Here is a 215355-nt window from a genome sequence, read left to right on the forward strand (position 1 = left end):
CCTCATAATACTTCATCGTTTTTCTTTCTCTCCATTTAGATTTAGAGGAATTTTTTTAAAAAATTCACTTATTTGCCCTTGCTCCTTTTTCTGCTGCATCTATGCACAGACATTAGTGCAAGTAAGATTTGCTTTCACCACTCTAAACACTTCTTTGGAAGCAACTTCCTTGGAAATTGTATTCATAGTGTCTGGAATGTTCTGACCTCTTGCTTTCCCTTTTTGTTTCAAGGACAAATAAAGTCTTCGCTGCCATCACTCCAGACTCCCTACTACAACGAGTTGGGCATTGCCAATGCACAAGAAGAGGGGAAGCTTCCCTGACACCCAGAATAATTTATTTTTAATGGGAAAGACATTTGGATCTCATTCAAAAACTCTTCAGCATTCCACAATCTGTTGACCATAAGGAGACAATACGGTGTAGACTGTTCATTTACTTTGGGTCCTTTATTTGCCTATTCTTCATCTAATGAATTGCTAATTTGAAGTAATTTTAATCTGCTTTTCTTTCCAGTCACACATGCACAGAACACATGTCTCTAGCTACATCCCCATCACATTCTCCTGATAGGGATGTAGCTAGATACTATGTTGTATCTATCCCTATAATATATTTCCTGCAAATAAATCTCTCTTTATAGTTATAGAACTTGCTTTGCTAATCTTTTCTCAAGTTTGATTCCTACTCTTACACACTCAGGGATGGCCTCACACACACACACACACACACACACACACACACACACACACACAGAGAGAGAGAGAACTCATCAGCTTGCAACAATGGTAACATACACTATCTTCAGTTCACGTGCCATCTGCTAAGAAAGTAAAAGCCATCTCTACCGGGTACCTGCCTATATGAGTCAGGGTTGATACATGCCCGAGGCATTCATGAGAGCTTGTGCCATCCTGGATCACAAAGATTGAAAACCCTCATAATAAAAAGTCTGGGGGATTCCAGCACCAGTCCTTCAGGAACTCAAGAAGGTCTAATGATGGTATATTTATCTACTCAAAATACTCTAGAAATATTTTGTCCCTACAGCTTGACCTTGAGGCAGTAACATCCAGCCACTAACCCCCTGCTAGCACTCTCTCAAATGATCTTCCCCAACCCCTGGACCTAAAACCCAGCTTAAGTCATCTGTTACTGGACAGATTCTTGTATCGGTCCTCTTTCCCTATGTGATGTATCTTTCAACAACATGATGAAATAGGGGGATGGCAGCTTCTCAGTTAAGCACTTGTCCACTGGACAATAAAGGGAGAACTTTCCATGAATCATTAAGAAGAGGTTGTTGTTGTTGTTGATTTGTTGGTGATGACGACAGTGTGGTGCTGGTGGTAAAACAAACAGTTCACTTTGTGTCGACTGTACTTATGGTTCTGTTTGTCATTCACTCCCATCGCTTTGTGACCAGATGTTGATAGAAATATAGATTATGAGTTTATGATGGTGATGACAATCCAGTGGAAGAAGTCATTTGAAACCATGATGGTGGCTGCTATAGTAGGCAATGAAGCAAATTAAGAGAGGCATTACAAATGGAACTAAGTTCTTAAGAATACAATTCAGAGTGTCCTGGCTTTATCTTTCATAAAGAACCAATATTTGTTAAGAACTTAAGAAATATTTTTTGGAATCCTAAAAGGTTGACTGGATATCAAATAATATGCAAGATATATGTGTCAAACATTTTGAAAATTAGAATGAAAATAAAATGTACATTCCTTGTTTAGAATTCACTCATTCTGAAATATTTTGATTTTTTTTTTTAGCTGATGGATGGACTGTTGTAGCCATGTCAGCCAAAACTTGTTGATCCTTATCAATGTGGAATAAGCCCAATGAGCAACATGAAAACATCATATCTTATCCTTTAGTTTGTCACCCTCTTGTACAGTAAGGATATACTGTGTTTCCCTGAAAATAAGACCCTGGTCTGGTTTTTTGGAGGGGTGGGCCTACCCCCGCCCCCCCAAAACTAAACTAAGCCTGGGGGATGGGCATGGCCAGTGCAAGAGGCAGTGTTCATGCGCAGGGCCGATGGTCCCTCATCCTGCCCCCCCCCCCGGGCAGCTACATCCCTTCACTAACCTGATTTCCAGCTCCATACTCTACCACTGCGTGCAGGACAAGAAAAGTAATCTGTAGGACTACAGTAAAAAAGTAGTTTAGGCCTTCCAACTTCATGGGATTTTTTTTTTCATGAGAAGTTGGAAGGTCTGAGCTATATTTTTTACCGTAGTCTGACAGACTACTTTTCTTGCCCTACACACACAGAGCTACCATAGAAAGCAATGGTGTGTGTGTGTGTGTGTGTGTGTGTGAGAGAGAGAGAGAGAGAGAGAGAGCAACATATACAAAACTCACAAGCTAAACATTTCCATACCATGTGTGCCTGTGCTCACAAAAGTGCAGGTAAAGTTAGGTAAAGTTCTCACATTTATCTGCAAAATGTGACTATTTTCTTTCATTATGTTGCTGCAGTGGAGCAATGATTATTATTTCAAAACTTGGAATAACACCAGTTAAATGAACTACTATGAACCTCCCAACCTGCTACAAAAGAATTGGGAACATTTGTTCCAGCTGTTCCAAAACGTTTGTTTTAGGTTTATTTTGCATTACTCTTCATTATATCACCCATTGAAAGTTTTGGGTGAAGCCTCCTACCTTGAATCATTATATGTATTTTGTGGATCTGGCTCTAATCTCTAATCTGTGAACCGCGCTTTGTTTCTTTGTTTTCTTCATTTCATGTAAATCCAGCTCTTTTCTGATCTGACTAAGGTGATGAAGGATCTGAAAGTCAGCCAAAATCATGAGTCAGCAAACAAAGGCAAATCTAAATTATTATTTGAAGTACTGACTTCAGTAGTTTGTGCATAACAATAATTAAGGACCTACCATGGTACAAGCATCTGGTATGCTAGCTACCAATAGATGGCAGGTGGTTCATGGCTGGTATAGTTTTATCTGATGTCTACAAACTAGGTTGTGTTTTATTTTACAAGCCAGGATTTTAAGCAAGCTATAAAATAGCATCTACTGTTGGCTTATTAGCACTTTACACAAAACATACAATTTCTATGCTAGTTTATTCATCAATGCCTAAATCACTCCATATACAAACATACTAACACACAAGCACAGAGAAGGATTCAAACTAAAGGATTCATAAAGAAAGATACTTTCCTGAAGTCACATCAAGGTTCATGAAAGTGTTAAACGATTAAAGAAAAGCTTCTAAAATTCTGCTCAAAGAGAAATGAATTCAGGGCAACTCCCTATTGTTTAAAAACTAAGTAAAGTAAAACTTGATCTATTTCCAAAGATTTTTCAAAAAATTGTCTTGTGCAATGGATATTAACAAGGTCACCAAAACCTTGGTATCTTGGTATTGTAGCTAGAATGTTTTTTTTTTTCTGGGAGTTTTCACAAATGGCAAATCAGGAAAAATCAAAATATAGCATATACCAAACACCAGACCAGTTATATTTCCATTAATATTTTAAATGCATCTTTTATTGGTGCTCAAGGCAACCTATGTAGTGGTACTTCCTTCTATTTTTCCCAGAACAGTCCTATGAATTAGGTTCACCTGAGAAAAAAACAACTGGCCCAAAGCCATCCAGTAAACATCTGTACTGAAGTGCCACTACAAACCTTTAATTGCTACACCGGGTCCAGAGATGTCCATCGGGCATAGATGAGAGTCAAAAATAGTAAGAATGTGATTGTGATTATGCAAACAAAGCTATGCCCGGGTTTTTTTTTTTTTACATATGATGCACATAAGAAAGAGTAGAGCAGTTTTGGTTACTCTTTTATTTTATTTTTTACTTTGGGGACCCCTTTCTGGTGGACACCCTGCTAATGTTATGCAGAATGTTACAATGACTAGCTTCTAGAGCAGGGGTGTCAAACTCGATTTCATTAAGGGCCGCATCAGAGTTGTGTTTGACCTCAGGGGGCCGGGGTGGCTGTGGACAGGGTGGGAATGGCCAGCTCAATGTCATTTGTGTTGGGGTGCCTGTGGCGGCCTAAGTGCTCTGCCAGTGAAAACAGGCTCCCGAGCTCCGTTTTTGGCTGTGACAGCTCCTGCAATCCACTGCCAGCGAAAATGGAGCTCGGGAGGGCTGCCCACAAGCCTTCTGAGCTCCGTTTTTGCTGGCAGAGGCACCTCAGGCTGGTCCTTCACTGTTTCCAAGGCAGCCCCGTGGGCCAGGTCTAAGCACCCCGTGGGCTGGATCCAGCCCCCAGGCCTTGAGTTTAGTACCCCTATTCTAGAGGCTTCAATTTCAGGAATGATCATCCTATAAGTAACACAAGGTGTTCTTGGTTGGATCAGCTTTCTGAAAGTTTTTGCCCTTTTTAATTTGTTTTATTTATTTGTTTATTTATTTATTTGATTTATTTGATTTTTCAGTCGCTTACAAGATAATAGGTATAAGTATAAACATGAATAAGAGTACAGAAAATAGGTACGAATAAATGGGGACAATAGCACAGGGACGGTAGGCACGATTGTGCACTTATGCACGCCCCTTACAGACCTCCTAGAAATGGGGTGAGGTCAATAGTGGATAGTTTGAGGTTAAAGGAGTGGAGGGTTTGAGGATGTAGCAAAAGAGTCAGGTAGTGCATTCCAGGTATTGACCACTCTCTTGCTGAAGTCGTACTTTCTGCAATCAAGGTTGTTGGGGTTTTTTTTGTTAACATGTGTTGTTTCAGTTTTCAGTATTGGTCATCTGTGGGGATTTCAAGTGAGGTTTGGAGAAGAAACATTTTTTAAAAAAGTTCAAGGCTTAATAATCATTGGGCAAGGATATTTGGCTATAGCCAATTGAAAGTTAGAAATGTTTATGTTAACATGATTTGGGAAGAGGGACTAATTCACAGGAAAGCTTTGGTTGTCGGGCTTTTTGTCCCTTACATGACAATTTATCTGGAATCCTTTAAAGTATCTAACTTATAACCTTCTCCTTAGAAGAAACCAGTCCAGTTTGTTTGTTTTTTAGGTTTGAAAGATGCAGAGAAAAGTATTTCTTATTATTTTTCCTTTACCCAGAGATATTCTTTGCAGAAAGTCTAGTCCTGCCAAGAATGTAATAAGGGTTAATGGAGAGGCAGTTTCTGTAAGCAACATCAGAACGTTTCCTTCCTGCCTTCCTTACAGGATTAAGCCAGTAATTTCTTCTAACAACTGGTTCTCCGAACTGCTTAGAATGTTAACAACCAGTTCTAGCGAATAGGTGTGAACTGGTAGAATCTCACCCCTGGGTCCATGCCACTCTTGTCTCATGGTTTACTAGGCAGCACATTCCCTCCACCTTCCCTCAAGGTTATCCATGCATTACATTACAAGTGGGTACTTGTTTAATGACCCGGACATCCCTAGGTTATGATGCCAACTAGGACTGCCTGGAATTGCTGCCACTTAGTGATGCAGTCATATGACATCATGGTTTACAATCACATTGTTTAGCAATGGAAATTATAATTGTAAGGGAAGGACTACTTGGAAAGTTGTTATCTACATTTAAAAGTTTTTATGGGATTTTAGTGAATGTTTTATGAGAATGTTCTATTATTTCCAATCTTTGTGGCATAAGTGAGACAGCAAGAGGGTCTGAAAAGATCTTCATAAAACTGTTTATCTGGGTTAATTTGATCCAGGTCTGTAGTGCATTATTAAAAGCCAAACAGAATATTCATTGTAAGCCACCCTAGCCTAAAAAAATCTCTCTTATTTTTTTCTCTCTTATTTACTTACTCTTACTCATGCAGTGTGTATTTTTTATTCTGTTTAGAATAAATATGTAAATGATAGGGTGGAAAAAGATAATGCCGTTGTAAAGAAATGAAAATTGATGAAGTTAAATGAACATGTTAAAACACCGAGTGGAGTTGAAGGATGGTCCATTCATCTTGAAGTCTGCAGAAAACTATACTGGGATGAAACATATTGTGCCCATAAGCAATCTCTATCCAGCTTCTACTGATTTCTTTTTCCAGTCACTGCTGAACTTCTAATTTCTCCATGACATACAAAGCCTAAAGGTTTTATATTTTTGAAGACTAGACAGTATCAGAACAGGGGGGAGAATTTGTATTTTAACCCAGGATGTCTGCAGAATATGGTAAAAGAGAAGATAATAATAATGAAAAAAACCTCAATGGTGCAATGGAAATTCTGCCTGTTTTTTACATGGGTTGCTTTGACACATTAAAAAAAAAATCAAGATAGTCTTGATTTTTTTTTTTACACACTCTGCATACGGTCTTGATTTAACATTGTCATGGGGACGAAGCAAAAAAAAAAATACAAATTGCCAAAGCACCTTTGTGTTGTGTATGTCTATATGGGAAAAGGCCCAACAGCAGTCTTCAAAGACATATTTAGCCAGCTTGTTTAATCATGCATTGTTGAATAAGCCATGATATACTGAACTGACCAATGGCACTAAGGCTAAACCATACAACATTAGTTCCTAATCACAGCAGCTGCAGAGGTTGATAAACAAGTTATATTAGAATTGAGTACAACATGTAAACCCAGCATTGATTTGACAATGATGGTGTTTCTCTGCATGACCTTTTGGGATTTAGGATTAAGTGCGCCTGCATAAAATAGACCTATCCACCCAAAGCTAATAGGTCTGGAATGTCACAGGTTCGTCAGCTTTCCTTCAGCATGACTGAAAAGTCTTCATAAGTAGTTAGGATAGCGTGACAAGTTTTATATCCAAATATATTTTATTCTTTATATTGTGTCTATCTTCCCTTAAAATATTAACAGACTCCACAATGGTCTGAGAATCAGTGTCTCCAAGTTAATCAAATTAGTCAACTTCCTCAAACCCTGAAATAATCCCAAAGGTGCTTTTTTCAGGAGGCAACTGGACTTCCTTGTTTTTTTTCTTTGAAGACATTTTGCTTCTCATCCGAGAAGCTTCTTCAGCTCTGACAAGATAATGGGGAATGGAAGGATTTATATTCCTTGCAGACAGCTGGTCATTTGCATCTTTTCAGAGCAGGGATGTCACGGCAGCGTCATGTGACATGTTTTTTTCCCCTTTGCTAAACCGAGCATGGATGTAGTCAGCATGTGACGCATCTGGCCCGTGAGTTTGACAGCCCTATTTTAGAGGGTCATTGAAGCACTTGGAGGTTTATCAGTGTCCTCAGGGTCACCTGAGTAGTGCTCCTGATTCCTGTAGTCCGATTTTTTTTTCTCTGGAAATTCATTCTTATTTTCTTGTTTTTCCTTTAAATCCTTCCATCCTCCCACTATCTGGTCAGAGCTGAAGAAGCTTCGTGGATGAGAAGTGAAACATCTTCAAAGAAAAAACAAGAAAGCCCAAAGCACCTTTGGGACAAACATGACCTGGATGACTGAGAATGTCTACAGACTTTTAGCTATACAATTTGGGATAAACACCCTTTGAATTGTGTGGGAGTAGGAATGGATTTCCAGAGGAAAAATTGCAGACTACAGGAACCAGGAGCACCACTCAGGGGACCTTGAGGACACAGATAAACCTCCAAGTGCTTCAAAGACCTTCTAAAAGGATGCAAATGACCATCTGTCTGCAAGGAATATAAATCCTTCCATTCCCCACTATCCTGTCAGAGCTGAAGAAGCTTCTTGGATGAGAAACGAAATGTCTTCGAAAGAAAAAAAACAAGAAAGTCCAGTTGCCTCCTGAAAAAAGCACCTTTGGGACAACAGTGACCTGGATGACTGAGAATCTCTACAAACCCTGAAATAAATTACCTGGACCTAATCCAAATAACAAAGGATACAGTCTGCAAACCCAGAGTTATTTAAGTTAGATCTCCCAGCAGAAACAGCGTGTTCACAAGAATACTTATTTACACACACACACACACACCTCAAGTGTCACCCTAGAATAAGACACTTTCCACACCCCAGACAAGCTCTCCCTATAAGAATTTGCCACTGTACCCTATTTCTCTACAACCTGCCCCTAAAAGCAAAGAAGATATATTTATCCGTAAAAGCAAACCGTTTTGCTTTAAAGGAATAAATATTTCTTCTTTTCTCACAGCTGACTGGATCTCATTTTTATGTATTCTTCTACAACCCTGGCTTGAGTTGGAACCTCAAATTATTCTTCTGACAACAGCATCCAGAAGCACTGTTCCAACTAAGGTGTGATGTGAGAGAAATTTCTCTCACTCATCTCTACTCCATTTTCTGGTGTGTTTCATGCAGCTATTCTCTTTATGAAACTGAGACTTTTTTTTTTTTGAACCACACGCTACAGTTCTTCTTTTGTTTTTAATTCTGATGAAAACCTGACAGGAATATACCTTTCTCACTGACTCATAACTTGATCTGTATTTTATTTTTTTGATTCAGTCCCTAGCTATGAGGATATGCATTAAATCCACAGGGAAGAGACAGATTGCTTGGTTAACTGACTAAACTAAATATGGAGTATATAAGGGACAACAACTCACAACATTGCACATATGCGCACACACCACACACAGACACGGCCCTACATGATGCCACATATATAAATTGAGATGAAAGTGGGAGAATAGAATTTAAATTTTCTGCTCCCTAACTTGGACACAACTTTGGCAGATCAGTTCCTGTTGCCAGAAAAGAAACAGTGGTAGTTTTTATATATAAATAGCTATGTTTGCCCTCTTTGCTTAACCTTACTGCTTCTTCCCAGCACTGAGAGAGGAGTTTGAAATCATTCCAAGGACAAGCACATCCAATGACTTTTCAACTCTGGAAAAGTATCCTCGATATTTTCAAGCATCAAGAAGTTTAACTTGGAATTAGAGTTCCGATAAGCAGTCTTAAAATCTTTTCACAATTATAGCAGGGTTTAAAAAAAAACAGTGGGATAAGCAAGAAGAACTTTGCAGATTTTGAAGGCAGTTCGTTCTTCTAACAGAGGTTAAGCATCATTCCATTATAATTAAGAACATTCTCTTAAAGCCACTTCACAAAGCCAAATTGGCTTTTTAAGAGCAAAAGGCCTTGTTGCTTCTCTTTGCTATTACAATTTTTTTTGGGGGGGGGGGCGCTCTTTAAGATACATTATGTTGCTTCTTCAAGTCAATAGATTGAGAATTGTGGTATCGCCATGCTCCGAATGATTCATCAAACCAAATTCAGGCCATCTAAAAATAGGGATTTCCATTCATCATGACTTGTACTATTAAACTTAATCTAATAATAATAGCAATCATGATTTATTAAATATATATGCCACCTGATTTCCCAGCAACTTTTATGTCTTGTCTAAATATTACTTCCACATTATTTTTAAAAAAACTTTTTCCTCTTTTTTAAATCGCTTTTTGAGGTCGGGATTTTCAAATTAATCAATTATATTGGTATAAAGTGAAATTGGGTTATAATGGAATTAAACATCACATCCAAGTGGGCCTTCCAATATTTGTAGAGTTATTTAAAATGCAAAAGTAAGCCATTTGTTGAAGTAAATGAAATCTTTCTTCCTTTTAAAAATGTATATATTTTATTTTAGATATACTTAAAATAGAAAAAAAAAATAGCAGAAAGAATACACAATTAATAAGCAATGCAACAAGCAAGGACATACGTTCAATTCTGCAGCTACTAAGATGGTTGGAAGAGTAGGCACAAAAACAGCCAGAGAAGTGATTGAAGCCTGGGAAATGGGCCCTTCATCAATCAACAGGAGTGCTGATTTACCCCCAGTTCAGAGGTGGTATTCAGCAGGTTCTGACCAGTTCTGCAGAACCAGTAGCGGAAATTTTGAGTAGTTTGGAATATCACCTCTGATTGGCCCCTTCCGCATCTATTCTCTGCCTCCCGAGTCCCGGCTGATCAGCTAGGACTTCTTTGGTTCCCCTGCATGGGAGAACAGAGCTGGAAAGCAGGTTAGTGGGGTGGGGTAGGAATGGAGATTTTGCAGTAACCTTCCCCCAGGAATGGGGAGGGAATGGAGATTTTACAGTATCCTTCCCCTGCCACGCCCATCAAGCCACACCACACCCATCAAGCCATGCCCACAGAACCAGTAGTAAAAAATTTGGAATCCCACCACTGCCCCAGTTGATCAAGTAGTTAGGGGGCGAAAGCTTGGCAGCACAAGGAAATGACAGCCAATGACTTAACAGCCAGCCATCAACACCACAATCTACATCTGAAAAGCTATATACTGTATAACAGGCATTATATAAATATCAAAAGCTTGAAAAACAAAACCCTCTGCTCCTGGTTACCGACCCAGATTGGATTGTGCAACATTATCCTGGACACATATATTTGCCTTCATTCATGAGAAACAATTAAGATATTTTTACAGTGTTTTAACATATCATATTCTCATATTTTATTTCAAAATGGTGTATGCATACATACCTAAAAGAAATACGCACATACACCTTTCTAGTTCTGTTCCTGTTGGGCTTTCTTAGCTGTCAATATTTCTTCAGTCTATTCATATTTCTCTGTTTGGCAAATGCAGCATTCCATTTAATTTCAGTCATTCTGCTCCAGAACTAATTAACATCTTGGTTAAAAAACTTTAATCTCTAATTGACCATCTTACTGAAACTGAATACATTTTAAGCTACTTAAATCAGTGGTATAGTTAGCACATGTAAGAGAACGATTCTTCAACAATGAAACCTGTTTGAGGACAGTGGTTCCATTTTCACAATGAAAAGGGTGAAGATTATTTATTTAAAAGAGAAGAAAAAGTTCAACTTTTCAAGCAAAGTTATTTCTTGTTATAAACTAAGTTAAATAAAGTGAAAATTCATTTCATCGTTTTAATACAAAATTGGGAGTATGTGAACCATGATAATAGCCCTGGTGGTGCCATGATTAGAATACAGGGTGGCAGGCTAACTCTGCCCACAGCTTGGAGTTCGATTCTGACTCAGCCTTCCATCCTTGCCAAGTCAGTAAAATGAGGACCCACATTGTTGGGGGAAATATCCTAACCCTGTAAAGTGAGCAGAGAGTCCTGCAAGGCATTGGGGAGCAGTTTATAAATCTAAGTGCTATTGCTATGATTAAGTGAAAATAGAGAAACACCATTGGCTGTGGTCAGCACTGTATTAAGCCACAGTTTATTTAGCCATACTTTGATGACTAATAAGTCATAGCCCAGAATCACACATTGCCCTAAGCCAGGGGTCCCCAAACTTGGCAACTTTAAGACTTGCGGGCTTCAACTCCCAGAATTCTTCAGTCAGCATAGCTGAAGGGAGAATTCTGGGAGTTGAAGTCCACAAGTCTAAAAGTTGCCAAGTTTGGAGACCTCTGTTCTATGGGTTCTAAGCTCAGCAACACTGGATGGTCACAGAAGGATCCCTAATTTTAATAAGAAATTCACAGGCATGAGGAAGCAAATTCAAGGTCTTTGGAACGAAAAGCCTGTGGCTTGCTGCATGTTACTGAATTGTAATATTTTTAATTTAGCTTTAGAAATCTTGCCTGCTTCTGTTTTTCTTTCAGAACAGTGTTTCCTGTTAGCTGGCTGAGGAATTCTGGGAGTTGAAGTCCACAAGTCTTAAACTTGCCACGTTTGGAGACCTCTGCCCTAAGCTATATACAGGTGAAACTCAAAAAATTAGAATATTGTGCAAAAGTTCATTTATTTCAGTAATGCAACTTAAAAGGTGAAACTAATATATGAGATAGACTCATTACATGCAAAGCAAGCTAATTCAAGCCGTGATTTGTCATAATTGTGATGATGATGGCTTACAGCTCATGAAAACCCCAAATCCACAATCTCAGAAAATTAGAATATTACTTGCCATCAATAAAACAAGGATTTTCCATAAAACAATGTCAGACCTCTGAAAAGTATAAGCATGCAGATGTACTCAGTACTTGGTTTGGGCCCCTTTTGCAGCAATGACTGCCTCAATGTGGCATGGCATGGAAGCTATCAGCCTGTGGCACTGCTGAGGTGTTATGGAAGACCAGGATGCTTCAATAGCGGCCTTCAGCTCTTCTGCATTGTTCGGTCTCATGTCTCTCATCTTTCTCTTGGCAATGCCCCATAGATTCTCTATGGGGTTCAGGTCAGGCGAGTTTGCTGGCCAATCAAGCACAGTAATCCCATGGTCATTGGACCAGGTTTTGGTGCTTTTGGCAGTGTGGGCAGATGCCAAGTCCTGCTGGAAAATGAAGTCAGCATCCCCATAAAGCTCGTCTGTGGAAGGAAGCATGAAGTGCTCCAAAATCTCCTGGTAGACAACTGTGTTGACCCTGGACTTAATGAAGCACAGTGGACCAACACCAGCAGATGACATGGCTTCCCAAATCAACACAGACTGTGGAAACTTCACACTGGACTTCAAGCATCTTGCAGTGTGTGCCTCTCCATACTTCCTCCAGACTCTGGGTCCTTAGTTTCCAAATGAGATGCAAAAGTTGCTCTCATCAGAAAAGAGGATTTTGGACCACTGAGCAACAGACCAGTTCTGTTTTTCTTTGGCCCAGGTAAGACGCTTCTGACGTTTGTTATTCAGGAGCGGCTTGACAAGAGAAATATGACATTTGAAGCCCATGTCCAGGATCCGTCTGTGTGTGGTGGCTCTTGATGCACTGATTCCAGCCTCAGTCCACTTCTTGTGAAAGTCCCCAACACTTTTGAATGGCCTTTTCCTGACAATCTGCTCCAGGCTGCAGTCATCCCTGCTGCTTGTGCACCTTTTTCTTCCACACTTTTCCCTTCCACATACTTTCTATTAATGTGCTTTGATACAGCACTTTGGGAACATCCAACTTCTTTTGCAATTACCTTTTGAGGCTTTCCCTCCTTATGGAGGGTGCCAATGATGGTTTTCTGCACAACTGTCAGGTCAGCAGTCTTTCCCATGATTGGGCTTCCTACTGAACCAGACTGAGAGACCATTTAAAGTCTCAGGAACCCTTTGCAGGTGTTATGGCTTAATTAGCTGATTAGAGTGGGACACTTTGACCCTAGAATATTGAACCTTTCCACAATATTCTAATTTTCTGAGATTGTGGATTTGGGGTTTTCTTGAGCTGTAAGCCATAATCATCTCAATTATGCCACATCACAGCTTGAACTATCTTGCTTTGCATGTAATGAGTCTATCTCATATATTAGGTTCACCTTTTAAGTTGCATTACTGAAATAAATGAACTTTTGCACGATATTCTAATTTTTCGAGTTTCACCTGTACACCTCACAGGGTATATATTCTTAAATGGAAGGCAACCTGCTCACGTTTTAGCATAGTATATGAACACGATGTGAATGTGAAAGTGTTTATCTGGATGAATTTCTTGGATTATTATTAAGGGCGCATGTCTTTGACTTGCAATCACAATTGAGCCCAACATCACTATTGTTAAGTGAAACATTTGGAAAGTGGATTTTGCCCCATTTTATATCTTTCTTTGCCACATTGTTAAGTGAAACACTAAAGTTGTTAAGTTAGTAACCCAGTTGTTAAGTGAATCTGGCTTCTCCATTGAGTTTGCTTGTCAGAAGGTTGCAAAAGGTGATTACGTGACCTTGGGACACAGCAACGGTCGTAAGTATGAACCAGTTGCCAAGCATCAGAATTTTGATCCCATGATCATATGGGGATGCTTCAAAGGTCGTAACTGTGAAAAACGGTCATATGTCACTTTTTACAGTGCCGTTGTAACTTTGAATGGTCACTAAAGGAAGTGTTGTAAGTCAAGGATTAGCTGTATTGAGAGATGTTTCTTTCAGTGTTTCAGGAAAGATTCTATTTTCTATAAACCCCAGTAGTGTTTTAATGAATCTTTTATGTCTAAAACTGGCAACTTTTCCATTAGATTAGAGGACATTTGTCTTTGAATTATGTCCTAGGGTGGAATTTTCATTGAATTTGTTTTTGCTTGTCAGAAGGTCACAGAAAGAGATCACGTGACCTTAGGACACTGCAACCGTCATAAATATGAGTCGGTTGCAAAGCATCTAAATTTGGATCAAGTGACCATAGGGATGCTGCAATAGAAGAGAAGAAGTGAAGAGGAGAGGAGAGGAGAGGAGAGGAGAGGAGAGGAGAGGAGAGGAGAAGAGAAGAGAAGAGAAGAGAAGAGAAGAGAAGAGAAGAGAAGAGAAGAGAAGAACAGAATAGAATAGAATAGAATAGAATAGAATATTGTCCAAATATGATTGGACACACAAGGAATTTATCGTGGTGCAAATACTCTCAGTATACATAAAAGAAAAGATACATTTGTCAAGTGTCGAGAATCATAAGGTACAACACTTAATAATAGTCATAGGATACAATAAACAATCAAATCATACTAGGAAACAGTCAATATAAATCATAAGAATACAAGCGACAAAGTTACAGTCATGCAGTCACAAGTGGGAGGGGATGGGTGATAAGAAGTGATGAGAAGATTAACAGTAATAGTTAATACAGACTTAGTAAATAGTTGGACAGTGTTGAGGGAATTATTTGTTTAGCAGAGTGATGACCTTTGGAAAAAAACTGTCCTTGTGTCTAGTTGTTCTGGTGTGCAGTGCTCTATAGCGTCGTTTTGAGGGAAGGAGTTGAAGCAGTTTATCTCCAGGATGTGAGGAGTCTGTAAATATTTTCCCAGCCCTCTTTTTGACTCATGCAGTATACAATGGTCATAAGTGTGAAAAATGTTCATAAATCAACTTTTTTTCAATCCCGCTGCAACTTGGAACGGTCACTAAATGAACTGTTGCAAGTCGAGGACTACCAGTATTCAGAGCACATGCAACGTGCAAGTTTATGGTGTGCTTCTATTTTAAACCATTGCATTTCACCCTTCTTCCAAAGCAGGAGGTGAGAACTTCTAACAGTGGAGACTTCTCTTGAAATGGGTCAAAATATTGGGCGAGATGGTTATTTGAACATCTGTACTGCACAGCTGTACAGGGAGACTTTAAGTCTGCCTCACTTGTGGTCTAGGAAGAAATGTGATGGAGATATAGAAACGAAACTGGCTTTCAAGGCATAGTTGTGCTTTTGGGGAAAGTACAAGGCAGGAAAAGCCCTATAGCTGAGAAGAGCAAGTCTGACTCATGAATGTTTAAAACGTCTTTGAATATGTGGGTGTAAAAATGAAAGACACACTCATTCTTCCGAGAGATCTCAAAGAAAATGTGTTCCATGGAACAGCTCTTGCCTATCTGCCCATTCATCTCTCATGTCTTCCCAAGCTGACAGCTTCTGGGTAAGCCGAAATGTACACATCTGGATGAACACGGTGCAAAGGAGGAAGCTCCCAGAGATAGATCTGGTCGGCTGTGACTGCAACTTTCCACAATGATTTGCTCTTCTGCAGAGGGTTGCGTAATCTCCTCTCTGCAAACATATACCGCAAATGTACAGTGCTACAAATTTTCCTCCCTGTTGCTGCAAGCATGCAAATACAATTAACAGTTTCATAGGCCGTATTGAATTTTAAATGGCAGGGCAAGCGCCTCTTAAACTTCTATTATTTATTTCATTTATTTTATTTATATTTCTTATTTGTATAGCCATCCATCTCACAAGAGAGAGACTTTGGGCAACAAATAACATTTGATTAAGCAGTTTTAAAAATGATTTTAAAACCCAAGACTTTTGCAGCTAATTCTGTTGGTGAACCTGGATCCAGAGATGTTATTCAACAGGTTCTGACCAGTTCTGGAGAACCGGTAGCGGAAATTTTGAGTAGTTCAGAGAACCAGCAAATACCGCCTCTGACTGGCCCTGCCCCCATCTATTGTCTGCCTCCCGAGTCTCAGCTGATCGGCTGGGTCTTCTTTTGTTGCCCTGCACAGGAGAACGGAGCTGGAAAGCAAGTTAGTGGGATGGGGAGGGAATGGGATTTTGCAGTATGCTTCCCCTGCCATGCCCATCAAGCCACCCCTACAGAACCGATAGTAAAAAAAATTGAACCCCACCACTGCCTGGATCATACATGTAATATGTTTTGTGTATACCATATGGCCTTTCTCTGATAGTCCAAAGGAAAGTTCAGTATTCAAATCTCATTGTAGGATTCTGTCAATCAAGGAAGTACAACCTATCAGCACCAAAACTCATTATATTTACCAATTCGTCTGTAATTGCTGAGACAATTATACCAACAGGTGCCTGGCTTTCAAAATGAAGGAACACCTTCCAGAATGGGTCCAGATAGTATTGAGTAGTCCAACAGTAAACCATGGCCATAAAATGCCTTCTTCTGCTATCGCGAGACATATACTAGCTATGGGTTGATCCAAATACCATGTTCAGAATTTTATGGTGTCCCAGGACACTCTTGTTTTCGACGGTTCACTGAAGCGGTTGCCATCAATCGAGTGAAGCCTCCCTTGGGTGGGAAGAAACAACTGTATGTCAAGCTGCACCTTTCGTGGGCATAAGGTTTCATCACTGGTTGGTGTTCACATACATTATACATCCTTCGCTGGATTTTATGCTCCTTGTTGATTTTTAACCATGTCATTGTAAGTTTGGTAATGATGAGTCAATACGAAATGCTTGCATCTACCAATGTTCGTTGTTTAACTGCTTTGTTCAGATTGTTAAAGGAGACTAACTGCTTTAAATTGTAGGATTCATTGAATATACCTTTCTCAGGACATAGATAGAATAATCAAATGGGTTATTTCCAGGACAAGGCGGTGACATGTAAACTTATTTTGTATTGGATTGTGTTTTTTTTTAAACACACTGCTGATACCTATAACCTGATTAGTAGAACCATTTTAAAACCATATACTGTATAAAGCAGCAGAAGACAAGCCATTAGAGAGTCAATGGATACAGCACCATGTATATCCAGACTAAAAGACAGCCTAAAAGATAATCTAGACTAAAAGACAAAACTGCATCAATACCAGCCTTATTCGATTCTAAAATTGAATAATTCAATTCTGGTCCATGGACTTGTGGTTGGGGAATCCTGTTCAGGATGAGTAAAAACTGGAAACAGGATAATATACCATCGGTGGGGACAGTGATTAAAAACGATTAAAAAGATCTTAGACTGCGCAGAAATGGATAGGTTTACCCTAGAGTTAAAAGATAGAGGTGAATCGGAGTACTATTTAGTCTGGGACACTTGATATATTTGGTTAAATAATAGAAACAAAAGTAATACTGTAACTAATATGTGAATATGAATGTCAGTGATGCTGGAACGCTGTAAAAAGTACATATGTGTTATAAAACTACTGGAAAATATTCAATAAAAATCATTTTTAAAAAAATTCTTGGAAGTATCAATCAAGTCTTCCATCTATTCATTTTCATCTCCGGGGTCTCAAGATCAGTGGCTTCCAAGCTTTTGTAACTAGAAAGCTGCTTATTCCAGGTCAATTTTTCACAAACAGGACACATTCTTACTAAATATTACTCCAGGTACCAGAAGAAATCATATTTATTAATTGGTTGAATGTTGTTAGAAGAGAATAATATCAAAGGGGATGGCATCATGGGTACAATTAACCTTGATCTTTCTGCAGCAAATAAAATTTAAAATAAGATTTAGAAAACAGCCTTGTTCACTGAACTTAATTTGGGCAAAGAGGCATACACCATAAGATATTTCTCAGTCTAGGACAGGAATGTGTGGAATTCTGCTTTGGAGTTCTGAGAGCTGAAGTCCATAAGTCTTAAAGTTGCCAAGATTATATGTCCCTGGTCTCGGACCTTAAATGTTTTAAAGGTTTAACACTATTACTGAAAATTGGATTGGAAACATATAACTGGCTATTTCAAACAATTTAATGCCATGGATTGTTATATGATGTTATTGACTTATATCTGTCTATAATTAAAAGGGTCCAATTGGATCCTAAGCCACTTTCAAAGGCAATCTCTGAATTCAATAATATTAAAGGCAAACTTATATTTAGAAGAGATATCTCATTTTCATCCAGTAAAAATGAAAGCTGTATTTATTCCTATTTCATTTATTTTTTTAGTCTCCATTGAAATCTATGCTCTTATCAAAGCAGTTTAAAATGGTAAAGGCATCTTAACTGTTTTGGATTAATTAAGCAATTGAAATACTGTAAAGTACTATTTTTAAATTCTACAACTGCAGATTTTCTTTCTCTTTGTCCTTAGATGCTTATTTGGCCAGATTTGTCTAATATAGTCATCTCCAACACAATGTCTTCCAGACACACTGATAAGACAACACCCAGAACACTAATTTGGATCAGGAAGGAAAGTTGTAAACAATGGATAATCTGTATTAATTCTCATACTTTAAGACTGTTTTGTTATACTGGAAGCCAGCTATCATGATAAGAATGTTGGCTCATTATTTCAGAAGTAAGTGGGGGCAGATTTTTTATTATTATTAATATTGTTACTGGAATTACTGCATTTTACAAAATTTCCTGTTGCTTTTTTAAACAAACTAATTCCAGGTGTTCATCTTCAATAGACCAAAAATTCTCTTTCCTAGACAACTTAGCATGGAAACTTAAATACCTAGGGAAATAAGAACAAGAAGCCTAATCCCCCCAATTCAATTCTCTCTCACTCACACACAAAATTATTTTCACACACAGAGAGATGCAGAGAGAGAGAGAGAGAGAGAGAGCTTAGATGGGTTGATCACACACTGGGTGGAGGATAAAGGTGATGAACTTAATTTTTCATTTTCATCTACAGAACTGAGCAGCTGTTAATACTTTACAAAAGCCTTTTATTCTAAAGCTTGCAATTCCTGAAATGTGGTGTACTTGTAACTGATTCTTAAAAAGCAACTTGAATAGCCTCCCATTTCTCTTGCTTAACACAGAGATAGTGTGACATTCCACACAAACGGACAACAAACATCCCATCTCCAAATTCCTCCTGCTTCCTCCTGTTGAAAGAAATATCCTCTGGGTTCAGTTCCAAGTGGGGAAAAAGACACTGGAAACATGGAGGCCATTTGGAAAGATGGTTTAATGGTGGACAGCAGGACCACATGGCTTGGAGCTGCAAAGTGAAAAAGAAAGGATGATCACATGCTTCAAGGTGAGAAGAGAAGGTCAAGAAGGGCTGAGGTGCTGAGAGTGCCTGGGTTTTATAACCTTTGTTGGGATTTGAATTGGAGCTTGTATTCTGATTGGTTGTCAGACTCCCATTAGGCCATGCAGGGGCAACTCTGTCCTGAGTTCCAGGCTTGGTTGAGCCTTGCTGGATGATGATGCCCTGAAAGAGCTTTTGAGCAATTACTATAGTTTTACCTGGAGATCTTTATTATGTAAAGTATTCTGGCCCAGGCCTTAATGGCCCACCCATTAACAAAGGTGGGGGTGAGTTTTCTGCTTCTGAGGTGAGTTTCTATTCTTTTTAAGGTAAATATTCTGCCTTTTTAATCTTTCCCAGGATATTTCATTTTTCTAGGAGAGGGGTGGGTGCTAACTTCCTACACTCCACCATTGTTTATTTACTTTGTCACTTTTTACATTTAATTTAAATTTATTATTTTCTAGGCCCCCAACTCCAAACGACTCTGGTCAGCTTCACCATTTTTAAAATAAGTTTAAAAGCATTCTAAAACAGTGGCCATTCTAGGAACAAACCCACAGCAGACCTTCCCACCAGATGCCACCTCAAGAGCTTACATTATAATAAACTTCTATGCCATTCATAACCATAAAAGCAACAGAACAGCAGCAGGAAACATTATGATGTCATAAATTCAGGTGATTCTGTATTATATTCAGTACTTTTGAGGAAAATGTTGTCTTAACCTTAAAAGATCTTTAGTCTGTGATCACCTAGAAATGTTGCTTTTCCTTCTTGAGTAACACAACTTCTAATGATCACTTGATATTGGTTAAAATCCATTGCTGATACGTTGCATATTTCCCAGGCTTCTATTCTCCACCCTGTCACAAAATTCAATATATTTCTATATTGGTCTCAACTCTTAAAGAGTAGGGTGTTACTTCTCCCTTTTTAAGTGTAGCTAAACCATAAAGGGAGGTGGGGGGAAATGTCCATAGATGTAGCAAATTTGTCAATAAATAAATTAACCAGTACAGTGTTTTTGATTAACATGTTTAATTGAAGTCTCTTTATCTAGTTTTAGGACAGATGTGGGGAACAAATAAGGTTTGTGCCACATTTATGCAGAAATAGGCAAAAATACCAAAAATTAAAGGGGGTTCACACACTTCTAAGTAGCACTATACATACTGAAATAACTCCATCTGCCTTTCTTTAGTAAAATCCTTTTTTTTTTTAGAACTAGAAGAACAACGTATAAACATTTATAATTTGATGTTGCATTTTAGGGCAAAAGTGTTTGGTTGAGATCTGATCTTCACCCCTCCTTCCCTTAAAAAAAATTGGGACAGTCAGACAAGTTTTGAGATTTTGGTGATTCATAGTTGTAATAAATATGACGAGAGCCACTCATAACTAAATGGAGGGAGCAACTTTCAAAGGTGGTAAATGAAAGAGGATTATTATCCAATATGAGTCAAGATAGCTTCAGTACTTAAGAAAAATGCTTCCTGGGATGGGCTACATATTGAATATTGTGGCTTGCTGTTAACAAGTTTCAGACACAGGGTTGGACTAATTTTATATAAAACAGATAAAGAGAGAGGAAGATTATGAGACCAATAAAAATTGTCTTTCCTATTGTCCTATAATTACAAACCTGTGCATGGGGTATGATAATCAAGCACGTTATACTATCTTTACTAATATCTGGTCACTATGGAGCAATTCTTTTTGGTAATTAAAAAAATTCACCAGGCATTCCTACATAGAACCAGTCTATAACTCACTTTTAAACATGGCACATTACTGTTTAATATGCTTTCATATGTTTTGCTGCAATGGCATAGGCATAAAGTTTTGCTTTTTTTTTCTGCCATCAACGTACCATAGCGATAGCAATTACCCTTGAGGGCTTATGCATATGCCACAAAGTTTTCCATGTCATTTAATGAATAACATCTGTTTGTTACACAGTCTTGGTTTTCTTTAGTTCTCTATTTATTTTTTAAGCTGGCAAAGTCAGATGGAAAACTAGGAATTGAATTGCCCTAGTGAACATTTCTAATAGATTGTGTGGATAAATCGGATGTTTTTTTTAAAAAAATAATTTGTTTTACTAAATTCCCAGGAAAAAATCTGGAAGTGGCCATATACCACAAAGCATTTTATTGTTTATCTTAGTATTGTTGAAAACGGGTCATTGCATCACACCCTGTCTGGTGGAAACATAAGCGTAGGGAAAGCTCTGAAATAAATCTTAATTGAGACAGAACACATTGCCGTTCTTGGTAAAATATGCATTTATTATCCAAAGTATCAATTTCACTTTGGGAAGTTCTTATACTGCTCATACTCAGGTTGAAACTAGGACTGAATTCTGTAACATGTACTGTATGTGGTAACAACATATTGTGGTAAGTTCTCATTTAACAGACATTAGATTGAGGGATCTTTGGTGCTCTCTGAGCTTGGCTTTTTTCTTGCAGATATTTCATTACTCAAACTAGGTAACAGTTAACAGATAATCAGAGTTGAAAGGGACCTTGTAGGTCATCTAGTTCCCCACCCAAGCGGGAGACCCTACACCATTTCTGACAAATGGCAGTCCAATCTCTTCTTGAAAGTCTCAAGTGATGGCGCTCCCACAACTTCTGAAGGCAAAGCTGTTCCATTGTTTGATTGTTCTCACTGTCAGAAAGTTTCTCCTTATTCTCCTTAAATCTCTCCTTGTTCAGTTTCCATCCATTATTCCTTGTCTGGCCTACAGGTGCTTTAGAAAATAGCTTGATCCCTTCCTCTCTGTGGCAGCCCCTCAAATGTTGGAAGAATCATCAGTCCATGGCTATATCTTGCCACGGCTGGTTTGGATCCAATACAGTTTGTAATAGTCCTAAAGGTTTTCTTACTCAAGGTTTCGTAGTAGCACAAATGTGGCATTCTTTAAGGTACTGTTCAATGTCTGATCTCATATGTGGCCACCAAAACTGCTGCCTTACCAAATGTAGTGTTTTTAAAAATCCAAAGTGTCCAGCCTGCCTTACATCATGACATTGGGATAATATCTTTTTCCTACAATTTGATGGAACATATATTTTATCCCCTCTCCAATACAACCCATCTTTATCTAAACAGGCACTATTATTTGTTTTTATCCATACATCCATTTTTGTAGACTCTTCCAATTTCTTTTTGGTTATCTCTTTCGTGGTCAATATCTGAATTTGTTCAGTTGATGGTCCTACAGACATCATGGGCTGAATAACTAGACACATTGTATTGAGGTAGTCTAGATAGTGCATCCGCCATGAAGTTTTTACCTCCTGGAACATATCGCAACTGGAAATCAAAACGTTTAAAATACAAAGCCCATCTTACTTGTTTAGGGGATAGTTTTCTCAGTTTCTGTAATGCTTGTAAATTTTTATGATCTGTCCAAACTTCGAATCTTTCTTTCAACCCTTCTAATAGGCGTCTTCATGTACTAAGTGCCCATTTTACAGCAAAAACCCCTTTTCCTAAATAACCCACCTGTGTTCTGTGATTGTAAATTTCCGTGATGTATATGCACATGGCTGTAATTGTCCATCAATGTTATACTGTAAGAGGACAGCCCCCACAGCCACATCACTTGCATCAGCTTGTACTACAAAACTTTTAGTTGTATCAGGATGTTTTAAAATGGGCTCTTGAGCAAATAAAGCTTTCTGGTCATCAAATGCTCGCTGACACTCCTGTAACCATACAATGGGTTGACTAGGTCTGGGTTTTGGCGCTTGATGTTTAGTTTTTAATAATTCTGTTAGTGGTAAAGCAATTTGCACAAATTTAGAAATAAACTGTCGGTATAAGTTCGCAAATCCTAAAAAACTTTGTAATTGCTTTCGTGTTTTTTGGCTCTTTCCAATCAACTACGGCTCTGACTTTATTGGGATCCATTTCTATTCCTTTACTGGATATTCTGTACCCCAAATAATCCAACAACGTACAGTGAAACTCGCACTTAGAAAGTTTCACATATAACTTGGCATCAAGTAATTTTTTCAGAACTTTCCTCACTAAGGCCACATGTTCCTCCATTGTTTTGGTATAAATTAAAATATCATCTAAATATACTAGAATGCCACGATATAAATGTTCTTGCAATACTTCATTTATAAGTTGCATGAAGACAGCGGGTGCCACTTGCAACCCAAATGGCATAACATTAAACTGAAAACTTCCAAGGGGGCAATTAAAAGTAGTTTTCCATTGATCCCCCTCTCGTATTCGAACTCGATAGTAGGCTTCTCGTAAGTCCAATTTCATAAAATACCTGCCAGTCGTTAACGTTGCTAACAAATCGTTGATCAGTGGTAAAGGATATACATTGTCTATACAAATAGCCTTGAGCCCACGGAAATCAACACAAAGACGTCATCCACCATCTTTTTTCTCGTGAAATAAAACAGGGGCAGCTATATGTGATTTCCCGGGTTGAATAAATCCACACGCCAAATTTTTATCTAAATATTGTCTCATTTCCTGCATCCGGAAATGTATGGCATTTTGGAGTCATGGCATACATTCTTGGTTTTGGAAACTTTGCTTCAGGAATTAAATCAATTGTGCAATCAGTTGTTCTGTGTGGTGGTAATGTTTCACGGTCCTTTTCGCTAAACACATCTGCTAGGTCTTTATATTCCTCTGGATAATGTAGTTCTTCAGAATCGTCTACAGCTGTTACAACTTCCCTATTATTTACATATGGAGGGGACATAGGGCCAACTGCAATTTGTAACTTCCTAAAACCGTCTTCCCACCATATTGTGGGCTTCCATTTGTCTAACCATACTAGACCTAAAATTAGTGCCTCCCTCATCAGTGGTACTACAATAAATCATAAAGACTCCCAATGACTCCCTATCTCTAGTTTGATAGGAGTTGTCATTATTGTAGCAGGACTCCCACCTAATAATAAACTATCCACTTGTTCAAAACTCATAGGTTTGGGCAGTTCTTCCACTACTAACTGTAATTCTTCGACCACTTTTTTTACTAATTAAACATCTAGTACATCCAGTGTCAATTAATGCTCCATACTGACCCCTCAATTTGCTTGTTAGATTTTCCAATACTACTGGTATAACAAATGGTCGCACAGGATTACTCATCAAATCATCCTCATCCGGACTGTCATCTCCACTATCGTACAACCCTGAGACTACCTTCGGTAGTTGTTTGCTATCAGGTGTTTTCCTCTCATGTCTATTTGTCATTACTTCCGTGTTCCTTTTTTGTGACACCCCTTGAGATCTTTCAGAGGTAACTGTCCCTTGTTTTGTACCACGGGGCATGCTACCACCTGGTAAATTGCTACTTGCGGTGCTAGGAATGCGAGCCACCTGTTTTCTATTATCTAGTTCTATAGATGGACACTCCATTGCCCTATGTCCCAGACCTTGGCATCAGAAACACCTTATGGGTCCCATTCCCCTACCAATCCTTTTAGTCTCCTCCCCCACCTTACCCCGTGCTGCTACTGCTCCTATTGGTTGTCTTTTGGGCCACCCAAATATAAGACAGAACTCCCTCAGTCCCACATCCAACTCCACAACTGTTTTATACCATTTCCCCAGTTTCTGGGGAACCCCCCTATAAAGACAAGCCTGCCTCAATCCTCTATCTAAACCATATCTAAATTCTCTAATCAATAGTCTTTCCGCCCAGGTGTGCAACCTAGTTGCTAATTTCCGAAATTCTCTGACATACTCCACAGCAGGCCTCCCATCCTGCTTCAGTGACATTAATGCTTCTTCATATTGATGTGTCCTTGACCTATCTTCAAATTGAACTTTGAGTGCATCCGAAAACAAACCAACATCAATCAATTCCTTTGCATGCACACTATGCAACTCTGCAGCCCAATCGGCAGCATCACCTGTTAACACTGTAGTTATTGCAACTATAATAGACCATTGAGAAGGATAGCAATTTGAATATAATTCTAGGTGGTTCACAATTTGGCTTAAAAATAATGCTAACCTATCAGGGTTCCCATCAAAGGAAGTGTTTATAGGAGGAGGACCACCCCAAACCATTCTTTGGGGCCAATATCCAGATATGCCTGATGGATTCCAGCAGTGAATTGTTTGTCTATTCTCCATTTGCGCATCCCTAAATTCAACCCTAGAACCTGGGACTGGTTTAGAGGTTTTACTCTGAGTTCCTGATACTCCAACTACATCTGCTAATGATTCATCTACTTCCATAGAAAATGCTCCCTCTGACCTCCACCTACTCATCTCCCTGCTATCTCTGGCACTTAAACTAAAGAAAGATGTGTCTTCCATTCTAAATCCCCTCCCTGGACTTTCCCAAATGGTCTGGGGAGTAGAGTCACGAATGCTTAAGTCACCATACTTGACACGGAGCAGTTCCAACGTACTAGCGTTTAAACTGGTTGTAGAAGTACTACGCTCATCTTCATCAGCAATCCGTCATTCTCTCCACTTGTCAAATGTCCCAGAGGTCAGTGGCATAAAAGTAGGAGGTTTCTCTTGTGAAACTTTTCCCCTCATATCGTCCCTCAACTCCAATCCCGCTTTCCGTTCCTTCCGGATTTTCAGCCGTACCACAGGCTGAGGATCCTCTGCACATCTTGCATTATCAGTTTGTCCACTTTCCAAAGACACCACATTATCATCCAACTGAATTGAGGGCTACTCAGGCACCACGCCAGCCCCTCCAACAGCATTATCTGCATCCACCTCCGAAATGTCCTCAAAACCTCCGTCAACAGCAGTACCTTCAGCTATAATATCACAGGTAATGAAATATAGGATGTAAGAGATCCAACTTTCTTCTCAGCTACTCTTTGGCACAAATGCAGGGAGAAAATAAGACACTCTTCACTTCAGTATTTCGTAACACAAAAGCTTATTGTTTATTCCTTCCTTCGCAAGGAATCTGAGATAATAGCTAAGCAAACAAAGTTGGATCGAACCCAAGTTTCCTGGGATTCGATATTTATAATAATTTTCCCTCATTACCCTTCATTACCCCTGATTACCCTTATTACCCCTGATTACCATTTTTAATGATAATTATTCGTATGAACTCAATCACATGAATCATGGTTAATGCGTAGAGCTTCACCTCACAGCATTTTACATAGACTGCACATATTATGATACAGAGTTTATTCTAATGAAGAGGAATGACATCCTTCAGGTCGCTGTGGCTTCGATTGAGTCAATTGCAGAAGACAGCTTTACTTGGAACAATGTGACAGTCGCTGTAACATCATCAAACAACAACATTTGACCCATCCTGGGTCTTTGGATGATAAAAATGCCAAATCCAGTCTAAACATCTGTGATTGCAAAGGGCAAAAAAATTGCCTTTACTATTTTACCTGAAATATCTTATAGGATAGAAACCAATTTCAGAATCGTTTTGCAGTAACTTGTTCCTTGTAGTTTGCTTTGTGGTAGTTTATAACTATGCTTTGCAAATTGAATGTAATATCGTGTTCAAGATTCCTTTTAATTATTCAAAGATGGATATTTATAAAACACCAATGACATTTCTCACACAGCCCTAATATAGCAATAGTACTTAGACTTATATACCACTTCACAGTGCTTTACAGCAGTGGTGGGATTCAAAAAAATTTACTACTGGTTCTCTGTAGCTTGGTGGGCCTGGCAGGGAAAGGATACTGTAAAATCTCCGGTCAGAGGTCGTATTTGCCAGTTCTCCGAACTACTCAAAATTCCTGCTACCAGTTCTCCAAAACTGGTCAGAACCTGCTGAATGCCACCTCTGCTTTACAGCCCTCTCTAAACGGTTTACAGAATCAGCATATTATCCCCAACCACCTGGGTCCTCATTTTACCAACCTCGGAAAGATGGAAGGTGTTTTATGATGTGAAATTGAACTTCAGGATTAAACTGAAAATTGAAAAGTTGCAGAAGACCTCACTACCTACAATGGTGAGCTCCCATCTTCTGAAGGGCTGGATGGATTTAAGACTAGGAAGCCCAGCAGGTACCAACAAAGACCAGTGCAGAAATATAGATGGCCACAAGTTTTATATCACCTAAGCCTGAAGTAAGCTGATTGCTAGCTGTTTGAATGCAAATATGAATTCAGTTGAGATTTCTTGTGTTCTGGTTGAAGTCATCTTCTAGACAGCTGCTTCTGTCGTCCTACCCTCTTCCACTGGACATATTTATCTTCAAGCTATAACAGAGACACCTCTCCTAATCAGTCATCAATTCCTTCACAATGAATTGTTTCACAAACAGTTTTCCAAATGAGATAATGAAGAAAACCCAGTGGCTTAAGGGCGTATGCATTTTAGAAGTGCTGTAATCTTGTGAATTTATATTTCTGCAGCCCTACCCAAAGAGCCAACATGGGATTCAAGTATGTTATTATCTCATTATATCCTCACTAACCTGGACAAATAAATACTATCAAGCAAGGCTATTTTCAAATCCACTGCCCTAAAAACTGGCTCCCAGGGCAGGAATTTCATCCTCAGTTATATCTATGGATCCAAAATATTTTTGTCTTATAAACCAAAAGACCTCTTTAAGCAGTTATTTTGGTTTTATTAACCCAGACGCTGAAAGGTTATGACTACTAAATCCAGTTATGATAAACACACTGATAACAGTAGAGAACAAATTTGTACTAATTTTCAGACTTACTGTAATTTTGAGAACTAAATTGTGAGGAGTTTCAGACTAAATGAACAAGCAAATGCTACCCAAACATGCCACTTAGAAATGAAGAGCCATCCTCTGAAGTTAATGGAAACAACTCTGAGGAAAAAAGACAGATATTTTTGGCAAAGTCATATGGCAATTCTTTGAACCCCAAGTTTAGTGAAATATATTATATGACCTTTAAGTTTCTGCCAAAACAATTATTTTAAGAAGCAAATTTTGACTTGCAGACGATGATCTGTCAAATAGGAACAATATATCCTAAAATGCTTCCTCGAGAAACCAGAAATCAAAACAAATAGTCATATGATGAAAAGGCCAATTATACCTGGAGGATGCCACATGTGAGAAGATTGTTCTGTGTCACAGAAGACACTGAAGTACATGTCACACAATAAAACAACTTGAACTGGTAAAGCTTTTCAGGAAGACTTAAACAAACTAAAATTTCTCCTTCTCCAGATCATCAATTGCAAGGACAAAACATGTAAGATCAAAAGAGTATCTCTGCCACCTCCTCCTCCATTTCCATCTATTATTCCTAAATACCATATATATATAATATTTGGTAACTATGAATAATAAATAATAAATTAATTAAAATAAATTTAAAAAGAAAACCAAGGACAGACTCAGTGAACCGCTGGATTTTTTTCTACCATCATGTTTTCATGTCTTAATAACTCCATCCCTGAATTATTGCAATGTATTCCCTCAAGGGTTATCACGGAAGACAAAACAAAAGAAGTGACAGCTCATGCGAAATATTATTATGAGATTGTGAATTGTGTGGCTGCATAGAAAATGTATCACTGATCCTTAAATTGTTGCTTTTTTTGTTTTTTATCAGATTTATTACCCATCACAGTCCTAAGACTCTCTTGTATTCATCATCTGTGAGTAAACTATATCCAGTTCAAGGTAGTGGCCTCAGTCTACAAAGCCCTAAAGAACTTAGGAACTATTGAACAAATTCTCTCTCTAACACCTACAGTATTTTCACCATGGTGATTTAGGGTAGGGCCTTCTCAGCAATGGGTCCCCTTCAAGAATTCTGTTCTGGAGAAAATGGATTCAGTTCCTTTGTGGATCGATTTCAGACAATGATTTAAGGCAGGGGTCCCCAAACCCCCAGTCTGTGGACCAACACTGGTCTGTAGGATGCCAGAAACTGGGCCACACAAACAAGTGAATCCCTATCTACAGATCAGTGGTCCCACACTGGAAAGAGGGACAGGGAGGTGGGAATAGAGATAGTTGGGGTGTTGCAGTCAAAACAAAATACTTTTTCTTGGGAACATTCCTGCAGGTGCTCAGAAGGAGGGGACTCGCATCACCTAGCAAGTGGACAGCATCCTGATTGGACCATGTGACTGACTGTGAGAAAGTGAAAAACTTTTACTTTTAATTAGATGAAAACAATAGGAATACTCAGAGCCGGTTTTCACCAGCCTGTGCCAATATGACATATCCAATAAACTTATTCTTTGAGGAATACACCTGCCTCAGAGTTTTGTTACTTGGAACCCTGACAGGTATAAGCAGGAGTGGGATTCTACAGCTTCACACCTATTCACTAGAAGCGGTTGTTAACATTCTAAGCTGTTCAGAGAACCGGTTGTTAGAAGAAATTACTGGCCTAATCCTGTAAGGAAGGCGGGAAGGAAACATTCTGGTGTTGCTTACAGAAACTGCCTCTCTGTTTAACCCTTATTACATTCTTGGCAGGACTAGACTTCTTGTCTAGGAACTTCTCTGGAGTTTTTTTTCCCTCTTCTTTGCTGGTACTTTGCTTGTGTGGAGCGACCATTCAAAGTTACAATGGCACTGAGAAAAGTGACTTATGACCATTTTTCACTTACGACTGTTGCAGCATCCCCACAGTCATGAGAAGCCAGGCGAGGAGATGCGTGCCTCGACGTGAGTGATGTTGAGTTAGTCACGCCCAGCCAATAACATAACCACCAAGCCATGTCCACCCAGTCACATGACCATCAAGTCATGCCCACCACCTAAGCCACACCCACAGAACCGGTTGTTAAAAATTTAAATCCCACCCCTGGACATAAGTCATTTTTTTCAGTGTCATTGTAACTTCGAACTAAATGAATTGTTGTAAGTCAAGGCCTACCTGTATTATATTTATATTTTGTTGGACTGACTATTTATTATAGCTTTGTTTCTTCTAATTGCCATCATGCCTCACCTTGGATGAATGGATATTATATAAATTAAATAATTCACATATAAATTAAATAGTTCACTTTCTTCTATCAAGGACATAGCATATATGCAAGTATTGTCTGGGATGCTACACATCCTCTACACGACCTGTTTCCCTTGTTACCTTCTGGGAGGAGGCTTTGTGGTACCTGAAGCAGAACATCCAGATTCAGCCATAGTTTTGTTCCATATAGTATCACCCTTGTGAACTTTCAAACTTCCTCTTTCTATATTCAAAATTGACAGTGATTAATATATACATGTGTATTTTTGTGTGTGCATGTGTGAGAGAGAGAGAGAGTGTGTGCTGCAAGTATATCTTTATGTATGTATATTGCATATGTATATGTGTGTTATGTATGTGTTTGGGTCAGAGGTGGTATTCAGCGGGTTCTGACCAGTTCTGGACAACCGGTAGTGGAAATTTTGAGTAGTTCAGAGAACCATCAAATGCCACCTCTGACTGGCCCCGCCCCCATCTGTTCTCTGCTTCCCGACTCCCAGCTGATTGGCTGGGTCTTCTTTTGTTGCACAGGAGAACGGAGCTGGAAAGCAGGTTAGTGGGGTCGGGAGGTAATGGGGATTTTGCAGTAACCTTCCCCCAGGAGTGGGGAGGGGATGGAGATTACAGTATCCTTCCCCTGCCATGCCCACCAAACCACACCCACCAAGCCACGCCATGCCCACCAAGCCACACCCACAGAACCTGCAGTAAAAAAATTTGAATCCCACCATTGGTTTGGGTAGATATACACTTTCTCTAGAAGAGCAGGCAACAGAATTTCATTTTTAATGTGAGTCAGTGTGCTCACAGTAAAAAAAAAAAATGACCATAAAAGTTATCTCATCTCATCTCATCTAAATAATTGCAACAACAGTAGCTATATTGTGTCATCATTAGTTTCCATTAGAGGAAGAGAAGACCATGAACTAAGCATGAGACACATCTTCCTCTCATCTTATCTTTTTCACATATGGGGAAAGGAAACTAAGAATAGATTGGGTTGACATATTTTTATACTTTGATAAGTGCAAAAGGAAGTGTTAAAACTCCTTGTTGTCACTCATGAAGGAGGAAGGAACAGTAGAGGAAATGTATTAATCCTAGGCATCACTAAATTGCCTTTTCATAAACCACTAATTCATTGGAACAAAGAGAGTTTGCTTCTAACATTAAAGCCAAATTATTAAAATAGAAATGCAGAGGAAGAAACGAAGGCTACACTAACTGTATCAATATTTACCTTCTATTTTTTTCTTTTGATGTCAAGTTATAAATCTGGATACACTGTATTATTTTATTATTTCAATGCAGTAACATTTGTATCATATGATTACAAATTAGTAACATTCCATTATTGAGAAACTTAAAAGTACTGAAAATAAAAGAAGAAAAGTAAAAATTATATCAGTTTTAATTGCAATCTGAGGTGTCAATATTACCGATTTAAGTTTACTTAACTTTTCACCTTAAGTTGCAGTTTAGTTTAAAAAAAGAAGTGATGCAATGGTAATACTATTTTTAACATCATCAAACAACATCTGGCTATACAGGTAGTTTGTGACTCACAACAGTTCATTTAGTAACTATTCAAAATTACAATGATAATGAAAAAAAATTAACTTATGGCTGTTTTTCACACTTATGACTGTGGCAGCACTGCCGCTGTCACATGATCAAAATTTGGGTGCTTGGCCACTGACTCATAGTTATTAAGTAACGTTTAAAGTATGCAAAATGTTAGTGAAAATGTATTTGAGAGTACATGTGTTAAGAGAAAGTTAAAGAAAATGATGTACCAGTTTAAAGAAAACGTCGTACTTTAAAAGGGAGAAAAGAGGGAAAAACCATTATTCTCTGAGGGTAGTTTGGAGGGTGGGAGCTAAATTTAATACTTTTCAAAGCTTGTATTTTAAGAAGTTAAAGAAAAAGATGTATTAGAAAGTTTTGATTCTAGAAAAAGGTTTAAAGACTGTTTAGCTTTTTTTTTTTTAAGTGGCAGGGTGCAAAAAAAAAAAAAAACTATTTTTCCCAGTAAGGTCAAATAATTTGAAGGTGCATTGGCTTTGTTAATAAAAATGGTGAGAGTTTGCAAAGGTTAGTAGGGACAAATAGAAATACATACTATTTCCACAGCAAGGAAGATAAAATAGGAATGGTTAAACTGATTGTCCTATTCTTAGAAAAGAATATATTTGAGCATGTTTTTCATTTCATTCCACTTCTGGATTTTGTGCTTGTAATGCGGGGGGGAGGGGGGATGAAACTTTGACTTGTCGATTAGATAGATCTGTTGTTGTAGGCATAGCTACCATAGTTATATATTAATGTGTAAAAGCAAAAAGTTGAGGCTGGAGTCTTTTTATCTTGTGCTAAAAGAATCGGAAGTCAAGGCTTTTTTTTGTTTTTGTTTTCCTTGTACCTCACACTTTCTTCTCCTCTCATTTCCTCCCTTAATTTTCTATTTCTACTTTCTTTGTATTTTATATAGTAAATAAAATTAAAGCAAAAAGCTACTGATTCATAGTTATGACAATTGTGGTATCTCAGGATCACATGATCCCCTTTTATGACATTCTTACAAGAAAAAAATCAATGGGGAAGCCAGATTCACTTAACAACTTTGTTATAATCAGGGGTGTTACTACTGGTTCGGTGACTATGTTTTGCATGTGTGTGCATGTGTAAAAAAACCTTAAGCTGTGCCACCCAGACAGCTGAAAAGCACTGCGCGCAGATGCACAGCGTTTGAAAAGCCTCTTTTTTCCTGCTTTTTGAACCTCAGCTGTGCGGTGCAAAGCAGCTGAGGTTGAAGAAGCAAGAAATAAAGGACAGGTAAGACTCCGGGCAGGCAGGTGGGCCAAACAGCAGCAAACATAGAACTGGTTTGGAGTCTGCTACTCTTCAGAGCTACAGGTTCTTTAGAACTGGGCAGAACCGGTAGTATCCCGCCCCTGGTTATAATGTTAAGCAATTCACTTAACAACTGTGGCAAGAAAGGTCACTAAATGGGCTAAATTCATTTTAAAATGTTTCTCTTAGCAACAGAAATTTTTTCTGTTGTGGACGTTAAGTCAAGGACTACCTGTATCAGGTTCTTAGGAAGGAGTAAATCGATGGATAAGAATGCCAAATCCAGTCTAAACATCTGGCTGATTATGCAAGCAAAATTATAATAAAACCCTCTTGACATTTGACAATGCTTAGCTTCTGTGCCCAGGCAGAAAATATTGTCACAAATCATGGAAGGGACTAAGAATTTGCTGATGGATTTTCCACTGGCCCCAGTTATTGGTTATCACATTGGTAATGTGAGTAACCTATGACTCCTTCCAAGCTGTATGGGTAGCATTTAAAGTTTGGCAGTCCTTCAGTGGGAGAACCAAGGGTGATAAAAAGGGATCCATTAAGAATAGGGATAGTTGTGTGCCTTTGAAGGGGATACAGATCCATTACTGTGACCATGGGAAAGCATAAGGCTTATTACCATAATTTTTCAGGTGAATTATTTTATAACTATTTCTTTGGGAGCAGAGAAACTGATTACTGTATGTTTTGAACTATGGGAAGTTGTTAAAAGGGTAGAAAGCTGAATTTGAAAAAAGAGTACAATAATCACAAATCTGTGTTCAGGGGTTGATTTTAGTGGTGGTTCAAAGAAGGGTTAACCAGATTAACCATGTCAGTTTCGTATAAAGAGAATTTGTATAAAATGGTTTATGTTGGCATCTGCCACCTGTGAGACTGGCTAAGATGTTCCCGAATCTCCCACCAAATTGTTGGAAGTGTAACTGTGTCCAGGGAACATACTTTCACATGTGGTGGACGTGCCCATGTGCTCAGAAGTTTTGGAGAAACATTAGAAATTGGATACTAAACATAACTAAACAAGATGTAAAACTTGAACCCGAATCCTTTTCTGCTAGGCATGATAGATTCAAAAATGGGGAAAAAACACAAATATTTAATCCTGCACATTATAACGGCAGCCAGAATAAGCTATGCACAAAATTGGAAACTGTCTACTACCCCAGTCAGAGGAGATGGTCATCAAAAAAATTCATGAGTGCGCAGAGATGGATAGCCTAACTAAATTACTAAAAAATAACCAAGATAGTGATTGTTATAAAACATGGAATTGTTGGTATGAATGGTTAAAGAAAAGTCCAGTTTACCTGACAACTGGATAAGTTATGAAATTATGGAAGACGTGCGTTTAATCATAAAGTATTTGGTGAAATTAAAGCATTAAAAGAAGGAAGAAGATACTGTAACAAGGCAGATCACATCAGTGTTGGGGGGGGGGAATGTGTAACCATTGTTCAACTTATGCTGCAAAATATATATACGTATATATATTTGTTTGTTTGTTTTTAAATGTTTTAAATGTATGAATGTTAAATAAACTTTATGAAAAAAGCAAAGAAGGATTTTGAAACTGGAGATGGTTTATAGTTTTGTAAATTAGCCTGTTGGTATGTAAAGGTGGAAACATGGAATACAAAAGGAAGGTAGGTGGATAGATCAATAGGAGAATCTGGGATGAAGCGTAGATGCCCATAAATATATTCAGTTAGGATTCATTTACAAAAACCATCTTCCCCAGATGATCAAGGGTGATTAAGACAAAACAAAAATCAGCTAGAGTTGTTTTTTGTAAATCAACAAAATGGTAGATGACATTCTGCTAGAAATTCAAATGAATATATAATTTGTTTTTAAGAGCAGTAATTTCATTCCTAAAGACTGCAGTAATTTCAAAAAAGTTCTCCTGAGCTTTTTAAAACTATCCAACTCCAAAACAATATATCTATTAAAAATAAAGCCAATGCTAATATGTGGCAAAACGTACAGTGTGGATTTTAGGCATTTTTATTCAGTTACAAAGACATTTTCTTTAGTTTATGCAAGGAGCAAACACATGTGCTTTTTATATTCTTTGGTCTTAGGAAATGTCTAAGTCTGAGGTCTTTGGACAATTCCCTAGACCAGGGGTCACCAACCTTTTGGATCTCAGGGACCATTAAATTCATAATTTTAAATCCCGCAGACTAGAGACTCTAGGAAAATCCCCAAAAAAGTCTGCAGGAAAATTCTCCACCCCGTTTTCCTACCGATCGATCATTCTTTATTTGGGATCATAGGATACCATCTCCAAGGTTAGCTAAGAAATGTATCTCATTGGGAGTCTGACAGCCAATGGTATGCATTTCTTGCACAGGAACAGGAAATACTAAGGTGGGGCCCAACAGAGGATATAAAACTAAGGGTCTCTTAGCATCTTGGCTCTTCTTTTCCTTCACCAAACATCTTGAAGCATGCGATCATTCTTTTCACTTTGGAGCTCCAAGCCATGTGGTCCTGTCCACCATTAAACCATCCTTCCAAACAGCCTCCATGTTTCCAGTGTCTTTTTCCCCACTTGGAACTGAACCCTGAAGGATATTTCTTCCAACACTCCTCTTGGGCTTTCTGGGGCCCAGATGATATCTATCTATTTTATAGCCCAGTTTTATTATTTTCACAAATAACTCAATTAAGCACACATATCCAACATATCTTCCTCTTTCTATTTTCCCCACAACAAAAATGTGATGAGGTGAGTTGAGGTGGCTTTCATGGTCCAAGGTGGAATTAGAATTCAAAGCTTTCCAAGATTTCCAACCTGGTGCCGATAATCACTAGTCCAGACTGGCTTTCACATTGTATATCATTTGCATTATGACATGACTGATGTAAATTACATTATTTGTAACTTTTGCATAATGATAATATGACAAGTGTGGCATCATCGTGGCTTCTAGCAGATGCCTATCTGTCTGTAGTGCATATTTACAATCAAAATATAATACATCTGTTACGATTATAGGAAGAACAGAGAGCTGCCAACTTATATATGAGATAAAAATCCATTTCTTCATGGGTGGAATAAGGGCAGGCCAAGAACTGGGATATTGGAAGAGGTTCAAATAAGCAGTGACGTTTAAATGGAATAGATCCTTAAAATGTACAGGAAAGTAAATGGATGGGTCAGGTGTGGTGGAGTATATAAGCTAGCTGACTTGATTAATATTGCATGGTTTATTCAATAAAATATTCTGATCCTAAGGGCAAAAACTTGAAGTCATTTAAGTTCTCCACTGTTTTTTCTAATGCAGCCACATTCATATTCGTCCAATCAGAGTTAAGGAAAACGATCATTCATCTCTTTCAATCTCTAAAGATTATTTTTCTTTATCAAAATTGTTTTCTCCTCCCAGGAAGTCTTTACATCATTGTGGGGAAAGACTCAGTCGGATAACAACTAGAAGGAATGTAATTAATAACGGATATAGAAACAATATAAAAAGCAATTCACCTATATTCATTCTGACCTATTTGGGGCAATAAGCCCCCCCCCCATTTCTGGGAGGGTAGCTTAGCATGAAGAACCCCCCAAAAATCTGAAGATGCCTTACATCTCTGTAAGATCAGTAAGAAATGTACCATTTAGGCTGGCAATAATCTGTACCACTCAAACCTCAAGCTGGCTGAGATACTAATTTTCCTGTATGAAGCAATCATCTAGCGAAATGCTCCCTTCCCAATTACCACAAAAATCCTAGGCAGTATGTTTCCCATGCTTTGATACTAGCCAGTGTCTGCAAAATAATTTGCTTAAAAATAGGGAAATTCAGGACTTTAATCCATGAGAAAGTCAAGATATATGTGGAGAGTTTCAATAAAATTATGGTCCAAGAATTTGAGGAACTGTCTTCTTCACAAATGTAGAAAGTACCCATTTCTACAAGCTGCTGGTTGGTGCTCACATCCCACTTAGAGTGTCCTTTCTACCACAAATCAGTCCACAATATGATTGTGATCTATCCATATCAAGTTTACTTAAATTCTGAAACCATCTGGCATTTGGCCAAACAGAGAAGCAACTTGATCTGATGAGATCCTAGATTGCTCAGTTGCTACTAGACATTCCAAGAATCACCCATTTTCAAGTTGCAAATATGGGATGAATAGCTGTCGGTGTATAACTGTGAATAATCATCAAAGCTACAACTGTCTTTTATGTTCAGAGTATTGCAGCGTAAATTCAGCGCCAGAAAAGTAAACACAGATGGCTGAGGCAGTGAGGCTTCATTTAACTTCTTTATAAACACATAAAGTAAATTTTACAATAGCAGTTGTAGATTTCTCCAACATGGAACAAACTCAAATAGAAGCAGACATGTTACAGATTCAGAGCAGAACAACAACTCAGGAGCTTAGAAAGAGACATCAGTTTCAGATGAAGGTGACTTGAAAACACAGATACAACTAAAAACACAGGGAATTGAAATTGGGTGGTGGCCATATATTCAAATTCAAACAAAACACAAAAAAGACAAGGAACAATTTGGATTTTATAATACAGATCAGGAATTAGACAAAATTTTACAAGGAAGTGAAAAAAAGATGATTACCAAAATGTACAATTGCTTATTGGAATTTAAAATGGAAGAGGAAACGGTTAAGGAGAGCACGATAACATGGGCTAAAAATTGTGGGCACAATACTGAATTAGAACAATGGGAATGAATTTGGTGAACTAACTATAAATTAATGTTATCAGTCTCATATAAAGAAAATATTTATAAAATGTTCTATCGTTGGCACCTCCCACCAGCAATACTTGCTAGGATGTTCCCTAATATGCCACCCAAATGTTGAAAGTATAACTTTAGCCAGGGAATGTATTTTCACATGTGGTGGAGATGTCCTAAAGCCTGAAAGTACTGGTCTAAGATACAGACATGGTTAGAAGAGATGACAAAACTAAAGATTAAATTCAACCCAGAGACCTTTTTACTCAGAATGACAGAACCGACATGGAGCAAAAAACACCAACATCTGATATCACATATCATCTCAGCGGCAAGGATAGTCTTTGCCCCAAACTGGAAATCAGAAATGATACCCATGGACCTGGCAATAACTAATAAAATCCACCAGTGTGCAGAAATGGTTAGGCTAACCATGTTACTAAAAAACAAGGAAGAGGGGGAGTTTTTTACAATTTGGAATATATGGTACAAATGGTTGTATAAAAAGGAAGTAAAGATGTCTAGTGAAATTGATTAAACAATCAACAAGGGAAAATGGAAATAAGGATAAATGTATATATAGCTATAGGTATATATGTAAAGTAACATAATTAAATAAATATTGTATTATAAATGTAATAATAACATAAGTAAGGATTTAGAAAACAAGTTATAGATTTACTTGTAGCAAATGACTTTAATTGTCACTAATAGAAATGTACAGTGCTATGAAAACGTTGCAAAAATTTGAGAACGTTTCTCTTTTTTTAATATTCTTTTTTTTTTGAAACTTTCAATAATTATTTAAAAAAGAAAGAGAGATCAGTTTCTCTTTAGTTCAACAGGCAAGCAAGACACACAGCAGAGAAGAGAAGCAGTTTCATTTTCAATAGAAAGACTCAGAGCTTAACATAGCTTCAGTGCTGCAGAGCTTAATATAGAGCCATGCCTAGGCTACTTCTAGTTTCAGTTTCCAAACAGTCCTCATTGGCTGACTTAGTTGTTATGCCTATTCATTGGCTGACCTTGTTACCATGCTCTATTCTACTTCATGAATATATTCTGACATTTTACCTCTTTATTCTGTGTATTTCTTGGCAACATATCCATTATTTTTACTTTCTCATTTCTGCTATAAGATCTTAATCTGTATTCCCAATATATTGGTAAGAAACTGAACCTGCTAGTAAAAACTTAAATTTCTTTTGGACTATAAGGAAATATTTGAAAGCAATGTGAGTTAAATGCACTCCAAATGATCAGATTTCAGTTCTCCATTCTTAACAGGATGAGAATTCAGGCTTCACATTCTTCACAATGTGAAGAAAATTAAGGCAACTGCTAAGCGTCATAGCAGACAAAATTGAAAACAGGTACCACTACCCAGGCTGTTGAGTGTGTGTACAGAATTCACTCAGATCAGATATCTAAATACCGGTCTCCAAGTCCTTCAAAAGGTCAGTCTCTAGAAGGAAACAGTTCCGGATAATTGCAGGGTTGAGAAAAACCCATCACCATGTGCACTGCTTACCCACCCCAACTTGTGTGGAACACATTGTATTTGTCTATGGACAAGCAATCTGCCGATATGACACAAAAGACAGAAGTTTTAGAGGGAAACCACAAGAATGATGACAAAGTAAGAAAACTGAAGGCAAACTGATGGGCGTGCATCAAAACTAAACATCAGCATGCAGATTGAATTCAGTTTTCCAAGTTATAACACTGAAATGTACAGGGATAGAGAAAGAGAAATGGAGGGGAAGGAGAATCAGAAAGAGGAGGAGGAGGAGGAGGAGGAGAAATTATAACCCTGTAAAAAGAGCTTGCTCTGAATAAATAGAGGAGATTTATTCTGCCAAATATGATGCTTTGTATGAGGTAATCTGCTTTATACCCATGAGAACAAGGTTCTAAGTCTTTTTGCATCCAGATGCAGAAAAAGCACATACTTTTTGAATTCTTTCCCTCTCAGGGAGATCCCAGGCCTCTTTCACCTTCTTCTTCGTGCCCAATCAGAGACATATTTCTCAGTATCACCCAAAGAAGAAACAGCCCGAAGGCATCAAGCATACGTTTTCATTCTTTCTTGCTTCAGGCGGGCAGTGATGCGGTCTTACTTTGCACCACACACTATTCCTTATTCGGAAGGTAGATTTAATCATCCTGTAGCCACTCCTACTTCCTGTCTTTCCTAATTGCCAGAAATAGAAACAACATCTAAACCTGTTTTGCATCCTGGGTCGATGCCTAGGCCCTTTGGCTTTTGAGGAATACCGTTTCAACACTAGATCTCATATGACATTGCCTACAGAAAAGCATTGAAAAAAATCACTTGAGAAACAGTTTAGTTTAATTCAGACATGGGTGTTAGAAATGAACTTAGGCTTTTTTTTTTCCTTCTATCAAACGCATAGGAGAAACAAAACAGAAGATGCAGATATGAAACACCCCTTCAAAGCTTTGCACAACCCTGCAAAATATTTGGGCTATGTTCTAAAACATGGAACAGCTAGAGTCCCAGGCAAATGGAAATAATTTGAGACAGATGATCAAGGCAAAGTGCACAGTTCTTGTTTATGACTGGAATTGGTTTTCGTTTGGGAAGATAGGGAACATACTATGCTGTCAGTAGCATAGGATATTGTTAAATCACTTTTTTGTGACTGAAAAGAAGAAGGAAATTATATCTTCTTTGGCGACGGACTGAATCCGCGATCATGCACAGTTTCGATATGTGCTGACCGCCAGAGTGCCCCAAGCCAGCTAGATTCAGGGCTAAGCCATCCCAAAGAGGTGGCGAAGAGGGGGGAGACTGCCAGCAGGGTTGAGGAGAGCCACATCTCTCCTCCTCAGCTGTCCATTACTCCCTTTCCCGAGGGTGGTTGCAGCAGTGGTCAGAAATGGCCACCACAAAGAAGAACTCAACCAGAAAAGAATGTGCAGGAGGAAGATAAGAAGAGAACGTTTTGGCTGACTGGGTTGAACTGAAAAAGCAACAACGTAAGGTACCCTGGACTTTGAACTATAAAAAATAACATTGTTCCCAAAGAAGACTTTGAAGCAGTGAAGGAGAGAGGGAAGGGAAAGGATTTGGCTTTTTTTTCTCTTCCCTTCCTTATACTGACAGCTAAGTGATTTAAGTAAGAAATTGAAAAAATCTACTTTGACATCAATAGGCATTTAAGCTGAAAATAAAATGTCAAAGGGATAATAAAGACTTTTGGATACTCAAAAACCTTTAAAAGCAGGAAAGGAGAGAAAAGGAAAGAATAAAAGGGCGGGATCTGGAAAAATGGAGGAGACTGACTGGAACTAAAAGGAACTTATAGTGAAACCTTAACAAGATTCCGAAAAGATATATTCTAACTGAAACTTTGTAACAAAATAATAGAACCTCAGGAAGAGATAGTGGAAAGAAGAAGCAAAAAGAAACAGCTTTGGATTATTTGGATTACTTGGTGATTTTTGGATTGTTGGCTATTGGATTTAAATGACTAAAATCAATCAAGTGGTTGTTTAAAAGTGTTTAAAATGGCATCACTTTTAGAATAACTGAAAATTGAACTTTAAAAACAGAAAGAAGCTGCACAAGAAGGAAGAGGTTCTTTTGGCTTTATATTTCAATGTTTAAAAATGGAGATCTGGAACTAAGAGAAACAACAAGAAACTCTTGCAGAACAAGAAGATTGGGACAAAGAAGAAGACATCTTTAATGATCAAGTAACTTTATGTGGGGGGGGGAAGGAAAGGGGGGAAAGAGAAGGGGGAAAGAGAGTGAAAAGTTTAAGATTTGAAAAAACAACCAAAAAAGAGAATAGTTTGAAAAATAATTACAATATTAGGAAGCAACAGAAGAGAGAATTACAGAAGAGAGAAGTAGAAGTATAGAGACAAGGGTGCAAAAGGGGGAGGGAGAAGAAGAGGGGGAAGAAGGAAAGGAAAATAAGTTATAAAAGACAGAAACAAAATATAGAGAAACAGGGAAAATGTATAAGGATTGAACGTATAAGCCTATTTAGAGATAATGGGTGAAAATTTAATTGAAAAAGGGATTCTGCAAAGGTACATAAGATAGTATTGTTATATTAGAAATAGAAATAATTTTAGAAAATATGAAACAATGTATGATTAAAATGATGGATAAAATATTTTTATTTCATGCAGTGGAATGTTTGTTAATAAATAAATGAAATAAAGAGAAAGACAGAATGAAATTGGGAAGGATGGGAACATTTTAATTATTATAAATGATTTATAAACTATAAGTGAAGAGAAATATGAAAATACATATAAGAACATAGTGTGTATTTTAAGAATGTACCAAGCAGAATTCAACTGGAAGTTATGTACTATATTGAATGTTATAATTTTAAAGGCCTAAATTGAAGTTTAAATAAGAGTTGAATAGATAAAATTAAAAGATATAAAGGAGATATACTCCAATTAGTAACTACAGGGGAAAATTTGTTTAATGAGAAAAGATAATATGAAATTGAAACAGGACAGACAAAAGTATAAATATAATGATTAGAAAGACATTGAAACTTAGAAAAAGATATATGATTGAATTTAGATATGAGATAATTAAAAATAATGTTGAGAAAAACAAGGGAGGGAAAAAATTATGTAGAAAATATTTAAATAGTAATAAGATATGAACTAGAACACAAAGATGAATATGAAATTGAGTTTGTGTCTGTATGGAAAGTGATAACCCGGGATCATGCTATTCTCAAAAAAAGATGTTTTATTTGTATTTGTAATATAAAATTTATATTAAAAAAAAGAAGGAAATTATGAATGAAAAAGGTAATACTATTCTTAGAATGAAACAAGGACTGATCTATTAGTCATAATGCTAGTCTATGCTTTTGATAGTCCAACATAAACACATTCACAAGTTTGTATAGTTCTGTTTCTTCTTTTTGTATTTTCCTGCCAAATTCAGATCCTATAAACAATAGGAAAACTGGAAGACAAAAAGTTACACATTATTACATCTTAATTCATCTTAATTCATCATTATACCTTAATACAACTTAATTCAATATTGCATCTTAATTCAACAAAGGTGACTGGAGCCTAAAACCAGGGGTGGGATTCTACCAGTTCACACCTATTTGGTAGAACCAGTTGTTAACATTCTAAGCAGTTCGGAGAACTGGTTGTTAGAAGAAATTATTGGCCTAATCCTGTAAGGAAGGGAGGAAGGAAACATTCTGGTGTTGCTCACAGAGACTGCCTCTCCGTTGACCCTTGTTACATTCTTGACAAAACTAGACTTCCTGTCTCAGGAACTTCTCTGGAGTTTTTTTCCCCTCCTTTGCTGGTACTTTGCTTGTGTGAGTGACCATTCAAAGTTACAATGGCACTGAAAAAAGTGACATGACCATTTTTCACACTTACAACTGTTGCAGCATCCCCACAGTCATGAGAGGGAAGGTGAGGAGATTCGTGCCTCAATGTGAATGATATTGAGTTGGCCACACCCAGCCAATAATATGACCACCAAGCTATGTCCACCCAGTCAAATGACCACCAAGCCATGCCCACCACCTAAGCCATGCCCACAGAACTGGTTGTTAAAAATTTGAATCCCACCCCTGGCTAAAACATATAAAGAACGGTGGCTGGAATTGGATATGTCTAGTTTAATGAAAAGAAGAACTAGGAATGACATAGCCGTTTTCCAATATCTCAGGGGTTGCCACAAAGAAGAGGGGCCAACTTATTCTTCAAAGCATCTGAAGGCAGGACCAGAAGCAATGGGTGGAAACTAATCAAGGAGAGAAACAACGTATAACTAAGGAGAAATTTCCTGACAGTTAGATGACTATGGAGATTCTTAGTCATCCAGATTATGGTTGTCCCGAAGGTGATTTTTTTCAAGTGGCAACTGGACTTTCTGGTTTTTCTTTCGGTTTCTTCATCCAAGAAATTTTGAAGAAGCTTCTTGGACGAGAAACAAAACATCTTCAAAGCAAAATCGGAAAGTCAAGTTGACTCTTGGAAAAAGCACCTTTGGGACCTGACAATTAGAACAATTCATTAGTGGAACAACTTGCCTCCAGAAGTTGTAAATGCTGCAACACTGGAAGTTTTTAAGAAAAGATTAGACAATCATTTGTGTGAAATGATATAGGGTTTCCTGCCTGAGCAGAGAGTTGGACTAAAAGACCTCCCAGGTCCCTTCCAACTCTGTTATTCTATTATTCCTCAATAAAAAATGAAGAAATAATACGTTTTGCAAAATAGAGGACAATATAGAAACCAGAAAGAGTATTTGAAAAGTCGGTCCAATATACTCTCTCGTTTTATGGACTGTAGGAACATTCTCATTTTGGTTAAAAGCAATTTTTCCTCTAGAGGAAGTCCTCATTAATGACTACTTGTTCAGCAACTGTTTGAAGTTGTGAGGGGATGAATGACAAGACCAATGTGAGGGGACCAATGTGTGAGGGGATGTATGACCAATAGTAGTCATAGTAATGGCTGTTGCACCATGATGATGTAATTCTGATTCAGGGTCTCATCAAAGGACTTACAATTATGATGTCACAGTGTTCCACTGTCACATGATCTCCATTTGCAACCTTCCAATGTCCAAAAGGCAAAGTGAACGGGAAGATTGCAAATGGAGATTGTATTGTATCATGCCTCGCAACCATGCCACGTTCAGTTAACAATGGCAACCCGACCTGCTGAAGCTGCCATTGTAAATCAGCGTAGCCACAGAACATCATGGTTCATGGCCACATCACTTAATGACAGTGTTGTCTGAAACAGTTACTGTCATTAAGCAAGGACTACCTATAATAATATTTTTATGCACAGATTATGGCTAAACACATTAGCTTTTCTTTTAGGTATGAAAGAGATATTGTAAGAGTTGACACAAAAAGTCTGAGATATTGATTTACACTAACAAAAATTTTAAGAGACTTATTTATAAGACACTCTGATCCTAAAGAACTTTGAATAGAATAGAATGGCAAAAAACAAAATAAAAAATAACAGTAAACTTGCAAATTAAATACCCAAGATAGGTGACCTCAATCAGACTGACAAAATCTAAATCTGACCCTACAGATTTAATGCTGATAGAATGGATGAATAATAAATTGTTTTTTCCTAAAAAGATTGAAGAAAACTGGGGAATGGACAGTATATTTAACTGGATTTTGGGGGGAAGGTAGATCAACTCTGGAGAATGGGTTTATTATATTCAACCAGACAATAATTAATAAGAGTTAATAGATTGTTAACAGAGGGTTTTGAAATTTTTATTTTGCTTTTTTGTCATTATTGTTCTACCTGTTAACCATTTTGTTATTAATATAGTAGATATGTGACAGGTCAATGATTTGAAAATAGAGTTAGAAGTTTAAAAAAATTGAGCCTGCCTCACAAGCGCTGAGTTTTTAGTATTGTTGCAATATATTTATCAATTTATCAATATATTATTCAGCTAGAAGGCATAATATATGTATATGTTTGTATGTGTTTTTAATGCACCTTTTAAAATGTCTTGTTTATATTTCTTTTGTGTTTTTTTTTTAAAAATCCCTTTTTGGGAGTTTGTATTTTAACTTTTTGAATAAAAATAAAAAAAGTTGATAGCAAAATAAATAACAGTAAACTAAATTAAATACTCGAGTTAGATGCCTCAGTCAGTCTGAGGGGACAAAGCTTCATTGAAACAATGCAGAGGTCACTTATTTACAGGATGTGCTGATTAGAACAGAACAGAATAACAGAGTTGGAAGGGACCTTGGAGGTCTTCTAGTCCAACCCCCTGCTTAGGCAGGAAACCCTATAGCATTTCGGACAAATGGTTATACAATCTCTTCTTTAAAACTTCCAGTATTGGAGCATTTACAACTTCTGGAGACAAGTTGTTCCAGTGATTTCTACATAATTTCTGCTGAAATATCTCCTTACAAGAAAAGATTTCATAACTCAACTCTTTGGATGGTGCATATTTTCAATGAAAACTGTAAACAGAAAAGGAAAGATTGTTTCCATGTTTATTTATCTAACTTTTACCTACAAAAATGTTTTCAAGCCGAGTGCTGCATTTTAGAACAGGATAAGTGAGGTCAGGGCAAAGAAACCATTGGACCAGAAGGAAAAATGTCATTTAAATTAAATGTAATTGAATTTGCTTTACATTTACTATTATATATAATTAGATTCTTTCCCATGTATTTAATGCCTTTTTTCATGATAAAATTGCAGTTTAGGAGCAACTTTGCAAATGATTCCAAGGTTTTTGAAATCTTGACTATGCTTAAACTTGGCTTGTGAATCCTTGCTTTAGAAATATCAGCAACCACAGGTGCATTAGACAAGTATTTCCATCATTACTCTCATTTTGTATACGAACCTACATAGTCAATGCTTTGCAACTGCTGTGAACATAAGAATATAAGTATTATTACTTTCACATCTTTGTCTTATCCAGACTCCTTCCCTGTAGATGCCTGTATCTGTCAACCATTCCAACTTGGTCAGTTAGAAAAAGTCTCTTGAGCCTCTGGTTAAACAAAGGTACAGCAGGATACACAATGCATAACGGAATGGCACTCCTGACAGTATTATGGAAAGAGACCAAACCTGCCCCCCTCCCCTGCAGAGCAAGATGGACCTTCTCCAATGAGATCTCACAAATAAAATATCCTCACATGGTTTTCACCCAGAGGAGATGATGTCATTGCCGTTTGGTTTCTTTTCTTTCAAAACCTTGGTGGCTTCTCTCTTGCAGATGTAGTTCAGATGTGAGAAAGCATGTTGCTGGTTTCAACAAACAAACACGTATAGCATTAAATTGGTTTACATCACCATCAGCAACAATTAAATTGCACTTTGGGAACCGTGCTGGCCATTTGACATCTCTTTTGCAGTGATGGTCTGCAGGTAAAATACATTATATGGTGAAATACAGCTATTATTTATTGCAAACTGCAAAAATTAACCTATCAAGAGCTATGTGCTTGAATCACTAGCCGCTAGGTTTCCCATTCCAAGATAAGTTGAGGAGAATCATAAAATGTAATCTTAATGATGATTTCTTAACACTTAGGGACACCTGCCAATCTTACTTTATTTAGGATGTTCCAGTGGTGGGATTCAAATTTTTTTACTACTGGTTCTGTGGGTGTGGTTTGGTGGACGTGGCAGGAGAAGGATACTATAGAGACGACCAAATAGCCAAAAAAGGAACAAAAAGATCCAGGGATCTTTCTACCCAGCAATCAGCATAGATTAACTCCAAGGCTAACATCTGACCAACAATCAAGTAAACAATAACCCAATCAAGAAATAGAATAGAATAGAATAGAATAGAATAGAACAGAACAGAACAGAACAGAACAGAATAGAATAGAATAGAATAGAATTCTTTATTGGCCTAGTGTGATTGGATACACAAGGAATTTGCCTTGGTGCAAATACTCTCAGTATACATAAAAGAAAAGAAACTGCCAAAGAAGCCAATAATAAACAGCCCAACCAAAGAATCTCTAAGAGATTCACCAATACTGACAGGGCAAGCCATTAGTGACTAGAATATAAACTGACAGCAAACCACACTCCTTACTAGCACTGAGTATGTTAACTGGTTTGGGTAATGAAACATCCACAAGAAAACAAGGAAGCTCGGAGAGCACCAAGGCCCCTTCATTTCACCCCTGAGCTACAAATAGTCTCCTTTACTGATACTCTTCTTTTTCTAAACCCAGGGGCAGGAAGAGAGTGTTTTCTCTCAAAGGTTTCTAATTATTTTCACTTCGCAGTTCCATATATGCTTTGGGCAATGAAACTCTCCAAAGGAGGGAGACAAGTGCAAACAAGCTGTCTTTACAAATACAAAAAGGAAACAAGGAGTGGCACTCTTTCTGCTGTTTTCACTTGCTTCCTGGGAAAGTGAAAGTGCAGGAAACAGCCACAATCAAAGACAAGTCCAAATATGTGACGATATATACCAGGGGTCCCCAAACTTAGCAACTTTAAGACTTGTGGACTTCAACTCCCAGAATTCATTCTGGGAGTTGAAGTCCACAAGTCTTAAAGTTACCAAATTTGGAGACCTCTGATATATACTTTGTGGAAAGGTTAACCTGAAGAGATTTTTAAGTTTAAAACAGAAAGGGACTTTCCCAGCAGGGTAGGGAGCAAGAACAAGTCACAATTGTTCAAATACAATGGAAAGCAAAGTCAAGGTACATCTTTCATTTCCCCTTGAATTGGAGAAAGGACAGGCTGTGCTGTTCAGTGAAAGTGTGAAGAAGAACCAAAGGCATGAGATTTCCATGATGCCACACATTTCCTTTTAACTAATTCAAGCAGCACAGATGTTACTGAGGGATCCTTGGTGCTCTCTGAGCATGCTTGTTTTCTTGCAGATGGTTCATTACTCAAATTATCTAACATCAGCAGTGCTAGTAAGGAACTGTTCATTGGCAATTGTATTATTACTATAACCCAACATAAACAAATGGTTTGAATATTAAATTCTACCTGTGTTCTCTTCCTCAGTTGATAATGTTATTTTCCCTGAACCTGGGATACATAAGCCTCCATTTGTATAAAGTTAATTATGATCTCATGTTGATTGTATCAGCAGCTCATTGAGCAATAGGTCCTCTCAGATTGAGGTGTCATCTACTACTGTGTGTCAAGGAGTTGCTTTTACTTAGCATTCATACCCTCATGAATCATGTTTATCTGCTAGTGGAAACCAAAGCTCCATCTCTTCACACTCCCTTTGGCTTTCTGTCCTTAGAAGTGGCAAAAATGAAATTGTTCACTGTAACTCAAAAGAATGAAACATCTTGTTGTCATAATTACCTTATGCCTTCTTCTCTGGAATTGCTTAGCCCAGTATTGCTTGAATCAGATTTTTTTTTCTTCAGTTATAGAGTATTATAAAATACAAAAGTAAATAGAAGAACAGTAAGAGGGGGAAGGGGAAAGGGGGAAGTGAAGTGAGGAAAGGTAGGGGAAAACAAAAACAAAAAGAAGCATTGACTTCCGATTCTCTCGGTTACAGTAAAATAAGGCATTAACATCAGATCACAGCTTTTTGCTTTTCTATAATAGTTTGAACAAGTCATTTCTATAAAGACCTATCAATCTAATCTGTAAAACCCAAAGTTAGAGTTACATTCTTTTCCACATCAAGCATGAAGTTCAGAAGTGGTTTCCATGTGGAAACAAAAGTACTTATGTTCTTTTCTTAAATCAAAGTAGTCAGTTTTGCCATTTCCGTCAACTCCATCAACTTCTGCAACCATTCGTCCATGCTAGGAATTGAAGTGGGGAATTCTGGGAGTTGAAGTCCAGACAGCTTACAGTGGCCACGGTTGAGAGACACTAGCTTAGCCCAAGGAATAAGGACAAGCCAGCCCTATTGGTGTTTCAGAGGGCAATGGAGATGTAGCTCTCTTCAAGAACAGGAAAGAAGTTTGAATGTTGCTCATGAGGAATTGGCTTCAGGAGGTGGAGGGAGAAAGCAGACTGTTGATTACAAAATATTTTTGTTTATTTTACATTGTGCTTGTAATATTAAATGCCATATGGAGAAATTTTAAGCCTCCCAGACTGATTGGAGCAGACTAAAATCCTAGATACAAGTAGTCCTTGACTTACAACAGTGCATTTAGTAACCAAAGTTACAACAGCACTGAAAAAAATGGACTTATGACTTCTTTTCACACTTACAACCATTGCAGCATCCCCATGGCCACATGAATCAAAATTTGGATGCATGGCAACTGATTCCTATTTATGACAGTTGTTGTATTCTGAGGTCACATGATCCCCTTTTGTGATCTTCCAACAAGCAAAGTTAATGGGGCAATCAGTTCCACTTAACAACCATATTGTTAATGGCAGTGATTCACTTAACAACAGTGGCAAGAAAGGCCATAAAATGGGACAAAAATCACTTAGCATCTGTCTCACTTAGCAACAGAAATTTTGGGCTCAAATTGTGGTCCTAAATCAAGGACTAGCTTGTAAGGAAGAAGGAGGTTGCAATGTTACAAAACGTCAAAAAGACATGGTGGTGATTTTTCAGCCATGTTTGTCGGTACTCGGATCTAGATCTCGTGTCATTTCACCATTACAACTATGAGCCAGTCATTCTTTCTCAGCTCTAATTTACCTCATAGGGTTGTGGAAATATACACAAGTCAAGCTTCTGACAGGAAATGCAGGGTCAAAAGTAATATATATCACCTCAGTTATGTATTTCTTCACTTATAATTATAAGACTGTACAGATCCAGACAGGCTGGAAAACATCCACTTTTGGAGGCCAGGCATAACTGAAATATTTGAAGTAAAACACACAAAAATTGTCTACATTTCTGATCCCTTTTAAGCTTGAGGCACAGGTCAATTGATCCCTCATGTTCCCAACTTCAGGTCCTAGCATCAGTAATGGCTAGGAATGCACATCAACAGCCATCTTGAAAGCCCACATATAGTGATTTGTGTGAAACAGCTTAATGACATGCAAAGCTGGCAAAACATACCTAAACTTCTCTAAACCCGAGCTTCTTTGGTTTACAGGTGTTATAATAATGTCATAGTATTTATGTTTTGATTGTACTTTGTTTAAAAAGTTAGGAGACACCCCTCCCCCATTAGATTAGGCTTCCTAAACAGAGCAATATGTTCTATTCCAATTGTAACAGATGCCTAACTTCATAGGCAGATACTGTACGTTGTCCAACTTCTGTAATCATATCTTTCAAACTGGAAATTTTAGAAATTGAGAGATTCTAGGGGAAAATGTGTATTCTGCAGCTCAGCCCCAGTATGGCAGGAATGGGCAATGTAAGACCCTGTCCCCATTTCATAGTCACTAAAGCCTCCTAAAAGCACAGCATGAAATTTGTCAAACATGCCATTTTAGATGTCATAATTTTTTTCTGTGAGTTTATCGCCTAGCCCGATTCCCTAGCACCACTGAAGTATTGCTCTACTCTGTCTTGATAATATATACGACACCACACCCTATGCCTCTCCTCACCCCAGCCCTCCAAAATTAAATGATGTCTATATGTATATGCCGGGGTGAAATTCAACCACCTTGGCCCTCCTCAGGGGAGGTAGTAGGGACAATTTGAATCAGGAAAAACTCACCCCTGGTTGATATTACTATTATACCAAGTATACCAAGCCACGCCCACAGAGCTGATAGGGAAAAATATTGAATTTCACCCCTGGTATATGTGCATATATGTGTATGTGTAACTGTTTACTACCCTTGCTACAGACAATAACCATCTGTATGGCGGGCCAAAGGAATGTAAGAAAAGTCTACAATTCGATGACTGTAGAAGGTTCTTTCCTAAATTCAAACCAAGACAGAAATCCAGAACCCAAATTGTAAATTTATTCCAGACTCCAATATATATATTAACGTAGCATGATGTAAATTTAAATTACGTTTATTACCTTCTGGTGTGTAAAATGAAATTAGTCACTTTTGAAAATTGTGATACAGGGAAATTCCCAGTATTCTTCTCACGTTCTGTTAATGTAGGACTTGTTTTTTTACAGTATTGTGTATTTTAAACAAGTAGTGCATAACCACGGTATAGAATTTTGAATTTATTTTTTTCTGGAACAGTGAAATGCCAAATCTTGCTGATAAAAGTTTGGGATGGTTGTACTGTGTATACAGATAGTCCTCGAGTTACGATCACAACTGAACCCAAAATGTACGTTGCTAAATGAAACATTGGGCTAAGTGGCATTTTGCCCCATTTTACAACCTTTCTTGCCACAGTTGTTAAGTGAACCATTGCAGTAGTTAAGTTAGTAATATGGTTGTTAAGTGAATCCGGCTTCCCCATTGACTTTGCTCGTCAGAAGATCATAATAGGAGATCACATAACCCTGGGACACTACAACCGTCATAAATACGAGTCAGTTGCCAATCACCTGAATTTTGATCATGTGACCATGGAGATGCAGCAATAGTAGTGTGAAAAAATGGTCATAAGTCACTTTTTTTCAGGGCCATTGTAACTTTGAATGGTCATTAAATGAACTGTTGTAAGTCGAGGACTACCTGTATACTTGTGGTAACACATCATTGAGTAGGCACAAATACTTAGAAAGAAGGATTTAGGGCTCTGATCCTCCATCTAACCCCATCTCCAAAAACACTCTCTATATTTTGCCATAGAAATATGTTGAATTTGGTGCTGCTGTGTGGCATTTTTGAATGCATTATGTCCAGTGGTAGGATTCAAACAATTTAACAACCGGTTGTCCACCCTAATGATTTCTTCCAACAACCAGTTCAACGAACTGTTCAGAAAGTTAACAACCAAACTGGCTGAATCCCGTCACTGATTATGTCTAAAAGAAAAGAGAGGGGAGACTGCACTACTATTACTGTTAATCTTGTCATCACTCCTTATCACCATCCCTTCCCACTTGTGACTGCATGACTGTAACTTTGACGCTTGTATCCTTACAATTTATATTGACAGTTTTGTAGTATGATTGATTGCTTGTTGTGCCCTATGACTATCATTAAGTATTGTACCTTATGATTCTCCACTCTTGATGAATGTATCTTTTCTTTTATGTATACTGAGAGTATTTACACCAAGACAAATTCCTTGTGTGTCCAATCACACTTGGCCAATTAAAGAATTCTATTCTATTCTTTCTCTATTCTATTCTATTCTATTCTATTCTATTCTATTCTATTCTATTCTATATTCTATTCTATTCTATTCTATTCTCTATTGCAGAATAAGGTGATGGGAATTCTAGCAGGATAGACTGTCAGAAGCAGCAGGAGGATACTATAATTCTTGCTCCTGCGGTCCTGAACAGAAAAAAAAAAGTGCAAGTAGAAATCCCAAAATGGGAAGACACAACTCTTTTCCTTCTCCAATATTGTCATTCTTTACCTGTGAAATGTTATATTTTTATATAAACCCACACTCACACACACATATGGCATCATGTTCTGAATTAACAAGCCAATCACCCACTTTAACCCATTCTAATATTTTCACAAAATGCATAGGACAACAGAAATAGAATAATATAAAATTCTGGTTTATTTCACCATTATAAAAATAATATATTAATAACTTAAATTTCACAGGACAAAAGATCAGTGCTACTTTCAGGTTAGCAAACAAATAGAAACATTTATAAAAAGAAGCCTTTTTTTCCCTCAATGTGAAGATGAGACAAATTCCATAGGAATTATATATGTAATATATAATTATATAAATATGGATCTTCAGCCAGCAGATGTATATATTAGTCAATTATGTATAGCAGCTTTATAAAAGCAGAGATATCCTCCCCCCCGCAAAAAAATCATTGTTTTTCTCTCTTTCACGCAGTTTGTGTCATTACAATCAAATCCCAAACTATAAATATTAACATCTTTATAAATATATTCGCATAAATAAGTTCAGTGCAAATTTCCTCAGTTTGTTTTCACACCAGAGTTTTCAAATATTGGCTCCGGGAAATATAAGGTGAAAGATGGAGATTTTTTTTAAAAAATCAGTCTTGGTTGACCTTGACTTTGCTTGGATTCACAGCCTGAGTAAGAGTCCCAAATAACCGGTCCCAGTGTGTAAAGTAAGGTGCATAGTTGAACTTGAACTTCAGGTGGTGGAGATCGTGGTGAGGAGCTCCTCCATACAGGCCAAAAGGCACCAGTCTGTGGGTTGACCAGGGCAAGTCATAGCCAGAATGATCTTCTACTGACAACCAGATGTTGGCCACGAAGAAAGTCATTTCCGTCAACGGATGACACCTCAACAGCATTGGACCAAGGACAGCAAAGAAACCCAGCCAGAGCAGCTCCCAAACGCTGGCATACTGGGTGGTGAGAGCGAAGGTAGAGACGTGCTTGTGGTGGACCTTGTGGAAATGTTTGTAGAGCCATGGCACCTTGTGATGGAGCAAATGCCACAAAAAGGAGAAGAAGTCGAACAGCAGCAGGCAAGCAGCGAGCTGCAGGAGAAGCGCTGGTACCTCGGGAGCGATGCTGGGCAGGCTCACCGGCCTCCAGTACCAATGCGCAACAGTCACGGGGAAGATGCACACGAGGTGGTGATAGATGCTCTGGGCCAAGCAAAGAACCATCATCTGCGGGGTAGGCGACGTCTGCGGCTGGATTTTATACTTCCTCAAGACGGAGATCCGAGGGCTTAACAAATCCAGAGCGAGAAAAGGCAGGCAGAAAGCCGTATAGATTGCAAAGTTGAACAGCGCCGGGAAGAACGGAGACTTAATCAAGTCCTCCCGCCTTCGGACAAAGTCCCAGAGAGGCTGGAGAGCCAGCACGTTTGGCGAGTCATCACAACAAAGCAGCGCGCTTCCGTTGTGTGTGCTGATTTCCATTGCAGCCGTCGCGGTCGCTGTGCTCTTGGTCTACTGGAGCTGTTGTTATGCCTCAAGTCCCTTTTAATGTGCTCCCGTGGATGACGTAAGGAAAAGAAAACTTCCCGCAAGTAACCAGCTCAGTTCCTTTTTCCCTTGAAAAAAAAGTAACCGGGAGGGACGGGGCTGAGGAATTTCCCTTCTCTTCCGCCAAATGTTTATCTTTGGGTGAGCTATCCTTCGCCCTGACTCGTGTGTGTGTGTGTGTGTGTGTGTTACAACAGACTGGATTTCGCAGCTGAAGAGCAGGCAGAAAAAGGATGGCATAGGAATGGCACCGAAAAGAATTGTATTAATGGCATTTATTTTAGAAGAGAAACGGGGAGTAAAGATCACAATCGAGCTTTATGACAGTTATGTGTATTATGTATATTATATATATATATAACATATTATTATTATATATATATATATTATATATATATATATATATATTCGGGTGGTATTCTATATATATATATATATATATATATATATATATATATATATATATAAATATATATATATATATTCAGATGGTGTGTATATGTGTGTGTATACACTTTGTTCGGGTATTTTCCCACGTCATTGTAGTTGTGCTTTTAAAGTTGTGGCAACGTTTCGGCAGAATCTCATCTGCCATCATCAGGCTTCTGTACAGTGTTCATCCAAAGCTGAATGCCATACATGTAAGTACCCGTGAAAACTTAAGAAAACACACACACACACACACACACACACACACACACACACACACACATATATATACATATATATGTATGTATCTTCTGCTTTGGTTTCTGAGGAGGATTCTCAGAAGCCAAGGCGTTTAAAGCAAAAAGTGTAGCATTCTGGAAGCAGAGCCAAAAACAAATTTAGAGGCACTTTCCAACTGTCAATTTTAATAAGCGGCCCGGTTTGATGAGCATTGCCAATGGGGATCATGCTTTCATTCTCATGTTGTAAGGTGTCATTTCAGAAGTTTTGAAAACATGACAGGGGGGAAAAGATTCACTAGAAAATTCTTAGAGATTAGATAGGATGCCACCTTCAGGATTCCAGCCTATGTTTTTGTTATTTTGTAAAATGAATGGGAGTATTGCAGGCTAGTAACAGTGTGATAGAATGGGGTTATCATTGTTGGAAGAAATATCCTGGATTCAGTTCCAAGTGGGGGAAAAGATACTGGAAACATGGTGACTACTTGGAAAGATGGTTTAATGGTGGATAGGATCACACGCCTGGGAGCTTCTGGGTGAAAAAGGGCAGAAATGCTGATAGTCCCTTGGTTTCATGCCCTCTGTTGGGATTTGAATTGGAGCTTGTATTCTGATTGGTTGTCAGACTCCCATAGGGCCATGCAGGGGCAATTCTGTAAGCTGTCCTAAGTCCCAGGCTTGGTTGAGCCTTGCTGGATGATGATGTAATGAAAAGGCTTTGGGATTCCTACTATGGGTCTGTCTGAAGGGGGTAGATCTTTGTTATGTAGAATAAACTGCCCCAGGCCTTAATGGACCATTAGCAAAGGAGGGGTGGTGAGTTTCTGGCTGAGTTTCTACTTCTCTTTTAGTGGAAATATTTCATTTTTCTAAGAGAGGAGTGAGTTATAACTTCCAACATCATTCTGACCTTGAATTTCAGGTAGCTTTCAAGGATCATCCATTCATCTTGGTTACCACAATATGAGTTATCAATGACTTGGCAAGGTATGTGCTCACGTTGGAGCCTCTATCTTTTCATCAGAGCACTCTGAGGCAGGCTGAAGTCAGACAAAGGCTAACAAATATTTTCCATCCTCTAGCAGAAGAATATCTCCTGGGTCAGAGACCTCCAAACTTGGCAACTTTAAGACTTGTGGACGTCAACTCCCAAAATTCTCCAGCCAGCATAGCTAGCTGAAGAATTCTGGGGGTTGATGTCTATAAGTCTTAAAGTTGCCAAGTTTGGGGACCCCTGTTCTAGGTGCACATGTCACATCATATGTAAAAAGAGCCTGCAAGACTTCCCCTTTCCTTGAGAGACAAGGGCCATTTTGGTTGGGGTTGCAGTGGGGCTGGACACCTCACTGATACGGTTTCATTGATTTGTTATTTTTGGGTCTGAGGATATTGATCTCATGGAAAGACCAGTTGATTGAGGTGAGAAGCTTGTGGAACTCCCACACGCCCCCATCAATCATTATTTGTCTGCAGTACTTCTGTTTTTTTCCATGTTCTGAAAACCACATCTTTTCCTTTTTCAGTTTCATACATAGGAACATTCAAAGGGCAACATTCCTATGGCAACGCTTTTAAAAATTCATGAGGTTTCAGCTCTGAAAGAGAACGAAATAGTGGTTCTTCTAGTCAGTAAGCTTGGTTTGAGGTTGGCTGACAGTGGTGATGGTGATACAAGCACTCCAAACTGAGATCAGTTGCTATCTTGAAAGTAACTCCCATTACTTTCCATGAAGACAGCATCAAACCTTGTGGCTGAAGAGCAGAGAAAAGCAGATTGCAATGAAGTTCTTCTCAACTGTTGAGTCCTTGGGACTCATCACAACGAGACATTAGGACAACTTATTCTGGAAAACAGAATAAGAACAGCACAGTGAACACTCTCAACTCAGATGTCTCACCCCAAACATCAAAGCTGAAGCTTTCCTGGTCATCTGGAAAGATTGCTAGCACTTCAGGCAGCCTCCATGCCATGGTGGTTTCATTCTCAGGATCTCTCTGAGAATGAAGAGATCCTTAGGGTTCACATTGTTCTCTTCCTAAAAGATGTGCTGAGGGTCAGCCATGTATAATTTCTGCAAAATGCCGTTTTTATTTTCAGGGGGCAAATCACATTCACTTAACATCCCTAATATTGTTTCAGTACTGAGCCATGTTAATATCTACCCGTCTAACAGAATAAAATAACTATTGTTCTGTCTCTTTATCTATCAATCTTGGCATGGGGGTTATTAAATCTTTCTTGTCTGATTATTATCTATTTTGGAACATTAAACACTTGATGACTCAGTAATCTGTGGACTCGTTTCCAGTTCATAATATATTAAATACCAAATGTGGGTGAGAGGGTGGGTTTTGAAACTGCAAGATCGGAGGAAAAGGTTGCACGAAAAAGGACAAGCAGTAATAATTACTTAGTTAACCCTAGCCTTTGAAATTGTTCTTAGGTAATGTTAGAAATGTGTTATCAGTCAGGAACTGATTAATATGTCCAGCGTGACTTGAGGAGGCACCCAATTTTGTTCAAGCACAGGAAATAATTGAATATCCTGATGAGACACGGTTACATTGGTTTTGCAATCTATCTTTCAAATTCCTCACGTTAGGTTTGTCACTCAAACTCACAACATGATGTTGCACCATCACAAGAACATCTATAAGTTCTGCTTCCTTGAGCTGGCCAGCAACCCTCTTGTGGGCCAATTCTGGAAGCAACCAACATTTCACCCATTCCTGATCTTCAATGTTATCATATCAGCTTCATGTGACAGAGGAAGAAGGCAAAACAGCCGCACTCAAGAAGCATCAAAATTGCTCTTCTGTTTGGCCCAGAGAAAACAAGATAGCAAAGGACAAAACAGTAGAGGGTCTTGGCTTGAGATAGGAGGATATGAACATTAATTGCCTGTGCTATATTTTATATTTAAGGCAGGGTATTTTCCTCTTCCCTTTATTATAGGAAGGAAGGAAGGAAGGAAGGAAGGAAGGAAGGAAGGAAGGAAGGAAGGAAGGAAGGAAGGAAGGAAGGAAGGAAGGAAATATTAAAGAACCAGAATGGTGTAGTGGTTAAAGCACCAGGCGACGGACTGGGTGACCATCAATTCTAGTCCTGTCTTAAGAATGAAGCCAACTGGGTGACATTGGGCCAGTCACTCTCTACCAGCAGTAAAAAGCAGGCAATGCCAAATACTTCTTGAAATGAAATATTGCCAAGAAATTTCAGAGACTTGTCCAAGCAATTGCCAGGAGTCAACACCAACTTGAAGGGTCATTATCATCGAGTATATAAAGAAGCACCCCAACAAATGCACTTAATATTTTTTTTTCTATCCAGAAATGTTAATGTTCTTTGGAAAACGAAAGGCACAGCAGCACTATGAAACAAATATCACTCTGCCCACAGATTTGAAAGATGTGACTTCTAATTTCAGACTCTCCAAAAAATTTACACTTATCAATGACTCAAGGACATACATTCTGACAAAATCAATCTGTTGCCATACTCCACAGTTACAGTTACATGTAAAAAGGTAGGTAAATTATTGGCATAGGTGCAGGAAATCACACTGCATCACTCATGTAGTGGAGAGAAAAAATTAGCTGTTTGCTCCATCTACTGGCCATACATACAGAGGCAAGACAGAGATTTCAATTCTTGCCATTGGAATTCAACTATCATAGATATGGAAAGGATCATCAAGTCCACACACTTCTGCTTGTTGGAGGTATCCAGTTAAAGCTGTTTCTTGACTAATGGATTGCCCAACCTTGTCCAACGACAAGGTTATTTCCTAACACCTGAAGCTGTCTTCCTATAATTTAATGTTATGATTTCATGAACTAACTGAGAGTAACGGGACGTGCAATTCTATGTAACCCTCCTGGGGTACTAGAAAAGTGTGATCAAGTCTTTCGAATATGCCAAGGCAGTTTCTTCCATCTCTCTTGAAAGTAAATTCATTTTAAAATTTTTGATCATGCTCATTTGTTGTTCTCTGAACTAAGCTCGAGGGGCAATAAATAACATTTTGCTTTCAGTTGAGGAGACTTTTATTCAGTATTAAACTGAGAAGTTCTTGGTGCTCCTTAAACTTGATTGTATTAGCCAATTAGGTAACATCATTAGTGCAAGAGCTTTGAGGACACCTAAAATCCCACAACACAATGCGTTATTTAAAAAAAAGATATTCTGGCTTGCCTGTCCTGAATGCAGTTGTCTTATTAATTTTTGTCCATTCTGTGAAGACAATAAAAATGAATTATTTAACATTCTGTTCCCTTTAACCCTAACCCTGCTACAGATTTTGTGCCTCTCCCACTTAATAACGGTAGCAAAGCTGCCATTGGTTTTCAAGCAGTTGTAGTTGGAAAGGACTCTGGGTAAAAAGAATTTACAGACCACATGTTTCCAAGGTTGCTTTCTTTATCAAATATTCCAAAGGCTGTGATTGATTAATTTCTTTTCTGCCCCACTTACAAATGTTCCAGAAGTATCTGGTTTATCAATTCTGCAAATAGAACTCTAGAAAAAAATGACTAATTCAAATCATCATAACTGTTTACAAGAGATAGTATATCAACACGACTTACCAGTTGCTCATTTCCCTATTGTGCTTTCATTAAATTTACATTCAAACATACAGTAGAATTTCATGTTTTCAATAACATAGAAATGGTTGCATCAATGGCATTTCCAATTTCAATTTTAAAAAGAGTCATTTTTTAGGACTAATTTTTGGTTAGACTGGCCAAGGTCACCAGGTCTATAATTTGGAAGGTCACTGAACAACTCCACACACCTCTGCAATAGAAGGATGACTGGCAAGAAATATTAATACAAATTAAAAAATGTGTACATTATATTTTTACATATGGTTAAATAACTTCTTAGAGACTGGATTGGAAATGTTGGCCTATTAGATCTTTTTTACATTTCTCTTCTAATTTTATCCCTCCTAATGGGCAAAAACATAATTAGCCTCATACTGATCAAAGGTATAAAATAACTTCTTTAAAAAGAAAAATAGTGTTTAGGCAGGCAGGCATCCATTCTGTTTGTAGTACTGAACTCTGTTTTTAAGGATGAGAATTCTCAAACCTAAAAAGAAAAAGTAACAAGATATAACAAATAACAGTTATAACTGATATAACTGATAATCAGAGTTGGAAGGGACCTTGTAGGTCATCTAGTCCAACCCCCCGCCCAAGCAGGAGACCCTACACCATTTCTGACAAAAAGCAGTCCAATCTCTTTTTGAAAGTCTCAAGTGATGATGCTCCCACAACTTATGAGGGCAAGCTGTTCCATTTGTTCTCACTGTCAGAAAGTTTCTCCTTGTTTCCAGGTTAAATCTCTCCTTGTTCAGTTTCTATCCATTATTCCTTGACTGGCCTACAGGCGCTTTAGAAAATAGCTTGACCCCTTCCTCCCTGTGGCAGCCCCTCAAATATTGGAAGACTGCTGTCATGTCTCCCCTGATCCTCCTCTTTACTAGACTAGCCAAGCCCAGTTCCTGCAACTGTTGGTTGTATGTTTTAGTCTCCAGTCCCCTAATCATCCTGGTTGCTCTTCTCTGTACTTTAGTCTCAACATCTTTTTTTTAAAGTAAGCATAAAATGCTATGGCCATGTATTGCAGCACCCTCTTGTGACAAAATAAAAAATTGTTTATAATTTAATGAAGCTGGTCCTGAATTTCACCCAAAATAAGGAAGGTGGCAGCACAGTAATTAGGATTAAAAACCAGAAAGATGTGTATTGGTTTATTTGATTGCCAATTCGGTCTATATTGCTTTGTGGAAAAAATAAGGTAAAAGATGCTCTTAGAATGGTATCTTTTTTTCTTGCTACCACTTCAGATCCTTTTTTACCTGCGGTATCTACAGAAGAATTATTGAGTCTATCATCTGCACCTCTATAACTGTCTGGTTTGGTTCTGCAACCCAACAGGACAGACACAGACTTCAGAGGATAATTAGGACTGCAGAAAAAACAGTTACTACCCACCTGCCTTCAATTGAGGACCTTTATACTGCACGAGTCAAAAAGAGGGCTGTGAAAATATTTACAAAGCCCTCACATCCTGGACATAAACTGTTTCAACTCCTTCCCTCAAAACAATGCTATAGAGCACTGCACACCAGAACAACTAGACACCAGAACATTTTTTTCCCGAAAGCCATCACTCTGCTAAACAAATAAATCCCTCAACACTGTTCAACTATTTACAAAGTGTACAATAGTATTACTGTTAATCTTCTCATCACTCCTTATCACCCATCCCCTCCCATTTGACTGTTTCCTAGTATGATTTCATTGTTGATTGTACCCTATGACTATTATTAAGTGTTGTACGTTACGATTCTTGATTCTTAATGAATGTACCTTTTCTTTATGTATATTTCCTGTGTCCAATCACACTTGGCCAATAAAGTATTCTGTTCTATTCGTTCTGAAAATAAACACATTATTGCACATTTCAATTTTCCTTTGTTTCACTATCATTAATTTTTTTTGTGACAGGATGTGCTGCAATAATCTTAGTTCTTTTCTACTCTCTTACTAACCCCATAGTAATAAGCACTATATATCCACAACTGGTTAGTAGGAAACAATTAAAAATCACCAATATGAAATAATAAACTCACGAAAAGCATGTTAAAAAAATAGCATTATAAAAAATCATGTCAGAGGGTTAGAATACAATTTCTCACACACTTTTTAAAAGCATATTTCCATTCCTACACAATAGGCATTTTTGGACCAGCATGGTGGAGAAAATGGACTTAGAGACTGCACCCTTTCCTCCTTGTCTTTTGGATATGATCAGGGTCGAATCCAATTCATGTCTTTTCCTGCTTCTGTCAGGTCATGTTCCAGACAAGGCACCCCTGAAATTCCATCTAAACCCCCCAAAATAGAAGCCTTCTCATCAGCTCACAGCACAGTGCAAGGCAATACTTAAAAGGAGGTTGCAATCTAGTGAACCCCCAACCTTCCATCAGCTAACGAACTCCACATTCTGCTGTTGGAAGTTATAACCCACTCCTCTCCTAGAAAAAAGAAATATTTTAGGATATATTTAAAAAGGGCAGAATATTTCCCCTAAAAGAGAAGTAGAAACTCAGAGAGACAGAAATTCAGCCCTGCACCCTTCACCTTTGTTAATGGGCCATTAAGGCCTAGGCTATATAACAAAGATCTACCTCCTTCAGGCAGAGCCATTGAATTGCCCTTCATTGCATCACCCACCAAGTTTCAACCAAACTTAGTTTACAGACAAGCTAGCTATGACCTCTGACATCAACCAATCAGGATACTCTTCCTGAACCCCACGTAGTTCAGAGCCCAGAGAGGGCATGAAACCCAGGAACTCTCGGCGTCTCTTCCCTTTTCTTCTCCCAAGAGCTCCCAGGAATGCGATCCTGTCCACCATCAAACCATCTTTCCAAACAGCCTCCATGTTTTCAGTGTCTTTCTCCCCACTTGGAACTGAACCCAGAAGGATATTTCTTCCAACACCGTTTCTTTCACAATGATCGTCCCCAGCTCTGCTGCCTCCTGAAAGATTCATTTTGCCTAACGATAGAACTAACCCCTGGTACATTGACAAGGATCTGGCCAGTGTTGTTCAAACTGGGTAGCAAATTGGATTTCCCACATTGCAGCCTTCCGTGCCTATAAAAACCTTTACATTTTTCCATTGTTCAGGGCCCCTCTTTTTTGTGAAGCAGGCACCCAACGATCATTGCAGTAAATGCAGGTCTTCTCCTCAACGTTCTGAATCCATGACACAGAAAATGTTTCCTACAGAGGTGAAGCTTGACAAGCAACACCCAGTCAAAAGCAAGAGAGCCACTTATCCAAAGTCACATGAGGTAGAGGGATGAGATTTTTTCCCTCTCCCACCCCTCTAGCGCTCACCGTTTCCTGACACCTCACTTTACCTTTGTACTGTATTCCTTCCAACTCAGCAGAGAACATTGTCCAGCACTGTAACGACAGCTAGGTACAAGTGAACATTGTAATGTCATTCCTGTTCTGACTAAACAGTTTTAATTGTTCCGATTTCAGCTTCTTTTTCACAAGGAAGATTTAAAGTTTCACTTCAACTTATTCTTAACATAGTAAAATAGTGGCTGTCAGGAACCAATAACGTGCAAGAATTGCAATGTGGGAATCGCAGTTAATAGGGAATACCCAGGTGTGCAGCATTCTCTGAACACACAAATATCCTTTCTTATATAAAGACAGCCCTTGATGTACAACTGGTTGCTTGGCAACCATTTGAAGTTCCGATGGACCTACCGATGGGGTATGTGTGTGTGTGCGTATGACCTGAATTTGAAGATCTGAAGGTCGACCATCCCCCCAATCATGTGGCAATCAGGCTGCATTTGCAGCCATTTGCAGCATCCTGCGCTCACATGACAGCGTGCTACAATGGTTTTGCCAAAACCTTGATATTTACTTCCAGTTTCCAATCTGCTTTCTGACCCTCGTGAGTTACGACTTGATGGTCAGACTCTATTACAGTCATAACTCAAAGAATTGAAAAAAAGATGATGCAAAGACCAGTGATTAAAGCCATCTTGTATCATCTCAGCCTTAGATCTGTTTTTAATGTATCATGGATTGGGGGAAGAAACAGGATGTTGGTGGATATCTCCCTGGGCACCTGCCATGTTCTGTCAACCTGCCTGATTTTATGTCATAATAGTATTTTAAATGGGAACCTGGCATGGTATTAAACAATCCAGCAGCTTCTAGCAGTAAGAATGTCTTTGGCCCCGAGAGAAAATAAAATGGAGGCTAATTGCAGTCAAATGCTTCTTTGTCACTGTGTGACAAAGAATCATTAAGTGCTGTACCTTATGATTCTTGATGAATGTATCTTTTCTTTTATGCATACTGAGAGTATTTGCACCAAGACAAATTCCTTGTGTGTCCAACCACACTTGACCAATAAAGAATTCTATTCTATTCTATTCTATTCTATTCTATTCTATTCTATTCTATTCTATTCTATTCTATTCTATTCTATTCTATTCTATTCTAAAGCTTGAGAAAACAAGTATGTCATTCATGATGCTGCTTATAAGTACCATGTGCTTAGAGCGCAAAGCAATGTTAGAGACCTCGCATACAGGGGTGGGATTCTACCAGTTCGCACCTATTCGCTAGAACCGGTTGTTAACATTCTAAGCAGTTCGGTGAACCGGTGCTAGAAGAAATACTGGCCTAATCCTGTAAGGAAGGCAGGAAGGAAACATTCTGGTGTTGCTTACAGAAACTGCCTCTCCATTAACCCTTATTACATTCTTGGCAGGACTAGACTTCCTGTCCCTGGAACTTCTCTGGAGGTTTTTTTCCTCCTTTGCTGGTTCTTTGCTTGTGTGAAGTGACCATTGAAAAAAGTGACTTATGACTGTTTTTCACACTTACGACTGTTGCAGCATCCCCAATCACAAGAGGCCAGGCGAGGAGATGCGTGCCTTGATGTGAGTGATATTGAGTTGAACACGCCCAGCCAATAACATGACCACCAAGCCATGTCCACCCAGTCACATGACCATCAAGCCACACCCACCAACTAAGCCATGCCCACAGAACTGGTTGTTAAAAAATTTGAATCCCACCCCTGCCCGCATACCCACTTCATGGTCTGTTTCTGTTGCTCCCCCTTCTAGGAGGAGGTTTCAAAGTATTTCTAGCAGGACTACCAAGTTCTGTAACAGCTTTGTTCCCTATGCCCTCTGTCTGGTCAACTTGCAAGATTCGTTTCTCTTGCCTTGTACATGTATATATCCAAACTAGACTGTGTTGTTTCTGTGTCATATAATTTATGTGGGTACATGCATAATTTTGTATTTGTTTATTTATCTTGTCATGTTTATGTTTATATTAGAGGTGGAGACCCTTTGAGAGCTATATGCAATGTAATTTCATTTTAATGAATGCTGATTAGTGTACATTCAAAGTGACAATAAAGTGTTCTAAGTCTAAGATCAGGAAACCATAGTGTTTCTCAAACTTTCATTACCCAAAATTGCTTATCAAAAAGTCCTTTTTATGCGCTGTAGATAAAAAACTTGTAGTCAATTTAGGCCCCGTTATAATTGGATAACGGATTCATTCTGTGTTACCCTAAGAAGTACTTTTAAACAATTTTGCATAATATATCCAGGTTTGGGATACACTGATATAGTGTGTTAACTTTCTTATTCTCTTTATATACCTGTGCAAGCATAGTTTCTCACTAGGGAACCAATCAGGGTATGTGTATATGTGAAATATTGTATATCTGTGAAAATCTAATCAGTATTGGGGGAATATGAGTGACAACTGTGTGTATGAGAGAACTTAATTTAATTGTGTTGTCTTGCTTTAACATTGAGGCTAAAAATCAAAGAATATAGTCATATTTGTGAGTGGCTATTGTAAGAAAATGCTATCTCCAAGAATACCTGGCTGCCGTACAAGTGCAACATTTATCTAATTATTAATTCTGCTAAACCCATTTCCCAATTATGATCATGAACAATATTTCTTCAAGTTCTAGTGTGAACATAACCCAAATTAGCTACAATAGTTAAAATCAGAATTAATTCTTTGTAGAGCCTGTTTGAGATATTGCTAGTGTACATGGTCTGTTAAATTAGTCAGAAACAAATAGCAAGAAAATAAATATGTTTTTCACTAACCTTTTCCATTTACTGACACTCAAAATTTCCACCCAGAATGTTGGCAGTTGAAAGTCTAAAACAGGATGTCTCAAAACCTGGCAACTTTACAATGTGTGGATTTCAGCTTTCAGAATTCCCCAGCCAGCTCTGCTGGGGAATTCTCTTGGTCTAAATTATATTGAGTTATTTTGGTCTCAGATACTAGTTTAAAATATCTTGAGGATACCATATATGTGATTAATCTTACATAGTTTCTAAGCACAAATCAAAACGTCATAAATTTGAAGGAACTTCTGCCATGCCAAATGTCCTCAATGGTGTATTTATCATTAATTTTAACCTAGCTCTATAAAACATTTCCCACAGCCATAATTATACTCCTAGGAGCAATCTCTTTTTCTCCCCAACTACTATCCTGGAAATATTATTTAGGATAAAATATCCTGCCTTCCTCTGATTTATTTACATGATCAGGACCGATAACCTGGCTGTCAAAAGAACTGGATTTATGATGTTATAAGACAAAAGATACACCAGGTCTTTCCTATTCAAATATCGATCTCAACAGATGGCAGGACCTAGCTGGTCTTGGTTAATCTCAGAAATGAAACTGCCAATCACTATTTTGTTATCCCTATTTAAATGAGCAATCACCTACTTGGAAATTCCATGGCTCTTTACTCAGTTGGGAAACTGGAAAACATTTCAGCAAAATTGAAGAATAAATCACTTCCATAATACTGCCAAAGAAACAGGGTGGGTACAATCACCCAGAGTCAACATCAATAGCACTTAGACCGATATAAGTGCTTTATAGCACTCTTAAGCGATTTAGTCAGCATATCAAACTTTGACCCTATAGATCTTTTTGTTCCTCCTTGTGCTCCTTTTTTTTTCTTCATAGCATTTTTCCCACAAGTGTTTTTTCCCCCCAGATCAGCCAAGTTTGATCCATTGGTTGTGACAGGAATTGACTGAACAGCTTGTCACCTGAACCTGATATCATGACCTGAAAGAGACTGACTCAAAGTCACCTGGTTGGCTTTTATACTTAAGGCAAGACTAGAACTCAGATTTTCTGATTTCTATCCTGGTACCTTAACCACTAAACTACTTCTTGTTTACCCTCTTTATGCTTGGTTAAAACAAACTAAACTATCTTGGTAAAAGCATGCTTCCATTTCACGGTACTATTTAAATTCCCATTATCATCCATATTTATTTGTTCAATGTTCAGCCTGCTTTTAAAACAGGAGCTCAAGACAGAAGTGTAGTGTGTTTCCTCCTGTATTCTCCAGAGCAGCCCTTATGAGGTAAGTTGGACTAAAAAATGAAAAATTACTGAGCTAAGAGTTGACCTTTAAACTTCTATGATTGAGGAGGGACTAGAACTTGGGTCTCACCAGTGCAAGCCACTATGTTAACTGCTAGACCACATGGGCTGTCAGCAATCCCCAAAATTTGCTTCTTAAAATACAACAGCTTGTGCCCATCCTACTAGAAGTTATCTGTCAAGCTTCAAAGCCCGCTTTTTTCTGTTACAACTATTATCGCTTCTCAGCTATGGAGGAGGGAAGGGGGAAGATAGAATTTAGGTTTCAGATATCAAGACGCCAAGCATGGGAACCAAAGACATTTTGGCAGGTGTTTATCAGAGAAAGACTTTCTCACAATACCAGGAGACTCAATTGGACAATGTGACCTGTTCTAATGGGAGAGGGGCAGAACCTGAAGGCTATGTGGGTTTGCGCGGGAAATAGATAAATCTGGTTTTGCCCTCATCAGTGCCGAAATGATGTACTCAATATTAAGTTCTGCATTAAGAGATTGGATCATCTCGGTCGTGCTTACTTTGGTTGGGTTTGTCACTCGGAACCTTGATAATATCATGTCCTGGAGATCTAAACACCATATAAGGTTTTATGTAAACTTAATAGATATAAGTCTCTAAATGTATGGTCAAGTTTTACATATGGTACCCTCTACAAATGATTTGAGGTTCAGTGCCCGTAATCTCCCAACTAGCGTTTCATATGGCCAAGAACTGTAGGTATGTAAGTCTGATATACATAAGGACAGCAGGTTGGGAAGTGGTTTGAATAAAAACTGCCGTGATATAATTAAGATTCCTTGTTTTGGATGTACTCTATTGTGAAGGAAATGTGATTTCTTTCAAGCATTCCCATTTGTAATCCTCATCCCTTTAGCTGCTGAACTTCATAGAAAAACAAAGAAAAACAAATCAGAACAATTGCCCTGGACGTTTCTCTACAGCTCACCATCAATGAACAGAAGCAGAAGTAAATTTAGGAACACAAATTGCAAAGTTGCCAAAACTGATTTCTCCTTTCCACCACTCCTAATGGGCCTGTAAAATGACAAAAGTTCTAAAATGTAGGAGAAAATTTAAGGACAAAATAGGTGACTTTAATGTTGAGTCCCCCTATCAACATTTTCTTTATGCCCCATGTGACTTGTCACAGCCGTAAGATGTATATGACAGAGAATGGAATCTGATGGACTGCATATCTCTGGCATTCAAGGCATTAAAATTCTTAGGAAGGAGAAATCTCATTCCAACCATCTTAAGGAAAACAACCATCTTCACTGGGTTCAATTTTTGCTCTATGTTGTTCTGCATTGCCTTCTTAGGCTGGTGAAAAGCTCAGTTGCAATGAAGCCACTTTCCAACACAACGGACAAGTTCCCCCGTTGATGTGCAACCCATTTCATTCAGTATTTAATTCTAATACATGTTCAAAACTTTCAGGGTAGCAATTGAGGCAGTCGAAGCATATTTCATTATAAAAGCTAATTTATTTCCAAGAGAACAGTCTCCGCTACGCATGATGTTGCGTTTAACATGCCCGCTCCCTCTAAAACACCCAAGTCTTCCAGATGTCCCAGAAAATATCATGCCTGCATCTGTTTCCAAAACCAGGACAACAATTCAAGAAGACTGCCTCACAAGCCTTTTCCTATTGAAATGAATAAAAATATTTCTTCTCTCCATATTACGGAGAGATGCAGCGTTAAAATCCACAGGAGGATTTTAAGGCAAGAAATCTACTCTGTAATACCTTCCAGGATCATTTGTGTTTAAAGAACCAAGTGCTTCTTTCATATTTTAAGCAAACAAGAAGTGTGTGCTTTGGAGGATTGTGTTGGAATAATACTTATTACGTAGGTAAAAAGCAAGACTTCCTTTTCACAACTGCATCGGTGTTTTGGGATTACAACTTCAAGTAATCAATGGGCATACTGAACTTTCCGCATCATCTGAATCATATCTCTGAACATGCGCTGGGGGGCGTCAAGGCCCCAGATGAAATCCAGATGTTCCCACTCTGGGATCTCCTTGTGGTATATCAAATTTGGGATCATAGTCATTAACATGGCAGCGTCCTTTGGGTCTGCCAGCCAGTCATGGCCACCCGTCCACATAGCTGTTGGAACAAGCATTCCTTTCATTTTGTAGGGAGGTGGTGTTGGCTAAGAAAGAAGGAAAAATAACAATTAAAAAAATCCAAAGAGATTCTCATCCTGATGTCACCACTGAGCAAACTGGCTGAGGTTGTAGTTTGGCAACAACTGGAAAGCCAAGGATCTCCAGATCTGTTCAACATGTCATCTGAGGCAAATTACCATATTTTTCCATATATAAGACACTATTTTTTCTTTAAAATATTCACTTGAAAATGGAAGGGCATCTTATAGACAGGGGGCCGTGAGAAGGCGTGGCCCATCCCCATCCTCCAGCTCTGCTGCGCAAACCTCTACCTTATAGGCAGCTCTATTATTCCTCTCTATTGTAGTTGTTTCCTGTATCACATTGCCACTCTAGGTTTCAACTCTACTGTTTCTGTGATGCATTTCCTGTTCTTGTTGTATTACTCTCTCTCTCTCTCTCTAATAAGATGGCTTCTGCATAGTGATGGCTTGTAGTGTGCTTGAAATGAAACATGGGGGTGTCCTATACATGGGGGCATCTTATAGATGGAAAAATGTGGGTATTTAACAAAGGCCTCCCATTTTTCCAGGAATTTATCAATATTTGACATATTTCCCCATATTTCCCTAAAGTTTTGGGGGCTGATTTCCAAGTTATGTAAAGCATGAAAACAGTAAAAATACCAAAACAATAAACCACACATATGTACAATAAAAAACACAACAAATACAATTCAATTTCTTAATATAAAGTACACTAAAAATCTGTACCTAAGTTCCAGTACCCTAACATAATTAGGGCAAATAGAATAAAAAGAATTCTAAGTAGAGAATTCCTGGGCTGAGAGAAAGTTTTAGTTTAGATGCCAGGATTTATTCAGATAAAATGGAAGGGGTTACAGGAATTTCAGCAACTGAATGGTTTCTAATACTACCCAACAAAATGAGGATGGCCCTACTCTTTTCATGTAGATAATAGATCAGCTTCCAACCCTCTCTGTCTCCCTCCCTCTAAAATGAGCTACTCATTTTAGCCACTTCATTTGAAACAGGTTTCCACAGATGATTAAGTCCCAAAGTAGATACAAATGGGGATTTTTTTTGCCCTGAAAGCACAATTGTAAATGCAGGAAGAGGGGGACACCTCATCACTGCCTTAGGATAAGGCCATTCATAAGAAAATTTATATCTTTGCAAAAAAAGAAGAAGAAAACAGAACAAAAGAAGCAGCATCATTATCCTTGATTTGTAACAGTTCGTTTAGTGTCCATTTAAAGTTACGACATGACTGAAAAAAGGGACTATGGCAGTTTTTCACACAGTTTTTTACAACCATTGCAGCAGAAGCATGGTCACATGATCAAAATTCAGACACTTTGCAACTGACTCACATTTATGACATTTCCAGTGTCCTGGGTTCACATGATCACCTTTTCTGACCTTCTGACAAGCAAAGTCAATAGGGAAGCCAGATTAATTTCACAACCATGTTACTAATTTAACCAACTACTGTGATTCATTTAACAACAGTAGCAAGAAATGTCAAAATGGAGCAAAATTCATTTAACAACTATCTCATTTATAACATCAGAAATTCTGGGCTCAATTGTGGTCAAGGACTACCTGTATATTGGTTATCTGATAATACTGCGGTCGAATGTGTCTGGAAATTCTTACCTGTTTATAATGAGCCATATTTTCCTTTCTGCTTCCCCAGTCAAATGCTCTCATTTCCCCAGACCGTACAACCTTAAAAATAAAGTTACTTTTAAAGGTGTGGATGCCTTCAAGAAAATTCATTCATTCATTCTATTTACTGCCTTTCTGCTCTGAGGTATTTAATATATTTAGGAAGAGAAAACAACCAGGTGTTTTCCTGTAACACTTGTTAGCCGCCCATTCCTTGAAAAATACACAGCTGTGTATATTTTCCAAAGTCTTCCCATCCTGGCAGGCATCCAGGATTTAGTGCAAATAATGGCACTGAGTAACCTTAACATCCACCTCCTGCTGAGGGAATTTCCTTAGAAGTAAGACCTCCAAAGTTCAATTGGTCTTCCTCCTAGAAGAGCACCTGCAGAATTGCCACACAGGTAAAAGCTGACATTTGAATCAGGACCCGTCAATGCAAGCCAATAACCTAAACATCATTGCTGCAAGCGTTAATCAATCAGCCTGGAGATTTCGTCTCTACCTGAGTCCAATGAAGCATATTCTGGACAGATGTTCCAGCCGGGCAGTGTGTGGAATAGACATCTACTCGGCTCTGAAAACAACAGTGAAATGCTTTGTTAAATCTATCACTAAGTATATAAATTACTTCTTTTTAACATTTCATCTAAAAGGGAAAAATGCACCAGAACTTAACATTTGCCTAGCATGTCCAAATGCAATTGACCCTGGCTAATCTTGACAAAGCTAAGAAGGGCTCATCTGTCTAGTTTTTGGATGAACTAGACTAATTTATGCAACTGAAAAAAAAACAGTTCATTTGCATAGATTTGGATAAACGGCTGAAATTATGGACTAGAAATTATAAATTAACAATGTCAACAGACTATAAAGAGAATTTGTACAAGATGTTTTACAGGTGGCACCAATCCCAGCAAGACTAGCAAAGATGTTTAAAGATAAATCAGTGAAATGTTGGAAATGTCATCAGATACCTGGATCATACTACCACATGTGGACATGCACGGAAGCTAAAAGACTTTAGACTAAAATACACACGTGGTTAGAAAGAATGATACATAGACTTAAAACCTGAGATATTTTTATTGGGGATTTTGCCTGAAAGCTATAGTAAAGAAATAACATACTTTAATATTAATGTATTAACTGCAGCTAGAATTGTATTTGCTCAAAATTGGAAAAAATGATAAAATTCCAATGGAGGAGGAGGAGATTAAAAAAATAATGGAATGTGCAGAAATGAGTAATTAACTTTAGCAATTAGAGAACAAGAAGAAAATGAGTACTATAAGATTTGGGTGTTATTCTATGGATGGCCAGAAAATAGAGTAAGAAATTAAAGGATATTGTATTAATAACGATATACTAAAATTGATTATTTGTGAATAAACTTTAATATAAATATAATTTAGTACTATTTGGGATTTGCCTTTAAGGATAGTTTGAAATTGAAATTAAAACTTAATGACAAGGTAATAATGATATAAGAGGATATATAATGTTTACTATAATATAATATGAATGTAAACTCAATAAGAAATGTATACCAGTATTATTATATGCCCAAGATATAGGCACCCAATTGACACACAGTACAATTGAAAGATGGTTTTATTTGTTGTTTTTGTTATAAAAATTTTAAAAAACCCAGTTCAACTTTACTTGAGGGAGTCTTTAGAACTTGAGAGACTCCATCGTGCCATTCTTAAGCTGGCCATGATTCTCAGTCTTTCATTACCGAATAGCCAAGATATCAGCTTAGAGAAGAGTATTTGCCTGTCTGATAACATGCACAGTATTATTTTAAAAAACCTTTACAGATTAATTCATTTCGTTTCAAAACAGAGTTTACGCATTTAATTCACGCTCTTACCATGTTTAGGTTTTTCTCATTAAATCCACACATGAGAAAGAAAAAGTTTCCACAAAGATCATCAAGTAAAACACGGTCGCACACGTGGGTAGCAAGCCATTTTATAAGCGCATTCTGGGGTAAAAACTGCTTGGTTCCAAATATTTCCTGCCAAAATAAGAATAGTATAATGATATACGTCACTTTGCTGGAAAAAAAGGATGCTTCTCAATATGATTAACACAGAATCCTACGGCTGGGCAATAAGTAATGGGTGGAAGATCATTAAAGAGAGAACCATCCTAGCACTAAGGAGAAATTTCCTGAAAGTGAAAATAATTAACCAGAGGAATAGCTTGCCTTCCGAACTTATGGATGCTCCATCACTGAAGGTGTCCAAGAAGAGATTATAAAGCCATTTATCCAGAGTGGTGTGAGATTTCCTGCCATGGGTTGGGGGTTGGACTAGTAATCTCTAAGACAAGGTTGTCAAACTCGCTGCGCGTATCACTTTTCCCTTTGCTAAAACGGGGATGGCCATGGCCAGTGCGTGACACAACCAGCCTGCGGCCCAGGAGATTGACACACCTGCTTTAAGGTCTCTTTCAACCCTATTATTCTATGTTATTGCCAAATTTACAAAACACTGAGGCTGAATTTGGAAAATAAATTTATTTCACTACTTTATGATTCAGTGGACCAAAAGAAAAACAAAAACTTGATCCTAATGCTACAGAATTGAGAAAATACTGTATGTGAACAAATAGAATGAAATTACACTCAATAATAACCTGAAAGATGTAACATTCAACCATTATTCTGGGCCCTGTATTTTTTGGGAGAGGGGAGCACGGGGGGGGGGGAAGTGTCATAGAAGGGAGTTGTATTCTAAAAAAGCTGGGAGCAAGACAGAGAAAATATTACGTTTGATTTCATATGCAATAGAGTCATATGATTGCTCACTCTTAATAGAGCTTTTGGTGGCACTCTGGACATTTTCTGCAATGTATTCTATATTAATTTTCAGCAGATTAATTTCAGCAGATTAATCCACATGGGCAGGATCTTCATGGCTACTTCAGTGAGACTGGAACAGCTATCAAATCTCTTGACCTTTGCCAAGGCAATCATGAACTACTTCTTTTTTCCAACCTGAATAGGCACTTCATCTTTTCAAAGAAGTAGTAAGAACAGGTAAAACACACACAACACTCAATTCAAGTATTTTCTAGGCACCAACTCAACAGAGAACTTGGAGCAACTGAACATCTCTCCTTCTCGATCTGGCAGAATGAGCCAAACCAATGCACTGGGGGACATTGTTTAAACGCTAAACATTATCATTACGGAATCATCAAGCTCTATTTTCTTTGATATATTCTGCGGAAGCATTGATCGATTTTCCCGCTATGGTTTTCGTACTGAATTCATGGCACTTCAGAGTAAATTTTTTCCCTACGACGGCATGTTCAATAATTAAGCTACAGCATATTGTCAGCAAAGATGATCTTTTGCATTACAGGACTGGTGTTACTACCAAGGATGCCACTTAACCTTAATCTATCTTCTTTCTATCTACTCTGCTCAAAAAAAATAAAGGGAACACTTAAACAACACAATGTAACTCCAAGTCAATCACACTTCTGTGAAATCAAACTGTCCACTTAGGTAGCAACACTGATTGACAATCAATTTCACATACTGTTGTGCAAATGGAATAGACAACAGGTGGAAAGCATAGGCAGTTAGCAAGACATCCCCAATAAAGGAGTGGTTCTGCAGGTGGTGACCATAGACCACTTCTCAGTTCCTATGCTTTCTGGCTGATGGTTTGGTCACTTTTGAATGCTGGAGGTGCTTTCACTCTACTGGTAGCATGAGACGGAGTCTACAACCCACACAAGTGGCTCAGGTAGTGCAGCTCATCCAGGATGGCACATCAATGCAAGGTGTGGCAAGAAGGTTTGCTGTATCTGTCAGCGTAGTGTCCAGAGCATCAAGGCGCTACCAGGAGACAGGCCAGTACATCAGATGTGTAGGAGGCCGTAGGAGGGCAACAACCCAGCATCAGGACCACTACCTCCACCTTTGTGCAAGGAGGGACAGGAGGAGCACTGCCAGAGCCCTGTAAAATGACCTCCAGCCGGCCACAAATGTGCATGTGGCTGCTCAAACGGCCAGAAACAGACTCCATGAGGGTGGTATGAGGGCCCAACATCCACAGGTGGGGGTTGTGCTTACAGCCCAACACTGTGCAGGACGTTTGGCATTTGCCAGAGAACACCAAGATTGGCAAATTCGCCACTGCCCTGTGCTCTTCACAGATGAAAGCAGGTTCACACTGAGCACATGTGACAGACGTGACAGGGTCTGGAGACGCCGTGGAGAATGTTCTCTGCCTGCAACATCCTCCAGCATGACCGGTTTGGCAGTGGGTCAGTAATGGTGTGGGGTGGCATTTCTTTAGAGGGCTGCACAGCCCTCCATGTGCTCACCAGAGGTAGCCTGACTGCCATTAGGTACTGAGATGAGATCCTCAGACCCCTTGTGAGACCATATGCTGCTGTGGTTGGCCTTGGGTTCCTCCTAATGCACGACAATGCTAGACCTCATGTGGTTGGAGTGTGTCAGCAGTTCCTGCAAGACGAAGGCATTGATGCTATGGATTGGCCCGCCCGTTCCCCAGACCTGAATCCAATTGAGCACATCTGAGACATCATGCCTCGCTCCATCCATCAACGCCACGTTGCACCACAGCCTGTGGGAGGAGATCCCTCAGGATCCTTCCTCCCAAGTGTGGGAGGAGATCCCTCAGGAGACCATCTGCCACCTCATCAGGAGCATGCCCAGGCATTGCAGGGAGGTCATACAGGCACGTGGAGGCCAAACACACTACTGAGCCTCATCTTGACTTGTTTTAAGGACATTACATCAAAGTTGGATCAGCCTATAGTGTTTTTTTCCCACTTTAATTTTGAGTGTAACTCCAAATCCAGACCTCCATGGGTTGCTAAATTTGATTTCCATTGATAATTTTTGTGTGATTTTGTTGTCAGCACATTCAACTATGTAATGAACAAAGTATTTAGTAAGAATATTTCATTCATTCAGATCTAGGAAGTCTTATTTTTGTGTTCCCTTTATTTATTTTTTTGAGCAGTATGTGTGTGTGTATATGTGTGTGTGTGTGTGTGTGTGTGTGTGTGTGTGTGTGTGTTCCAACATAACTCTGGAACGTCTCGAGCAATTTCAACCAAACGTGGTAGGCAGATGACTTACCCTCTGGAAACAAATACTGTGCGGGTAAGAAAACCCCTAACACCCCTTGGGGGATGTGTGCCTTAAAATGGCTTCTACTGTACAGCACAGTGGACTTGCCATGGTAACGGCTTCACAGTACTCCACAAGGGGGCTCCCTCTCAGCCCTCCAATGAAACATCAAGCGATTGCCCAAGTGCAATCAAATGCTACAAAAATGAAACACCAGCGTAGAAAAGAAACTCCCGAGGAGAGGAATAGAAGACCTGCGATGCTCCACAAGAGAGCTACTACATCTAGAATTTCAGAGACAGTACAGCAGCGTAAGGCCTGACTAAAGGATAAGAGAGATAGAGCTATTACATCTAGACATGCAGGAACAGTACAACACTGTGAGGCCTGACAACAGCATTTTTCTGTCTAATACAGGATTGGGATAAATAAATACCCGGGCAATGCCGGGTTATTGGCTAATGTTTAATCAAACAACACGCAGAATCCTGGAGTGTGCAATGTGGAACAAGTCCTCTGAAAGTAGGGACACCATTTCATTTTTTAATTTTATCTATGCAAGATTTGGGTTAGCCTAACACAGGGCTTATAAGCTTTTGTCTGCACCAGAAGAATACACGTATCACTACAATTGAGCCAACTGTTAAGTGAGTTTTACCCCCATTTTACAATCTTTCTTGCCACTGTTATTAACTGAATCCACTACAGATGTTAAATTAGTAACACTGTTGTGAAGTGAATCTGGTTTCCCCATTGACTTTGCTTGTCAGAAGATCACAAAAGGTGATCACATGACCTCAGGACACTGCAACAGTCATAAATATGAGTCAGATGTTACGTTAATAACAGTGTTGTGAAGTGAATCTGGTTTCCCTATTGACTTCTTTGTCAGAAGATCATGTGACCTCAGGACACTGCAACAGTCATAAATATGGGTCAGTTGCCAAGCACCTGAATTTTTGAACATGTATCCCAGAGGGATGCAGCAACGATGGCAAATATGAAAAATGGTCATAAATTACTTTTTTCAGTGCCATTCTTAACTTTCAACAGTAAAAGGTAAGTAGAGATCTACCTGTAAACTGAGACTGATAATCAGAAGAACTACTTTCAATTTTTATTTTTCAAATACAAATCCATCCAAAGTGAAATCTAATCTATAGTACTTCACATGTTGCTTAAATTGGGATTTTCCCTACTTTATACTCATTTTAAGATTGTGCACAACAAGGTTCCTGCAAGCAACAAGGCCAAGAAAGTAATTTTGTATAGTGTGATGAAAGTAAGTCACCACACTATAAAAAAGATGTTGAGACTCTAGAAAAAGTGCAGAGAACAGCAACCAAGATGATTAGGGGACTGGAGGCCAAAACATATGAAGAACAGTTACAGGAACTGGGCATGGCTAATCTAGTGAAGAGAAGGACCAGGGCAGACACGATAGCAGTGTTCCAATATTTGAGGGGCTGCCACAGAGAGGAAGGGGCCGAGCTATTTTCCAAAGCACCCGAAGGCCAGACAAGGAATAATGGATGGAAACTGAACAAGGAGAGATTCGACCTGGAAATAAGGAGAAACTTTCTGACAGTGAGAACAATCACGCAATGGAACAGCTTCCCTTCGGAAGTTGTGGGAGCTTCGTCACTGGAGGCTTTCAAGAAGACATTGTATAGCTACTTGTCAGAAATGGTACATGATCACCTGCTTGGGCAGAGGGGTAGGACTAGATGATCTACAAGATCCCTTGCAACTCTGTTAATCTGTTAAATATGTTAATTAATCCATATGTGGAATGTTTTGGTGCTTTTTCTTTCCTTTCAACAACTCTGCTGGGCAGCTTTCAATAATTTCAGAGAGAGGGGTAATGTATATCCATAAAAATAACTTTGGGCCACTTGCTGTCTCTATCTGCTCAACCTCACTCTTCCCCGCTATGGAAAGAAAAGAGGAGGAAGCAGAATAGACAGCCATCATTTATAATGGCCCAGAACACCTCAACTCACACACATGTAGTGTTTGTTTAAAACTGAATTCCTTGTTGAGACTTTTGTTCAAAGGCATGTTGGTCTTTTCTTTAAGTATGTACAAGAAGAAATGTAGTATTCAGCTGCATCACCTAACAGCTGCACTTTGTGGTTCAAACAAATATTTTAAACAAAACACGTACTTTAAATAGCAATTCAGGAAGACCTGCAAGTTTGATCATAGCACTGGATGAAAACTGCACATTCATAATGGGTGCCAATCCAAAAAACATGTTTATCTTTTTTGCCAATTCTGGAAAAGCTGAAAATGCTATGAAACCTGGAAGAAGGAGAAACACAAAAGACACGAATAGATCTTAAGCTATGCGGCTGAACAAAATCAGTAAGAAAACAATCTGTTGCATATTTCACAAAATGAACTGTATTTTTCATAATTTTCACAATTTATGGCCAGCATCATTAAGGCAAAGGGGACTTTGTCTGTGCCTGAACAATTCTTTCATCCATTTTTCTTTATAAAACCAAAGCAACTTTCAAAATGATCAAACACTCTGAAATATATAAAAGCCTCTTTTGCTATGCTGAAAAAACTTGATTTCTTTTTTCCACAGGCAACGGCTGTGTTACCTAGGGTATGCCATTTTTAAAATAGGCAGGCAACAAACCAGGAAGAGGATTTAATCCATTGTGCAGACACACTGTATTCCACATATCCTTTTATACAGTTCAACTGAAATTGGGATGTTCATTTGGTCCAAGACATCTTAATTCAATCCAAAGTCACTTCAAAACCCTAAAGTCTTCATTCAAACTTTCATACTTTCCATTATTTAACTTTTCATTATTTAAAATATGTCTTTCCTAAGCTAATACCCTTCAGATTACACATTCCACAAGCTAAAGTCATAATTTATCTTCAAAACATCAATTTAAGGAATACTGATTCAGATTATTTACCTGTATTTGGCGTAATTATTTTTTATCATTAAGCATTATGAAATTCAACTTCACCTACGTAGCTATTAAAATTACCAATGTTATTTATGCAAACTAGTTTGTTAACTTACCTATGGTGGTGCCTTGAGAATGACCAACGTAGAAGAGTTGCTCCTGACCAGTTTTGTTCAAGACAAAATTTATTGAAGCAGGAAGGTCATACTTAGCCATTTCATCAAAACTAAAGAGGAGAGGGGAATCCGTCAGATTTACACATTACATAAAGAAGTGGGATCCATATTAAAATAGAAGAACAGAGCTGGAAGGGAACTTGGAGGTCTTCTAGTCCAACCCCCTGCTTAGGCAGGAAACCTTACACCACTTCAGACAAATGGTTATACAATCTCTTCTTAAAAACTTCCAGTGTTGGAGCATTTACAACTTCTGGAGGCAAGTTGTTCCACTGATATTATCCAAGATGCCACCCAATGATATCCAGTCAATGTGATGGAAAGATACCAGGGTTCAAGTCATATTTAGGGTTCATGAGTCCTTTACTGACCTATCAAGACACATCTGGTTTAGCTGCTTTCCTTACAATGAAGATGTGACTTGTTTTAAAAGACTACGTCAAAGATGAAATAACTATAAAATGCAATTAACATTAACAAGTGTATTTGAGAAACCTCTCTGCGCTCTGCAAAAGAGCTTTCAACAATCATGACCAATTTTATTCCAGTGTTATTTTTATTTATATAGTCTTCCAATGATTCCATAGTTTGCTTCCCAAGATCCTGCAACCTACCCAGAAGAATATAAGCACATGAAGTGTGTGTTTAGGTGTGTGGGTGTGTCCCTCTTTACTTACTTGTTTTATTATATATGTCATGCACTCTCCTTTATTTCATTTATATTCCACCTTCAGGAGCTCAAACTGGCCTACACACCATTCACTCTTCCCATTTTTCTGAACCACAACAACTTTGATATCTATGCTAAGAAACAGCAACAGGCTCAAAAATATCCACTGAACTTTTATAGCTGGGGATCATCTGGAATCTAGGTCTTTTAATCCGGTGTTTCTCAACCTCAATAACTTTTAAGATTTCTGCAGTTCAGCTCCTAGAATTGCCCAATCAGCCTGCTTAACTCTTTCTTTCGGCATTTTCCCTTCCTTTCTGCAACTTCTTCTTCTTCTTCTTTTTTTTAGTAAACCTGGAGGGTTATAAAGAGAAAGTCTCTTTATAGACTTTTCTTTTTTAAAAAAGTCAGCTTTGGGAAAGTGCCAGGACAAAAATGTAATTAGCAATGTTCTTAATGAATATAAAAAGGTCAGTTTACATTTTATGGACTTGGTGAAGAAGTCATAGACAGTTTCATCCATATAGCAGAAAAAGAGGGATAGGTAGAGGGCAAAACCAAACAGTTCCTAACGTTTAGCAAATTTGTCTACCTGAACATCCAGAATTCTTTTTGCTTTGTGGTATAGTTGATGTGTTTTCGGGACCAGGTGTTGCCTCTGCTGTTCCCTAACCAAACATCAAAACCAGCATCAGCTAGCACAAAACCCAGGCTGTTGTAGTCTAGGTTGGTCACCCAGTTACTGCCATCCGCAAGAAAGCCGTGTTGGAGAAACACGGCTGGCTTTGGTTCTGAAAGGGAAGCATTTCACACATAGTTAGAAGCAGAACTACAGCATCCTCTCCTAAGGCAAGAAAGTTCATTCCACAGCCGTTTGTACAAATGCCTTTCTTTGAATGACAGCAGATTTGATGCATAAATACATTGATGCTAATGGAATCTCTTCAAAGAGGTTCTCAAGAGGAGAATTCATGCATGTGTGATTAGATTCACATATTTATATGCCGTCCGACTCCCAGCAACTGTTCTGTCCCAGCCCGTTTCCGAAAGCAAACACAGATAAAGTCCAAAACTGAAACGTTCACGGCTTTATTCCACAAATAACCCTCTTTGTAGATAACTGACAGCTTGCAGCCAATTAGTCCAATAAATCAGAGTCTGTAATCTTCACGCTAACTCCTTAAAACTTTTGCCTTTTGCAAAAGGCTTATATTCCCTAGAGGGAGGGGCCATTAATTAGCATTCTTACTCCCGAGTCGCCTGTGCTGCTCTTCCATAAATCATCCTGCTCTCACCCACACCCAGCACAGGCTTCTCAGGAACGTCCACCTGATTGCTGCCGGCGAACCACAACAGCAACTCTGGGTGGTTTACAAATGATTTAAAACAGGGGTCCCCATTCCTCGGTCCATGGACTTGACACCAGCATGCCAGAAACTGGGCCGCGCACACAAGCAAAGCCCCATTCACGGGATGCAGGCATGTGAAACCACGCCCCCTTCGCTCAGTAGAAAAACCTCTCTCCAAGGAACCGGTCCTTGGTGCCCAAAAGGTAGGAGGACCGCTAATTTAAAACAAAGGTACCTTCTTGTGGCCTGACCATTCACAATCCGTCTAACAAACCACCTGATTTTGACCTGCCTCGTTCTGTCTGGTTGAAATTGAACAGAATTAGGTGTGATACTGGAAGAAGTGACTCTACCTCAGGGCTGTCAAGCGAGCAGCCAGTGGGCCAGATGCATCACGTGCAGGCTATACCCACTCCAGCTCCGTGAAGGGAGAAAACATCAAAAAACATCATATGATGACAATGTGACATCGCGAGTTTGACACCCGTGCTCTACCCTGTATCAGCGGGAATGGAAAGATTCCCCTTGTTGTGATTCTGGAGCCAACAACATTGCGAAATATTAAACATCTTATGCAAGATCGCCCATGGATAGCTGGATTGGACATCCAGATATGAGGCCTCTGCCGAATCTCCATAGAAGTTGTATATACCATTATGTGGACTGTGTATATTGTTTACTTCTCTTCTGTCATGCTGTCAGCATATGCTAAATAAAAATTTTAAATATGATAATAATAGTGACAAGGATAAAAGGGGGTAGGAATGGCAGAATAACAAACCAGGTGGAAACATCAACAACAAAAACAACCAAAGTTTAAAGGGCGCCTGGGTGAAGAGCCAATTCTTTGGCCCCTCACCATAATTCAGCTGAACATATCAATCAATCAACCTGAGGGTGGAAAGACAAGGAGGGTGGGCTACAGAAGAATTTTTTTAAGAAAAAGAAAAAATACATAACAGGTTAAAGAAAACTAAAAAAAAAATCTTTAAATGTTTTAAAAAATAAAATAATAAAAAGATGAACTGATTTTATTTGCAGATTATATTCTTTTGCTTAATTCTAAACATGCTATTCCAGTGTTGATGCTAATGATAGATGCCTTAGTAAAGTAGCAGGATAATCTATTAACTAGTCCTAATTGTAATTGTTGAACTTGATAAATTTAGTTATCCTTCTATTTAAGAAATAACAATTTCATATTTGTACTGACTCCATTAAATATTTTGGTATGCCTATACGGAAAGATGTAGCTTGGTAACATGTAATATAAATCAAATGTAAAAAGAGGTTTAGTAAGATATGGATAGATGGGATTCATCCTTTGGAGAATGCTGACAAAATAAATATTATTCCCAAATTAATTTATGTCCTGAGAGGAATTCCTGTTCAAATATATGGGAAATATTTTCAGAAAATACATTCTTTTTTTAGAAAAAAATTATGGGGCTCTTCAATTCCAAGAATATATTTACACAAGATGCAAGTACCAATTAATGAGGGAGAATTCAATTTTCCAAATCTGGAGCAATATCATCAAAAGTACCTATTCTCAAGTTTTAAATATATGTATTGGAAGTCAACAATTGGTGCTAATGTTTTAATGTTGATGACTTCAGCACATCTATTCATGGAATGTGACAACTGGATAACTAAATGGATTCTCCATGCCCTTAGTACTGCAAGGATGGAAAAATAAATACATGTCCTCATTTACTCAATAGATTGAAGACCTGACTGTACTTACTACTTATGAGAAGACTGCCTATCAATGTAGACTTTGTATGGATAAATATAATGAAATATGGGGCTCATTTGTACCAAGTGCAGTGTACAAAGCATGGTAATTATACAAGTGTAATACATATATGACTATTTGTTTAGATAATTATATAAAAAAGTGTAATTGCTACTGTTGTAATTACTTTATATATATTTTTTTAATTTCCTGTTCTATTTTTTTCACTTTTTAAGTACTTGTTATATACTTTTTCTGATAATGTACAGTGTATATTTTTGCATTTTCTTTTATGTTTTCCTCTTTTTCTATTATTTTAAAGTAATAAAAAATTAAGGAAACCACCAGCATAGTAGGACCCATTCAGATCTTTCTTTCTTTTTCTTTTTCTTTTTTTTTCTTTTTTTGAGGGCGGGGGGCTCATTCCATAGATGATCAATGTAAATTTTAGGCCAATAATTCTTCCCACAGGAAATATCAGGAAGTTAAAGTATCTAAATGGATGAATCTTCCCTTTATGTTCTCCTTTTCCACATTCAGCAAAGATAATTCTCCTATTAAAGCTGCCATTTCCTCTATTTTTAAGAAACTGAATGTATAGGAATAAAAATAGAAGAATGAGCTTAGCATTCAAATGCACTCATTTCTACCTTGGTGTAAAAGTTGAGCAACTGCTGAGATGGTTGCAAATGACCTCATAGAAAAGAATTGGTGATGGGTGGGGGGTGGGGGGGTGGAGGGCCCTGCTTTTTATATTGAACAGAGAAGCAGGAAATCTCAAGAAGCCAAACTGGCCCCAAGGCTTCACATCACTGTGGAGATATCCAACCTCAAAAACAAGAACGGAGGTTTCCTGCTGCGTTACATTTGTTTTATTTGCCACACCTTTGGAAAACTGAGAGACCTTGTAATTTGAAGCATTATGGTAGCAATAGCAGAATTATTATTATTTTTTTACTAAATTTATATGCCAGCCATTCATAGGCCACCCATCTCATTATCTAGAATAGAATAACAGAGTTGGAAGGGACCATGGAGGTCTTCTAGTCCACCCCCCTGCTCAGGCAGGAAATCCTCTAGCACTTCAGACAAATGATTGTCCAATCTCTTGTTAAAAACTTCCAGTGTTGGAGCATTCACAACTTCCTGAGGCAAGTTGCTCCACTGATAATTCCACAGGAAATTTCTCCACAGTTCTAGGTTGCTTCTCTCCTTGATTAGTTTCCATCCATTGTTTCTTTGTCCTGCCTTCAGGTGCTTTGGAGAATAGCTTGACCTTCTTTGTGGCAACTCCAAAGATATTGAAATACTGCTATTATGTCACCCCTAGTCCTTCTTTTGATTAAATCTGTTGCCTAGACCAGGGAAGTCTTAATTACGTCCAAATGTTGCGCCTGGTTAGCCCGGTTTTCACACTGTCCTCTTCTTCACCGCTCCAACACAATCTTTCTCCCGGTTAGCTCTTCCTCTTCGGGGTGGCCATATTTGACCACCACTCCCAAATTTCTGTTGTTAACTGAGACATTTGTTAAGTGAGCTTTGCCCCATTTTGCGATCTTTCTTGCCATAGTTGTGTGAATCACTGCAGTTAATAAGTTAGTAACCAAGTTGTTAAGTGAATCTTAAAATTGAGTTTGCTTGTCAGAAGGTTGCAAAAGGTGATCACATGACCTTGGGACACAGCAACGGTCATAAGTATGAACCAGTTGCCAAGCATCGGAATTTTGATTCCATGATCATATGGGAATGCTTCAAAGGTCGTAACTGTGAAAAACGGCATATGTCACTTTTTTCAGGGCTGTTGTAACTTTGAACGGTCACCAAATGAAGTATTGTAAGTCAAGGACTAGCTGTATTGAGAGATGTTTCTTTCAGTGTTTCGGGAAAGATTCTACTTTCTATAAACCCCGGCAGTGTTTTAATGAATCTTTTATGTGCAAAACTGGTTTCCATTAGATTACAGGACATTTGTCTTTGAATTGTATCCTAGGGTGGAATTTTCATTTGAATATATGTCCTGTCATTTCTCAGAGGCTGTCCATGATTATCTTGGGTTGGACAGGGAAGCGTTCAAAACACCAATCAGATGGTTGCTGAAACTTAGTACATCAAAATATCCCGAGGATTCTTTCCAAAATTATACTCATCCAAAATTAACCAAATTCATTAGAAGGAACCATTTCTAACCATTTTTGCTCCCTCCCTTGGGAGTCATGGGCTCCGAATTTTAGACACATTCTCTAAGTCAGCAGCCCCCCAATCTTTTGGGCATCAGGGACCAGTTCTGTGGAGGAAGGTTTTTTCCTTGGACCGGAGGGGCTGTGATTTCGTGTTCTGCCTGCATCCCGCAGATGGGGCTTGTTTGCACGGCCCGGTTGCTGGCATACCGAGGCCCAGTGCAGGTCCACAGACCAGTGGGTTGGGGATCCCCGCTCTAAGTTAGCCCATTTGAGGTACCTTGGTTCAAAAATTGTTGCCTTCTGATGCATTGGTCCAGTTAAGGGCCGTGACAACAAGATTTGCAACAAGAGTTATATAATATACAGATTGTCTCTCCTTTTGTGTTTAGTCAGCTAGATAAATGAACAGGATTTTAATGGTTGCAGTGAATTTAACAGATGATCAAAATGCTGCCCATCATACTGTATCACAGCTTCCTTTTTGAAGAAGTTTTTATATGGTTTCTATCCAACATGTACTTGGTTAGCTCTGTATCTAGAAGACACGGTTATATCGTTCTGCATAGGGCTCTATTAGGCACAAAGATCAGCACTAAGTAGAATTCAGGCCATTCCATTTCAACAGTTCACAAGAATCTCTTGGGCTAATGCCCTTATTGAACTGAGCAGAGTAATTAAACAAATTAAAATATATTGGAAATAGGAAACAATCACTTTAACAAGGACAGACAATATTTTTAAGTGATTTATATACTTTCATAATACTCTACTATCTGTTTACAAACACATACTCACCCTTGGTTTTCTGACTTATTTTCCCATAAGGAATTCTATTAATACTTAGGTAATATCCATCATCTGTCACCACCTCATATTCCTCACTGGGATATCCTCTGAATAAAATAATTTCACTCTAAAAGAGAAACAAATCAAAGATAGTGTTGTTCATTATTCAGTTATTCTAAAGTGCCTAGGCCAGCCTTCACCCATTTAATGTTCTCACAATGCTTTGGACCGCTATTCCTAGTATTGCAAACTTTTAGCAACGCTGGCTAGGAATTTTGAAGTTTGTTGGCTTAAAATATCTACAGAGGCTGAAAAAGGCTGGCCTAGATATTTTATTTCTCTTATCTAAACACACATCATTTAAAAAGCAAATTCTATATATCAAAGGATGAAAAAAAAAGTCACAAAGGTTTTATGGTAAACATTAAAAAGTTCATTTAATATTACAGTTATTGCTACTGTCAATAGTCCAACTAGCAGACCCAAAGAACGCAAGCACTCTCGGAACCTTCAAAATTCCCAAAGTGAAACTTTTGAGTACACCTTTTTGGCACTGAGAAATTAAAACCTGCTCTCTATGTTTTTTCCCGTGCAACACTGCATAGGTAAACATTGGATTTCCCTTCCTCATCATGATCACACCGTCCAATAATGAATAAGGCTTTTGTTTTGTCTTTGTCGGACACCTGCAGTAGTGACCTTGGTGTGTCTCGGCTTACACAGTCTATTCTTGGAGTGTCTGAATTCTCAACAATCCCTCCCCGCAGTATTTGGTAAGTTGAATAGTGATAAGTGGCTAACTGATTCAAACTTGACCACTATTATTACTCTGTTGCTACTGATTGACACAGATATCATAGATAGCCATGTATACATACAAACATATCTTCTGCATTACTGTAAGAAGAACCACCCTTGAAAAGCATTCAAAAGTAACTACTGGTGCCAAATGTGACAACTACTCTACAAAATGTCTATATTGAAAAAATCTGGATTGCTTGTCCAGTGCTTACAATAACACGTGGCCTTATATACTGATACACAGGGCTTTACAGCCCTCTTTAAGCATTATTACTACTACTCTTTGGAACAACCCAACTATTAAGATCTGTAGATGTAGAGATGTACCAATAATATAGTAGTTTCTCTGGAAGGTGAATTTCTAATCAATGGCACTGATCTTCATTCATTCAACATGGAGGAAACCTGAAAACTTTTTATTTATTTTTATTCCATCTTTATTATTTTTATAAGTAACTCAATGCAACAAATATACCTTTATACTCCCTTCTCATCCTATCTTCCCCGCAATCATAACTCTGGGAATGGGTTGGGCTGAGAGAAAGAGACTGGCCCAAAGTCACCCATACAGCTTTCATGCCTAAAGCAGGACTGGAACTCGGTCTCTTGGTTTCTAAATTGGTGTCTTAACCATGAGACCAAAGCTGCCCTTTTTAGGCAGGGCTTTTGTTCATTTCAGTAGCAATATTATAGTCTCTTCTTAACTCAACAGAGTCTGTCATTTTAATTCATTTTTTAAGTTAGCCACTTGACACTTGATAGAATAAGAAAGCAAAGTATATGTGAATTAAAATCAGGAATCAGAAGTCAACCCTTCACACAAACTGGAGAAAACCTACCCAGGTATCCGACTCCAATGCTTTAATAAACTATTTCCCCCAGCCTTATTTTAGTACTGGAAAGTTTTAGCTCCTTCTTTGAAAACCTTCTTTTCTTTAAAGCTTAGCAATTGGGGTAAATAACATTTTGGCGATCAACCTTAATGGTTATGGAGGGTTAAGGATGGCAATTGGTAGGATGTCAATGCAAAAGACAAAGTTAAATTCAGGTGTTTCTGCAGATCTAGGAGAAGGTGGCTATGACAATAAGAACAAAGCATGGACTGTTTTTATGTGCACTGCATGTTGGGTGGGACCTTCAACCACATTATCATGCCATCATCTTAAACTTTCTGTGTGCACTCTGGCCGCATTGCACATATGCACTGTCCATTTGTCCTTATTATAAAAAAACAACAACCCAGTCCTTTATTTCAGAAAGCTGTCCATTAGATTTAATTCAATTATTTATTTTCTTGGTTTTCTTCTAGAATTGTCCTTTGTAAAGCAAGTGATAAACATAAACAATTATTTTTGTACTTTTTCCAGATTTACCCTTTATTGGTTTCAAGAAAATATAATCTGGTAGAATTTTTTTCCTTCTGTTTGGAGCAAGCTTGTAATTAGACCACCTTACATTTTAGGGCTAATTTCCATCTTTCTACTCTCTCAAAATACCTAGAGAGGTTGGAAAAGACAGGCCTACAAATCTTTTTTCACTTATCTAAAAACATATAAAACAGCAAATTCAATGTACAAAAGGATAGGGAAAAATCACAAAGTTTTTTTTAAATGCAACATTAAAAAATTCTATTAATATGCAAATCAGCTACGTAATATGATTGTTGAACAAAAACTAAGCAATAAAGCTGAAGCAATTCATCTGTGTACTTGACCAATAGCTTTGGCAACCATCAACATGCTTCAGCCTTCACAGTTGACTAATGTTTAGCAACTGCCGAGAGGCAGTGTCCATATGTCACTCTATGTACCTATTGTAAAAGACAGATACAATGGGAGTCATATGTACATCCAATCACATGCATGGTAAACGCGCTGACTTTTGGCTTACAATGAAAATCAGGAACATTCAATCAGGTGAAAAGAATCAGGACCATACATTAGGTGGCAGTTCAGAAATTTTATTGCTGAACCCTATTCACAAGAACCTAGGCAATCAATGGATAGTACTAAGTTGGCATTAGATATGAGTCAAAGGAATTCGTGGAGCATTGGATTGTTTGTGGCAACCGAACAACTCCATACTGATAACTCTTTTAATACCATCCCCAGTGAGGCAGGTCAAATTTTTCAACTTGAAGTTTCCAAACATTAGGGATGCTCAAAAGTTGTGACATGACTTGGGGATTGTAAAGATATTTTGGTTTGATATAATTTAGATGTATTTGGTAAGTAACTACATAAATATCATAATTTTTTAACGTTTTCTTTCATTGGGCTCTCCCTCTTCTTCTACATGCTTGCCGGTTTGGATATGTATCTCACAAGAACTCAACTCACCACTGAGCACTTTACAAATTCTGCAGTTTATTGCATTGTTTTGCTTTACTTGTTTTAAACTGCTCCCAATTGCGGAAAATTTGCTTAAGAACAGAGTGTTTTTCCTCTGCAGTCCAAATTTTCAATGAAGATCAAACTTCATGAAAAGATTCATCACGGACTTAATATGCAGTACCAATCACTGAAATAGTCTGAAATTGAAGTGATAATAGTAACAACTTACAATGTTCATGGATGTTTCTGGATTCACATCACTTTTTCTCCTGTCAAGCATTGCTGAATTTACCAGGCCTTGGAACAAGCTCACTGCGATTATTAGCAGCCACATCTTATCTCTAGCAAAAAAAGAGAGAGAGAGGTCATCTTCTCAGCACAAATATGCAAGTCTATACCACCACAAACATTGTACAATCTTAATCAACTTCCTCTAACACCCACATTAAGACTGTGAAGCTGCAGCTCTCTTATGTTCTATACAGAAACATGAGTTAAAAGCGGCTTAAACTAATTTACACTCAGCTGATACTCAGAGCTGTGGCAAAAAAAACCCAGTGTTTGCCTAGAACAGAAAAAAATGCTCCATTATTGTTAGAGGCTGTGGAATTCTAGGAATTGAAATCCACACCTCTTATTATTATTATCTTTATTGTCAGAGTACATGTGTTCAATGAGATTGGCTAAGCCACCCTTCATGCAACCCGCTCCCCGATTTAATAGAACTAGTTGCCCTCATTAATCTCTGACAGGGAGACAATCGGTAAAATCAGCATTATCATCTTAGGCCAGAGGCACCCAAGGGATCAATTTGGGCATCAGGGATGGGTTATGTGGAGAAAGGTTTTTCTGTAGACTGGATGGGGCATGGATTTGAGTGCTGCATGCATCCCACAGATGGGGCTTCGCTTGTTTGCTTGGCCCAGTTTCTAGCATGAAATGGCCCCGTGGACCAGGGGAGTTAGAGACCCTTGATCTAGGCCATAAGGTACAGCATTACCTGAACAGCTTTCTTTCTTGATTTTATATCTTGTTTTTCCTCATGAAACTCAAGAAAAATTACAAAGCACTCCTTTCTCTGATTTTTCCCTACAACAACCCCGTGAGGTAGGCTTGGCTGATTGACCTAGTTACCCAAGGAATTTCCATGGTTGAAGGTGGACTGGAGTAAGCATTGTCTGGTTCTATAATACACCATAACTGCTACATCACAGTGCAGTGCTATCATTTCAAGCAATAAACATATCACGTACACACACATATCATCTCAATGATTGCTACCAGTTTCCAGTTACCGGACATTAAAAGTTAAGGGGGGGACGGACATTAACATCACCACAAATCCATGTTACTTATCTAAACATTTGCAAATGTTGAGTTTTCAATGTATGTATCAAAAACTGAAGTTTCCAGGAACACAAGATCAATATCAGAACAGATAAATAGGCCTCTACATGCTGAAAATCTAGTTGGCTAGCTTGGCTGAACTTTTAAAAGATAAATAAAGTCGGATCTAACTACATGGACATGAGACCATTAGGAAACCTCAGGGATGAATATTAGACTGGGAAGTTAAAAACCCAGCAAAAAAAGCAAAAACTATTTTCAAATCGTTATAAAGTATTTCCTCAATCAACAAGAACGGAACTATTCTGCTTGCACAATTTCTAATGTCTGGTTACTCCGGTTACTGTGCTACAGAGAATTTTGATCTGACCCAGCCTAGTCCTTGTACTTTCTTTCTATGTCTATATAGTAATTGCAAGTTCACATCTCAAATTCTAATAATCACATACAGCACCATTTATACACTGGGGGGTGAGGAGACAAGACTGCTCAGGAAAATCTCCACAAAAGAAAAACCTGCCCCTCCCAAAAGGAGGCAATTAAAGTATGGAGTAGTAAAGGACTCCAAAAATAGCTCAAGATACAGTGGATGTGAAAAGACTCAAGAAGAGGCTTTTACGAGAGAGAAAGAGAAAGAGTAAAACTGGAGCGGGAATGTAGCTCAATCACCAATACCTGTGGCATTTTTCAGAAGATAAAATAGAAACAAGTGATAAAACACTTGTTCATTCCTTATTCAAAGAGGATGTTGTCTTCAATGGTGGAGCTACCTTTCCTCCAGAAGGCCTGTTCCTTTTTTTGTTTGTTTGTTTTTTTGGGGGGGGGCAGCATTTCACAAGTCTCATGACAGGCTACACAATTCCCCTGCCTCCGTAAAAATCCCTGCTGCTGCTGCTGAAAATGCAAAACATATTACAAAGGGGAAGCCAAAGGATTCCAATTGAGACACACTTCTTCTTGTTCTTCTTCTGCAATAAAAACGTCTCATGACCAGAATTAGAAGTAGCAAACGAAACAGTTCTGACCTTAAAAATATTTTTAGGACTTGTAATTTTCCATCCTTTCAACTTTATGCATTCAATACTAGTGTTCAACTGCTGTCTTGGGCTGTACAGACCCCACATGTAAGAAGCTTTTTAGGTAGGGAAGAGTCTGAGAGATGGATGGAAGCACACACACCTTCAACAAGGTTTAAGCTGCCCTTTTTCTCTTCTCATCCAAGCAGCTTCTTCAGCTCTGCCAGGACAGTGAGGAATGGAAGGACTGACATTCCTGGCAGACAGCTGGTCTCCTAAAGGATGCAGATTACCAGCTGTCTGCAACGAATATCAATTCCTCCAATCCTCACTGTCCTGGCAGAGCTGAAGAAGCTGCTTGGATGAGAAGAGAAATGTCTTCAAAAGAAAAAAAAACCAAGAAAGTCCAGCTGCCTCTCGAAAAAAGCACCTTTGGGACACACCACATTAAGTTTCTTCACCTCCCCAAAGAAGGCCCTTAATGGCATTTGAAGAGCCGCCAACCCGATGGAAAACACGTTTCCCAACCACCCTCCCCGCATCCCATTTTCCTGGGAAGCTTCATATGCAACGATTTGATCGGGGCTTCCCCTCGAGTCACGCCCTGGCGCCCTGCAGCTAAACGAGGAAAAGAGCAGCCAGAAACTCACCGGGAAGCGACCAGACGGCGAAGGCAGAGGAGGAGAAACCTCGCCCGCGCTGACTCCGGGGTTGTTTTTAAGCGCTCCGCCCCGGCATCGCAGCGAAGGCCAAACCACGCCTCTCAGGCTATGCGTATTGCCCAATCAGCGTTCTCTGGGAGAAAGTACGCTCCGCCCCTCACACCCCTGACAGGGACCGGAGTGGAGCTGGGAGCGAAGTGAAACTGAGGGAATCGCCTCCCTGTCTTCTCTTGGCGCCTCGTCTCCTTTCGTGCCATTTTTACGCTTTGCTGCCGCTGTCGCGCGCAGGGCGGCTGGTGCTAAAGCGCTTCTCGGGACGTTTCCCCCCTGACGAGGCTCCTGCGAAGGGACGGAAAGAGGGCAGCCGCCTCCTCCGCTCTGCAGCTGGGCCCTCAGCAACCATAGAGCGGCTGGCACAAGATGCTGCCCCCCCCCCCCCGCCCCGCGGCCCTGCCTGAACATACGGGCAGCTCCTTCAGTGACCGTTCAAAGTTACAACTTGGCACTGAAAGAAGTGACTTGTGACCATTTTTCACACTCGCGACCTTGGCAGCATGGCTCCCACCATGCTTGGCAACTGGTTCATATTTATGACCATGACCCAAGGTCATGTGATCACCTTTTGCAAGCTTTTGATCAGCAAAGTCAAAGGAGTTTAATAACCGTTGTAAGAAGTAATCAAGCACGCGCACATATGTCCTAGAGAATGAAATATTTTGAGGAATATTAAAAGAAACAGAATATTATATTTCCCCAAAGGAGAAATGGAGCAAAATCTTAATAAAGGCAGAAAGCAGCCCCAACAGATGCCTGAAGTCTTTAGAGATGAATATTTTGTGCCCATTGAGAAACCCACCTCAACCTATTCCCAAACAAAACACCTTCAGCTCCAGATGATGGGAATAAGGATTTACATCCCTCATCCAAATTCTAAGAACAGTTCGTGATGTTTAGGATATAATGGGATTAATCCACCACCATTAGAATAGCAAAGGACACAAGGCTCACTACATTGCACAACCCCCTAGGAGTATTTCAGACATTATACAACCGCCTGCAGCATCTTACAACCCTATAAAAATCCATGTTCTTCTCAAACCAATTTGTCAGCTGTCCCATAACATGATGTTATTGGGTCTGCTGATCAATAAGCAGTAATTAATTAATCAATAATTAGGGAGCATGCATACGCACACCAACGTGCCTACCTATCATCCCTGTCCTATTGTTTTTCTTATTCATATCAATTTCATGTATTCATAACTATGTTTATACTTATACCTGTTATCTTATAATTGCTTGACAAAAATAAAATAAATAAATAAAATAAATATAAATATAAATAAGCAGAGTCCTTTCCAATCAACCTCCATTTTATTTCCAGCACCTTTCTCCCGGCCTGGAACTAGACCGGATTTTTCTTCCAACATGTCTTACTAACTTACTAACTGTAGTGATTCACCAAACAGCTATGGCGAGAAAAATAGTAAAACGGGGGAAAACTCACTTAACAGATGTCTCACTAACAACATAACTTTTTGGCTCAGTTGTGGTCATACCTGTATTTCTGAGCTAGGTTATTAGTTATATTTGCAATTATATTAATTGCAAACGCCCAGTTCTTGTCATGCCTTGAAGACAAGTCTTTATAGTGTCACAAGTTTCTTTTTAAGTGTATCCCAGTCAGTTGACTCCAAAACATGAGGGCCAACACAAGAAGGGTTCTTTGGCAACACACACACACCACACACACACACAAGCATTAGCAGGCTAGTATGCACTGTTCTACTCCACTCTTAACTACTGTTACTAGTAGTTACTAGTAGTGCTAGTATGCACTGTTCTACTCCACTCTTAACTACTGTTACTCCTTCTCAAACTATCCCTTTTGAGTCCTATTGCTGGAGGACAGTATCTGTTTTGGCAGCTTTATTTCCACAAACACATAAAAAACACTCCTAGCTTTCTCTCTCTTCAGCTTTTATAGCAAATGGTTGCTATACTGGCAAGGCCAAGGCCTTAAAGCAGGGGTGTCAAACTCAAGGCCTGTGGCCTGGATCTGGCCCATGAGGTGGTTAGATCCAGTCCATTGCACCAGCCCTGAAACTACAAAGGACTGGCCCAGAATACCTCGGCCCAGCACAGGATGACCAGGCCCTGATCATTTGGTGTAACCAAAAAATTTTGCCCATGCTATTATTCTTTTACTTGTTCCTCTTCCAATTTAATGTATAAGTAACTATACGTTTTTAAATCAGTTTTTCTTTTACCTGTTAATATCTAATTCTGTTGGTTCTGTGTAAAAACCATATAGTTTTCTGCCTTTCTCATATCTAGAATGCATCTGCAGTTGTGAGTATTGTGTCAAGTCAATCCCTTATGGCTCAGTTCTTGTTTATTTTTAAGTTCCCCCTTCACATTCAGTGTATCTTTATATTTAACAATATTTTCTATGTTAACATTTGGGTGAACCAGTGCTTCCATTGTCGAGAGCCAGACTGGTAGATTATTCTCATATTGTCTTCAATTTGTCTCTTAGGCAAAAATCCATTTTGTCTGAATTTACAAATTGATTTAAAAATCTTTTAAGTCTTTCCGCAATTATTGAAGCATATATTTTATAGTCTGCATTCAATAAAAATATCAGTCTGTAGTTTTTTATCTGTAGCAAGTCTGAGTCTTCCTTTGGTATGAGCATAATATATGCTTCAGTCCATGAAGTCTAATAATACTTCATTAAAGACTTCCAACGTTGGTTTACTCAAAGTATTTTCCAAGGCTTTATAAAGTTCTGCTGGCACCGCATCTGGACCCAGTGTTTTCCTGTTTTTTTGTCTCTTACTTGCTTCTGTTAGTTCCATCGTTATACATTCATCTAACATAACTTTACTGTTTCAGGTATTTTAGGGTAATTTTGTAGTGAGGGCTCTTCTTTTCTGTTTTCTTTGAAAAAGAAATCTAATTCTTTTTCCATAAATTGAATACATTCTTTATCTTTTAATATTGATTGATTCATCATCCATCTTAGATTTCTTTTTTATCCTTTCCATTTACAGTGGAACCTCGGGTAGCGAATGCTTCTGATTGTGACCAAATCGGGTTTCAAACAAAAAATTCAAATTTTTTTTGAATCTGGTCATGAACACATATTCGGGTGGCAAACACCGCCAATTTCCCCTTCCGCACTATAGAGAAAGTCCTGATTTGCTGAACAAACTTGTCTGCCGTTCCACATGTTAAATTTAACTTTTAATCTTGTTCTCGTTGGCTTCTTGCTTGTTTTATAAGATTAATTTTCTCCCCTTCCAGAAATTTTGAGTAGTTTGGAGCACTGGTAAATATCACCTGTAGATGGTCCTGCCAGCTGCTCATTTGCCCCCACTTGCCCCGCCCTATCTTGCCTTTGCCACACAGCCCAGCTAATCTCCATGCCTCACCTGCTCTGCTCATCAAAGGTAAGCATGCTGCTCGCTTTCCCTTCGCCTGGAGTCAGGGCCTGGGGTCATGCCATTCCCCTGCTCCGGCCTTGCCCGGGAGCCTCCACTCGCTCGCTGTTCACTTAGGCTAGGTTGGGGAAAGCACCATTGCCGGAGCCTCCACCCGCTCTTCACCTAGGCAGGTCAGGGGAAGCGCCATTCCGCTGCTTCAGCCTTTCCCCAGAACTTCTGCCTGCATGCCACCACCCAACTCTGGCCTCAGCCTATGCCACCCACCCCACTCCACCCCTGGCTGAAGCAATTTATTGGGACCAGGAAAGGCAGGAAATCCACTCTGTAACACCTTCCAGGATCATTTGTGTTTAGAGAACCAAGGTGCTTGTTTTCCAAGTGTTTCTTTCACTTTTTAAGCAAACAAGGAGTGGGTGCTTTGGAACGAGCTGTCAATGTAAATTTCACAAACGCAAAATTTAAACCATTACTAATTATCCTTATTGATTCCATATCCAAACTATGCAAACTTACCAACATTTAAGTGCACTTTGAAAGGAATTTGTTCCAACAAAAGAAAATCACACACGGACACCCATTATTAAATGGCTTTCACAACTTCAGTATCATTGTTATTAACAAGGTTCAATAAATCGTCATTCCCTCCTTCCCATTTAAAAAATTATCTCAATGGTGCAAGAGCAGCAGCAGTGCCAGGGGTTTGGTTTCGTTTCCTACCTATTTTCTGCCTTTCCATTAAAACTGCATGAATTATAAACACCTATTTGACAAGTGCAGAGTTTCCATTTCTTAAGGTATTGCAAGAAGGCTTGTAATGGAATAATACTTATTACGTAGGTAGCAAGAAAGACTTCCTTTTCACAACTGCATCGGTGTTTTGGGATTACAACTTCAAGTAATCAACGGGCATACTGAACTTTCCGCATCATCTGAATCATATCTCTGAACATGCGCTGGGGGGCGTCAAGGCCCCAGATGAAATCCAGATGTTCCCAGTCTGGGATCTCCTCGTGGTATATCAAATTTGGGATCATAGTCATTAACATGGCAACGTCCTTTGGGTCTGCCAGCCAGTCATGGCCACCCGACCATATAGCTGTTGGAACAAGCATTCCTTTCAAATTGTAGGAAGGTGGTGTTGGCTAAGAAAGAAGGAAAGATAATGGTTAAAAAAATCCAAAGAGATTCTCATCCTGATGTCACCACTGAGCAAACTGGCTGAGGATGTAGTTTGGCAACAACTGGAAAGCCAAGGATCACCAGATCTGTTCAACAAGTCATCTGGAGAAATGAATGTATTTTTACGTGTATAAGACGCTACTTTTTCTTTAAAATATTTACTTGAAAATGGAGGGGCGTCTTATTCAAAGGGGCCGAGAGAATGTGTGGCCCATACCCACCCTCCAGCTCTGCTGCATATACCGGACGAACCTCTACCATATATGCAGCTCCATCATTCCTCTCTATTGTAGTTGTTTCCTGTATTACATTGCCACGCTAGGTTTCATCTCTATTGTTCCTGTATTTCCTGTTCTTGTTTTATTAGATGGCTTCTGCACAGTGGTGGCTTGTAATGTGCTTACTTACTCTACATCAGTGGTTCCCAAACTTTTTCAGTCCACCACTCTCTTGGTGCTACAAACTCATCACCCAGGAGTGGGATTCAAATTTCTGAACAACTGGTTCTGTGGGTGTGGCCTAATTTGTGGGTGTGGCTTCATGGTCATGTGACTGGCTGGGCGTGGCTTGCTGGGTGGGCATGGCTTGCTGGTCATGTGACTGGATGGGCGTGGTTTGGTGGTCATGTGATTGGCAAACCAAATATAAGTGGTCCTCGCTTAATGGCCGGTTGCTTAGTAAGTGTTCTAATTTATGACTGACCTGCCCAGAGCTACTTGACCTGTTTTGGAGCTTTGACAACCATGCGCGCGCATGCGCGCACATACACACACACACCCCCTTCTAACCCTGCTGGAGCAGGTGATTGGACTAGATATCTCATTCGCTTTCTCCTCCCTCTCTCCCTCCCTCCCTCCCTTCCTTCTTTCCTCTTTCTTTCTGTCCCTTCCTTCCATTCCCCCCTCTTTCTTTGTCTATCCTTTTTCTTCCTTTCTCTCTCTTTTTCTTTCCCTTTTCTCTTTCTTTTCTCTTCCTTCTCTCTCTCTCCTTCCCTCCCTCCATATCCCATTCACTTTCTCCTCCCTCCCTCCCTCTCTCTTTCCTTCCTGCCTTCTTTCTTTCTCTTTCTCTCTTTCATACCCTATTTCTCTCTTTTATTTCTTTTTCTCTCTCTTTCCCTCTTTCTTTCTTTCTGACCCTTCCTTCCACCCCCCCATTTCTTTGTCTATTCCTTTTCTTCATTTCTCTTCATTTCTCTTTCCCTTTTTCTTTCTTTACTTTCTTGTCCATTCCCTCTCTCTTTCTTTCTCCTCTCTCTCTCTCTCTCTCTCTTTTCCTCTCTCTCTCCCTTCTTTAACCTATCTACCTATTTTCTGCCCAGGCAGGCATGGCCTAATCCATCAAAGGCCTGCGCTAATCCTGCATCACCCCCGTTTCCCCTTTCAGAGGCCCCAGGCCTTAATCTCCCAGTTTACTCCCCTACGACTGCCCCTTTCGTCATTCCATGGCCACCACTTTGCCTTCCTCCCGCAGCTGGCTGCCAGGGAAGGCAAGCCAGGGCTGAGCCATTGTTGTTGCTGAAAAAAAAATAATGCAGCGGCTGGAGGTTTTTTGCAGCAAAAATGACTGACCTCCGGCTTTGCTCTGCTTCTCCAAGGCGCAGCTGCAGCCGCATTCTAGGTACTGGCCCCACAGGTCCACCCCATTGAGCCCACTGCACTGGAGGAACTTGCCCAAGCAAGTCCGAGTAGAGTGGTGCAGCAGTCAATGGGGTGAGCCTTCATGGTCGGTGCCTAGAACGTGGCGGCAGTGGTGCATCGGAGAAGCAGAGAAAAGCTGGAGGTTGGTCATTTTTGCTGCAAAAAGCCTCCAGACGCTGCGTGTTTTTTTTCAGTGCAGCTGGACTGAAACAATTTTATAAAATTTGGGACCTTTTCTACCAAAGGTTAGATAATAAAATACAATAATAGAATATCTAGAATTCTAGGAAATAATGAATATATAAAGATATCATATCTATAATAATGTTTTTAGGATTTGGTATGATTATATGATTTGTTATAAAATAAATTAAGTAAATTATAGTTATCTCGCAAAGTATGAATGAATAAAATTATAGTCAAATGGTTGTTTAATAATGATACCAGGGTATTTAATTTCTGATTGATAATATGAGTTATTATGTAATGTAACTGTAATTGAGACTACGAAATGGATGCAAAAAAAACTGGTAAACCAACCGACACACTGCTTGTATATTTATGAAAGAAAGCTGGATGTTTTTTTTTTGTTTTGTTTGTCTTTAAAAACCAATAAAATTGTTTTTTTTTTAAAAAGAATTTCAGCAACTGAACGGCTTCTAACATTACCCAGCAAAATGAGGATGGCCCTGCTCTTTTAATGTAGATAAGGGATCAGCTTCCACTCTCCTTTTCTATACTGTATATAGGACAGTTTTCTGAATCTTCATCAGTTTGAGAATCAACCATTACAATCTGTGCCACTCATTTTAGCCACTTCATTTGAAAGAGGTTTCCACAGATGATTAAGTCCCTAAGCAGATACAAATGGGGATTTTTTTGCCCTGTAAGCACAATTATAAACAGGGGGTGGCGGGGAGGGGGACACCTCATCACTGCCTTAGGGTAAGGCATTCACAAGAAAACTTATGTATTTGCAAAAAAAAAGAAGGAGAAGGAGAGGGGGGAGGAGGAGGGGGGGAAGAGGAGAAGGAGGAGGAGGAGGAGGAGGAGGAGGAGGAGGAAGAAGAAGAAGAAGAAGAAGAAGAAGAAGAAGAAGAAGAAGAAGAAGAAGAAGAAGAAGAAGAAGAAGAAGAAGAAGAAGAAGAAGAAGAAGAAGAAGAAGAAACAACAACAACAACATTACAGGTAGACCTTAATTTGGAACAGTTCATTTAGTGACCATTCAAAGTTTCAACGTCACTGAAAAAAGTGGCTATGACCATTTTTCACACTTACAACCACTATAGCAGCATCCTGGTGGTCATGTGATCAAAATTCAGACACTTTGCAATTGACTCATACTTATGACTCATATTTATTTGCAGTGTCCCAGGGTCACATGCTCACCTTTTCTGACTTTCTGGCAAGCAAGGTCAATGGGGAAGCCAGATTTACTTAACAACCATGTTACTAATTTAACAACTATGGTGGCAAGAAATGTCATAAAATGGGGCAAAATTCACTTAACACCTGTTTCGTTTAGCATCAGAAATTCTGGGCTCAATTGTGGTCAAGGACTACCTGTATACTGGTTATCTGATAATACTTTGGTCGAATGTGTCTGGAAATTCTTACCTGTTTATAATGAGCCATATTTTCCTTTCTGCTTCCCCAGTCATACGCTCTGACTTCCCCACACTTTTTAACCTGAAAATAAAGTTACTTTTACAGGTGTGGATGCCTTCAAGAAAATTCATTCATTCATTCTATTTACTGCCTTTCTGCTCTGAGGTATTTAATATATTTAGGAAGAGAAAACAATCAGGTGTTTTCCTGTAACACTTGTTAGCCGCCCATTCCTTGAAAAATACACAGCTGTGTATATTTTCCAAAGTCTTCCCATCCTGGCAGGCATCCAGGATTTAGTGCAAATAATGGCACTGAGTAACCTTAACATCCACCTCCTGCTGAGGGAATTTCCTTAGAAGTAAGACCTCCAAAGTTCAATTGGTCTTCCTCCTAGAAGAGCACCTGCAGAATTGCCACACAGGTAAAAGCTAACATTTGAATCAGGACCCGTCAATGCAAGCCAATAACCTAAACATCATTGCTGCAAGCATTAATCAATCAGCCTGGAGATTTCATCTCTACCTGAATCCAATGAAGCATATTCTGGACAGATGTTCCAGCTGGGCAGTGTGTGGAATAGACATCTATTCGGCTCTGAAAACAACAGTGAAATGGTTTGTTAAATCTATCACCAAGTATATAAATTACTTCTTTTTAACATTTTTTTCTTTGAATAAAACTATTGAGGATGAGCTTGCCAATTTACAATCATACATTCAAAATAATATCCATGCTCATTACTCACCTTTTGAGTGGCTAACCAATTGGCTCCCTGATTGGTCTTGGCTCAGACAGTTTTTCTTTTATGCTATAATTATTATTATTGTACTAATTGCAACTTGTTGTTTTATTCAATGTATTCCAAATTTATTCACATTGTTTCGTCCTGCTTCCCTCTCTCTTAATCCTCTACAATTGCAATACATTCATAAGTCTTTAAATCCTCCATTTAAAATAAAAAACGAGGATATGTAGAGTTGTAATTGCAGGAATGTTCCAATCTTGGATGGCAAACCTCAGATAAAGAATGTTTCCAAGCAAATATAACTCAGGTAAACAAAGTCACTAATCTAAAGGAGGATTAGAGAGAGGAAGTAAACATATGTTAGACTTTAACTAGAGATAATTAATTGTATGGATTACTGTGCTAAACAGTAACGAAAGTTAAGCAGTAACCAAAGTTAACCAGTGATGGAGAATAACTAAAAAGGTGTATAAATGCAAGACTAGACTCCAATAAAGATCCTCATGATTCAGTTGTTCATGATCAAACAACTTGACTCCCTCGTCTTTAGCATTTGAGAGACTCCATCGTGCCATTCTTAAGCTGCCCATGATTCTCAGTCTTTCATTACCAAATAGATGAGAAATAAGCTTAGAGAAGAGTATTTGCCTGTCTGATAACATACACAATATTATTTTTTTTTAAATATCACAGATTAATTCATTTCATTTCAAAACAGAGTTTACGCATTTAGGCTCTTTATTTCATGTTCTTACCATGTTTAGGTTTTTCTCATTAAATCCACACATGAGAAAGAAAACGTTGCCACAAAGATAATCAAGTAAAACACGGTCGCACACGTGGGTAGCAAGCCATTTTATAAGCGTATTCTGGGGAAAAAACTGCTTGGTTCCAAATATTTCCTGCCAAAATAAGAATAGTATAATGATACAGGTCACTTTGCTGGAAAATAAGGATGCTTCTCAATATGATTAACATAGAATACTACGGCTGGGCAATAAGTAATGGGTGGAAGATCATTAAAGAGAGAACCATCCTAGCACTAAGGAGAAATTTTCTGAAAGTGAAAATAATTAACCAGTGGAACTTTCCCACCCTTTGCTAAAACAGAGGCGGCCATGGCCAGTGTGTGATGCATCTGGCCCAATGGCCGCGAGTTTGACACCCCTGCTCTAAGGTCCCTTTCAACCCTATTATTCTACATTCTTTTGGATGCTTGAATACTGAAGGTGATCAAGAGACTATAAAGCCATTTATCCAGGGTGGTGTTTACTGAGGCTGAATTTGGAAAATAAATGTGTTTCAATACTGTATGATTCAGTGGAACAAAACAAAACAAAAAACACCCAACCTTGGTCCCAATGCTGCAGAACTGAGAAAATACTGCATGTGAAGGAACTGAAATTACACTGAACAATAACCTGAAATATATATAAAATTCTGTATCACTGGTACCCAACACCTGATAATCTGACAAAGATGAATAAAGATGTTTCAAATGTCTGCTAGTTATTGTAAAGAAGGTACTTTTTATCATATTTGGTAGAATTAGGAAAAAGCAAAGAATTATTGGAGGTAGATTTATCCTTTAATTCAGAAGATTCTGGAAAAAAAGCAAAAAATTAAATCAGAAGTTTTCTTTTAGAACTATTGGATAAAGATCTTCAAATATATATATGTAATATATATATGGCCATAGAGATTGAAAAAAGACCTGAAAGTATGAACAGAAGAGATGATTCCACCAGACTGTCAATCATTTGGAAGCCTGCACTCACAAACAAAAAAATCTCCACACTACAAGTCAGGCAAATACCTGGGCACAAACAGATCCCCCCTGATACCTCCAATTTAAATTTAAAAATTCAAAAAAAAAGTTAAATTCACTTGTTGTTGTAGAATAGGTAGTATTTACTAATTATGTAAAAATTAAAAAATGAGATTCTAATTTTATGTGTACTTTACTTAACTGAAAAAAGTCACTGCTTTTATTTCCTCCCGTTACCTTTCCCCTTTTCCCTTCCCGTTTCTCCTATTATCTTTATTTCTATTTGAATTTTACATTAAGATAAACTTCAATTAAAAACATTTAAAATGCTAAAGGAGGTTAACACGGTACCATTGTGGTTTTTAACATAGTTGAATAAGCCGATATGGCTTCATTCACATATTCTGCTAGGTCTTAATGAATGGACTCGCCTATGTTGGTACAAAACAAACTATTTTGAAACTTCCTGTGATGAATCTATCCAGCCATTAACATGCAGAAAAATGCCACATATCTGATTCAAGGAATGTCAGCTCCCTCATTTGGGATAGAAGTACGTCTTAAGTTAATTAAGGGCATCTACCTAATTTTCTTTTAATGTGGAAAACTAGTTTGGTGTATTGGATAAGGTGCTGGCCTAGCAACCAGGAAACTTGAGTTCTAGTCCTGCCTTAAGACATGAAAGCCAGCTAAATGATCATGCACCAGTCATACTCATTGCCCAACACACACCTCACAGCGTTATTATGTGGAAATGAGGAGGAGGAGAAAGGAATATTAGATATGTTCTCTGCCTTGAGTCATTTGCAAAAATAATAAAGATGGGAAATAAACAAATAACAACCTAGAAATTTAAAAATATTCTTTTTATTTCATATGCACTATGGCATTGTAACAGTTATATCACGGTGGAACTGCTCCTAGAGTTAGGAAGTTTTTCCCCAAAATTTCATCAGAAATTGCCTTCCTGTAATATCCAACCATTATACTGGGCCCTATATTTGGGGGGGAGAGGAGCATGCAAGGGAGTCATATTCTAAAAGAGAGCTGAGAGCAAGACAGAGAGAAAATATCACATTTGACTTAATATACAATATTGCTCACTCTTAATAGAGCTTTTGTTGGCATTCTAGACAATTTCTGCAATGTATTCTGTATTAATTTCCAGCAGATTAATTTCAGCAGATTAATCCACGTGGGCAGGATCTTCACAGTTACCTCAGTGAGACTGAAACAGCTATCAAGTCTCTTGACTGATGCCAAGGCAATCACTTACTGCTCTTTTTTTCTCAACCTGAATAAACACTTATCTGTTCAAAGAAGTTGGCAGTAGAACCTCTCAATAGTAAGAACAGGTAAAACACACAGCATTCAATTCAAGTATTTTCTAGGCACCAACTCAATATAGAACTTGGAGCAACTGAACATCTCTCCTTCTCGATCTGGCAGAATGAGCCAAACCAATGCACTGGGGGACATTGTTTAAATGATAAACATTATCATTACAGAATCATCAAGCTCTATTTTCTTTGATATATTCTGCGGAAGCATTGATCGATTTTCCTGCTACGGTTTTTGTACTGAATTCATGGCACTTCAGAGTAAAATTTTTCCCTACGACGGCATGTTCAATAATTAAGCTACAGAATATTGGCAGCAAAGATGATCTTTTGCATTACAGGACTGGTGTTACTACCGAGGATGCCACTTAACCTTAATGTTTAATAAAACAACATGCAGAAACCCGAAGTGTACAATGTGGAACAAGTCCTCTGAAAGTAGGTCATACCATTTCATTTTTTAATTTTATCTATGCAAGATTTGGGTTAGCCTAACACAGGGCTTATAAGCTTTTGACTGCACCAGAAGAATATACGTATCACTACAATTGAGCCAACTGTTAAGTGAGTTTTGCCCCATTTTACAACCTTTCTTGCCACTGTTATTAAGTGAATCACTGCAAATGTTACGTTAGTTAAGTGTTAAGTGAATCTGGTTTCCTTATTGACTTTGCTTGTCAGAAGATCACGACACTGCAACCATCATAAATATGAGTCAGTTGCCAAGCATCTGAATTTTTGAACAAGTGACCAGAGGGATGCACCAACTATGGTACGTGTGAAAAATGGTCATAAATCACTTTTTTCAGTGCCACTGTAACTTTCAACAGTTTATAAAACAATGGTGGTTAAGAGGTCTACCTGTAAGCTGGGACTGATAATCAGAAGAACTGCTTTCAACACTTTTTTTTTCACATACAAATCCATTCAAAGTGAAATCTAATCTATAGTAGTTCACTTGTTTCTTCAATTAGGATCCCTCCCCCACTTTATACTCATTTTAAGATTCCACACAATAAGATTCCTGCAAGAAACAAGGCCAAGAAAGTAATTTTGTACAGTGTGGTGAAAGTAAGTCACCACGCTATAAAAAAGATGTTGAGATTCTAGAAAACTCTAAGCCAACCAAAACCAAGCATTTAATAGTGAGTGCCATACCATGTGCATTAATCAAAAAGGTGGCAAGAAAGTACAGGGAGGCAGGCACAACACAGGCTATGTAGACAGTAAACACAGTGTCAGACATAAAGATCTCAAGTGCCTGTATACAAATGCACAAAGTCTGGGGAACAAACAGGTTGAACTCGAACTGCGAATACATGAAGGTAAATATGATATAGTTGGAATAACAGAAAGTTGGTGGGATGAAACCCATGACTGGAACATACTGGTAGAAGGATACAAACTATTAAAAAAACAGACCTCATAAAAGAGGAGGTGGAGTTGCACTGTATGTAAACGACCACTATATTGCTACAGAAATGCATGCAACCAAAGATGAAAACCTCCTAGTATGCATATGGGCCAACATAAAAGAAAAAAAGAAGGACATGGCCATACGTGTATATTATAGGCCACCCAATCAAGCAGAAAATATAGATGTCCTTTTTGCCAGCCAACTAACAAACATATGCAGGAAACACACAACAATAGTAATGGGAGACTTCAATTATCCTGATATCAATTGGAAAACTAATTCTGCACCGAGAGAAATCAAATAAGTTCCTAACCAACCTAGCTGACAACTTTGTTGTCCAAAAGGTAGAGGGTGAAACTAGAGGGACAGCCACACTGGACTTAATTCTTACAAACAGAGAAGAAGTGATAGAGGGAGTTGAAACTGCAGGAACCTTGGGTGAGAGTGACCATGTCATACTAGAATTCAACATAACACAAACACAAGCAACAGAACATAATGACACCAGAGTCTTGGATTTTAAAAGAGCTGATTTCAATAAACTCGAAGAGAACTTGGGAAAGATTCCATGGAGGAAAATCCTAAAGGGGAAAACAACTCAAAATCTTGGCAAACTCTTAAAAAGTATGATCATAGAAGCCCAAACCAGCACAATACCACCGAGAAAGAAAAACAAGAAATCCAAGAAGAAACCAGCATGGCTGCACAAAGATCTCTCTGGCAAATTGAAAGAAAAAAAGGACAAGTACAAAAAATGGAAAGAAGGACGTACAACTAAGGCAGAATATCAGCAGATAGCCAGAATCTGCAAAGACGAAGTCAGGATAGCAAAGGCTCAGAACGAACAAAGACTTGCAACAAAAGTCAAAGATAATTTAAAAAGTTTCTTTCAACATATAAATAACAAGAAAAAAAAATCAAGGAAACAGTCGGTCCACTAAAGAGAGAAGATGGCAAGGAAGTATCAGGCAACAGAGAGAAAGCAGAACTGCTTAACTCATTCTTTGCATCCATCTTCACGCAAACAGAAACTATAGCTCAACCCAACAAAAACATAACTGTAAAAGACAGACCAGGAATAAAAGTTAAAATAAGTAAAAAAATAGTAAGAGAACACCTGTCTGATCTTGATGAAAATAAATCACTGGGGCCTGATGGATTACATCCCAGAGTTTTAAAGGAGCTGGCAGAGGTCATCTCAGAACCACTGCACCATATCTTTCAAAAATTCCAGAGCACCGGGGAACTACAAGAGGACTGGAAAAGAGCTGATGTGGTTCCCATCTTCAAAAAAGGAAAAAAAACAGACCCGGGAAACTATAGACCAATCAGCCTAACATCAATACCCGGGAAGATACTGGAAAAGATAATAAAAAAACAGGTCTGCCAACATCTAGAAACAAGTAAAGTAATAACTAGTAGTCAGCATGGGTTTGTTAAGAACAGATCATGCCAAACCAATCTTATTTCATTCTTCAACACAGTGACTAAATTAGTAGACCAGCAAATTACCGTGCACATAATCTATTTAGATTTCAGCAAGGCATTCGACAAAGTAGACCGCTACCTACTTCTTACTAAGCTAGAAAAAAAGTGGAATAGATAACACCACCACTAGATGGACTCGCAACTGGCTGGCAAACCATACTCAACGAGTAGTCCTTAATGGGTCTAAGTCTACATAGAGGGAAGTAAGCAGTGGGGTGTCACAAGGTTCCATCTTAGGCCCAGTACTCTTCAATATCTTCATTAATGACTTAGATGAGGGAATAGAAGGGGAACTTATCAAATTTGCAGATGATACTAAGCTGGCAGGAATAGCTAACACCCAAGAAGATAGGCTCAAGATCCAGATGGATCTTGACAAACTAGAACACTGAGCCATATCTAACAAAATTAAATTCAATGTAGAGAAAAGTAAAGTCTGACACTTAGGCAAGAAAAACCAAAAGTACACATATAGATTGGGTGAAACCAGGCTCAATAGCAGTAACTGTGAGAAGGATCTTGGAGTCTTAGTGGACAACCAGCTAAATATGAGCCAACAGTGTGCAGCAGCAGCCAAAAAGCTAATGCAATCCTAAATTGTATTAACAGAGGGATACAGTCAAGATCAAGGGAAGTACTAATACCACTCTATAAAGCCTTAGTAAGACCACACCTAAAGTACTGCATTCAGTTTTGCTCACCACATTATAAAAAAGATGTTGAGACTCTAGAAAAAGTACAGAGAAGAGCAACCAGGATGATTAGTGGACTGGAGGCTAAAACATACAACGAACGGTTGCAGGAACTGGGCTTGGCTAGTTTAGTAAAGAGAAGGACCAGGGGAGACATGATAGCAGTCTTCCAATATTTGAGGGGCTGCCACAGAGAGGAAAGGGTCAAGCTATTTTCTAAAGCGTCTGTAGGCCAGACAAGGAATAATGGATGGAAACTGAACAAGGAGAGATTTAACCTGGAAATAAGGAGAAACTTTCTGACAGTGAGAACAATCAACCAATGGAACAGCTTGCCCTCAGAAGTTGTGGGAGTGCCATCACTTGAGACTTTCAAGAAGAGATTGGACTGCCATTTGTCAGAAATGGTGTAGGGTGTCCCGCTTGGGCGAGATGACCTACAAAGTCCCTTCCAAATCTGTTAATCTGAGGATACTTTCCTAAGAGATCACAATTCAATGTGACTTGGATTGTTAACTTGGATTGCCAACAAAGTTCTGTCTGCGACAGAAGTTCTGTCTTCCTCTTTTTTAATTCTCTTCAGATTAACAGAGTTGCTCCTTTCCAACTCTCTTGATCTGTTAAATCTGTTAATTAATCTCTATGTGGGGTTTTTTTCTTTCCAAACCTCTGATGGGCAGCTTTCAATAATTTTGGAGAGAGGGGTAATGTATATCCATAAAAAGTAACTTTGGGCCACTTACTGTCTCTATCAGCTCAACCACACTCTTCCCCGCTATGGGAAGAAAAGAGGAGGAAGCAGAATAGACAGCCATCATTTATGATGGCCCAGAACATCTCAAGTCACACACAGGTAGTGTTTGTTTAAAACTGAATTCCTTGTTGAGACTTTTGTTCAAAGGCATGTCGGTCTTTTGTTCAAGTAGGTACAAGAAGAAATGTAGTATTCAGCTGCATCACCTAACAGCTGCACTTTGTGGTTCAAGCAAATATTTTAAACAAAACACGTACTTTCAATAACAGTTCGGGAACGTCTGCAAGTTTGACCAAACCACCGGATGAAAAGTTCGCAGTCATACCGGGTGCCAATCCAAAAAATATTTTTATTTTTTTTGCCAACTCTGGAAAAGCTGAAAATGCTATGAAACCTGGAAAAAGGAGAAACACAAAAGACATGAATAGAACTTAAACTATGCTGCTGAAAAAAATCAGTAGGAAAACAATTTGTTGCATATTCCACAAAAGCAATTGTGTTTTTCATAACTTTCACAGCTTATGGCTGGCATCATTAAGGCAAAGGGGACTTTGTCTGTGCCTGAACAATTCTTTCATCTATTTTTCTTTATAAAACCAGAGCAGCTTTCAAAATAATTATCTGAAATTTGATATAAAAGCCTCTTTTGCTATGCTGAAAAAACTTGATTTCTTTTTTCCACAGACAACGGCTGTGTTACATAGGGTATGCCATTTTTAAAATAAGCAGGCAACAAACCCGGAGGAAGATTTAATCCATTGTGCAGACACACTATATTCCACATATCCCATTACAGAGTTCAACTGAATTTTGGGAGTTCATTTGTTCCAAGACATTTTAATTCAATCCAGAGTCACTTCAAATCTTTAAAGTCTTCATTCAAACTTTCAAACATAAATATTTTCCACTATTAAAAATGTGTCTTTCCTAAGCAAATACCCTTCAGATTAGACATTCCACAAGCTAAAGTCATAACTCATCTTCAAAATATCAATTTAAGGAACACTGATTCAGATTATTTACCTGTATTTGGCGTAATTATTTTTTACCATTAAGCATTATGAAATTCAACTTCACCTACGTACCTATTAAAATTACCAATGTTATTTACGCAAACTAGTTTGTTAACTTACCTATGGTGGTGCCTTGAGAATGACCAACGTAGAAGAGTTGCTCCTGACCAGTTTTGTTCAAGACAAAATTTATTGAAGCAGGAAGGTCATACTTAGCCATTTCATCAAAACTAAAGAGGAGAGAGGAATCCATCAGATTTACACATAACATAAAGAAGTGGGATCCATATCAGAATAGAAGAACAGAGCTGGAAGGGAACTTGGAGGTCTTCTAGTCCAACCCCCTGCTTAGGCAGGAAACCTTGCACCATTTCAGACAAATGGTTATACAATCTCTTCTTTAAAAAAAAAGTTTTTATTTTTTAGAACAAACATACAAACAAAACATAAAAACATAAAACCCTCTTTCAATTATATACATACAGTGTGTCAGTTGGTTACAATCTTTTGTGCTATCCTTTCTTACCATTACTCACAAGTTATATAAATTCTCACTTTATCAATCTAGCATGTGCTTATGTAATATCAATTATTAAACATTCATTTGACTAAACTAATTTTCCATCATTTTATATGAGATATTCTAAATTTCATTATGGTTTAATCTTATACATTCATTCAATGGTTATATATTTTATATTGTATTCTATATCGATCTATTAACTTTTATTGTAAGGCTTACTAATCTATTTCTTTACCATGTCTTTTTATCTAGCCATTGATAAAATAAATCCCATATCATATAAACTTGTTTATCTTCTTGTTCTCTAATTTCAAATGTCAATTTACTCATTTTGGCACAGTCCATTATTTTCTTAATAATTTCCTCCTGCATAGGTATTTTTTCATTTTTCCAATTCTTAGCAAATATAATTCTAGCCGCTGTTAAAACATTTACAATCAAATATTTCAGTTCTTTACGGTATATTTCCGGTATAATTCCCAATAAAAATATCTCAGGTTTAAAGTCTATGCGTTGTTTTATCATTTTTTCCAACCATAGTCCAATATCTTTTTGCATCCGAGCATGTCCACCACATATGGTAAAATGTCTGATGACATTTCCAACATTTATCCGATTTATTCTTGAACATCCTTGTAATTCTCGTCAGGGGTTAGTGCCACCTATAAAGCATCTTATACAAATTTTCTTTATATGTACTTGACATTGTCATTTTATAATTTTGAGACCACAATTTTTGCCATTTATCTAGCTTAATCCCATATCCAAAATTTTTCCCCCAATCATTGTTTCTTTTACTTGCTTTTCCTTTAACTTAATGTCCATAAAGTTTTTTAATTACTTTTTCATCAGTACCTGTCAAAATTTTATCTAAATCAGTCAACTTATCATAAATACCTTGTTTTAACTTCTTTATCAAATCTAGATTGTATTTGCAAATATGAAAACCAATTCATTTGTACACCTTGTTCTTCCAACGCTTGCATAGATTTAAGTTCACCCTTTTCATTCAATATCTCACCATATCCGTTTGTTCCTTTTTATATATTAACTTTATTAATAATTATTAATAAATAATATAACATAATTTATATATTAATTTTTAAATAATATTGCTTTTTTAACTTCTCCCAGTTTAGAAACAATGCTTCTCGAATATAATGTCTTCTAAAATACCCCTGCGTTGGGACGGCAGAGCTGGCATCGCGACGATACGGCATGCGATCTTGGAGGTCTGAGATCGCTGCCGATATCTTTGCTCCTGGATGGTCCTATCGGATCTAAACCATCCCGAAGAGATGGTGAAAGTGAAGAGTGCATCCTGTTGATCCCAGGGATACCACAAAGTCTCTGGTAGATCCAGGAGAAGCTCTTCTTGCCAGCGGCAAAGGGGCAGCCATTAAAGCTGCTGAAGTTGGGACAGCTCCAAAACGAAAGAAAACAGAAAGAGGTGGCAAGGCAAGGACGGTTAGAGGGGCAGAAATCCGCTCGTGATTCTAGCCTCCCTTTTCTTGAGTTTGGTGCGATCTTTCGGGGTGCTCGAGTCTTGGAGAGACCCGTGCCGGTGTGGGGGAACCTCAGGCTGCAGTGTGGGGAAAGCAACCCCCCTGTAACGAAGAGGAAGCCCTCCAGAGCCCAACGATCAAGAACAGCCTCCTAACAATGGAGGCTCCGAAGTCCGGACTGCCACCGATGGGAAGAAAAAAGTGAGTGAAAGTTTGCAAGCTCGGGGGGGAAAGAGAGTCGTGGCAGAGAAGATATTTGACTGACAATAGACTGATTTCAGGCTGTTAAATACTGTGTGAATGCCAGCTGTGAGCTCCAAGACGAAGCGGCTACAAAAGAATTGGTTTAGTGAATGTGAAAGAGCTTGGCAGGCAGAAGAGAGTCGGAAATAAAAAAGAAGTAAAGAGAATTTTGGAAGTCTGAAGACTCTATTATCACTAACATTTGGATTGAAGCTATTAAATTGGATCCAGAAGCAGAACGAAGCCGATCGGGGAAAGACAGAGCAACTCCATAGGCAGTACCCAGAACGCTGAAACGAGTGGGAATATTGCTTACTGGCAGCTGTTACTCAGCAAATCTCATTTGCCATTTCCGGTGTGCTAGAAGTGGAAGCTTCCAAAGTGAAAAGCGGAAACAAAAACTCTTGTCTTTGGAATTTTCTTTTTCTTTTCCTCAACCCTTTTCTGTGTGTACATACTTACTAAAATAGCCTCTCTTCTTTCTTACTTGTTGATGGTATGCTATGTTGAAATATGCTTGCTTTTTTTTTCCCCTCTGATTTCCTCTTGATAAATATGTACATTTAGTAATGAAATATTAGAGTGTTAAAATATTGGATTAATTTAGTTAAGTTATTATTAATAGAGATTGTTATAATTTGAATGGGAATATAGGGGAGACAGTAAGAATATTAAGCATTAGTTACTTAATAAGCTTAGAGCTCTCTAGACCAATATTATATTTCTTTGTGTGGGTTTATCTGTGAATGTAATATATTTTATAGTTAAGGTTACTTTATATTGAAGTTAAACTAGAGAAAATATATACACTTTACTAATTAGTCAAGAATATAGCTACTTAATAGGTTGATAGATCTTGGTCAATTTTAGTTACAGAACTAAGAATACTGAATGCCAATTTGGAATAATATATTCAATATTGTACAACAACAAAAACAAATTTTAAAGGAAATGACTACTACAACTACCACTGCTTTGAAATCTGGTAGGAAGGTTAATCCCACAATAATGTCTACTTTGACAACAACTTCACCCATGGCACAAAAAACAATAGAGGAAACACTACCAACAGAGAAGTCAACTAGCATCTCAAATGCGAATATCCAAGCAATGTTCCTAACTTTACAGGACTCATTGACAAGATTGCAAGAAACAATGATTAAAAACCACAGTGAAACAAGGGCAGATATCAATGAATTGAAGGAAGAAATGGGGAAACTAAAGACAGAAATGAAAGCGGACATTTCTAAAGTAGAGGATAAAGTGGGGTGTTGCAGCAGGCCTTGGAGAAAACGAAGTTATAATAAAAGAAGTAGAGAAAAGAACCGAACGAACAGAAAGGGAATTAGAAAGGGTGGATGAAGATCTCAAAAGCATGAGCAAAGAAATGGAGGACTCCCTTGTCCTCCTAGAAATGGACAAGGCAGCAACTTACCTAAGATTCCAAAATGTGACAGAATCAAAAGAAGAAGACTTGGAATACTTGATGGCAGAAATACTGGCCGGTTTATTGAAGATGGATAAAGATGAAATTCAAAAAGAGTTTGATGAAGTCTACCGGGTCAATACAAATTATGCAAGACATACAATTGTTCTAGGGAAGTACATATACGATTCACTAGAAGATGTGTTCGAGACATGATATATAGAACCTCAAGAGATAAAACTATAACCTACAAAGAGAAAGAAATTGTGATTCTTAGACAGATACCGAGGAGAATAAGGGAACAAAGGCGTGACTATAAATTCCTGGCAGCATATTTAAATAAAAAAAGAATCACATTTAAATGGCTTATTCCAGAAGGAATGTTAGTGTCGTGGAAAGAGAGGAAAATCAAAATAGATGCTATGGGAAAAGCCCAGGATTTTTACGAACGGATGGTGGGCCCACAGGAGCAAAGTAGTAGGGAGAAATTGGACACAAAGTTTCAAGAAGAATACAGTGGACATAAAAATAGAACTGGAACGGTAGGAAACCAAGAAAATACCTATCCACAACAAAAGACAGAAGGAACTACATCAATACAAGCGCAAGAAGAGAGAGGAATTGTTACACGACAAAGAGCAAAACAAAACTAAATAGATGGGAGAAGAAAAAAAATTACTATCAATAAACATAAATGGTTTAAATTCAACAATTAAGAGAAAAAGGATATTATCTAAATTAATTAAACATAATGCAGATATAACGTGCCTGCAAGAAACCCATATAAAGAAGGATGAAAAATATTTAGAATGCCCGAAATTAGGAAAATTATTTACCACACCAGCAGATGAGGAGAAAAAGAAGGGAATCGCAGTATATGTGAAAGAGGATTTGAAATCTCAGCTAATATGGTCGGACTTAGAAGGAAGGACTCTGGGTTTGCAGATCTGGATTAATGATATTCCAATTCTTTTAGTAGTAATATATGCCCCAAATGGAGACCAAAAAGAGTTTTTTAAACACCTATATGGAAAATTGGTTGAATTGCAAAAAAGAAATATTTGTATGGTAGGGGACTTCAACTCCATTGCTGATTTCCAAAAGGATCACAGTAATGCCGGGAAGAATAAAAAGGGAAGAGAGAGCTCCCCAAGATTTGTAGGGAAATGATGAAAGAGCTAAATCTGACAGATATATGGAGAAGATTACATCCTGAAAAAGACAATTTACATTTTATTCAAATCCCCACCAAACATGGACACGGATTGATATGGCATGGATGAGTGGAGAGATAGCAAATGAGACAAAAGAAGTGGAAATTTTGCCTAATGAATGGGCAGATCATAATCCAATACAGGTAATATGGAAGGGCAGGGCAAAACCAAAGAAAAGATGGACCTTAAACACTCAATTAATAAGAGAGAAAGAATATATTAATAAATTAAAGGAGGAATTGATTTTTTTATTAAAGAAAATGATAACGGAGAAACCACGAAACAAAACGTTTGGGATACGATGAAGGCGGTTATAAGAGGCACAACAATCTCTTATAATGCTAAGAGAAACAAGGAAAAATATTCCCAACAAAACAAATTACAACAGAGAATTAAGGAGCTAGAAACCCTTCTACAAAATAACCCAAAAGAATCCAAACTGCAAAATCAGATAAGTATAGTCAAACACAAACTGAATTTAATTGATCAAGAGAAAATGACTATGAATTTGAACTTAACCAGACAAATCTATTTTGAACATGCCAACAAGCCAGGAAGATGGCTATCTTATAAATTGAAAAAAAAGAAAGAGAAGAGACTGATATACCAGTTAACAGATAGCAAAGGAGATACATACCAGGAAATAGAACAGAAAAAAGAAATCATTCATAAATACTTTGAAGATTTATACAAAAGAGAGGATGTCAGTGAAGATAGAATAAGGAATTATCTAGATGAAGTAAAGGATAAGGCAATTGGGGAAGAAATGGCTGAACTATTAAATAAAGACATTACTGAATCGGAATTGAAATCAGCAATAGAGAGCCAGAAAAATAATAAAACCCCGGGCCCAGACGGGATCCCAGGGGAGCTGTACAAGGCAATAGCAGATCAAATCGGACCACTTATGGTGGAAGTTTTTAATGACGTTTTACTAGCAGCTAGGATGCCAGACTCATGGAGGGGGGCACTGATCTCGCTGATCCCGAAGGAGGATACAGATCCCAGATATATAAACAATTACAGGCCGATTTCACTCTTAAATACTGATTATAAAATATTCACTTCTATTATAGCAAACAGATTAAAAAGATTGCTAAACTTGTATATACATGAAGATCAAAATGGATTCCTTCCAACTAGGCAAATAAAGAATAATCTAAGAATAGTATTAGACGTACTAGAATTTTATGAAGCCCACCCAGAGAGACAAGTAGCACTCATGTTTCTAGATGCAGAAAAAGCTTTCGATAATTTGAATTGGCAATTTTTAATTCAAAAAATTTATAATTTGAATCTGGGTACCAAATTTGAAAATATTATAACAACTATATATGACACACAACAAGCTAATATAATAGTGAATGGGGAATGCACCCTCCCAATAAAGATAGAAAAAGGAGTGAGACAGGGTTGCCCACTCTCTCCCCTGCTCTTCATATTAGCATTAGAGACATTATTAACACGAATTAGGCGGAATTCAGATATAAAGGGATTAACAGTTAAGAAAGAGGAATATAAATTGCAAGCGTTTGCGGACGACATGATTTTCTTCCTTGAAGAACCAAAAGACAGGGGACCAAAATTGATGAGTGAATTAGAGAAATTTGGAGCAGTAGCGGGACTTAAAATAAACAAAAAAAACCAAATTAATGACCAAAAACCTAACAGAAAAACAGAAAATAGAACTAGAAGAAATAATGCAGATACAAGTGACAAAGAAAGTGAAATACCTAGGAATTTGGCTAACCCCACACTGTAAGACACTTAAAGAAAACAATTATGATAAACTGATACATCAGGTAAAGAAAGATTTAGAATCGTGGGGAAACTTCAAATTTCACTACTAGGCTGAATTGCTACTATTAAAATGAACATTCTCCCTAAATTTTTGTATTTATTCCAAACGATCCCAATTAAATTACATAAAAAGTTTTTGAAGAACTCAATAGAACAACCCTGAAATTTATTTGGCAAGGAAAAAACCCAGAATAAATGTAAAAGCAATGCAGGATATGAAGAGCAGGGGAGGGTTAGCATTTCCAAACTGGGAGTTATACCATATGGCCACCTCATTAGTTTGGTTGAAGGATTGGGTGAGTTTAACCAATAAAAGAATACTATTTCTAGAAGGCCATGATTTACAAAGGGGTGGCACGCCTTTCTATGGGACGTAGGAAAACCAGTCAAAAATATTTCCATAGACATTTAATTAGAGACGCACTATTAACAATTTGGAGGAAAATAAGGAAAAAACATTATACAAAAGTACCAGTATGGATTTCAACAATGGAGGCAATGATTCACCCAAACAATTTGGAGCTTACCAAAATGATTAAATACAAAGACTTATTAGACCCACAAGGAAATTTGAAACCGAGGCTGGATCTTCAAGAGCAAGGACATAAAATTGATCAATGGGTTTATCTTCAGATTCAAAGCAGATATAAACAAGACAAAAAAGAATTCGAATTAATAACAAACTGCAACAGTTAGATAAAATTTTATTAGGATCAAATAAAAAAAACATAACAAAATTTTATAACTACTTATTAGAAACAGAACTAGAAGAAGAAATCGTAAAAGGAAATATGATTGCTTGGAGTAAGAATGTAGGGCGCAGCATCACATTAGCGGAATGGGAGAAAGTTTGGGGCAGAAACAATAAGATTACCAAATCGGCAGCATACAAGGAAAATCTTTATAAAATGTTCTATAGATGGCATCTCCCCCCTTCGAGGTTAGCGAAGATGCACCCCAACATGAGTCCGCATTGCTGGAAGTGTAGGAAAAAGAAGGAACTTTTTCCATATGTGGTGGTCCTGTGCAGAAACCCAAAAGTATTGGAAGAAAATCAAAACTTGGTTGGAAGAAATCACCAAAGAGCAGATTGAATACAAACCAGAGTCCTTCCTACTAGGGATTTTTGATAAGCAAATTTCCAAAAAAACCAAATACATAACAATACACATTTTAACAGCGGCAGATTAGCCTTCGCTCAACATTGGAAACAACACCAAATTCCATCAGAAGAAATGATTATTGAAAAAATCTCAAAATGCGCAGAAATGGATAAATTGACTTTGGCGCTAAAAACAAAGACACTTCACTATACTATGACAGCTGGAATTGTTGGTATAATTGGATTGACCAAAGATAAATAATATATTATAAGGCATAAAAGAAAAGTATCAATACATAACAGCGAGGTAGCGATATAAGTTAAAAACAGGTGTGGTTATATGACACAAGTTAAGGTGATGAAAACAAAAGAAGATCTTGCAAACTGTTAAAATAAGAATACTTTTAATCCTGTAACCTCTTTCTTTCTTTCTTTTCTTAAAATTCTTTCCCTCTCTTCCTCTTCTCTTTTCTTTCTTTTCTTTCTTTCTTTCTTTTGCTTATTTGTGTATGTATTGTGACTGGTTTTAATTGTAAAAATTAATAAACTATATTTTAAAAAAAAAAGAAAACAGAAAGAGTGAGTGTGCCTGTTTGGTGAGAACTTTTTCTTTATTCTAAGATCTGAAAGGACACCCTAAGGAAAAGAAAGAATCTGTAAAAGTTTTGACAGAAGCGATTAAGCGGAGATTTTAAACAGGAATGTCAAAGTAATGGTTGAACTTATATTTTGAAACTGGACTGTTTTTTTCTTTTCCATCTATTTTTTTCTCTTTTTTGATTTTGTAACATTTTGTAACATTTTAGGCTAGAGACTCCCTTTTAGTTATTTCTTTTTTTAAATATCTTTGAAATATAAAGACAAGGAGATTGTGGTCTTGAAACAAATACCCAGAAGAGTGAGAGAGATGAGAAGAGAATACCGATTCCTGACTAAAATGCTACTTAAAAAAGAGGTGAATTATAGGTGGCTGATTCCAGAAGCTTTAATGTTCACATGGCAAGAACAGAGACATAGAATTGACTCAATTGAGAAAGCGGAATTATTTTATACAGAATTTTTTGGAGGGAAAGAGGAAGAGGCAGAAAAAGAAATCTCACTAATTGAATTCCAAGAGGACTGCCAAATGACGATTGAAAAAGAAGAAGGTGCAGTAGGTGGAAAGGTGGAAGCCAAAGAACAATGTGAACTAAGATCTATGAGAGCTGCTAAACCCAACTACAAAATATAACCATGGAAGAGAAAAAACTGATTACAATTAATATAAATGGACTTAACTCAGCTATTAAAAAGAAGGAAACCTTTCATAAATTAGAGAAATTAAAACTTGATATAATTTGTCTAAAAGAAGTACATATTAAAAAACAATATGAACAATTGTTGATACAGCCAAAACTAGGGAAAATATTTACTTCCTTGACACAATGTAAGAAAAGGAAAGTGGTTTTATATATTAAAGAGACCATCCCAGCAAAATTGATTTATACCGATGATGACGGAAGAATACTAATGGTGGAAATAATGGACCATAATACGAAAACACTCCTGATTGCAATCTATGCTCCGAATGACAAACAGAAGAATTCTACAAAAAATTACATATGAAAATAATTGAACTGGACTATGCTAATATAGTTATGATGGGAGATTCTAATAGAATTGTAGACAATAAATTGGACTATACAGCACAGAAAACAATAAAGCAAAACAGAAAGACTCTCCCTAAATCTTTTTTTTAAATGGTAGATTAAATAAACTTAAAAGATACACGGAGAGAGAGAAATGCTAAAACTAAACAATACATCTTCTATTCAAATAGACACTCATCATGGTCCAGAATAGATATGATATGGATGTTAACAGAATTAATAACTAATATTCAAGAAATAAATATTGAAACAAGTACTTGGGCAGATCACAATCCAATGACTATTCAATTGAAAGGACAAAAAAGAAGATCTAGATGGACGTTAAATAATACTATTTTAAAGGAAAAAGACTTCACACAGTGGATGGAGAAAGAATTGGCTTTTTGCTTTAGAGAAAACAAAAAAGAAGATACATCAATTCAGAATGTATGGGATACAATGAAGGCATATGTTAGAGGGTTGATAATAGACTACACAAGGAAAAGAAATACTATGAAAAGATTAGCCACTAAGGCCTTAGAGGAGGAGTATAAAAGACTTGAAAAAGAGCTACAGAAAATAGCACAGAAAAAGGACATCAAGTTAAAAATGGATATAGTTAAACATAAAATGGGTAAAATAAAAAAAGAAGAATTAGCAGAGAAAATTAGAGGTGCTAAACAGAACTACCTCGAAGACGCAAACAAACCAGGTAGATGGTTAGCATACAAATTGAGAAAGGAGAAAGAATCAAGGAAAATATTAAACTTAACAGATGACCAAGGCCAAGTTTGCTATGGTAGTAAAGAGAAGGAGGGAATGATTCGAAACTTCTATGGGAAACTATATATGCAAGAGAATATTGATGAGGAAAGAGTTAAAGAGTACTTACAGAATGCTAATTTACCTCAGATACCTAAAGAGATTGAAACAATGTTAGAAAGCAATATAACGATGATGGAGTTAACTGAAGCACTTAAGAAGCAAAATAATGGAAAGGCACCAGGCCCAGATGGACTTCTGGCAGAATTTTACAAAACATTACAAGAATTGTTGAATCTTCCATTGCCAGAAGTTATGAATGAAGTTTTGTTAAAGAAGAAGATACCTAAATCATGGTCAGAAGCCTATATTACATTTATTCCAAAAGAGGAGGCCGATCCATTACAAATTAAGAACTATAGTTCTATTTCTCTACTAAATGCAGATTATAAAATCTTTGCTTCAATATTGGCAGAAAGACTTAAAAAATATCTAAATAATTTTATTCATCCTGATCAAAATGGATTTCTGCCAAAGAGACAAATTAAAGATAATATGAGAGTAATCTTGGACACCTTGGAATACTACAAGGCACATCCTGAAACACAAATGGCTCTGATATTTCGAGATGCACAGAAGGCATTTGATAATGTGAATTGGCGATTCATGTTATTACTGTTGGAACAGATGGGTTTTCCTAGAAAATTTACTCAAGCAATAGAAGCTACATACTATAAGCAAACGGCAAAGGTAATGATAGAGGGAGAACTAACAGACTCTATCAATATAAGAAAAGGAACAAGACAAGGGTGCCCACTATCGCCTTTGTTGTTTGTGTTAACTTTGGAAGTGCTAAGCAGAAATATTAGAGAGGAAAAGAATATAAAAGGAATGAAAATCAAAAAGGAAGAATGTAAGCTGCAAGCATTTGCAGATGATCTGGTTTCCATCTTAGAAGACCCTCTAGAAACAGCACCAAAATTGATAGAAAAGATAGATACATATGGAAAGGTGGTTGGTTTGAAAATAAATAAAGATAAGACAAAGATCTTGACAAAGAATATGCTATTAAGACAAAAGGAAGAACTGGCAGACCTATTGAAAATTCAGGTCACGAATATGATCAAGTACATGGAGATATATTTGACACCAAGATGTAGTACATTAAAAGAGAATAATTATATCAAACTTAAACAGTAGATAGCGCCAGATCTGGTGAAATGGGAAAATTTACAACTGTCACTAATAGGGAGAATTTCAACAATCAAGATGAATATATGACCCAGAATTTTATATTCGTTTCAAACAATTCCAATTACGCTTGGAAAAGATTACTTTGAAGATTTAAATAAAATTCTGTTGAAATATATATGGCAAGGTAAGAAAGCAAGAATAAAGTTGAAACTTTTGCAAGATGCTAGAATTAGAGGACGATTTGGTTTGCCTAATTGGGAGTTGTATTATCAAGCTACAAATCTGATGTGGGTTAAGGAATGGATAACACTAAGAAATACTAAATTGTTGACATTAGAAGGACATGATTTGTTGTTGGGGTGGCATGCTTTTTTATGGTATAAAGGAACTAAAACACAGGGGTATTTTAGAAGACATTATATACAGGAGTCTCTGTGGTTAAACTGGGAGAAGATTAAAAGACAACGTTATTTGAAAATTCCAGTCTGGCTATCGACTATTGAAGCATTTTCTTATCCTATAATATACAAAAAGGAACAAACAGATATGGTAAAATATTGAATGAAAACTAGAGGAACAAGGTATAAAGATGAATTGGTTTTCATATGCGCAAATACATTCAAGGTATGATAAAGATTCTAAAATGGAAGATTTCTATGATAAATTGACTGATTTAGATAAGATTTTGACAGGTACTGATGAAAAGGTGATTAAAGAGTGTATGGATATTTATTAGAAATTAAATTAGAAGAAAAACAAGTTAAAGAAACTATGATTGCTTGGGGGAAGAATTTTGGATATGGGATTGATTTAGAGAAATGGAAAAAATTGTGGTCTCAAAATTATAAAATGACAATGTCAACAGCATATAAAGAAAATTTGTATAAGATGTTTTTCAGGTGGCATTTTCCCCCGACAAGAATGTTCAAGAATAAATCTGAAAAATTTTGGAAATGTCATCAGACACCTGGCTCATATTACCATATGTGGTGGACTAGTCCAAATCCACACATGGTTGGAAAAAATGACAAAAAAACATATAGACTTGAAACCAGAGATATTTTTATTGGTAATTTTACCTGAAATATATAGTAAAGACTTGAAATATCTGATTGTAAATGTATTAACAGCGGCTAGGATTGTATTTGCCAAAAACTGGAAAAATGAGAAAACACCATCACAGGAGGAAATCATTAAGAAAATATTGGAATGTGCTGAAATGAGTAGATTGGCATTTGAAATTAGAGAACAAGAGGATAAACAATTTTATAAAATTTGGGATCTATTCTATCAATGGTTAGACAATAAAATACAGTAATGAAATATGTAGACTTTTAGAAAATAATGAATATATAAAGATGTACTTCTTTCTTATTATAGCTACAAAATGATCTTAGGATAGATTTGGGATGATAATATGAACTGTTATAAAACAAACTAAGTAAATTATGATTATCTTGTAAAACCTGAATGAATAAAAAGTATAGTCAAATGATTGATTAATAATGATACTAAGGTATTTAATTTTTGATTGAAAATACGAGATTATATGCAATGTAATTGTAATTGAAGACTATAAAATGGAAGCAAAAACAATTGGTAAACCAACTGGCACACTGTATGTATACATATGGAAGATGGCTTGATGTTTTTATGTTTTGTTTGTTTATGTTTGTTTTTAAAAACCAATAAAAACTTTAAAAAATAAAATAAAATACCCCTGAGTTTTAGTTCCCTTATACCAGAGGAGGGCATGCCACCCTAACAGCACGTCATGTCCTTCTAAATTCAAAAGTCTAGTATTCCTTAGTGTTATCCCCTCCTTTACCCACATCAAACTCATCGCCTGGTAGTATAATTCCCAATTGGGCAAAGCAAATCCTCCTCTTATTCTTGCATCTTGTAACAATTTAACTTTTATTCTCGCTTTCTTCCCCTGCCAGATGTATTTTAGCACTATTTTGTTTAAATCTTCAAAAAATTCTTTCTCTAATCTTATTGGAATTGTCTGGAATAAGTATAAAATTCTAGGCAATACATTCATCTTAATTGTAAATATTCTCCCCATCAATGATAATTGTAATTGTTCCCATTTTATCAAGTCTGTCGCAATCTGTTGTTTGAGTTTAAGATAATTATCCTCCTTAAGTGTGCTACATTTTGATGTTATATATCCCTAAATACTTAACCTTATTTGTGACCTGGATACCCAAAACTTCCTCCAATTCTTTCTTTTCTCTTGCTAACATGTTCTTTGTTAAAAACTTTGTTTTATCTTTATTTATTTTCAGAACTGCTACTTTCCCATACTCTTCTATCTTTTCTATCTGTTTAGGTGCTGACTCCAATGGATCCTCTAATATGAATACCAGGTCATCTGCAAAAGCTTGTAATGTATACTCTTCTTTTTTAATGTTCATTCCTTTTATTTTTTTTTTCTTCTCTGATATTCCTATTTAGCACTTCCAGTGTTAACACAAACAGCAGAGGCAACAGTGGACAGCCTTGTCTAGATCCTTTTCTTATATCTATAAACTCTCCATTTAGCATAACCTTTAGTTTGTTTACAATATATTGTTTCTATGGCTTGAATTAATTTTTGACCAAAGCCCATTTGTTCCAATTGCAATAACATAAATTGCCAACTCACATTGTCAAAGGCTTTTTGTGCGTCTAAAAACATCAAAGCCATTTGCTTCTCAGGATGTGCCTTGTAGTATTCCAAAGTATCCAAAATAATTCTTACATTGTCTTTGAGTTGTCTCTTTGGCAGGAATCCATTTTGATCAATATGGATAAAGTTATTTAAGTATCTTTTTAGTCTTTCTGCCAAGATTGAAGCAAAAATTTTAGTCTGAATTTAATAGGGATATAGGTCTGTAATTTTTAACTTGCTGCAGGTCTGTATCCTCATTTGGTATAAGTGTAATGTATGCTTCTGTCCATGTTTGGGGTATTTTTTTCTTTAACATAATTTGGTTCATAACTTCTAATAAGTGAAGATTCAGTATTTCCTGAAAGGTCTTGTAAAATTCCACTGGTAAGCTATCTGGACCTGGTGCTTTTAAAACATTCTGGTTTTTTAAAGCTTCTGTTAATTCCATCATTGTTATATTCCCTTCTAGCATTGTTTCAATATCTTTAGGTATCTGACGTAAGTTCGCTTTCTGTAAATATTGCTTAACTTTTTCTTCTTGAATATTCTCTTGAAAATACAATTTGTCAGAGTAATCTTGTATATTTTTCTTCTTCTCCTCGTTTCCATAATATGTATGTCCTTCATTTATTAGTTGGCTAATCCTTCTTGATTCTCTCTCCTTTCTCAATTTATAGACTATCTGCCTGTTTTATTTGCATCTTCAAAGTAATTCCAGTCTCTTCTTAAAAACTTCCAGTGTTGGAGCATTTACAACTTCTGGAGGCTTCTGTTCCACTGATATTATCCAAGATGCCACACAATGATATCCAGTCAATGTGATGGAAAGATACCAGGGTTCAAGTCATATTTAGGGTTGATGAGTCCTTTACTGATCTATCAAGACACTTCTGGTTTAGCTGCTTTCCTTACAATGAAGATGTGACTTGTTTTAAAAGACTACGTCAAAGATGAAATAACTAGAAAATGCAATTAACGTTAGCAACAACAATAAGTGTATTTGAGAAACCTCTCTGCACTCTGCAAAAGAGCTTTCAAGAATCATGACCAATTTTATACCAGTGTGATTTTTATTTATATAGTCTTCCAATGATTCCATAGTTTGCTTCTCAAGATCCTGCAACCTACCCAGAAGAATATAAGCACATGAAGTGTGTGTTTAGGTGTGTGGGTGTGTCTCTCTTTACTTACTTGTTTTATTATATGTCATGCACTCTCCTTTATTTCATTTATATTCCACCTTCAGGAGCTCAAACTGGCCTACACACCATTCACTCTTCCCATTTTTCTGAACGACAACAACTTTGATATCTATGCTAAGAAACAGCAACAGGCTCAAAAATATCCACTGAACTTTTATAGCTGGGGATCATCTGGAATCTAGGTCTTTTAATCCGGTGTTTCTCAACCTCAATAACTTTTAAGATTTCTGCAGTTCAGCTCCTAGAATTGCCCAATCAGCCTGCTTAACTCTTTCTTTCGGCATTTTCCCTTCCTTTCTGCAACTTCTTCTTCTTCTTCTTTTTTTTAGTAAACCTGGAGGGTTATAAAGAGAAAGTCTCTTTATAGACTTTTCTTTTTTAAAAAAGTCAGCTTTGGGAAAGTGCCAGGACAAAAATGTAATTAGCAATGTTCTTAATGAACATAAAAAGGTCAGTTTACATTTTATGGACTTGGTGAAGAAGTCATAGACAGTTTCATCCATATAGCAGAAAAAGAGGGATAGGTAGAGGGGCAAAACCAAACAGTTCCTAACGTTTAGCAAATTTGTCTACCTGAACATCCAGAATTCTTTTTGCTTTGTGGTATAGTTGATGTGTTTTCGGGACCAGGTGTTGCCTCTGCTGTTCCCTAACCAAACATCAAAACCAGCATCAGCTAGCACAAAACCCAGGCTGTTGTATTCTAGGTTGGTCACCCAGTTACTGCCATCAGCAAGTAAGCCATGTTGGAGAAACACAGCTGGCTTTGGTTCTGAAAGGGAAGCATTTCACACATAGTTAGAAGCAGAACTATAGCATCCTCTCCTAAGGCAAGAAAGTTCATTCCACAGCCGTTTGTACAAATGCCTTTCTTTGAATGACAGCAGATTTGATGCATAAATACATTGATGCTAATAGAATCTCTTCAAAGAGGTTCTCAAGAGGAGAATTCATGCACGTGTGATTAGGTTCACATATTTATATGCCGTCCGACTCCCAGCAACTCTTCTGTCACAGCCCAAGTTTCCGAAAGCAAACACAGGTGAAGTCACTGAAACGTTCACGGCTTTATTCCACAAATAACCCTCTTTGTAGATAACAGACAGCTTGCAGCCAATTAGTCCAATAAATCAGAGTCTGTAATCTTCACACTAACTCCTTAGAACTTTTGTCTTTTGCAAAGGCAAAAGCCATTTGAAACCAGGCTTATATTCCCTAGAGGGAGGGGCCATTAATTACCATTCTTACTCCCGAGTCGCCTGTGCTGCTCTTCCATAAATCATCCTGCTCTCACCCACACCCAGCACAGGCTTCTCGGGAACGTCTACCTGATTGCTGCTGGCGAACCACAACAGCAACTCTGGGTGGTTTACAAATGATTTAAATTCACCGGTCCATGGACTTGACACCAGCATGCCAGAAACTGGGCTGCGCACACAAGCAAAGCCCCATTCACGGGATGCAGGCATGTGAAACCACGCCCCCTTCGCTCAGTAGAAAAACCTCTCTCCAAGGAACCGGTCCTTGGTGCCCAAAAGGTAGGAGGACTGCTAAGTTAAAACAAAGGTACCTTCTTGTGGCCTGACCATTCACAATCCGTCTAACAAACCACCTGATTTTGACCTGCCTCGTTCTGTCTGGTTGAAACTGAACAGAATTAGGTGTAATACTGGAAGTAGTGACTCTACCCCAGGGCTGTCAAACTGGGCCAGATGCATCACGTGCAGGCCATGCCCACCCCTGCGAGTTTGACACCCCTGCTCTACCCTGTATCAGTGGGGATGGAAAGATTCCCCTTGTTGCGATTCTGAAGCCTGTATGCGAAGTATTAAACATGTTGTGCAAGATTGACCATGATGTGCGTTCTCTGGTTTCTTAAAAGATTTCTCCAAAGCAACGCCTGGATAGCGAGATTGGACATCCAGTTATGAGAGGTCTCCCAAATTTCCATAGAAGTTTTATTTACCATTATGTGGACTGTGTATATTGTATACTTCTCTCATGCTGTCAGCATATTATTTTTATTATTTATTGACTTTATATTGCCGCCTATTTGCCCATGCCGATTCGAGGCAGCTTACAGAATGTAAAACCATATTTTAAAAAAGACCCCAATAAAAACTAACAAAAAGAATCAAATAAATTAATAAAGTACAAAAGAACAAAATCAGGAAAAATAAATAAAAAAATAAATAATGACTTCCCAATTCCCATCCCCCACCCCAACGACAGCAGATCACACGAGCCATTTGATCGGCTCCATCCTGTTCTGGGTTCCCCAGGCCCACTGGCAGAATCAGGTCTTCAGGGCCTTCCGGAAGAGTATTAGAAAGGGGGCCATTCTAATCTCTGGGGGAATTATGTTCCACAGAGAGGGAGCCACCACAGAGAAGGCCCTTCTTCTGGCTCCCACCAGGTGTATCTCCCTCAGGGATGGGACCCGCAGCATTTCATGCCTCCCCGCTCTGATGGGTCAGGTAGATGTAACCGGAAAAAGACGGTCCCTCAGATAACTGGGTTCCAAACCATGAAGGGCTTTAAAGGTGACAACCAGCACCTTGAATTGCACCCGGAAGCAAATCGGCAACCAAGCAGCTCCCGCAGGAGAGGTGAAACATGTACACACCAGGGTCTGCACAAAACCATGCAGGCCGCTACATTTTGCATCAACTGGAGCTTCTGGATGTTCTTCAAGGACAGCCTCATGTAGAGCACATTGCAATAATCAAGAGGGGAAGTGACTAGGGCATGAGTGACTGTGACTAGGGACCACTGGTCTAGGAAAGCATTGGGAATTTTGATCCCATGATCATATGGGGGTGCTTCAAAGGGACCAGTTCTGTGGAGGAAGGTTTTTTCCGTGGACCAGAGGGGTGTGTTTCCATGTGCTGCCTGAATCCTGCAGATAGGGCTTGTTTGCATGGCCCGGTTGCTGGCATGCCAGGGCCCAGTGCTGGTCCAGAGACCAGGGGGTTGGGGATCCCCACTCTAAGTTAGCCCATTTGAGGTATCTTGGTTCAAAAATTGTTGCCTTGTGATGCACTGTTTGGTCCAGTTAAGGGCCGTGACAACAAGATTTGTAAGAAGAGTTATATAATATACAGATAGTCTCTCCTTTTGTGTTTAGTCAGCTAGATAAATGAACAGGATTTTAATGGTTGCAGTGCTTGAATTTAACAGATGATCAAAATGCTGCCCATCATACTGTATCACAGCTTCCTTTTTGAAGAAGTTTTTATATGGTTTCTATCCAACATGTACTTGGTTAGCTCTGTGTCTAGAAGACACGGTTATAGCGTTCTGCATAGGGCTCTATTAGGCACAAAGATCAGCACTAAGTAGAATTCAGGCCATTCCATTTCAACAGTTCACAAGAATCTCTTGGGCTAATGCCCTTATTGAACTGAGCAGAGTAATTAAACAAATTAAAATATATTGGAAATAGGAAACAATCATTTTAACAAGGACAATATTTTTAAGTGATTTATATACTTTCATAATACTCTACTATCTGTTTACAAACACATACTCACCCTTGGTTTTCTGACTTATTTTCCCATAAGGAATTCTATTAATACTTAGGCAATATCCATCATCTGTCACCACCTCATATTCCTCACTGGGATATCCTCTGAATAAAATAATTTCACTCTAAAAGAGAAACAAATCAAAGATAGTGTTGTTCATTATTCAGTTATTCTAAAGTGCCTAGGCCAGCCTTCACCCATTTAATGTTCTCACAATGTTTTGGACCGCTATTCCTAGTATTGCAAACTTTTAGCAACGCTAGCTAGGAATTTTGAAGTTTGTTGGCTTAAAATATCTACAGAGGCTGAAAATGGCTGGCCTAGATATTTTATTTCTCTTATCTAAACACACATCATTTAAAAAGCAAATTCTATATATCAAAGGATGAAAAAACAGTCACAAAGGTTTTATGGTAAACATAAAAAAGTTCATTTAATATTACAGTTATTGCTTCACGACTTCCGGTGGCAGGACAGGGACGTCCAGAGGTGGAGAAGCCCAGCTGGGGCTTTCGAACACCTCTTCTCGCGTTTGGAGGGATCCCCAGTGGATACACGAAACCCGCTTCGTGTCAGAATAGAGGACCCCCGGGTTGCTGTTTGTGGGTAGGCAACTCCCCAGCAACGAAGGAAGAGCCTCAGAGACCAGCGCGATTGAACCAGCTGCCAGCTAATGGCGGCTCCAAAGTCCGGTCTGCCACTGATCTGACGAAGCAAAAAGTGACTGCCTGAAGGGTCTGAGCGGAAAAAGGCAGAAGGACTACAAAGCCGTGAGAGAGATCAGTCTGATTCTCCCTGTTTCATTGTGAGTAACAGTGGGGGAAGCTGGAGACAAGCAGCCAGAAAAGCAGTTTGAAAAGTGAAAGGGGAATAAAGTGGCTCGACACTTAGAGTGAAAGTGTGGATTGGAGCGTTGCCAAGGAGAGAAAAAGGCGGTGGGAATTTAAAAAGCTCAGGAGTGGATTGCCATCTCGGATCAGCGCGTGAGAAGGCTAGAAGACTAGGAGAGGATTTTAGCTGCGAAGGAGGGCAGAGCGAGAGGTAGAGAGCTAGATAACGAGGTACTGACTTTTATATGCAAGATCCTTTCCTTTTAGCATTATTGCCTACAAAACTGATTTTTAAAGTGATCGATCTGAGGCAGATGCCCAAAGTGACTGTAGATTGACAATTGCTGGCAGAAGGGAAGAAGAGGAGGGAAGAAGAAGAAGGAAGAGACAGACGGAAGCCTGGCCAAGACTGATCGCTGATTGCTGACAGCAATTAGTCAGCACTTCCTCCCCCTGCTTCCTTGGTGCGCCCAGGAGGAGAGACTATAAGACTAAAACGCCAGCCCCAACTCAGACTTGTTTTTCTATGGAACTAATCCTACAGATACGTGCTTTGTGATTCCCTAAAATTGAAAAGACCCCTTTCTTCCTGCATTCTTTCTCTCTCTCCCTTTCTCTTTGTTCTTTCCTTTTTTTCTATAATAGTTAAAAATACAAGTATAAAGGCAAACTGCTTGTTACAGTTATTAAGGTTTACAGATTGACTCTCTTGGATATATAAAAATTTTAAGGACTGTTAATAGGGTTGTCCCAGATAAAATGTAATCTTAAATATTAATATACACTATAGGACAAAAGTATATATAGAGTGAGATATTCTAGAGTTGGTTGTATGCTTTAAACAAGTATGATTTATTAGGGGTAAAATACAATTAACTCCGGTATTTGAATTTAATATAGAGAATAATATATAATACATAATACATAATATTTGTTTGCATTCTATTGTATAGCATCTATTGTATAGTATTGTATAGTATCTGATAACTCTCTATTGAATTGGAATTTAATTTGCCTGAATGACAGATTGGGCCGAAGAAAGAGACCTAAAATTATCTGGTGTGTAAGCCTAGCAAATAGATTTGTAACCACACTTAAAGGGCCATTATATCGAATGGTGATTTGGGATAATATTCTTAACATTGTCCAATTGCAAAAACAAATCTTAGCAGAGATGACTTCCACAACAACCACGGCCCTGAAAACAGGAAGGAAGAACAACCAGACCTTGATGACAACTCTGGCAACTGCCTCCCCAACAACGCAGAAAACTATAGAAGAGACCTTGGTATGAGAAAAACAACTGACTGTTACTAATGCCAACCTACAAGCGACATTATTATCCCTGCAAGAATCAATGCAAGAATCAATGTCTAGAATGCAGGAGATTATGATTAGGAATCATAATGAGACCAGAGCAGATATTAGCGAACTGAAAGAAGAAATGAGTAAATTAAAAGAGGAGATGAGAGCAGATATACAGAGAGTTGAAGATAGGGTTGGGACAATGCAATTGGCCATGGAAAGAACTGAATTAAAAATAAAAGAAATAGAGAAGAGGACGGAACAAACGGAGAGAAACCTAGAAAGGACTGAGGAAGATTTTAAAAATGTTAATAGAGAAATGGAAGATTCCTTGGTCCAACTTGAGATGGACAGAGCAGCTGCATACTTAAGGTTCCAAAACGTGGAGGAATCCAAAAATGAAGAATTAGAACAATTAATGGCAGGTTTGTTGGCTGAACTAGTTGAAAAAGAGAAAGATGACTTACTCAAGGAATTTGATGAAATCTATAGGGTGAACACCAGTTATGCAAGGCGTCACAATTGCCCAAGGGAGATCCATATCCGCTTTTCAAGAAGATGCATGAGAGACCTAATACATAGAAAGGCCAGAGATGAGAGAATATTATATAAGGGCAAAGAGATCATAATTCTCAAGCAGATTCCAAGAAAAGTGAGGGCCATAAGGCAAGAATATAAATTTTTAGCCAATTGCTTAAATAAAAATGAAATCTCATTTAAATGGCTAATCCCAGAAGGGATGCTAATATCGTGGAAGGGAAGAAAAATTAAAATAGACTCAATAGAACAAGCACAAAACTTCCTAGAACAGCTAACAACCACGGAGGATCAACTCACTAGGGAGAAAATCCAAAGGAATATGCAGGAAGATCGTAACCGCCACAGGAACAAAGAAGAAAGACCTGTCCAAATTCAAGGGAAAGACAACTTACAACGAGAAAGAGAAGAAACAACTCCATATCAATCACAAGAAGAGAGCCGTAGAGTTACGAGACAAAAAGCGAGGCAGACTTAAGTAAATGGACGAAGGAAGGAAAATTCTTTCCATTAATATAAACGGCCTAAATTCAAGAGCTAAAAGGAAAAGGATTCTAACCAAACTAATAAAACAAAATGTTGATATAATTTGCATACAAGAAACACACATTAGGAAAAGTGAGGAGAAATTCCTAGATTGTCCGAAACTGGGAAAATTATTTACAGCACCAGCTGATAAACACAAAAAGAAAGGTATTGCAATCTATGTGAGAGATGACTTAAAAGCGGAGTTAATCTGGGCGGACCCTGAAGGAAGAACTCTGGTGGTACAAATTTCGATTAATGGCATTACACTCTTACTGGTAGTAATCTATGCCCCAAATGATGATCAAGGTAAATTTTTAAACATCTCCATCAAAAAATAACAGAATTTGAAAATGGTAATATTATTCTGATTGGCGATTTTAACTCTATTGCTGACTATCGGAAGGATCATAGTAATAGGAGTAAGAACAAAAAAGGAAATAGAGAATTCTCTAAGCCATGTAAGGATATGTTGAATGAAATGAATCTGGTAGATATCTGGAGAAAATTAAATCCCAAAAAAGAACAGTTTACTTATTATTCTAACCCACACAAAATTTGGACAAGAATAGATATGGCTTGGATAAACGGTGAATTATTTAATGAAATCAAAGATAGCGAAATCTTACCAAATGATTGGGCTGACCACAACCCAATTCAAATAACCTGGAGGGGTAGAAGAAAACCAAAGAAAAGATGGACTTTTAACACTCATTTAATAAATGAGTATAATAAACTGAAAGAAGAACTGAACTTCTTCTTAAAGGAAAATAATAATGATCTAACTTCGAAACAAAATATATGGGACACATTAAAGGCATTTATAAGAGGAATAACAATCTCTTACAATGCTATGAGAAATAAAAGAAAGTATGCCCAACAAAGTAACTTACAACAAGAAATTAAGGATTTAGAAACCCAATTACAAAAGAACCCCAAAAACCAAAGAATACAGAACCAGTTAATAACAACTAAACACAAACTAAATTTACTGGAACAAGAAAAATTGGAGATTAATCTGAAAATGACTAAACAAATTTACTTTGAGCATGCAAACAAGCCAGGGAGATGGTTAGCCCACAAACTTAAGAAAACGAAAGAAAAAAGATTGATACACCAATTAATGGATGAGGGGGGCAATATGCAAGAGGAGATAGAGAAGAAAAAAGAGATCACTTCTAATTACTTTGGGAAATTATACAAAAAAGAAGAAGTCTCTGAGGATAAAATAATGAAATACCTGGAGGAAGCGAATGACAAAGCAATTGGAGAGGAAGAGATAGAATTATTAAACCAAAATATAACATGGTCCGAACTGAAGTCAGCAATAGAGAAGCAAAGTAACAATAAAGCACCAGGACCAGACGGGATACCGTAGAACTTTACAAAATTATCATAGAACAAATTGGACCACTGATGCTGGATGTATTTAATGAGGTACTGTTAGCAGCCAAGATGCCGGACTCGTGGAGGGGAGCCTTAATTTCGCTGATCCCGAAGGAGGACCTTGACCACAGACTTATTAATAATTATAGACCAATTTCGCTCCTGAATGCAGATTATAAATTATTCTCTTCTATAATAGCCAATAGATTAAAACAGGTTTTAAACACTTATATCCATGAAGATTAAAACGGATTTCTCCCATTTCGACAAATTAAGAATAATTTAAGAACAGTGATAGACATTTCAGAATACTATGAAGCTCACCCGGAAAAACAATTTGCATTTATGTTCTTGGATGCTGAAAAAGCATTCGACAATTTAAATTGGCATTTCTTAATTCAAAAAATATATAATATGAATCTTGGCACCAGATTTGAAAATGTCATCACTACAATTTACCACACTCAACAGGCAAACATTCTAATAAATGGGGAACAAACTGGCCCGATAAAAATAGAAAAAGGGGTAAGACAGGGTTGCCCTCTCTCCCCTCTGCTTTTCATATTCGCCCTAGAATCTCTTCTGACGTACATTAGGCAAAATTTGAGAATTAGTGGTTTGAGGATCAAATCAGAAGAAGTACAGGCTTTCGCAGATGATTTGGTTTTTTTTCTGGAGGAGCCCATAGAAAAAGGACACAACTTATTAGAAGAACTAGAACGATTTGGAGAAGTCGTGGGATTTAAAATAAACAGGGGAAAAACAAAATTAATGACTAAAAATTTAACAGGAGACCAGAATAAAGAGCTAGAGACAACAATGGGAATACAAGTGACAAAAAAAATTAAATACTTAGGAATTTGGCTAACTCCACAAAGCAAATCGTTAAAAGAAAACAATTATGATAAACTTCTCCAACAAACTAAGAAAGATTTAGATTTTTGGAGCAATTTACAACTTTCCTTATTGGGCAGGATTGCTTTGATTAAGATGAATATTCTGCCAAAATTTCTATATTTATTCCAGACAATACCAATCAAACTAAATAATTTTTTTTTACGGAACTAAACAAGATAACATTGAATTTTATTTGGCAGGGGAAAAAAGCTAGGATTAACGTAAAAGCCCTACAAGATTTGAAAAGCAGAGGAGGGTTAGCCTTGCCAAACTGGGAAATATATCATACGGCAGCCACCCTACTATGGATAAAGGATTGGGTGAACCTAACCAACAAAAGAACACTAGTATTAGAAGGCCACGATATGCAGAAAGGATGGCATGCCTTTCTGTGGGAATCTGGGAAACCCAGGCAATCATATTTCCATAGGCATCTTATCAGGGACTCTTTATTAACTAATTGGAAAAAAGTACGTAAAAAGCTTTATTTAAAAATACCGATTTGGCTATCCCCAATGGAAGCGATAGTACACCCTAATAATCTGGATATAACCAAAATGATTAAGTAAAAAAATTTATTAGACCCACAAGGAAAGTTGAAAACACGACAAGAACTGCAAGAGCGAGGATTTATAATTGATCAGTGGGTGTACCTTCAAATTCATAGTAAATACAAACAAGACATTAAGGAATTTGGAATCTACAATAAATTACAGACCCTAGACAAAATTCTACTAGGACCAAGTAAAAAAAATATATCTAAACTTTACAAATATTTATTAGAAACAGAACTAGAACAAGAAATTGTCAAGGGAAATATGATTGCGTGGAGCAGAAATGTGGGTCGGAGCATTACCCTAGCAGAATGGGAAAAGATCTGGAACAGGAACATTAAGATCACAAAATCAGCAGCTTATAAAGAAAACTAATATAAAATGTTTTATAGATGGCACCTGCCCCCTTCGAGATTGGTGAAGATGCACCCCAACACGAGCCCCAAGTGTTGGAAATGTCAATACATAGAAGGTATCTTCTTTCACATGTGGTGGTCATTCAAGGAAACCCAGAAGTACTGGCAAAAAATTAGGCACTGGCTAGAGGAAATAACCATGGAACAAATTGAGTACAAACCAGAGTCCTTCCTTCTAGGAATTTTTGATAAACAAATATCCAAAAAGTCAAAGTATATTACAATCCATATCTTAACCGCAGCCAGACTGGCATTTGCCCAGTGCTGGAAACTACCCTCTATCCCCACTGATCTTATGGTTATTCAGAAAATCTTACAATGCGCCGAAATGGACAAACTAACCCAAGCATTAAAAAATAAAGAATCTTCAACCTATTATAGCAATTGGAATCCTTTTGGCTTAATCAAAGATAGATCACCTCTAAGAAAATTAAGGCCGAGGCCTCCGAGGCAGAGATAAAGAAAAGCACTGCCGACAATAGTTTGGAAGAAGAAAAGACCTTACAGACAGTCACAAAAATATGGTTTTATTATAATTGTTTTCTCTACTTCTGTTTTCCCCACTTTCCCCCCCCACCCTTCCCTTCCCTTTCCCTCTTTCCTCTCTCAAGCTTTCCTCTCTTTCCCTCTTGGCCCATGCCAAGACCTGTTCGTCTTTTTGTTGTATATACTTTGTAGCTGTGTTGTTGTTGTTGTTTAAAAGTAAAACCAATAAAGTTTATAAAAAAAAAATATTAGAGTTATTGCTGTAACTGTCAGATGACCACAATTCATCTTTGTATATGATCCTTAACTAGGGCAACTATCAACCTGCTTCAGTGTTCATAGTTGCTTAACAATGGTTTAGCAACTGCAAAGAAGTAACGCCCAAATGCCACTCTATATACCTACTTGTGGTTTGAATGTGGTAAATCCTGACAGAGTTCAAGGTTGACTCAGGCTTCCATCCTTCCAAGGTCAGAAAATGAGGACCCAGAATGTTGAGGGCAATATGCTGCCATTGTGAACTGCCCAGAGAGCACTTGGTGCTTTACATAGAGTGCTACTGTCAATAGTCCAACTAGCAGACCCAAAAAAACGCAAGCACTCTCGGAAACTTCAAAATTCCCAAAGTGAAACTTTTGAGTACACCTTTTTGGCACTGAGAAATTAAAACCTGCTCTCTATGTTTTTTCCCATGCAACACTGCATAGGTAAACATTGGATTTCCCTTCCTCATCATGATCACACCGTCCAATAATGAATAAGGCTTTTGTTTTGTCTTTGTCGGACACCTGCAGTAGTGACCTTGGTGTATCTCGGCTTACACAGTCTATTCTTGGAGTGTCTGAATTCTCATCAATCCCTCCCCCCAGTTCTTTGGTAAGTTGAATAGTGATAAGTGGTTAACTGATTCAAAAGCGATTCAAACTTGACCACTATTATTACTCTGTTGCTACTGATTGACACAGATATCATAGATAGCCATGTATACATACAAACCTATTTTCTGTATTACTGTAAGAAGAACCACCCTTGAAAAGCATTCAAAAGTAACTACTGGTGCCAAATGTGACAACTACTTTACAAAATGTCTATATTGAAAAGATCTGGACTAGTTGCCCAGTGCTTACAATAACACGTGGCCTTATATACTGATACACAGGGCTTTACAGCCCTCTTTAAGCATTATTACTACTACTCTTTGGAACAACCCAACTATTAAGATCTGTAGATGTAGAGATGTACCAATAATATAGTAGTTTCTCTGGAAGGTGAATTTCTAATCAATGGCACTGATCTTCATTCATTCAATATGGAGGAAACCTGAAAACTTTTTATTTATTTTTATTCCATCTTTATTATTTTTATAAGTAACTCAATGCAACAAATATACCTTTATACTCCCTTCTCATCCTATCTTCCCCCCAATCATAACTCTGTGAATGGGTTGGGCTGAGAGAAAGAGACTGGCCCAAAGTCACCCATCCAGCTTTCATGCCTAAAGCAGGACTGGAACTCGGTCTCTTGGTTTCTAAATTGGTGTCTTAACCATGAGACCAAAGCTGCCCTTTTTAGGCAGGGCTTTTGTTCATTTCAGTAGCAATATTATAGTCTCTTCTTAACTCAACAGAGTCTGTCATTTTAATTCATTTTTTAAGTTAGCCACTTGACACTTGATAGAATAGAAAAGCAAAGTATATGTGAATTAAAATCAGGAATCAGAAGTCAACCCTTCACACAAACTGGAGAAAACCTACCCAGGTATCCGACTCCAATGCCCCCCAGCCTTATTTTAGTACTGGAAAGTTTTAGCTCCTTCTTTGAAAACCTTCTTTTCTTTAAAGCTTAGCAATTGGGGTAAATAACATTTTGGCGATCAACCTTAATGGTTATGGAGGGTTAAGGATGGCAATTGGTAGGATGTCAATGCAAAAGACAAAGTTAAATTCAGGTGTTTCTGCAGATCTAGGAGAAGGTGGCTATGACAATAAGAACAAAGCATGGACTGTTTTTATGTGCACTGCATGTTGGGTGGGACCTTCAACCACATTATCATGCCATCGTCTTAAACTTTCTGTGTGCACTCTGGCCGCATTGCACATGTGCACTGTCCATTTGTCCTTATTATAAAAAAACAACAACCCAGTCCTTTATTTCAGAAAGCTGTCCATTAGATTTAATTCAATTATTTATTTTCTTGGTTTTCTTCTAGAATTGTCCTTTGTAAAGCAAGTGATAAACATAAACAATTATTTTTGTACTTTTTCCAGATTTACCCTTTATTGGTTTCAAGAAAATATAATCTGGTAGAATTTTTTTCCTTCTGTTTGGAGCAAGCTTGTAATTAGACCACCTTACATTTTAGGGCTAATTTCCATCTTTCTGCTCTCTCAAAATATCTAGAGAGGTTGGAAAACACAAGCCTAGAAAGTTTATTTCACTTATCTAAAAATACATAAAAAAGCAAGTTCAATGTACAAAAGGATGGGGAGAAATCACAAAGTATTTTTTAAATGGAATATTAAAAAGTTGTATAAATATGTAAATCAGCTACATCATATGATTGTTGAACAAAAACTAAGCAATAAAGCTGAAGCAATTCATCTGTGTACTTGACCAATAGCTTTGGCAAACATCAACATGCTTCAACCTTCACAGTTGACTAATGTTAGCAACTGCCGAGAAGCAGTGTCCATATGTCACTCTATGTACCTATTGTACAAGACAGATACAATGGGAGTCATATGTACATCCAATCACATCCATGGTAAACACGCTGACTTTTGGCTTACAATGAAAATCAGGAACATTCAATCAGGTGAAAAGAATCAGGACCATACATTAGGTAGAGTTCAGAAATTTTATTGCTGAACCCTATTCACAAGAACCTAGGCAATCAATGGATAGTACTAAGTTGGCATTAGATACGAGTCAACGGAATTCGTGGAGAGTTGGATTGTTTGTGGCAACCGAACAACTCTATACTGATAACTCTTTTAACACCATCCCCAGTGAGGCAGGTCAAATTTTTCAACTTGAAATTTCCAAACATTAGGGATGCTCAAAAGTTGTGACATGACTTGGGGATTGTAAAGATATTTTGGTTTAATATAATTTAGATGTATTTGGTAAGTAACTACATAAATACCATAATTTTTTAACGTTTTCTTTCATTTGGCTCTCCCTCTTCTTCTACATGTTTGCCTGTTTGGATATGTATCTCACAAGAACTCAACTCACCACTGAGCACTTTACAAATTCTGCAGTTTATTGCATTGTTTTGCTTTACTTGTTTTAAACTGCTCCCAATTGCGGAAAATTTGCTTAAGAACAGAGTGTTTTTCCTCTGCAGTCCAAATTTTCAATGAAGATCAAACTTCATGAAAAGATTCATCACAGACTTAATATGCAGTACCAATCACTGAAACAGTCTGAAATTGAAGTGATAATAGTAACAACTTACAATGTTCATGGATGTTTCTGGATTCACATCACTTTTTCTCCTGTCAAGCATTGCTGAATTTACCAGGCCTTGGAACAAGCTCACTGCGATTATTAGCAGCCACATCTTATCTCTAGCAAAAGAGAGAGGGAGAGAGGGGAGGTTCATCTCCTCAGCACAAATATGCAAGACTATCCCATCACAAACACTACAGTAATAATCAACCTCCTCTAACACCCACATTAAGACTGAAGCTGCAGCTCTCTTATGTTCTATACAGAAACATTAGATAAAAGCTCTAAAAGCTCTCCAACTCTAATAATAACATAAAGCACCATTTATGCGCTGGGGCGGGGGACAAGATTGCTCAGGAAAATCTCCACATTTGTAAAAGCAACTCCTCCCATCCAAAAAGGAGGCAATTAAAGTATGGAGCAGTGTAGGACTCCAAAAATAGCTCAAGACACAGTGGATGTGAAAAGACTCAAGAAGAGGCCTTTAAGAGAGAGAAAAAAAGACCGGAGCTGGAATGAAGCTCAATCACCAGGACTGTGGCGTTTTTCAGAAGATAAAAAAGAATTGACTGATAAAACACTTGTTCATTCCTTATTCAAAGAGGATGTCTTCAATGGTGGAGCTACCTTTCCCCCAGAAGGCCTGTTCACAAGTCTCATGACAGCATTTCATAAGTCTCATGACAGGCTACACAATTCACCTGCCTCCATAAAAGTCACTTCCCTGTTACTGCTGAAAATGGAAATTAAAATTATAATATATCAGAAAGGACCCAAAGGATTCTGATTGAGACACACTGTTCTCCTTCTGCAATAAAAATGTCTCAAGACCAGAATTAGAAGTCACAAACAAAACAGTTCTAACCTTAAAGATATTGTCAGAATTGTAAATTTTCCATCCTTTCAACTTTATGCATTCAATACTAGTCTTCAATTGCTGTCTTGGGCTGTACAGACCCTGCATGCAAAAAGCTTTTTTAGGTAGGGAACAGTCTGAGAGTTGGATGGAAGCACACACACCTTCAGCAAGGTTTAAGTTGACTGGAAGATTTTTCCCAGGCTTTTCTACTATTACAGGTTGAACTACTATATTATGATCTGCTATGATCTATGGAAATCGGCAGGTGAATCTGATCTGGCATGATGATCATACGATTGCAGGTGAGAATTTCGTACTTTGATATTGGCTTGGAAAAGACAGGACATGCTGGTAAAATGCAGAACAAACAGTTATGGAATGCCCAGAGGGAGTTTTTGACATAATGTTGGCAACTTCAATTAACAATTCTAAATTAACTTCCCTGCCTTACATTATGAACACACCTTCATTCCATTTTGTACTGTAAATCCTATGTTGAATCAATTCACTGAAACAAGCACAACAAAAAACCACAGCGGTTATGTTTGTTATCTTTAACAAACATGCCAGAATTTATAGCAAAAACTTGTTTTTATTTATTTATTGTAAATTTTATTTAAGTTTTCACAAAGAGAAAAAAAAAACGAATAAAACATCTTTTTTGAAAGTAGCGTAATCCCGGGTTACATTTCTTCGTACAGACACAAATTCAGGTTCATGCTCATTTTTATATTCTATTCCATACCTTATTACTATTTTACATTTTCTGCATAGCTTCTCCCCTCTTTTAATTTTCTCAATTTTATTTTAATTATCTCATCTCAATTCAAATCATTGTATTTATATTTTTTGTCTGTCTTGTTTCTATTATCTATTATCTTTTCTCATTAAACAAAATTTCTCCTGTAGTTACTGATTGGAGTATGACGCCTTTATATCTTTTCCCTAAAGTTGTAACATTCAACATCCATTCGGATTCTGCTTGGTACATTCTTAAAATACACACTGTATTCTTAAAAAAAGAAAAAATTATAAAAGTATATAATTGAAACAACATTCCATTCCAATTCAATTCTATTATTAATATTAATATTCATTAAAGTCTTAACATCTTTAATATTACTTTTCAATTAAATATCATACTTCTATGGGAACAATTATAAGCTTTCCATAGTTAGTTCCCCCCCTTCACTTATATTTTATAAAACATTAACGAATTAAAATGTTCCCGTTCCTTCCTAATTCAATTTTCTCATTTATTTTATTCACAAACATTTCACTAAATTACACTATTTTATCCCTCATTTTAATCATACGTTGTTTCCAATTTTCTAAAGTTATTTCTATTACTAATATAACAATACAATCTTATGTACCTTTACAGAATCCCTTTTTCAGTTAGATTTTCACCCATTATTTCTAAATAGGTCCTGTTTCTCTATATCTTGCTCCAGTCCTTTGTAACTTCTTTTCCTTTCTTCTTCCCTCTCTTCTTCTCTCTCCCCCTTTTACCCCTTTGTCTCTCTACCTCTATTTCTCTCTCCTGTATTCCCCTTTTCTGTTGCTTTCCAGTATTATACTTAGTTTTTGAATTTTTTCTTTACTTTGGTTGTTTTTTTAAGTCTTAAATTCTCCATCTTCTTTCCCCCCTTTCATTTTTCTCCCCCACATAAAATTGCTTGTTCATTAAAGATGGCTGCTTCTTTGTCCCAGTCTTCTTGTTTTGCAGTCATTTCTTGCTGTTTCTCATAGTTCCAAATCTCCATTTCTAAGAATTGAAAAACGAAGCCAAAAGAACCCTTCCCTTCTTGTGCATTTTCTTTGTACATTTTAAGTTCCATTTTCAATTCATCCAGAAGTGGTGCCATTGTATAAATTTTTAAACAACCACCTGCACGATCTCGGATTTCTGTCTGTCGCCGAAGCTCTTCAAACCGGAAGTCCCAAAAACTTGTTTTTATTTGTAGTTAGCCTGGGGCTTGGGAGCAAAATTTTAAAAAACACACTGGTCCAACGCAGATTGGATCCTGCAACATTATTCTGGGGCACATATATTTGCCTTCATTTAAGTCAAAAAAGACCTTTATGAAACCTGGCCTGTAACTAGATGGAAGGCTGTTGGAATAGGGAATTTATAGCTTAAACTACTAGGAGATCTGAAAAATACTCCAGAAAGGCTGGTGGCAGACTACTTCCGTATGGTTGCCAAGCACTTCATATCGCCTTCAAAAATCCCCAAGATGCTTTTTTCAGGAGGCAAATGGACTTTCTTGTTTTTTCTTTTGAAGACATTTCTCTTCTCATCCAAGCAGCTTCTTCAGCTCTGCCAGGACAGTGAGGAATGGAAGGATTGACATTCCTGGCAGACAGCTGGTCTCCTAAAGGATGCAGATTACCAGCTGTCTGCAAGGAATATCAATCCCTCCAATCCTCACTGTCCTGGCAGAGCTGAAGAAGCTGCTTGGATGAGAAGAGAAATGTCTTCAAAAGAAAAAAAAACCAAGAAAGTCCAGTTGCCTCCCGAAAAAAGCACCTTTGGGACACACCACATTAAGTTTCTTCACCTCCCCAAAGAAGGCCCTTAATCGCATTTGAAGAGCCGCCAACCCGATGGAAAACACACGTTTCCCAACCACCCTCCCCGCATCCCATTTTCCTGGGAAGCTTCATATGCAACGATTTGATCGGGGCTTCCCCTCGAGTCACGCCCTGGCGCCCTGCAGCTAAACGAGGAAAAGAGCAGCCAGAAACTCACCGGGAAGCGACCAGACGGCGAAGGCAGAGGAGGAGAAACCTCGCCTGCGCTGACTCCGGGGTTGTTTTTAAGCGCTCCGCCCCGGCATCGCAGCGCGGGCCAAACCACTATGCGTATTGCCCAATCAGCGTTCCCGGGGAGAAAGTACGCTCCGCCCCTCACACCCCCGACAGGGACCGGAGTGGAGCTGGGAGCGAAGTGAAGCTGAGGGAATCGCCTCCCTGTCTTCTCTTGGCTCCTCGTCTCCTTTCGTGCCCGTTTTTACGCTTCGCTGCCGCTGCCGCTGTCGCGCGCAGGGCGGCTGGTGCTAAAGCGCTTCTCGGGACGTTTCCCCCCTGACGAGGCTCCTGCGAAGAGACGGAAAGAGGGCAGCCGCCTCCTCCGCTCTGCAGCTGGGCCCTCGGCAACCATAGAGCGGCTGGCACAAGAGGCTGCCCCCCCCCCGCCCCGCCCCGTGGCCCTGCCTGAACATACGGGCAGCTCCTTCAGTGACCGTTCAAAGTTACAACTTGGCACTGAAAGAAGTGACTTGTGACCATTTTTCGCACTTCCGACCTTGGCAGCATGGCTCCCACCATGCTTGGCAACTTGGTTCATATTTATGACCATGACTGTGTCCCATTTTTTTAAATAAATGTTTTGTTTTATTTTTATTATAAACATCTTCCATTTGCATTCATTTGTTCTGGTTACAAGTATCTTGTGCAATGCAGTTAATGTTTACAGTCATATCCATTACATATTCATTACATAGTATTATTCTCTAATCTTATGCTTATTGTACTTAATATCACTATCTTTCTTCTTAGATTATTTATTTCGGTTAAAAAAATTGTCCTTCTTAACTAATCCATTAATGATATCTAGCTTTCATATTTTTTCTCTAACCATTGATAGAATAGTTCCCATACCTTATAATATTTAGTTTGCTCTCTTTCTTTAATTAGAAGTATTAATCTATTCATTTCTGCACATTTTAATATTTTTCTAATCACATTTTCTTTAGTAAGAGTCTGTTCCTTTTTCCAATTTTGAGCAAATATGATTCTCGCTGCAGTTATCACATGAATAATCAAATATACATTTTCTTTGCTATAAGCTTCAGGTAAGATCCCCACAACAGGAATATTTCTGGCGTGGCAGAGAAAGAATACTGTAAAATGTCCAGTCAGAGGTGGTATTCGCTGGTTCTCCGAACTACTCAAAATTTCCACTACCGGTTCTCCAGAACCTGCTGAAGAACCTGCTGAATACCACCTCTGATTTCTGGTTTTAAATCAATACATTGTATCATCTCTTCCAACCATCAGCATACTTTTGTCCAATATTTTTTAGCTTCATCACATGTCCACCACGTGGTAATATGTGCCAGGTATTTGGTGGCATTTCCAACATTTGCTGATTTATCTTTAAATATCTTTGCCAACCTTGCTGGAGCATAATGCCATATATAAAACATTTTGTATAAATTATCTTTGTATGCAATTAACATTGTTACCTTATAATTTCTATCCCATAATTTCTGTCAGTCATCAAGTGCTATTCTATAACCAAAATTCTTTGCCCATGCTATCATTGTCTCCTTCATCTTCTAGTTTAATGCCTAATAGGTAGCTGTATGGTTTTTTTTTATCAACCTTTCTTCTGTTCCTGTTAGTATCTTACCTAATTCTGTCAATACTTTGTATAAGCCATATGCTTTAACATCTTTCTCATATCTCACCTGTATTTGCAAGTATGAGTACCAAATTGTATCTATCCCTTGTTTGTCCAATTCTTGTTTGCTTTTAAGCTCATCTCTTTCATTTAAGATATCCTTGTATCTTACAATATTTCCCTAAAAGTGTTCAGGTGATTAAGTGCTTCCATTGTGGAAATCCAGACGGGTACTTTCAAATAGTTCAAATAGTGTTGTTCTCTGTTTTCTCCCATATTAACAGTAAGGCATTTCTTATGTAATGTCTCTGAAAGTAACCATATATCTTATTTTTCCCATACCATAGAAATGCATGCCAACCGAGTTGTAAATCATGCCTTTCCAAAGTCAACAACCTTGTATTCCTTAATACTATCCATTCTTTCATCCAAGATAATGCCGCAGCTTGGTGATATAGTTCTCAGGTAGTCCAACCGCCCCCCTCGTCCTTGAGTCCTATAACATTTTAAAGTTTATTCTTACTTTTTTCCCTTGCCATATAAATTTCAATATTATTTAATTAACGTCACCAAAATATTTCCCTAGCTGTGAACAGGATCACCAAGTATTTTATTTTCTTAGTAACCTGAATATCCAATCTCTTTGTTAATTCTTTTTTTTTTCTGTGATATTCCTCACTAGCATTTTAGTTTTTTCTCTGTTCATTTTCAAACCTGCCACTTCACCGTATTCTTCTATTATCCTTAATAGTTTGGGTCCCATTTCCAGTGGATCCTCTAAGATAAAAACTAAATCATCTGCAAAAACCTGTAGTTTATACTCTTCATTTTTTATTTCCATTCTCTTTATTTCTCTATCCTGTCTAATGTTTTTATTCAGTACTTCCAAGGCAGGGGTGGGATTCAAAATTTTTAACAAACGGTTCTGTAGGTGTGGCTAGGCAGGCGTGGCCATGTGACTGGATGGGCGTGGTTTTGCAACCCCCCTTTTTTTCTGCCTCCTGGGGGGGGGCACTTTTGCTCCCAGAAGGCTTCCTTGGGGCTCAGGGAGGCAAAGAATGGAGCTGCACCCCCCCCACAAGCCCCCCTTGTCTCCTGGGCCTCCGGGAAGCCTCCTGGGTGAAACAGTAAGAAAGCGAGGGAGATCCCAGTAGCTGATCATCGGAACAGCTGATTGTCAGAGAAAAAAATAAAATACTTTAAAGAGTGGGCTGGGAGAGGGAGAACGCAGTCAGCAATGTTGCGCTTGCGCAATAAGGACTGGCGGGGAGGGGCCAGCCACGGGTACCATTTGCTGGTTCTCAAACTGTGCAGAATCATAACAACTGGTTCTATAGAACCGGTCCGAACCGGGAGAATACCACCCCTGTTCCAAGGTCAGAACAAACAATAGTGGCAACAGGGGACAACCCTGTCTCTCAACTCCATGTGGTCAGCTGCACCAGGACCCTTGCCTGATGGTTCTGCTTCATTAAACCATCTTTCCAATCAGCCTCCATGTTTCCAGTGTCTTTCTCCCCACTTGGAGCTGAACCAGATGGATATTTCAACAGTCTCAACATCTTTTTTATAGTGTGGTGACCAAACTGGATGCAGTATTCTAGGTGTGATCTTACTAAGGCTTGAGAGTGGTATTAGTACCTCACTTGATCTTGATTGTATCCCTCTGTTAATGCAATTTAGGATTGCATTGACTGCTTTTGTTGCCGCCACACACTGCTGGCTCATATTTAATTGGTTGTCCATAGAACATAGAATAACAGAGTTTAAACTGACCTTGGAAAGTCTATTTCAAATATTAGCCTCTACCTAGGATCGAACTCACAGCCTCCTTGATTGTGAGGCAAAAGCTCCACCTCTAGGTTACCAAGACTCCAAGATCCCTCTCACAGTTGCGGCTAGTAACCCTGGTTTCACCCAGTCTATATGTATACTTTTGGGTTTTCTTGTTGCAAGCAGCCATTTCCAGTGGGAAAAACAGGACAAAGCAGAATGGGGAAAAATATTTTCCTTTGCTATATTTCCAGTCTGAATTAGACCCTGGCAGGGTCCCTACTGGAGAGCCCTTTTAAGGATTATGTATTAATGCAAAAGCAACTAACTTACTTCTGATCCTAAATGCTAAAGCTGCTGCACATAAAAAGGAGGAGCTCTGATCAACTATCACAGTAAAGCCACAGCTGTATGTTGTCTATAGATGCCCCTGCTAAATGCAAGCATGGGATAAACTGAGCCGGGTTTGTTCTCAGTCTTTTAAGTGGCCAAAAAACTACTAGCAAAAGTGGTATTTGATCATAGCAAGGAGGCATTGTGAAATGTTTCCCCTTTTGTATTTGAGCATCAAGAAGAGACAGGAAAGGAGAAACAGAGAGACAGTTTGGTGCACTGGTTAAGGTATCAGGAGACCAAGATTTCTGTTCTTCCCTCAAACATTGAGCCACTTGGTTGGCCTTAGGCCAGTAGTCACTTTCTCAGCTGTAGAAAAGGGACCATGGCAAATCATATCTAAAAAATCTTGCCAAGAAAACTGCAGGGACTTGTTTAAATTGTCTCTAAGAATTGAACTGAAGAAGAAAAAAACTCCGGTTGAACCAAGGAATAAACATGTTTGTGAATCTGATAGGTATTTCATTGCCACCCTGATAGAAATAAAAGTTTTGTCTCTGTTGCGAATATCTTGATCTTTGAGCTACATGTCAGGCCTTTTCCCTTAGAAGCCCACCAGTTTTCCGTAAATTGAGTTTTGCATTCGAAATAGGTTATGCTTATTATTGTGTGGGACTATCTGAATTCCAGCGGTGTGGAGCAGCAAGTGAAATGTAAGTCAGTTTCTATAGAGCAGAACCTCCGATACTGACTTTGTTGGGAGAAATATCCATCTGGTTCAGATCCAAGCTGGGAGAAAGACACTGGAGACATCGAGGCTAATTGGAAAGAAGGTTTATTGATGAAGTAGAACCACGTGTGATTCTGGGCAGCTGACAAAATGGAGTTGAGAGTGGCTGGGGTTTTATACCTTCTTTGGACTTTGTATTTGAGCATCCTGTTCCTGTGCCAGAACATGGCCTTTAATATTCTACTGCCTCTTGTCAGAATCCTATGGGGTCATGTAGGGGTTATCTAGGGGTCTTAGCTGGCTCTATAGGCAAAAGAGAAAATGCAAATCCTAGGTGTTTACGTCTGAGCTAATCTGGTCAACCTCTGGCTTACTGCTTATCTGAGCTTCCAGGTTTACTGCTCTAGGAGGGATGCAATGAAAGGGTCTGAAAGGGTGTTGGGCAATTCCGATTGTGGCTAATGGCTTTCATCCTGTGTTGGATCTTGGATGAGGGGCTGTTTCTTTTCCTATCTGTTTTTGCTGTCAAATTTTGTTACAAGCAGTTTCAAAATATCCTGTCTTGAATGGATTTCTGCCTGCAGTATTTGCTTTGCTTATGAATAGAATCATCTAGATAATGGCTTCTTCTTTCAATAAGCTCTTTATCTCCTTAAGTGCTGTCATCTGCTGTGGACTATTAAGAAAAAGTGGGGGTTGCTTAAACATCTTAAATATATGTTTCTCCATTTCTCTCTTTGGAGAAATATAATATCTTGCCTTTTTAATATTCCTCAAAATATTTCATTCTTCGGGGGGGGGACGTCCCACAACCCACAACTCTACCATCTAGATTACCAATTAGAGAATACATACAAAACCATCAACATTGTCAACAAAGGTATAAAATTCAGGAGTGAAGAAAACGACAACAGGCTACTCTTCCTGGATATCCTCATCAGTCACAGCAAACTACAAATGCAATCGATCAAACCCACCCACACCAATCAACTGTTCCACTACCAAAGTAACAATCCAACCTCTCACCAGAGACATCATCTAAGAACACTACAGATGAACACAAAACATATTGCAGCAATCCTGAGCACCAGGAGAGAGAAAAAATCCCAGCCCTACATCTTCCAATAAAATAGATCTCCATGCAACTTCATATTGCATTAAAAAAAAAAACAACCCTCAAATCCAGCATTTGGCTTTGCCAATTCAAGGTTTGGTCAACATGTGGATCCCCCACAGTGAAGACTCTGGGATTATATTTTCATGTAGTGTCATTAGAAATTGCCTTAACACCCACAGCACATCAATTTGTAGTAATAGCTATGACATTTTAAATTACAAACAGGGGTCCATACAACACACCAAGCCAAACTGTGGTGACAAGCCACAAAACGGGGCTCCTACATATTTTGATTTGGGCACAGAAGCTTACTGGATACGGTAATTCATTCGTTTTCATTTGGAAAACAGTACAAAGCCAGTACAAATGAAACTTTCAACAGATCGTGTGTTTTTTTAAAGGATGTCACATCTTTCAAGAACAAGAGAGCCCCACTCATCATACCGTTAGCACTGCTGTTTAACAACAAATCAAATACAGAATTTCTTTACAGAAAAAAATCTGCTAGAATGCAGAATCTTCTATCATCACTGTACCGGAACAACACAAGCAGGACCATAAGAAATAAAAACTGATTCTACAGCTGGGTGGGCTAATAGAGCAACTTTCAGTTTCCTTTTCTAGGAACAGGAAACCAAAAACTCTTTTCTCTTTATGACAAGTTATCAGCGAGTAGCAACAAACCAATTCAGCATTTCAAACCAGATCATCGGGAAAAGAGACCAAGCAAGCTCTCTTAAAAAAAACCTTCTAACCAGGCAATATGAGGTAAGTGAACAAGAAGTAACATATTATCCTCCTCAGTTATTTTACTTATAAAGTATTTAGCATTAAAAAGCTCTTTTTTATTATGCAAAGTTTCAGCTTCTTTTTATAGGATTAGGTATTTTCTTGAAAAAAAAAATGCACAGTCTGTTTTTTAAATGTATAATGCCGTAAAGGAACTTAAAGCAATTATCCGGAGTATAAATCAACTGCAATGAATCCAATTAAATCTGTAACATTAAGTCTCAGAGCCAATTACTAGATAGTTTTCGTGCACAATTTAGTATTTCTAATATAAATAGTACCGGCGAGCACAGGGAGGGAGATTAGTTGTTAGGGAAATGGTTTTTTAAACTAGATCTCAAAATAGATTAAATGAAAAAAGATAATATTCTTCAGGTAGTCCTCAATTTATAATTCATTTAACAATGGCTCAAAGTTATAACAGCCTTGGAAAAAGTAATAACCTTTACTCCCATTTATGACTGTCAGAAATATCACACAACCAGCTGTGTGGGAACTAGCTCACATTTACTACCGGTTGCAATATTTTACAGTCATGTGATCATGATTTGGAATATTTTTTACCGATTTCCAGCAAAAAAGCCCACATGGTGTCTCAACTTAGGACTGCAACAACTTATGATGGAAATTCTTGTCCCAATTGAAAATTCAATATTTGATAAATAATTTTGATTACATGGACTTCTCAGAAGGTCTTGAGGGACCTCAAGAGGTTCTGGGACCATACTTTAATAAAGATTTCTCTAGTTCAGTGGTCGCCCAAGAACAGTTTGTTAAGAAATTCAAATCCCACCTCTGCCTCCGTGTGTTTGTGTGTGTGTGTGTGAGAGAGAGAGGGAGGTTAGATCAGATCTCTCTCTCACACGAAAGTCAGCAAGCTACTGTCAGTCAAAATTCATATTAGTGGTCCCGGGATTTAAAATTATGACTTTGGTAGTCCCTGAGGTCCAAAAGGTTGGCGACCCCTATTCTAGTTCATTCTTATTTTGCAATGATGATAAACACTGATCATACCACAGTCATATAAGTTTTAATGCATTTTGGGCAGGCATAAAGTTTAATATACAGGCAGTCCTGAGGTTACAACGGGAAAATACCGTGTTTCTCATATAATAAGGCTGGGTCTTATTTTTTTTGAGCCCTGAAAAAACAGCTAGGCTGTCTTTTCGGGAGTGAATTAATTTCTCCCCCACCACCACCACGCACCCTTGCCTAGAGCGCCCCGTGGGCAGCCATGCCTCATCACCTGCCGCTTCTAATGACCAATCATGGTGGAACGTAGAGGGCTCCCTACCCCCACCAAGTCTCTTTGCTGCAGACCCGGATATGGTATTGGTTGCAGGCCGGGTCAGCGGGCAGGTGGCGGCAGTGTGGATGTCGGCCTCGGCAGAGCACTTTAAATCGCGAGAACTTCGGTGCTCACCGCTGCTGCTTCCTCCGCCACTCTTGCTTTCCCTTTGCATTTCTCCATCAGCAGCGTTTCAGCCGCTTCTCGGGCGGGGGAGCTCCCTCTGTAGCTTCCACAGTTCCCGCTGGCTCTGGCGCCATCTACAACAACAACGGCAGCGCCTGTGGGAACCATGGAAGCTACAGAGGCGGCTCCCCCGCCCAAGAAGTGGCTGAAATGCTGCCGATGGAGAAATGCGAAGGGAAAGCAAGAGTGGCGGAGGAAGCAGCAGTGGCGGGCGCTGAAGGTCTCGTGATTTAAAGTGCCCTGCCGAGGCCGACATCCACACCACCGCCACCTGCCTGCTGACCCAGCCTGCAACCAACACCATACCCAGGTTTGCAGCAAAAGCGCTTAGCAGTGGTAGGGAGCAATCCTTGCTCCGCCATGATCAGCCATTAGGAGCAGCTGGTGACGAGGTGTAGCTGCCCGCGGGGCACTCCTAAAGGCAAGTCCCCCCGCCACCCTCCTCCCCAATTTTGCATGTTTTAAAATAGGCCTAAATTTGGGGGGAGGGATTTAATTTAATTTTATCCCTAAAAAACATGCTGGTGGGGGGGGCATATTGTTGGAGAAACACGGTATAACCAAGGAATACCATCTAGATACAAAGCCTAATTATCGCTAATTGATTTCTATCTATACATTAAATAAAAGGTAGTTTAAAAAGTAGTATAAAACGTACTCTTGAATTGAATTTCTTTGTCCGCAAATTGTACACGTCTCTCATTCTCTTTCCTTTTGTCCTGCAGTCTCCTCTCCCGGGAAGGTTTAAAGGAGATTCTCCAACAACTTGAATGCCATTTTACTTGGGAGTTGCAGAAAGAGCATATTCATCCTGATGAATTGGAGGAAAGAATTGCTGAGCAGATCCGGTTCTTAACCAATAAATCCAAAGTTCGAAATTACAACCTTCTTGCCTATGTGAAATTCCTGAACGACAAGAAGGAAGAAGCCCTGGAAAACTTGCAGAAAGCTGAAGAGGCTGTGCCCCTAGAATACCCTGGGGAGGTTGAAAAGGGAAGCCTGGTGACCTGGGGCAACTATGCCTGGGTGCACTACCACGTGGGCAATCTTACTGAATCCCAAGCCTACCTGGAGAAGGTAGAAAGCATCTGCAAGCAACTTGGAGGTGAGTCTCCTTATAAGCTGGAGCTCCCACAGATCTACTGTGACAAGGGTTGGGCGCTCCTAAAATTTGGAGCCAGGTATTATGATAAGGCCAAGGAGAGCTTTGAAAAAGCCCTGGTACAAGAACCAAAAAACCCAGAATTTAACTCAGGCTATGCTATCACGGTATACCGCATGGAAGATCATTTTTCCAAAAACCATTCAGGGAAAGAGTCATCCCTGGAACCTTTGAAGCGTGCAGTGGAACTGAATCCTGATGATGTATTTGTTGTTCCTCTACTTGCAGTAAATCTCCTAGAAGCAGGCAGAATGAAAGAAGGAGAAAAGTGGATTAAAAGAGCCCTCCAAAAGCATCCTGACGTTCCTTATGTATTAAGGTACGCTGCCAAATTTTACAGAAAGAAAGGAGATGTAGAGACATCACTGCAACATTTGGAGAAAGCATTGAGCTTGACCCCAAATGCTGGATTCTTGTACCATCAAATTGGCCTTTGTTATAGAGCACAGTATTTCGCGATGAAAAAGAAAAGCAGGTTTGATAAAATGGAGGAATTGATCAGATCGTGCATTTTTTATTTTGAAAAAGTGGTGGAGCGTAAACCCAGGTTTTTCTATGCTAATATTGACCTCGCACAGATGTATGCAGAAAAAGGACAGCTGCAAAAAGCAGAGGAAACATACCAGAAGAAGCTCCTTACCATAAGCAACCTAACTCCCTTAGAGAAGCAACAGCTCCATTTCAATTATGGGCGTTTTCAAGAATTTTACAGAAGGTCGCAATCAGAAGCCATCAAACACTACCTTGCAGCACTGAAGATTGAATTCGACTCTTCTGAGAGAGATAAATGCCAGTGTATATTGAAGAAATTGATGGAGAAGAAAATCAGGAAAGGAGAAGCCAATGCTGCGGATTTCGCCATTCTTGGATTTATTCATCAGCTCAGTGGAGAAATGGAACAAGCAGGGGAAGCCTATGAAGAAGCCTTGAACATTGATCCTTGGAATGAAGAATATTCCAGTGCAATTTTGAAGTTGAATCTTCTTCGTAAACCAACATATGCTTAAGTGGGAATGTTTCATGAATACTGGTTTTAAAAATGTATGAGCAGATGTTGTCAATCTGCTTACTCCATTTCAATATTTCATTTTGCAGAATAGAATAGAATAGAATAGAATAGAATAGAATAGAATAGAATAGAAATAGAATAGGAATAAGAATAAGAATATAGAAAAGAAATGAGAATATAGAATAGGAATAAGAATATAGAATAGGAATAAGAATGTAGAGTAGGAATAAGAATATGGAAAATAGAATAGAATAGAATAAGCAGAGTTGGGTGGCACTTTGGAAGTCTTCTAGTCTAACCCACTGCAGGAAACCACCATCCTGGACAAACAGTTGCCCAATCTCTTCTTTAAAATCTCCAGTGTTGGAGCTCCCACAACTTCTGAAAGCAAGCCTTTCCATTCTAGGCAGGATCTCTCTTTGATAACTTTTAATCCATTGTCTTAAATTCGGAGGTGTCTTAGGGAATAGGCTGTCTTCCCCTTCTTTGTGACAGCCTCTCAAATATTGGAGGGCTGCTATCCTACCCCACACCCTTCTCTTTGTTAGACTAGACATACCTGGTTCCTGCAACTGTTCATCATATGTTTCAGCCCCCTACCTACATATCTATGTTGTTCTTTTCTGCACTCTTTCTGAAGTCTCAGCATCTTTTTTGTATTGTGCAGTATTGATGTATCAATAGTATAAAGTACCAGCCAAGCTGTCAAAAATGGATAAAGGAATATCAAACCAAGGTTGGGGATATGAAAAGGAAGAAAGGACCTTCTAATCATGCATGTAACAAAGCAAGGAAATTTTGGGCACAAATCCAAATAATGATGCAAAAGTTATTATCTCTCTATATAAAAGCAAAATACCACTCACGCATCCTCACAAAATCTCTAGAGCCATAAAGCCTACAAACTTGGCACCTATGTTCCTCTTGGCTTTTAGATGCTCACTAAGAAAGGATTTTTCGAAATGACCATCAGAGCGTTAGTATTTCGTATATTATTATTAACAGACTCTGATGCTTAAGGAGTTCTACTTCCCTCCCCACCTGAATAGAAATCTGTTCCAAATACAAAGCAGAGGACAGGAGTTTCAGTTTTAGTTTCACAGCAGCAACCAGCTTTAGTACAGAACACTTGAGCTAAGCACACCCAGGCTCCTTGCTGTCTCCTTGTTCACACAGCAGATACTGTTTCAGTTTCCAAACAGCCCTCAACTCACACACTGACAGGCGGCTAGCCAGATGAATACCAATGGAAGCTGGTAGGCAGAGGCACAATTCCCCCCCCCTTATTTTCCTCCCCCAAAACTTGCCCGATCACATAGTTTCATAGTGAAGCATGGGTACCCTGCTAGTGAACTAATATGCTGAAAATAGCATTGTTTCTATTGGGTTTTATGTACATTGATCTAGCAAAAAAATCATAGGAAATTAGTACCTGATTAATGTATGCACAAAGATAGAATAATTAAATGCCCCCTCCCCCCCACCCCCCCGCCCTTGGAAAGTTAGATTATAACATTGAGAGAACCTGCAAAAATGGCAAAGCTGGCCAAAATGCAGTAATGATCTTCTTGAAAAACTGGACATCTTATATGAGCTTTTTGCTGAAAAAAGGGAACACTGAATTGATGATTTGGGGATTTAGGGACTAAAAAGGGTTAAAAGAGAAAGAGAATGGAATTACAACGTAAGGGGCAAAAAGGCAGAAAAAAGTGAGATCGTAACTGCTTGATTGATAGATGAAGGAAAGGAAAGTGGAAGAAAGAAAGAGAAAAAAGAGAAAGAAAGGATGGAAGGAAGGAAAGGAAGGAAGGAGGAGGGAAGGAAGGAAGAAGTTATGGTTCATATTTTTCTTTATATTTCGGTTCTTTATACTTTATTCTTTTACTGTATTGCACAATCTAATAAATAGCTAATGTGTGTTATAATGGCAAACATTTGAATGTTGGCATGCTTCAAACTTTCATCCAGTATCTCAGCTGGCTTCATGTTGAGTGGCCTGATTTTACCAGAACTCTCGCCATGTACTTTTCCAAGTTTATATTATTCAGTTCCATATTTATTTAACAGCAGGATCATTCAAGGAACGTGATTCATTCATTAGAGATTATAGTGGATACACGAATGATGTAAAGTGAGTATGGGCACCTATAAACATGGTGAATTTCCCCCCATTTGGGGAGCTGGGAATGAAATGATCTTTTCTTTTATGTAACATTTGAGAAGATACACCAGAATCTTCCCTCTTCTTTTTACCCCAACGCTGGAAGTTTGGAGGGTATTCTGAGGGCCACAAGAGCTTTTCCTGCACTTGTCCTATACCTCTGTTCTGAGGAAGTATTTTTGAAAGTATGACTTTAAATATTTTAAATACACAGATATTATACATATAAAATATATAAAATTGATCATGCTTACAAACACACATATTTCATTGTATGAACTTACAAATGAGCAAGTAACATCCCAAAACAGATGTCCTTCTGTTCATCCAATCAATCAAAAGCTTGAATTTCCATAGACTCAACACCAGGGGGCAGAATATCCCTATTTCCAAGGTCCCTTCCAACTCTGTTATTGGGTTATGTATTTGCATTTTTTTGTCCTTTCACAAGCTACTGTGCATCGTAAAATGACCTTTCACGTTTTCCATTTTCCACATTTCCAACACAGATTAGAAGTACTTCTGTACACCTTAGATATACTTTTGATTAGAAGAGAAGTGAATCTATGAAAATAGTGGAAGCTGTGGAGGAGGTGAGGTCAAAACCAGCAAGATGGTGGATAGACATAGTGATGGAGTCTCTATTTGAAAGGATATATGATAATCCCATCCCTGCTCGGGACCAGCAGATCTTTGAAAGACTGGGGTCTCCATCACAATGCTATGTCCACCATTATGCCCACCCATATGTTGACACCACTGAGAATAGTTGTGGGGTTGTTGGTTTTTCTTCACGCACACGTCTCATCATAGAGCAGGGGTGTCAAAGTCAAGGCCCGGGGGCCGGCCCATGGGGCCGGCCTGCAAATATCAAGGGAACGGCCCATAGTGCTTCAGGCAGCTAAATTGGGCTATGAGTGCCCCCCCCCGCCTCATTTTCACGCGCCATGGCCTGCGGCATTCGAGCTGAAACGAGCCAAATATGGCCAAAAATGGGCTGAAAAACAGACTGGAAACAGCCCCCAAACAGGCTGAAAATGCACCAACCCCCCCCACCCCATTTTGGCCAGCAGGGTGCTGCAGAAGGCATCTGTCCTGTCCCCACCCCACCGCCACCAGCCTGCAGAGGAGAACTACAAAGCTGATCCGTCCCTCAAAGTAATCCAGTTTGACCCCCCCTCTCATAGATCATCTTCTATTTAGCAATTTGGCCTCAATTTCTGAAAATTAGAGACTGACACAAATGGGGCAAAGGACTAAAACAGCTGTTAGACCATCTTGTTTTTGAAATGGTGGAAGGACCATCCCCCTTTAAGATAAACTTCTGCAGTTGAAGGTTTACTCCCCTCCTGAGCTCCCAGGTGAGTTAACCCCTTATGAATGCAAAGAAATCTGGACATGGTAGAATGAAGAAGTGAAATGGTTTGATTCTGCAGGGAAATGATTAGTCATTCATTTAAGGTCTTTATCAGACTGCTCAACTTGCAAAAATGGGAGGGTGGGGGACAACAATAAAAACAGATTATAATCAGTCACATAAACAGAAAAGTCCTAGCAGGGCAACATAAATTTTTGGGGAGCCCCTTCATATGTCACAGCTCAAAGGATCTGCTCTTCAATACTCTGGCCCCAACATCCAAAGGAACATCCATCTTAAGTGCCCTCCTAAAGAGTTAAACAGGGTATGGATGATTGAATGGATGTGCCACTAGCTTTAGAATAAGAATGGATGTATCACTTAATAACTTGGGATATTATATTGCTGTAAGAGTAAGGAAAATTACTCAAGACCTGTTGATTGGATTAATAGGCTTTGCTAAGTTTCAAAAAGAAACACACCTTATCCACTGTTATTTGTACACCATGGTTTATACCACACTGCATAAACCTAACTATCAATAAACCATGATTTGCAAAATTAGGCGAACTAGTCTAAATATGATCTTGCTTCCATCCCTCTGTTAATACAACCTTGCTGTCAGCTTTAAAATTCAGTTGCCACATTTTTAGAGAGTTGAAGGAGTTGAAAAGTTCAAGGTTATTTTGTATGTAGTATTAAGAAATTCCAGTGGCAGTTAATTGGTTCTCATGATTTATTAAGTGTAGAAGTGGAGGAGAGAAGGGAAGAGAGAAGGTGGATTCTGTGTAACACGTGAAAATAATTTCACTTGGGAAATTGCCTTTGACATGCCAGATCTGTCTCTAAATAAATCAATTGGAGATAAATGTCTCAGAGTGATTGATATAATGGATACTTTCTGGATGCTTTACACTAGGATTCCATTGGCTATTTTGGCTGCTACTGCACACTGTGGGCTCATATTTCATTGTCCACTAGGACTCTCAAGATCCTCTCATAAATATTGCTATTAAGCCAGGTTTCACCTAATCTATATCTGTAATTTTGGTTTTTCTTGCCTTTGTAATACCATACTTTCTCTATGTTCAATTTCATTTTGTTGGTTAGGGCCCAGTCTAACATGCCTTCTATTTAGTGGCAAAGAACAATCTTTCACCTGGATTACATATACACTGGAAATCAGCTCTGGAAGGCTAAAGAGGTCAGTAGTTTACTATTCAATACATCTGAAAGCCAGGGGTGGCTGCAACGGGTATCCTTCCTAACAGGAATCTATAACTGTAACAATAGCTTATATTTTGTTTGTTTTTTTAATTTTTATTTTCACTGCCCACCGGGGAATAAGCACATGTCTATGTTTTTAAATGCAATAAAGTTTCCAGGTATGGCTGCATTAGCTGCAGTGGAAAATCCCGATAGGCATTGCTGGAGGTAGGAACCACACCTTTAATGAGGCACCTTCAGGATTTCCTAATGGTGTTACACTAACCTCTGGTTACTTTTAGCACGTGGAACAGAGGGCTTATTTAGAAAACACGACAAGGACTGTCAAAACTGCCTAGGTTTATTCCTATGCTACCCCAATGGATGTTGGCTCCAACGGGTTTCAGACAGAGGTGGGTATTCAGCAGGTTCTGACCAGTTGTGGAGAACCGGTAGTGGAAATTTTGAGTAGTTCGGAGAACCAGCAAATACCACCTCTGATTGGCCCCGCCCCCATCTATTCTCTGCCTCCCGAGTCGCAGCTGATTGGCTGGGACTTTTTTTGTTGCCCTGCACAGGAGAACGGAGCTGGAAAGCAGGTTAGTGGGTGGGGTGGGAATGGAGATTTTACAGTATCCTTCCCCTGGCCATGCCCACCAAGCCACACCGCACCCACCAAGCCACACCCACAGAACCAGTAGTAAAAAATTTGAATCCCATCACAGTAGGCACGTTGGTGCGCTTATGCACGCCCCCTACAGACCTCTTAGGAAAGGAGTGAGGTCAATTTTCATCCAAATTAACTTATGGAAGTTCAAGAAAGCACTTTCCAAATTGTTGATTAGATTGAATTACTGGTTCTCTTGTTGATCATTCCAAGTAAGCTGAGGTATTATCTGTGATGGATCTCAACCAACATGGAGTCCTAGTTTTAGCTCCTTTATACATATGTTCAATTTCAGAAACTGTGGCTGCTCTGTCAAGAAGTGAATTGAGAGGGAAGGCTAACAAGAATTCACACCCTGCTGTAGTTTGTTTCTCCAATCTTTAAGGCCCATTTCCCAAGAGAAGAAATGAAGAACATTTATTTCCAGGATGGTCCTTTATTTCCAGGGTGGTTTCGAGGGCATCGTTGACCAAGGTGACAGTGACTATTTTGAAAAGAACAGGGCATAGATTTAGTAGCCTCTTTCACTTCTGATGGGTTTGTGTTGGAAAACTGAGAAAAATAAATTTTAGTAGTATGCAAATATAATGAGTTTCCAAAGTTTGATAGTACTGGGAACTGCAGGCTACACACAGTCATACAGATAGTATATTTTCTGTCTCTGCTATAGCAACTTGCAAAGTCTTAATGAACAATGGAGGGGTATGAGATTATCCTTTTTTTTTCAAGCTGAAAGGGCAACTTGATGCTTTTCAATAGGAAATCATCAATTAGAAACTTCAAATGTTGAGGATGACCCATTAAATGCCTGAACTGAACTAAATAATTCTTTGCTGTGTCCAAAATATTGTATTCTGTATTTTCCTGATTCACTGGTCTTTGGGATGTGCCATTCTATTGTAGATGTACTTTGGCCCATCTTGCCTTTCTTCCAGATCAACCTAATGGAAAAAAAACAAGTTTCATGAACAGAAGTGATTGCCTTCAGACAATGCAGGTTGATTCAGTCAAATGCAGATAAATCTCAGGTTTCAATAGGATTTCAACTCAGGATTTAATCATATAATCTCATTTTATAGTTTCCGAAAAACTGCTGCATTTATATTGACACTGCAGTTAACAAAATAAATTCAAAATAAAACCAAAAACTTGCAAAATGTCTCTCAAAATTCTATGCTTTGAATACTGAACTGAATGCAAACATTTTCTAGAAATTCTTCCCTTTCCAAATTCAGATTTCCATAGAAAGAAAGAAGAAGATGCTACCAAATTCTGTGGGATAGAAAAGGCTTTCACATAAAAAATTTCTAAAGGTGAGATGAGCTTGTCTATTGTTTTTCCAAGTACTAATCCAACACCTTCTGGGTTGAAAGTCAAGGACAAAGTCAGAGAAACCACAGCATTACAGGTAAAGACATTCTGGATTATTTGTAGAAAGACAAGCAGAGACAATAGGAGTCAGGAGTCAAGAGTGGCATCATTATAGCATATGATTATAGGAATTCATTCATTGTGGGGAAAGGAGGAACACTACCTGCCTTGTACTTTTAAAGCCAACGTCTTCAAGGAAAGAGTTTCCAACAACCTTGGAAATTATCTTTCATTTATGCTCAAAGTCTTTAACAGCATAATATGTACAAATGAATGATTACATAATATATTAACAGCACAAATGGTTGGATTATTATATTTACACAACTCAACCTCTCACTTCATCACCTTCACAGATGATCACAGATGAACTGGAACAGCCTCCACATTAAAGAACCATCATTATATTTTATCGACACAATGTAGATAAATCTATACATTTTGTTTCTCCCCTCCACTACAATTAACACTAGAGCACATCCATAGAACCTGGGGATAGATGCATGCCATGCCTTTGGCCAGATCCTATGGTTGCACTGATTCAGGTGCAATTGCACATAGAGAAGTGTTGAAACTATTCCTCCCAAGCTCTATGCTCCCCATCATTGTCTACTTTCAAGTATTATTTGACCAGAAAAGGAACTTTCCAGAGATGAATGAACCTTCACACCTCTTTCCATGCAGGTCCTGATTTTTGACCTCCCTGCACTGTTTCTATATTTTAAAAAACCGAAGTGACATCCAATGGTTCTGTGCATCTGTTTTTGGAAAATGTAGCACAGTTTGGGTATCTGCTGAAATATATAAAGTCTTGACGGGATTGCTTACCGAGTATCCCATGAGGCATCATCATGCAGCACTTGCCAGCTTTTAGAAATGTTATCATGTTTCTCCACCGTAAGGAAAGTAAAATTGGCCTGGAAAGAATAAACAGCAATAGAGACATGAAATAACCCACCTGAAAAATAGCTCCCCAGACACTATCACTTATGGATATATATTGGATAAGATCAGAGGATCTCCTTAGATTGTCTAATGGCTTATTATTTAAATCTCCTTCACAGTTATATATTTTGTATTCATTCGTTTCCTCTTCCCCATCCTCCTTCTCCATATTTGCAATTATGATGAGAAAGAGGGAGGGAGGGGGAGAGAGAGAGAAAAAATAAATATATAGACATTGCACCTCGGAATTATTTGGTCAAATGCAGGGAATATAAGGATTCGCTCAATTTTTCTGTGCAATCTTTCCATTGGTTTCGTATCTCACCATATACTCTGTAGAACTCCTTGGGTTTGCTCCTACAAAATGCACTTCAGCAATCTCTCCCTGGGTAAAAGAGATGGAATGAGTTTTGAGAAAATGAACGGTAAATCACATCCATGGTACCAATCAATCAATTCTTCTATGGCACAAGTCTTTTGAACTTCAGAGCTTTTCCTATGCTCAACATGAGCAGCTTTCCTGATGGCCATTCAATTCTTAATATACAAATGGGTAAGGAGATGTGTATAAGATATGCACATTTCTTTAAAATGTGCAAATATCCTAAGTGCTTAGAACCCTTGCAGTATGATTGCAGACATATATACAATAGCATTCAGAGCTTCAACGTGGAAGATAATCACCCTTTCCTGAAATGTCAGTGAAAAGATACAAATGGTGCACAAAGTGAAGCTATCAGTGTATTGACTCAATGGCTGAAAGTTCTTCAGAATTAGCCATGGACCAGCAGCTATGAGTTCAGAAGGCGTGGCTAGGGGAATGCCATGTGACTGGGTGGGAGTGAGTGACATTGAGTTGGCCACGCCCATCCAGGTTTTGTGGCTCCCTGTATTTTCTTTTCTGTGGGAAATGGGTCCAAATGGCTCTTTTAGAGTTTAAGGTTGCAGGCCCCTGGTCTAGGTCAATACACTGATAGCTTCAGCTATGCATCCTGGACTTGAGATGTACAATTAGGGATCAGGAGCATATAGATGGTCCTTAAGTGAGGGAAATGTATCTATCCTAGGAAAGGAGGAAGTTACAAGAGTTTTACTGGAAGAACCTTCCCTACTGCTATAATTATAAATTACTCATTTCAATTAGACTTTCACCTAGGTAGGATATGGTACAGAAACTGCATTGGTTGTCTCTAAGACTGACCTATACTGAAAATTACACTAAATAGAGAAGGGGTTCAATCCTACCAATTGTTCTGAATATCGCGAGATAGGTGGCAAATAAATTTGAGAAATAAATAAATAAATGAATACATCAGTAGCATTTGATACCATCAGCTATGGTATCTTTTTGGTCCATCTGATGTAGTTGAAGATGCTGGTTTCCAATGTGTTTGATCCTTCTTCTTGGGTTATGTTTGGAAGCTTTTATTCTTCTACAGAGGAATTATTGAGTCTATCATCTGCACCTCTATAACTATGTCTGGTTTGGTTCAGGACAGACACAGACTTCAGAGGATAATTAGGACTGCAGAAAGAACAATTACTACCAACCTCCCTTCCATCGAAGACCTGTATACTACACGAGTCAAAAAGAGGGCTGTGAAAATATTTACAGACCCTTCACATCCTGGACATAAACTGTTTCAACTCCTTCCCTCAAGACAATGCTATAGAGCACTGCACACCAGAACAACTGGACACAAGAAGAGTTTTTTCTCCGAAAGCCATCTCTCTGCTAAACAAATAATTCCCTCAACACTCTCCAACTATTTACAAAGTCTGCACTACTATTACTGTTAATCTTTTCATTACTCCTTATCACCCATCCCCTCCCACTTGTGACTGGATGACTGTAACTTTGTCGCTTGTATCCTTATGATTTATATTGACTGTTTCCTAGTATGATTTGATTGCTTATTGTACCCTATGACTATCATTAAGTGTTGTACCTTATAATTCTTAACTCTTGACGAATGTATCTTTTCTTTTATGTACATTGAGACATTTGCACCAAGACAAATTCCTTGTGAGTCCAATCACACTTGGCCAATAAAGAATTCTATTCTATTCTATTTTAATTGGCAATTAGGGTCCTTATTTATTTTATCAAATTATATAGCTGATCATTTCAACAAATGACTCTGGAAGATATCAGAGTCAACAATTACGAGTACAGCCAGGAGATGGGTCCCTTCATATCTTCTAGAGCTGTGATGGAGAACCTATGGCACATGTGCCACAAGTGGCACTCAGAGCCATTTGTGCTGGCATGCGAACCACAGGCAAACTTAACTCACTGCGCATGTGTGCGCCTCACAGCTGATTTTTCTGCTAGTTTCAAGCCTTTTTCGGCCTCCCAGAGGTTTGGAAAAAGCTTCTGCAAGGCTTTTCAGGACGAATAGGCCCGTTTTGTCACTTCCTGTAATACCGGAAGTGATAAAACGGGCATATTATTCGGCCTGAGAAGCCTTGCAGAAGCTTTTTCCAAGCCTCTGGGAGGCCGAAAAAGACCTCAACCCAGCCCAAAAAATCAGCTGTGAGGTGCAGTGCAGGTAAGGGGGTGGTGGTGGGTGGCATGGAGGGGGATTGTGCGTGCATGAGCAGGGGGTGTGGGGGGTGCACATTGCATTCTGGGTGCTGGCACGTAAGTGCGCATGCGCTAACGTGCATGCAATTTTTGGCACAGGAGTCCAAAAAGGTTAGCAACCACTGCTCTAGAGCCCCAGGCACAGAACCTGGCCTCTAAGGTCTTACAAAAAAACAGAAAGATGTGTGTGCATTAGGTGCACGTGCAGACGTGCGCGATCACCGAATCAATAGTGGAACAGGTAAGATCCCACTGCTGGCACCTTCCTTAGGTTGGGTGCTACAGCAGAAAATGTACAATCCTTATTTTCATGTTGCTGTCATGTTTATATTTTGCACTTTCTTAGGTATAAATTTCAAAATAAATAAAACAGACAGAGATCTAATCCAAAGGCACTCTGTGAGCTTCCATGCTTGAGGTTTCCTAACCCTGATCCTAATTTAATGTCCTCACTGCTGCACCACTGGGAATTCTTGGAACACCAGGACACTGTTATGTAGTGAGCTAGTATATTGCCACTCAAAATGATATGATTAAACAAGGTTTAAAAGTACAGCCAAATAAAATGGCTGGTGGGGGAAGGAGTATACATACCACTTTGTATCTTGGTTGAACATCTTTTAGAACATCACCATACTTCTGACCAAGTGGCTTTTTATCCATAATAGGGGGCAAAAAATTCAGGTTTGTTATGTTTAAAATGGGTGGCTCTGGAATATTTGGTATATCTTGGGTGGTATTCTGAAAAAGATGTAATTCAGTTTGGAATGAAAGGTGTTTTAATCTTAACCAGGAAATAAAACAAAGGAAAAAAAGAAGGATTATATAATAAAAATATTCTCTGCATGGAGTTGAGATATCCTGTTCAGTATTTCTGTATCCAAATCTTTAGTTCTATTTTAGTTTTTCCCTTGTTTTCATTTACAAGCTCCTTGAAATGGGCCTACTACAACTACAACAACTCGTCGTGGTAAATTTGGCATGACCAACTCTTCACAGTCAACTCACCACAGCCAATTCGTCATGGGATAATTCATCGTGGGCAACTCACTGTGGGACAACTCACAGTGGGGCAGAAATTACATTAATATCAAAGAAATAATGGAATAGATGGGGTGTCAAACTGGTGGCCCGTGGGCCAGATGCATCACACGCAAGCCACACCCACCCCTGCTCTGCAAAGGCAAAAAAGTGATATCATGATCAAGTTTGACACCTGAGGAATAGAATCATTAAAGAAAAGAATGCCAAAGGAAGGACAAAATCAGAGGTGGTATTCAGCCGGTTCTGACCAGTTCTGGAGAACTGATAGCGGAAATTTTGAATAGTTCGGAGAACCGGCAAATCCCGCCTCTGACTGAAGATTTTACAGTATCCTTCTCCTGCCACGCCCACCATACCACGCCCACAGAACCGATAGTAAAAAAAAATGTGAATCCCACCAATGACATGTAAATGACAAAAATTAAAATATTTTTCAAATTATTTTAAATAATTAAATTGAATTGTTGAATTGTCCTATGGTGAATTGGTTGTGGCGAGATGGCTATGGAGAGTTCTTCCATTCTGCCTTGAAATACACAGGGTTAGTTTTAAACCTCCATAGCAAACTATAGAAGCAGTATTATTCACACTTGTTTACTCTGGGAATGTAAAAAAAATCTCATGACAATTTTTGCATGGATTGTAGGTAGCAGTCAGCATAGATTAACAGTACAGATGCTGGGATGAAGAACAAAATAGCTTGCTTGGAATTTATATTGATAGTCTGTAGGGGCATGCATAAGTGCATCAATCGTGCCTACCGTCCCTCTCCTATTGTTTCTTTTTATTTTTCTTATATGTATCCATCTCATGTATTCAAAACTATGTTTATACTTATACCTGTTATCTTGTAAGCGATTGACAAATCAAATAAATAAATATCCACATCAGAATGCAGCCCTTTGGAAACCTTCTATCCATATGTGCACCTCTACAGATTGCAATCTATTTCCACTTATAACTAAGAATCAGATATTCTTTAACACAGCATAATTGTAATTTGTTATTACCGTAGCAAGAGCTCTGGCCAGGCCTTGAAATAACTGTATATAGGCAGAAAGCGTGTGTGGTCCAAAAATGGTGGACCCTCCTTCATATCGTTGAATCTACAAAGTGAGACATGAAGATCTATGAACTCATGACTGCTTCATAATCCTAACAGTAAACTAAATTTTCTACAAAGTGTAGTCATAAATCATTCACGCTACTTATTTTTGTCTTAAGAATATTACTGGTTAATTACCTGATATTCTTCATAAGTAGTTATGTAGTGGGTGTAAACGTTGCTCAGTCCTGAAATTATGATATCCATTCCTGCTTTTCCTTGAATTTCAAATTCCTATGAAACAGAAAAAGAGTGAAGAAAGAAAGAAAGAAAGAAAGAAAGAAAGAAAGAAAGAAAGAAAGAAAGAAAGAAAGAAAGAAAGAAAGAAAGAAAGACCATTCTGAATTCAGAGCTCAGTTGGCATTTATTCATGTGTTTAAGTTTTATACCATGGCTAGCAATTTTTCTTGGGGGGGGGGGAGGAACATATGATAAATAATTAGAATAGACTATTTTAATTATGATCATTGACCACAGTGGCAAACAGAAACATGTTAGTTAAAATTTAATAGGCTGTCTCAAAATAATTACAACAGGCTAATACATTAATGTCTGCAAAAAAAATCCCTCCACCCCAAGGAAAACTTCTGGCAAATAAAATAGCCATGTATTATAAAGCTTGGAAGAAAGAAATATTTTCCTTTCTGTTTAAATTAAAACTTGTAAATACTAAGCAAAGACGCCAACATGTGGAGAATTAGTATTGAAAAGAATCAGATGTCCCAAACTTTGCCCCGTACTTAAACAACAGCAAAGAGGTCACATATTGCCATATTTGAATAACTCTAAAATCTCCTGTTACATAAAGGGATCAAATATAAATATAGTCAAGGCCCAATTATAAAACTGATTTACTGATCTGATCAAACAAATCTTCCTCAAGAAGACAGTTGTTTTCTCTGTCATCTAGGACTTAATCATATTGATCATTAATTATACAATACATCCCTGAATTAGAAGAAATTCAAAATTCTAAGAAGATTTCTAGACAGCCAATAAGATATAATATTTTAAGGTTCTAGACAAAGATGAGGTTTTAGGCCTCTCTTAGGCATGGAAACGAGCTACATAGCCTTAGGCAAGTCACTCCCGCTCAGGTGAATCAGCATCAGACTGTGAAAAATACATGTGAATTAAATAACAGAATTCATTCCATCATGCACAGATAATTTTACTGCAAGAACTGCACCAATCACAGTGTCAGGCAAGCAAATCCTGTAGCCAACTGGGGGAACTGGAGGAACAACAAGAAGAAGAGACATAAAATTAGATTCTCGGGGGAGACAAAAAATTGGACCCAGTTCAGGGGTGGGATTCTACCGGTTCTGTCCACCTCTGTAGAACCGATAGTTCTAAAGAGCAGCAGACATAGAACTGGTTCTATGTCTGCTGATGTTTTTGTCCACCCGCCTGCCCGGGCTCTTACCTGACCTTTATTTCCTGCTTTTTCAACCTCAGCTGCTTTGCGTGACACAGCTGAGGTTGAAAAACCAGGAAAAAAGGGCTTTTCCAACCACTGAGCACTTGCACACAGCACTGCTCAGCTGTCCAGGCAGCTCAGCAGGTCGTAAATTGTACTCACACGACGCAGAACAACAGAACCGGTAGTTATACCATTTGGATCCCATCCCTGACCCAGTTGTATGGCAGTTACCGTCTAACAGAAACATCTTGCAATTCAATCCTTTCATCATTCTTAAGATTCTAATCTCTAATAAGCAGAGCTCTGAAAACAAAAGTTTCTGAAGTAGCTACAGTGCTGTAACTTCATGCACAGATTGCGGATTTGTGATGTTTGTGATTTGAGTGGGAGAATGGTTACAATGCAATGTGAAATAAGCCCCTCAGTGGGGGGAGAATTACCAGAAAAAACTAGGTAAAAGAGGAGATAATAATGAAGAGTTTATTTCCTAGTGTTTCTAAGAATTGTTGTTGTTGTTGTTGTTGTTGTTATTATTATTATTTACATTTGGTCAATATTAATTTATTCCCAAAATAAACTTAAAAGAAATTATTTGCTTTCTTATCAAATGAAACATTTTTAATCACAAAAAGTATTACCTCAGTTTAATTAAGTCTTGTATATTAGACAATTCTGAAGTCAAGGAGAAATTGAGAAGCCATAAAAAAGGAATATAAATATAAAAGGAATGAAAACCAAAAAGGAAGATTTTAAGCTGCAAGCATTTGCAGATGATCTGGTTTTCATCTTAGAAGACCCTCTAGAAACAGCACCAAAATTGATAGAAAAGATAGAGACATATGGAAAGGTGGTTGGTTTGAAAATAAATAAAGATAAGACAAAGATCTTGACAAAGAATATGCTATTAAGACAAAAGGAAGAACTGGCAGACCTATTGAAAATTCAGGTCATGAATAAGATCAAGTACTTGGGGATATACTTGAAAGCAAGATGTTGTACACTAAAAGAGAATAATTATATCAAACTTAAACAGCAGATAGTACTAGATCTGTCGAAATAGGAAAATTTACAACTGTCATTAATGGGGAGAATTTCAACAATCAAGATGAATATATTACCCAGAATTTTATATTTGTTTCAAACAATTCCAATTAGGCTTGGAAAAGATTACTTTGAAGATTTAAATAAAATTGTGTTGAAATATATATGGCAAGGTAAGAAAGCGAGAACAAAGTTAAAACTTTTGCAAGATGCTAGAATTAGAGGAGGATTTGGTTTGCCTAATTGGGAGTTGTATTATCAAGCTACAAATCTGATGTGGGTTAAGGAATGGATAACACTAAGAAATACTAAATTGTTGACATTAGAAGGACATGATTTGTTGTTGGGGTGGCATGCTTTTTTATGGTATAAAGGAAGTAAAACACAGGGGTATTTTAGAAGACATTATATACGGGAGTCTCTGTGGTTAAACTGGGAGAAGATTAAAAGACAATGTTATTTGAAAATTCCAGTCTGGCTATCGACTATTGAAGCATTTTCTTATCCTATAATATACAAAAAGGAACAAACAGTTAGATATGGTGAAATATTGAATGAAAAGGGTGAACTCAAATCTATACAAAAACTAGAGGAACAAGGTATAAAGATGAATTGGTTTTTATATGCGCAAATACATTCAAGGTATGATAAAGATTCTAAAATGGAAGATTTCTATGATAAATTGACTGATTTAGATTAGATTTTGACAGGTACTGATGAAAAGGTGATTAAAACGTGTATGGATATTTATTAGAAATTAAATTAGAAGAAAAACAAGTTAAAGAAACTATGATTGCTTGGGGGAAGAATTTTGGATATGGGATTGATTTAGAGAAATGGCAAAAATTGTGGTCTCAAAATTATAAAATGACAATGTCAACAGCATATAAAGAAAATTTGTATAAGATGTTTTACAGGTGGCATTTCCCCCCAACAAGAGTGTTCAAGAATAAATCCGAAAAATGTTGGAAATGTCATCAGACACCTGGCTCATATTACCATATGTGGTGGACTTGTGCGGATGCTAAAAAATACTGGACTAAAATCCTCATGTGGTTGGAAAAAAATGACAAAAAAACATATAGACTTGAAACCAGAGATATTTTTAATGGGAATTTTACCTGAAATATATAGTAAAGACTTGAAATACCTGATTGTAAATATGTTAACAGCGGCTAGGATTGTATTTGCTAAAAACTGCAAAAATGAGAAATTACTATCACAAGAGGAAATCATTAAGAAAATATTGGAATGTGCTGAAATAAGTAGATTGACATTTGAAATTAGAGAACAAGATGATAAACAATTTTATAAAATTTGGGATCTTTTCTATCAATGGTTAGATAATAAAATACAGTAATGAAATATGTAGACTTTTAGAAAATAATAAATATATAAAGATGTACTTCTTTCTTATTATATCTACAAAATGATTTTATGATAGATTTGGGATGATAATATAAACTGTTATAAAATAAACTAAGTAAATTATGATTATCTTGTAAAACCTGAATGAATAAAAGTATAGTCAAATTATTGATTAATAATGATACTAAGGTACTTAATTTTTGATTGAAAATATGAGATTATATGCAATGTAATTGTAATTGAAGACTATGAAATGGAAGCACAAAACAATTTGTAAACCAACCGGCACACTGTATGTACACATATGGGAGATAGCTTGATGTTTTTATGTTTTGTTTGTTTATGTTTGTTTTTAAAAACCAATAAAAATTTAAAATAAAAAAATAAACGTATGAACAGAGAGCATGGACAGATGATTTCTCTTTTTTTTTTCCACAGGAAGAAAATATTCATCAATAGTTGTTGGGGTTTTTTTTCTTTTTGCAGTGACACTAATCCTGCTATTTAAAAGAATCAAGGAGTTGCAGTTTATTAGTAAGCTTAACTATGTAGTGAAGGGCAAGACATTTATATATGTTCACAATATGGTAGCCCTTCACACAAATACAGGCAGGTCTCGAATTACAACCACAAGTGGGACTAGAAATTCCATTGCTAAGTGAGGTGAGTCATGTCAAATTTCATGTCCTTTTTTGCTGTGCTATTATGGGAACCACTATAGTTGTTAAATAAACCACATGGTTGTTAAGCAAATCTAGCTTCCTCTGTTGACTTTGCTTATCAGAAGCCAGCTGGGAAAGTGACCCCAAGACCCTGCGACCATCATAAATACATGCCAGTGGTCAAGCACCCAAAATTTTACCATGTGGCCATGGGGATGCTATGACAGTTGCAAGTGGGAAAACCAGTTGTAAGTCACTTTTTTCAGTGCCATTGTAACTTTGAACTTTGGTCACTAAACAAATGGGCATAAGTCAAGGACTACCTGTATGTACAAAAATGTCATAGCACTATCAATAGCACTTGGACTTATATACTGCTTTTATAGTGCTTTACAGCCCTCTCTTAGCGGTTTACAGAGTCAGCCTATTGCCCCCAACAATCTGGGTCCTCATTTTACCCACCTCGGAAGGATGAGTCAACCTTGAGTCGACCTTGAGCCTGGGAGGATTTGAACTGCCAAATTGCAGTAGGAGTAGCTTGCAGTACTGCACTCTAACCACTGCGCCACTGAGGCTCCTTAATTCTTCACTGCTAAGAATTTCTCAACTTCTTCCAAAGACAAAGAAACTTTTTATCAAGTGGAATGAGTCCTTTAAAAATTGCAAGGCAAGTTCTCTACCACTGTTCACTAATTCCTTTCTTATTCTAAAACCACCAACTTACTTTTTTCACAGCTTCACGGATTCTTCGGCCAGACATTGTCCTGGAAAGCACACACACACACACAAAAGGAGTATCAGTTGCCATAGCCTTATAAACAGCAGTTGATTCTCAAAGAAGGTTGTTAGATTATTCTCTTTACGAAAAACTTAAAAGATAATCATTAATGTTTCTGAATAACAGAATACCAAACCAGTTTCCTGTCTGCTCTGATGCAATGAAAATCTATGGAAACTAATCAAATAGTTGTGTCATTATTCACTTGTCACATTTTTTTCTCTCTTTAAATTAGGGCTTAAACATGTATTCAGGACGGTTAATTTAAGAGGATGTTCATCAAAGGAAGTGGTGGATTGCACCTTGGGCACCTTATATTAAATCAAGGATATTGTAATGTCAATCACTGGCTTTAATTCTGCCCTGTTAATTTTATAGTACATGAGCAGAGTGTTGCCTGCTGCAGGTTCTGCAATCTATTGCCTTTCAGATATATGTGGGTTTCAGTTCCCCAAATTTTCATCTATCACACCAATTCTGGCTGGTCTTGTCTGTCTTTCTATATTTCCCACTATCTGTCCTCTAGAACAGGGGTCGGCAACCTTTTGGACCTCAGGGACCACCAAACTCATAATTTTAAATCCCGCAGACTAGAGACCCTGGGAAAATCCCCCAAAAAGTCTACAGGAAAATTCCCCACCCCATTTTCCTACCGATAGATCATCTTCAGCTTTGCTGGCTGAGGAATTCTGGGAGTTGAAATCCACAAGTCTTAAAGTTGCCAAGGTTGGAGACCCTTGCTCTAGAACAAGGCTTTCCTCCTAAATAAACCTGCTTTCTTTTTCCAAGCTAACCATAAAACACAAAGTATATGCTTGAATTATATTATCAAAGACAAAATATAAATTCATACGTAAATTCTCCTGGAAGACCCACGAAGGCTGCAGATCCAATGGTAAACATCTGGATATCAACTATCTTGGGCTGCCATGGGTAAGGTTTGGTAAGCTTAAGCAATTCAAGAGAAAAGAGGAAGATCAGTCTTTATATTAAATAATATCATCAACAATAAAACCACATTTACACTACTTTGTCACTCAAAGGATTTGTGAAAAATTAGAAGTGGTTGAGCAAAGTGAGCCCATGGAACTCTCAAACCAACCCCTAGAATTGATTCCTCACTGTTTTTCACCGGTACCCTTTAGAAATATGATACACAAATTGTTTGATAGATTGACTGCTTAGAGAAGACTGTACAGCAAGGGTCTTCAAACTTGACAGCTTTAAGACTTGTGGACTTCAACTCCCAGAATTCCTGAGCTAACATGACCAGAGGAGGAATTCTGGGAGTTGAAGTTCACAAGTCTTAAACTTGCCAAGTTTGAAGATCCCTGTTGTAAAGCATTGTGAAGCAGTATATAAGTCTAAGTGCTATTGCTGAATGAACGAATGAATGAATGAATGAATGAATGAATGAATCCTGTTTTTGGCTTAACCTCAGGTAAAGGCAAATTGCTGGAAATGTCATATTTTAACTGAGAGATTCAAGGATGAGGTATAGATTGCAGTGGCCTAGAAATGATTGCATTAATGAATCATTGAAAACTAGCCAAAACTATCCTGGCCATAACTGCCACTTGCCACTCAAAGAGGTCCAAATAATTGTGCACCTGTTCACAGCAATGCCTCCATCCAAGGCTAAATATGGAACTATCTAAAGGACTATGAACCAGAAGTAGTCCCATCACTTCTCTGACATAGGGAAACCTGGTGACACAGTGATTAGAATGCAGTATTGCAGGCAAACTCTGCCCACAGCCTAGAGTTCAATCCTGACAAGGCTCGGTTTTCAAGGTTGACTCAGCTTTCCATCCTTCCAAAGTCAGTAAAATGAGGATCCAGATTGTTGGGAACAATATGTTGACATTGTAAACCATTCAGAGAATGCTGTAAAGCATTATGGAATGGTATATAACTCTAAGTGCTATTGCTGTTAGTATAGTCTGGAATGGAGATATAACAGGTGGATATCATCAATGCATTCCTGATAGTCCACCGGGAACTAAGAGATTACCTTTCTTCTTCCTTTACATACTGATCAGTAGGTACGGTATATCTAAATGAGACACTAAATTTGTGTGAGTTATCTCACATCAAGTTCTCAAAAATTGTAGTTAAAGTTCAGCAATTTTGGCAACCCCAAACATTTTTCTTTACACTGTGTACTTTTTTCCCATATAGCTGGGTTACCTACAATGGATTTGTGTTCCATTCCATCCTTCCCCCTACCATATTGGTTTGGTCTTTGATGGTAAAATCAAATAAATTTAAAAATTCCCTAAGGATAACAACAATTTCCCACCAGGACTTGAAGATAAAGATGAAAGACAAAAATGGGATTGGCATCAGATTTCCAATCCCCTGCAATGGTTTGCTATGTGCCTCCCATAATATGTCTCTCTGGCCATCACTACATCAGTCTTTTCCTACTATCCAGCCTTCAGATCAAGCTACCTCCTATCCCTGCCATCTGGCCTACAGCTATTCCTGTTTAATGAGCCATGCCTCAGGTTCTCTGACTTCCTTCCCTTTCAAGTTCCCTGGTGCCCAGAATCCTCACCTCAAAAAAAAAAAAAGGTTGGTGGGGGGGAAATGTGGCATAAAGTGTATCATCAAAGTGAACCTATTAAATAGTAGGGCATATTGCAGCCTTTTTATGATCTTTCCCAAAACAATACATCCAAGCAAGGGCTGCACTTCTTGCTGCTGCTGTATAATGAATATAATCTGTGAGGCAATAATTAGTTTAAACCCAAGAGGCCCGCAATAACCTCAGAAAGACAAGCAGCAAGGGAAAGCTCTTAATAGCCTTAATTGAACTTCTGGGCATTCAGCCAAGAGCATTTCACACCTCATGAAAATGTTGCAAGCTAGATAAACAATCTATTCAGTGCTTGCGAGGGAGGGCCATTGAGAAAACATAGCCTCCAAGGGGATTAATTCCCAAATAATAAGAATCATGTAACTCACCAGAAACACCACTAAGACTCCAAGATCCCTCTCACTGTCATTGCTATTAAGCCTGGTTTCACGCAATCTTTTATTTAAGTATTAAATGCACAAAATAATAAACAACTTTTTGGTATATATCTTTTTTTTTAAGATAATTAAGGCAAAGAAGCAACATCGAGTTGGCCACACCCACCCAGAGAGCTCCTTGCTAAAAAAATTGAAGCCCACCCCTGGTTTAAATAATGAGTTTGCTTCTCCTAGTAAGACTTAATGGTTCATACCTCTCCTATAGGAAGTAGAATAGGCTTAGGTTTGTGGCATTCTATCGATTCATTGGATGGACGAACAAGGAAAGCATCACGGATAAAATCCCAGAATGGGTCGCCTTCAGTTGTGCCTGTTCAAAAAAGTATGTAATAGTAGAACGTTTCCCATCATGTTAAAATACGTTATTGAATGAATATGAAATATTTAATAACATCTATTTGCATTAAAACAAATGCCATTAAAGAAGAACCAGTTTGGTGCAGGAGTTTTAAAAAAAAGGAAGCTGGGAAATTGTGAGTTATAGACCTCCATAGGATGAGTTGGGCCAGTCATCTCTCTCATCCCTAGGAAGAAGAAGATGGGAAACCACTTCTGAAAATGTTGGTTTAGAAAAAACCCACAGGAATTTGTCCAGGTAGTTGCCAGGAACCAAGACTACCATAAAAGTACATATTTTGTGTGCTTTTATTTTGTTATGACAAAAAAAAGACAGTGTAATTTATACAACCTATAATTGTCAAGAGGCATTTAACAGATTTCTAGTTTCAGTACTTTTGCCTTTTAATAAACAAACACGAAACTCGTCTAAAAACATTTACAAGTATAAATCATTTTTGGTTGATGGTGAGGACTGATTGCAAAGTTAAGGATGCCTGATATTTACAGCAATCTATTATGTTTAAGAAGTTGCAGATGTGAGAAAGATTATGAGAGCCTAGGAAAGGAACAAAACAAGGGAATAGATTTCTGATCAACATAAAATGTGCAAGATAGATGGTAGTTTATCTCATAAATAGTAAACTAGCCCAGATAGCAAGAAATCTGGGGAAAAGTGCTATAGATCATTCAAAAATTCTTAATAACCTCCTTATGAACAAGGATTGGAAATTTCTCTTTTAATTTCCAAGAATTTTTAATGATGCCCAGATTAGCATTAAATATGCTTCATTGTAACCTGTATAAGTTTTGCTATCTTGATCTTACCTAGCTCAATAGGGCTTGGCCTGATGATTAATTAATGAAATAGTCAAGTAACTAAGTAAACAATGCAGAAATACGGTGTAGGCAGTAATAACATTCAGATAACTTTGTTTTCAATAACTTTGCTGGTATGCCAAACCCATGGGCTACTGTACCATTTTATAAGAATGGACCACTTTTAATATTATGTGTTAATTACATCTTTAAACCATATATTCACAGATTATTTTATCTCATTTCATTTCATTTTGTTGATGACATTATTACCTTGTGTCCTTTGCGCAGTGGTGATAGAAAGCTTGGAAACTAACTACCCTACTGAACAGTGTGTTATTGCCTGGTGAAACTAGAGAAAGAAAGCAGCAGGTCTTGTCCTACCAGGAAGTAAATTGGATAGTGCTACTGATATGTTGGGAATAGTGGTGGGATTCAAATTTTTTTACTACCTGTTCTGTGGGTGTGGCTTGGTGGGCATGGCAGGGGAAGGATACTGTGAAATCTCTATTCCCTCCCCACCCCATTAACCTATTTTCCAGCTCCGTTCTCCTGTGCAGGGCAACAAAAGAAGACCCAACCGATCAGCTGGGACTCGGGAGGCAAAGAATAGTTGGAGACAGGGCCAGTCAGAGGTAGTATTTGCTGGTTCTCTGAATTACTAAAAAATTTCCCTAGCAGTTTTCCAGAACTGGTCAGAACCCGCTGAATACTACTTCTGGTTAGGAAGTACCCCTTCTGAGCCTATCTTTGCCCGCAATGCCCTCTCTTATCTGACTTTTCCCCAAGCAGCATCTATTTGCCCTGTATCACAAGGTCTTTCCCACATACAAAAGTCCATGATGTAGAAATTTCAAGAACACAACGATTTTAAATATTTGAATACAAGTTCATAATTTTTTCAAAATCTATTGCTTCATATTTCAGAGTCAAGGCAGAATACAAACTTTTTTTAAAAAAAAGATTTACCTTTATTTTTGATCAACTCATGGTATACCTAATGCTCTTATTTTCCCCACAATAACAAACTTGTGAGATCCATTGAGAGTGTAACTGGTCCAAAGTCAACCTTGGTTTTGGGAGGACTACAACTCATAGTCTCCTCATTTCTACCCAGCATTGTAGCCACTCTGCCAAGCTGTCTCTCCAAATTTGTCTTCCAGTCTCAGATGTTCTGTACTGCAGATCATGGGGGTGGAGAATTTGAGAATCTGCAGTCCCATCACATATGTAGACTAGTAGCTTGTTGTGTAACAGAAAGAGTAATAGTAATAAATAAAATCTGTCGATATTTCTTTCTACTTGCCTTGAGTAAAATTCAACATTCCTGGTCCATCCATGGTACCTGCAGCAAAGCTGTATCCCAACGCTGGTTTACATGTTTTACCCTTTGAAAAAACAATGTAAAGGAGTTAAGGTCTGCATTGTAAATACTTCTATATTGTTACCATCTGCCTGGAACATCATCTCCATGGAGGTTACACTACCGTGTGTGTAGAGTTAAGCTGAACAGTGACGTTACTCATGTCCACCCATCTATGAACTGAACTGATGGGACCATCAATCTCTTTTGAAGCCTTCGTATATATTTCCTGAAATACAAATGAAAACCAATCATCACTCAAATCTGGTGATAATTTTATTACCATATTTGAGTACATATATATTGTTCAAGTGTGGATCTGCATGTGTGAATATGTGGTAGGGAAGTTCTGGACTTCAGCAGTTAACCCAATGAAATCATGAGTCTCGAGCCAAATTTCCAAGACTTCAAAAGGATTTATTGGGAGTTAACATGGTGTAATCTAGGTGTAACTGACTCTGAGACACATAATTCATTGTCACCCTTGACCCTGGTTTTCCCCCACCCCCTGGGTATATCATAATTCATATTCTCCAATGAGACACGTCCATAGCCAAGAGTCATCAATCGTGTTCACCGGTTAGATATTTGCGCAGCAGAAACTTCAGTCACCAAGTTACTCTCTCTGAAAAACTATGTATGGAATGCACTTTCAATTTCCAAGCTGCCGCACTGCTCTTTCAAACCCCTTTGCCCCTTCCCTTTCTGTTGGCAACTCTAAAGAGACCCTAGAAATATTTTATGAGTTGACACTGCAACTCCCAGGGACCCTCATCATTAGACATGCAGGCAGAAGCTACTATGATTCGCAGTTCAACAGCAGGCATCATTTCGTCAACAAATCTAGCAGGCAGAAGGGACATGAAATCCTGAGGTAGAAATAGCCGCAGCCAAGGTCTTACCCTGACAGAAGGGTAAAACTCTTCATCACAGGAAAAGTATTTCGTTTTTCCACACTATATCTCATACACCCATGGTTTCTTACTAGTTAGGAAGTAAGAACTTTAAGCAGATAAGATAAGGTTAGAAAAAAGCTATGACATGTGTCAACTTCCTCCTACCCCCAATGGGTAGTTTAATTGGAGGTATGGGAGTTGAAGAAGAAACAGAAGAATAGTCTGCACCCATCCTGAATCTTACATTTGAACAAAATTGAGATCTAAAGCTTCATAGGAAAAGGAGGCAAAGTTAATGCGGAGGCCTAAAGACAGTATCTGTCAGGTGCCATACTGCAATGAAACTTTACATTGAACATGACATTATCTATCTATCTATCTATCTATCTATCTATCTATCTATCTATCTATCTATCTATCATCTATGTATGTATCTATCTATCTATCTATCTATCTATCTATATCTTTGCATATCTGTATACATTGTATCATTGCTAAACAAAGTTTTTTTAATGGAAAAATATTCTAGTTAAAAGGAAATTTGGCATATTATTAGAAAAGTGACAACCTCTATCATCTACATTTTCCTGGAATGTTAAGATTCTAGCATCTATATTTTCCTAGAATGCTTTCCTAGAAAATATAGAAGCTAGATGCTAGTACTTATAACATCTATATTTTCCTAAAATGTTACAATTTTAAACATACCTTTGCATTTGAGTAGATGCGTCTCCCAATTATTTGTGTGCTCTGAAACATGTCTGCCCCAGGACCTGTAGCAATGCACACCTTAGCCTAAATTGGATTTCAAAACAAAAAAATTAGAAGGGAAAAGATATGTGGTTGACCAGCCTTTATCTTTGCATCTACTTAACTTCCCTTTTACCTTTCTTTCCTCAATTCTAAATTCCGATTATAAACCCCTTTCAATTTCCCTTTAACTTGCCGCTAATCAGGCAGCAAATCATAGCCAGTTATGTGTAATGGTTAAGGCACTAAGGTCAGACACCCACGAGTTCTAGTTCTGATTTAGGCATAAAGCCATTTGGTCCAGCCACTTTCTCTTAGCCCTAGGAAAGAAGGCAATGGCAAACGTCTTCTGAAATATTTTCCAAAAAAAGTGCAGGGCTTGTCCAGCCACTGTATGAGAATTAACGTAATTGAACAGAAGCAAAATAAAATCAGTGAGTCTTGCCTTGGTTTGGATTTCCCCATGCTTTGGCTTGGATTGCGCCTTGTAAACTCTGAACTTTTCTTACCTCGTGAACCTTCTTGTATTGTGGATTTAATTTTACTTGGTGAGTTTATTTTAACTGGAAAAATTTCAAGTGCTTTGTGGACTTATTGGCCATTGCTCTATGGACTACCATGGGTCTGCTTGTGGATGGACGTTATTGGGACAGTTTTGAGCTTTTGATAAAGGAAGTTGCTGGGGAATATAAACCTCTCTCACACACTCCTCAGGGGTGTGTGTGTATGTGCATGTGAGAAAGAGAGAGGGGGGGGAGAGGGAGAGGAAGAGAGAGAGAATATTATTGAAACTGAATTTGGAGAATGAATATATGAAGCATTGTATCATTCAGCGGGCAAAGAGTTTTGGATATAGTATAATGAACAGAGGGGAAAATATGGGCAAAGGGTTTAAAATTTCTATTAAATTATAATTGAAAAGAAAAAATTTATAAGATGATGTACTGTCGGTATGTAAATTGTCAGATAAATTGTCAAGAATGTGTGAAGGTAACTTCGAATGAATGTTGGAAATGTAAATGTAAAGAAAGAACTTTTTACCATTTATGGTGGATTTGTGATAAAGCAAAGGGATATTGGAGCAGGATTCACATCTTAATACAGTAGATTCTTAGAGTGAATATAAAGATAAAACCAGATATTTTTCTCTTGGGATTAATGGAGAAAGCTTGAAAAAAAATGGAACTCTTATGCCGCAAAAGCTGTGGAGTTAGCAGAGATGGCTAAACTGACCTGCTTTGATTAAAGAAAAAAATACAATCAGCTTCGTTTCTGCTTGGAAACTGCTTTTGAATTTTGTGCTTGAGATGGGGAAAAATGAAACGCTTTTCGCTTCTCATCCAAGAAGCTTCTTCAGCTCTGACTGGATGGCAGGGAATGAAAGAATTTATACTCCGGGTGGTCTTAACAACTTGCTAAAATAATGCAAATGACCCGCTGTCTGTAAGGGGGTTTTATATCCCTTACAGACAGCTGGTTATTTGCATTCTTTTAGCAAGTTGTTGAGACTACCTGGAGGTCTGTCTGTGTCCATCAGGGTCACCTGAGTGATGCAAATGGGCATGGAGCCTTCTTGGAACTGTTGAAATGACTGTGTGGTAGACTGGAGATAGATGATGCTGTATCCTTCCGCCTCTGTTGAGAGAAGGCTGTTCGGTTTTGACATAGATGGCCTCCTTGACCCTTCTTTCAAATCAGCGGTTCTCTCTCTCCAAATTATGGACTTGAATGAATACATACTATTACCCAACAGTCAGCAGGTTATGATGTAACCAAAGGCACAATGGAATGATTATTTGTAATTATCAATGGGAACTTAGACCGTCTTGAGCATTTTGAAGAGTAATCTATAAGGCAGGTTATCCTGAAACTTTGCTCTCTTTGAAAGACAATCTTACTAGAGTTGAATTTATGAAATTCTGGCTATTTTCCTCCTTAGTACCTTTGGTGTATATAAGAAGGAGGTATATGAAGCCCCTATAATTTCAAACACGAAATGCACAAACTTTTGATCCAGATCTAATACTTACCCCACCTATAAGGCAGTAATTCCCCATGTTTTCACAGGACTCCCCAGTGTCGATGCAGTGTGGGCCCCTTGTATTTGGAGACACATCGCCCAAGTTAGAAGAAGTAAAAGCTGCCACAAAGGGGCCCTGAAAGAGGAAGAAAGTCACATTGGTGACTCCCGTTGTCCCCACAACATTTATAACTCAGAATCTTAGGCATTTGAGGGAGGTGAGAGTGTTATGTCCCTGGAACTTGCCAAAGTCCCCACCCAGGTCCGTTCATGCTGCGGGGGCGTTTGCTGCCCCTCATTGGCTGGCCTCCCTCGACGGCCGGCTATAAAAGCCAGCTGCAGGGTCCGGCCAGCCGCTGATCGCTGTGAGCCTGCTCCAGGCAGGGCTAACACGTTCAGTCCTTTATTGTTACAATAAAGTCTTGTTGCATCCTAGCCCTGGTCTAGCCTCTCATTGCTCAACTATAACACTGGCGACGAGGATGGGATGGCTACCAGAGGCAATTCGTAACAGCTGAAATCACTAAAACTGCTGAGCCGCAGCCGCGCCGCCGGAGAGCTCGGTCAGCAAGAGCGAAAGTAATAAGCGTCTGTAGCCGCTTGTTAGCAAGCTACAGGGGAAAGTGAAGCGCTGCGAGCCGCAGCCGCTCAACACAAAAAGAGCGCGAAATTCAAACGGCTGTCGTTTGGATTTCTTGCCGAATACAGCGGTGCTGTTATTCCGAGTCACTGACACTTACGCAGGCGCGAAATTCAAAGCGCTATCAGAGGCGGCAAGCCATCACCGCCTACGCTCTCCAGGAGCGCGAAATTCAAAACGCTGCCAACAGCCGTTGCAGCTTAGCCACAATTGTAGCCCAGAGAGAGAGCAGAGAGGTTCTGTGGAGCCTCTCCAGAGCTGTAGTCACTAGCCTGACAAGAGCACAAAGTGCCATTTTGTTGTCCCAGAGAGATTTCTCAACAGCATAACGCGCAGGAGTCCTCATCATGAACTCCAACCCAGCCTTCCCACCGTTCAAGCCGGAAGAAGAAAAGTGGGAGTCATACAAGAATCGTTTTAACCACTACATCGACGCTATCGGTCTGGCTGATGCTGGGGAGCACAGAAAAAAGTCATTCTTCCTCAGTTATTGCGGAGCCATCGTTTTTGATACCGCCACAGCACTCGTCGCTCCACGTGAGTTAAAGAATGTCCCCTGGGCAGAATTGCTAGAGATTCTCACCAATCATTACTCCCCCAGACCATCACAAATCGCGAGGCGTTTCACCTTCCGGATGAGGAAGCAAGCGGAAAAAGAAACCATCAACCAATATATGGCCGCCTTGAGGACTGCAGCCCTCCACTGCGGGTTCGGGAACTATCTAGATGACATGCTCCTCGACCAGCTCGTCTGCGGGGTCAAAGACCTTCACCTCCAAAGGCGACTACTCGCCAGGAAGGACCTCAACCTATCCCAGGCCGTCGAGGAAGCCTTGGCAGCAGAGCTGGCAACCCAGTCAGCCACTGAAATTCAAGGTCCCGTTCCCAAACAAAGCTGCGCCACTGTTCATTCAGAAGAGATAGTCAACGAGGACGACCCTAACGATCAAACAGACATCCACCGCCTCACCCATGCCAAACAACCACAGGCAGGAGCCAGGCAAGAAACCAACAGCGCACCCAAACACATCATCCTGTGCCTATCCTGTGGCGGACCTCACTCCAGAGCTACGTGCAAATTCAAGGGTGCCATCTGTAACCATTGCCACAAAAAAGGCCACATCGCTAGAGTCTGCCAGGCCGCGCACAACTCAGCACAAAAGGTTCCTTCCTTTTCCCATTCTGGGCCCCAAAGGCAAGTACTAAATTGTCACACTTGCTACCATGCTAACCACACCTGTCACTCTATTAGTAAAATAACACTCTCCATTTTATTAGAAGGTAAACCTTGTCGTATGGAGGTTGACACGGGGTCAGCGCTCTCAATCATCTCTTGGAGCACCCTCAAGAAAATCCAGCCCAGACTATCCAGAAACCAGCTCCAGAAGTGCCAGATCTCCTTGAGGGATTATCAGGGAAAAGACATTCCAGTACTCGGCAAAGGCAAGTTCCTTGTTAATTTTAAAGCTTTCAAAGGCCACCTGCCTCTAGTGGTAGTTAACGGCAACCTCCCCAGTCTTCTAGGGCTTGATTGGTTCCCCTACCTCGGCCTAGGGTTAACAGGAGTCCATGCTGTCTCAGCTTCTGACACTGACTCCTTATTCACTGACTACTCAGACGTATTCAGCAATGAGTTAGGGTGTTATAATGGTACCCCCATCTCGTTTGCAGTTGACCCCCAAGCGGTTCCAGTCCGGCTGAAACCGCGTAGAGTCCCATTCGCCATTCGGCCTAAACTGGACGCAGAGCTCGATAAATTATTAAAGCAAGGGGTCATTGAGCCGACAGACTTCGCCAAATGGGAGACGCCAATTGTCACACCCCTTAAAAAGGATGGCAGCCTGAGAATTTGTTCAGATTACAAAACAACAATCAACCGCTTTCTACGTTAGCGCGTACCCAGTCCCGGTCATTCAACATTTATTGCATACCTTTGAGCCTGGCAACATTTTTGCCAAATTGGACATGTCACAAGCGTATCAACAGTTCCCTGTTGACATCCAAACAGCCGAACTGCAGACCATTGTGACCCACAGGGGTGCCTTCCGGTGCAAGCGTCTCCAGTTTGGCGTAAGTGTTGCCCCGGGCATCTTCCAATCCCTCATGGAGCGTATACTACAGGGCCTCCCTGGCATAGTACCCTACTTCGACGACATATTGGTCTCGGCCAGGGACAGACCCCAACTCTTCCAGAGAGTCAGAGCAGTGTTAGACAGGTTCAGACAGCATGGCCTCAAATTAAAAAAGGAGAAATGTGCCATTGCCACTAGACAGGTGGACTTTCTGGGCTATAGAATTGACGCCTCAGGCATTCACCCCCTAGAGTCCAAGGTCAAGGCAATTCATGAGGCACCCACGCCAACCACTAAAGCCGAGCTACAAGCCTTTTTGGGATTATTGAACTTTTATGCATCATTTCTACCTCACAAAGCATCAGTAGCAGAGCCTTTACACAGGCTCTTAGATAAAAAGCACCTTGGCACTGGGGACACAAGGAAGACACCGCTTCGCGCAGTCAAATCACTGCTCACATCTGGCGCGGTCCTTATTCAATTTGACCCACACCTTCCACTGGTACTAGCCACGGATGCATCCCCTTTGGGATTGGCGCCGTATTAAGCCATAGACTACCCAACGGCTCCGAGGCACCAATCGCCTTCTTTTCCAGAACGCTCTCAGCGACAGAGCGTAACTATAGTCAGATCGACAAGGAGGCTTTAGCCGCAGTGGCGCGGTTAAGAAATTTCATGAATTCCTGTTTGGCCACAACTTTGAGCTAATCACGGACCACAAGCCTCTCCTGGGTCTTCTTTCCGGAGACAAACAGACTCCCCAAGTGTTGTCTCCCAGAATGACGAGGTGGACCTTGTTCCTGGTGGCTTATTCGTACAAGCTCATCCACCGCCCAGGAAAAACATTAAGCCACGCAGACGCCCTCAGCCGCTGCCCCCTGCCAGCTCCAGCGGAAGACCCGGCCCCAGTCCATGCCATCTTCGATGTCACCGAGCTCGACCTTCCTGTCACCGCCCTTGACATCGCCACCAAATCCAAGACGGACAAAACCATCGCCCAGGTACTGGACTGGGTGAGGAGGGGGTGGCCGGGCTCTAACCTCGCAGCCGAATTCACACCTTTTAAGACCCGTCAACAGGAGCTGTCTAGCATACAGGGCTGTCTGTTGTGGGGCACCCGGGTTGTTATTCCAGCCTCACTTCGCACACCAGTCTTAGAGGCACTACACGAGGGCCACCCGGGCATCGTCCGGATGAAGGCGTTGGCACGGAGCTACGTCTGGTGGCCTGGCTTGAACGATGACATCGTCAAGTGGGTAAGCTCATGCCAACCCTGCCAGGAATCCAGACCATCCCCTCCAGTCACCACCCCCACAAAGTGGGAGAGCGCCAACGTGCCTTGGTCAAGGCTACACATTGACTTAGCGGGTCCAATACACGGCAAAACCTTCTTGGTGGTCGTAGATTCATACTCTAAATGGATCGATGTGGCCCAACTATCCACGACCACCACGCTAGCAGTTACCAAGGCTCTAACTCGCCTATTCATAACACACGGGCTACCAGATACCATAGTTTCGGATAACGGCCCCCAGTTTGCCTCAACAGAATTTAGCCGTTTTGCCACAAATCTTGGCATCCGACATATCTTCATGGCTCCCTTCCATCCTGCCAGCAACGGACTGGCGGAGAGAGCCGTTAGATCCACAAAAGAAGCGTTAGCCAGATTCAGCAAAGAAGATTGGCATCACAGACTCTCCCGTTTCTTGCTAAGCCAACACTCGACCCCTTGCATGGTCACCAACAAATCCCCTGCTGAACTTCTGATGGGTAGACGCCTAAGAACTGTGTTGGATAGGCTCCACCCTCACTATTGCCCTGACACCCCTCTCGCTTCAATGACGGGGGTCAGAGATTTTGTCTTGCAGGAACATGTATTTGCAAGGAACTATGCCGGAGACCCACTGTGGATTCCAGGAGTGATAGTAGCCATCACCGGTCCCCGGTCGTACCGAGTCCAGCTGGAAGACGGCCGCATCTGGAGAAGACACCTGGACCAGATAAGGAAGCGACAGGGTACCTTCGCCAGTGTCGGATCGTGGGCTCAGGTCGACCCCCAGGTGCCACACCAAGCTCCCATCGAAGACCATGCCAGAATCTCTTCACCACCACCGCCCGGACCAGGGGAGCAGGCAGTAGACCGGGACTGCCCGATGGGTCCGCCACCAGAACCAGTAGACGGGGCCTCGACATCACCAACCAGAAGTACTACACCGGTGCCTGTGCAACCCTCAGGGCAAGGCTGCACCCCATCACCAACCCCACCGGGTGCCTTGAACTCTGAGACACTTGGTAACTCACTGGAGTTACGACGCTCGGGGCGCCAGCACAGACTGCCCGCTTATTTAAGTGACTATGCGTGTTTGCATCTGGGGGGAAGGGGTGTTATGTCCCTGGAACTTGCCAAAGTCCCCACCCAGGTCCGTTCATGCTGCGGGGGCGTTTGCTGCCCCTCATTGGCTGGCCTCCCTCGACGGCCGGCTATAAAAGCCAGCTGCAGGGTCCGGCCAGCCGCTGATCGCTGTGAGCCTGCTCCAGGCAGGGCTAACACGTTCAGTCCTTTATTGTTACAATAAAGTCTTGTTGCATCCTAGCCCTGGTCTAGCCTCTCATTGCTCAACTATAACAGAGAGTATTAAAATTGCAAGATGGCAAGGTGAAAAGAAAGACGCCTTATTCTTTATAAATGCATAGAGGGTCAATGTATGTAGAACAGTTGCAATGTTGATACAAACACATGACAACCTGCAGACGTTGCTGAAAAAAAACCCTCCTCAAGTCTTATGTAAGAAATTTAAATCTGTGTATTATTCTTGGTAGCATATATGATTTATAATAACATATATGATTTACAACCATTTGTTAGTGACTGTTTGAAGTTACAACAGCAGCGAAAAAATGACTTATATCCGTTTTTCACACTTACAACCACTGCAGCATTTCCCATGGTTACGCGATCAACGTTGGGATGCTTGGCAATTGGTTCATATTTATGATGATTCTTAAGTTGAGGACCAACCACCTGCAGTCCATTCCCTTATGAGACTGGACTAAAACAGCATAACAATATTTGAGCAAGTTTGACCATACAGATACTTAACAATGTGACCTTTAATGAGACCTGACTTTTACTGCAATGTTTTAATTGCCTGCCACATTCATGTAATATTCGGTGCTTTCAGATTTTGTGAGTACTGTAGTCACATGGAAATGAAAGTTTGCTTTTTGATATTTGTTTCATTTCATTTCCACTACCATGCTTCGTTATTATGGTTCGTTGCAGAGTTAGCCAGATGTTCAGACTGGATTTGGCATTTTTAATTCACCTATTTAGTCCTTTCCAAGGATCCAGGATATAAATATTATTTATATATAAAGTCTGTGTGGCTTACAAAATCCCAAAACAATAAATAAAACAGTTAATAACATACAACCACGCAGGAAACCCAGACCAAAGCAATCAAACAATAATAATTTAATCCATACCAAAGGACTAATAAACATATCACCCAAAAGACTGGGAATAGAACCAAGTGTTAAGGCTTTCTAGAACTCCAGAATAGGGAGCTACTATTCCACATTTCTCCTGCCAACTGAAGAAAGAAGCGTATTTCTCCAATTTAGGCTCCTCACCTTAACCTCCTCAACTGTACTGTGAGTATAATCTCCAAATTTATTTATTTATTTATTTAGTCAAGCATGTATTAGATAACATGTATAAGTATAAACATGATTATGAATACATGAAATGGATACAAATAAAAAGGAACATTAGGACAGGGATGGTAAACACATTGGTACACTTATGCACGCCCCTCACAGACCTCTTAGGAATGGGGTGAGGTCAACAGTAGACAGTCTAAGGTTAAAGTTTTTGGGGTTGGGAAGAAACCACAGAGTCAGATAGTGTATTCAAGATATTGACCACTCTGTTGCAGAAGTCGTATTTCCTGCAATCAAGTTTGGTGCGGTTTACCTTGAGTTTGTATCTATTGTGTGCTCTTGTATTGTTGTGGTTGAAGCTGAAGTAGTCATTGACAGGTAGGACATTGCAACAGATAGTTTTATGTAGTATGCTCAGGTCGAACCGCAGGTGTCGTAATTCTAGGTTGTCTAAGCTCTAAGTCTGGTTGCATAAGGTATTCTATTGTAAGTAGAGGAATGGAGGACTCTTCTCGTGAAATATCTCTGGACTTTCTTGACTGAATTAATATCCAATATGCAATGCAGATTCCAGACAGATGAGCTGTATTCGAGAATTGGTCTAGCAATTTTTTTGTATGCTCTAGTAGTTAATAGTATAATATTTCTGGAGAAAAGGCTATGCAGGATTAGGTTTACAACTCTTAATGCCTGTGTAGTTACAGTGGGCTCTAGCACTTAGATCATTAGAGATGAGTACTCCAAGGTCTTTGACATAGTGGGGGTTATCTACAAGGTTATGACCATTCAGCTTGTATTTTATTTTCTGATTTTTTTGCCAATATGTAAGACAGAGCATTTGTTTGTTGAGATTTCAACTTGCCATTTGTTTGACCATTCTGACACATAGTCAAGATCTTTTTGAAGGGTAGCAGTATTGTCAGTGGTGTTGAACAGTTTTACATCATGAGCAGGGGTGGGATTCAAATTTTTTAACAACCAGTTCTGTGGGCATGGCTTAGGTGGTGGGTGTGGCTTCGTGGTCATGTGACTGGGTGGACATAGCTTGGTGGTCATGTTATTGGCTGGGTGTGGCCAACTCAATAACACTCACATCGAGGCACGCATCTCCTCGCCTGGCCTCTCATGACTGTGGGGATACTGCAACAGTCGTAAATGTGAAAAATGGTCATAAATCACTTTTTTCAGTGCCACTGTAACTTTGAATGGTTACTCCACACAAGCAAAGTACCAGCAAAGGAGGGGAAAAAAACTCCAGAGATGTTCCAGAGACAGGAAGTCTAGTCCTGCCAAGAATGTAATAAGGGTTAACGGAGAGGCAGTTTCTGTAAGCAACACCAGAATGTTTCCTTCCTGCCTTCCTTACAGGATTAGGCCAGTAATTTCTTCTAGCAACCGGTTCTCTGAACTGCTTAGAATGTTAACAAATGGTTCTAGCGAATGGATTCAAACTGGTAGAATCCCACCCCTGATCATGAGCAAAAAGAACACAGTTGCTTTTAATATGGTCACAAAGGTCATGTGATGATCCATACTCTCTCAAAATCACCCCAAACCCAAAACATACATTAAAGTCTGATAAGGCCTTCAACTTAACTTCACTGTTTTATTAGGCACAGTTTAAAGTCACAAAAGTAAATAATGAGGCAAAAAGAAAACCAAAACAAACCGCATTGACAAGAGTTCCCAAGCAAGCCAAGATAACTAATCGTAAACTCCAGGAAAATAACCGAGGAGAATCCATGGGAAGACCGCCAGCAAAGGTAAACCTCTTGCAAAGTAAACACTAAATTGACTCCAGCAATTCTGATTGCATAGTTACAAACTTATATACATAGCTCCCACCTGCAAGCCATGAGGAGGATCATGGTAATCTCCTCTTGAGTAGACCTTGCTTTTCCCTGATCTTCTCCTCCCTGCATGACCTAGGATGGGTAGGGGATGGGCCTGGATCCTCCTCTGATTGCTCAGCTGGCCTCTGCCCTTCCCCAGCCTCCTCCACCACCACTGGAGCCACATTCCCACTCCCTGTTGGCTGTTCCTCCTCTTCCTCAGAGTCAGTCTCCACCAGGGGCATGACAGGTCATTTACGTAAAGTATAAAGAGAGTTGGTCCTAGAATACTGCTTTGGGGGACACTGCTGATTACAAGTACAGGATTTGATAGGGCGCTTGTTAGGAATGTAAGTCACCTAACAGTTATTTGGGTTGGAAATATATAAACTAGGATAGACATTTTAATTCTGTATCTTTAAGAAAATCCTAAAACTGTAATTGGGTGTGGTTTCTCAAATGGCCATAAGATGGAGCCAGAAACCTAGGTTGTTTTAGTCTCAGAAGAGAATCTCAGTCTCTGTTTCTTTCTGTTGGGGAGAGTTGCCGTTCCTCCTAATGACTGTTACTGATTGTTGATGTAAGTCTGTTACTGAACTGTTTTTTGATACTGGACTTTGATATTTGGATTATCCCTGAACTGAACACTGACTAATTTACCAGTGAATGACTTGGACTGCTTATCTTGGACTGTGCTTAAACGTTTATTGGAAGTAAAAACCTACATTTACTGTACAGTGTATCTGTGTGCTGTTTGTGTATTATTCAACATTACTCTCACTACATCTCCCTGTATGCACTCATTCTCCTAACAGGGAATTACCTCAACAGCGCTCCCTATTTTGACCATTTGTTGCCTATTTGACAGGAATGCAGCTATCCAGTTATGCAGGGGTCCGGAGATACCATAAAGTAGTTTGTGGTGTACCACTGAATCAAAGGCTTTACAGAAGTCTATGTAAATTGCATCTATTGCTTTACTTGTGTCTCGACTTGTGTAGTCCATATGTTTTTGCAGTGTAGGAGTTGCAGATTACATGATAATTTTTTCCTGAAACCAAATTGTTTTTGGAGAGTAAGTTGTTTGTCTCTAATTGATTCCATTACTTTGCAAGTGACGCAAGATAAAGAGATTGGCCTGTAATTTTCAAATAGGCTGGGGTCTCCCTTTTTGAAGATGGGAATGACAGTGGCTAGTGACCATAGGTTGGGCAAGGAGATGATCCTGAAATATTTTTCAAAGATTATGCTTAGAGATTCTGCTATGGCGTAGGAAAGCTTTTTTAAGAAGTAGGCACATAGTCCATTGGGTCCAATAGATAGAGATGGTTTTAGATTTTGTAGTGCTTTTTCAATGTTATCTTCTGTAACACCGATATATATTAGATCATTGTAAATGTCTGTGGTTCGATTATAAGATATTGGGCATGAGCCATTGCTGTTTTACAAAGACTGAGCCATTTACAAATTGTAAATTGCTGTTTACAAAGACTATCTTGGTCAATAGGACCTGGAATTCTAGGAACTGAATTTGAAATGCTTCTGGAGAGTGACTTAGCTGAACTTTAGATTTTTGATAAAGCCTAAACTACTAATAGTATTTTTAAACAGGGTTTAAAACCTAATGGGGAACAATCATTTGGGGCTATTATTCTATGCATTGCATGGGAAAGGTCCCAGATGCAAATCCCAAGATCTTCACATAGAAATATAATATTTCCTGTATAAAACTCTGGTCACTGCCAACCACATGGGACTATTTGAACTACTAGCTACATTCAATAGAAGGGCTGACACAACTTACTATGTTGTAAACACAATGATGCACATTAATTGTTCTTACCTTTCCTGGAAGGTATCCTTCATTCTTCTCTTGTTCAAAGAGATAAGCTGCATAGCCAACATTATCACTATTAACTAAAAGGTTGGTGTTGTTCATACTGACAGGATGAACGGCAAACCAACTAGTAAAAACATAAAAAAGGGAAAGCTGTTAGGAAAGTATTTACTTACTTACTTACTTACTTACTTACTTACTTACTTACTTGTATGCCACCTATTCCCAAAGGCCCTTGGCAGCTAACCATATATGATTTAACACTTCCTATCCCAAAACCCAGTCAGCCTCTGTCTGTCTGTATATTATCTATCATCTATCTATATCTATCTATCTATCATCTAGCTAGCTAGCTAGCTCTGATCCATTTATTCTTATTCATTTATTATTAAATTTATTTGCTGCACATCTTACAGTTTGAAGTGACTCTGAGCAGTTTTCAATGTGATAAAATATGCAAATATCCAAACAAGTATAAATATAAAAAAACAGGTTAAAATGACAACAAACTCAAACCAACACAAAAGTCTGACTTTGGACTGGAGAAGTGTGGAGGTGCCTTCTGTATTACTGCACTGACAACCTCCAGCCACTATTTGAAAGCTCTGTTCTTGAAAGGGAAGCTGCTAGTATGCAGACTGCTCGTAAGCAGGCAATGATTAATAACTAGCAGGAATATATGTTTAACCTATCGCCCAGCAAGCTATACTTCCAATACAGTGGGATATGGACTGATTTTTCCTTTGTTCTTCATCACACAAGTCTGCTTTTCTCAATTTTTTTTCCTTACCTACCCGTCTTCCTTTAATTTCAACTTCACCAACTCATCAGACAATGTATGAAATAAAGGTGATTAACTTGAAAAAAGAAGACCAAGGTTCAAGATACCTTTGGCCATTCAAGTTCACCTGTATGTTTGAGCCGGTCACTCTTGCTGCCTTATCCCAACCTGCCCTACTATACCAGCCTTTATGAGCTGTTATATATGTAGTCTGTAACAGCCCTGCTAAGAATAAAATGAACTAATACAGTCTGCCTGGGTTGACTTCCTTCCTGTTTTCAAAGGATTTCTCACCTAAACATTCCAATCTCTTGGCCATTATCTGCAACCATTTTCAGCAGTGTCATTTCTTTGTCTACATTTGATGAATACCTGGAAAACATAGAGGAAGTGGGGGGAGGGGAGAAAAGAGAGTCTTTCACAGCAACTAGAACAGAGCTTCTGAATCTTAAAGATTTGTGGATTCAACTCCCAGATTTCCACAGCAGCATGAAGAATTCAACATTCTCAGCATTCAGCATTCTGAGCACTCAAAATTCATTCTCAGCATTATCAACATCATTAGCAACATCAACATTAAAGTTTCTTGGACATTCACATATGTACACACCTTTACCTATATTTGCAGACTCTTAATGTCATGGACGTTTTACCATAGACAGACCTTGTTAAGAATGTGCAAAATTCCATTTTTTTTGTTGATTCTGGTTGTTCACTTAAAGATTCATGTTGCTTTACCATTATACTTTATAATTTCTATCGTGTCATTATTATACCATGGAGGTTCTGTTGCCTATTAACTGCTGAATAACATAAGTTCCAGGTGGTCTAAAACAAATAAATAAATGAATGGCTGAGGAAGGAGTTGAACACTCTTGAACATTCCAGTTTTGCCATCAGCAGATAACTTCGCTCATCAAAAGAAATGGAAGAAGGAGTGGAAAAAAATAATGCCCACTAAAGATATTTTCCTCTTCTGGGCATTTTGGAATGAGAACAAAACAGTAAATCATTATATTCCAGAAAGGGCTCCTATCCATTACCCATAGGATTCTGTTTTTTATTGAGCAAGTTCTAAACAAACAAACAGATATTGCTTAGAGCAGTGTTTTTCAACCGTGATAAATTTAAGCTGTTTGGACTTCAGTTGCCAAATTCTCCAATCAATATGTTGGAGAGAATTGTGACAGCTGAAGTCCAAAGTGCTTAAAGTTATTAAAGTTGAGAAACACTCCCTTTGAGCAAGTGAAGCTTAAACCAGGGTTGCATAGATGTAAATACTATGCCTAGACTCTTAGCTAAATTATAAGATTCACAATACATCCATTACAATTAATGACAATGTCTCGAGATTTTCCTTCATTTACCGGCGTCTTTCAGAAACTGGATTCTGAAGGTAAGAAAGAGGACTTCTGTTGATCTGACTGTTCTCCACCAAACCTGTACCGATAAAAATGTGTCCTTGCACCATGTTCTGATGGGCCATGTCAATACTCTGAAAATGAGAAAATAGGAATTAGAACATGGAAACTGAGACATTTTGATTTGCAGCCAGCTTTTTTGTTAATGAAGGATTAGCACATGTAAACAAATCCTATTATGCCACTAGATAGATCAGGACCAGGTATCATCAGCCTACAATTGAGTATTAACATCACAATCTCATGTGCATTTAACGCAAAAGCCGCTAAAGGGCAGCAGAAGCCACAACTGCCCAAGCCCCATTCCAGTTACCCTCACCATCCTACAATCTGAAGCCTTGCACTCCACTGCCCCAGCCGATCATTTTTGCTGTCTTCTTGCTCCCGCTGCTAAGGAGACATGCCTGACCTGGATGCTGGATCATGCGGTGCTTGCTTTATGCATCGCAAAGATTTTTAGAAAGCACAATAGCACTTAGACTTTTTTTAAAAAAAATAAATTTTATTAAGTTTTCAAATTTTAAAAACATAAAATAAAACTTTATACATTGTTATCAACATCAAGACATCTTTTGCACCTCCTCACATTTTTCAGTATATGTATTTACTTATTCCTTTACCATTATATCTTACTCTTACTATAAATCAATATCTTTTATCCTTAGATATCAATCTTCTCCATGGTATATTTACATATTTACATATTCCCTAATTGCCATTTTATTTTCTTTTTATTTCTAAACCACTTAGACTTATAAGCCACTTCATAATGTTTTACAGCCCTCTCTAAGTGGTTTATAGAATCAGCATATTGCCCCCAACAATCTGGGTCCTCATTTCACCGACCTCGAAAGGATGAGTCAGCCTTGACCTGGTGAGACTTGAACTGTTGAACTGCTGGCAATTGGCAGTCAGCAAATACTGCATTTTAACCACTGCACCAGCATGGCTCGTAAATCAAGTTAAAGGGGCGGTAGGGTGTCAAAATGCCCCTTTTTACCAGTTTACTAGGTCATGGGGATGGCTTTGCACTGCAGAGAATAAAAGGGAGCAGAGGAAAGCTACTTTGGGTTTATTTTCTCTTTTTCCTTTTTTTTCCACTGTGCAAAGCCAGTCCCATATGGTTCAGGAGGATGAGCAGAAGGGCTCTGGGCCCTTTAAGCTGCTTTATGCTTTTTTTCCTCTGTTTTTGCAAAACAAAGCCAGCAGCATATAGCCCAACAGCCAGGCTGGGCATACCTCACAGTAACAGGGACAAGAAGACGGTGGTAAAAGTTAGCCCTGAATGGCAGGGTCCAAAATAATATAGACGTGGAGGAAGATAGAAGGATGAGGGAGCCGTAATGACCCTGAAATCATAAGGGCAAGTGAGCTGCCAAGTACCCAGATTTTCATCAAATTTCTCCTACCGGTGCATGCCAACCTTCCTCATTTATCAGCTGGAATAGAGTCTCCACCCCTCGGGCCATGGCCCGCTACTGGACTGCAGCATATTTTAAAGCAATCCGCATGAGTGATGGGCAAGCACACATGCACGAAGTTCCACTTGTGCGGGTGGAGGGCAGTTGTGCAAGTGGAGCTTTGCACATGAGCACAAGTGCCTGCCGCTGGTACGAGTGAAGCTACGTGCACGAGCATGAGCACAAGCCCTCTCTTGCTCATCCACAAAGTTCTGTTTGTGAAAGTGAAGGGTGGGTGGGCCTGCAGTTTGAACCAATGGAGCTGTGTACCCGTCCATACATGCACCTGCCACTCCCACGCCTCCCACACACACACCAGGCTGCCAAGGCGAAAAGGTTGGGGACCACTGAGCTGGAAGATTCAAATCCAGGAAACCCCCACTGGCACTTGCACAACATCTCCCTAACAACTTTAACATTGATTCCCAATGGAAAGCCAAATGAGTCACTGAATGCCCAGACATAAGAAGACATACATAAATGACCCCACAAAAAAACCAGACACCATGTGAGGTTTGCCAATTGCAAATCCATTTCAGGATTGCTCTGAATAAATGGGGCATAATATCCTCCCCTCAATGTGACTCCAGGGTCCCACGTCAAACTGTAGATCACATCCTGACTGGCTCTAAGTTTAGGGCATTTACCGATCCAGTATGATTTTTTTAAAGAAAATAATATAAACAATGCTGCACTTCAATGGGTAAGTGGCCTAGACATTGGAATATGAATATAGTTTTTCTAATCCAGGTGAAATGTTAATATATATATAAACTAAACTAATTAAACTGACCACAGAGGCATTGCAAGGAGTCACAAATCCCTTCATTCAGTGCCCTCATATTTTTGAACAGTCACAGAATGAATGCTCATAAGTCAAGGACTACCTAAAGCTGGAGGAAGAAGCTCTTCTCTTAAAGGATTGTCCAAAGGAGGATGAGAATCTCTTTCAGCCTCAAAAGATACCATTACATGGAAGTTAAAATGTTAAATTGGATGCTGCCTTACTTTAACGATCCCGTTGACAATGGCATTCAGTGTTGGCTTTATAAGACCTCCAGAAGATATCAAGAGTAAAGTGTATTGGAAATAGCCTCCAGCCCCTGAATGAGTATGAGTTCCAGTCATTATGACATTGTTGTGATTGTAGAGATTTCCGTATTTATCTTTTAACTGTTTCATTACCTTAAAAAAGGATGAAAAGAAATATATTTTCTTGCATTATTACATTTTACTTTTAGGAGAGGGGAGAAGAGATACTGGTTATTCCCCACCTACCTCTAGCCTTATTCTTTGAGACATGACTCCTATTTCAGCAACCACATGCACTACTCGGTTGCTGTCATTCTGTCGCTCTGCAAGGATGAAAGTTCTGCAAAATAGTCGTGAGAGGATGCCACCACCATTCTGACCAGGTTTGCCGTAGCCCATCTACAGTAAAACACAGCATGTCATTATTTATCCATTTGTTTAAGATTAAAAACAGCTTTGGTGGTTATTGACTTTGAGTGACTAAGTAAAAAATAATAATTAAAACATAGGAATACAAATTCTTACATTCTGTACTCGTATTGTTCTGTAAATATAGGAATGATAATTACTCTCTCACATCATGCCATCGTCCCGAACCAAGAAACAACAAGCAAATTCATACATGCCCCGATCTTACTGTAAGAGGTAATCTAATCATTTCAACCCCCAAAGGCCTTTTGGAACAGGCAACCTTTCTTAAACTCCCATAGGATTATTGGCAGTTTAAGCTTGGGAGCAATATTGTTGCAAAAAAAGCAGGGAGGGAGAAATGAAGAAGACCTTGCAATCCCTGATGGTAATATCTCTTTAGAGAGGGAAGGCAAAGGAAGCCTCCTCTTGAGGTAATTCCCCGCTAGGAGAATGAGCGCATACAGGGAGACGTATTTGAGAGTAGTGTTGGAATAATACACACAGAGCACACAGATACACTGTACAGTAAATGTAGGTTTTTACTTCCAGAAACGTTAAGCAAAGTCCAAAGTAGGCAGTCCAAAGTCATTCACATGTAAAATCAGTCAGCTTTCAATCCAGGGATAATCCAAATATCAAATTCCAGTGTCAAAAACAGTTCAGTATCAGACTTACATTAAATCCAGGAATATCAGTCAATTAGAAGAAATGGTGCAAGGGCAATATTTTCCAACAGAAGGAAACAAAGATAGAGTCACACTCTCTTCTGAGACTCAGACTAAACAGCCCAGGTTTCTGGCTCCATCTTATGGCTGTTTGAGAAACCACACCCAATTGCATGCTCTTGCATTCCCTTAAAGATATAGTACTAAAATGTTTATCCTGGTTTATATATTTCTAACCCAAATACCTGTTAGGTGATTTATATTCCTAACACCTCCTTCCAGAGTCTATCAGTGGAAGCAGGCTGGGTATCATTAACCATACACATAATTCAATCCTCTCTTAACAGAAGTGTTATAGTCTAAGACTCCAGAAATGCACAGGCCTCCTCCAACTTGGCAGGTGGCTTCCAAGATCATTCTGAACATTTCCACCAAGTTATAAATATAATTATATGGGAAAGAAAGGAAAAGTTATCAAATACACAAGGGGTATCTTTTAAAAATAACCAGTAATAGGCAAATGTTTCAGTTTAGGTAGGTGGAGTGTGGGCATAATACATTACATTATTAGTTACTCGCTGGTACAGGTAGTTCTCAATTTATGAGCACAATTGAGCCCAAAATTTATGTTGCTAAGTGAGACATTTTTAAAGTGAGCTTTGCCCCATTTTGCAATCTTTCTTGTCATAGTTGTTAAGTGCATCATTGCATTTGTGAAGTTAGTAATGTGGCTGTTAAGCGAATCTGGTTTGCCACCATTAACTTTGCTTGTCAGAAGGTCACAAAAGCGGATCACATGATCACAGGAAATTGCAACTGTCATAAATGTGGGTCAGTTGCCAAGTCTCTGAATTTTGATCACTTGACCTGGGGATGTTGCAATACTTGTAAGTGTGAAAAATAGTTATAAGCCTATTTGAACTGCCACTAAATGAACTGTTGTAAGTCAAGGACTACCTGTATAGATTTCCTGAGAGAATTTTGAGAAGAAATATACAGTAGTTGTAGAAAAAAGTTGGAATGTTACAGCATGTGGGAATGACCTTTGGAATGTTAGCAGCAGAAAATTGTTCTGTTCTTTGCCTGTACCACCTTGATGGGCTAATAATGAAAGAAGAAGAATGGGAAGATGTAGAATCCAGAGAATAAAATGGTTCTGATTGGGAGCTTTAACTTGCTGAGATATTGGAAGAAGGCAGTTCAGAGGAATGGGAATATTATAAGATGGGAAGGGAAAGAGTTTGATGTTTGGTTTCTGGGTGTTAGACATGCACCAAAGGGGAAACCTTCTTTCCCACTGAAAACTATTAGAAGGCATGAGTCCCTGTTACTCCAAAGTTGGATGAGAGCTTGATAGAAGCTGATCAAGTGGAAGACTCTGAACATGGTAGGCAAAAGTTTGCGTGGGGCGTTAAATGGTTGGGATAAATAGGCTGTGAGCTATTGAGGCCAGGCAAATACTCACAAGAGGTACTTCAGCTATAGGACCAGTACAATCTGCCCGACCAACACCGATTAAGTAGCCCTCAGAACCTTTAGACAATTCAGAATTAGCATCTGAAAAAATATACATAGAAGAATTAGGCATTCCTTTCAACACAGAAGCAGGGTTGTGCAGAATGTGAAATTTAAAAGCATATCTAAGTTCTTAAAGCTAGGTTGACACATTGAAAGAACACTGCTTGAGGATTCCAAAATTAAGGCCAATGAAATGAAATACAGCATAGCACCTTCAGGGTGCTAAGTGTGTTTCCTCAGTTGGAAGATTTCAGTCATGGTGACTGCAATAAGCCATTTTGTGAGGAACAGTATTTCAATTCTTTTATATATATTTTATTTATATATTAAAATTTCTTTTTTTGAGAATAGCATGGTCCCGAGTTATCACTTCTCCATACAGACACAAATTCAATGTCATATTCATCCTTGTGTTCTATTCCATATCTTATTACTATTTTAACATTTTCTCAATAATTTTTCCTTTCCCTTAGTTTTCTCAATCTTACTTTTAATTATCTCATTCCTTTCTAAATTCAATTATATATATCTTTTTCTAAGTTTCAATATCTTTCTAATCATTATATTTATACTTTTGTCTGTCCTGTTTCAATTTCATATTTTCTTTTCTCATTAAACAAAATTTTCCCCTGTAGTTATTGATTGGAGTATGACACCCTTACATCTTTTAATTTTTATCCCTTCAACTCTTATTTAAACTTCAATTTATGTCTTTACAATTATAACATTCAATATAACACATAACTTCCAGTTGAATTCTTCTTGGTACATTCTTAAAATGCGTACCAAGTTCTTAAAGAAAAAGCATATATATAACAATAATAAATAAAATACTTATTCTATTCCAATTCAGCTTTATCATTAATGTTAGTTATAATCTTTAACATCTTTAACATTTCTTTTCAATAGGATATCATACTTCTAGGAACACTTATAATATTTCCATAATTTTTTCATATTTCTTTCATATTCCCCTTCACTTAAATTTTTATAACACATTAATGATAATTAAAATGTTCCCCTCCTTTCCTCATTCCATTCTCTCATTCTCTTTATTTCATTTATTTATTAAACATTCCATTACATTACAATGAGTATTTTATCTATCATTTTAATCACACTTGTTTCATATTTTCAAAGTTCATTTCTATTTCCAATATAACAATACTATCTTATGTACCCTTGCAGAATCCCCCTTTCAATTAAATTTTCACCCATTATCTCTGTGTCTTTTAAATAGGCTTATACCCTTAATCTATGTACATTTTCCCTGTTTCTCTATGTCCTGTTTCTGTCCTTTATAATTTCTTTTCCTTTCCCTCTTCCCCGTCTTCTTCTCCCTTCCCTTTTTGACCACTTCTCTCTCTAATTCTGATTCACTCTTCTGTAATCCTCTCTTCTGTTTCTTCCTAATATTATAATTACTTTTCAAACTATTCTTTTTTGGAGTTGTTTTTTCAAATCTTAAATTTTTCACTCTATTTCCCCACTTTCCTTTCTTTTCCCCGCATAGAAATACTTGGTCATTGAGGATAGCTTCTTCTTTGTTCCGCCCTTCTTGTTCTACAGGCATTTCTTCTTGTTTCTCATAGTTCAGGATCTCCATTTCTAAAAATTGAAATACGAAGCCAAAATAACCTCTTCCTTCTTGTGCATCTTCTTTCTGTTTTTTAAATTCCATTCTCAATTCTTCCAAGAGTGATACCATTTTAAAAACTTTTAAACAACCACCCGATTAATTTTAGTCCTTTAGATTCAATAGCCCCAAATCCAAAAATCACCAAGTAATCCAAATAATCCAAAATTGTTTCTTCTTGCTTCTTTTTTCCACTTTCTCTTCCTGGGGTTCACTTATCTTGTTACAAAGTTTCAGTTAAAATGTATCTTTTAGGAATCTTGTTAAAGTTTCACTGTTAATTCCTTTCACTTCCGGGTGGTCTCCTCCATTTTTCCAGATCCCACCCTTTTGTTTTTTCCCTTCTTTTAAAAGTTTTTGAGAATCCAGAAATTTTTATTATCCTTTTGACATTTTATTTTCAGCTTAAATACCTGTTAATGTCAAAGTGGATTTTTGCCAATTTCTTGTTTAAACCTCTTAGTTGTCAATATAGGGAAGAAAAGAAAAAAAACCAAATCCTTTCCCTTCCCTCCCTCATTCGCCACTTCAAAGTCTTCTTTGGGAGCAATGTTATTCTTTATAATGCAAATTCCAGGGTACCTTATATTGTTGCTTTTTCAGTTCAACACGGTCAGCCAAAACTTTCTCTTCTTATCTTCCTCCTGCACATTCTTTTCTGGTCGAGTTCTTCTTTGAGGTGGCCATTTCTGACCACCTCTGCAACTGCCTTCGGGAAAGGGAGTAATGGCCAGCTGGGGAGGAGAGATGTGACTCTCCTCGACCCTGCTGGCAGTCTCCCCCCTCTTCACCATCTCTACAGGGTGGCTTAGCCCCAAAACCAGCCAGCTCGGGGTGTTCCAGTGGCAAGCACAGATCAAAACTGCGCATGATCATGGATTTTGGTCTGTTGCCGAAGAAGCTCAGACCCGAAGCCCAGTATTTCAATTCTAAAAGCATGTAAGGTTTGGTACCACCAAAAACATTAGTTAAAAAAAACAACAACTAGTTTACTTTTTTTTTTCACCTTTTCTTTTTTTTTGCAAATTTTATTCCCAAGCTTGATAAACAACAAAATCAATGATGGAATGGAAGATTATGACATGTTTCTCTCTCACTATTGTTAATAGATCCCAAAGAAGGCAGTATGTTTGCTTTTAAACTGACTGCACCCCACTATCCTTGTATTGGACTTTGACTGTAATAAAAATCTGATTGCTTTCAGATGCTGTCTTGCTTTTTCTTTTCTTTTTGGCAAAAAGGAAGAGAACCCCAAGGAACCAAGGGAAAAGTATAAATAGTGGCATTTTTAGAAGAAAACGTTAGGAAATTTTGAGTCCCTCATAAGTGTTTCAAGGCACTTACCCTTCCTCAACTTTTTTAAAAAATAGTTGTTATTCCTTCTTCTCCTATTTCCCTCCATTATGTGCCTTGCTATATCCATGCCTGTCATCAGAGTACAACCTTCAACACTGCATATAAACATTTCCTTTATTTGATAGTTGGCAATGTAACCATTACTATCAGAAAAGAAATGCAATTTGAGAATTAATGTTAAACACCTAATCCTTTTCTACTTTTAACCCTTCTGGCCCAGTATTTTCTCTTCATTGTAATCTCATCCTTCTTCTTCCTTTTTTTAATGACCATATGGAAACATGAATACTCTGAAAAAAATCCTATGAGGGAAAATGAATGGACCAAAGTCATTCCAACCCCATCCTTGGTAAGGAAACCTCTCAAGTGCAATTGATAATAACTTCATGGACACCACTATTGTGCCACTATTTCAATACTGATAGAAGAAGCCCAGAGACTTACCACTTGGCTGAACATAGAGGACTAAAAGGGATACGACCACTGCTAGTACTACCATCACGAAGGCAACAGTAACAATGGTAAGAGTAATTGCTAATTTGGATTTCTTCATCAATGGAACAGCAACTATAAAAACAAAAGTAGAGGAAACAACAATTCAGAAGAAATAACGATAACCTAGGTATATATATGTTTGGACAACCTAAAATATTCCATACTCAAGAAGAAGGAGACCACAGTCTCACAGACAGAAGTCAACCTCAATAAGAGATGTGATTAGGGCTGCAAGGTGTAGTACAGAATATCCATAATTCTGGCCTCCGGAGTTGGAGCTATTTGTTTTTCTGAGGCCAAACTCTTTTGATTGTGATTTTTTAAAAAGTTTGGTCCATGAGTCAATTCCCATGAGATAAGAGGTAGAATTGGTATTCAGCAGGTTCTGGCCAGTTCTGGAGAACTGTTAGCGGAAATTTTGAGTAGTTCAGAGAACCGGCAAATTCCACGTCTGACTGGAGATTTTACAGTATCCTTCCCCTGCCACGCCCACCAAGCCATGCCCACAGAACAGGTAGTAAAAAAAAATTTTGAATCCCACTACTGAAAAGCACCCTTACCTGATGAATGGTTGCAGAGGATCAGGAGAAAGCTGGAGATTCCTGTATTTCACTGTGCAGAATCTGTACTCTTCTCCTTGTTGGTTATGGATACTGAAAGAAACACAGAACTATCAAAGTGACATGGTAGCGTGGGGGACAGGTGAAGTGCTTTTTAACCGCATTCCACTGAGTAAGAAAAGTTTTATATATTGCTCTCACTTTTATAATATAGAAATTTTATCATACTGTAATAATCTAGCAGTGATTTTATAATCTAGCAATTGAGAATAGCATTATCTAATGAGGGTTCCTTGATAACCTCTGCTTTATCAGTTAATCCTGGGCAAGAAAAACAACTAAGCATGATCATGCATCACTTCAACCTTGAACTCCTATCATCCTGAAATCTGCAGCATTTAGATTGCAAAGTTCATGTGTGTATACCATATGGATGAATGTAGCAATAGCAATAGCACTTAGACTTATATATTTAGTCTTCACAGTGCTTTACAGCCCTCACAAAGCGGTTTACAGAGTCAGCATATTGCCCCCAACAATCTGGGTCCTCATTTTACCAATCTCGGAAAGATGGAAAGCTGAGTCAACCTTGAACCTGGTGAGATTCAAACTGCCAAATTGCAGTCAGTCGGCAGTCAGCAGAAGCACCCTGCTGTACTGCATTCTAACTACTGTGCCTCCGTAGCTCATACTGTGCATATGTATAGGTATGTATGGGTGTATACAAACACATATATACATATAAATATGTATACACATACATATATATTGTGTTTCCCCCCCAAAATAATTATGTATGTATATGTACCCATGTTTCTTCGAAAATACGACCAGGTCTTATTTTCTTTTGATCCCCGAAAAAATAGCTAGGCTTTCTTTTCGAGGAGTGTCTTAATTTTTCCACTCTGCACCTGACCTGGCCACCGGGCTGCTTCTTTCGCACTCAAAAAGAGCAACCCACTCACCCAACACACCTCACCTGGCCACTGGGCCGCTTCTTTTGTGGCCAAAAAGAATGAGCGATGTGACACACACACCTCACGCCTAGCTGTAACAGTCACTCCAGCTAGCTGTCCACCCGAAAAAGCCTGCCATCGTCCACTCAGGCAAACCTGTCCACAGGGCTGCTTCTTTTGCGGGTGAAGTGTGCGTGGGCAAGCAATGCACTCCATGCCACCTGAAGTATGTAACCTTTTTTTTTCATGTTTATGTTTGTCCTGACTCACGTGGCCCAGTACAACAAGAAAGACTTTTTGCAATGGCGAGCCAGCCTGAGAAAGATCTTTTTCCCTCTGGATGGATGACTTTTTTTTGGACTGAAAAGGCACACCTCCGCTGTTTTCTGTGGACTTAACAGTTTGATGGATCTTTTGCCTGGGAAGGAAAATTGCTCTTAGTAGCCTGTTTGACTGATGACTTGTGACCGTAGAGGCTGAGACGACCCAGGCACTGGTGCACCAGGATTCAGGTGAGCTACTTCTAATAGTAAATGAACTTTTAAATTCTGTTGCAACACTTTTATAAATTTGTCTAAGGATTGTTTAAAAAAAACTTGTGGCTGTATGTGGACTTCTGTTTGGAGTGTGTGTGTCTATACTGTTTTCTTATTTCGTCTCTTTCATTTCCTGTGTTAAGCGGGGTTGTTTTGCTATTTCTCAATGGGGACTTATCTGTCTAAACAGCCAGCTGCTGTCGAAGTGCCATCAATTCGGTCTCTCTCTCCCCTTGGGCAGTTGATCCAGCAATGGAATGAGCCATGGTTAATTAAATATACTAAATCACTTAATAAAGTGACACAACTTACATCTGCTGGAGGTAGATGGAAACGTCCTGGCCTTTTGTCTTGAAACAAGAATAAGAAGAGAGGAGGAAGCAAACAGTGTTTTGCTTGTGGCAAGGAAGGGCGTTTTGTGAGAAATTGCCCAGACAAGCTGAGAATGCAGAGAAGAGAACAGAGGTTGTATACCCAAATTGAAGATTAGACGCCTAACTCTTGAGTCTCAATGGGAGCCTCTAGTAAACTTAAAGGTGGGACCTGAAGAAGAAGATTGTGTTTTCTTGATAGATACTGGTGTGGCTAGAACTTCTTTGTGTAAATTACCTAAAGGTATTACCCAGGTAGGGAAAACCTTGATGGTATCTGGTGTGAAGGGAGAACCTTTTAATGTTGCTATTGTTGATAATGTGTGTTTTAAAGGAGGACACTCTGAAATAACATTAGATGTTTTATTTATACCTGAAGCAGGTATGAAACTTTTGGGAAGAGATGCTTTGTCCTTATTAGGTTGTAAGCTTGTCTTTACAGAAGACAAGTGCACTGTTAACTTGTTAACAGATGAACAGGAAAGATTTATAGACCCCATAGTGTGGGAAGCGAAAGGAAATAGAGGTGTTTTGAATATTGCACCTGTGGAGGTGATTTTGAAAGAAGGTGTTGAGCCAGTGAGGCAGAAGCAGTACAATATTTCCCTGGAAGGGAGACATAGGTTGAAGCCCGTAATAGAATCTCTCTTACAGGATGGGCTAATTGAGCCTGCAAAGTCACCATACAATACACCTGTCTTGCTTATAAAGAAACCTGATGGTTCTTGGCATCTAGTTGAAGATTTGAGAGCTGTGAATCACCTAGTGGTGGAAAGGCATATTATTACACCAGACCCCTACAGTGAGAATTCCACATGAACACAGGTATTTTAGTGTGATAGATTTGAAAGTTGCTTTTTGGACTTGCCCACTAGCAAAGGGATCAAGAGATATCTTTGCTTTTGAGTGGACAGATCCGGATACACATCGAACTCAACAGATGGTGTGTTTTACCACAGGGGGTCTCAGAAAGCCCTAATTTGTTTGGACAAGCATCAGAGCAGGTCCTTGAGGGTTTTAAACCGCCTGTGGGTATAACGGTGTTGCAATATGTGGATGATTTGTTGGTTTCAGGTGAGAAGAAAAAAGATGTTGAGAAGGACACAAATGCGTTATTGAATTTCTTAGGACAACAGGGCCTGCGAGTTTCAAGAAAGAAATTACAATATGTGGAGTCTGAGGTCAAGTACCTAGGACATCTATTGCAGATGATTTTAGGCCTGGGCCAAATGATCCCCTTTTGGCAAAGTCAATGTGGAAATCCAGATTGATTGTAAACAACCCTTTCATAACTTAATCCCAGCCACCACCCCAAGTGGCTTAATAGATTGGGTTAATAGATTAATGGACTTAGTGAACTTAAGATCTTAATGACAAACAACCGTTTTGTAACTTACCAACTGCATGCAAAATCCCAGCCACCACCCAGTGAAGACCAGACCCACATGCGCTGAAATAGGGCCAAATTTTGGAGTTACAGCTTAATTTTAACACATGCACTCAAAACAGTTCTAAGCCTTCTTTTTGGTGTAGGTCATGTTTTAGGAGAAGCAGAGTATATATGTATGTATGTATGTACGTATGTATATGTACCGATATGTATGTAAGTGTGTGTGTGTGTGTGTGTGTGTGTGTGTGTGTGTGTGTGTATGTATGTATATATATATATATATATATATACACACACACAAACACATATACATATAAATATACATACGTACATACATACCCTGTGGTGGCTTAATGATAAAGATCTTGAAATCCATCACTGGAAAATTGGAATCCAATGCAAATAAGAATAGCAAAAATATGCCTATCATCAAAAGAAAAGCAAAGAAGAGATCATGGGCTGTTTTTAATTGCTCTTTTAACCAGATCATGCCTGATAAAAATGCCAGTGTCTGACACAACAATGCAATGCAGATCTTGCGAATCAACAGAATATGGGACCAGCAAGTGTCCAGCTCTTTTCTGAGCAGCATCGCAGGGAAACTCCACAGGCACCCCGTCCCAAGAGCTACAAATGGGGCCTTCATTTAGGGAGTCCCCAAACTGTAATGATATCTGGGAATGATCTTGAGAAGATTGGGGGAAGAGATGCTACCTGTTAGGGATACACCCCTAGCAAGATCTGCAGGGCAGTCAGGCAGGCAGGCAGAATATGTGAGATATCGTTTTTTGTAGCTTACACTCAGTAAACAGAGGCACAGTGTTAATTAAATAGTTTTTATTCCAGCAAGAGTTAAAGCATAGTCAAAACAGTCCATATATCATTCACTTAGTTCAGTCCGTTCAGGGATTATTTAGTTGCAAATTCCAGTGTCGAAAAAGAGAGGTCAGTACACTTACAATTATCAGTCCGGTGATATATCTCCTCGCAGTAGAGAGATATGAAGAACTCACAAATTCCTCTCTTCCTTCAGCAACTCTTCAGTAGGGGAAACATGCAGCTAACAAACCATCAATGTAATCCAATCCAGTAATTGCCAGGGAATCGTCAGCAAGCAATCAGGTTGTCTTGCTCCCCCTTATGGTGGTTTCACACCACACCCAAAATTACATGTTTTGCATTTAAAGTGACACACACTTAAACTAACAATCCTAGCTTATATATATTATTTTACCCAAACTACGTTAGGTGACCTATGTTATACCTAACACTACCTAGTGAATGATCAGATGCGGGGGGGGGGGACTTACAGTTCAAGTCCAAGTTCAAATCTTCATTGTCAGAGTACAACATGTGTACAATGAGGTTGGTTGAGCCTCCCTTCGTGCACCACCATCCCAAACACAATACAACTCACAGTGAAAACCGAAAATCCCTAGCCCAGTGAATCCTACTAACAACACACAATCCTATTGCACCACGCGAACTTATTGCTCTTCACGCTGGCCCTGCAAGTCAATTGTACTATGTTCTAAGGTTATTTTCCATTCAGGAGTCTGATAGCCCATGGATAGAAACTATTCTTCAGCCTGTTTGTGCAGATGCCTATGCTTCTATATCTCCTTCTCAATGGTTTGGAGAATAAAGAAGTGCTGACCAGGGTGAGAATCGTTACTGAGGATTTGCCTCACTCTTCTAAGGCAGCGAATCCTAGCGATGTCATCTAGTAGTGGTATTAGGGAACAGCCATGATGCTACATAAACTGGCAGAGAAAAATCTCAGAAAGGAAGCTGTCTAGTTTATCAGGCTGCAAAAAGAGAAAGATTTGTACTTCCAGACTTGCAAGATTTTGTTAATGTTGCCTTACAACAAAGTAGAATAAGCTCATCGGGTCATATTTTCTGTTGGTTTACCTGGAAAGGCTGGAGGGCCTTCTTCCCAAGGTTTTCTTTTTCAACTTTTCAAATTGCAAATGTAACCTTGTGAAAAAAATTGACATGAATTTACTGATGAAAAAGATACTCTTACACAACTGACATCCTGCTTAAGCAATAGAATAACATATGAAAGCAGTGTGTTGTAACCAGGAATTTTTGTGCTGAAAGAATTATTGATTATGAAGATAAGATTTTTCAATGTACCCAAGAGCCATTAAGTGTTATCAGACTTTGTTCTTTAGGATATGATGTACTTGATAAATTGGGTGGTGATAATAGCTGTTTTGAATGCTTGATTCTTTACCAATAGATCACATGAAACCTGAGTGTTGTCAAATACTGTAGTGTTTGCTGATACAATCTCCAGTTAGAAAATAAAGTTCAACTGATTTAGAAGGCCTCAGATTGAGAATTGCTAGATTCATCTATTGATCCCAATTCAACTAACAATTAGTTATGAAGGCTATGAAATAAATAACTTGCAATCACACTGTCCATAGTTTGAATGGGACTTCAATGATAAGAACCTTTGAAGGAATTGGGTTTTTAAAACCCAACATGGCTTGGGCAGTGATGTATTTCAAATATTTTTACCACCAGTTTGGTGGGTGCCCTTTGTGCACACACGCACACACACTTTGTGCCAAATGCGCACTTTGCGCACACACAGAGGCTTTCCAACTCACCTCCTGCAATCCTGCTCTCTCTCTGTCACTTTAGCAGCTGCCGCGTGGCAATCTGCTGTGCCGTGCAAAGCAGCTGCACTTCAAAAGCAGGGGATAAAGGTTTGTATGGGAATGGGTGGGTCTGCTGGGTGGGCAGGTGGGCCCAACAGCAGAGAGAACGGGTTTGGTCTCTGCTGCTCATCGGTGCTGCCGGCTCGGGAGAACCAGGCCGAACCGGTAGAATATTATCACTGGGCTTGGGCCCTTCTTACAGGTAGTTCTCAACTTATGACCAAAATTGAGAGCAGAATGTCAACTCATAAAACATATTGTATACACGTTTTATAGTTGTCAACAGAAAGGAGGGGGGAGTTTTAAAGAGCAAGCAACAGTGTGGAATCGAAAGTACATTCCATTCATATTTTCTTCAGAGACTGATTAGATGACTGAAGCTTCTGCCACACAAAAATCTAATTGGAGAGCATGATTGATGACTCTTGGCTATGGACGTGTTTCATTGGATGATACACCCAGAGGGGTGGCGGGGAAAGCAGGATCAAGGGTGACAGTGAATTACGTATCTCAGAGTCAGCTATGCCTAGGCAAATGCCGGCATGTTAATTTCTAATAAATCAAAAGAAGTTTTGGGAGTGAGGCTTGAGGCTCATGATTTAATTGGCATAACTGCTGGAATCCTAACACAGAATTTCTGTGGCTGTGCAAGAAGGTTTTTAAATGAGTTGTGCCCAATTTTATTATCTTTTTTTCCCAAAGTTGTTAAGCGAATTATGCAGTTAAGTAAATCCCATGGTTGTTAAGTGAATCAAGCTTACCACATTGCCTTTGCTTGTTGGAAACTGGCTGGGAAAGTCATGAATAGTAATCCTGAGACTCCAGGTCACTGCAACCATCATTAAGGACAATGCCAGTGGCCAGGTGTTTGAATTTTGATCACATGATCAACGTGGGGAGATTGCAGTGGTCATAAGTGTGAGGACCAGTCATTAATCAGAATGATCACTAGACAAATTGTTTTAGGTCATAACCAATTAAGTCAATTGTTTTACTTTGAGTTACAACTATTCAGTGACCGTTTGAAGTTGCAACGGCACTGAAAAAAGTGACTTATGACCCCCTTTTCACACTTATCATTGCATCATCTCCAAGGTGTGATTTACATCTGGAAGTTTGACAACTGGTTTGTATTTATAATGGTTACAGTGTTTCAAAGTCATGTGGTCCCCTTTTGCCACTTTCTGTATGTTATAAGTATGTGTTGCAAGCAGCTAGATGAAGGAATTATCAGATTATTTTTATTGTTATTATTATTGTTGTTGTTGTTACTCCCCCCCCCTTAAAAAAGATTTCTTAATCACTAAAACCTGACCTGCAATAACCCAAGGAAACAGTGTTGTAAGACAAATAAGATATTGTAAGACTAATTTAATGACCGTACCTGAAAGTAATTCTGAGAACTATTTGATCAAGTGAGAGACTGACTAAGAAATGAAATTCCAAAACATTCAATTCCATGGATATACAAAAACTTAACACTCAACATGCTGCACCCAGACCTGCAAATGTTTTACATACTCAAATAGGTGTTAAAAACCAGACCTCCTCCAAAACTGCATGACCACCAAATCAACACCGGTATACTTTTCCCTGATGCATACTTCTCTCTTATACAAACGCACATATTCTTCCCTATAAAAAGCATCCAGAATTCTGCAGCCTGCCATTTTCAAAAGCCGATTTCTGTGCTGTGGTCTTGAAGATAAAGAAAATGTTCTATTCTCCTCTACAAGTCTATCTTCTTAGCTTGGGGATCAAATCCCCTTTGATCTTTCAACATCCCCATTGCCATCTTTATCTTGAAACTATTCAGGTTGTCTGACAAATGGATGGTATTTGATTTATTGAGTGCAAGATTTGTCAAGGTGACCTTAAGCTGCATCTTGAAGAAGAAAACAGAACTTTAAAATCATAAACAGCTAAAGTTTAAATCAACTTTAATTACTAATTCAGGGATGGGATCCGACCAGTATAACTACCGGTTCTGTCACTCTGCATCACGCGAGTGCAATTGACGACCTGCTAAGCTGCCCGGACAGCTGAGCAGTGCTGCGTGCAAGTGCGCAACAGTTGGAAAAGCCCTTTTTTCCTGCTTTTTCAACCGCAGCTGTGTCACGCTGCAATTGAAAAAGCAGGAAATAAAGGTCAGGTAAGAGCCCAGGCAGGCAGGTGGGCCAAAACAGCGGCAGACATAGAACGGGTTCTATGTATGCTCTCTGTCTGATGCTCTTCAGAACTACCGGTTCTACAGAGGTGGACAGAACCAGCAGAATCCCACCTCTGCGTTAATTCCACGGTAACCCAGCAGGAAAAGAAATGATATTATTATGTGAGTTTCTGGTATGATTATGATGAAGTAGGAGAAGGTCATATATGTGAACTTGAAATTCTAGACCTAGAAAACCTTGAATTACGCCGTCTTCGGTCTGATCTAAGTATATAAAATCATACATTGCAATGTCCTACCTGTCAATGAATACTTCAGCTTCAACCATAACAATACAAGAGCACACAATAGATACAAACTCAAGGTTAACCGCACCAAACTTGATTGCAGGAAATACGACTTCAGCAACAGAGTGTTTAATGTCTGAAATACTCTACCTGACTCTGTGGTTTCTTCCTCAAACCCCAAAAACTTTAACCTTAGACTGTCTACTATTGACCCCACCCCTTTCCTAAGGGGTCTGTAGGGAGCGTGCATAAGCGCACCAACGTGCCTACAGTCCCTATCCTATTGTTTCTTTTATTTTTCTTATATGTATCCATTTCATGTATTCATAACTATGTATATACTTATACCTATTATCCTGTAAGCGATTGACAAATCAAATAAATGAATAAATGTGCAAGTAAAAAGATGTCTTTTTCCCTTGCAGCTTTAGCTACTGTAGAATTGCTTTTATGCTGAAAGCATGGAATAAAATGTTTATTAGAAACACGTTTGGAATTCATATCTCTGGGCTTGTCTTGATAAGATAGGGAGATGGGAACTGTTTTTCTGTTCTCTATAATAGTCTAAAGTTTAAAACCTAGACTTCAACTTCTATCAGCTCCTGCCTAGATGAAGAACTGCAAAAGATTGTGAGTGACATAATTATTGTCTAATTGGTGGCATTCATGGTTCTCAACAGTCCAAAGAGTTATTTGCAATGGATTAATCATTGATATTTTAACTATTGGATTTTGATACATTTTCCTCATTTCTGAAAGCTCAACCTAGCTGAGGTATTTTGCTTGAACATGGTGTTTAAAAAAAGGAAAGTCACATGCACTCCCAGAAAAGCAGTAAAAAAATCAGTGCCAAGCTTGTATCTGCCTCTTGGAAGTATACCCCAAAAGGACAGTGCCAGATACCACTAAAGCAGTGAAGGAAGACCCCCTCCCCAGATAGAAAAAGAAACCATGAGGCAGGAAAAAATCCAAACACAATACAAATAATTAAATCACAACAGTAGCTGTTGCTTGTTGAAGCTGAATAAGGAAAATAATCCCATCAATAAACACAGGATTAAATGTCATCAAGCACAGAATTAACCTTCACAAAAAACCAGTTTTAGACCAAAACTCAGAAAGGGTATGTAAACTCACGTTTGAATGTCAATCTTTCTAGCTACCCAAGAAGCCTTGTGGAATGTCACTCCTGTCAGTGTGTGAGAGAGTTGAGGGCTGTTTGGAAAGTGAAAAAGTATTTGCTGTGTGAGCAAGAATGGGACAGCAAGGAGCCTGGGTGTGCTTAGCTCAATTGTTCTGTACTAAAGCTGTATGGTACTATGAAACTAAAACTGAAACTCCTCTCCTCTGCTTGTTTTTTGGATTTGGAACAGATTTCTTTTCAGCTGGGGAGGGGAAGTAGAACTCCTTAGCATCAGAGCATGTTAATAACAATATAGGAAATGCTAATGCTCTGATGGTCATTTCAAAAAACCCTTTCTTAGTCAGCACCTAGTAGCCAAGAGGAACATACATGCCAAATTTCAAGTTTGTAGACTTTACAGTTCCGGATAATTTTTGATGATGTGTGAGTGGTATTTTGCATATATATATATATATTCTTAAGTTTCCGCAGGTACTTACATGTATGGCATTCAGCTTTGTTCGGGTATTTTCCCACGTCATTGTAGTTGTGCTTTTAAAGTTGTAGCAACATTTCGGCAGAATCTCATCTGCCATCATCAGGCTTCTATATAGTGTTCATCTATATATACATATACATATACATATACATATACATATACATATACATATACATATACATATATATGGCATTCAGCTTTGTTCGGATATTTTCCCACATCACTGTAGTTAAGAGAGACGAACTTTCCATACACTGGACTGATTCCAAATTTACTATGCAAAATGTTAATTTCTAATATTCAGTGGATAGAACCTTTGTTCCTGCTGCTTTCTCCTCCTCTAATCATTGAAAATTCTCAGCAATATCCCCTTTTTCTTTTCTTAAAAGAGATTTGAATGCAACTTACTCACTTATTGGATCTTCCCACAGGCAGGTGCTCACTCTGAGCTTCTCATTTTAAAGACTGATTTGCCTGCTATTATACAAGTAGCTGTAGGAACAGTCCGACCCTCTCATTAGATAAGTATTTTTATGACACTCAAGAAACTTGCTCAAACCTTCTCACAGAGCAGCTGTTGTGTGGGAGAAATGGGAAAGGCAGTGCTGCGTACATTCTCTGGAGCTGAACAAAAGTTAGCACTAGCATTTAGTAATAGCATTTAGGGTTATATATCACTCCAGAAAGCTTTACAGCACTCTCTTGATGGTTTACAATCTGGGTTCTCATTTTACCGACCTTGGAAGGATGAATCAACCTTGAGCCCCATCAGCATCGAACTCCAGGCTGTGGGCAGAATTTTCCTGCAATAGTACACTTTTAATTATTGCATCACCAGGGCTCACTGGGTAGGATATGAATCCAACAGCAAAGGGATAGTTTTTTGCCCAATCTTCTCCTGCTAGTTTTCCACTGGAAGCTTCTTGTGACTTGGGCCAGTTCCAGAAACCACTAGGTTGATTGTGTTCTGACCAAGGCTTATTGAGACACTAACAAACACATGTTAGTCCCAAAATCCTTTTTTCTTTATTTCAACGGCTGTGAATTTTAGTCATTCACAGCCCTTAATGTGTCTCAGTTTGTAAATAGTCCCATGGAAGTCTCCTAAAGTCCTTCAGGATAATTCTGATAAGCACACACCTCTATCTTTCTTGAAATGCTGTCAACAATTAAATTTCTAAGTACCTAAACTAAAATTTAATTTGCTATCAGTAAGGGCTTTAGTTAATCTTGGTTATGTAGTAACCTTTAGGGGAGATAAATGTATAATAGAGAAAGAGGGTAAAAGTGTTACTGCTAATTTAGAGAATGATTTATATGTGATACATGATGACCAGTTGAAGATGGCTAATTCAGTTTATAACAATGTTAAGCCACATGATGAATGTATATATTTACTACATATACGTCTAGGGCACATTAATTTCAAAATGCTCAAACAGACTGCTGAATTGTCAGAGGGAGTAAAATTGAAACCCTGTAGCAAGTATTTACACTGTAATGCTTGTAGTCAAGAGAAAAGCAAGCTTACTCCAGCAAACAGACTTAATGAGTTTAAGACCAAAGAACCTTTAGAGGTTGTTTTTGCTGACATAATTGTCCTAAGAAACCTAGTTTAGGAGGTGCCTGCTATACTTTGAGTATTATGGACCATTACTCACGGTACGGTTTCTGCTATCTCATGAAATACAAACCAGAAACATTCCAACATTTCTTTAACTGGCTAAGGTTTGCAGAGAGAAAAATGAGGAGTAAAGTAATTACTTTAGTTACTGATAATGGGACTGAGTTTGTTAACAAAAGATTCCAAACAATGTTGAAATTGGCTGGTGTCCAGCATAAACGTTCTGCACCTTACAGACCACAACATAACTCATTTGTAGAATGAAGAGGGCAAACATTACAGGCCATGGCTTGCACTATGTTATCTGATTCAGGTTTGCCTGAAACACTGTGGGGTATAAATTAATTATATATATTTTACACTTTAAGATAAGAAAAAATTGTGCATTTTGAGATTTTTTTCCATAATCATTTTTTCTGATGGAATCTGATGTTGTTTCCAATGTTGAGCGAAGGCTAATCCGGCTGCTGTTAAAATGTGTATTGTTATGTATTTGGTTTTTTTGGAAATTTGCTTATCAAAAATCCCTAGTAGGAAGGACTCTGGTTTGTATTTGATCTGCTCTTTGGTGATTTCTTCCAACCAAGTTTTGATTTTCTTCCAATACTTTTGGGTTTCTGCACAAGACCACCACATATGGAAAAAGGTTCCTTCTTTTTTCCTACACTTCCAGCAATGCGGACTCAAGTTGGGGTGCATCTTCGCTAACCTCAAAGGGGGGAGATGCCATCTATAAAACATTTTATAAAGATTTTCCTTGTATGCTGCCGATTTGGTAATCTTATTGTTTCTGCCCCAAACTTTCTCCCATTCCGCTAATGTAATGCTGCGCCCTACGTTCTTACTCCAAGCAATCATATTTCCTTTTACGATTTCTTCTTCTAGTTCTGTTTCTAATAAGTAGTTATAAAATTTTGTTATGTTTTTTTTATTTGATCCTAATAAAATTTTATCTAACTGTTGCGGTTTGTTATTAATTCCGAATTCTTTTTTGTCTTGTTTATATCTGCTTTGAATCTGAAGATAAACCCAGTGATCAATTTTATGTCCTTGCTCTTGAAGATCCAGCCTCGGTTTCAAATTTCCTTGTGGGTCTAATAAGTCTTTGTATTTAATCATTTTAGTAAGCTCCAAATTGTTTGGGTGAATCATTGCCTCCATTGTTGAAATCCATACTGGTACTTTTGTATAATGTTTTTTCCTTATTTTCCTCCAAATTGTTAATAGTGCGTCTCTAATTAAATGTCTATGGAAATATTTTTGACTGGTTTTCCTACGTCCCATAGAAAGGCGTGCCACCCCTTTGTAAATCATGGCCTTCTAGAAATAGTATTCTTTTATTGGTTAAATTCACCCAATCCTTCAACCAAACTAATGAGGTGGCCATATGATATAACTCCCAGTTTGGAAATGCTAACCTCCCCTGCTCTTCATATCCTGCATTGCTTTTACATTTATTCTGGGTTTTTTCCTTGCCAAATAAATTTCAGGGTTGTTCTATTGAGTTCTTCAAAAACTTTTATGTAATTTAATTGGGATCGTTTGGAATAAATACAAAATTTAGGGAGAATGTTCATTTTAATAGTAGCAATTCAGCCTAGTAGTGAAATTTGAAGTTTCCCCCACAATTCTAAATCTTTCTTTACCTGATGTATCAGTTTATCATAATTGTTTTCTTTAAGTGTCTTACAGTGTGGGGTTAGCCAAATTCCTAGGTATTTCACTTTCTTTGTCACTTGTATCTGCATTATTTCTTCTAGTTCTATTTTCTGTTTTTCTGTTAGGTTTTTGGTCATTAATTTGGTTTTTTTTTGTTTATTTTAAGTCCCGCTACTGCTCCAAATTTCTCTAATTCACTCATCAATTTTGGTCCCCTGTCTTTTGGTTCTTCAAGGAAGAAAATCATGTCGTCCGCAAATGCTTGCAATTTATATTCCTCTTTCTTAACTGTTAATCCCTTTATATCTGAATTCCGCCTAATTCGTGTTAATAATGTCTCTAATGCTAATATGAAGAGCAGGGGAGAGAGTGGGCAACCCTGTCTCACTCCTTTTTCTATCTTTATTGGGCGGGTGCATTCCCCATTCACTATTATATTAGCATGTTGTGTATCATATATAGTTGTTATAATATTTTCAAATTTAGTACCCAGATTCAAATTATAAATTTTTTGAATTAAAAATTGCCAATTCAAATTATCGAAAGCTTTTCTGCATCTAGAAACATGAGTGCTACTTGTCTCTCTGGGTGGGCTTCATAAAATTCTAGTACGTCTAATACTATTCTTAGATTATTCTTTATTTGCCTAGTTGGAAGGAATCCATTTTGATCTTCATGTATATACAAGTTTAGCAATCTTTTTAATCTGTTTGCTATAATAGAAGTGAATATTTTATAATCAGTATTTAAGAGTGAAATCGGCCTGTAATTGTTTATATATCTGGGATCTGTATCCTCCTTCGGGATCAGCGAGATCAGTGCCCCCCTCCATGAGTCCGGCATCCTGGCTGCTAGTAAAACGTCATTAAAAACTTCCACCATAAGTGGTCCGATTTGATCTACTATTGCCTTGTACAGCTCCCCTGGGATCCCGTCTGGGCCCGGGGTTTTATTATTTTTCTGGCTCTCTATTGCTGATTTCAATTCCGATTCCGTAATGTCTTTATTTAATAGTTCAGCCATTTCTTCCCCAATTGCCTTATCCTTTACTTCATCTAAATAATTCCTTATTCTATCTTCACTGACATCCTCTCTTTTGTATAAATCTTCAAAATATTTATGAATGATTTCTTTTTTCTGTTCTATTTCCTGGTATGTATCTCCTTTGCTATCTATTAACTGGTATATCAATCTCTTCTCTTTCTTTTTTTTCAGTTTATAAGATAGCCATCTTCCTGGCTTGTTGGCATGTTCAAAATAGATTTGTCTGGTTAAGTTCAAATTCATAGTCATTTTCTCTTGATCAATTAAGTTCAGTTTGTGTTTGACTATACTTATCTGATTTTGCAGTTTGGATTCTTTTGGGTTATTTTGTAGAAGGGTTTCTAGCTCCTTAATTCTCTGTTGTAATTTGTTTTGTTGGGAATATTTTTCCTTGTTTCTCTTAGCATTATAAGAGATTGTTGTGCCTCTTATAACCGCCTTCATCGTATCCCAGACATTTTGTTTCGTGGTTTCTCCATTATCATTTTCTTTAATAAAAAAAATCAATTCCTCCTTTAATTTATTAATGTATTCTTTCTCTCTTATTAATTGAGTGTTTAAGGTCCATCTTTTCTTTGGTTTTGCCCTGCCCTTCCATATTACCTGTATTGGATTATGGTCTGCCCATTCATTAGGCAAAATTTCCACTTCTTTTGTCTCATTTGCTATCTCTCCACTCATCCATGCCATATCAATCCGTGTCCATGTTTGGTGGGGATTTGAATAAAATGTAAATTGTCTTTTTCAGGATGTAATCTTCTCCATATATCTGTCAGATTTAGCTCTTTCATCATTTCCCTACAAATCTTGGGGAACTCTCTCTTCCCCTTTTTATTCTTCCCGGCATTACTGTGATCCTTTTGGAAATCAGCAATGGAGTTGAAGTCCCCTACCATACAAATATTTCTTTTTTGCAATTCAACCAATTTTCCATATAGGTGTTTAAAAAACTCTTTTTGGTCTCCATTTGGGGCATATATTACTACTAAAAGAATTGGAATATCATTAATCCAGATCTGCAAACCCAGAGTCCTTCCTTCTAAGTCCGACCATATTAGCTCAGATTTCAAATCCTCTTTCACATATACTGCGATTCCCTTCTTTTTCTCCTCATCTGCTGGTGTGGTAAATAATTTTCCTAATTTCGGGCATTCTAAATATTTTTCATCCTTCTT

At 38.6% G+C, this 215355-nt stretch overlaps 5 protein-coding genes and 1 long non-coding RNA gene across 13 annotated transcripts; 2 read left to right on the forward strand and 4 right to left on the reverse strand.

Moving 5' to 3' along the window:
- Positions 1-52599: 52599 nt before the first annotated feature.
- CH25H (cholesterol 25-hydroxylase) lies at positions 52600-54033 on the reverse strand. The gene has a single exon (XM_026710534.2). It carries the CDS (start codon positions 53926-53928, stop codon positions 53083-53085), a length of 846 nt encoding a protein of 281 aa, XP_026566319.1. The 5' UTR covers positions 53929-54033; the 3' UTR covers positions 52600-53082.
- Positions 54034-54087: 54 nt separating this feature from the next.
- Positions 54088-56823, forward strand: LOC148125778 (uncharacterized). The gene is made up of 3 exons (XR_015743433.1): positions 54088-54135; positions 55588-55652; positions 56189-56823. It is a non-coding gene; the product is annotated as an uncharacterized LOC148125778 (long non-coding RNA).
- Positions 56824-68144: 11321 nt separating this feature from the next.
- On the reverse strand, positions 68145-91931 carry LOC113442740 (putative lysosomal acid lipase/cholesteryl ester hydrolase). Of its 3 annotated transcripts, none has more exons than XM_026710492.2 (10): positions 91594-91931; positions 88810-88921; positions 85456-85573; positions 79986-80184; positions 78664-78773; positions 77779-77915; positions 72363-72509; positions 70992-71063; positions 70475-70546; positions 68145-68839 (listed from the first exon to the last, which is right to left on the reverse strand). In XM_026710492.2, the coding sequence occupies exons 2-10, from the start codon at positions 88912-88914 to the stop codon at positions 68597-68599; spliced, it is 1203 nt and encodes a 400-aa protein (XP_026566277.1). In that variant the 5' UTR covers positions 88915-88921; positions 91594-91931; the 3' UTR covers positions 68145-68596. The 3 variants fall into 3 exon arrangements, with proteins under 3 accessions (XP_026566277.1, XP_087788515.1, XP_087788516.1); XM_087932389.1 differs by having other exon boundaries at positions 91605-91715; XM_087932390.1 differs by lacking the exon at positions 91594-91931 and adding an exon at positions 90603-90823.
- A 3710-nt stretch (positions 91932-95641) lies between these two features.
- LOC113442775 (putative lysosomal acid lipase/cholesteryl ester hydrolase) lies at positions 95642-141531 on the reverse strand. Of its 3 annotated transcripts, none has more exons than XM_087932392.1 (10): positions 141498-141531; positions 137880-137991; positions 127490-127607; positions 124530-124728; positions 108822-108931; positions 107946-108082; positions 100985-101131; positions 100007-100078; positions 99491-99562; positions 95642-96196 (listed from the first exon to the last, which is right to left on the reverse strand). In XM_087932392.1, the coding sequence occupies exons 2-10, from the start codon at positions 137982-137984 to the stop codon at positions 95954-95956; spliced, it is 1203 nt and encodes a 400-aa protein (XP_087788518.1). In that variant the 5' UTR covers positions 137985-137991; positions 141498-141531; the 3' UTR covers positions 95642-95953. The 3 variants fall into 3 exon arrangements, with proteins under 3 accessions (XP_087788518.1, XP_087788517.1, XP_087788519.1); XM_087932391.1 differs by having other exon boundaries at positions 141487-141531; XM_087932393.1 differs by lacking the exon at positions 141498-141531 and adding an exon at positions 138738-139079.
- A 6222-nt stretch (positions 141532-147753) lies between these two features.
- Positions 147754-153461, forward strand: LOC113442813 (interferon-induced protein with tetratricopeptide repeats 5-like). The gene is made up of 2 exons (XM_026710608.2): positions 147754-147863; positions 150084-153461. Exons 1-2 carry the CDS (start codon positions 147859-147861, stop codon positions 151525-151527), a joined length of 1449 nt encoding a protein of 482 aa, XP_026566393.1. The 5' UTR covers positions 147754-147858; the 3' UTR covers positions 151528-153461.
- Positions 153462-157287: 3826 nt separating this feature from the next.
- ASAH2 (N-acylsphingosine amidohydrolase 2) lies at positions 157288-210326 on the reverse strand. Of its 4 annotated transcripts, none has more exons than XM_087932395.1 (22): positions 210262-210326; positions 199847-199939; positions 199236-199358; positions 195747-195838; positions 193452-193604; positions 193182-193358; positions 190660-190787; positions 189587-189664; positions 188518-188638; positions 178478-178603; positions 176406-176492; positions 174926-175030; positions 174745-174826; positions 172478-172593; positions 170098-170192; positions 169191-169230; positions 164111-164206; positions 163878-163973; positions 162418-162564; positions 159562-159621; positions 159120-159208; positions 157288-157861 (listed from the first exon to the last, which is right to left on the reverse strand). In XM_087932395.1, exons 3-22 carry the CDS (start codon positions 199342-199344, stop codon positions 157687-157689), a joined length of 2172 nt encoding a protein of 723 aa, XP_087788521.1. In that variant the 5' UTR covers positions 199345-199358; positions 199847-199939; positions 210262-210326; the 3' UTR covers positions 157288-157686. The 4 variants fall into 4 exon arrangements, with proteins under 4 accessions (XP_087788521.1, XP_087788520.1, XP_087788523.1 ...); XM_087932394.1 differs by lacking the exon at positions 210262-210326 and adding an exon at positions 205014-205087; XM_087932396.1 differs by lacking the exons at positions 159562-159621; positions 210262-210326 and adding an exon at positions 205014-205081 and having other exon boundaries at positions 157584-157861.
- Positions 210327-215355: the final 5029 nt, after the last annotated feature.

This window comes from Pseudonaja textilis, chromosome 4, assembly GCF_049901715.1.
Source record: "Pseudonaja textilis isolate UNSWEBS1 chromosome 4, rPseTex1.2, whole genome shotgun sequence".
NCBI classification, from domain to species: domain Eukaryota; kingdom Metazoa; phylum Chordata; class Lepidosauria; order Squamata; family Elapidae; genus Pseudonaja; species Pseudonaja textilis.

Excerpts from the sequence above, each read along its gene's own strand:
- CH25H (XM_026710534.2), bottom strand. The coding sequence starts at position 53,928 with ATGGAAATCAGCACACACAACGGAAGCGCGCTGCTTTGTTGTGATGAC.
- LOC113442740 (XM_026710492.2), bottom strand. The coding sequence starts at position 88,914 with ATGTGGCTGCTAATAATCGCAGTGAGCTTGTTCCAAGGCCTGGTAAAT. Across the intron at positions 70,547-70,991 it reads ATATGCTTCATTGGACTCAG|GTTGTACGGTCTGGGGAAAT; the intron begins GTAGAGACGAAA and ends TTTATTTTTAAG. Across the intron at positions 68,840-70,474 it reads ATATGGCTCATTATAAACAG|CCAACACCACCTCCCTACAA; the intron begins GTAAGAATTTCC and ends CTTCTTTCTTAG.
- LOC113442775 (XM_087932392.1), bottom strand. The coding sequence starts at position 137,984 with ATGTGGCTGCTAATAATCGCAGTGAGCTTGTTCCAAGGCCTGGTAAAT. Across the intron at positions 127,608-137,879 it reads CAGAAACATCCATGAACATT|AGTGAAATTATTTTATTCAG; the intron begins GTAAGTTGTTAC and ends TTTCTCTTTTAG. Across the intron at positions 108,083-108,821 it reads TTCTCAAGGCACCACCATAG|GTTTCATAGCATTTTCAGCT; the intron begins GTAAGTTAACAA and ends TCCTTTTTCCAG.
- ASAH2 (XM_087932395.1), bottom strand. The coding sequence starts at position 199,344 with ATGAAGAAATCCAAATTAGCAATTACTCTTACCATTGTTACTGTTGCC. Across the intron at positions 169,231-170,097 it reads GGTCTTCCAGGAGAATTTAC|GACAATGTCTGGCCGAAGAA; the intron begins GTATGAATTTAT and ends TGTGCTTTCCAG. Across the intron at positions 159,209-159,561 it reads GGAGTTCTACAGAGTATATG|GCCAATTTTACTTTCCTTAC; the intron begins GTGAGATACGAA and ends TATTCTTTCCAG.